This window comes from Rosa chinensis, chromosome 5, assembly GCF_002994745.2.
Source record: "Rosa chinensis cultivar Old Blush chromosome 5, RchiOBHm-V2, whole genome shotgun sequence".
In the NCBI taxonomy this organism is placed as follows: Eukaryota; Viridiplantae; Streptophyta; class Magnoliopsida; order Rosales; family Rosaceae; genus Rosa; species Rosa chinensis.
The window spans coordinates 8099829-8328297 of record NC_037092.1 but is presented as its reverse complement, the minus strand read 5'-3'; the positions used below and the strand labels follow the sequence as shown (position 1 = coordinate 8328297).

General features: G+C 39.1%; 13 protein-coding genes, 1 long non-coding RNA gene, 2 other non-coding genes and 2 pseudogenes across 28 annotated transcripts; 5 read left to right on the top strand and 13 right to left on the bottom strand.

Moving 5' to 3' along the window:
* Positions 1-4174: 4174 nt before the first annotated feature.
* On the bottom strand, positions 4175-5417 carry LOC112166941 (oil body-associated protein 2A). The gene is made up of 3 exons (XM_024303877.2): positions 4886-5417; positions 4607-4804; positions 4175-4489 (listed from the first exon to the last, which is right to left on the bottom strand). Exons 1-3 carry the CDS (start codon positions 5172-5174, stop codon positions 4233-4235), a joined length of 744 nt encoding a protein of 247 aa, XP_024159645.1. The 5' UTR covers positions 5175-5417; the 3' UTR covers positions 4175-4232.
* Positions 5418-8338: 2921 nt separating this feature from the next.
* On the top strand, positions 8339-8551 carry LOC112168575. Its single transcript, XR_002924336.1, has one exon. It is a non-coding gene; the product is annotated as a small nucleolar RNA U3 (small nucleolar RNA).
* A 627-nt stretch (positions 8552-9178) lies between these two features.
* LOC112202390 lies at positions 9179-11620 on the top strand. 3 transcript variants are annotated; one of them, XR_005800574.1, is made up of 5 exons: positions 9179-9377; positions 9546-9967; positions 10068-10197; positions 10281-10770; positions 10986-11620. It is a non-coding gene; the product is annotated as an uncharacterized LOC112202390 (long non-coding RNA). The 3 variants fall into 3 exon arrangements; XR_002937324.2 differs by having other exon boundaries at positions 9179-9967; XR_002937325.2 differs by having other exon boundaries at positions 9179-9967; positions 10068-10201.
* A 3-nt stretch (positions 11621-11623) lies between these two features.
* LOC112202389 (protein NRT1/ PTR FAMILY 4.6) lies at positions 11624-14074 on the bottom strand (the record flags this gene model as incomplete). Its single annotated transcript, XM_024343387.2, has 5 exons — positions 14066-14074; positions 13870-13969; positions 13563-13780; positions 12989-13432; positions 11624-12571 (listed from the first exon to the last, which is right to left on the bottom strand). Coding segments are annotated over exons 1-5 (1719 nt in total), but the record flags the coding sequence as incomplete, so codon positions are not given.
* A 7622-nt stretch (positions 14075-21696) lies between these two features.
* LOC112165859 (MACPF domain-containing protein CAD1) lies at positions 21697-26634 on the bottom strand. The gene is made up of 6 exons (XM_024302558.2): positions 26224-26634; positions 25272-25510; positions 24273-24468; positions 23896-24079; positions 22775-22929; positions 21697-22572 (listed from the first exon to the last, which is right to left on the bottom strand). The coding sequence occupies exons 1-6, from the start codon at positions 26491-26493 to the stop codon at positions 21946-21948; spliced, it is 1671 nt and encodes a 556-aa protein (XP_024158326.1). The 5' UTR covers positions 26494-26634; the 3' UTR covers positions 21697-21945.
* Positions 26635-27997: 1363 nt separating this feature from the next.
* Positions 27998-30423, top strand: LOC112167270 (pollen-specific leucine-rich repeat extensin-like protein 3). Its single transcript, XM_024304272.2, has one exon. It carries the CDS (start codon positions 28075-28077, stop codon positions 30208-30210), a length of 2136 nt encoding a protein of 711 aa, XP_024160040.1. The 5' UTR covers positions 27998-28074; the 3' UTR covers positions 30211-30423.
* A 1464-nt stretch (positions 30424-31887) lies between these two features.
* Positions 31888-50173, bottom strand: LOC112203053. The gene is made up of 52 exons (XM_040505702.1): positions 49874-50173; positions 49447-49612; positions 48641-48712; positions 48480-48548; positions 48325-48396; positions 48148-48219; positions 47944-48015; positions 47786-47857; positions 47624-47695; positions 47442-47513; positions 47279-47350; positions 46599-46667; positions 46235-46297; positions 45482-45547; positions 45349-45384; positions 45224-45258; positions 44725-45101; positions 44203-44398; positions 43195-43332; positions 42876-42994; positions 42584-42794; positions 42261-42495; positions 41880-42030; positions 41400-41769; positions 40291-40391; positions 40049-40189; positions 39663-39803; positions 39452-39558; positions 39293-39366; positions 37806-37971; positions 37600-37671; positions 37441-37509; positions 37282-37353; positions 37114-37185; positions 36939-37010; positions 36767-36838; positions 36606-36677; positions 36418-36489; positions 36252-36323; positions 36069-36137; positions 35923-35985; positions 35385-35450; positions 35251-35286; positions 35127-35161; positions 34653-35026; positions 34338-34533; positions 34105-34242; positions 33585-33703; positions 33250-33460; positions 32919-33156; positions 32559-32709; positions 31888-32440 (listed from the first exon to the last, which is right to left on the bottom strand). Exons 1-52 carry the CDS (start codon positions 50019-50021, stop codon positions 32057-32059), a joined length of 6480 nt encoding a protein of 2159 aa, XP_040361636.1. The 5' UTR covers positions 50022-50173; the 3' UTR covers positions 31888-32056.
* LOC112164939 (palmitoyl-monogalactosyldiacylglycerol delta-7 desaturase, chloroplastic) lies at positions 38988-41391 on the bottom strand. The gene is made up of 5 exons (XM_024301305.2): positions 40291-41391; positions 40049-40189; positions 39663-39803; positions 39452-39558; positions 38988-39366 (listed from the first exon to the last, which is right to left on the bottom strand). Exons 1-5 carry the CDS (start codon positions 40564-40566, stop codon positions 39147-39149), a joined length of 885 nt encoding a protein of 294 aa, XP_024157073.1. The 5' UTR covers positions 40567-41391; the 3' UTR covers positions 38988-39146.
* A 25156-nt stretch (positions 50174-75329) lies between the features above and the next one.
* Positions 75330-96348, bottom strand: LOC112203052 (annotated as a pseudogene).
* Positions 96349-99076: 2728 nt separating this feature from the next.
* LOC112164936 (probable LRR receptor-like serine/threonine-protein kinase At1g07650) lies at positions 99077-108395 on the bottom strand. Of its 6 annotated transcripts, none has more exons than XM_024301297.2 (24): positions 108076-108395; positions 107666-107831; positions 106868-106939; positions 106707-106775; positions 106552-106623; positions 106381-106452; positions 106170-106241; positions 105999-106070; positions 105845-105916; positions 105632-105703; positions 105469-105540; positions 104759-104827; positions 104137-104199; positions 103399-103464; positions 103266-103301; positions 103141-103175; positions 102640-103019; positions 102002-102197; positions 101132-101269; positions 100814-100932; positions 100522-100732; positions 100197-100431; positions 99819-99969; positions 99077-99710 (listed from the first exon to the last, which is right to left on the bottom strand). In XM_024301297.2, exons 1-24 carry the CDS (start codon positions 108197-108199, stop codon positions 99336-99338), a joined length of 3009 nt encoding a protein of 1002 aa, XP_024157065.1. In that variant the 5' UTR covers positions 108200-108395; the 3' UTR covers positions 99077-99335. The 6 variants fall into 6 exon arrangements, with proteins under 6 accessions (XP_024157065.1, XP_040363266.1, XP_024157070.1 ...); XM_040507332.1 differs by lacking the exons at positions 107666-107831; positions 108076-108395 and adding exons at positions 107045-107148; positions 107229-107266 and having other exon boundaries at positions 106552-106628; XM_024301302.2 differs by lacking the exon at positions 107666-107831 and having other exon boundaries at positions 106552-106628; positions 108076-108133.
* Positions 108396-108894: 499 nt separating this feature from the next.
* Positions 108895-116222, bottom strand: LOC112164933 (probable LRR receptor-like serine/threonine-protein kinase At1g07650). Its single transcript, XM_024301292.2, has 24 exons — positions 115971-116222; positions 115277-115463; positions 114942-115013; positions 114779-114847; positions 114624-114695; positions 114446-114517; positions 114257-114328; positions 114090-114161; positions 113916-113987; positions 113700-113771; positions 113549-113617; positions 113287-113361; positions 113043-113108; positions 112599-112664; positions 112466-112501; positions 112331-112371; positions 111728-112104; positions 111459-111657; positions 110985-111140; positions 110711-110829; positions 110416-110626; positions 110090-110327; positions 109754-109904; positions 108895-109603 (listed from the first exon to the last, which is right to left on the bottom strand). The coding sequence occupies exons 1-24, from the start codon at positions 116191-116193 to the stop codon at positions 109211-109213; spliced, it is 3180 nt and encodes a 1059-aa protein (XP_024157060.1). The 5' UTR covers positions 116194-116222; the 3' UTR covers positions 108895-109210.
* Positions 115565-115636, top strand: TRNAD-GUC. Its single transcript has one exon. It is a non-coding gene; the product is annotated as a tRNA-Asp (tRNA).
* Positions 116223-131199: 14977 nt separating the features above from the next.
* On the bottom strand, positions 131200-139003 carry LOC112164934 (probable leucine-rich repeat receptor-like serine/threonine-protein kinase At3g14840). Its single transcript, XM_024301294.2, has 24 exons — positions 138732-139003; positions 137908-138091; positions 137536-137607; positions 137368-137436; positions 137213-137284; positions 137025-137096; positions 136836-136907; positions 136681-136752; positions 136525-136596; positions 136317-136388; positions 136155-136223; positions 135899-135979; positions 135656-135721; positions 135305-135370; positions 135172-135210; positions 135024-135064; positions 134409-134785; positions 134140-134338; positions 133579-133719; positions 133316-133434; positions 132979-133189; positions 132657-132894; positions 132162-132312; positions 131200-132074 (listed from the first exon to the last, which is right to left on the bottom strand). Exons 1-24 carry the CDS (start codon positions 138871-138873, stop codon positions 131691-131693), a joined length of 3081 nt encoding a protein of 1026 aa, XP_024157062.1. The 5' UTR covers positions 138874-139003; the 3' UTR covers positions 131200-131690.
* Positions 139004-146793: 7790 nt separating this feature from the next.
* On the bottom strand, positions 146794-154511 carry LOC112164935 (probable leucine-rich repeat receptor-like serine/threonine-protein kinase At3g14840). 3 transcript variants are annotated; one of them, XM_040507331.1, is made up of 24 exons: positions 154289-154511; positions 153376-153562; positions 153024-153095; positions 152872-152940; positions 152717-152788; positions 152535-152606; positions 152342-152413; positions 152186-152257; positions 152029-152100; positions 151821-151892; positions 151322-151390; positions 151108-151188; positions 150857-150922; positions 150527-150592; positions 150393-150431; positions 150239-150279; positions 149635-150008; positions 149366-149564; positions 148819-148911; positions 148547-148665; positions 148214-148424; positions 147881-148118; positions 147387-147537; positions 146794-147293 (listed from the first exon to the last, which is right to left on the bottom strand). In XM_040507331.1, the coding sequence occupies exons 1-24, from the start codon at positions 154422-154424 to the stop codon at positions 146913-146915; spliced, it is 3024 nt and encodes a 1007-aa protein (XP_040363265.1). In that variant the 5' UTR covers positions 154425-154511; the 3' UTR covers positions 146794-146912. The 3 variants fall into 3 exon arrangements, with proteins under 3 accessions (XP_040363265.1, XP_024157063.1, XP_024157064.1); XM_024301295.2 differs by having other exon boundaries at positions 148819-148959; positions 154289-154510; XM_024301296.2 differs by lacking the exon at positions 148819-148911 and having other exon boundaries at positions 154289-154510.
* An 11469-nt stretch (positions 154512-165980) lies between these two features.
* LOC112164938 (probable LRR receptor-like serine/threonine-protein kinase At1g07650) lies at positions 165981-182873 on the bottom strand. Its single transcript, XM_040505701.1, has 21 exons — positions 182653-182873; positions 181765-181939; positions 180654-180725; positions 180498-180566; positions 180343-180414; positions 180160-180231; positions 179960-180031; positions 179801-179872; positions 179644-179715; positions 179434-179505; positions 179272-179340; positions 179020-179100; positions 178785-178834; positions 170206-170576; positions 169939-170119; positions 168432-168575; positions 168155-168273; positions 167813-168023; positions 167484-167721; positions 166611-166761; positions 165981-166517 (listed from the first exon to the last, which is right to left on the bottom strand). The coding sequence occupies exons 1-21, from the start codon at positions 182786-182788 to the stop codon at positions 166137-166139; spliced, it is 2880 nt and encodes a 959-aa protein (XP_040361635.1). The 5' UTR covers positions 182789-182873; the 3' UTR covers positions 165981-166136.
* Positions 182874-196728: 13855 nt separating this feature from the next.
* On the bottom strand, positions 196729-203474 carry LOC112167597 (probable leucine-rich repeat receptor-like serine/threonine-protein kinase At3g14840). Of its 4 annotated transcripts, none has more exons than XM_024304635.2 (24): positions 203181-203472; positions 202721-202907; positions 202404-202475; positions 202216-202284; positions 202045-202119; positions 201870-201941; positions 201676-201747; positions 201524-201598; positions 201367-201438; positions 201155-201226; positions 200992-201063; positions 200611-200670; positions 200251-200316; positions 200063-200131; positions 199928-199963; positions 199777-199817; positions 199276-199649; positions 199005-199200; positions 198775-198909; positions 198543-198661; positions 198213-198423; positions 197880-198117; positions 197409-197559; positions 196729-197313 (listed from the first exon to the last, which is right to left on the bottom strand). In XM_024304635.2, the coding sequence occupies exons 1-24, from the start codon at positions 203299-203301 to the stop codon at positions 196933-196935; spliced, it is 3036 nt and encodes a 1011-aa protein (XP_024160403.1). In that variant the 5' UTR covers positions 203302-203472; the 3' UTR covers positions 196729-196932. The 4 variants fall into 4 exon arrangements, 3 of the variants coding, with proteins under 3 accessions (XP_024160403.1, XP_024160404.1, XP_024160405.1); XM_024304636.2 differs by having other exon boundaries at positions 200995-201063; XR_002923850.2 differs by having other exon boundaries at positions 197174-197313; positions 197409-197599; positions 203181-203474.
* A 788-nt stretch (positions 203475-204262) lies between these two features.
* Positions 204263-227920, bottom strand: LOC112203049 (annotated as a pseudogene).
* LOC121049023 lies at positions 212738-213896 on the top strand. The gene is made up of 5 exons (XM_040505434.1): positions 212738-212794; positions 212902-212988; positions 213137-213344; positions 213432-213655; positions 213734-213896. Exons 3-5 carry the CDS (start codon positions 213201-213203, stop codon positions 213876-213878), a joined length of 513 nt encoding a protein of 170 aa, XP_040361368.1. The 5' UTR covers positions 212738-212794; positions 212902-212988; positions 213137-213200; the 3' UTR covers positions 213879-213896.
* Positions 227921-228469: the final 549 nt, after the last annotated feature.

Below are 228469 nucleotides of genomic sequence, written 5' to 3'. Positions count from 1 at the left end.
AGTGCGGATGTCCGCTTCTAATCCTCTCTACACACACACACACATATTCTTTCTATATTAAGGACCTCCTTAGTTTTTCAAATATAAGGATTTCCTCAAATAAACTCACTTTGCGATCGCATATCCACATCTCGACCGTTCAGTTTTTAGATATATATGAGTAGATCATCTTTACAAATTTTCAGCCAAATTGATAATCATTAAGTCATTTAAAGCTGTGATTTACACTTATGAACACTAACCGTTTAGGTTGGACAAATTCAGTTAGTTTATTGATTTAATCTAGTTCAATTCCTTAACGATACACACACAAGCCGGATCAAAAGCGGACATCAGCACTTTTGCTATCTATAAATATAACTATGGTAAATCGGTCACATTGTTGAAAACTAGAAACCACACCCCCCCCCCCCCAATGACGTGAAACTTACCAACAGCTCAGCAGAGATATAGTGTTATCGATGTTGTCGGTCTAAGCGTAGGATCCACTCTTCTCTTTACTCCCCCAAGTCCCTACACACACACACACAAGCCGGATCAGAAGCGGACGTCCGCACAGATGCAAAAGTGCGGACATCCCTCCTCAGCCCTTGATCAAGCGAAGGTTTTAGGCGCTGTGGTTGTCGGACGAACACTCTAGACATCCCAGACGGCGTCACCATCAAGGTGAACGCTCAACTGATTGAAATCGAAGGTGTGCGCGGCGAGCTCGCCTGAAACCATGAAAACCCATCAAGGTCTACTTCGAACTCTTCATCGACGACTCCAACAGTAAACAGAGGCTCGACATTGACAACCGCAACTCCGCCATTGCTGCCTGATCGAGGCCTGAGGAGGGACGTCCGCATTTTTGCATTTGTGTGGACGTCCTCTTTTGAAAGGCTCCATATATATATATATATATATATATATATATATATATAATGAGGACTAGTTGAGGACTTTTGTGGTTGACATAATTTTCAATTATATTTCCTCAAATCAACCGTTAGAACTTTAATTAGATATTTATGTGTAGATCATTTATGTAATTTTTTAACTAAATTGAAAATCGTTAAAGTATTCATAATCGTGATTTATCTGTTATGACCATAAACGGTTTATGTTTGACAGATTTAGTTCGTCCATTGATTTGATCTAGTTTGATACCTTAACAATTAGCAATTTAGAAGAAAATTTTCAGAAGTGATATACTCATGCATATATAAACATTTAACTGTTAATTTACTGTAATACAATTGAAAAGTTTTTTTACCGTAATATAATTAAAAAGTAAATCTCCTAAACATTTAACAGTTAATTTACCGTAATATAATTGAAAAGTTTTTTTACCGTAACATAATTAAAAAGTGAATCTCTAGAAAGTCTTCAAATAGTCCTCATTGGAAGAGTTCCCACACACACACACATATAGTAAGCCCACACATATGGCTGGATCTCAAAGAGTACTTCCAGCAGCTAGTACTCACTGTCATCTACTTATTAATCTTTGTTTACCTTTCAGATTCCGATAATAGTGAATATGGAACGCATATCATCCTTATGTTTTACCATTGTGGTAAGAAACCTATTAGCATACGTTTTCACTGCTTTGTGGCTTTGTTGGAGGCCAGCTGAAAAATTTGTGGCACAATATGGTGCCTAAAAAGTAATTACTAATTACATGTATATAACGTTCCAACAACTAATAGCTTATCAATAAGATCTGGTAATTACATATATATATATATATATATATATATATATATATATATAACCAAACTGTACGTAGAGGACCCTCCAACAAGTACTAAATAAACACAAAAGCTGTTTGTGTTTGCCATATAAACAAGGTGATAAGCAATGAAACTAATTTGCCTTGATTTCTCTTTCTATATTGATTGTCCATTGCTTGATATCTGATTGTCTTGACTTTACATTGCTTGATCTTAGGACGTTGAGATGTAAACTGTAAATCTCTAGGATCTAAACTGATCAACAGTCCTTTAATTGTATTCATTGTAATGGTTGTTCTTTAGGAACAAAACTGATCAGCAACCATGTATATATGATTAACATACATCAATGAGAAAAGAGTGGAAAAAACACTATACCCAAATCTGCTTTATGGTATCAAGAGCCTTTGTCTAAACGACAACTTTTTTTTTTCTCTCCTATCTGTTTCCTTTCCTTCCCATGGCTACCCCCACCAACACCACCACCACGACCACATCAAACTTCCTCACCATCAAAACTAGACCGTACCAATTACTCCTTATGGTTAGCCCAGATAACCCCTCTCCTCAAAAACCGAAATCTCATGGGTTTTGTTGACGGAACAAAGCCTTGTCCTCCTGCCTTTCTTCGGAATGAGGCTGGTGAATTAACTGACACCGTGAACCATGCATATGAGGAATGGATAGCTACTGATCAAATGATCCTTGGATGGATCAATGGCTCCCTTACACCTTCTGTACTGGCCACCATCTCCCGCTCCATTGATTCACACACTACCTGGACATCTCTTGCACGACGATATGCTTCACAGAATTACAACTGTATTCTCCAACTTCGTAGCAACCTTCTCCGCACTATTAGAGGTGATCTTTCCATCTCTGATTACTTGGATAAGATTAATCAGATTGCCGACTCCCTTCACCTGATCTCACTCCCACGGCCACCTCGTCCCCAAATCCAATTATCACCTATCGCCGCCGCCTGCCAGCATAGCTTGCTCCACCACCGCAGTCTGATGCTCCCCAAACCTCTTCCTCTTTATCTCAACCGGTGCCAGATCCTCCACTTTCGCATAAATCTGGGCCTGTCACTCGTAGTCAACAAGGGATTGTGAAACTCAATCCCAAATATGCTATGGTTGTGACTTCCTTCACTCACCGAATTGAACCAAGTTGTTACACTCAGGCAGCCAAGCAACAGGAATGGCGTTCAACCATGAGCACAAAATTCAATGCTCTCATTCAAGCTGGTACTTGGCAGCTTGTTCCCTATTCTGCTACAATGAATGTCCTTCCCCACAAATGGGTCTTTCGAATCAAGAGGAAACCTGATGGTTTTGTGGAGCGGTACAAAGCTCGCCTAGTAGCCAAAGGCTTTTGGCAGCAATAAGGTGTTGACTACGGTGAAAGATTTGAGTCCATTACACTATTTCTTGGGCATTGAGTCTATGCGGTCCTCTCATGGACTTGCCTTAACTTAGACCAAGTACACTTTAGATCTTCTCCACCGCACAAACATGACAGATGCTAAACCTGTTTCAACTCCGGCGGATAGTGGCAAACGTTTGAGTATCAACGATGGCACTCCTCTTCATGATGGCACCCAATATCGGAGTGTTGTCGGAGCCTTACAGTACCTCACACTAACTCGCCCTGATATATCATTTGCCGTTAATCAGGTATGCCAGTTTCTGCATTCTCTAACAAATGTGCATTGGGTGGCTGTGAAACGGATTTTCCGTTATCTCAAACATACACCTACATATGGCTTGTTCTACACTTCAAGCACCTTGAAATTGTGAAACGGATTTTCCGTTATCTCAAACATACACCTACATATGGCTTGTTCTACACTTCAAGCACCTTGAAATTAACAAGTTATAGTGATTCTGATTATGCTGGGGATCTAGACACAAGAATCTCAACCGGTGGGTACTTGCACATACTTGGTTCAAACCTAATTTCATGGAGTTCTAAAAAGCAGAATGGAGTATCTCGATCCAGTACAGAAGCATAGTATCGTCAATTGGCCTATACTGCTGCGCATATTTCTTGGTTTCGAACTCTGCCCATATTTCTTGGTTTCGAACTCTATTTCAGGACTTAGACATTCCTCTCCAGTCTCCTACCTTATGGTGTGACAACGTTTGTGCCATATCTCTTGCTTCCAATCTTGTTTTCCATACACGAACAAGATATGTGGAAGTTGATTATCGTTATATTAGGGAAAAGGTCGTTCGCAAGGAGATTCATTATAATGACTGATCTTTAGGAACAAAACTGATCAACAACCATGTATATAAACTGATCAGCAACCATGTATATATGATTGACATACATCAATCAGAAAAGAGTAGAAAAAACACTTTACCCAAATCTGCTTTACAAGGAAAGAGCTAGCTACAAAACGGAACGTATACTACACATTACTGCACATCCGTACCGCACACATACATGTTCCTTCCAAGGAAAGGGGGGCCTCGTCTTCTTATCCCAATCATGCAACACATGTTGCAACTAAGGAAAGGGCGCCCTCGTCTTCATCTCAGTGCTCTTAATGTCGATGGCAAAACCCTTGCCGTGATTCTTCCAGTAGTCCGCCTGCGGATTGCTCCACTCCGGCTCCCCGATCTCCAACCTCGACTGGCTTATGGCGTCTGTGGATATGTTGTACTTGTCATCCCTCCTCGCCACCAGCTCCTGCTTCACATGCCCTAAGTTCACCGGTTGCGATGACACCATCAGGGCAGGTGCCCCTAGTGGAAGCCTATCACCTAACCATACACAACAACTCAATCAATATGGGGTGCCAAAAGCAAAACCGCGGGTGGTAAACTAGTAATTTGCCTCATATCATATGAATTATGGATACAAAACAAAAGTTCAATTACCTCTATCAACCTGCCATGTGCACCAGAATTTGCCATAAGTTTTGGCCAAATTTTCGAGCTCCGGCCTGCCGACCATCTCGGGGACCCGGGGGTTGACCCAAAGACCCGCTTTGATCTCATAAGCATGAGAGTGCCATAGTTTTTGCTCCTCCGGAGGCAAAGCCTCGAAAATCCGATCAGATACAATGTATTCCACACCTGCATACATCAACAACTAAATTACCAAAACAACCATGAATAACTTTAAAACGACTGCGTTTGATGTTATAATATTATTACCGATGAGGCGGCCGTGGGAGCCGTCGGAGTCGTAGACGGCACACTGGAGGAAGTCCTGGTTGAGGCGATGGACGTAGTGGTGGGTCTCGATCTGACGTGTCGGGTCGTGGCTGTAGAGAGCGAAGGTGCACACGTGCTGGCTCATCTGGTTCACCGGCTTCAGCGACTGCATCATCTCCGCTCCTTTGTCCAGCACGTGCTGCCCCATCGCCATCGGCTTCCCCGGCGTCGTGGAGTCGTCGCCGCCGCTGACTGGGTTCGGAGTCGGTCTCTTGTCACTGGAGGCCATCTCAAACGACGTCGTAAGTTGCTGTTGTTGTCTATGATCAGTGAGGAGAAGAAATGGTTAGTGATCAAAGATGGTTTTGAGGGGGTTTGAGGAAGTAGTGAGTGGGGACGTGGTGGGGTCTGAGGCCTCCACGTGGACATGCAGTTTTGCATGGGGGAGTGAGGTGGCTGAGGCTTGTGAAGTGAGGAAGCCAAATGGGGAAGATGGAGAATACTTGGGTTGCTTTGGTGGGTATGGTGACAGCTGTAAGGTCCGTTTGGTTCCTATATAATCGTTAAATTTTTTTATTTATCTTATCTTATATAATTAAGTAAATTCTTAAGAGAATAGTTAAGTTTTTGAACTACCATATATGCCCTCACATAATATAGATATTAATAAAAAAATTATTTCTTTACGAGGATAAGATAGTCAATTGACTGTATCATATTTAAAAAGATTGTAATAACTCCCATAAAAAAAAGAGAAATTTCATCAAAATGAGGAGAGAAACTGTTGTAAATCTTATATAATTAAGTAAATTCTTAAGAGAATAGTTAAGTTTTTGAACTACCATATATGCCCTCACATAATATAGATATTAATAAAAAAATTATTTCTTTACGAGGATAAGATAGTCAATTGACTGTATCATATTTAAAAAGATTGTAATAACTCCCATAAAAAAAAGAGAAATTTCATCAAAATGAGGAGAGAAACTGTTGTAAATTTTTATAATAAAAAAATAAAAACCAATTGACATGTGCGGAGCACATGTTAAGGGGCTTAGTACTATTATTAAGAGAAGAGGTTTTGTTAGCTAAAATTAAAATTTTTGACAGAAATGACCCTAAAACATTAAAATACTAAGAGAACTAATTAAATCACAAGGGCAATTATGACAATTGCAAATTATATTTTTATTAACAAAAACAAACAAAATAAATCCCACAAATTCTATTTTTCTCTCCCACTAGCCTCTCTCTGCAATAACTGTTTTCATCCATTATTTTTTTTTCTTTTGTTCTTTTTTTTTTTCTGAAAAGAAAAATACTTACACATACTCTACATGTGTAGAGAAATGCTAGTCTTTATTTAACATTAAATCAAATTGAATTAATTAACCAAAATTAGTGATAATCAGTTTTGCAGGCCGTTAGGGTTTTGTTCAAGAAAATTCACGTTATTCTGAGGGAGAAAGTCAAAGAGTGAAGACCGAATGTCATCTCAGGTAGTTTTAATTTTGGTTCCTAGTTTTAGTAAGCGTAATTTCCAGTTTGTATAAATTCATTGATCAATAGTCACTGTAACCAAAGTTTTACTGCGATGTCAATTTGTGTCTCTATGCTCTATTTAGAAAATTGACGTTTTTAGGTTTTAGAAGTCACTGTGGTCTTCCGGTCAAATGGACAGATACATATTGCATTTGACACCACCGTGAAATCTAGAGGTGGTGCATGTGTTTTTGCGAACAAGCCTAAATTTATAGAACCCTAAAGTTTTCACAATTGAAGGAGAAAAGAATTTTTAGTTTCAACTGCTTCGTTTTGAGACTTAGTTTGATACTACTAATGTTAAGAAGAAAGACAGTCAAGCAGAAAATTTTTTGGCAGTTTTTCATTAGTGACTAGTGACTACTAGTAGAACATCTCGGGTTTCCCAGTTTTAGTTATCTAGGAATATTTACTGTGAATACCCAATCCCTTTTTCTGTAGCGGCTAGCTTTTGGTTGAGAATTAGTTATGTAGAGAATTTTGATTTCTAGCTAGCGTCGCAGTTTCTAGAGTTTTAGACCATGATTCTTTAACCCAAAGTACACGAACTTGTTAGTAGACACGACTCCATATCAATCTGTGCAAACATTTCCTTGTTTCTAATTGTATTATCGTGTTACAATTGTTGATTTTTCAAATCATTTTGTAATGAATGAATATCTTCAAAACATCAACTAAATTGGATCTTTTATAGACATATAAGTATCCAATATGTTTTGATAAAGTTATGTTCTTATGATGATGCTTGAAATAGTTAGTTGACTAAATCATATTCGATTTGATAAATTTTTTGTAGAAGCAATTCTAAGTGAACTTTCTAATCATGTAATGAAAAAGAGAGAACTTGTACATACATTCAAATTGTTAAAGAAATTAACGCAGGAGTGTATTTCCATTGTTCTATATATATATGGTTTTGGTTTCTTAACAATTGTTCTATGAAGAGCTTCATTGATGTGGACTCTGTGATGTTATTCACTTCCCTGCTTGGTATCTTTATTGTTTTCTTTGTACATTTGAATCTGTTCCCTATTCATACTTTTGTTGTTGTCCACTAATATGTGTGAAATTTTTGTGTCTATTATTCAGAGTTCACCTCCTGGCTACTCTTCTGGTGGGAGGAGAAACTATGGCAAAGAGCTTAAAACATCTGTAGCACAAAATGAATGCTTCAAGTGTGGTCGTCCAGGACATTGGGCCAAAGATTGCCCTTCAGCAGGTGATCAAGACATGTATGGAAGGAAAATGGGAAGGGCACCCTTGGGTTGGTGCAACTATGGGGGAGGAGATAGTTCATCTGTGGGGAGAAATGAATGCTTCAAGTGTGGCCGCCCAGGACATTGGGCACGAGATTAATTGCCCTTCTGCAACTGATCAGGAAATGCATGGAAGTGGTCAAGCGGGAGTGGACGACTCAAACAATGACTACATTGTTTACTCATATGGTGGAAGGAGAAGCACTTACTGGGAAGATGACTGCTTCAAGTGTGGGCGCTCCGGACATTGGCAGCGAGAGTGCCCTTCGTCAAATGGTGGAGGTGGAAACGATATTGGCAGTGATGGAAAGCGCAGAGAAATTGAGGTATGCTTGGGATGGCCGTTTTGAATAGGAGGAAAGTCATCTCTGTTATATGGCAGCTACTAGCCCTTTTTCATGTTATTTTTTCGCTTTAGACAAAGAAATGTTTCAAGCATTTGAAAAGAAATTATTAAATATTAAGAGTTCGTATTTGATTATGTTTGATGAATGAGAAAACGTGCTGGGTCGACTTTTCTCTGTGCTTCTGTATGATCGAGTGTAGAGACAACTACCATCTCCCAGAGGTGTAAAACTAGAGAAGAAAAGCCTCCCACATTGGACAGAAGGGAATAACAGAAGCGTTTAAATAAGCATGCACGTGGTAATAGCCCACGACCTTACTTGAACAGGATCTGTTCTATAGGATCGTACCTCTGTATCCTTGATTTCTAAGGAGACAGGAATCTAAACCTGGTGGATGAAGTAGAGCCATGCGATTAGAGCGTGATTGACGGCTGGTGATCCTCGGGTCACCATGGCTGTAGATGATCGTTCTCAGCTTGATTCCTCAAGTCTGAGGTGGTCGCCTGGCTGTCTGACAGGTTCCCCTTTTTTGTATTTTTCTTTGTTGTTCTTAAAACTTTTTCAGCTGGATTCAACTACCATGAACTTTGTTCTTATACAAAGTGATATATACCCAAAAGAGTGCGACACCGGTATCTAACCTATTTTTTGTTCACTTCTAACACTTGAAAAGGCATCGGCCTTAAGATGATAGAAGCATTTGAGCTGATCAGATTACCCCTGCAGGATAAACTGGCCTTATGGTGAATGTAATGTCATAAGGTAGTTAAGTACTGTGAGGACGTGAGGACAGAGAAAGGTCCCAAACAGAGTTGGGATACAAATCTTGTTTTAAATTACCACTCACTAATCTTGAAAGCTTAATTTGATCAATCTCATGCCTAGGTAAGTTAATATTTTCATTATTTTGTATTTGTCATGCACCTCATATTATGGTTGATTGGTTGCAACTTTTCTCGTTCATGCTTGTTCCTACCGACTTTATCTTTCGTTAGTCAAGCCTGGAAAGCTCAGCCATGTAGGCCACTACCTGTTCCTCTCACTTTAATTTGAATCACAAAGTAGTGAAAGATATCTTGACTAAAGTGCTTAGAATTTTCCTCATTGGTTTCTTCTTTTTATCTCTGCTACTAAGAATTCTAGTCCCAACGATTCTTACTTTACTCCAAAAAGAAAAAAGAAAGGATTCTTTTGTTACTAGCAAGTTCAAAATCTCTGCAAATCCAACACTGATAATCAGATCAGCACAATCTCTGATTCTCTCTTCTCCCACACTGCTTGATCGATCTGTTTTGTTTACCATGAAAGCGTTCGTTCATTATTCTTATGTCGATTTACATTGTACATGTAGACTTCCACCACTTAATTTAGTATTCGTTTTAATTATTTCTTAAGCTGGAGAGTTTTTCTCCAAGAAAGAGTTTGCCAGTTTGGACTTGTGGATAATTATACGTGTTTCTGTAATATGGCTTCTTCTTCTGCACCTGACGGCTTTAGGTATGATGTCTTTCTTAGTTTCAGAGGGGAGGACACCCGCAAGACTTTTACCAGCCATCTTCTTGCGGCTTTAGATAGGGAGCAAATCAAAACCTAGATGACGAACTTAAGAGCGGAGAGGAAATTGAACCTGCCCTTCTTAAAGCAATTGAGGAATCAAAGCTTTCCGTGGTCATTTTGTCACAAAACTATGCTTCTTCCACATGGTGCTTGGATGAACTTGCACATATTATGGAATGTAAAGAAAGAAATAAACAATTGGTTATGCCTATTTTTTACGAAGTAGATCCGTCACGTGTACACCACCAGAGGGAGAGCTATGCAGCTGCATTTGTTCGACATGAAGAACATTTCAAGGACAAGCCAGACAAGGTGCTCAAGTGGAGGGATACTTTAACTAAATCTTCCAAACTAGCTGGGTTTGATTCACGCAGCTTTCGGTAACTTTTTCGACTTTTTACTAATTCATGTTTCTGACTGGTTAACTATATGACCTCAAGTCCTCAACTAGTAATTATTTGTTCTTGGTCATTATGCCAGCCAGGAATCCGAACTAGTTGAGGGAGTTGTCGAAGATGATGTGATGAAGTTGAATCGCTAATGCTCAAGCGATTTGAAGGGCTTGGTTGGAATTGAAAGTCACATTAAGCTATGCATTGCCCCACAAGACGTTGGTACATTTGAATCTGTCCCTTATTCATACTTTTGTTGTTCTCCACTAATATGTGTGAAATTTTTGTGTCTATTATTCAGAGTTCACCTCCTGGCTACTCTTCTGGTGGGAGGAGAAACAATGGCAAAGAGCTTAAAACATCTGTAGCACAAAATGAATGCTTCAAGTGTGGTCGTCCAGGACATTGGGCCAAAGATTGCCCTTCAGCAGGTGATCAAGACATGTATGTAAGGAAAATGGGAAGGGCATCCTCGGGTTGGAGCAACTATGGGGGAGGAGATAGTTCATCTGCGGGGAGAAATGAATGCTTCAAGTGTGGCCGCCCAGGACATTGGGCACGAGATTGCCCTTCTGCAACTGATCAGGAAATGCATGGAAGTGGTCAAGCGGGAGGGGACGACTCAAACAATGATTACATTGTTTACTCATATGGTGGAAGGAGAAGCCCTTACTGGGAAAATGTCTGCTTCAAGTGTGGGTGGCCCGGACATTGGCAGCATGAGTGCCCTTCAGCAAATGGTGGAGGTGGAAACGACGATGACTCTGATTGAAAGCACAGAGAAATTTGAGGTATATATGCTTGGGATGGCCATTTTGAATAGGGGGAAAGTCATTCTGTGTTTATATTATATGGTAGCTACTAGCCTTTTTGCATTTTCTTTCGCTTTAGATAAAGATATGTTTCAACCATTTGAATATGAGGTTTAACTTTTAAGAGTTCGTATTTACTTGTGTTTGGTAAATGATGAACGTGCTGGATTTTTTCTTTTTGGTTTTGTATGTAGTAAAGAACTAGGAGATCGAGTCTAGAGGCAACTATCAGCTCTCAGAGCTGTAGTGAAGGAATGAGTACCACATCGGAGAAAGGGAAACTCTACCGGCGTTGAAATACGGATGCACGTGCCAAGAGTTAGCTACCTTACCTGAATAGGATATGTTTTGATAGATCGTACCTCTCTTATCTTGCTTGTCTGTGAGACGGGGACGGTCTGTTGGCTGTCTGACAGGTTCTTCCCCTCTTTTTATTTTTTCTTCTTTTTACAATTTTGTTTCTTCTTAGTTTTCAAATATTTCAGCGGAAATTTGAAATTGGGATCTCATCCATCTCTTCGTATTAAATTTGTTAACATTACCTTTAATGTAGATGCTCCTTTTTTATGCTATAGAAATGCTTACACCATATGCATGCTTATGCATTTGAACTGAAACTTTCTCATGATGAACACAACAAATGTAATTAGTTACAATTACTAGCTGAAAGCCTGAAAGGAAACAAACTTATACAAAGATAGAAAATAATCTAATTTTGCACCCATTACATACCAAACCAGATACATGATAAAATTCCTCTTTCTTTTAGCCTAAGCTCTTAGAGCTCATCCTCCTTCTTGTCATCTTTTGAGACCAGCATGGGACTCCCTGGCCTATACTTATACCTCCTTGAAACAAACAGATAGAGGAAGAAGTTCAAGAAGCTCATCCCTGAAAGCAACCAATAGAAAAGGTTCAAGTGGTTCCTGTTGATGTTGTTCCCAGCCAGCCAACCCCCATTGCTCCCATGTGTTGCCGCATTCACAATCTTAACCAACACTGTGCTGAAGAAGTACCCGAGTGCCATTGAGCTCCATAGGAAGCAAGTCGAGATGGACTTGAGCCCTTTTGGTGCCTCCGAGTAGAAAAACTCAAGGAGACCGACGTAGGTGAACATGTCAGCGATTCCGAAAATGAAGTACTGGAATGACAGCCAGAATGTGCTGATGGGGAGTGGCTGCAGCACTGGGATTGCATCCAGCATGTTGTGGTCTCTCGCCACGTCTTTTCTCTTGACTTCCATGATTCCAGCCACGCCCATGGAGACACAGGAGAGGACTAGGCCGACGCCTATGCGCTGTAGATGGGTGATTCCGGAGGGAATGCCTGAGAATTTGCTGGCCAAGGGGACAAAGATTCTGTCGTAGACGGGGATTATGATCACGAGGAACATGATTGGGATGATGGGGAGTGAGGCTGGTGGGATTTTGAAGTTTTTTGTAATGCTTGTGTCCATGGTGAGGCCTTGTTGGATTGAAAAGGTTTGGAGCTGAGCCAAGCAAAGAGTCATTATGATTGTGCATAGGAATATGGGCACCATGCCTAGTATTATCTTTGCATTTTCGACTTGGGTGACTCTGCAAAGCTTCCATGAGTTTAGAGATTCGGCGTCATCATTTTGCCCTCGTTTAATTGCTGCCTTGTCCAAGAAGCCGAAAATGGGTCTGTGATGTAGGAATTCTTCTTCAAGTGAAGCTTCCTTGTCTGCCTCGATCTCATAGAGATCTGAAGGGTTCTCAGGAAGGGTGAGATTTCTGTTGCGGACCGCGGCAACATACACCTGAAAAAGGACATGGAGAAGAAGTTAATTACTTGTGATGTAAGTAATTTTTCTGAAGAAACAGAGTATAGTTGGAAGTATTCATTAAGCATATATCTTCATGGAGCCGTCTTCTTCCTCTTAGATTCACTGTAGGCTCTAACTAAAAACCAATAGAAAAAGAAGAGAAAAAAGATTGTGTATACCGCCAAACTAAACTTATTAGAAAAAATATAGATATCATATTTTATCTAGGATAAAGGCGGTCGCATATGCTTCCATCTTTCAAATATCAACACATCATATTCATGCATCCCTCACGTGATTTTATCGTTGTGAGAAGAGTCTATACGTTCGATACATTATTTATGTATAATTATGTGTTGATCTCTCTTATTACATAATAGAGAAATTATTGTATGTAATATGGAAACAAACCTGTATAATTTCGATTATTGCACTAGTTCCTCGAATAGCTTGTATCCGGTACATAGGCAATCCTGAAAAGAAGACGACGACACCCAAGAACATGGCGATTGTAGAAATCCCAAATCCCCAATCCCATCCTTTATTGTCTTGGATCCACACAATTAGTGTTAGGCTGACCACACCACCCAGACATACTGCTAGTAAGAGCAGGTTGAAGAAGCTCGACATCTGCCTCGTCTCTTTTGGATCTTTTTCATCAAATTGATCTGCACCATGTGATGGCAAGGTAGCTTTGACTCCTGCAGCTCCTGCTGCCAATATGTAGAGAGCAATGAAAAGCAAAGCAGCATTGCCACCAGTAACTTTCTCGCAAGAAGAAGTTGGATCAAACACGTTACAGACCGGTGGCTGGAGACTTGGATAGTGAGCTTGCACGGTTAGTAATCCTAGCCCCTGAACAATGTTTCAGTACGCATGTCAGTATCTTACTTGTTAGATATAAATCATGTCAATGAACAGATCCAAATTTGATTGAATAAACACGGACACATTATAGAGTGAAAGTTTAGTAATTTTTGCTTACGACGAACTCGAAGCAAGCTGAAATGAGAAGGGTTTTGAATCGGCCGAAGAATGTGTCTGCAAGGATGGCCATGATAATGGAGAGAATATAACCAGTGCCGGCGAAGTTGGTAAGTTGGTTAGCGGCATCAGATATTTCAAAATGCATCACCCCATTGAAGTATGTAACCAAGTTCACCGCCAAAGCCAAAGTTGCCATGTTCTCAAAACCAAATGTAGCTGCAGTACAAACATATTGTTATTGAATATTAATTTGCTATGCCGACCATGCTAATTACAATGTTTACAATTTGAGTTCTCTAATTTACCAAGTATGAGAAAAGCAGTTCTCATTCCTCCATGTTTATGTTTCACAGCTGTCCTTCCCTTCCAATCCACCTTTCCTTCAACAAACTCAACCTTCTTTTCCTGGGATGGTAGTAAAGATATATTACTCATTAGTAAAATATTCGAAATCGATTACAAAACATAAAAAAAGAAGAAGACCATTTTAGTTAAACTTACCATCTCCATAGCTACAATGATGAATGATCTCTCTTGAGCAATGCCTCTGGTGCTAGATGTTCTGGGGAAATGGATGAGAGGCTAAATGAAACTGAAGTTTGAATATATAAGACTTTAATAAGGTAGAGATGGTTGTGGGAATTATGGAAGTTTGACGAGAGACCATTATTTGTCATGACCAGAATGCCCTTGAGTTTTGTTGGAATGCTGGTGCATGTTTTGCTATCACGTTGCCGACTTGAAGTGGGAGAGATTCGATCATTCGAATGACATTGTCAAAGATTGGACAAGAGGAAACATGTACGACAACGGCAAAGTGAGAGCTACCGCTTTAACCTTTACTAAGTATTGGCTATTGGTGCTTAGCAAACAAATTGTGTAAGTCATTGTATTTGTACGCTGTATACGAGTTAGTAAGTCAATTGTCTAGCTTTGTTCTAAGGTGAATAGATGTTAATGGTGCACCTAATTCTTAAAAAATTTCAATTTTTCATACTCGATATCTAGAGTATCAAAAAGTAACATTTTAGTCCAATTACAGAATTCGGGACGTGATCCGAGATCACTTTCAACAAATATATGAATTCGCAAAACTCACTTTTGTGTGTTATACATAAGAAGTTGAAGACGCCTTGACAGATATATGAAAGGTAAAATGCTATTCAGTTACATTAATTAGAACTGAGATTTTTTTTTTTTTTAGGACAACGGAAGACTAATTTATTGATGGTAAATCATACGACCTCACTCGGTCAAGCATGAAGGGTACATAACACCCCTCATATTACAACTCATGCTCACGAAGAGAACTAAATCGAAAAGAAATCCAAAAAACTAAAGTCCAAAAGACTAAAATCCTAAAGAAACTGCTGAAAAAAATGCAGAATTAAAAAACCCCCTAATCCTACACTACCCTAAAATGGAACCAATGTCTTGAACATCTTGATGCCTAAGACCCTCCTGGTGTACGTCGCAATATTCAACACACCCACAGCAACATGCTAGGAACAGGTGCAGGACAAAGAATAGGACAGACCACCCCCAAGAAGCTCAAACCTGACCGAGAGTGAGAAAATAGGGGAATTGGACTAATTAGGCCCAATTCATTGGACTACAACTCTGCAACCCATGAAGGCAGAGGCCAAGACCCGCTGCCCAAATCCTACGCTCCCAAACCCTTGCCGACCGGATCTGGAACCTCCAAGAAGCCGTCCGCCACCCCCTCGTTAGTTCGGTGGCCTTCCCAGGCAGGGGGCCATAGCAACCATCTCACCGCCTACCAAATCTGCTCGCTGCAACTATCTGGCCCTACAAACACGAACCAAAAGCCTTAGTGGACATCTCCTCCTCGCCTGAAGGACGTCTCTAACTGCGGTCTTCCTCTAGACCCCAAAAGCCTGTCGCTACCTTCTCCTGGTCGAGCCTGAAAGCCTCCCCAGAACAAAACCGGGTGCAATTAAAAACTTGGTGTAGCCTCGTCCTTCTACCACTTGCAATGCAGGAGCGCCCTGCTGCAGACTGGATGGGAGCGCCGCCGCTTGCTACGCGAAATGACTTGATACACATTTACGCAAGCGTACGTATCATTGTCAAGATAAGGAAGTATAATGCCCAAAGTTATCGTACCACGGGGATTAGTGGCTAACCCACAATCCTTGGGTGGTCGGAGCTAAAGTCACTAAGGAAATAAAGGAAATAAAATAAATAAAATAAAGACACTTAGCAAACAAAGAAAAGAAAAAAATAAATAAAAATGTTAATCTAAGGCACCAAGCCTTAGCAATGCTCGGCTTTAATTTTCACCAAAGCCTAATCAAAACTAAGAGCCTAGTGATGAATATTTACAATGAGTTGGAGTTCAATATTTTAAGAGTTGATTTTAGATTAACAAAATGTAATGAAATGTAAAGCAATTAATAAAAATGAGATGTAAACAATAAAAATGAGAATGCCGGGTGTTAGGGAGGCTCCTTCACCCAAATTCTATGTGTCGGAAGCTAATCTAATGTAGATGCAAATTCCTACTTTGGCGGTAGTCGTATCCAAGGCGGTTCAAGGCTCAAGGACCGAAATTCCCTTTCATGGTATTCCTACTCCGGTTCAAGGGTCGTAGGAACTCACTTGGCATGAATTAGAGCCGGTTCAAGGGTCACTAATTCACATCAAGAGGAGTAGAGATCAAGGAATTAGACTACTAAGCGACCCGCCCGCGCAATCACGCAACAGGTTTAAATCACCATGCTTATAACCCCTCGAATACGAAATTGAAGGTTTCTAGCTTAGGAATTAGAGGGGGTCAAGCCCCTAACTCCATCCTAGACATGCTCAAAATACACACCCTAGAGTTGACTAGGCTCCTAGACATGCATTTTAACCCAACAAAAATAGATATAAGCATCCATCATATGAAAATTGCATCATTACATTAAATTAAACATCTTTTACACAAAATTTGGGCTAGGGCACACAACCCTAACCTCCAACAAGGAAATTACTCACAACCCATAAGCATAGACATCAAGATTACAAAATTCAAATAGCAAAGAGTAGAGAAGTGTGGGAGAAAATAAGGATAATCACAAATAGCTAAAAAGCTAGCATGACCAGCCTTGAATTACAACTCCCACAAAATACCCAAATATTGAATCTTGTAGAGGTTGAGCCATTTGATAGATCCTTGAAGCTTTGTATCAATAGTTCTTCAAATCTCAAAATAAAATAGAAAGAAAAGAGAAAAAAAATGGAGGAGAAGGAGGAGAGAGAGCAGCCCAAAAGGGTTGCCTATGTTTTGGTGGTTTCGGCTCTGCGGAGAAGAAATGAATGAACAGTGTGCCTTTTAATTGTGAAGGGGAGGATTAAATATGGGGCTGCCTTTTAATCTACACAAACAACGAGTCAGTCGGATACAAAGAACTAGGGCACACATCAGCGGAAATTACTTACCAAAGGCATGCGTCAACTGTAAGTCGACCAGTAGCTCCCAGCCGGTGAGCAGGCGTAGGTCAAGCAAGTTGCGATTCCGCCAACAACCTCTAATCCTCACCACGCGACACTCTTCCTCCCGCGTCAGGGTAAAACGCAAGCCCGCTAAAAAATAAAATAAAATTAATGATTAGAACAAAGAGCAGAGACATCATACAAACAAAACCGGCAACTCCAGCGGAAGCTAGCGACAACCTCGGATAGGTTGGAACTCCGACTTAATCCTAAATGTCGGCTCCTCCTCATTCAACCCCGCTTGATATTCCCACCCCACCGTAGCAATACAGAAGGTCCCCCGCCAAGGAGACATGGAATCCTTCAGGTTCTCGATTAGCTTCGGTGCCCCCTAGAGGCGGCTCAAGTTCACTTGCCCACTGCAACCTTAGCGCTTCACATACACAAGTTCGTAGAAGTGAAGTACCTCTGCCACGGTCGGCCCTTCACATCCCGACAGACGCCAGAGCGAGTTCATCTCCATCAACAACCGCCACATGTTGGGACAAATCTGCCCAAACGCGAGGTCGAACTCGCAAACCAAAATTTAGAGATTTAGCAATAGGGGAAATGTCACTCCCTGGAGGAAGATTGCCTCGTGCACGGCAGCATGCCCCGCTGGCAGCATCGACACTCTCTCGTCCTTCAGCGGTGGCCACAGTTTCAGAACCCCAGGGAGGCGAAACACCTGCTTTAGTCGGTTCACGGCCACTACAGTCATCGGCCCACCAGCCTCGTCCACTGGGGTACCGTCTAGAAGGACCCAGGCCGACTCGATTTCCTCCCCGCCAGTCTCTCCCCCATCAGCAGAACCGCTAGCGGCACTATTGCTCGCTAGCCTCTCTTTGGGCCGATCACGGGCGGCAGCGTCCTCTCTTATCTTAGAACTCTCTGGTCGCCCACCTCGAGCCATGGCTATGTCCCAAAGTATGGTTTGTAAAGGTTCAATGTCTAGCGGTGCCGGCAGTAAGGTTCTTACAGGAGCAGACAGATGCAACGAATCAATAAAAATCCTATCCGCAACGTTCAGCAACACGTCAGACCCAGAATCCTCACTGCTCGAGATCTCTACGACGCTAGCCATCACAAACCCTAAAACCCAAACCAGTCAATTCCAACAAGATCTAAACTATCCCTATGTCAGATTGTAGCCAAGAACATCAAGAACACCCTTACCCAGAAAACTCAGAAAGTGCCAAAACAGGAACAATACGCACATACATTCAAACCCAGATTCGACCATCTAACAAAGCAAGAAACCTCAACCCCCTGTCAAACGCCTAAACCCATCCCTAAACATTATTTTACACCCTGAGAACACACGGGGGAAGGGCAGAAGTCACTCCAAATACCAAAAACAGAAACTGACAGAAGCAAACAAACAAAAACCCAATAAAACAGGGATGAGATTCAAGCCACCAACCTCAAAGAAGGAAACTCCGATACGCTTGAGGATGCTCACCTTCACTTCAGGAGGTCTTCGTCCTCCAAAGATCGATAACTTCACGGTATTGCAGAATCTTCTTCTTGGATCTCAGAGCGAAGCTTGAAGACAACGATATTAGTTCAAAGTGCAGAGTGTCAAAACTACTCAGTTTCCCTCCCTTTTATGTCAACATCAAACCAATCCAGGCCGTTCGCTGAAAAACGACATAGCACGACAGCCGTACACGTGCCCCACGATCGCACTTACTCTCCGGAACTCCTCGGTTACAAAATCAATAATTACTCGCATTAATGGCGAAGACTCGGGCGTGCTGCGGGGACGTTATTCCACACGCTATCCCAATACATGTTGGCCACTTGTCGGACACCGTCAGACGAAGCGTCTAGCCGAAGTAACTATCAAAGGTCACCAATCCTCGAAGGTCTCCGCTAAGCGCCACACCGCTAGCGGAACTTCTCTCCACCTTGCAAGCGAAGGTCTCAGCTAAGCGCCACACCGCTAGCGGAACTTCTCTCCACCTTGCAAGCGAAGGTCTCCGCTAAGGGCCACCGCTAAGGGCCACACCGCTAGCAGAACTTCTCCCTTCATCTTGCAAGCGAAGGTCTTCGTTAAGCGCCACACCGCTAGCGAAACTTCTCTCCACCTTACAAGTGAAGGTCTCCGCTAAGCGCCACAACGCTAGCGGAACTTCTCTCCACCTTGCAAGCGAAGGTCTCCGCTAAGCGCCACAACGCTAGCGGAACTTCTCCCTCCACCTTGCAAGAGAAAGTTTCCGCTAAGCGCCACACTGCTAGGGGAAGTTCTCCCTTCATCTTGCAAGCAAGGCAGTCTCCGCTAGCGGGACTTCTTCACCTTACAAGCAAGGCAGTCTCCGCTGAGCGAACACCGCTCACTGGTCTACCACCAAGCAGGTCCCCGCGACACCGCTTGCCACTTACTATCAGCGGAGGGATTTCCGCCAACGGTGATTCCCGGGGCAACGCCTCATCCTGAAGACGACCGCTACGCGGCGTCACAGTCAGGCCACATCCCTCCAGGACATAGGGACACGTCAACAGTCAACGACGGCCCTGATTAGGCACGTTAACCCCCGCCACTCGGGTATCAAAGATTAGGCTCGCTACCCAACACCCTCTGCTCAGTGCAGCTCCCCTCAACAAACAATATACCGACCAAATGAAGGTCTATCTTACCGGGGAGTGGGGGACTCCCTGGGGGGCCTAGCAGGGGCCCACCCGAAAGGGCATAAAGCATTTGCTCAGTAAGTCCATGGTTGACAACGCACTGACGCTAATTATGCTTTTGCAAGTCTAGCGGAAGTGACGCTTCAAACTGCTAGGCAACTCCCCAACCAAGATCGCCCTCCTTGACTGGGGACTTGTACTTACATGAGCATTTGCCAAGCATAATTAGCTCTAATGAGCCACGCTCATGCTACCGCCAGCGGTACCAACTCCCATCAGCATAGTGACCTACGGAAACACAACCAAGTAGGCTACCGCCCGAGCCCTGGCTCACCCCCAGATCACGCTGACGCGCCGCCACGCGCTGCGTCAAGATTGCATCAGAAGCTCCAGAAGCTGAGAACTGAAGCATATCAGTCCCACATTGAAAACATGGAAGAGATCAGCCTCTTCCCCACCTATAAAAGGTTCTCTCCTCATTAATTACGCATTCACTACTTACCTACTGTTATTCTGTCAACATAAATACATCGACTAACTTAGGCATCGGAGAAGAGAAGACCGCCCAACGCGATCTCCTTCTGACGCCGCTTTGTATTTTACTTGACAGGTAGCGAAAGCTCTGGGAACGTTGCAAGTAGCGGTCCGCCCATCGGACTAGCGTTAACAAAGACTTGGGCCACCGCTCAATCTTAAACATTAACACAAAGAGTACTAGTTGAGTGTATTCCAAAAACACGAGTACTTTTCATGATCTAATTCTAGAAGTATTACATCAGAAAAGTTACAAGAAGAAGTCTCTGCATTCACCCAATTCCAAAAGCATCTGAACACCAAGCCTGTCTTTGCTCTTAGAGAACATTTGCTTTTGGATACTAGCAAACTTACCAGTCGCTTTTTGCAGCTATTGTTTACGGGTCACAGCAACATAGTTTTCACGTAGTCACAAACCCTTAATTTGTTAATGCCAAATGTCTCGTCTGATAAAACTTTTCTCTTTAGCGTGGGGGATTGCTAGCTCAACATGAAAAAGGACTTGTATGTTGTCATTCTGAAAATGAGAATATAAAAACAGAAAGCTGACAAACTATCCCAAAATCCAACACTGTCATACTGTGATGCATGTTAGTAAGAGTGAATGATTGAGTCTCAGTCTGCCTGCCCCTGTCGCAACTGGAGCTATAACCTATCAGGTTCTTCCCAAAATCCTTGAGGTCAAGAAATTTTTGTACGCGACTGTATAATCTTTCTGTAAAATCCCAAATGTCAATTTCAGCCAATGTTCGAACGCGTTATCGATCGTGGGATTCAGGGCTTGTGTAAGCATATATTCCCTTGTAACAATGATTAATGTTTATGTAACAGTAGATTGACATTGGTGTTGTGTACGCTGAAAGTTGGGAGCAAGAAATAAAATTTCTGGACGGCTTAAAATATGGTTTAGCTTATGGTGGAACCGTGGAACTAATCCAACGTCCAGTTGTGTTTATAAGTCTATTAAAATTTAGAAGGTTATTATGCTAATTACATGTTGGTGAAAGTGACAGATGCTCACTTTCTCTGGGTTTGTTTATAAGAGAGACAAAGTACATAGTACTCATCACTCAGCTGCAGTTACTACCGTCTCGCTTCACAAGCAAAGAGCTTTACTATAAACTGTGAAGTACATAGTTTTCATCACTATGCTCTGGTTACCATTGTTTCATGGATTGCAAGTGCTTCACAAGAAATGACTTCTCTATAAGGTTTGTAAGACACGTACTGAGATATAATGGTTTATAACTTCATTGAAACTCATCAAAGAGTCAAATTGGATTCTCAACAAGTTGATGGGATTATTTTTTCCCACCAAATAGGAGAGTAGCTGCCAAAATGCTCCTCCAGTCTTGGTCCAAGTTGATAAATTGATATGCATTCAAACTATTGACACAGACATAAAAGAAGCATTGCACCATCAAACAAACTTTAGTTTATATGTTTATTGAGCATACATAAGCATTGATGTCACTGGGAAAGGGTTTATATATGATTGAACATCAAGTATATAATTATTCCACAACATATAAAAAATTGTCGTCTGATTAAAGAAAGAAAAAATTCTCAACCAATTCTTGAAGAAAAGCCCACAGATAAATGATGAGGTGACCATCAAATGACGATGACAGAGACAAAATGTACAGGAAAGAACTCAGGGATTGCCTGTGCAAAGAATGATTGACTACTTAGTTTTTAGTGGAAAAAGCCTACAATTACCTTAAAAAAAGGGCAGAGGATCAGTAGTTTAGCAAGGAATATTTTACACGCAATACAATCTTTCCCTTGTCCACTCCAAGCTTAGCTCCTGTGACTAACCAATGTCCAGGAATATCTTGCGGCCCCTTTGACATTTCTGTCAAGTCTACTAACTTTGCTAGTTTGTCCTTTTTGTCATCAGAGTTTCTGCTATTTGAATGTGATGAAGAAGAACCATCAGGCCTCTGTGCAGAAGAAGGGGCGGCGGGACTGTGATCCCACACAGACCGTCGGATTGTGCAGTTTGGTACTTTTGAAAAGAGGAGTTTGAGGTGCAAAACATTTTTGGCACCAAAATCCCAAACACCAAGCTGAGCGCCTGTGACAATGTGAACACCAGAGAGGTCACCAATAGAAGTCTCTACGTGCTCTATTGGTGCAGTGCTTACGTGGGAGAAGTTCTTCCACTTGATCGGCTCAAACCAACGACTGTCTTGCTCCTCTGGACCTTGCCACCTAGGTGCACCTATGGCCATATGAGCATCCCAATGGGGTTGAAGAATCTTGGGAAGGGACACTAGATGCTGCAAATGTATAGCAAGTCGGTTCTGCTTGTTGCCTTCTAGGTTAAGCCTGAGCCCTGTGACAGGCTTACGGCCTACTGTTACCTGCAGAATTAACAAGTTTTCAACACAGGTAGAGTGACATCACCGTTGGACAAAGAGAGATATAGTGAAGGTGAGACACTGTCAGGTAAGGAATACTAGAAATAGCAGAATCTTAAATGAAATGTTGAAGGAATGAGACAGCCCTGTGCAATAATTTGATAGGAATAGTTATTAAAGGACTAACAAGAACGAAGAAAAATACCTGATCCGGACTGATATAAAGCTTGGGACCCATCAAGCTGAATTGAAGGGATGAACAGACAGGTTCTTTCCTTTGCAGATTATTTTGCTCTGGGGCCCAAACCTGAGCAATTTGAAAGTCCAAGAAATACTGCAGATCTTCAATTGGAGGCTTGTCTGGTGAAAACAATTACAAACATAAATGTTAAAAGCAGTGAAAATGGAGATACATGGTTGTAGAAAGACCATGGGAAATACTATTCCAGTATTCCTAAAACCCATGAAAACGGGATTTCAGAGACAATTCGTTTTCTTTCTGGCTTATCACTTACTCGAAAACAACAGCAAGTTAGGAGGGCGAACAAAAGATAAAAACTCATTACCCAACAACAAAAAGAAAGAAGGAAATACAAATCAAGACCATTAATTTACAATGTGACACTTTGTGCTAAGGATTAGCCTGGTCTATGATAAGGATAAATCTCACAGAAATATTGTGGCTTTCTTCATTCCGAAGATTCTGTAGGTGCCATGGGGCTACAAAGTCTAACATGCAGGAACACTGGCTCAACTTCACAAGCTTGGGTAACAGAAAAATTCCAAATAACTAGTATTTAGTGAGCATATAAGACGAGGTTTAAAAGGCACAAAAGTGTTTTTCAAATCTGTCAAAGTCTTTTTAATTAGCAATCTTCTGCCCCACTGCATATCACTGCTCCTGGCTAGTGCTACGACCAAAAATTACAAAGGCATTGACTTCACTCCCCTAGCCCCTTTTTTCTTTCAATGCAAGCCAAATATTATAATGTACCCAGAAAATTATCTTCATCAAAATATGACCCCTGAATAATTTTTGGAATAAATTGTGCTAAAATGATACAGTGTTTTTTCTTTTAATAAAAAAAGGCAATTAGGATCTAAATGAGGTCTTGGAGGTTTTTTTTCCCTAGTTGGTAGAATTAGGTAACATACTATTTACTTGGGGGATCATGTAATAATTCAAATAAAAATTGACACTAAGATTTGAAATAAAGCCCATTGAATTAAAAATCACATTTACATTAAAAAAAAAGTGAACTAGAGATTTTTTTTTTTTTTTTTGGTGGTGGGGGAATAAAAAGGAAATCTAAGATTGGGGCTTACACTCTAGATATAACTCAATTGCACGGCTCAAGTGCTTTATTCCAGGCACTCCTTCAAGAAGAGAAACAATAGGTGTAAATGTCATATTGATCACATCTGGTGCTAGTTGTACTGTCTCCGCCCACTTGGAATGACTCTGCTCAAGATCATCACCTCCCCTTCTCCTGAAGATGACCGTAACATCCTGAAGAAAGAAAGAAGATGTAAATTGTAAGAACAATGAACAGTAACTTCAACTGGGAGAAGCGACATTTTCTTCAACTGGAACTTGAGAGATTTTCTCAAGTTCCATGAGACTTGAAAGTCAGTGGAAGCTAGAAGATCAAATCTCCATAGTAAGACCACACACACACAAAGGAAATGCATATGACACAAACCTTGTCCTTGTATTTTAAGGGGCCAGCACTTGACTGGGCTTTTGAGTCCAGAAACCTATCATCACCAATGTCTTTCACATAATTCTGAATGTCCGATAATGATAAAGGAGATGACTGGTGCTGCCTGATATAGACCACATCTCTCCCACCAATTGTCGCAGATGTGACTATATGTGTACCAAAGTTCTCAATGAAACTGAATATGATCAAGAAAATATGTCAGCCGGAGAATAAATATATAAATAGAACAAGACAAAAACGAAACAAATATTGTGTCAAACTGGTTCTTTTTCAGAGAAACACTCGGTACTTATTTGTATACAGATATTGCAGTTTGGAGCATTTTAATCTTTTCAATATGAACTAATGGGACACCATTTCCAAAATATTTCATTAAAATATATAACTGCAGAACTACCCAGCATTTAAGTTTTATTCAGAGAAACACTCGGTACTTATTTGAATACAGATATTGCAATTTGGAGCATTTTAATCTTTTCAATATGAACTAATGGGACACCATTTCCAAAATATTTCATTAAAATATATAACTGCAGAACTACCCAGCATAAGGAATTTCACAGAATGCATACCACTAAGCTTCTAGTTAGTATTAAGTCATGTTTCAATAATGGTTCCTAGTATCCTTTTAAGTACATATATCTGCACAAAGGACAGACAATTTAAGATCAAGTACCTCGCTATTTTTATGAACATATGTTAATCAACTAATTTGTCATCATCAAGCTTTTCAAGTGTTTATTATCACCTATTGATCAAAATAAGAATGAAAAAAAATATATGAAATGGAGAAGTTGTGACACCAAGTGATCACTGAACAGGCACTGCCAAATCACATTGTCCATTAAATCTGATTATGTATTTATCCTTTATATAAGTGTTTTACGGAGAGGATTAGAATCTGTTAAAAAAATGGACAGATATCTGTCAGGCATAAAGTACAATGAATCTACCATATATTCATATGCAGTTGCTTACCTTGCCAAGGCTGCAGGATCCCAAGAGTAAGGAACAGCACGCTTGATTTCATCACGCAAAACTAAATTTTCTGTTTCTAAGTTGACTTTGTATAGGGGAATAAAGTATCCAACCATAGCAAGGGATTTGGTTGCTGCTGCATCAACTTGCCAAGAACCGGTGAAATTAAACATGGCATTGAAGCTTCCCAGGGGAATTCGGGTTGATATACCTGATTTCTTATTAAAGTATTCTGCCATCTGCAATTTCAAAGGAAATTTGAAGTCAGAAGCCCCGAAGAGAAAAAGATTCAATCTTTTGTAAACTCTTAGACGATGCAATGGAATTCAACCACATGAAGTGCTGACATACACTTACAAGCAATTAAATGACACAAACACAACTGTATGAATTTGACAACATATATGGGCTAAACTACGAGAAGTACCATCGGTAAAGATCCTACAAACCCAAACAGAGCACAAAAAACATAAATTGCAAACCAATCCGATTCGACCACGGAGCCCCAGCAAAGGAAGATTGTACTCCACTATCAAATTAGAAAACTTGAAAACAAACAAAGATGATAACTTTTAGTACAGAATGTGTCACCCAAAGTTAAACCAAGAAATCTTAAATCCTAGCAGACCCAATACTGAACCAAAGTTTCAGAAATGACATAAGCAGCCAGAAGAATCCTGGTAAAGCCCAATAGACCTACAAGTTGATGGAATTCAAATAAACGCACCACAGAAACCAATGAAATATAATCAGCATAATCACAATTTGGATGATAAACCAATGCCAAGACCAAAAATCCAAGCAAAGCAACAAGCCCACTTCACCATCAAAGAAAACAAACCAAGATACAATCACAGAACACTAATTGAGCACCAGACCAATCCAAAGTTCCAAAATTTATAGAAAAAAGAAGAAGCCATAAAACATGAACCAAAATTGGATCAGCAATGACCTCATGGAAGCTACAGACAGGGACTCTCTCAATGGTTCTCTTCCCAGGTGAGCAGTCAATATCTGCAGGCACATTTGGCACCACAACCCCATCAGAAACAGCAAGATCTTTAGCCCCACTCTCATCCAGATTCACAAGCCTTGACCCAGGTGCTCCTTTGCAATACAGAAGCCTAATATCCGAAGTCACATCAAAGCCTCGACCCAGAGCTTGGATTGAGTTGGACAGAGTGGTCGTCAAAGCTTCTGAGCTCGAGCTTCTTGTTGCCATAGGAAACAAGGGTCTCTGTCTTTATGTCCCAAAGAGAAACAAGAAGAAGAAGAAGAAGGGCTGAACAAAAGAAAACCTCAAACTCTCTTTTTAAGTACAGTATTTAGGGGGTGTTTTTGTTTTGGTTTTTTTATGGTGGCTTTGGTTTTGAAGACTGTATTTTTTAAGTGATTCTTGTTCTTTGTTCTAAAAGGTTGCTTTTGACTGTAAGAATGGCTATAAACGCGTTTAATGTGCTTATATGTGGCTCAATTGCAGTGGGCACTCCATTTTTTGCTTCATGCACTCCTTGTGTATATAGGTATGAAATTGACTGAGATGAAGAGATTCAGAGTTGACTGGTCCTCTACTCCTCTTTTTAAGGATGAAGTCAAAGCTCTATCAGAAAGTCAAAGCAAGCCAAGAGGGGGCATATAGGCATACATTGTATGTGTTAGTTTTAAGTTCAAAATAAGCCTTGATTAGAATAAGTACTCATTTCATTTCATGCATGGTTTTGATTTTTGGACAATGAACGAGTCATGATCTTGCCCCCATCAACCCTTTTGGTGAGATTCAACAAACAAATTGACTTTTGTCCCTTCTGTTTAGAAATGATAGAAAATTACTATGTGTATATATGATGACCCAACAAGCTCATCAAGATGGACTACTTACTAGTTTTTTGGATGTTCACCAAGAGCAAACCTTACAATTCTCCAATCCTCATCATTCTCTCAATCTCTTTCCATTTATTTTAGCTCAAGATTTTGCCATTGGTGGTTGTGGCCATCCTTTTGTGGTCACTTGAATCAAATTGTTAGAAGGACCACCAAAAGCTAAATTAAATTAAGTTGTTATGCTATTTTTTTTTGATAATATTGTGACGTTGACTGATATAGTGTTATCATGAAAAGAAAAGAAAAATAGCTTGCCCTAATATATTATATATATATTAAAAATCAATTTTTCTTTTTGGAAAATATTTTTTTTTGTTTCAATATGTTTATTTATTATGACGAATGTAAACTGATAATATTGTGACCTCATCATGAAAAGAAAAGAAAAATAATTTTTTTTTTTTTTTTTGGTTACAAGCGGGACCTAAAAGGCCCAAACGAAAACAAAGAAAAGAAAAATAATTTGCCATATATATATATATTTATATGTCAAACCTACTTCAAAATTACAAAACAACCTCTCTATAGACTCCTCTGCTGTCCAACAAAGTCTCGATGATGATGATGTGGTGATTATTCCATAATGTAGTAACGGTATTATATCCATATAATTCTCTTGTACTGACCTGGTCATGAGCTAATAACCATCAAATGCAAATTTAGGCAAGTACTAAAAACTAATTGCCTAAATTTAGGGAGGCTTTAAAACTATGAACCGAACAGGTGTGAGGTGCTTAATATATGAAAGCCAGAATAGAATACTCTAATTTTGGAAAAAGTGCAGAGAAATATTCAAACATTCCCAACCGAACATGCATTCCCCCTCAATATAATCCCTCCTCCATTTCACCTCTCTCATCCTCATCTATAAGCAGCCTTGGGTCGAACCGAATAGGCGGTGCAGACCCAAAAGAAAATAAACATGAAAGCCTCAGGCTGCATACTATCTTTCTTTTTTGTCTTCTCTTCTATCTCATCCCTTTCTGTAGCTCTAACAGATGCCGAAGCGTCCTTTCTTGCCCGTCGCCAGCTGCTAACCCTCCCGGAAGGCGGTGACCTACCCGAAAACTACGAAAATGGGGTTGAGCCGAACCTGAAGTTCCCTAACCCCAGGCTTCGACGTGCATACATTGCACTCCAGGCTTGGAAGAAGAGCATGTACTCCGACCCTCTAAAGACAACTGCAAACTGGGTTGGTCCTGATGTATGTAAATACACGGGAGTGTTCTGTGAAAAGGCTCTTGATGACCCAAATATCGACGTCGTGGCCAGCATTGATCTCAATGGGGCTGACATTGCAGGATTCCTTCCTGCTGAGTTAGGCCTGTTACATGAGGTTGCGGTGTTCCACATCAACTCCAACAGGTTCTGTGGTATCGTGCCCCAAAGCTTTTGCCAGCTGAGTCTCCTCCACGAGTTTGATATCAGCAACAACCGGTTTGTGGGTGAATTCCCTAAGGTGGTTCACTGCCTTCCGGCCCTCAGGTACCTGGACATCAGGTACAATGACTTTGAGGGGTGTCTGCCACCTGAGCTATTCAACAAGGATCTGGATGCCTTGTTCCTCAACAACAACAGGTTCAGATGCAACATTCCAGAGACGATTGGCAACTCCAATGTCTCGGTCCTCGTCATCGCCAACAACAACTTCGAGGGTTGCATTCCTAGCAGCATCGGGAAAATGAGGAACTTGAACGAGCTAATCTTCTCGAACAACAAGCTAGGCGGGTGTGTGCCACCCGAGCTCTTCCAGATCTCGAACGTGACTGTGTTGGACATCAGTTCAAACACATTCAGCGGCATCCTGTCAAAATCCTTCAAAATCGAGAACGTGGAGGAGTTCAGCCTTGCAAACAACAACCTGACCGGGTTTGTTCCTGAGAGCATTTGCAAGTTGCCTGGCTTGAAGAACTTCACATTCTCCAACAACTTCTTCAACGGCGCTGCCAAAGAATGCGTGCCAACCTCGAGGCAGGACATGGTGATGGACGACACAAGCAACTGCTTACCAGACAGGCCTAAACAGAGGTCACCCAAAGAATGTCAAGCTGTGGTGAGCAAGCCAGTGGATTGCAGCAAGGCCAAGTGTGGAGGTGGCGGAGTGCCCTCAAAGCCGCCAAAGCAGGAGACGCCAAAACCACACCCTCCTCCTCGCACCATACAGTCTCCTGTGGTTTTCTCACCACCACCAGTGCACTCTCCTCCACCGGCCCCAACCAACCCTCCTCCTCATACCATAGAAAGCCCATCACCACCTCCAGTGCACTCTCCCCCACCACCGGCCCCCGTCCACTCTCCACCACCACCGGCACCGGTCCACTCTCCACCACCCCCAGTGCACTCTCCTCCACCACCCGTCCACTCTCCACCACCCCCAGTGCACTCTCCTCCACCACCGGTTCACTCTCCTCCACCACCCGTCCACTCTCCACCACCCCCAGTGCACTCTCCACCACCTCCAGTCCACTCTCCCCCACCACCAGTGCACTCTCCTCCACCACCTGTCCACTCTCCACCACCCCCAGTGCACTCTCCCCCACCACCAGTGCACTCTCCTCCACCACCGGTCCACTCTCCACCACCTCCTGTGCACTCTCCCCCACCACCGGCTCCAGTGCACTCTCCACCACCTCCAGTGAAGTCTCCACCACCACCGGCTCCGGTCAACTCTCCACCACCTCCAGTGAAATCTCCACCACCACCTGCACCGGTCCACTCTCCACCACCTCCAGTGCAGTCTCCTCCTCCGGCCTCGCCACCACCGGCTCCGGTCAACTCTCCACCACCTCCAGTGAAATCTCCACCACCACCTGCACCGGTCAACTCTCCACCACCTCCAGTGCAGTCTCCTCCTCCGGCCTCACCACCACCGGCTCCGGTCAACTCTCCACCACCTCCAGTGAAATCTCCACCACCACCTGCACCGGTCAACTCTCCACCACCTCCAGTGCAGTCTCCTCCTCCGGCCTCACCACCACCAGCAGACGACTTCGTCCTCCCACCAAACCTGGGATTCCAATACCAATCACCGCCTCCACCTATGTTCCCAGGCTACTAAGCAGCTGCTGCACTATATCAACCGCTCTACCCTACATCGTGACTACTCTCTTTATAAGGTTTAAAACGGCGTCACAGCATACACCACTTTTGTTAGTTGATCAGAGCTTGTATAGTAAATTCGAGACAACAAGCTCTAAACCTTCTCGATTGTACGCCTACATAATGCAATAAAGGACGTTATCGGCATAACGTACAATCATTTTTCTTTTCATTTTCATTTGTCTCCACTTCTATTTAAGTGCATGCAAACCACAGCTGGCTTTTCATAAAGAAATTCACTGAACGGATTTCAAATATATTGGATTTGAATAAACAACACTGATCAATGAATTGAATATTCTATAATTATCGTCCATATATGTCTAAGCTCTGCTCTTACCAATATGACCAATATGAAGATGCTTTGCTAGCAGTCATGCATGCATGCATGCAGAAGCCACGGTGAACATTTTCCAACTAACATTTCATTTAACCAAGATCGATCGGGACACCAAGTTGTTATAGATTGAAAGGACACATAAAGCAAAAGTGCAATTTACATGAGAACACAAACTAAGCTCTTCAAAATCTAAACGCTATCGAGAATCAAGATTAAATGTATGGCTATATATCCTGGAGTCCTGGACAATTCCTCAAGAGGCCTCTGGCCCTCTGGCGTACGTCGGATGAATAATAAATGAGGCTCCGAGTCTCGCTTGGGCTCTGTTAATAAATCAGATCTTGAAAGTCATCTCTTAAGGCGTTAAACCCCAGTTCATCACCATACACATCACCCGGATTTCTACTTAATTCATGAATTGCAGCTCGGCCTTCAAGCATGCGCTTAGTGCTGCAGATATTGTAGGTCTCAGTGCTGGTGATCGATTAGTGCATGGCAGAGCTATACGTTTATCATTCTCATTGCTTCTTCCTTGTTGAACTCGGATTCCAACTTTGGATCCACTAGCTCCATCAGATTTTCTTTTCGTTGCAAAACAAGGGCCTCCAGGTTTGACAAGAAATGGATGACCAGTTTATTAAATGGATTATAAATTAATCCATTTAAACAAATGTGACAGAGATCTTGCCCAATCTAGAAGGCACACATAATTCTCATTGGGCCTAGGTAATTTGCCGGCCCTGGGCCTAGGCCTGTGCCTACGGCCTCTAAATGCAACGGGGCCTCAAGATTTTAAAACGCAGTTACAGAACTTATGTATAGAAAAAAAAAATATTATTACTCTTTCTTACCAGATTCTTCCATCATTTATCAAAATAATTTAAAATTACTCCAATTATCAGATTTCATAGGCTCAAATTACGATTTAATTATACTTTTTTTTTCCTTCCTATTTGTGTGAATCCAGTTTTATTTTTGGCTTTTCTCTGCATTAAGGGTGAACCTGTTCCATTTTTCTGCATGCACAACCAACCCTCCTTCTGCCAACCTTTTTAAATTATAAATGAACGCGTCTGTCTCCACCTAAGAATAATCCTAAATTTTGGTAATTTTGGTCAGTAATTACCTGAAAAGACCAATGACTTTGTTGGACTACAGTTCAAACACATTCAATGGGTTTTTGTTGAAACGCTCGAAGCCGGGGTTAATTACCAGATTAGGCCAAACACAACTCATCAAAAGAATGTGAGCAAACCAGATTTCTTATCAAAAAACAGTGAATCGCTTTCCGTACATCCATTTAGGTTTCGACTAAAAAAAGGAAAAATGAACAGTATATCTGAAATGAACATCCATATGCTGTTACCAGTTACCAATATAAGATACTAGCTAGCACTTATGTGGAGAGAAGCCTCGTGAACTTTTTTGTTAATATAAACTGAGCTCTACGGACCCGCATCAAAAGCTATGGAGAATCAAGATTAAATGTATAGCTATCCCGGACAGTCGTTGAGGAAGAGGCATCTGGCCCTTTGGCATCGGATGAATAAATGAGGCTCTGAGTCTCTCTTGGACTCTGTTGAATATTCAGATCATTACAGTCGTCCCTTAGGGCCTTAAACCCCAGTTCATCACCATACATACTCAGATTTCTACTTGATTCATGAATAAGAGCTCGGCCTTCAAGCATGCTTAGTGCTGCAGACATTGTAGGTCTCAGTGCTGGTGATGGATTGGTGCATAGTAGAGCTACTTTAATCATTCTCATTGCCTCTTCCTTGTTGAACTTGGATCCCAACTTTGGATCCACTAGCTCCATCAGGTTTTCTTTTTGTTGCAAAACAAGGGCCTGCAGGATTGAAGAAAGTGAATCACCAATATATCACATCCCACAAATTAAGCAGCATGGTTTAGTTTCAACTGTAGTTTTGCTTGTACTAAGAGAATGTGATGGAGATCTTACGTACCCAATCTAGAAGGCATACATAATTCTCATTTGGTCGATATTTGATGTTGTTTTTTCCAGATACGAGCTCTAATGCAACAACTCCAAAACTGTAAACATCTACTTTGTCAGTTAAATAACCCCATAGTGCATATTCTGGCGCCATGTATCCTCTGCACAACAATAGGAACTAATAAGCATATTGTGATTAATTTCCAACTACCATGGCATCACAAAAGGGTAAAATGATCCATCTTTTTTTTTTACTGTAGTGAAGAGTATCAGCATTGACTGTAAACATAATCCCCCTATTATATTCAAGTTTCACAAAAATATATTTAAGGATTGAAATAAGCAGTAAAAGATATGAAAGGTTCCTCACATAGTTCCAGCTACTCTGGTGCTAATATGCGTTTTCTCCTCTTCGTCTAGCTTGGCCAAACCAAAGTCAGAGATTTTAGGATTTAGGTCTCTATCTAGCAGTATGTTAGTCATTTTGATATCTCTATGAACAATTTTCAGTGTCGATTCCTCATGCAGGAAAGCTAGCCCTCTTGCAATGCCAATACATATTTTTTGCCTCTTAGGCCAGTCCAGTTTCAGTATACCTTCTTGTGGACCTGTAACATAATCGGAAGAAATTAGATTCATATTTCAAACTAGTTAGAAGCTCATAACATGAATACCATCCACTCGTAAATTTACCAGCTTACCAAACAATGAATGTGCAAGACTATTGTTCTCCATGTATTCATATACCAGCAACAACTGATTTCCTTCGATGCAACATCCATACAATCTAACAAGATTTGGATGTTGCAATCCAGAAATCATCCCTATTTCATTCACAAACTCACGATTTCCTTGTTTTGATTTTGATGAAAGTTGCTTAACAGCAATAGTAGTACGATCTAATAATTCCCCCTATAAACAATAAGAAATGTAAAACATTTCAGGAATGTACATCATTCACAGAACTTGAAAATTGACATATACCAAAGTATACAAAAACAAAAAGGTACTTGAACAAAAAGGAGTCATTGAATACCTTGTAAACAATTCCAAAGCCACCTTCCCCAAGCTTGTTTGCAGCATCAAAGTTGTTAGTGGCAGCTTTGATTTGTTTGAATCTAAAGAGTCCAGTTTGCAGATCCAATCCTTTCAGCTCTGTCCATGTGACAAGATTAATTAGCATATTGAAATGATTTTTGAAGGAGAGCTTGGGGCCTTTTGCTTAACAAAGCTAAACATTGGAAGACTGAAGCAACTACAACAGACAAATACCTCGAATTGATTTCACCATACATTTCCGAAGAAAAAAATAGTACAGTAGGGGGAGAATGAGTTTACTTCTACTTTTGGTTTAAGTCAAAGGATCATGTTAAGTTTCTTTGCTCCGACGAGTTCATTCTAGTTCCTGGTGACAATAAAGTAAATGTAGACTGCAATCGAATTTTTGGGAAGACTCTTGATATCCTTTTAATTTTCACTCACACAGATAATCTTCATGGATAAAATTCAAGTTTTCAAGTCCTTTAAGTTTTATTTTCGTACTGGATTTAGATTACCTTGTTCCCTAGAGGTCCTGCCTCCAAAGCAGCTTCTTAACCAAAGAATGCCAAAAACCATGAAGATGAGGCATAAGAATAAAGCAACTCCAACCGCTATGAATATTTTCCTGTTGCTATCACCAGGTGGCTTAAAATCTAGAACAGAGAACAGAGCACAGAACAGTGATCAATGTGCAACAAGAGTACTCTAAAGTCTAAAGTAGAGAAAATTGAATGTTTAAATCACTTACCCGACTCAACTGAGATAGCCGATATAAGTGAACCATATGTCCCTCTCTTTGGGGCATTAGCTGTCCCTTTCCCAGCCCAATAAAAACGGATCTCTAAAGTGCTAACATTGACAACTGCTTTAAATACTTTAATCACTTCCTTATCAACCCCCTGTGCTTCCTTTTTAATATTAAAATCCTTCAATACCAGTTTTTCCTGTAGAAAATACCATAATTATTCGTTCAAGTTGAAAAGTGCAAAAGAAGGGAGTGACTAAGAATTTTAATCAGGAAAGTTAGAACAAGAAAGTCTGTGGATAGGTGCTTAATGACTACCTGAATATAGACATCAAAAAATCGTCTTCCAACACCATAATAAGACCTGTTGTCTCTGAGAACTATTTCTGCAAAGTGTAGTTTCACAGTGTAATTTCCATTTGCTAAGCAACGAGCATAATATGTGAGTGAAAGAAAAGAAAGGCGGGCAGTTCTGTACAATTCCGAGTTGTTCATTTTGAGTATGGAAACATTGTTTGCTATGTAGGCTTGGTCAAAATTCATAATCCCATAATCACCAGTGCTACTAAATCCCCAATTAACTGTGTCCCGAAAAAACTTTGCTCCACCTCCCGAGGCTTCATCCCCCTCGTACTTGATGCTTCCAATGGTGGTTGGTTTTCCACCACAATTAATATGCAATGAATACTGTTCTATATAGAAAGAAACAGATGATAGAAAGGAGGACACAAGTGAAATCAATATTCAACACAGAAGTGTAAACCTCAAATATTATACCACAGATTTAGTTACCTTTTGAACATGGATAGAGGCAATTGCAAAGAATTCTACATTGAAATATATATAAAAACAGAAGCATTAGCTTATAAACAATTACTGATGAAAGAAGAATAAACTCGTTGGGGTTGAAGCTTACGAGTTGTTCTGTCTGGAGAAACTTTTGAACACATTACTGATGAAACAACAGACTAGTCACTTTCACATTTAGGTAACAAAAGAAAGCTAATTTGGAGCAGGCTAATGAAACGAAGAAAATGGAGACACTCTTACAAGGTTTCTCGACATGTAGTTGGGACAGAGTCCCTTGAAAAATTGTTGTAAGAAAGATCTATTATGCTGCACACAAACATGAAGTTATCCATTAAGCGACTGAAATGTCAAGAAAAGAAATTTCAGTATACTTTGGCAGGAATCTTCTAACATAAAATATGTAACTTGCACAGAACAAAGATGAAATGGTTCAACATTTCAAAGATACACAGGTAGATTTGGACCTAATTAACCACTCATGAAACTGTATAACCTAGTCTTCTTATACTTCTTAGCTATAAATCATGTGTATGGATAATCCTATCCGTCCTTATTGAGAAAAAGTTGTGTAGTTGGTTTTATCTCTTTCACACTAACTTGACATAATAGTTTATGTATCAAGACGCTATACTGATAATCATACACATTGTGGAGGCCTCAGAAGCATGAAAACTAAAATGAGATAGCAAAAGTTGCAATGTACATTTTGGTGTATCCAGTGTGTGCCAACGATAGGTATGAGGTTATGAACATAAGGTTTTGGGATGAAGAAACATACTAGCGGCTATCTCTATTTTTGATCCACTCCGGAAGCCCAGTAAGCCAGTTACTTGTCAGATATCTGATCATTGAGCAGTATGAATTATGTAAACTAAAAAAATAAAATAAAAAATACTACATTTAGGATGAATTTACACTGCTTACATTGTGGCCAATCCTAATAACTTGTCAAGATTTGGGATACTCCCTTTCAATCTGTTGAAGCTAAGATCTCTGCAAAATGGAAAAAGGGGGCGGGTAATGAGGAGCATCATATTGTCATATTGGTAGCAACGACATTCAGCAAAGCCAAGCTACAAAATGAGTGAGTTATATTCAGGGAATTACAAAACTTGCAAGCTTGTCATGTTAGATATATATTCTGGAATTGATCCTGTTATATTGCAGCTCCTTAACATCCTGCAATATGGAGCAAACCACATAAGAAAAATGATTGCTATGAACCTTTGGATTATTCTAATTAGAAGATACTAAAACTATAAAGATCACTCACAATTTCTGCATGTTTTTCATGTTCGACAAGTTTGGAAAACTTGAGCTCTCTCCGCTTAAGTCACTGATTACTCTGCCTCACAGAAATGATAAGAAAGACAAAATCCTAATTCAGTAATGATCTTTCAAAGCAAAGAACAGAAAGAATGTGAAACTAAGATGACTGCTAAGTTATAAGCCACGACTCACAAGTATGTCATATTACTTAAGGCAGAAAGAGTAGAAGGAATGGGCCCTTCAAAGCCACTCGCTTGCATCTCTCTGGTGAAAATATTTTAGAGCAATTGAGATTACACATGAAGTATTTGTATACAATTAAAAAGCATAGCAGAAAATTAAAGATCTCTTACAACATCTGAAGTTCTTTCCAATTAAGAAAATAGTTCGGAATTTTTCCAGTGAAGTTGTTACTGCCAATCCAACTGTATCAAAGTAAAAAAATAATGTCATTAACCTGTTTTTTCTTCCTTTTCTTCTTGCTGGAAACACTTTGACCATCTGAAGTATAGTAAACTCACTTACAGTGTTTTTAATTTGGTCATATTAGTGAGAGCCACAGGCAACTGTCCAGTGAGATTGTTAGCTCGAAGGTAGCTGCAATTAATCATCCATGGGAAAACCAAAGAACATTTAAATAAAAACTTAAAATTCAACATGCAAATCAAAGAATGGAAGACAAGAAAATAGGCACACTCACAGGACTTCCATGTTAATCAATCTTCCCATCTCCGGTGGAATACTTCCAGAAAATAAGTTGCTTTCCAAGGCCCTGGGACCACAGTAGACTCAATGTCACAACCAAACCAAAACAATTGTACATGCATGAAATTCAGTCTAAATAGGGTAAGAAAGATTGAAATCATACAAAGCTCGGAGAGTAGTTATGTTCCCCAAATAGGCAGGGATAGGTCCTGATAAGTTGTTCACACTGAGAACACTGCATTGGGTACATTGCATTAGTTCAGTACTTCAATCTAGCCATGAATTACAACAGCAAACATAACCCTACAGATCAATCACTTACAGAAATTCCAACTTGGTAGAGCCCCATTCTGGTGGAATTGAGCCACTAAGGTAATTCTGACCCAGATTACTGGGAGCAAGAACAAATAGTTTTTTAGGTGGTAAAATAAAAAAATCTAAACAAATAGTGGAAATTAAAGCTATGGAGTCTGAAACATACAGTTCCTTGAGGTAAGGCAGCTTCACCAGTGATGGTGGAAGCACACCATCCAGGTCCTGACCCACAAGAAAACTGCATTATAAGGACCCAAAACAAATCATGGGTTATGAATGGTTTGGTGAAAAATACAGAAAAGAATGTAACTTTTTCACATTGATTCATAATATTACAAATGCAAATTGAGTAGAGAATTAGGGCACACATACATGGTTTGGACATGGCACACATTGCCAGAGAAAGAACAGTTGCAGAAGAGGGTGTTCATGTACTGATCCGTATGTGGCATTGAGAAAGTTGGAATATTTCTACATGGGTCGCTCAAATTCCAGTCCTTTTTGTTCAGTTGCTCAGCAATTTCATGAAGGGCTTGCACTGCCACACCCACATAATAAGCAAAATCTCAATTTCTTTCCTTCGTAATTTCTTCAAAGTTTAAACTAGGAAACGAAATGAAACTTATAAGGCCCAATACCCTCATCAGCTGGAAGAGTCATGGCCTGTGCTTCAAATATGACTTGTGCCATGCAAATGACCACTACGAAGAAGATGACCATCTCCTCTGGGTTGTTAATTCTTACCATTTTTCTTCACTACCCAGTTCACATTCATTCAGCTACGTATGAACTGTGCCAAGCTTTTATAATTTATATATCATCATCCATGGGAATTTCATGGAAGATTAAACTATTTCCTACTTGTCAAGCAAACCCTTTTCTTTAATTTGTGATTAGACTTGATAAGTTAATATGTAGTCCAATTACTTGTCCAAATTTCAAGGCCAACACATGTGCTTTCATAGTGTCACCTCTCTTTGCTCCTGTGCATTATAGATTTGGTTCAAGCAAGGTAATGGAAAATGTATATTAGACCAGAACAAGTAGACTAGCTAGCTAGGTTGACTAGATTCTCATTTCCCTGAATAAGGACCTGATTAAGTATTATATTTCAGCTAGAAATAGGAATCTTTTTTATCAACTTGTAATGTGAAAAGTGGTGGATTAGTACTTGGGCTAACTGATCGAGGCCAACTAGTTATATTTGAAAACAATTAACCTCATGACTAGTAATCGACCTCGATTCTTTAATCTTTATCTCGACTCCCAACTTCCCTAGAAGACTTTGATTCAAAAATGTTTAACCAGCTGTACCGAGAGAAGAAAAGACATTGACTTATATCTCCCGCATGTGCACCATTATGAAAAATATGGTTTAGTTAAGCAAGGTTTAGTTCTTGATTTTAGTCTTCCTTTTTTCTTTTTCTTTTTTCCAAATTTATGGTTAATTCATATCATCAATCTAATTTCGTATTTTCGTTCCTCAAATGTTGGTCGACTTTAGCAGCTTGGGCAACTAAATGAAATGTAGAAACCAAATTGGGCATTAGAAAGGTGAGGGCAAGTGAGTTCAGATGCTGGCTCCTTTGATTTTTACTTCTCTAGCTAGCTCTCATTTCGTGCACTGCGAAAACATTTCATACATTTGCATCTGATCTACACTAATGTACACCAACACATAGTTTTGACTTAACAAAGTAATTACATCAAACCCTAATCTTGACTAGCCATGGTTCTAGTAACCAAAGCTTTTCGTTGCTTTTGAGTCTCAGTTGGGGACTTCACATCTCTTGCCAGCCCAATAGCCTGAAGCAATCTTATCGCATACCAAGTAAAGTCGATCTGCCACCATTCCAGACCCTGACGAGCTGAGAATTCAAAGGCATGGTGGTTATTGTGCCAGCCTTCTCCTAGCACCAGGAATCCCAAGAGCCTGGAACACATAGATCAAGTAGAAACTAGGTAAATAATTACTGTCAGAAATTATACATATAGTAGTGTTCACCAAAGGTAATTACCAATTGTTCCGAGACAAATCACCGGTCTTCCATACTTGCTTTCCCCACATGTGGCCAACCGAATTAACCAACAAAGTTGCATGGAGAACATATACCACTCTCACTCCCTATAAATCATTAGGCAAACAAAGTAACTACATCATCAATGATCAGGTGCACTAAAGAAGTTTCGATCAAAATCATATTAATGTGTTTCACCACATGATCTTACCATTCCCCAGATGAAGAAGGGGAGTCCACCCAGGAGATATAGCAAAGCTCCAAGAAGAAGTGAATGTAGAGGGTAAGTACAATGAAGAAACACATAGAATGGTTGCCTCTTCAGATCTCCAACGTTCTTTAGTCCTCCATACTGCACAAAAAGTCAAGCTACCTCATTTAAAAGGTCAACAAAAAGTATCTGCAGTACGTTTGTGTCAGCTAGAAAAAAGAATTCTTATATGGAAAGGGACAAAGGGTGTACATAACTATATATAACGCTTCTCTTACAGTCCAATTTGTTAGTATGTATAATGAGACTAGTATACAATATTTGTATGAAAGAATTTGTTGTGATATAAAGAGAAAAATAAAGCTGTGTGTATATGACAATTTTACTTTTCCAAATCGAGAATTGCTATCGAGGATCCAGCCCATATGACTAAACCATAAACCCTTCAGGGGGCTGTGGGTGTCTTTCTCTGTGTCGGTAAATTGGTGGTGATACCTATGTGTGCTCACCCATGCAATTGGACTATCCTGCAAAAATATAAAACTTTTTTTTTCTTCATATCAAAAAAGTACAAAATCTAGTGCTAATTGAATGTCCTGACTTTAACATGATGTATGTTCGTTCATACCTGAAGTGAGAGAACCCCAAAATAGGCAAACAAGTACTCAAGCCATTTTGGAAGCTTGAAACTCTTGTGGGCAAGATTTCTATGGTACGACAGCGTGATCCCTAAACCCGTCACATAAACCAGAATGTGGAATACACAGAATGCACCCCAGGTGAAATGAAAGGGTGCCAATAGACAAAGGCAATGAACGAGCACAAGCCCACTAGTTGTGGCTACATCTTGTAAGTTCCATTCCCTCCCCCAAAACTCTCCACACGACGTGTACCACACCCCCATATTGCATATACGTTTTTGCAGCCAGCTTCTTCTTTACCTTCTATATATAGAAACTTATAATACATATTACGTGTATGTATCTAGTGAAGCAAATTAATATCCGTCATGGATCAGATATGGTGGATGCATGGTATTCAATTCTGAACAGTTGTGATAGGTGCATGGTATTCAATTCATGGTAGATGCATGGTATTCAATTCTGAACAGTTGTGATAGGAGCTGACACTGGCATGGTGTGGTTTCAATGCAAGAGCTTAATATTAATATTGATCGTTACTGAATATGGGCATCAACGGACGAAAAACATTTAAAGCCTCAAAAGGAAAGTCAGGAGTGAGTTTCACCATGGGAAATTTCCATAGAAATGTGTAGGATGTCAGATGCTTCGAGTAATTTTATCAAGTAGGACTGCTGTCGGTGGATGTCTTCTTTCCCTCCAAAACTTCGAGACCCAAGCTTTATTACATTAGGTATAGTAGGGGTCCCCTACTATACTAGGGGAGAAGAGGTTTGAACGTACGTGCTGAGACCTCAAGGTACAAACTTGCTCTTAAGGTTTCACATTTTAGAAACCCTTCAATCTAAGCTATACATATTTACATGGGGGAAGTGCATCCCCTGCAGTATTACTGGTACAAGAATCAATCAAATGAATGTAGTTGAGAGTTCCTAGTAATATATATAACATGAACATGGTTGATGTTGCTATATTTGCAGTCTCTAGTGCATGTCTTGGTTTCACTTGCTTGTATAGTAAAGTCAAACTTCAATTTAGGTAGTAGCTGCTTTCTGTGGCAGTATACTTGGGCGACATTGTGCTTAATTTCATTATCGGGTCCCAGGTTTAACTGTATCAATATTCAGGACTGACGATGAATAAGAGGCTGTCCGTTTTGAATCGGAGTGAAAGAAGCTTCGAGTCTCCTCAAAGCTCTCTTGCATATTCGGATCAGAGTCCTCTGTAAAGGCCTTAAACCTCATTTCATCACCATAAATACTTGGATTTATGGTCACTTCATGAACAACAGTTCGGCCTTCAAGCATGCTCACTACTTCAGACATCGTGGGTCTTAGTGCCGGTGATGAATTGGCGCATAGTAGAGCTACCCTTATCATTCTAAGTGCCTCTTCCTTGTTGAACCCAGAACCCAACTTTGGATCCACCAGCTCCATTAGATTTCCTTTTTGTTGTAAAACAAGGGCCTACATTGGGGAAGAAAGTGAAGATGAAATTTATAATAAGCAAAACAAGACCAGCAAGAAAATAAGAAGCCATTTCATGTTTTACTGATTTGATAAAAGGAATATCTTACCCAATCTAGAAGGCATACAAAATTTTCATTTGGCCGATATTTGATGTTGTTTTTCCCTGATACCAGTTCCAATGCTACAACACCAAAACTGTATACATCTGCCTTATCGGTTAAATAGCCCCATAAAGCATACTCTGGCGCCATGTATCCTCTGCACAATAACAACCATTCCATGACTCCTTGTTGACTTCATAGAGAGATTATCCAACAAATTTAAGGTACCAGAATATGTGGTCACATTAATCTCAATGATACTTAGGATGCAAGGTTGCTAATAATGAAGTTATTGTCAAATAAATAAACAGATCGACCTGAAAAAAATATATGTTATCTAAACCAAGAAATGGAAAGAACAAAATCAGTGAATGAAAGGGTGCTTACATAGTTCCAGCAACTCTGGTGCTAATATGGGTTTGCTCCTCTTCGTCCAGCTTAGCCAAACCAAAGTCCGCTATCTTAGCATTAAGGTCCCTATCCAGCAATATGTTGGTTGGTTTGATATCTCTATGAACGATTTTCAAAGTTCCATCATGCAGGAAAGCAAGACCCCTTGCAATACCAACACATATTTTCTGCCTTGTAGGCCAGTCCAATTTCCGTAGGCCGTCCTCCGAACCTGAATATAACAACGATAACTAAAGAAATGTAAATTCATCAAGCTAGTTATCATATATATACCCTTCTAAATTTTCCAGCTTAATTACCAAATAAAGTATGTGATAGGCTATTGTTCTCCATGTATTCGTAGACCAAGAATAACTGATTTCCTTCCGTGCAACATCCATACAGTTTAACAAGATTTGGGTGTTGTAATGCAGACATCATGCCTATTTCATTCACAAATTCACGATTTCCCTGCTTTGATTTTGAAGAAAGTTGCTTAACGGCAATAAAACTACCATCCAATAATTCACCCTGCCAAGATAACAAAGCATTAACAAATGAAACGAAAATACATACAAGTATGAGGAAACTTAAAAAAGAATTGTAGAATACCTTGTAAACAGCTCCAAAGCCACCTTCCCCAAGCTTATTTGCAGCATTAAAGTTGTTAGTAGCAGCTTTAATTTGTTTGAATCTAAAGAAACCAGTGTGCAGATTCAATCCTCTCAATTCTGTAATGTAACAAAGTTAGAAATACTTGCAGGTTAACTTGAAGCTAAAATGGTAAACATCAGACTTCAATTGACATTCATGGATAGATGTGCAATCAGTATATGGACCATTTTAGAAATTCATACGGTACTGCGTGAGCAATATGCATTACTATTATCTTTTCAAACCAAAACTTGATTTGCACAGTTATCTACTGTACCTTCTTCCCTGGTTGTCTTGTGTCCGAAACAGCCTCTTAACCAAAGAATGCCAAAAATTAAGAAGATAAGGCATAGAGCTGAAACAACTCCAACCACAATATAAATCTTCCTTTTGCTGTCATCAGGAGGATTGAAATCTAGAAGTGAAATAAGAGCCAAGATGAGGGATCATAAGATTGTAGTTTATAAAAGGTACTGCAATCTAGCTTAAGAATATTTCTTATATGGCAATATGTGAGATATAAAAGTTTACAAAAGGTAGTACCATATAGCTTAAGAACATTTCTTATATGGCAATATATGAGATATAAAAGTGTTCAGATTAAGAATTTAAGATAGTCGTTGAGATACAAATAAGGCACAAAGAAAGCAAAGGTTAATATAAGGAAGTTGTGGAGTCGATCGGTTTGTTCCCAACTCCTCTAAGCAAAAAGGCATGGGATATGCCGTTTGAAAAACTAATTAAACATATGACTACTGAGTACTGACTCTTTACCAATACATGGAGAGGTCAACTTTTATTTAAGCTTCAGAAATTTAATTTTCAATTACAAAAAAAACATAAGAAATTTTGCAGCTAATAGTAATATATTCGCACCACAACAAAGTTTTCATGGGTAAAACCTTGCAAGAGAAGAAAATTTATTTAATTTTGCATTTCATAATCCCAGCCATGCAAATCAAGGAAAACAATTTGCTCCAGTTGGACAACCTGTGAACCCGAAAGAATTGACCAATAATGTTTACAATTGTACAATTATATAGCTAAGATCTGCTCTACTGTTACCAACAGAATTCAATGCTATAAATACAAATATTCAAAACTAATCTACAGTTACACAATCAGTTTTGATTGTGGAGAGGAAATAAATATAGGAGAGTGATTTTCTCTAACAATCTTTTTAGTGTATATGTAATTATGATGATATGGCCATGATTAATTGAAAAGCTTCTCTCAGGATTAATGCAACGCAGTATAACAAGAAAAATCATAACTAATTACTTACCAGACTGCACTGAGATGGTTGATATAAGAGAACCATATTTTCCTCTTAGTGGAACATTAGTTGTCCCTCTCCCAGCCCACTGAAAGCGGATCAGTAAAGTCTTAACATTAACAACTGCTTTAAATACCTTGATCACGTCCTTATCAACCCCTAGTGCTTCCTTTGTAATATCAAAATCCTTCAATACTAGTGTGTCCTGCAATAAGTTAGCAGAAAATAAGACAGACCAACAGTGATTATGAAAAAACTAGGTAAATTAAAGAATATCGAGAGTTGTGAATAGGAAGTTAGTTTAGGACAGAATAACTTCGGAGAACAGTTAGATTTATCCAAGTGATTAGACAGTAAGTAATATAGATATAAGATTTACCTATTATGACATTTTGGTGGATAGATGCGCTTTATATATGTAGAATAATCCTACATTTCACATCTCTACTTTATTCAAATAATGCATGCGTTACTCATTCCCTGTGAAATGTTATATTATATACATAAGTAAAAAATACTACAAATGGGTACCTGGATATAAACATCAAACATTCGTCTTCCAACACCATAATAAGACCTGTTGTCTCTGAGAACTATCTCTGCGAAGTGTAGTTTCACAGTGTAATTTCCATTTGCTAAGCAATGGGCATAGTAGGTGAGAGAAAGAGGAGAAAGTCGTGCAGTTGTGTACAATTCGGATTTGTTCATTTTGAGTATGGAAACATTATTGGCAATATAGTCGTTGTCAGAACTCCAAGCATCTACGAAATCACCGGTGCTACTAAACCCCCAATTGGGGGTTGTGGACACAAATGTTGCTGCACCTCCTGAGGCTTCATCTCCTTCATACTTGATGCCTCCGATGTTGGTTTGTTTTCCACCACAATTTATATGCAATGAGTACTGATCTATATAAAGGAAATGACATATAATCAACAATGTGTTCTGTCAATTTGTTCTGTCAATTTTCCACATTATACTAACAGAGAAGCATACACCTAAGGTTGAATTCCAGAACAGTTTCAATTACCTTTTGAACATGAGTTGAGACAATTGCTTAGTATTCTACATTACAAATGGAAAATTCTGTTAGAATATGAAACTTAACAATGAGAAATAGAAATTCGCATGAAATTCATTGAGTGAGAGGCTTACGAGTTGTTCTGTTGGGAAATACTTCTGAACCAATTGCTGATGAAACAACAAAAGTAGTTACTTCCATAGAAAGTAAAGTATGTTTATCTCAAGGAGGTTAGAAGAATAGAAACTGAAAAGGAATTTCTCTTACAAAGTTTCTCGACAAGTAGTTGGGACAGAGCTCTGAGAGAAGTTATTATAGGAGATATCGATATTGCTGCACACACAGATGAAGCTCAATATTAACTAGAACTCCGAGAAAAAACCATCATCAAAGTATTTTGGTAAACTAACTTAATTTGGAAAGAATGATGAATATATTCAACTTGCCAAAGATATAAAGATAATAACTTAAAGCTGAACAACACTAATTGATACTAGCTAGATATCAAAAAGATTGTAATAAAGTCTGTTAGTTTACAACTAGTCCCAAAAGTTTAAGATTTGAGGATGTGTTCACTAGTAGTTTATATTCTGAGAAATTAATAATTATAAAGACTTCGATCCTCTAAAGAACCACACAAACGCATGCTATAGCTAAGCTGTTACAACTATATGCCATGTCAGAACCTATGACCAATTATCTGCAATGAACCAAGTGATTCTATACAATTGCATGAACTTTCAGACTATGACAAATTCTGTCCAATTCATGCTGGTAAGAATAAGTTATCCTTCTTCATATCCTTCGAGCATGTTAAGATTTGATGCTGCACTTGTAGTGAATTTAAATGCAGCACCTGCAGTGCAGCAGCTTCTGCTATTATGAACTGGTAGCAGCTACTGTTAAAGCTGGTGCTATCTATCTTAACTTCTTAATATGATATTAGTATGTATATGATCCTAATAAATGAAAAGGATGCAGCAGAAATTAACATGTAATATATGAGATGAAGAAACATACTAGCGACTATCTCTACTTTTGATCCAGTCTGGAAGCCCAGTAAGCAAGTTACTTGTCAAATATCTGATCACCAACCAACAGAAACAGGTTCAGTTTAAAAAAGATATATATCAAAGGTTATGCAGAAACAAGGAAGAGTAAATGCTTTTAAAGACAATCCATACTTATACAGCCTTTTTGCTTATATAATTAATGGTAGTATGTATCATTTATGCTGTGGAGTGTGAAAAGTTTAGGTTGATCAGTTGCTTTATCTGTGTGTTTGGAAACATCCTAAACTTACTCGTATTCTCTTTTTTCTTTGGCTAAGGAAAACATCAAAATTTGATAAGCAAGCTAACTATCCTCATGAATTTAACCTTACATTGTTGACAACTGCATTATATTAGCAAAATTTGGAATGGCCCCTTCCAATCTGTTGAAGCTTAGATCTCTGCAAAAAAGGAAAAAAAGGATTCAACCAGAAGTCATAAACATAAACAACATTGGGAACATGCAGACAGATTATTAATGACAATGGTGTATAAACCACAAATGAGTTGATTAACTATCATGAAGACTCTGATTTAGATAGCCACATGTACATGTGATGTATACTTGTTCAAGGACTAAAGAATGCACCAAATTCAAGGTTGGGTTGCATGGTATGTCCTATATGTATAAAAGTGAAAAAAGCTGGTATCACATCAAAACAAACTGAAAGAAATGGAGGTTAAAGTAATATGCTAAAACTATAAAAACAGTGAAGTAATTTTCCACAAAATTTTACATTTGGCTCTAGAATGATTCAACAATTTTAGCATTGCAAGCCCAAGAAAATGTTCAAGTTCATAAATTTCTAACGTAGCCTAATTATTAACAGAATAGTCCTTTTTTGTAAGATCAGAAAACTTGACCACACAGAATAGTCTTACTTAACTCTATATTTACATATGTAATCATTTTGTAATACAACTTCAGTAACATAATAGAACCATACAGTATAAAGCAAATTTTTAAGGGCTGATCATGATAAAGCAAAGAATAAATAAACAGAAGACTTACAAAACAACCAGGTTTGTCATGGTAGATATATATCCAGGGATTTCTCCTGTTATATTGCAGCTCCTTAACATCCTGCAATTTTAACAACTCATATAAGAACAATTCTATTTGCAAGCAGTTTATACCAATCAGAAAATAAATTAAAAGTATAAAGATGGCTCACAGTTTTTTCATGTTTGTCATGTTTGATAAATTTGGAAATTCTGAACTCTCACCACTTAAGTCACCAATCCTCCTGGAAAGGGTCATGTCATGCGAATTTATAAGAGTATAAATATTTATGGTAATCATCTAAGGTTTTTGTTAAATTTGACAAGCGTCTAAAGGATGGAAGCCACGACTTACATGTCTGTCATATTCTTTAAGGCAGAGAGACTGGATGGAAGGGGCCCTTCAAGACCACTCGCTAGCATCTCTCTGTAAGCAACATAATTAATGGATTTCGATTAGAGCCAGCTGAAAATATCTTCAGAGGAGATTAAATCATATAACGGAAAAGCTTCTTACAAGCTTTGGAGGTCTTTCCAACTTTGAAAGTAGTTGGGTATTCTTCCAGTGAAGTTGTTACTACCTATCTGACTGTTAAAAATAAATAAATGAATGACATAAGGATGAACTCTTTCCTGTGGAAAGAACCTAAAGTAAGGTACAGAGAGATCACTTACAGTACTTTTAATTTGGTCAGATTAGTGAGAGCCAGAGGCAACTCTCCAGTGAGATTGTTAGCACGAAGATAGCTGTAATCACCAATTGGCAGGACCAAGCCATTGTCAATTATCATTTTGACTTGCTTATAAATTCACAATGCAAAACACTTATGAAAATTATGGGAAAAAAAAAACTAAAAGATAAAATAAAAGCACACTGACAGAAACTCCATGTTAGTCAATTTTCCCAGGTCGGAAGGAACAGGTCCAGAAAATAAGTTGCTTTCCAAGGCCCTGAAAGCATAGTCACTCGAGGTCAGAGCCAAACAAAACCAACTGGTACCAACTTAATTCTAGATGATAATGAAAGTGGTTGATAAAGATAGATTTGGGGCATACAAAACTTGGAGAGTAGTTATGTTTCCCAAATAGCCAGGGATAGGTCCCGATAAGTTGTTCACGCTGAGAACCCTGCTCTGGGTACATTGCATTAGTTCAGTTATCGGTATGAATATTAATTGGCAAACTCAAACATAACCAAGATTCTCACTTACAGAAATTCCAACTTGGTAGAAGCCCATTCACGTGGAATCGAACCACTAAGATCATTCTGACCCAGATTACTATCAGCCAGAAGAAAGAGTGGTATTAGGTAGAAGCTTAATAGTTATTTGATGATAAAGGGACAAACAGAATAATGGAAATTTCTTCATACACTTGCTTAAGATAAGGTAGCTTAGCCAGTGATGCTGGAAGAACACCATCTAGATCCTGAGCAGTAAGATTACTGCACAATAAGGATTCGAAAGATCATAGGTTATTAATGTTGGGTTCAAAATCCCAGAGTAAAGTCTCAAGAAAGTAGTCATGAACAAGGACATAAAATTGTTACACTTGTATGTTCAAAGGTCAATGTAACTGGAACAAGAGCGAGGTAGTTAATTTGTTATGAGACCATATTGAGTGCCAGACTTGGAGGTCTATGCACTCAAATTTACTGAGAAAGCTGAATTCTTTTGATATCTATATAAATAGACTGAATTCACTGAAACAGCATAGTGATTCCAGCATCTACCACGAATTCATCATAGTGTTTGGGATGCCAAAGTCACTAAGGCATCAAAGGTATTTTGGGAAATAAGGGGGTTAAGAAACCTAACTAGTATATCAAGTTGGCTGGCCCTTTTGGCTGAAAATATAGATTCTTTCTTTACCAAGTCTAAATCAGTTACATCTTTAGAAAAGGAGGTTAAAGACAACTCTGAACTGGTCAATACCTAATGCACAACAACTAATCTAAGATATGTCTCAGATAATCATAATCATAACATCCTTATCACTTGCCAATGAAAGATCAGCCTATTTAAAGTTCAGAAAAACACAATCTCACCTTAGCTGATGTTGAACATCAGTATCACATTGATTAGACTAGTGCCTAATATAACCTCTCAACCTATGAACTTCAATACTTCACTGAGTTGAGCAAACATAACAAAAGTGGGGCTTGTAACAGGCACATACATGTTTTCAATGTGACACACATTGCCGGAGAATGAGCAATTGCAGACAAGAGTATTGTTGTACTGATCAGTATGTGGGCTCGAAAAAGTTGGAACATTGCTACATGGATCACTGAAATTCCAGTCCTTCTTATTCAGTTGTTCAGCTATTTCACGAAGGGCTTCCACTGCCAAACGCACATCCACAAAACAAAACATCAAAATCATTCATAAAATAGAAGCAAGAAAATCTGAACAGGGGTATGATAAAAGCTTCTCCTAACTTGTTCTAAACAGTATAAATATCTCATACTCTGCAGTCTGCACAACCCAATTCCAATTCCATCAAAATTGATTGGATGAAAACATTAACAGGTGATAAAGATTATGCACTTCACTGTAATATGTATACTATTTGAAACTAAGATTCCTAAAGTAAGAAGCTTTACCTTCATCAGGTGCAAGAGTCCCAGATTGTGCTTGAGAATTGATGGGTACAACGCAAATAAGCACAACAAGCACAGCAACATAGCTAAAGAAGATGGGTTTTTGACTATCGAGAACTTCTGCCATTTTTCTGCACAACCCAGTTGGCATTCCATTCTCAGTTTGAGCTGCAGAAGCTCATTATAATATCTATCCATTGCGTACAGTAACTATTTAAACAGTTTATCACAAATCTGAAAGTAGCGACCCTTCAAAATCAAACAAAGAGTCTTCTATGGACCACCAAGGCAAAAAATCAGCTATTTTACCACCCAAATGCCCCATTTTACTCTACATTTTGCCTATGGTCTACCTACACCTTGGTCTATATTAGAATTTTTGTCGATTTTGTGAAAAGGAAATGTGCTTTGATGAGTAAGCGTTTTGGTTCTACTCAACACATTCAAAAGTTATGTGTAGTGGTAATTCTATACGGAACTTCTATATGGTGAATAACAATAAGAATCTAAAACCTGCACCCATACTTTGACAATTGAACAAAGCAATGTAAAACCTGAAAAGAGTCGAAGACTAAACTTTTTACTAAATTCTGTGCATTTTTCAGTGGCAGTTCTTTACACTCGTCCTGGTGTATGCAGTTCATAGCTGTGAGCCAGTTGGTTAGTCAACCCTTGCCGACAGAAGAACGTACTGGGACTTGCTCAATTTTTGACAAGTGTTTTCTCTTCTTGTCCTTTCTCGAGTATAAAAAGAGAAAAAGAAAAAAGTTTGGAGTTTTCGAAAGAGATAGAGAAAATAGAGTTGACTGATTACAGGTGTGGAGGCATGGGCGCCCTCTGTAAATGCTTGAGCATGGAGACAGACAACAATGTCCGGCCACACATGTGTGGGTCCCACAGGAGGATTAAGCTCGGTATGGAGAGGTTTTTACCATTAAGGTTAAGTTATAGTTAGTTAAATTATCATGAGCATGATGCAAATAGTGGAAATCTGTGCGGTCATCTTAAAATTGCCGAAATGAATTTAAATTGTAATTAAACATTCAAGTTATGATAAATTACGACATTACCACCGAATTTATTCAATTTGTGATAAATTACGAGATTATCATCGTATTTCAAGTTGTTATTTATTACGAGATTACCACTACATTCATTCAAATTGTTATTAATTATGAGATTGGCACCACATCTAAATATTTCGTTAAGATATTGCTATTGACTGTCAGTAGTAATATTCCCTCCCCCAAGTTCTCTTCTTTGTAGATCGATAGATCTCGGGAGATAGTGTCTAGTTTGACTACACAGTGTTGTTTCTTCAAGTTTGTGAATGTTGTGGTGTACATGGTCAAAGGTTCTTTGGTTTTCTACAATTTGGTGTCTTGGCACAGCGTAGAGTAACAACTTTTCAGATTTGCAGATTGTCAATCATACATCTATTGTCTTATTCCGGTAATGTCCTCCTCCTTTCAAACTCTGGTGGTTGGCTGCAGGGGCAGACCGACATAGAAGGCTCTATGGGCTTGAGCCTAGATAAGATTTTAGGCTAAAAATCCTTAGGTGTATATATATATATATATATCTACATTTCAGCCCATACCCAGCCCAAAGGAAAAAAAAAATTTCCATCACAGTAGCTCCTCACCGCTCGCAGCCTCAGTGCCTCACACAGTCACACTCACTGACTCACAGTCACAGCAGCTCACACCTTTCTCCTTCTCGTAAATGAAGCTCTATCGATCTCCCCTGGGCTTGAATTTTTGATACATCTTAACATCTCTGTGAGTCTGTTCTTCCTGCTCTGTTTTTCCCAGATTCTCAGATCTCCTCTCGCAGTCTCGCCTAGTAGGCCTAGATCGAGAGTCTCGCCATCGCCGATTCTGTTTGCTACGGTGCTAATTGAATGTGAAGAACTCACCGGTGGCAGGCATGTACCCTCTACTAAAAAGGAAGGCACTTCGATCCATGATCCGGTAACTAAACATGCTATTTGTATTGGTCATTTGTAGGAAACCTAATTCTCTAATGGATTAAAGGTCGGATCTTTCTTGTTCGATCTTCTTCTTTCCCTGCACCATCTTGTATACAAAGACTTCAAATTTTGATGGGCAATGAGTAACCCTTTAGATTATAATGGATATACAAACAATAGGTCGAAATCAATTTTTTTTTTTTTAATCTTCCCTTTCTTTAATCTTTTCATCTTCAAAGTGGATTATATATATTACTTCTTCTCCTTCTGTTGTTAATATATCTATTGCTTAAGTAAATGAAATGATTGTATAAATGCAGGAGTAATAAAAACTTATCGAGGCATCCTTGGGGTATTGAATTGCTGCACTACACAGGTGTGTTAAATTTGAAAAAAAAATTGTACACTTCTAATTAGCCTAGACAACAATTGAATCCTGGATCCGCTCCTGGTTGGCTGGTGTTCTCCCCCAAGTTTTGGTTGTGGTTGGCTCTTCACAGTTGTTTAGTGTTATAGTTGGTTATTATTATAGGTAGTATTCTCATTGTTTACAAAGCCTTACATTGAATGTATATTAATTGTCTCTCTTCTGTTTGTTTTCTTATGGCAATGGCACGTCCTTTTTTCACGGCCCTTCTTGCAAAACATGATCCATATGGGAAGATACTTTCATCAGGCAGACGCAGGTATATATTATGAAATGGGCAAGGTGGCAGAGAAAAGGTGGTGTTTGATATGGCTTCTCAGGTGGTTAAGTGACGGCGATGATCGGATTAGGAGATGGTGGTTGGTCGCAGCGGATAAAACAGACGGGTCTTGCAAGCAGTTGAAGACGGTTTGGTCGGAATTTTGGATAAAAAACAGTTTTCAATCTCAAAGATGGTAGTTATTGTTGAAGTCTGAGAGTTTCTCTCTAATTCCAAGCACGGCCTACTTCAAAATAGGAGGCCCCCAGCCTACCATTCATTAAACTGAACGCAGATGGAGCAACTAGTGAGCACTTGGGCAATAGAGATCTGGGAGCACTTTGTCGTGATGCACAGGAACTGTAATGGTGGCAAGGCAACGTGGTTTTACTGTTATTATCTTGGAATCGGATGCAAAGGAAATTCTCAATGACTTACAATGCTTGGAGGAAAATTAGTCAGTTGAAGGTGCTCTTATTGAAGAAGTTAAATGTTTGTTTTGTTTCTTTTGTTCAGTTAATTGTACTTTTGCTCCACATGATTGTAATCGGACTGCGTACCTTCTAGCAAGGATTGCACTTATGGTTCCCGATTTTCATGTTTGGGTCAATGATAGTCTTCCATGGCTATCTAGAATTGTAACTCTTGATGTATGTTGATTGTTTGTTATCAATGGTAATTCCACATTCTAAAAAAAAAAATATATATATATATATATATATATATATATAGACCTCTATAAATTAATATTAAAAACAGTAACCAATGAAAATCAAGAAGATGAATTGTTGATTGAGCCTTGGAAGCTTGTACTATCATATTCAACAACAAATACGTAATACTATTGAGGGTTAGTATATTTGCCACATTATTATTAAAAGTCAAGATACTTATTAACGTTGCATCTGAGAATTTGTATACTTGTTGTCATTGATATTCACATTAAGTAATTGACATTTTTATTGAATAAGTCTATTTACAGACATTGCTACTGACCATCAGTATACTTACAACATTTGTTACTGACCATCAGTATATATACTCACAACATTTGCTATTGACCGTCACCGTCAATACTCACTGAAAAGCAATAACAAACACTATAAAGAATTTGAACTAATATAATCAAAGCTCTAATTTTAAATAAAATTAAGATTTTATAGAATTTACAATACCAGATTTTCATTTATTATAAAAAGGTCAATAACTACTGCAATTTCCTCACAAATTAACTTAAAATGAGATATTATAAGTTTTCCAACTATGTCGACCCAAAAGACCACATTAAACAACTTCACCCGTGTTCTTGAAATTTCAACAAGCAGTCTTCATCTTAATATATAACAGAAGCATAATCATGAAGTGAGTACCTCAATAAGAACATATTCACAAATGTTATTGACCTTCAGTAACAAACAGCAAGATGAACAATATTAAGGAAAAAAAGTGTAAGTAAGTATTCTAAAACTCAATTAAACACACTAAAATTAAATGCGTCAAACATAAGTACAGATTCCATGTCAATTCCACCATGTGGCATATAATAGTACTAATCAAGAACTCTAGAGCCCAAGATATCAATCAGAAGGATTCAGCTTCTAAATTTCTTAGTGATAAAGAAATGTATCTATCTCTCTCTTATAGCCTGAAACCAATATGCATAAGAAATTGATTCTGACTAAACAGAAAAATAGGAATTACCCATTTCAAATCCATACAATTGCAGATTCACATCATATCTGTGAGCCCCGGAAAAATGTGTCGAGCTTAGCGAAGATCGTGCAATAAATTATTCAACGATCTCGATAATCATCCAAGTGCTTGAGAATATTTTTAAAAATTTTCATAAAATGAAATCCTCAATTTAGGAGTTTGATAAAAAAAAGTACACATCACGACGAGTTCGTGAAAATTTTCGGAGAAATTTTTGGATACTCGAGCTATCAATTGTGACTTTTCGAAGTTTTGGGATTTTGAAAATTAATTAAAGAAATGGAAAATAAGTGGAGCAATCCTAGCCTCCCATTCCCCCCACCGCTTGATCCTAGCCGTCCATTGTTAATTGGACAAGTCTAAGAATCGAGAGAGAGGGAGGTCTCTGACCAGAGACGCAGCACGACCCGAGAGAGAGACCCGACTGGAACTTCCACGTCCGGCCACCCCACGACGGGGCGCGGGCACCCACGTCTTCGTCTCTGCGTCGCCTACCTCCCTACATCCTTAGATCATCCATGCACTGAACGGAGAAGGAGACTCGACGCCTGGAATCTCTGAGACTTCGCCGGCGAGTTCTGCAGTTCCCGGGGACTCCGGCCACCTTTTGGGCCGTCTGTGGTATTAAAATTCCTCTCCTCGTCATGCTATACACCCCAGCATACTTAGTTTTTCAATTCGATCAAGTTTTGAGAATTTCGTTTCTGGGTTCATCTCGGTTCCGGCGCTGTTCTTCGACGCTGGCGACTTCTCTGGCTTTTCTTGTTTCATTCTGGCTTTGCTGCTCCTGTTGACGAAGGCTGACCACGATTTGGAACTGGGTTCGGGAACTCGCTGGGTTGTGGGCATCGAATGAACAGTTTATCATCGGCTTTGTCCCGGAGAACCGAGTTTGAGCACCGAGGCAACAGTTTACGAATCAAAGCTTTCAAAGGTATAATGCAGAACCTCGAATCAAAGTTCTGTTCTCTGAAAATTGTTGTAATTTGAGTGTATGTGAAATTGAAAGCTTCTCGATTATGTGCTGATGAATCTGCTACTGGTATCGAAACTCTGGATTGGGATTGATTGCTATGTTGTTTGCATGTGCAGGGTGGGTTAGTAATGACTTGATTTGAATTGATGTGTGGTTTGGTGATTTGAGATTATCTCTGGTTTTGCAAGCTTGTGTTGCCTAGGCAGGTTATTCGAATTGATTGTGAAAAGTTTGAAAAAATGGTCGAGTTATGATCTTGGGTGCCTTGTGTGAAGTTGGATTTATGTTGGGTGTCCATAGTAATGCCATCGAATTACTATGTGACGAAATCATTAAGCAAGGAAATGAAAATAACATATTGGGTGACCTTAGTAAATTTCGAGTACATGTTTGAAATTAGGGATTTTGTCCATTTACCCCATTTCTAGGGATTTTTTTCCCACTTACCCCATTAAGTTTTTTTAATTATCTCTTATCCAATACACTCTAAGGAAGTCTTTCCTAATACCTTTTTTTTTGTTTTTAATTTTTTTTTAATACCATTTTACCCTCACCCCCTTGTTACTTAGAGAGAGAGAGAGAAAATAGAAGAGAGAGAAACCATGGGAGACTTAGCCGGAGCCTGTCACCGGCCGCCGGAATCCGGTCACCGACCGCCGGATTCTGGCCAACTTTCGCTGGAATCCGGTGACCTACTGCCGCCCACCGGAATTTGCTAAAAATCTCACCGGAAAATTATTTTGCCCCCAATAGACATCTATTGCCCCCTAGTAGATGAGCAATAAACCTCTATTGCCCCTCAATAGACGTCTATTGCAGCCCAATAGACGACTATCAGCCATGTATTGCCCCCTAATAGACGACAATCAGCCATGTATTGTCCCTCAATAGACGTCTATCAACCTCCAATAGACGACTATCAACCATGTATTGCCCCCCAATAGACGACTATCAGCCCCCCAATAGATGACTATCAGCCATGTATTGCCCCCCAATAGACGACCATCAGCCATGTATTGCCCCCCAATAGACGTCTATTACCCTCCAATAGACGACTATCAGCCATGTATTGCCCCCAATAGAAGACTATCAGCCCCCCAATAGATGACTATCAGCCATGTATTGCCCCCCAATAGACGACCATCAGCCATGTATTGCCCCCCAATAGACGTCTATTACCCCCCAATAGGACTTCTATTGGGGAGATTACATCAATTCAAAACGTCTACTGCCCTTCAATAGACGTCTATTGCCTCCTAATAGATCTTTAAGAGGCCTCTATTGCCCCAATAGAACCTTTTTTTTTTTTCCTTTTCTTTCTTCCTTTTCATTTCGGGGCTTCTGAACCAATTTACAGCAAAAAAAAAAAAATTTGATTTGGGCACCCAGAGAAAAGCTCTGGGCACCAAATCGTGGTTCTCCTCCACCACCGGCATACCAGATCCATGTTCTCCTCTGCCACCGGCCTGTGTTGAGGTCGGAGAGCCTGGGTCGAGCACCAGAGGTCGAGCTCGAGCGCCGATTCCTGCCGGAGATGAGTTGCGGTTTTGATTTCGTGATCGGCGAAGCTAAGCAACCGGTGACTTCAGTGTTTAGCACGAACTCGCCGCCGGCAATGGATGGCCCGAACTCCGAGCTCGCTGCACGAACCGGAACTCCGACCTAGCTGCACGGAGGTGACGTAAAGGAACTCCGAGCTCGCTGCACTAACTCGCCGCAGGCTGTAAGATCGATGGCGCCGGCTGCACAAACTCGCCGCCGTCTTCTGGGCTGCACAAACTCTTCACCAACTGCACGAGCTCCGGCTTCTGGGCTGCACGACTATTGCCGGAGAGAGAGAGAGAGAGAGAGAGAGAGAGAGAGAGAGAGAGAGAGAGAGAGAGAGAGAGAGAGAGAGAGAGAGAGAGAGAGAGAGAGAGAGAGAGAGATAGAATCAGATCGAAGAGGGGAGAGAGTCAGATCGAAGAGGGGAGAGAGGAGAGAGAGCTCGATGGCATATGGTGTAATTTATTAATTTGATTGAGGGTAAAATTGTCTTTTTAATTTAAATTGGGTAGTGGGGAATAAAAATCTGTTACTGGGGTAAGTGGGATAACTTTGGCTCATTTTGGGGCTTTGAGTCAAGGACCCTTGAAATTAAGACGTTGCTTGATTTACTTCGACGTGGTCAAATTGGTCAAACTAAGAAACGTTGGTCAAACAATGGTCAAAGTGGTAAACTCCTGGTCAAACCAGGAAAAGTTGGTTTGGACGATTTATTAATCGTTGAGATTTTATATAATTGTTCAATAGATTATTAACTGTCGAAATGTCAGAATATAGGACTCCAGTTACCCGGGGAACAGAAGGTTTGTGACTCTCGGAGTATGTGAGAGAAAGCATCGGAATCCAGGACTCTCCTCGGTTAGTTGTTTTCTTATATATTGTGTTAAAATGATGCATGTTTAGTGGTATGGTTTGGTTATGTTAAAATGTAATGTATACTCACCAAATCGTGAGAAATGTGATGGCTTGAGAGCGAAAGGGGCACTGACTTCCTTGGGTTCGATTCCCTAAACCTCTGGAGGGTTAGCTATGCCGGTCATCTGAGTATCCATAATCATGGGCTCGGTACGTGTGCGTAGCTAGGTAACGGACGCTTACCTGGTGATAAAGTAAATTGAGGTAAGATCGTGTAGTGGGTCTGTGGGACCGGCCATTGGGTAAGAATAAGTGCACACGTCTAATTGAGTATCATGCATCGATTTTCGAGTCAAAAAGCATTTTTATAAAGTTTGTCATTCCTTTAAATATTTTAGTTAAGCATGTCTTTATACTGGAGCTCCAAAACTTTATTTGTCGGTTTCAAACCTAGTCGAGTTAGAGTTCCTGTTGAGCAGCGAGGACGAAAGCTCACCCCTACAACAGTATAGATGCAGGTACTGTGCACTGGTGATGGGACAGTGGTAGATGGAGCTGGGTGTGCAGAACAATTTCGGTAAGACCTTGTCTGGAGTTTGTTCCAAATTCTTTTTCTTGAACTTCGTGTCTCGAATTTGTTGATAATTCGCTTTGTGTCTAATTAGATCGAATTCTCATTTCCCGAAGTTCGTACTTTTGTGTGTACATTTATTTCAAGTTCCGGACGAACGAAATCAATTCTGGTGATTTAAAGATTTTCACCTCAGAAGTACTTGTAGCTTCCGCTGTGTTTTTCAAAAAGTTTTCTAACAAAATGCCTAGCGGTTCTCTAAGATGTAAATCAAGCGTTCAGTTTATGTTTTAGAGACTTACGACACTGTAATGAGCTTAGGCTAGTGAGGTGCAGCTTGGGGCGTTACAATATCTCTCTCACAGCCAGAAATCAACATGTAGAAAAATTAAAACCGATAAAATAGAAAAATAGGAAATTAATCATTTCAAATCCTTATAATTGCATATTCTCAACATTGCATATCCCCCCGAATGAGCCAAATCTAACCAGATCGGCAGATCTATCAATGATATAAGAAGGGTACCTCTGTCAATTCCAATCTAATAAAATAATAACAAAAACAAAAGAAAATATCCCGCGTGAGATTTAGCAGACCGCAAGGGCTATCTAGGCAATCCACATGGGAATCTACTAACAAGCCACTGCGCATGATAAATATTTGGCTAGTTTTGTAGTTATTGGTAATTTGCTATAATATTAAGACACACACATATGATTCATTGCATTATTATTAAGGGAAGTCCTTCTAATGAGAATTAGTTTTTTTTTTGGCTAAAAGATCGTGGACAGGAGAGGAAAAAGCCTCCTTATCACACCATTTTATTAATCAAAGAAGAAGAGCGAAGGAGGGGGACCAAAACCAAAACCTCCTAACAAAAACAAACAAAAGACTTGTTTGAGCCCAAAAGTAATTTTGGCAAGATAATTTAGTGGATTTAGCACAGCGGACCGATACCTGCGGCCCAAAAATAAGCCTACTTGGGTTTGGATTACAGCTTCGCCCATTCCGTGATCCGTAAGGAAAACGAAACCTTATTAGAGTCAAGTAGCAGAGATTGAATAGGAAACTTCAATCAATAATCCTTCTATAACAAGGAATAGTAAAAAACCTAGGTATAAATACTAGGTTTCAAGGACAGAAGAAGGACCTCTCTCAAATCAATCAATCCCAGCGATAACAAAGCCTCCCCGGAGCAAACCTTCAACCTCGTTGAAACCCGGTGACTGCGCGCCAGTCCTAGTCTCTCCAAGAGCCGACTGCCAGTACCACTGCCACAGCCAGCGAAGCAAGGGTAACACCCTCGCAACCCAGCGAAGCTAAAGTCACGCTTTAGCAAAACCCGTGCTTTCTCCAAACTTCCCAGTGATTGCTCTGCTCAGACTACAACGTTGAGTATCGATTCGGTGACGCGAAGAGATCACATCCAAAGTCCTTATCCGTAAGGCAAGAAGTCCTTTCTCGGAAGGCTAGAGAAGAACCTTGTGGCGAGGTTGGTGCTCTCCTCGTCCACAACGCTTAAAGAAGAAGTCAGGTCAAGGGACTCCCCCCGATGACTGCACCTAACGGTGCTGGCACGCCCGCGCACACGCTCAAAAGAGACAGTTTGCACGCCAACTGGTTTTGGAGGCAAACATTTTGGCAAGCCCGGTGGGACGCCAATAGTGTCTCTTCGTGAACGTAGCCATTGGGAAGTCAAGCGAAAACCCTTACCAGAAGGTTTACACTAACTGCTCAAGGCATAAGACCTCCAGTTACAGACTGCATTCTCGCGCGGACTGTCGTGGTCTTTCTGAAGAACAAGTGACTCAAAGATTTTCTCGTGATTCCCAATCATCCGATATGTCAACTGAACGGGGAGAGAATCACCCGACCTTTACTGAGGGTCAGAGTGTCACTACTAATCAGGCCAGTGAGCCTGTTATCACTACCGTTGTCTCCAATACAGTGGAAAGTGCAGAAAGAGAGGCTTTCGTTACGAAGCCTATTCCAGAGGGAGCGACCTCTGAGGTAAGGTTCGCGATCATCATGGAGAACATTGAAAATCATCGCAAGAAGATAGCCGCTGATTTTGAAAGGGAAACCGCGAAAACAGACCAGCTCATACGCAAACTAGACCAGCGCATTACCCGACATGCAGAAGATACTAAGCAACAAATCGCACAATCAGAGAATGCAGTAAGGGCTCATGCCACAGGTATCGCTAGTGAGCAGAATCAGTGCTAGAAAGAAACCGTGGAGGCTATCACGAACCAAACCAAGCAGACTGCGTCAGATATGACAGGTCTTCGCAAGGATGGCGCTAACCTCGCGACCGAGGTGGCCATGCAAAGAGCTGAATTGAACCAGGCAAGAGAAGTGTTGAATAAAGCTTTAGGGGATCCTCACGCTATCCTTGGCTCCCTTGGCCAGCCGTCTGGTTCGAGCAAGTACGTGCCGCCGAATCAGCAAGAGAAGGTTAGCAGCAATACCGCTACACCTTCCACAACCGTTGCTGCTACACCACTGAAAAATAAAGAGCAAGCTTTGGTTATCAGCGACAGCAAAGAAAATGCCACCTTGTCAGGCCGACAAACCACCAGACAGAAGCATCAGGCATCAAAAGTTGGTGGAACTTCATCCGACTCTACCACATTCGTTCAATACGACAACGACGGGGCAGAAAACATATACCAAGAACTGCCAGGAAGCTATTATGGGATTGACCAGGCTGGTAACCCGATTAAGATAACTGCCTTGACAAAAGAGATGCCTATACCAGTAGTGACTCTCCAGCAACCAGCTACAACCCGCGTTGTACATGTAGGAGAAGGGACAGCGACTGTAAACCAAGCAATACCCTTGCAGGCTGCTCGCCATACTGTGGCGACACCCCCTCCTCCTCCTCCGGGCCCAAAATATGTAAGACGTGAAGAGGTAGAGGGATGATCAGGCTGGCTAATCCTAGGACCTAAATGGATGGGGTCTATGAGGGACCTTTCCCGCCGCATATAATGCTCGCGCCCTTTCTCAGGGGTTATAAAAATATCATATTTTCTACTTTTTCAGGGGAAGACACCGAGAATGCGGCCACTCATCTGGCCAGGTTTAGGGTGCAATGCGGCCAGTACCAGAATGATGATATCCTCAAATGCAGGATCTTTGGCACTTCTCTTTCAGGAGCTGCCTTTAGATGGTTTTCCAAACTTCGACCAGGGACAGTGGCGGATTGGCCCGCAATGGAAAAGCTTTTCTGAGAAACCTTCGGAGCCATTGAGCCTGAGGTTAACTTGGCTTCTCTCACTCAGATGGCCCAACAGCCTACAGAGTCCGCTGTGGCCTATCTACAGCGCTTCCAAATTCAGAAAGCCAAGCTGAACGTCATCTTGCCTGAGAAAGAGTTAGTCAAGCTGGCGGTCAAGGGTTTGGAACCTCGTCAGCGAAAGAAGCAACATGGCAGCATGATCCAGTCAATGGGAGAGCTCATCACAGAGGTGGGCAGCTTTGAACATCTCCTCAGAGAAACTGACGCAGGGAAGAATGCATCCAAAGGGACATATGTACCAGGAAAACATCGCACCGTAGCGACCCTGAGCTACCAGCCGGCTACTTATGACCCTTACTACCATCATCACAGTGAAGAAGTGGTTCAGGATGACGATGAGGAAGAGGAGAATGATATTACTGCATATGAACTAACCGGGAGGAAGAATCCAGCCCTGAAGCAACTGAGAATTTCCAAGGAACCGGTCAAGCTCAAATCGATGGCCTTCACCAAACTTGAATTCGCGACATATACATATGATGCCAATAAGGCACATGAGATTCTGGATGAGATGATCGCCGCGAAGATGGTGAAGACCGACTTTGGACCTTTTCCTCAACCAGACCAACTGAAAGGGAAGAAGTACTGCAAATTCCACAACTTGTGGAATCACAATACCGCGGACTGTGTGAAGCTCAAAGACCAGATTCAGGTATGGCTTAATAATGGCAGTTTGCAGGTGAAAGCTCCAGTAACAGCGGCAGCGCTGGTAGACTTGAACCCTTTTCCTGACACTGGGATCAATATGGTCGATGCGAACTGGGCCAAGCAGAACCAGAGGAAACCAACCTTGGATATGAGTACAAAGGGGCGAGAAGGAAAGTCTGCCAAGGATGAGACCCTGCAAAGAAGAAAGCTAAACCAGTTGGAAAAGCCTCATCCGTGGTCCTATACTCGCGATGCAAAGAAGAGTGTGGCATCCAAGTGTCACATGAAGAGGTCGAGCAGACATTTTGTTTTGGCTCTCTCCCGCCCATCAAGTGGGCCTCGCCATCGCGAAACTATCAACCTTCTAGCCCAAGAGAAAAAGAGAAAATGGAATCACCACTATCCCCAAAGGACTCCAATTTATTCAAGAAGCTGAGAGCGGCCACGGTTGATCAGAAACAAGAGGAGAAGGCTACGAACGAGCACAAGGACATTCTGACCAAGCCCTATATCCTGCCTGCTCCAGCCGCCACCATCAAGGAAGGAAAATGGTACACCAGGGAAAAGGGGAAGGCAGTGGAAATAAGCCCTTCCAAGAAGAGGAAACTGCAGCGCAGGTTTGGGGAAGCCAAGCACGCGCTAAAGGCTCTGGACCAGGGCCTGATCAAGCCTTCGCAATTGGTCAAATCACCTGAGCAGTATCAGAAGGAGATGGAGGCACTAGCTGCTAAGCCATTAATGGCTCCCCGCGGCCTTCAAAAACAAGCGAGCTCAGCAACAGGGGCATCTAAGCCCAATATTTTTTGCAGGATCACTGAAGAGAGAACACCTTCGCTAGCTCGACAAGAGAGTTCGCCGACTCGGCGACCACATGTCAGGCGCAGGTTATTTCGCGAGGAACCAAAAGCTAAATCTTCTGTTTTTGAGAGACTGGGGGGCAAGGACAAGACTACCGATACTTTACAGTGGAGACCAAAAAGGGTCCAGAGTGTAGTAGTCGCTCCCCTAGAGATAAGCATAGCAAGGGAACCACAGTCAGATTCCCCCAAGCAGGCTCCCGTGATACAAGAACACAAGCAGTGTGAGGTAAAAGGCCTTACAGAGGAGTCGTTGGTAGACCGTTTGGCTAAGCAATTCAACATTGACACCCCTGTCAACGAACCCAAGCTTAACTTGGAAGATGACATGGAGGAGACAGATATGACTGACACGTCCTGCAACATGGTTTACGTGCTCCCCGTGCGGTATGCACTACCGGTCGCCGCTCAGGACTACGTAGAAGTTGAGGAAGGTAGTGCACAACACTTGCAGATCACATCGACAGTCACGACACCTGTGGAAGAGGCTGTCTTTCTTGAAACGGAGGATGCTCACAGCAAAGAATTCTTCATGAGCTTCACCAGGCCAACACCTGCTATGGTCCAACACATAAGACCTCTGTATATCACAGCGGAAGTTGGCGGCACCAAAGTTAGCAAGATCATGGTTGATATCGGAGCAACCGTTAATGTCATCACTACCAGGACCATGCACTTGCTCGGAATCAAGAAAGAGAAAATCCAGTCTACGTCCCTCACGCTTAAGAACTTCGCGGGGACTGTAACAAAGACCTTGGGTTTACTCTTCTTACGCATCAGGGTTGGTCCTGCAGAGGGAGTTTATGCTTTCTTTGTGACAGATTGTTATGCGGCCTACAGTGCTATTCTGGGCAGAGACTGGATCCATCGGAGTTACTGTGTTCCGTCAACTCTCCATCAAGAACTAGTTATGTGGAACAGGGAGACAGATAAAGCGGAGGTGATTAAAGCGGATCCTCGTCCATTCCCAGTTTTCACGAATTATGTAGATGCCAGGTACTATTTGGAGCCTATCACTCCATTGCAGGTCAGTGGCATCGATGACAAAGGCCGCCCCATAGGGGTAACGACCTCTGAATTGGCACAGTGGGGGCTTACGCTCGCAAAAGAAGGCTTGGAAACGATTAATGGATTACGACCTTCCAGAGGAAGGGATAGAGGCCTTCCACTCGCTGTACGAAAGACTATCATCGTACTTAGTGGAAAAAGAGGCTTATGATAGAGTCGCGACCTTAGAGGCCGTAAATGAAGCACTCTCTGATCAGGAACAAGAAGATGAGGTAAATATTCAGCTCGTGCCGGTAGCGCTGGACGGTACACCTCCTAAGGTCAGTGATCCTACCAAGAAGGTCAATCTTGGAACAGCAGATGAACCTATGGAAGTGGTTATCAGCGCTTACTTAGAGCCTAGCGAGAAACAAATGCTCATTGACTTATTACTAGAATTCAAAGACTGCTTCGCGGAGAAGTATGAAGACATGCCCGGTTTATCACCGGACTTGGTTTGCCATCAACTGCCAACACTCCCTGACAAGAGGCCTGTGAAACAAGAGCCATGAAGAATGAATTCAGAAACCCAAGTCCTCGTCAAGGAAGAAGTCGAAAAAATGCATAAATCAGGCATTATCAAGGTAGCCAAATACAATCAGTGGCTATCTAATATAGTGCCTGTTCGCAAGAAGAATGGCAAGATGAGGGTCTGCGTAGACTACAGAGATCTTAATATCGCTACACCTAAAGATGTCTACCCCATGTCGGTCGCAGATATGTTAGTCGACGCCGTAGCAGGACACAAATTGTTGTCCTTCATGGATGGCACCGCAAGGTATCACCAGATTTCGGTCGCAGAAGAAGACAGACATAAAACCGCGTTCCGATGTCCCGGGTTCGCAGGTGTTTTTGAATATGTGGTTATGCCTTTTGGACTAAAGAATGCTGGAGCAACGTATCAGAGAGCCATGAACCTGATCTTCCATGACATCCTGGGGAAGATTTTAGAGGTTTACATCGATGACGTAGTTGTGAAATCTCAGAAGAGAGGAGACCACATCACAGATCTCAGAAAAGTATTTGAGCGCATGTGGTAACACAAGCTCAAGATGAATCCCGCTAAATGCGTTTTCGGAGTTCAAGCAGAAGATTTTCTGGGATTCATTGTCCATTAGAGATGAATTGAAGTCCCTGAAGACAAGGCACGTGCAGTCATCAATGCCTCCCCTCCGCGAACGAAAAAGGAATTGCAGCGTTTGCTGGGTAAGATCAACTTTCTGAGACGTTTCATTTCTAACTCTGTAGGTAAAATCCAGCCCTTCTCTCCATTGCTGAAGGTGCAGGGTCAGAACGAGTTTGTCTGGGAGCCTAAACATCAAGAGGCTTTCGACAGAATCAAGGCCTACCTAGCGAGCCTGCCAGTGCTTGTTCCCCCGAGAACTGGATTTCCATTGAAGTTATATATTTCAGCAGCTGAGGCTTCCATTGGCAGCCTACTCGCCCAGGATGATGCGGAAGGCGTCGAACACGCCATTTTCTACCTTAGTAGGACACTTACAGATTGCGAAACAAGGTATACTCCTATGGAAAATATGTGTCTTACATTGTACTTCTCAACATGCAAGTTGCTACACTACATGTTATCCTTTACTACTTGCATCATCGCTCAAACCGACCTGGTCAAGTACATGCTGTCGCGACCTATTCTGAGAGGCCGCATTGGCAAGTGGGTATTGGCCCTGTCCGAGTTCTCGCTATAATACGTTCCCCAGAAAGCAGTAAAGGGACAGGCCATCACAGACTTTCTGGCACATCACCCTATGTTGGATATCCCCATAGTGAAGGAGTTAAAGATAGCGACCGCAACTACCACTCGACCAGATTTGGCGCGCATTCCAGAATACGCCCTATGGTATCAAGCCACTGTCTCCTTGCAACCCCGGGTATTATTTTTTGATGGCTCAAGAACTGAAACATTAGCGGGGGCAGGGATTGTTCTGGAGAACCCAGTGGGCGATCGTTTCTCTTACTCTTTCCAATTGGAGTTTAAGTGTACAAACAACCAAGCAGAGTATGAGGCCCTTATTATTGGCCCAGAAGTCTTACTGGAATTGGGAGTAAGAGACGTTCAAGTACGCAGCGACTCTTTGCTCGTGATAAATCAGCTTCAAGAGAAATACAGGTGTGCAAGCTGTTTTCTCGTACCATATTTGAATCGTGCCATTGAGCTTCTGGATCAATTTGATGACGCGGATTTGGAGTACATCCCTCGTGAGCGCAATTTCGCGGCCAATGAACTCGCTCAACTGGCTACAGGCATTACATTAAAGTATGGGGTTCGCGAGTGCATTCTGAAAGTCGAGTACCGCACACTGCCTTCATGGCTCGCGCGGCCTGACTCGCCTGATGATCCGGTCGTCACAATCATAGAGCCTATTGACGTCGATTGGCGCATTCCGTTGATCGATTACCTCAAACAACTAGATCCTACAGCAGACAGGAAGACTCGCTTTCTTGCCTTAAATTATTTCCTCAGGGGTGACGAGCTACGACGACGTGGGGAAGATGGCATAGACTTCCGGTGTGTCTATGGCCGCGAAGCAAAGCGATTAATGCACGAAGCACACACAGGAGTATGTGGAGCCCATCAAGCGGAACCTAAGATGCATTGGCTCATCAGGAGACATGGGTATTATTGGCCCAGCATTTTGAAGGACTGTATCGCATTCGCCAAAGGATGCCAAGACTATCAGGCACACGGTCCAGTCCAGCACATCCCCAATATTCCCATGCAACCTATTATTATACCTTGGCCTGCACGAGGCTGGGCATTGGACTTGATTTGGATGATTCACCCCCACTCCTCTCTCCAACACAAGTTCATCATCGTCGCTACTGATTTCTTCACAAAGTGGGTCGAAGCTGAGCCTTTGAAAGAGGCTTCAGGTGCCACCATTCGCCAATTCATATTTCATAACATCATCTGCAGGTTTGGTATCCCTGAAGTGCTTGTTTCAGATAGGGAAGCACCATTCATAGGAGGTGAGGTAGAGAAACTTGTTAACGAATTGGGCATCCAGTTCATCCACAGCACTCCATATTATGCTCAGTCCAACGGTCAAGCGGAGGCCAGTAACAAGATTATTATTACCCTACTAAAGAAGATGCTAGTTGAAAACCCTCGCCAATGGCACAGCACATTGTATGAGACACTATGGGCTTATCGTACCTCCAAGAGGAATCCCACTGCTACAACGCCCTACGCACCAAAGTTTGGCCATGATGCAGTTTTACCCTTGGAACTCAACGTTCAATCCTTGCGCGTACAAGATCAGCATCACTTGATCGGTGAAGATTATGTCCAGGCGATGTGGCAAGAACACGAAGATCTAAGCGAACAGCGCTTAGCGGCTTTGGATAATTTAGTGATGGAAAACAGTGTATCGCCCGCGTCTATGATAAGAGGACGCGTGGTCGTAGTTACAAAGAGGGGGACCTTGTTTGGAAAGCTGTTTTCCCCTTTGGCGAGAAATTGACCGGTCACGGTAAATGGACTCCACGATGGGAAGGACCCTTTGTTGTTCACCGTATTATGGAGCGTGGGGCTTTTCACCTCAAAGATTTGGATGACGACATCCATCGCAATCCCATCAACAGGCGATTCCTGAAGAAATATTACCCAAGTGTTTGGGAGTTTGAGGATCCACCGGATCAACCTTCTTCCTAGACAGGGGGGCAACCATAGTCTCCATCGGCTCGCATCATCTATATATATTCAGGCCTTTTCCTATGGCCTTAGTCTCATGTCTTTGCTTCACCTACGAACACTAGGGGGGCAACACTCTATACATCCAGGCCTTAGTTGAGGCCTTATTTTATAAATTTTTTATAACAATTTCAACTTTTGTTTTTGCTTTTGTTGTAACTTTTTCTTCCTTGACAATGCTTGTTAAGAATATACATGATGGCCTGTACATGAGGCCTTATTTTATAACAATTTTTTGGAATACTCAGAAACATTCATTCATAGAGTGACTTTGCGGCCAAAAGCAGTACAAATTGAAACGGTTACATTCGCAATTATAAGGCCAAAAAGTGGCTTAAAAAATCATAAAGATTGCAGATCTTCTAAGAGTTTCCGGATCTTGTGGCGACAAGGAGGCTGTGCTATGATCACTCATGCTCTTCCTCTCTTCAACCACATCCCTTCTCTGATCTGAGTCGCAGCTGCTATCATCTGTACCGGAGGAAGAGGGAAGGAAATAATCCATTGCGACCCTTCCAGTTGGTTATCCTCCGAGATGAAGATGGTCTTCAGAGAGAGCGAGACTCACAACCACATCTCCCTCTAGGGGAAAAACAGAAGTTTGATAGTCAGACCCCGGAGGTAGGCTGCGGAAGAAGAACGATAAGCCTCAAAGTGGCCTTCCGCCCTTCTCCCTCCTGCTTCATGTGAGAAATCTAAGGAGAGGGATCCCTCATAATCTTGTTCTGCCGCGTTAGGAGCGCCACATGTTCTTCAATCTAACTGAAATTGGTGAATCCCATCCGGATTTCCAGAGACCGAAGACATGCGGCTGGACCTGAGATTAGGCCATAAGACCTACCCAGGTTTTGAGATTAAGCCATAAGGCCTAGGAATTTGAGGCTAAGGTTGAGATCATGAGGAAAAGATTTTAGAAACTGAAGGAAGAGAAGTAAGGCTTGCGAAACTATCTCTGGGAAAGCCATATTTGCTTGTGTTTATCACTTCTCCAAAGTACAAGTATTTATAGGGCCAATCTCAGTGGCCTCAACCGTGCGATGGACAGTTGAAGTATTTTCAACGCCATGAATAAGAGTATCAATGGAATTGAATGCTAGGATCTTGGAAATGAAGGTAATTGAAAACGCGTGGGAAGCAGGGCAGTCTTCAAGGAGGTAACCGCTCCATTTAGAGATTGTCTTTTCAAACAGTTTCAATAACAATAAAGGCAAATTAAACGCTGAACTGCTTAAAAATTTGAGCATATATTTGGGCCAAGCAAAGTGGGCTAAATATTTAAATTATGAATAATAATTTTGTTCATACAAAATGGGCCTAACACTAGAGGCCTAAAGTTTTCGGCTTGCATGGGTTAAACGAAGTAGATGCTGGTCCAAGCAAAAACTGGCATCGGCAGCGGTTCGCTCCGCCTGTCGGACCGCCTCGCTAGCTTGAGCTAGGTTCTGAGATAGTATTTCAGAGGCCGCTAGGGGTTGCTCCAGCAAGGGCTCCTCATGCTCAAGCCAGGCCGTCACAGCAGTCAATTGGGCCTGAAGCTCTTAGACTTGGGACCGGAGATGATTTTGCATGAGCTTCAAATCTCTAACAAGGGCAGCCCTATCTCCTAGAAAGTCACGAGAGGAGTCCATTTGTTGAGCGAGGCCCTGATAGTGGGTTTGGGCTTGTCTGGCTTGCGCAGTCGCGGCCGCTCTTTCATTAAGCCACTGGGGGAGATTCTGTAGCAGTTCGTCTATCTCAATGAACTCGTCCTCAGTGATGGCGTGCTCGTGACGAAGAACCCTCAAATACTCCAGAGCCCGGACGGATGCGCCAGGCAGCAGGATATCGGGACTCAATAGACGGCGAAGTCCGTCCCTAGCTTCATCTATAACTCCGGGAGGAGTCACATCAAGTACGCGAGCCAGCCTTTCCAATCTGGAAGGAGGCACAGGCAGTGGATTTGGGGCAGCAGCAGCAGGAGCCTCAAGAGGCTCCACAACAGGAATCGCTTCCAGCACCGGTTCGACGTTCACCCCTTCTCCTGCTTCAGGAGCATGGGGGGCAGGCCCTTGGTTAACCACATCTTCACCAGCTGGGTCAGCGGGATTGGCGCCAAGTACTTCCACAGCAACAACTACTTCCTCGACAGGACCAAGATTCTGGTTTTAAGGAGAAATCATTACAATGCCCAAAGAATAAGACAAGAATCAGGACATCATGCTTGTTAAGGAGAAACGTACCTCTGCAGCCAGAAGCTCACGGAGGACTGCTATCGGCACGGATTCTTGAACCACCTCGCCAGGAATTGGATCAGGCGCTATCTGTGCCAGGATAGGTGTGGCGTTTGGTTCCTCACGAGCTGCATCTGAAACTTCAGGCGAGCTATCATCTATGACCTGCACTGGGATCGGGGCCAATTGCATATTGTTTGCAACACCGGCAGGAGGTGGGGGATTATTGGAACCATTGGGCGCTTGGGCCTGCAAAGCAGATGTGCCTTCACCAGCAGCTGAGGGGCCTTCCCCAGTTTGTCTTGAGGACCTATGACGGACCTGCAAACGAGGATTGTTATATGGTTACACGGAATAAAAGGAGATTTCAATATGCACTTTTAGTTTCTTACCAGTCGATCAGCGATTGGTTCATCTTCCGCCCACGGATCAGTTCGAGGGTCAGAATGACTGCGCTTGCGGGCCAAGATAGCAGCGATCTGTCGGGGTCAAAGGAAAGGATTAGACTTGACTTGGAAAGAAAGCATTATTTGTTTAAACAACAAAGTTCTTACCATTTGTGGGTCATCCTCGTCGGAAGAGGAATCTTCTACTTCAGGCTCCGTTATTACTGTTTTTTGCTTCCCGGACTGGCCAGTGGCTGGGGAAGCATCAACTGCGCGACTGCTAGAAGGTGGCACATTTCCCTGGTGCAGTAAAGGTTGAGTTAAAAAGGAAGAGTGAAAGAGGGAATAAAATATAAACCAAGATGCTTACCTCTCTAAGGGGCTCGCGGATCACGATACCAGCCTGGGCTTGGCGCGGGGCTCACGCCGATTGCGGAGCTGGCTCAGGAGGAGGCGGAGGTTGTGCAGCGTCTTCAGGAAAATGAGCACGTAGCTCAAGGTCAGCAGTATAGGGATATCTCAGTTCCTCAAAGATGGTCGCGAAAAGTTCGTCATACCGTTGTCTCTAGCAATTGACAGAAACTTCCGCCCACCTTCCTCATATCCTTCTTCAGTCCCATCCACGGCATCGATGTCCTTAGCCCAATCAGGAAGATCAACCAATGCAAGCATGCTTTGTACTGGCGCAGGCCCAGCCAAATCTACGCCAAGAGGTGTTGTAGTTCCAGGCATCATACAGCGGGAATGACACTAATTGGACAAGGCCAAATTGGCGAGTGAAATGGTTAGGGGCGTAAAGCTCATAACTAAGTTCTTCGGCAGCAATCCTGATGTCTGAACAGGAGATCGCGCGGCGAAAAGCCAAGCGCGCACGATCGCTGTAGCAAGGAGCTCCAGGGAGGAATCCGTTTTCAAGCGGAGCTGGGAATCTTCTACCCAGTACTAAGTCGCAGTAGGGCATCTCATGTAGAAGGTACATATATGTAAAGCACTTGGACTAAGGAGGAGATGAGTACCTTTCATCTCGGCTGAGCCATTGACCCAAGAGTTGGTCAGCCGGTGGAAGCAGCGGGATGTCATCGTGACGAAAATATGGAAAATAAGTTTGAATCCAGAAGTCAAGGATCTAAAAAGGGCTAGAGATGCTAGTCTCGAAAGGATGCATAATGGCCTGGTACAGAGTGCGATAGAGGGCGCCCAACACAGGTTGTCCGAGCCGAACACGGCGGCCGTTGCCAGAAGAGTCCAAGCACCAGTGGGCTTACAGGAGGAAGTACAGAAGATGAACTTACAGAGCCAATACTCTAAGAAAGCTATTCCGCCAGTCGCATTATGCTCCCGGCGGTAAGAAGACAGCCACCGTGGATAGGAGCCGCTGTGAGCGCTGCGATCGTTTTGGGCCATGGTTGAAGTGAAAGTGACAGAGTCGAATTGGCCATGCAGATAAGGCTCGCCATCAATGGGTAGGCCAGTGATGGTGAGAATATCTAGTAAAGTGATACTCATTTGGCCAAATCGAAAATCAAAGGTGTTTGTGGCGGTGTTCCAAAAACAGAGAAAGGCAGCGAGCGGTGAACGATTGCCACCGCGCGGAAGACGAAAACAGAGATCAATAGTGTGAGCGATACCTGCCGCGTTCCAGCGAGCCAGATCTCGTGTTCGTGCTTCGCGATACCAGGAAAGCTCCGCCGCGCTGATAGAGGATGGCCAGTGCCCTATTTTTGCTCGATGATTCTGGGCACCCCAACTGTTGAAATCCCCAGGAGTCCTTCGGAGGATTGGGATGGGTCGACGAACGGGCAGGCCATAGAAGGCGATGGCGTCGGCCGGGATACAGTCTCGTGGCGCTGGGCCCAGTCCGACATGGTGGTTCGGGAACCGGAGGAGTAGGGGTCTCTAGATGGTGGTGTGGAGGTGAATGCGGGCACCGATGCTGGTTCCCCAAGAGCGGGCAGCCTGTTCATTCAGTTCTTCTTCTTGATCGATGACTATCTTCTTTGGGGGAGCCATTTCTGGGTTTCTGTGAGGAAGGTGTTGGCAGTAAGAGGGTTTTTGGGTTTAGGAACTAAAAGAGTTTCTGATGTAACAGGTCTGAAGTGGCTGCGGGTTTTAAATAAGAAATTTTGTGAGGGAAACGATACAACAGAAAGGCGTTTTCGCAAGCGAAGGGACGCAACCCTCATTAATGATATTGTTTCAAGCAATCGGCGTGTCGTTTTAGTCCCCTTCAATCAGTTACATCTTCGCGGGCCTGTTTTCGGGGCCTAGGGGCAATGTTTGAGCCCAAAAGTAATTTTGGCAAGATCCTTTAGTGGATTTAGCATAGCAGGCCGATACTTGCGGCCCAAAAATAAGCCTACTTAGGTTTGGGTTACAGCTTCACCCATTCCGTAATCCGTAAGGAAAACGAAACCTTATTGGAGTCAAGTAGCAAAGATTGAATAGGAAACTTCAATCAATAATCCTTCTATAGCAAGGAACAGTAGAAAACCTAGGTATAAATACCAGGTTTCAAGGACAGAAGAAGGGCCTCTCTCAAATCAATCAATCCCAGTGATTACAAAGCCTCCCCGGAGCAAACCTTCAACCTCGTTGAAACCCGGTGACCACGCGCCAGTCCTAGTCTCTCCAAGAGCAGACTGCCAGCATCACCAGATCAACCCGGAGACCGTACTTCCAGTCCTAGTCTTTCCAAGAGCCGACTGCCAATACCACTGCCACCGAGACTCTCTCAACCGGCGAAGCAAGGGTAACACCCTCGCAACCCAGCGAAGCTAAAGTCACGCTTTAGCAAAACCCGTGCTTTCTCCAAACTTCCCAGTGATTGCTCTGCTCAGACTACAACGTTGAGTATCGATTCGGTGACGCTAAGAGATCACATCCAAAGTCCTTATCCGTAAGGCAAGAAGTCCTTTCTCGGAAGGCTAGAGAAGAACCTTGTGGCGAGGTTGGTGCTCTCCTCGTCCACAACGCTTGAAGAAGAAGTCAGGTCAAGGGACTCCCCCCGACGACTGCACCCACGGTGCTGGCACGCCTGCGCACACGCTCAAAAGAGACAGTTTGCACGCCAACTGATTTGGAGCCAAACAAGACTGACTAAAACTAAATTGAGGCAAACCTCTAATGTCACTATTACAATACGACACGGTAAAAGGTGGAGGATCATCCCACCACACCAAATTAGAACAAGACGTACCATGATTTGCCAACGCATCAGCTATCTTATTTCCTTCCCGAAAAATATGAGAAGCTCGAAAGTTCATCTGAGAGATTTTGTACAAGCAATTCAACTAACTAACTCGAAGAGACCAAGGGACAAGAGAAGGTGTACGGATATAATCAAGTACTAGAGATGAATCAACCTCCAACCAAATATGTTTCCAATCTCGAACCCAAGCAAGCTCAACGGCTTTTATGACAACCATTATGATGGCTTTTATAATGAGAATTAGTTGATGACTTTTGTGTTAGACTGACTTTTTGATCACATTTTCGCACATCAACTGTTAGATTTTTATGTGTAAATCATATATACAATTTTTCAACTAAATTAAAAATTGTTAAGGCATTTATAATTGTGATTTATCAATTATGAACATAAACAATTCACTATAGGGTGTGCTCCTGTTTCTCCGGAGCAAAACCGAAACCCTCTAGGTTTCGTGTAGCAAGCGACGGCTTCCATACCGTCTGCAGCAGGGCGCTCCGGCGCTGCCAGTGACAGAAGGACGAGGCTTCATCTCCTTTGTGTGGTTGTGGACGTGGTTTGGTTGGAGGAGAAATCCGCAGGTTCAGATTGCTTCAGATTGGTTCTGGGCGACGAGGAGGAGGCAGCGACAGGATTTCGGGGTCTAGCGGAGGAGCGCGGTCGGAGACGTCCTTCAGGCACAGAGGAGCCGTCCACTAAGGCTTTGGTTCGTGCTTTGCAAGCCAGATAAGTTGCAGAGGGAAAATTGCAGAGGGCAGTTGCAGAGGGCAGATTTGGTAGGTGGTGCGATGGGTTCTATGGCCCCTTGTCTGGGGAGGCCACCGGATTGACGAGCGGGTGCCGGACGGCTTCTTGGAGGTTCTAGATCCGGTCGGCGGTTTGGGAGCGTAGGGTTTGGGCAGTGGGTCTTGGGCCTCTGCCTTTGCATTGGGCCTGATAGTTCAATTCCCCTATGTTCTCACTCTTAGTCGGGTTTGGGCTTCTTGGGAGTGGTCTGTCTTGCTCTTTTGTCCTGCATCTGTCCCTAGCATGTTGCTGTGGGTGTGTTGAATGTTGCGACGTACACCAAAAGAGGTCTTAGGCGTCAAGATGTTCAGGACATTGGTTCTATTTTAGGGCAGTGTAGGATTAAGGAGTTTTTAAAATTCTGCATTTTTTTTCAGCAGTTCCTTTAGGATTTTAGTCTTTTGGATGTTAGTTTTTTGGATTTCTTTTGGATTTAGTACTCTTCATGAGCTTGCGTTGTAATATGAGGGGTGTTCTGTACCCTTTATGCTTGACCGAGTGAGAGGTCGTATGATTTACCATCAATGGATTAGTCTTCCGTTGCCCTAAAATATATATATATATATATATATATATATATATATATATAAACAGTTCATGCGTGTTTGACAGATTTGGTTCATCCATTGATTTGATTTAGTTCGGCACCTTAAAGATTATCAATTCGGAAGAAAATTATACATGCATATATAAACATCTAAATGTTAATTTGCCGTAATGTAATTGAAAAGTGGTTCTTTTAATCCGTTGATTAGAAAGTCCTCAACTAGTCTTCATTATAGTGTTCCTCATTAGAAGAGCATTATTATTATATTCCTGGTAATATACATAACATGAACATAGTTGATGTTACTATCTTTGAAGTCTCTAGTGCATGTCCTGGTTTCACTTGCTTGTATAATAAAGTAAAACTTCAATTTTGGCAGGAGTAGCTACTATCTGTGGCAGTGTGCTCGGGGGCGCAAAATTGTGCTTAATTTTATTATCAAGTCCCAAGTTTAACTGTATCAATATTCAGGACTGACGATGAGGAAGAGGCAGTCCATTTTGAATTGGAGTGAATCAAGCTTCGAGTCTCCTCAAAGCTCTCTTCCATATTCGGATCAGAGTCCTCTGTAAAGGCCTTAAACCTCATTTCATCATCATAAATACTTGGATTTATGGTCACTTCATGAACAACAGTTCGGCCTTCAAGCATGCTCACTACTTCAGACAACGTGGGTCTTAGTGCTGGTGATGAGTTGGCACATAGTAGAGCTACCTTTATCATTCTAAGTGCCTCTTCCCTGTTGAACCCAGCATTCAACTTTGGATCCACCAGCTCCATTAGGTCTCCTTTTTGTTGCAAAACAAGGGCCTGCATTGGGGGAGAAAATGAGATAAAATTTATAATAAGCAAAACAAGACCAGCAAGAAAATAAGAAGCCATTTCATGTTCTACTAATTGATATAAGGAAGATCTCTTACCCAATCTAATTGATATAAGGAATAGTTTGGACTACGGAACTAGTACAGGTAAGCACATGTACTTTTGCCTCCCTTACCGTCTTACCATCAATAAAAGAGGAACTATTCAATCATCTGTGTCCCGTGAGATTGCTCCTTGATATTTCCTTTCGATTATTCATTTGTTCTTCGTGGTTGCCAAATTTTTATACAATTGTGTTTTTGCTTGCCGCTAGCACCTTTTTAATATCGTGTGGTTTTCATTGTTCCTTGCAAGGTACTCACTTGGCTAACTTGCTTACTTGCAAGTGCCGCGCAGTCCTCTTTGCGCATTGCAAAGTTGGCCCGTGACACTATGCCTAGGCATACTTTTTGCCTTGTAGGCCAGTCCAGTTTTAGGACGCCTTTCTCTTCCTTTGGACATGCAAGTAACATAGATTTTCAATGAATAAAGTGCTGAATACATCATTTTAGTGTCTTTTTTCTAGATCAGATATGCTTACCAAACAAAGAATGCCGCCTGCTTATTTCCATGTATTCGTATACCAACAGTAATTGATTCCTTCAATATAGCTACCGTATAACCTAACCACATTTGGATGGTGTAAACCAGATATCATGCCAATTTCATTCACGAACTCACGATTTCCTTGCTTCAATTTTGAAAAGAGTTGCTTAACTGCAATTGTAGTGCCATCCAATAATATGCCCTGCATTAAAGGGGTAATTCAATTTTCATTCATTATATGAATTCAAGGCCCATAAATAAGGATCGTAAATGAAAACTACACTGCCTTGTAGACACAACCAAAACCACCTTCTGCAATTTTATTTAAAGGATCAAAGTTATTAGTTGCAGCTTTAATTTGCCTCAAGGTGAAAAAGCCAGTCTGCAAATCTAGTCCTCTCAGAGCTGTCCAAAGAAGCAGGTTAGAATATTAGTAGTGTTTTGAAAATTGATAAAATTTCTTTTGACTTGGTATCTGAGTGTGTGTTTCTTAGTTCAGATGGAATTTGAAAGAATAACGCCAATGTGATACTTGAAATTGGCATAGTTGATTTACAACACCTTCTTCCCTTGATGTCTGGCTATCCACCAGACACCCTTTCCACCAAAGAATGCCGAAAATGAAGAAGAAGAAGAAGAGGCACAAAACTGAAGCTCCAACCACAATAGGCATCTTTCTTTTGCTATCATGAGTTTTAGGAGGCTTGAACTCTACAGAGTTTTTTTTTTTTTTTTTTTTTTTTTTAAATCGTCAAAAAGTACAAGCTTCAGTTCTATGATATACAGCCACAGCTACAGCAGAACAACTGAGAATGGTTAGAAAGCTGGAAACAGATACAATAAGTTTGTCCTTTCATAATTCTTAAACTATACTGCTTTGATTTACAAATTTTCAGTCCATTGCAATTTAAATATATACTCGTCTTTTTTGGTTCCTTTTCTGTTCTCATTGATCAGTATGTGGACCCGAAAACGTAGTAACATTGCTACATGGGTCACTGAAATCCCAGTCCTTCTTATTTAGTTGTTCAGCTATTTCACGAAGGGCTTCCACTGCAAAACCCACATCCACACAAAACTTCAAAATCATTCAAAAAAAGAAGACTGAACTGGGTATGATAAAGCTTGTCCTAACTTGTTCTTTTTTCTAACAAATAGTATAAAAATCTCATACTCTGCAAAGCCCAATTAAATTCCAATTCCATCAACATTGATTGGATAAAACTAGAGCTGCTACTTGGTTTGGTAATTACCAAACCAACCGTTTAGCAAACCGACTTTTTAGTAATCAAAAGCAATAAATAGAAATAAAAAATTACCGAAAAAGTTGATTTGATTTTGGTAAATACCGAATCTATCGATTATCTAAATTTTAACTTTATATATTATGGTTTTCAATACATATACATGTATATTAAGAAATAAACATAAAAAATTTCATAACAGTATGAACATGACTACGTATACTACACTAATAGTACATGTATTTTAAGTAACCTAGTCAAAGATGGTTAAATAACCTAGTTTTATTGAAAATGGCTAAAACTTGATGCCATAAAAAGAAAGCTATAATTAGTACTTAGTAGATGAATACAAGTTTACGACTATAAAATTGAGTTGATCTAAAGTTGATAATACTGAAAACCGAAATATTAAATTTGGTAGATATGATTAAAAACCAAAAATTTTGGTTGGAAATTGGTAGCTCAATTTTTAAATCGAAAGATTTGGTTTTGAAGTTGGTAATATCTATAAGCGGTCCGAACCGACCGAGTGACAATCCTAGATAAAACCATTAGCTTCATAAAGATTATGCATTTCACATGTATTATGTATACTATTTGAAACTAAGATTCCAAAGTAAGAAGCTTTACCTTCTGTTCGCTCAAAAATCGTCTCGGCCACGTGTCACTGAGCCGAGGTCTTCTTTGGCTTACACGTGTCCTTCTGGAGTGGTGACGTGTGCGCGGGTGTGCCAACTCGCGGCCGGTACGTAGGCCAAGCGAGGTTTTGTTCTAGATTGTAGATCTTGCGCTGACTTCTGATCAGTTGATTGTAGGCCGAGGAAGGATCAATCTCGGCCGCGGGGTTCTCTCTGCCTTGAATGCAAGGACTTTAGCACGGATCGGCTTTAAACTAGCCGCAGTCTTCGTGTTGTGTAACTCGATGATTGAGGTGAAAGTGATTCTTTTTGTGATTTTATATAGTGTAAATGACGTAAAGTAAATAACAACAAATAAATAGCATAAACGAAAGTGCAGATAAAGAAAGTGCAAGAATGTAAAGGTGCAGCAAATAAAGTGTAGGAAGATAAATTGCTTGAATGTAAAGAGCAGCAAAGTAAAGTGCAGGAAAGATAAATACCAGTAAAGAAAGCGATAAAATAAACACGTAAAGATTGATAGGTGTTGCTGAATTGTTGAAATGTATTAAGATAAAATTTGTGTAATCGCGTAGAGCGTTTGGTCGAGGACCACTAACAATGAATCCTATGGTCCTTTTTATAGTGAAGCTAAACTACTGAATGAAGGAAAACAAACAATCTTAGCCTTTACAGCTAAGACCGCATTGATTACAAATAGAATAGTATTCATGTTTGTGATATTTTGACGTTTTATCAATGATTGACTCTTTCATGAGCAATCAATCAGGTCTTGTAACTAATGATTGGCAATAACACCTCCTGATGCTCTTTCAAGTTAATTGCCCGAAACTTTGATAATGTTTCTCCTGACAATCAACCTCTTTGATCGGTCATTCATTATGACTTGTGGGTCCGCGGCCATTCATTATGCCTAATTCATTTGGTCTCTCCCGATCTAATAACGGTTCTCTGCACACGTTATCTTCGGTCATAAATTTGACAATAAACATTTAATGTGCCGCGGCTAATTGAGAATCAACTTTGTAAATTTTTAATGTGCAGCAGCTAATTAGCCGCGGATATTCATTACGCTGTGTGGGTCGGGCCCACCTATCTGCCACGTGAGCCTTGCCAAATATTGGTTCAAACAGAGCCCCCCCTAGTCCCTTGAGCTTCGGCATTGATGCCGAGTGGTTAAGGGACTAAAAGATTGTTTCTAGAAAAATCTCTTGGCAAGGTTCACGCATTATAGCGTTGGTGACATTCGTTACGCAGCAGCCACTCACCGCGGCTCCTTGTTATGCCGCGGCTATTCAACCGTTGGTTTCACAATCCATTAAATTATGGACATTTAGCTATGATCATTTGCTAGCCGCGATCATTCGATAGCCGCGGCTATTCAACCGTTGATTTCAAGCTTACTCCTTCACGGCCATTTAACCATGATTCATTAAATTATGGACATTTAGCCACTGTCCTTTGCTAGCCGCAATCATTTGAAAGCCGCGGCTATTCAACCGTTTGTTATTGCCATTTAATTGCGGCCCTTCGCCAGCTGCGGCCGTTCAACTATTGTCCTTTTCTATGCCGCGGCTAGTGATTGAATTCGTGATATATATGTAGCCCCTCCCTAATTCCTTGAGCCTCGGCTCAAGCCGAGTGGTGAAGGAACTAGTAAACAAAGTCGACCTCATTGTGGAATGACGTTCAAATTTTTTCTAGCCGTGATCATAGAAATATTTCGACCTTACAATTTCATGCCTACCGATCAATTAAACGGCTCCCAAAAACACAATTTTTCATTTATTTTATTTTTTGCAGAAACTAAAGCAAAAAAAAAATAATAATAATAAATAATAATAATAATAATAATAATAAATAAATAAAAATAAAAATCTTGTGGCCGTTATGGAGGTGGCCAACGATGTTTCACCCCAAGTTTTGAACATTTTGTATTCTCGGCATGAATTTCAAATTTTTCAAGGCCGATCTTAATTGACCAAAGGGAATGATTGAGATTTGTTTTCTTTTCGGCCTTCATGTGGGCCGAAATTATATGCTCTTCAAATGTACTTGTTTCCACTTTCTCTGATAGTGGCTTCTCCAAATCAGCTTTGTTTCCAATAATCATGTCAACATGCATGACATCTTGAATTGGATGATCATCACTATTGACCAGATTACGCTCAGCGAGCCGACATTCTTTGGCTAGAAGATTAAGATCTTCTTCAAGCTGCGAATTGTTGAGGTCAGCTTTCTTTTCGAGAACCATATCCATACGAATAGTCTCGTTAATTTTACACTCAACCATGTGATGGTCATTCTCCTTGACATTTTGCAAATTTTGGCCTGACATGTTTGCTTCCAAATTTGAAGGAAGAACAACAGGCGGCCGAGTTTCCATCTGATCATCTATGGATTCCTCTTTTTTGAAGTCATGGTCGCGGTTACAGTGGTATGCCTCCGTCAGTATTTTTTTATGTCTCAGCATCTTCATCTTATTCAGGTGTGACTTCATCTCTTCTCTGAAAATAGAAAATTGTGTGGCTATTTCTACCACCCCTTTTTGAATGATCATCCTATTCACATTTATGGCTTTTTCAAAAGAGTTTACATCACCTGCCCAAGAGCGTACATTTCCTTCGACCATTTGATTGTGACCAACTTGTTGATCATACAGGGGCTGCAGCGCGGCTAGTCGAGTTTCCCCTACAAGCTGGCTACTCAAGCCATCAAAATTGTTGTAGGGTCCTATTTGGTTGTAGCCGTCTTGGTTGTTATGATTATAATTTGAATCATAACTATTGTATGGTGCATTAACTATTTGGCCACAATTATCATACAGCTCGTTGGCCGACCCATAACCATGCTGGTTACCATGTCGATGATCAAAGCCATATTGAGGTAGTATTGTGGGATTTTGTTGATCCCAAGATGCATGGCTATTTAAATCAACAAAACTTTGATACGTGCCATAGCTATATCTGCCATCATAACCATACAATTGATCTTGGCCATATTGGCCATTGCAATCATTTATTGCAACATAGCCAGGTAAATGCGGCTCATAATAACTCATTTGTGAAAATACATAATATGTAATGTCTCACTAAATGGTTTAATATTCACAAGTGTTGTCCCACCGGGTGTGCCAAAAGATGTTCGCTCAAAAATCGTCTCGGCCACGTGTCACTGAGCCGAGGTCTTCTTTGGCTTACACGTGTCCTTCTGGAGTGGTGACGTGTGCGCGGGTGTGCCAACTCGAGGCCGGTACGTAGGCCAAGCGAGGTTTTGTTCTAGATTGTAGATCTTGCGCTGACTTCTGATCAGTTGATTGTAGGCCGAGGAAGGATCAATCTCGGCCGCGGGGTTCTCTCTGCCTTGAATGCAAGGACTTTAGCACGGATCGGCTTTAAACTAGCCGCAGTCTTCGTGTTGTGTAACTCGATGATTGAGGTGAAAGTGATTCTTTTTGTGATTTTATATAGTGTAAATGACGTAAAGTAAATAACAACAAATAAATAGCATAAACGAAAGTGCAGATAAAGAAAGTGCAAGAATGTAAAGGTGCAGCAAATAAAGTGTAGGAAGATAAATTGCTTGAATGTAAAGAGCAGCAAAGTAAAGTGCAGGAAAGATAAATACCAGTAAAGAAAGCGATAAAATAAACACGTAAAGATTGATAGGTGTTGCTGAATTGTTGAAATGTATTAAGATAAAATTTGTGTAATCGCGTAGAGCGTTTGGTCGAGGACCACTAACAATGAATCCTATGGTCCTTTTTATAGTGAAGCTAAACTACTGAATGAAGGAAAACAAACAATCTTAGCCTTTACAGCTAAGACCGCATTGATTACAAATAGAATAGTATTCATGTTTGTGATATTTTGACGTTTTATCAATGATTGACTCTTTCATGAGCAATCAATCAGGTCTTGTAACTAATGATTGGCAATAACACCTCCTGATGCTCTTTCAAGTTAATTGCCCGAAACTTTGGTAATGTTTCTCCTGACAATCAACCTCTTTGATCGGTCATTCATTATGACTTGTGGGTCCGCGGCCATTCATTATGCCTAATTCATTTGGTCTCTCCCGATCTAATAACGGTTCTCTGCACACGTTATCTTCGGTCATAAATTTGACAATAAACATTTAATGTGCCGCGGCTAATTGAGAATCAACTTTGTAAATTTTTAATGTGCAGCAGCTAATTAGCCGAGGATATTCATTACGCTGTGTGGGTCGGGCCCACCTATCTGCCACGTGAGCCTTGCCAAATATTGGTTCAAACACCTTCATCAGGTGCAAGAGTCCCGGATTGTGCTTGAGATTTGATGGGTACAATGCAAATAAGCACAACAAGCCCAGCAACATAGCCGAAGAAGATGGGTTTTTGACCAGTGAGAACTTCTGCCATTTTTCTTCACAGCCCATTTGGCATTCCAATATCTGTTTCAACTGCAAAGCTCTTCATAATATCTACCCATTCTGTACAGTAACTATTTAAATAGTTTCTCTCACATCATAAAGTGATTTTGTGAAAAAGAAATCAACATAGGAAGCGTTTTGGCACCATTCAAAAATCCAAAACTTTTATAAGTCTGTGGTAGTGTACAATTTAAATGCTTCCTGCTGAAACTAAGACCCGCCCACATACTTTGAAAGGACTGGGAGACTATACTTTTATACAATTCAAAGCCGTGAGCCGGTTGATAAACACTTGTTCACTGAACTACCGGGATTAGCACTTTTTTTTACTACTGTTCTTCCTAGAATAAAAGAATAAAAGTTATACAGCTGACTGTGTACAGATGTGGATGCACGGGTGGAATGCTTGAGCACGGAAGGATGACAGACAACAATGTCTGGCCACACACGTGTGGGTCCCACAGGGATGATTAAGCTCATACACACTCACTATGCGGTTGGGTCAGCCACACTCACTTGTGCTTTCTATACATGCTACAAGCAAGGCAGGTTACTCACTATTTATTGATTTTTAGTGTTAATTTCACCCTTTAGGTTACAAATACAGTATATTTCGTGCTCTGGGTCACCCTGTACAGTGTTCTTGATCATCATAGTGACATGCACAGTATATTTCGTGCCTTGGGTCACGGACACAATGTATTTTATGACCCAGAAAATAAAAATATACACTAAAAAACAGTGAATAATAGGTGATCCGGTGACCTAACTAATATCTTCCTGACACAGTACTCTCTTCGCCTCTCCCTGTTGTCTTACCCTATCCAGATCAAAAAACACCATGAGTGTTCTTCTTCCAACCTCCAAATCAAAATGCCAACAGAAAGCAATAAGTGATAAATTACAATCGAATTTAAGGAATATTTTCCTTTATACTTTTGTTCTGACAATAATGCAGAGATTTGAAAGACAAAAAGAAAATAAAAATCTCATCATAGCTCGAGATCTGCTATAATCTTCAAATACCACATTCACACAACACTTTATGAACCCAATTTTGAACAAAATCAAATCTTCTTTCCCATCCCCACAAAACCAACAATTGAACACACCTGGAAGGAAAAAAAAAACATGGTAACCCATATCTTTTGTGGGTACATATCATTAAACTTCGCATCTCCCCCAAAACATTCAACTTCTTTAATTAAATAGCAACTGAAGAAAGATTTGCAGAGAAGAGTAAAACACAAATAAGAGACGAAAATCAAAACCAATGGACAAGTATGACTGAACAAAATCCAATAAAAAGTTCGATGAATGGGAAAAATGAAGGAAGGCCAACAACAAATTAAAAAACAAAGCCATATCAATAAGGAGAAAGAGGAAAGACAAGATGAATTCAGTTTTTCAGAAGACAAGATGAAGGAGAAAGGCAAACACAGGCAAGGGCAAAGGTGAGAAGAAAAAAGAATGTATTATAAAAATGACTTTGTTTCTTGTGAATTCTGTTTAATGACAGGTGTCCTGAGTGTGGCTGATCCAACCGCAGGTGAGTGTGTTATGTGTATGTAGCACTCCCCTTCATTGTATTAGTATCTGAGAGATGTTATAACATGTAAAGTGTAATAACCTTATATAAGGTAGTACATCGTAGGCTAATTACATGATTAAAGTAACGGAAACTTTCCTTTTACAGAAAGAACACGTCTTCCAATGTTTTTCTGTTGATGTTTTAATTCGACCAAACTCATGTTGGGGCTAATAAGAGTGCCTCTAATGGAGATGTTTTTTAACTTGTGTTAAATTCAAATTTGATAGGTGATATAGTAAATTTCACACCTTAATATTTTGACTAATCTTTGCTCCAATAGAAATGTCAAAATTGAATATTATTTTAAGGAAATATTGAGAAGGAAAGAGAGAGAAAGAGAAAAAAAAAAAAGACATATCTACTCAAATTTGACATATAACCTCAATATGTCAAATCCACCGTATATATACAAAAAGCTTATTGACCATATAACTTTTTGAATTTTTGAGTAGAACCAAAACGCTTACAATTTTTGAGAAAGTTTGGGGCTATCAAATTTGAGTTTACATGAATTAATCTGTCAAAAACATACACATTCGGGTTAAAGATCACTTCTTGATACTTTGAAGATGCAATTTAGATTTTTTTTGAAGAATGTTTACATTATGGTTTCCGAAAGAAAAAAGAAAAATTGTGCAAGAAACTCTTTCCTTGGTGTCAACATTACTAAGAACTAAGGATTAAGTTTCTAGAGATCTGAAGACCTAGTAGCAATGTTCTAAAAATCGGGCTAGGCGGCGCCTCCACCCCGTTCCGATTTCAGCCTAGTCGAGTGAGCTAGGCGCTGAGGAGAAAGCTGGGCGGAAGCTGGGCGGGAGCGATTAGGCGTTTCACCCTTTTTTTTTTTTTCTAGACTGAAGCCAATTTATCCCAATTCCCAAATCGAAGAATCGAAGACAGAACCCTATCATGAACTAAGTCGCCGTTTTCACGTTTTGAACCAAAAATGGAGTCGCCCTCTCTCAATCTCTTTCTCTCAGAGACTCAGAGTCTCAGTCTCTCCCTCTCTCTGCGGTCCGGCCGCACGATTCTTAGGCTCTCAGCGGCTCAACCTCTCTCCAACTGTCGGAATCGCCGGTGACAACGAATTTCTGGTAAGTTGAATTTCTGGGTTTTCAATGATTCAATCGAATTCGGAATCATGATTCTCACAATCTCATGAACTCATTCTGGGTTTTCACTTTCCAGTCATCACTCATTCACTCTTGGTTTGCTTCTTCGACTCCTCCTCAAGCTGTCAAGCGGTCAAGCCACTCACTCAAGCTGTCAAGCCACTCCTCAAGCAGCAAACTTTGGTTCGATTTTTGGGTTTTTGTCTTTCAATTTTTCAAACTTTCAATCGAATTTCTGGGTTTCATTGTTTCAATCTCACAATTTCTGGGTTCACACTTTTCAGGGCTTTCTGGGTTCGATTTCTGGGTTCAAGGCTTCAAGGAGTTCAAGCTCGGTGATTCTGCAAGCTCGGTGATTCTGCAATACATTGTGAGTCTTGTTAAGTTGCTGGAATGCTGTTCATTGAGTCATTGTCTCAAAGTATCAAACTGTGAATGTTTTGTACTTGTGTATCTCATTCTCAAGTTTTGGATTTTGGTGTTTCTGATTCATGATTGTTGGAGGCTTGGAGCTGTGTTGGACTTTGCTTACTGAGTTACTGTATTGTTTTGAGATAATGATATTTGGCCTCTGTTTTGGGAATTGAATGTTTTGATTAATTGAATTGCAGCTGGTTTTGGCCTCTGTGAATGACTGAATGGGAATTGAATGTTTTGATTAATTGAATTGCAGCTTGTTTTGGCCTCTGTGAATGACTGAATGGGAGTTGAATGTTTTGATTAATTGAATTGCAGCTTGACTGGCTTACTGCCTATGCTCAGTTTTTAATTATGCTATGTTATGGACTTTTTGAGTTTTTGATAATACCTTTTATATTTTTATTTATATAATTATATGTTATAAAAATAAAATAAAATAAATAAATAAATAAAAAACCGCCTAGTCTAGGCGCTAGTCCCCGGCCTTCCGCCCGACTAGCGCCTAGCGTTTTTTAGAACCTTGCCTAGTAGTACCCGAAGAATCAGTCCATGGTACGTCTGCTGAATGAAGGAGGCTCTGAGGATCAGTGTAGCTCGTTTGAAATCGAATTGAGCTGTCATTTACAATTTGATCAAACTATTGTCTCAAGGTTGACATCCTCATTTTATCACCATAAATGCTAGGATCCATGATTAACTCAGGGACGGGGTACGCCCGTCCAGCATACTCGCTACTACGGACATGGTAGGCCTAAGCAATGGTGCTGAATTGGTGCATAACAAAGCTAGTTTAGTGTTTAGCCATTCTAATGGCTTGTTCCTTGTTGAAATCTGATCCGAGCCGCTAATCCACCAGCTCCCTTTTATTTTTTTTTGAAGAATAGATAATTTCACCCATGGCCAGAAGACACGTACATCAGATGCTGTCTCATACCAAAATCATAAATGGCACAAGCTGCCAAGCAAAAGACAAGTTACCCTCCACTGTTAACACATACGCTCATTTATTGAGCCTAACAACAAAGGAACAAATACTTACTACTGACCTCTATTTGAATAGTAACCTAGTCGCCTAGAGATCTCAATTGGTGTACAACTACAGAAACTAAGATGAAAGTAGTAGAAGACCATACTTCTAGTATTAGGCAAGAAGACCAGGAAAGTTTAAATCTTTCCTTTGCCCTTGTCTCTAGGGCTAGGAACAGTACCAATAGCTGCAAGATCTTCATGAAGAGGTTTAACGCCGTTATACTCTTTAAAGAAAACCAGGGCTCGATCAAAACACCAAACCCCACCTCGGAGTACCTTGTTGCGATCACACACTGGTTCAAAGGAGAACAAGAATAAATCTCCAACCCGTTCCTGAACCCTCAGTTTTGCTTTAGGATCGGCTTGCGGGTTAGAGGTTTTCCAATTAGAAAAGATTGGGAGGACCTGTGAATGGGGCCACCACCAATCTTTCCTAGGTCAGGAGCGTTGCCTCCTTCAGCGAGGGAAAGGAAAGCAGCGATGCTTGTTGTGACAGCATCAATGGAAGCCATTGGATGGAGAGAAGTTGAGAATAGAGTGATAGCAGGAAACTAGGGAAGGAGGCTAGGGCGCCGTTGAAGACTAGGTTAAGAGGAAAACTCTTCTAGGGTTTTGTCATATTAGGTGTATGTTAGGGTTAAGGGAGGAGATGATCCACCAGCTCCTTTAATTTCCCTTTTTGTTGTAAAACAAGGGCTTGAAGTAAGCAAGGGATAGAAATTAGCAATGGAATGCAACTCATAAAAAGATGACCAAGTTGAAAGGACAAGTCCTTGAATTAATAATGACCATAAAACTGTGATTCCAGTGCATGTACTGAGGGGATTTGAATGAAAATATCTCTTACCCAATCCACAAGGCATACAAAATCATCATTTGGTCGAAACTTCATGTTGTTCTTTCCGGCAACAATTTATAATGCAACAACATGAAAACTGTAGACATCAGCTTTGTAGATCAAACAACCCCATAGTGCATATTCCAGTGCCATGTATCCTCTGCACAACAAAGAGAGGTTGGTTTCTAAGACAGCTGATTCACTCTAGTATGATGAATTTTGTCTCAAGCATAGCCAATGTCAGCAGCATATGAGTACAACATTACACGCAAATCACATATTTGGTTGACATTTCAGCAATGAACTTGCATATGAAAAAGAGATTACATTAACAGTTTACTTACATAGTTCCAGCAATTCTTGTGCTAATATGTGTGTTCTTCTCTTCGTCAAGCTTGGCTAAACCAAAGTCCGAAATCTTAGCATTCAGGTCTTGGTCCAGTAATACATTCGTAGTTTTGATGTCTCTGTGTACAACCTTCAGAGTTGATTCCTCGTGTAGAAAAGCCAAACACCTTGCTATGTGTTAGGGGCCGCACTTGTAATGCCGCAAGCAACCTTGTCCAGGGTCATTAGTCAAGCCTTTGGTTGGTTTGCTTGTGTGCTAGGGATGTTTTGGTAACTTACAAATTATGTAATTTATTTTATTTAGCATTTAGTCTCCTCAGCCTTTTTCATGTTTCCTCCTGCCATGTTCGTGTAAGTCCGATATACTCTTTAGGGAAGGGTTCCTAGTCGGCATAGTTTGGACTACGGAACTAGTATAAGTAAGCACATGTACTTTTACCTCCCTTACCGTCTTACCATCAATAAAAGAGGAACTATTCAATTATCTGTGTCCCGTGAGATTGCTCCTTGATCTTTCCTTTCGATTATTCATTTATTCTTCGTGGTTGCCAACCTTTTATACAATTGTGTTCTTGCTTGCCGCTAGCACCTTTTTAATATCGTGTGGTTTTCATTGTTCCTTGCAAGGTACTCACTTGGCTGACTTGCTAATTACTTACAAGTGCCACGCGGTCCTCTTTGCGCATTGCAAAGTTGGCCCGTGACAGTTGGTATCAGAGCCAACTCAGCTCAAGAAAGCTCACTACGATGACAGGCAAAATGACAAACCAACAAAGATTCGATTGGTATGACCAACAACTTGGAGAACTTGCGGGGGTGACAGACAGATTGATTGATATCACTAATATGTTGGACAACATCGACCTAGATGGGTTGGCGGTGCAGATGACAGAGGTGGAGAGCCTAAAGGACCGAGTTGTGGCCCTTGAAAAATGTAAAGCTCGAGGATGCGGAAGGGAGAGAAATGAGGAAGAAGCTCCCGTTTCGAACGAGCAAATAGGGGTGATGAGTGATGCCCTTGACACACTCCAAGTGACCGTGGACAATATGGCAGAAGATGTATGTCCGAGCCACCATTGATGCTTTCAGAAACGAGCTGGTGGAGATGAATACCAAGCTCAACCTGACCATCCATGCGATGGGAAACCAACCTATGACAGACTACAGGAAGGTAAAGATACCGGAACCTCAAGCTTTTGGAGGGGCGTGAGATGCCAAGGAGCTTGAGAGCTACTTATTTGGTATGGAGCAATACTTCCTAGCAGTGAAGCCAGACTCGGAAGAGGTGAAGGTGAACATGGCGACAATGTATTTGTCGGGAGATGCTAAACTATAATGACATACAAAGAGGGGTATGCACCATTGACACTTGGGAGGATCTTAAGAAGGAGCTCAAAGCTCAATTCTTCCCCGAGAATCTAGAGTACATTGCCAGACGGCAACTAAGGGAGCTCAAGCACACCAACAACATCCGAGACTTTGTGAACAAGTTCTCTTTGCTCATGCTTGACATCCCGGACATGTCAGAGAATGATCGGTTGTTCTATTTCCTTGAAGGCTTAAAGCCATGGGCAAGGACAGAGCTTCAGCGGCAAAGGGTCCAAGATTTGGCCTCCGCACAGGCTGTTGCTGAAAGGTTGGCGGACTACATATTCGAAGAGAACTCTACTAAGAAGACTCAGCCGTTTTCGAATGCGCATGTCAACAGAAATATAAGGCCTAGACCGAGTAGAAGTGGGGGAGCAAAGTCCAAATTTTCCAACTCAGGAGGAGGGGATAAGAGAGCAGCGAATGCGAGGGACACGACAACGTCCAACCCTGCTGCCTCGACATGGGTCTTCACCCCTCGACCTTTTAATCCCTCAGGCTATGCTCCAAAGCCACTAGCATGTTTCTTATGCAGAGGACCTCATAGAGTGAATGAATGCCCTCATAAGACTGCCATCTCTACCCTACAGGCTCATGTTCAATTGAAAGAAATGGAGGATCAGCAAGAGCCAGAGGAGGAACCTAGCCACATAGGAGCTTTGAGATTCTTGGGTGCAGTGGAGAAGCGACCACAATCACCTAAGAAGTCCCAGGCTAAAGGCTTGATGTTCATAGGTGGTAGTATTAATGGGAAAGTAGCCAAGAGCGTGATGGTTGACACAGGGGCCACTCACAACTTTGTGTTAGAAACTGAAGCATAGAGGTTGGGGCTGAAGTTGGAGAAGGATGTTGGCCGCATGAAAGCTGTGAACTCTAAGGCCTCACCCACAACTGGACTCTCTCGAGGGGTATCACTCAAGTTGGGTCACTGGCAAGGGAAAACCGACCTCATAGTTGTTCAGATGGATGACTTTGATGTCATATTGGGGATGGAGTTCTTGTTGGTGAACAAAGCTATTCCCATTCCTAGTGCCCAACACTTGCTCATTATGGGAGAAAGGTTGTGTGTGGTTCCACAAGAATCGAACAACCAAGTGAACCTCGTCTCTTGTCCTCCCTCCAGTTCAAGAAAGGCATGAAGCGTCATGAGCCTACCTATGTAGCAGTTCCCCTGATAAGGGATGAGACTAAAGGAGAAGTGATTCCGAAAGAGATTGAGGGGGTATTGGAGAGCTATGTAGATATGATGCCACTTGAACTTCCCAAAGAATTACCTCCAAGGAGGAGTGTGGACCATGAGATCGAATTGCTTCTGGGGGCCAAACCACCTGCAAAGGCACCTTACAGAATGGCTCCCTCAGAACTGGCAGAACTTCGAAAGCAGCTCGAAGACCTGCTCAAGGTAGGATTCATTAGGCCATCTAAAGCCCCCTTTGGTGGGCCTGTGCTGTTCCAAAAGAAGCACGATGGAAGTTGGAGATTGTGTGTGGACTATCGGGCTCTCAACAAAGTCACTGTGTGCAACAAGTACCCGATTCCTCTGATTGCAGATCTATTTGACCAACTCAGTGGTGCCAAGTATTTCACAAAACTAGACCTCCGCTCGAGGTATTATCAAGTTCACATTGCAGAAGGCGATGAACCCAAGATCGCCTGCATCACCCGTTATGGCACCTTTGAGTTCCTGGTGATGCCGTCTGGGTTGACCAACGCGCTAGCCACATTCTGCACTTTGAGGAACCAAGTCTTCCACGAGTACTTAGACAAGTTCGTGGTGGTCTATCTGGATGACATTATGGTGTACAGCTCTACCCTAGAAGAACACGTAGAGCACCTGAAGCTGGTGTTCCAACGGTTGTGGGACAATCAGTTGTATGTCAAGCGCTAGAAGTGCTCCTTCACGTAAGTGACCATCAAGTTTCTAGGTCACGTTATTGAAAGGGGTCAAATCAGGATGGATATGGAGAAAGTAGAAGCCATAAAGGAGTGGCGGAACCCCAAGAATGTGAAAGAGCTACGTTCTTTTCTTAGGCTAGCTAATTACTACCGATGTTTCATTGAGAACTACTCAAAGAAGACAACCCCCTTAACTGTGCTCTTGAAGAAGAGAGTGACATAGGACTGGAGTAGTGTTTGTGAGAAGGCCTTTCAAGATTTGAAGAAGGCTGTGATGGAAGATCCGGTCCTTGCCTTACCCGACCTGAATTAGCCATTTGAAGTCCAGACAGATACTTCTGACTTCGCCTTAGGAGGTATCCTGCTACAACGGGGGCATCCTATTGTGTATGAAAGTCATAAACTCTCGGAAGCTGAGAGGAAGTACATGGCTCAAGAGAAAGAGTTGCTAGCCGTAATTCACTGTTTGAGGACGTGGTGACACTATTTGTTGGGAGCAAAGTTCCTTGTGAAGACAGATAATTATGCCGTCAGCCACTTTCTAACCCAGCCAAAGTTAACTCCAAAGCAAGCACAATGGCAAGAGTTTCTCGCAGAGTTCGACTTCCAGTTCAAACACAAGGCTGGGCGCACAAACCAAGTTGTTGATGCTCTAAGTCGCAAAGCCGACCTTGCCACCCTCAAGGTGTTGGCCGCTTTGTCGAGCAGTATCATTTTTACAGACATCAAGCAACATATCAAGGAGAGTTTGGAGAAGGATCCCATGGCGCAATCCCTCATAAAAATGGTGAAGGAATGGGAAGAGCCGTCGGTTTTGGATAGAGGATGGCATATTGATGACCAAAGGAGGACGAGTGTATGTTCCACGAGCTGACGGACTACGAAGAATGCTCATGAGGGGGTGTCATGACACCCTGTGGGCAGGTCACCCTGGATGGTAGAGAACCCACGCACTCCTCAAGCAGGGTTACTATTGGCCCTAGATGCAGGACGATGTCACGGAATACACCAAGACTTGCTTAACATGCCAGCAAGACAAGATTGAGCGTCAAAAGACTCCAGGGCTATTGGAACCACTGTCTATTCTGACTCGCCCGTGGGAGAGTGTCTCCCTTGACTTTATTACTAACCTCCCAAATGTGGGAGACCTATCAGGCATCCTAGTGGTGGTTGACAGGTTGTCGAAGTATGCCACCTTTGTGCCAACCTCAAAGTATTGCTCGGCGGAAGACACAGCAAGCCTCTTCTTCAAGCATGTGGTGAAGTATTGGGGTGTGCCTCAGAACATTGTTAGCGATCAGGATACTAGGTACACGGGAACATTCTGGATTGAGCTATTCAAGTTGTTCGGGTTTGAGCTTAACATATTGATAAGCTCATAAATGTACATGATTTTGTATTGATTTCTTCATGTTTTCTTAGCTAGTTTTCCATCTATTTGAGTCATTTACTTTATTTTTATGTTTTGTAGGTGTTATGGAGCAAAGTAGAAGAAAGGAAGCTAAATCAGTAAATATGCCTGTGCAGATCAGTCAACTTCGACATGAAACTGAGAGAAGCTCAGAATGAACTAGACAGTGAACTTTACATGCTTGGAAAGCTTTGGATGTCTAGTTTCCAGAACTTTTAACGGTTCATTCATATCATTTTTCTACAAAAAGTTATGGCCGATTTAGTACAGCAAGGTAGAGCAGTCCGAGAATCCGACACTTTGACGGAAATCCATGATTTGAGACCCGAATTCCTTTTAGAAGCCCACCGACGAGTATTAACTGAATATCTCAGTTTATTAGAGATATATGACATATTTTTATGGGTGAAAATTACTAGGAATCTTAAAGGAGAAGCTACTTGATTCCTAAAAGGAAAAGAAGTGAAAATCTCCTAACCTTAAGCAATAAAAGAGGGACGTGTTCAGTTTGGATGAAGAGGGCCGCACAAGAGAAAGAGAGAACGACATCTTCTGCCATCAACTAGCCGCTATCTCTTCCTCTTCCTTTCTTCTAGTTTTTGTTTTGTTCATGACTATGTCTAGCTAAATACTTTTGTAGCTAGGGGCGATTTCAAATCCCCAAACATGTTCAATTCATATTGATGACAATTCAGTTTTTGGTTTTCTATATTATCAATTGAGTGTTTGTTTCACCGTGTCTACAAGATGAATCTTTACTCGTTTGTTTAGGTGTACAACTAAATGAATAGGTTAGGGTTCTAATGCTAGGAGTAATACTAGATTCGTATATGTCGTGTGTTGATTCCAATTGAGTAGCAAAATGTTTTCTTGAATTACATGTGACTCAAGCCCTAGGTTTAGCAAGACTACCAATGTACTTGTGACCCTAGATTTATCCAAACCCTTTTATTGCTTAATGATTTTGATATGTTAAACTTAGCGAGCTTGTGTCTAGGTTGCATTATTGGAAATAGATTAAGTGGTGAGCTTGTATTCACTTAACGAGGAACTAAGAAAGGGTAATGGGTTAATTCGAGCTTGTGAGTTAACTTCGGGTAAATTCAATTGAGAATTAAGATTCCATAACTGAACTTTGATATGATTGAGTGTGTTTGGTGGTGGAGAATGAGTCCTTAGCTTTGTTTCTATCAATAGTTTTAAAGTTATAAAATCTGTTTCTGCTTTGTTATCTTACTGTATTCAGTTTTACGTGAATTATTTCATATATCAAATCAACTCCGATTGTTCTGAAATTTTGTATGAGTGTTATTAAATGTGTCTTTAATGTCCTGTAAAATTTATAGAAAATTACATCGAGTCTAGGTTAGTTAAATAATTTATTTTTTTTAACTGTTCAGTAGCATGGTTTAGAGTAGTTTGTGACATTTGTTTAGCAGTTTAGGAACAATCTTCAGCGGGTAATGACCCTTGCTTGATCACTATATTACCAACGATGATATTTAAGTGCAAGGTTTAAGTTGTACATCTTTTAGACGTATCACATATCTTCAAGTTATCAGCCAGTCAGCCACAGACTGATGGGCAAACAGAAAGGTTCAACGGGATGTTGGAGGAATACTTGCGCCATTTCGTTCATGCCAATCAACAGAATTGGGTGCAATTGCTAGATGTTGCATAATTTTGTTTCAACTTGAAGAAGAGCTCATTCACCAACAAGAGTGCTTTTGAAATTATCACCGGCCAACAGCCTCTCTTGCCTCATACTGTGCAAGAAGCCTACAAAGGGGCGAATCCGCGTGCTTTCAACTTCACAAAAGAGTGGAAGATCAATGCCGAGATTGCTCAAGCCTACCTGGAGAAAGCGGTGGGGAGAATGAAGAAGTGGGCAGATTAAGGCCGCAAGCCCAGGGAGTTTACAGCAGGAGACATGGTTCTTGTCAAGCTGCTTCCTGAACAACTCAGGTTCCTGCGCTCCAGAGACAAGCCACTATTCAGGAAGTATGAAGGACCACTCCCCATCATTTCTAAAGTGGGGAAATGCTCCTACAAAGTCGATATTCCTGCCTGGATGAGAGTTCACCTCGTCTTCCACGTCAGCAACCTCAAGCCGCACCAGCCAGACCGTGAAGATCAAGCACGCAACCAGCCTGTTCGAGAGCACGTCGACATTCGACCACCCAAGCAGAAAGAAGTGGAGGAGATTCTAGCAGAGAAAGTGATCAGAGTGTCAAAGCGCCCATGCCAGCAGTTCCTGGTCAAGTGGAAGGGTCTTGGAGATGAAGAAACCAGGTGGGAGAATGCAGAAGCCCTGAAGAAGAAGTTCCAGCAGAAGATTGAAGACTTCAAGACCAAAGCCGTTGTCGAGAGTGCCGACAGCTTAAGTGAGGGAGGATGTTAGGGGCCGTAAGCAACCTTGTCTAGAGTCATTAGTCAAGCCTTTGGTTGGTTTGCTTGTGTGCTAGGGATGTTTTGGTAACTTACAAATTATGTAATTTATTTTATTTAGCATTTAGTCTCCCCGGCCTTTTTCATGTTTCCTCCTGCCATGTTCATGTAAGTCTGATATGCTCTTTAGGGAGGGGTTCCTAGTCGGCATAGTTTGGACTACGGTACTAGTATAGGTAAGCACATGTACTTTTGCCTCCCTTACCGTCTTACCATCAATAAAAGAGGAACTATTCAATCATCTGTGTCCCATGAGATTGCTCCTTGATATTTCCTTTCGATTATTCATTTGTTCTTCGTGGTTGCCAAACTTTTTTACAGTTATGTTTTTGCTTGCCGCTAGCACCTTTTTAATATCGTGTGGTTTTCATTGTTCCTTGCAAGGTACTCACTTGGCTGACTTGCTTACTTGCAAGTGCCGCGCAGTCCTCTTTGCACATTGCAAAGTTGGCCCGTGACACTATGCCTAGGCATACTTTTTGCCTTGTAGGCCAGTCCAATTTTAGGACGCCTTTCTCTTCCTCTGGACATGCAAGTAACAAAGATTTTCAATGAATAAAGTGCTTAATACATCATTTTAGTGTCTTTTTTCTAGATCTGATATGTTTACCAAACAAAGAATGTTGCCTGCTTATTTCCATGTATTCGTATACCAACAGTAATTGATTCCTTCAATACAACAACTGTATAACCTAACCACATTTGGATGGTGTAAACCAGATATCATGCCAATTTCATTCACGAACTCACGATTTCCTTGCTTCGATTTTGAAAAGAGTTTCTTAACTGCAATTGTAGTGCCATCCAATAATATGCCCTGCATTAAAGGGGTAATTCAATTTTCATTCATTATATGGATTCAACGCCCATAAATAAGGATCGTAAATGAAAACTATACTACCTTGTAGGCACAACCAAAACCATCTTCCCCAATTTTATTTAAAGGATCAAAGTTATTAGTTGCAGCTTTAATTTGCCTAAAGGTGAAAAAGCCAGTCTGCAGATCTAGTCCTCTCAGAGCTGTCCAAAGAAGCAAGTTAGAATATTAGTAGTGTTTTGAAAATTGATAAAATTTCTGTTGACTTGGTAACTGAGCGTGTGTTTCTTAGTTCAGATGGAATTTGAAAGAAAAACGCCAATGTGATACTTGAAATTGGCATAGTTGATTTACAGCACCTTCTTCCCTTGATGTCTGGCTATCCACCAGACACCCTTTCCACCAAAGAATGCTGAAAATGAAGAAGAAGAGGCACAAAATTGAAGCTCCAACTGAAACTCCAACCACAATATGCATCTTTCTTTTGCTATCATGAGTTTTAGGAGGCTTGAACTCTAGAGAGTTTTTTTTTTTTTTTTTTTTTTTTAAATCATCAAAAAGTACAAGCTTCAGTTCTATGATATACAGCCACAGCTACAGCAGAACAACTGAGAATGGTTAGAAAGCTGGAAACAGATACAATAAGTTTGTCCTTTCATAATTCTTAAACTATATTGCTTTGATTTACAAATTTTCAGTCCATTGCAATTTAAATATATACTCGTCTTTTTTTTGTTCCTTTTCTATTCTGATTGAATAAGTACAAAACAATTTATAGAAAACTACACACAAGTGTTATTTTGAAACTTTAATTAGCCCTAAAGCCACCTAGTTTTTCTTGTATACGTAAGGCCACTTTCATCTTCAAATTATTTTGTACTTGATGATTTTGCCCATTTGCAAACAAAACAGTCTCTGTCTCTCTCTCCCCTTCCTCTCCGTAACCACAGACCTCTCTCTCTCCCCTTCCTCTATGTAACCGCAAACCTTTCTCTAGAGCTCACTTGGACTGCCGGAGCTAACTACCGCCGGGAGAGAGTGATCGAGCTTCTCCACAGTTTGAATTGGTCGTTGGGCTGCCGGAAGAGACTGATTGAGCCTCTCTACGATTAGAATTCATCGTCCGATTTTCTGATTCACCGGGCTGGAGCGATGTGCGTCACCAGAGGTAATGGCTTCATCGACGACGGTCGGGGTCTCCTCTATCTTCCTCCGTGACTGGATCGTCGTCGTTGTCATCCAGAAGATCTGGTATGTGAGCTCCAGAGTCGGCAAAACCACCTGGCCCTACAACTCCAACGTCTGGTCTAAAAACGACAGCGACGACATCGTCTCCGCCTTAGACTCCAACCTCTTCTAACGGCTTCGACCTCGTTCCTACCGCCAAGATCTGAGGTTGCATCTGAGCTCCGATTTGAATCCGTCAAGATCTGAGATTGCATATCTGAGCTCCGATTTGCTTCTTTGATGCGGTGTCTTTGACGTCCCTTCCCACACCACCTCTGTTCTGTCATCACCGACCTTAATTACACCTCCGATTTGCTTTTTTGGTTTTGTTAATGATTTTTGTTATCAGAAAAAAATTAGATGGCATGATTAGAATTTGTTTAGTTTGGTTTGATTTGATTGTGATTTATTGGAATAAATGGGCTTGGATTTGTTTGAATTCATATGTTGTGGAATTTTGCAGGGGAGAGAAAGAGAGTTGTGCTCTTGTGTGATGGGGGGATGGTTTTGTGGTTGAATTCTGTTTTCTGATGGTGTTGTGATGTATTTTGATTGATGAATAATGAACCATTTCTTGTATGTTATTTGTTACAGTTAGTAACTCTCTATAACTGTCATAGCGGCTTTTCAACATAGTGATATATAGTATCTTTTTATGTCTATGTTAGTATCTTTTCAATATGATGTCAATAGCTTCTATTTTCATTTTCATTATTTCAAGTTAGCAGCTCCGTGTAATTGTTCTAGTGGCATTTCAATATCGTGATAGTAGCTTTATGTGTCTATGTTAGTATATTTTCAAGCTAATGTCAATAGATTTTTTTTTTTTTTTCAAATCAGTAGCTCTCTGTAACTATTATAGTGGTTTTCCATCATAGTGATCGTAGCTTTCTATACCTATGTTAGTAGCTCTCTAATGTTAGTGAGAGTAGCTCGTTGGTGTTGGTGACAGTAACTTTTGTTGTTGGTGAAAGTAATTTTTGGTGTTGGTGAAAGTAGTTTTCTGGTGTTGATGAGAGTAGCATTTGTTGCTGATGAGAGTAGCTTTTGATATTGGTGACATTATCTTTTATTGGTGGGGATAGTAGCTTTTCGTTTTGTGGAGCATTGGTTTTTTTGGTAAGGAGTAGCTTTTGTTGTTGGTGATAGTAGCTTTTGTTATCTCGCTGGAGGTTGCCGGAAATCTCACAAGAGTAGCTTTTGTTGTTAGTGACAGTAGCTTTTGTTACCTCGCAGGAGGTGGCCGGGAATCTCATCAGAGTAGCTTTTGTTGCTAGCCACAGTAGCTTTTGGTGTTAGTGACAGTAGCTTTTGTGGTCACCGGAGTTCGCCGGAAGTTGGCCGGAGGTCTGCCGGAAACCTCGCCGGAGAGGAGAGAGAGATGATTGTTGATTTTGTACTTTAGTGGCATTTATGTAAATATGTTAGTTTTTAATATTCAAAATATAACACCTTTTTTAGTCTAGTGGCCTTATGAGGGAAAAAAAACTAGTTGGGGGCTATGGCTAAAAAAACAATAAAAAATGCACTTATATGTAATTAACTAGTACTTGAAATTAAGTTCTTTTCTATTTGCTTCTTAGTTCTCTCTAGTTGTACACCAATTGAAGTCTCTAGGCAACTATGTTTACTTTTCAAAGAGAGGCTTGTAGTGAGGATTTGATCTCTTGTATGTAGGCTCACTAAGTGAGCACATGTGTTTAGCAATGAAGGTCACCTGTCCTTTGTCTGGCAACTTAGACCATTTATGATTTTGATGTAAGACAATATTAAATGTACGAGCCTCTGGCCATGAATATTTGAATGAAGTTATCTCATTTTCTCAAAAACTAATGTAAAGCCGCAAGGGGTTTATACGTCTTTTGGTTCCTTTACTACTTGTGATTATGTATAAAATTCCGAGACTTGTGTTTATTATATTAGGGATAGTGGGGGAGAAGTTTGAACGTAAGCGCTGAGACCAGGGTACACTGCAGCATTACTGGTAGACTAGGAATTTTCTGTTACGAGTCTAAGCTTTTGGGGACTCTTATAAACAATATAAGAATCAATCAAATGAATGTAGGTGAGTTCCTGGTAATATACTTAACATGAACATAGTTGATGTTACTATCTTTGCAGTCTCTAGTGCATGTCCTGCTTTCACTTGCTTGTATAGTAAAGTCAAACTTCAATTTAGGTAGGAGTAGCTGCTTTCTGTGGCAGTGTGCTTGGGCGCGACAATGTGCGTAATTTTATTATCGAGTCCCAAGTTTAACTGTATCAATATTCAGGACTGACGATGAGGAAGAGGCTGTCCATTTTGAATCGGAGTGAATGAAGCTTCGAGTCTCCTCAAAGCTCTCTTGCATATTCGGATCAGAGTCCTCTGTAAAGGCCTTAAACCTCATTTCATCATCATAAATACTTGGATTTATGGTCACTTCATGAACAACAGTTCGGCCTTCAAGCATGCTCACTACTTCAGACATTGTGGGTCTTAGTGCCGGTGATGAATTGGCGCATAGTAGGGCTACCTTTATCATTCTAAGTGCCTCTTCCTTGTTGAATCCAGCATTCAACTTTGGATCCACCAGCTCCATTAGGTTTCCTTTTTGTTGCAAAACAAGGGCCTGCATTCGGAAGAAAATGGAGATAAAATTTATAATAGAGAAAACAAGACCAGCTTGAAAATAAGAAGCCATTTTATGTTTTACTAATTGATATAAGGAAGATCTTACCCAATCTAGAAGGCATACAAAATTTTCGTTTGGCCGATATTTGATGTTGTTTTTCCCTGATACAAGCTCCAATGCAACAACCCCAAAACTGTAAACATCTGCCTTATCGGTTAGATAGCCCCATAAAGCATATTCTGGTGCCATGTATCCTCTGCACAATAACAAGCATTCTATGACTCCTAGTTGACTACATAAAGAGATAATATCCAATAAACTCAAGGTACCAGAATATGTGGTCACATTAATCTCATTGACACTTAGAATGCAAGGTTGCTGCTAATCAAGTTATTGTCAAATAAATAAACTAATCGACCTAAGAAAACCCTTGTCATCTAAACCAAGAAAAAGACCAAAATGAGTGAATGAAAGGGTGCTTACATAGTTCCAGCAACTCTGGTGCTAATATGGGTATGCTCCTCCTCGTCAAGCTTAGCCAAGCCGAAGTCAGCTATCTTAGCATTAAGGTCCCTATCCAGCAATATGTTGGTTGTTTTGATATCTCTATGAACGATTTTCAAGGTTCCATCGTGCAGGAAAGCAAGACCCTTTGCAATTCCAACACATATTTTCTGCCTCGTAGGCCAGTCCAATTTCCGTAGGCCTTCCTCCGAACCTGAATATAACAAAAATAGCTAAAGAAATGTAAATTCATCAAGCTAGTTATCATATATATACCCATCCACTTCTAAAATTTCCAGCTTACCAAATAAAGTATGTGAAAGGCTATTGTTCTCCATGTACTCGTAGACCAACAATAACTGATTTCCTTCCGTGCAACATCCATACAGTTTAACAAGATTTGGGTGTTGTAATGCAGACATCATGCCTATTTCATTCACAAATTCACGATTTCCCTGCTTTGATTTTGAAGAAAGTTGCTTAACGGCAATAAAACTACCATCCAATAATTCGCCCTGGCCAAGATAACAAAGCATTAACAAACGAAATGAAAATATATACAATTATGAGGAAATTTGAAAAGACTTATAGAATACCTTGTAAACAGCTCCAAAGCCACCTTCCCCAAGCTTGTTTGCAGCATCAAAGTTGTTAGTGGCAGCTTTAATTTGTTTGAATCTAAAGAAACCAGTTTGCAGATCCAATCCTCTCAGTTCTGTAATGTAACAAGGGAGGAAATACTTAACAGGTTAACTTGAAGCTAAAATGGTAAACATCAGACTTCAAATTGACATTCATGGATAGATGTGCAATCAGTAGACCAATTTAGAAATTCTTACAGTACTGCATGGGAAATGTGCATTACTAATATCTTTTCACAACCAAAAACTGATTTTCACAATTATCTACTGTACCTTCTTCTCTGGTTGTCTTATGTCCGAAACAGCCTCTTAACCAAAGAATGCCAAATATCAAGAAGATAAGGCATAAAGCTGAAACAACTCCAATCACAATGTAAATCTTTGTTTTGCTATCATCAGGTGGCTTGAAATCTAGAAGTGAAATATGAGCCTATATTAGTGATCATAAGACTGTAGTTTACAGAAGGTTACCATATAGCTTAAAACATTCTTGTATTAGCAATATGTGAGATATAAAAGTATTAAGACTAAGAATTTAAGATACTCGTTGAGATACAAATAAGGCACAGAGAAAGTAAAGAATAATGTAAGGAAGTTGTGGAGTCTGTTTGTCTTTCAACTCCTCTTAAGTGAAAAAGCATGGGATATGCCGTTAAAAAGCTAACATATGACTACTGAGTACTGACTCTTTACCAATATATGGAGAGGTGAATTATTATTTTAACTTCAGAAATTTAATTTTCAATTAAAAAAATGATAAGAAAGTTTGCAGATTATAGTAATATATTCACACCACAATAAAGAGTGCCATGGGTAAAACCTTGCAAGAGAAGAAAAATGACGATACAAGAGAGAAAAAAAACATAGAAAAGTTAATACAATATCAAATTATTCAATTTTGCATTTAATAATCCCAGCTATGCAAATCAAGTAAAATAATCTACTCCAGTTGGACAACCACTGAACCTGAAAGAATTGATCAATAATGTATATCAAGCCTAAATGGCAGCCTAATCCTCCCTTTTCACCATCAATTTTTTTAGTGTACATAATCATGATCACATGGCCAAGTTTAATCGAAAGGTTTCTCTCAGGATTAATACAATGCAGTATAACAGAAAAACTCATTACTAAATTACTTACCAGACTGCACTGAGATGGCTGATATAAGAGAACCATATTTTCCTCTTTGAGGAACATTAGTTGTCCCTCTCCCAGCCCACTGAAAGCGGATTAGTAGAGTCTTAACATTAACAACTGCTTTAAATACCTTGATCACTTCCTTATCAACCCCTAGTGCTTCCTTTCTAATGTCAAAATCCTTCAGTACCAATTTGTCCTGCAATAAGTTATCAGAAAATAAGACAGACAACCGTTATTATTCAAAACTAGGTAAATTGAAGGATATCCAGAGTTGTGAATAGGTAGTTAAGTTGTGCGAGAATAACTCCAGAGAACAGTTAGATTTATCCAAGTGATTAGACAGTAAAAGTAACATAGATATAAGATTTACCTATTATGACACTTATCCTCCAAAATAGCTTAATATATTTAGAATAAGCCTACTTTTCACATCCGTACTTTATTCAAATAATGCATGCGTTACTCATTCCCTATCAAATGATATATCATACAAATAAGTAAAATTACTGCAAATGGCTACCTGGATATAAACATCAGACATTCGTCTTCCAACACCGTACTTTATTCAAATAATGCGTTACTCGTTCCCTATCAAATGATATATCATACAAATAAGTAAAAATACTGCAAATGGCTACCTGGATATAAACATCAAACATCCGTCTTCCAACACCGTAATAAGACCTGTTGTCTCTGAGAACTATCTCTGCGAAGTGTAGTTTCACAGTGTAATTTCCATTTGCTAAGCAATGGGCATAGTAGGTGAGAGAAAGAGGAGAAAGTCGTGCAGTTGTGTACAATTCGGAGTTGTTCATTTTGAGTATGGAAACATTATTGGCAATATAGTCGTTGTCAGAACTCCAAGCATCTACGAAATCACCGGTGCTACTAAACCCCCAATTGGGGGTTGTGGACTGAACAAATGTTGCTGCACCTCCTGAGGCTTCATCTCCTTCATACTTGATGCTTCCGATGGTGGTTTGTTTTCCACCACAATTTATATGCAATGAGTACTGATCTATACAAAGAAGAGGACATATATAATATGAGAAAACAACAATATGTTCTGTAGATTTTCCACATTATATTAACAGAGAAGCATACACCTAAGGTTTGCATTCCAGAACAGTTTCAATTACCTTTTGAACATGAGTTGAGGCAATTGCTTAGTATTCTACATTACAAATTGAAAATTCTGTAAGATTATGAAACTCAATAATGAGAAATAGAAATTCGCATGAAACTCATTGAGCGAGAGGCTTACGAGTTGTTCTGTTGGGAAATACTTCTGAACCAGTTGCTGATAAAACAACAAAAGAAGTTACTTTTAAAGAAAGTAAAGTACGTTTATCTCAAGGAGGTTAGAAGATAATAAACTGAAAAGGAATTGCTCTTACAAAGTCCCTCGACAAGTAGTTGGGACAGAGCTCTGAGAGAAGTAATTGTAGGAGATATCTATATTGCTGCACACACAGATGAAGCTCTACATTAATTAGAACTCTGAGAAAAAAAACATCATTAAAGTATTTTGGTAGACTACCTTAATTTGGAAAGAATGATGAATATATTCAACTTGCGATAGTTATAAAGATGAAATTTTAAAGCTGAACGACACTAATTGTTACTAGTTAAATATGAAAAAGATTGCAATAAATTCTGTTAGTTTACAACAGTCCCAAAAGTTTAAGCTCAGAGGACGTGTTTACCAGTAGTTTATATTCTAACAAATTGATGATTAGACTCCAATCCTCTACAGAACCACACACACGCATGCTTTAGCTAAGCTGTTATAGCTATATGCTGTGTCAGAACCTATGACCTATCTGCAATGAACCATATGATTCTACAATTGCATGAACTTTCAGACTATGACAAATTCTGTCCAATTCATGCTGGTAATATTTAGTTATTCTCAGATCCTTCGAGCATGTTAAGATTTGATGCTGTATTTGTAGTGAAGTTAAATGCAGCACCTGCAGCAGCTTCTGCTATAATGAAATGGCAGCAGGTACAGTTAAAGCTGGTGCTGTATCTATCTTAAATTCTTAATATGATATTAGTATGTATATGATCCAAAAAAATGAAAAGGATGAAGCAGAAATTAACATGTAATACATGAGATGAAGAAAACATACTAGCGACTGTCTCTACTTTTGATCCAGTCTGGAAGCCCCGTAAGTAAGTTACCTGTCAAATATCTGATCACCGACAAACGGAAACAAGTTCAGTTCAAAAAGAGCAATAGAAACAGATGTTGATATATATATATATATATATATATATATATATATATATTCAAAGGTTATGCAGAAAGAAGGAGGAGTAAAATGCTTTTAAAGATAATCCTTACTTAAAGTAAGGAGGTCCTCTCTAGAATGGGCGTGTGTGTGTGTGTGTGTATACATATATATATATATATATATATATATATTCTAATATAGATATATAGATTCAAAGGTTATGCAGAAAGAAGTAAGAGTAAAATGTTTTTTAAGATAATCCGTACTTGTACAGCCTTTCCCTTATATAATTAATGATAGGGTGTATCAATCCAAGCTGTTGAGTTTGAAAAGTTTAAGTCGATCAGTTGCTTTATCTGTGTGTTTGGGAACATGCTAATCTTACTCATATTCTCCTTTTTCTTTGGCGAAGGAAAACAACAAAATTTGATAGAAGTGCATGCACAAAGTGCAAGCCAAGGGAAGGGTCCTTATACATCATTATGCAAGCTAACTACCCTCATGAATTTATCCTTACATTGTTGACAATTGCATTATATTACCAAAATTTGGAATGGCCCCTTCCAATCTGTTGAAGCTTAGATCTCTGCCAAAAAGGAAAAGAAGGATCCAACCAGAAATCATAAACTTAAACAACATTGGGAACATGCAGAAAGGTTATCAATGACAATAGTGTAAACCACAAATGAATTGATTAACTATCATGAAGACTCTGCTTTAGTTAGCCACATGTAAATGTGATGAATACTTGTATAAGGACTGTAATAGACTGTGAAAGACTGCACCAAATTCAAGGTTGGGTTGCATAGCATGCCTATATGTATGAATGTGAAAAAATCTGGAATCACATCGATGACTAAACAAACTGTAAGAGATGGAGGTTAAGCTAATATGCTAAACTATAAAAACACTGGAGTAATATTCCACAAAATTTTGCATTTGGCTCTAGAAAGATTCAACAATTTTAGCACTGTAAGCCCAAAAAAAAGTTCAAGCCATAAACCTTCTAAAATAGCCTAATTATTAACAGCTTAGTCCTTTTTTTTTTTTTAATATAGCATCAGAAAACTCGACCATACAGAATAGTCTTAACTTCACTCTATATTTACATATTTAATCACTTTGTAATACAACTTCAGTAACATTATAGAGCCATGCAGTATAAAGAAAACTTTTAAGGGCTGCAAGTCATGGAAAATTCAAGGAATGAGTAAACAGAAGACTTACAAAACAGCCAGATTTGTCATGGTAGATATATATTCAGGGATTTCTCCTGTTATATTGCAGCTCCTTAACATCCTGCAATTTTAACAACTCATATAATAAAAATTCTATTTGGAAACATTTTATATCAATCAGAAAATAAACTAAAAGTATAAAGATGGCTCACAGTTTCTGCATGTTTGTCATGTTTGATAAATTTGGAAATTCTGAACTCTCACCACTTAAGTCACCAATCCTCCTGGAAAAGGTCATGTCATGCTAATTATAAGAGAACAAATATCTATGGTAATAATTTAAGTTCTTTTAAACATTTGAAAAGAATCAGAAGATCTCAAGGAGATTATGTAGACAAAATGAGAACTTAGAAGCCAGGACTCACAGGTCTGTCATATTGTTTAAGGCAGAGAGACTAGATGGAAGGGGCCCTTCAAGACCACTCGCTTGCATCTCTCTGTAAGCAACATAGTTAATGGTGTAGCCAGCTAAAAATATCTTCAGAAGAGATTAAATCATACAACAGAAAAGCTTCTTACAAGCTTTGGAGGTCTTTCCAACTTTGAAAGTAGTTGGGTATTCTTCCAGTGAAGTTGTTACTACCTATCTGACTGTTGAAAAAAAAAAACAAAAAATGAATGACATAAGACTGAAGTCTTTCCTGTGGAAAGTACCTAAAGACTAAAGTAAGGTACAGAAAGATCACTTACAGTACTTTTAATTTGGTCAGATTAGTGAGAGCCACAGGCAACTCTCCAGTGAGGTTGTTAGCGCGAAGATAGCTGTGATTACCAGTTGGCAGGACCAAACCAGTGTCAATTATCATTTTGACTTGCTTATAAATTCACAATGCAAAACAATTTAAAAAATTATGAAAAAAACAACAACAAAAACTAAAAGATAAAAGAAAAGCATACTGACAGAATCTCCATGTTAATCAATCTTCCCAGGTCCGAAGGAACAGGTCCAGAAAATAAGTTGCTTTCCAAGGCCCTAAAAGCATAGTTACTTGAGGTCAGAGCCAAACAGAGCAAATTGGTACCAAATCAATTCTAAATGATAATGAAAGAGATTGATAAAAATGGTGCATACAGAGCTCTGAGAGTAGTTATGTTTCCCAAATAGCCAGGGATAGGTCCTGATAAGTTGTTCACACTGAGAACCCTGCTCTGGGTACATTGCATTAGTTAAGTTATTGGCATGAATATTAATTGGCAAACTCAGACATAACCAAGATTCTCACTTACAGAAATTCCAACTTGGTAGAAGCCCATTCACGTGGAATCGAACCACTAAGATCATTCTGACCCAGATTACTAGCAGCCAGAAGAAAGAGTGGTATTAGGTAGAAGCTTAACAGTTATTTGGTGATAAAGGGAAAAACAAAATAGTGGAAATTTCTACATACACTTGCTTAAGATAAGGTAGCTTAGCCAGCGATGCTGGAAGAACACCATCTAGGTCCTGACCAGTAAGATAACTGCACAATAAGGATCCCAAAGATCATAGGTTATTAATGTTGAGTTTAAAATCTAAGAGTAAAGTCTCAAGACAGTAGTCATGAACAAGGACAGAAAATTGCTACACTTGTATGTTCAAAGGTACTGGAACAAGAGCGAGGTAGTTGATGTTGAAAGTTGTTAAGAGACCATAATGACTGCTAGACTTGGAAGGCTACGCACAATTTCACTGACAAAGTTCAATATTCTTTAGATATCTCTAAAAATCGACTGAATTCACTAAAACAGCATAGTGATTCCAGCATATACCAAGAATTCGTCATAGTGTTCGCGGATGCCAAAGACACCAAGGCATGAAAGGTATTTAGGGAAATAAGGGGGTTAAGAAACCTAATTGGTATTTCAAGTTGGCTGAAAATATAGATTCTTTCTTTACCAAGTCATCAGTTGCATCTTTAGAAATGGAGGTTGAGGACAACTATCAACTTGTCAATACGGCAATACCTAATGCACAAGTAATCGAAGATATATATCAGATGATCATACTCAAAACATCCTTATTCACTTGCCAATGACATATCCACCTAATTATACTTTAGAAAAAAACAATCTCGCCTTAGCTGTCGTTGAACATCAGTATCACATTGGTTAGACTAGTGCCTAATATAACCTCTCAACCTATGAACTTCAATACTTCACTGAATTGAGCAAACATAACAAAAGTGGGGCTTGTAAAAGGCTCATACATGCTTTCAATGTGGCATACATTGCTGGAGATGGAGCAATTGCAGACCAAAGTATTGTTATACTGATCAGTATGTGGACTTGAAAACGTAGGAACATTGCTACATGGGTCACTGAAATTCCAGTCCTTCTTATTCAGTTGTTCAGCTATTTCACGAAGGGCTTCCGCTGCCAAACCCACATCCACAAAACAAACATCAAAATCATTCAAAAAAAGAAGCAATAAAACTGAAGTGGGTATGATAAAGCTTCCCCTAACAAACAGTATAAAAATCTCATACTCTGCACAGCCCAATTCCTATTCCTATTCCAATTCCATCAACATTAAAACAGCAAGTTCATAAAAGATTATTCATTTCATAAGTATTATGTATAATATTTGAAACTAGGATTCCAAAGTAAGAAGCTTTACCTTCATCAGGTGCAAGAGTCCCAGATTGTGCTTGAGATTTGATGGGTACAATGCAAATAAGCACAACAAGCAAAGCAACATAGCAAAAGAAGATGGGTTTTTGACTGTTGAGAACTTGTGCCATTTTTCTTCACAACCCAGTTGGCAGTCCAATCTCTGTTTCAGCTGCAAAGCTCTTCATAATATCTGTCCATTCTGCACATTGACTATTTAAATAGTTTCTCTCACATCTCAAAGTAGCGACCCTTGGATATTGTGAAAAAGAAATGAACTTTCTTTTGCAAGCGTTTCGGTTGTACTAAAAAATTCAAAAAGTTATATGGTCAATAACATGTATATAGCATACACTAGTTGTTACACCTGCCCACATTGTTTGACACAACTGAAGAAAGCAATGTGAAGCCTGAAAAGACTATACTAGTGTATACCAAATTCTGTGGATTTTTCAGTGGCAGTTCTTTAAATTCTGTGGATTACTCAACACTAGTTGACGGAAGAAGTGGGACTTGCACCATTTTTGACTAGTGCTTTTTCTTCTTGTCCTTTCTAGAATAACATCCAAAATTGAGAAACAAAAGAGTTTGGACTTTTCGAAAGAGACAGAGAAAATAGAGTTGACTGTGTACAGGATGGGCAGCATGGGCGGCCCTGGCGCGCTCTGTAAATGCATGAGCATGGAAGACAGACAAACAGTGTCCGGCGCCACTTGTGTGGGTCCCACAGGATGATTAAGCTTAATGTTTACATGATTCATTGTATTATTATCGGAGAAATGTTAAAATATGTTTTGTTTGATAATCTTATACAAGGTAGTACATCTCTATCAAGTAGGCTAATTACATGATTAAAGTAACGGAAAGTTTCCTTTTACAGAGAGAACACGTCTTGCAATGTTTTTCTGTTGATGTTGCAATTCGACCAAACTCACATTGGTGCTAATAAGTACATAAATCAAGATATATGAGTTTACATGAATTAATCTGCCGAAAACATACACGTTCGGGTTCAAGATCACTTCTTGATACTTTGAAGATGCAATTTAGATTTTTTTGCAGAATGTTTACAGTATGGTTTCAGAAAGAAACAAGAAAAACTGTGCAAGAAACTCTTTCCTTGGTGTCTACGTTACCAAGAACTAAGGATTAAGTTTGTAGAGATCTGAAGACGTAGTAGTACCCGAAGAACCAGTCCATGGTACATCTGATGAACGAAGGTGGCTCTGAGAATCAGTGTAGCTCGTTTGAGATCGAATTGAGCTGTCATTTACAATTTGATCAAACTGTTGTCTCAAGGCTGACATCCTCATTTTATCACCATAAATGCTAGGATCCATGATCAACTCAGGGACGGAGGTCCGCCCTTCTAGCATGCTCACTACTACGGACATGGTAGGCCTAAGCGATGGTGCTGAATTGGTGCATAACAAAGCTACTTTAGCCATTCTAATCGCTTGTTCCTCCTTGAAATCTGATCCGAGCCGCTGATCCACCAGCTCCTTCAAATTCCCTTTTTGTTGTAAAACAAGGGCCTGAAGTAAGCAAGGGACAGAAATTAGCAATGGAATGCAACTCATAAAAAGATGAGCAAGTGGAAAGGACAAGTCCTTGAAGTAATATTGACCATGAAACTGTGATTCCAGTGCATGTACTGAGGGGATTTGAATGAAAATATCTCTTACCCAATCCACAAGGCATACAAAATCATCATTTGGTCGAAACTTCATGTTGTTCTTTCCGGCAACAATTTCCAGTGCAACAACACCAAAACTGTAGACATCAGCTTTGTAGGTCAAACAGCCCCAGAGTGCATATTCCGGTGCCATATATCCTCTGCACAACAAAACAAAGGTTGGTTTCTAAGACAGCTGATTCACTCTAGTATGATGCATTTCGTCTTAAGCATAGCCAATGTCAGCAGCATATGAGTGCAACATTACATGCAAATCACATATTTGGTTAACATTTCAGCACTGAACTTGCATATGAAAGAGAGATTACATTAACAGTTTACTTACATAGTTCCAGCAATTCTTGTGCTAATATGTGTGTTCTCCTCTTCGTCAAGCTTGGCTAAACCAAAGTCCGAAATCTTAGCATTCAGGTCTTGGTCCAGTAATACATTCGTAGCTTTGATGTCTCTATGTACAACCTTCAGTGTTGATTCCTCGTGTAGAAAAGCCAAACCTCTTGCTATGCCTAGGCATACTTTTTGCCTTGTAGGCCAGTCCAGTGTTAGGACGCCTTTCTCTTCCCCTGGACATGCAAGTAACACAGATTTCCAATCAATTTAAGTGCTTAATACATCATTTTAGTGTCTTTTTTCTAGATCAGATAAGCTTACCAAACAAAGAATGCGCAAGGCTGTTATTTTCCATGTATTCGTATACCAATAGTAATTGATTTCCTTCAATACAGCAACCGTATAACCTAACCACATTTGGATGTTGTAAACCAGATATCATGCCTATTTCATTCACGAACTCACGATTTCCTTGCTTTGATTTTGAAGAGAGTTGCTTAACTGCAATTGTAGTGCCATCCAATAATATGCCCTGCATTAAACGGGTAATTCAATTTTCATTCATTATATGAATTCAAGGCCTATAAATAAGGATCGTAAATGAAAACTACACTACCTTGTAGACACAACCAAAACCACCTTCCCCAATTTTATTTAAAGGATCAAAGTTATTAGTTGCAGCTTTAATTTGCCTCAAGGTGAAAAAGCCAGTCTGCAGATCTAGTCCTCTCAGAGCTGTCCAAAGAAGCAGGTTAGAATATTAGTAGTGTTTTGAAAATTGATAAAATTTCTTTTGACTTAGTATCTGAGGGTGTATTTCTCAGTTCACATGGAATTTGAAAGAATAAGGCCATGTGATACTTGAAATTGGCAAAGCAGATTTGCAGCACCTTCTTCCCGTGATGTCTGGCTATCCACCAGACAGCCTTTCCACCAAAGAATGCCAAAAATGATGAAGAAGAGGCACAAAACTGAAGCTCCAACTGAAACTCCAACCACAATATACATCCTTCTTTTGCTGTCATGAGTTTTAGGAGGCTTGAACTCTACAGAGTATAAAACATAAAAATAAATCATCAAAAAGTACAAGCTTTAGTTCTATGATATAGAGCCACAGCTACGGCAGAACAACTGAGAATGGTTAGAAAGCTGGAAACAGATACGATAAGCTTGTCCTTTGATAATTCTTAAACTATGTTACTTTGATTTACAATTTTCCAGGTCCATTGCAACTTAAATATATATTCGTCATTTGGTTCCTTTTCTGTTCTGATCCAATAAATACAAAAAAATTTATTGCAAAGCGTGAAATAAAGTTCTTAAAACAGACACAAAAGCGTGTATGTGCAAATTCAGAAGATTACCAGACTCTATAGAAATGGCTGATATAAGGGGTCCATAGACTCCTCGTCTAGGGGATGCTGTCGTGCCTTTTCCAGACCAATGAAACCGAATCTCTAAAGTTTTGTTTGTAACTTGAACTGCATTTGTTTTCATAATGTATACCTTATCAACCCCTTGTGCTTCCTTTACGATGTCAAAATCCTTCCATACAAGTTTCTCCTGTAACAAATGTCATCAATGAGAAACAATGTGTCGGCATTAAGAGTTCATTAACGGTATGATTCAGTACCTGAATATAGACATCAAATATCCGTCTTCCAACACTGTAAAAAGATCTATTGGCTCGGATTATTATCTCCGCAAAGTGAAGTTTCACAGTATACTTTCCATCTCCTAAGCAGTTTGCATAATATGTGAGAGAAAGAGGAGTGAGGCGTGCATTCGTGTACAACTGAGAGTTTTCCATTCCAAGTGTTGATACATTATTTGCTATGTAGTCTTTAGAGGTGAGGTCAGTATCCCAGAAAAATCCAGAGCTACTGACTCCCCAGTTAGGTCTCGTCGGAACAAATTTTGCTCCACCTCCAAGATCTGTATCATCTTCGAATTTGATGTCTCCAATGGTGGTTGCTCTCCCACCACAGTTTATATGCAATGAGTACTGAACTGTTTGGTAATAGCAAATAAACAAAAATTCAGACACGAGAAAACATTTGAGTAGATAAATGAAACCAAAATATAGTACTAGGCCATTTACTCTGAGGTCACATGCAAACTTAAGTTATCAACTGAATTCTCTTTATAAAATCTTTACAAAGTTATATAAGTGAACAAGTTGGAAAACAAAAGCGTCTGTAAATCATTTCTTGGATTCTGAGAGATGTATAGTTACCTTCTGTACATGGAAATTTGTCCAGGCACGCTCCGGATAATCTAGATTATGTGAAAATCAGCTTATGTATTATGTGCATAAAGTGCAAAGAAAACAAATTGCTACATCATCAAAGACTATTTAGTAGAAGCTTACGTGTTGTTTGGTACAGCAGAGCTTTTGAAGACATTCCTGATACATGCCCAATCAGTTGACAAAGAAAAATTAGAGATGAATGACGATAGCACAGCGTGCTTCATATGACAACTACACAGAAAACAGTTCTTACAGGTATTCGCTACATGTAGATGGCTCAGAGATCTTCGAAAAATTATTGTAAGAAACATCTATTTGGCTGCACATACATACGATGAAATTGTAAGCCAGTATAAATCTACCGAAATTTTGGGGCATCAATAAAATTGTTAGTATGCCTAAATGATTAGTTAATGACAGAGAATCGTAGTCATTGATCATTTAAATGCTTCAAAGACCACAAAAGTACATATCTGGTACTCATTCCTGCAATTCAATACAGATGAAGAAATCTTGTAAAAGAAATTTACTTTAACTGACAGATTCTAGCTAGTCCAAAATCCCACGTGTTTCTTGATATATGTCTTCATGAGTGTAAAACAGTAAGTTGATATAGAATGATATATTTCTGCAAGTTTCAGTAAAAAATAAAAAAACAAAAATCGAAACCAAATGTGATGTAGGATAGAAAACATACTAGCGGTTATCTCTGTTCTTAATCCATTCTGGAATAGAGCCATTGAGCAAGTTGCTTGTCAAATACCTATTCCGAAAGAAATAACAGTCACATTTTGTTGAAGTAATTGTTACTTAACTACAAAAGGTTGGTAACATGGGATAAATTTATGCTTATGTTTATGTGAAGATAGTATATACAGGCAGGGGTCCTCCCATCATGATGTATACTAGTCATGACATTCATGAAATTCACAATTTCTTACAAGTACTGCAATCTGTTCTCAGTAAGATCTTCAAGATCAGGAATACTTCCTTCCAATTTGTTGAAGCTAAGATCTCTGTAAAACAAGAACGAGAGGATGTCATAAGAACCCAAAGCTTACTATTTAGACGTTTAACTGAGCAGATGAACCTCGTTAATCAAACTGCTATTGAGAAAGTATTATTTGACTGTGCCTTATGTACTTCAAAAAAAAAAATATATAGCAGAATGATAGATAGAAAGTAATGAAATAGCAGTATTACAAGATATTTAACACTGTCATTGCTGATAAATCATGAATAGGTCCAGATAAATCACAGCTCCTCAGCATTCTGCAACATGACTCCGTATTAGCATTCTTGGGGATAAGTCTAAAACTATGATGAACAAAAATACAACATCTTTTGGACTTACAATCTTTGCAAGCTTGTCATATTACTTAAGTTGGGAAACACTGAACCCCCTCCATTTAAGTCACTGATCCTTCTGCATAAATGGCATCAGAAATGATTGATAAGGCAAAAAAAAAAAAAAAAAAAATCCCTGTGATAGAAAGCTATAGTGTAATTTGCTAACTGTAGATTACAGTTTTAAGTGTCAATGCAACTGAGAGTTGGATGCGGAACTCACAGTTCTGTTAAATTACGCAAGATAGAGATGCTAGATGGAATGGGGCCTTGTAAACCACTAGCTTGGATCTCCCTGTCAAAGACATAATTCAATGAACAGACGTTAGACCAGAATTTTTTTTTTTAATTTATTTATTAATTCAGTTTTGGATATGTAAGAGCAAAGTGCACTAACAATTGCGTAAGTTGATTCCAACTCTGGAAATAATCCGGAATTCTTCCAGTGAAGTTGTTACTGCTAATTCTCCTGCATAAAGAAAAAAAAAAATCATAACATGAAGCTGACCTCTTAACAGGAAAGTTGGGAGTAATTATTAGTACAGGATGTGAAGGGCCCCTTACAGTTCTGCTAATTTGCTCAGTCTAGTGAGATTCACTGGCAACACTCCCGTGAGATTGTTTGTACTAATAATGCTGTAGACACCAGAGCCAACTTATCAGTTGGTACTTTCTTATTCAACTACTTAATAATTATAACAAAAAATAAATAAATTAAGTAAAACAAACTGGGGTTGAAAAGAAGGAGCTTACAGATTCTGCAAGTTAACCAACTTCCCAAGCTCAGGAGGAACAGTTCCAGAAAACATGTTAGTCTCAAGGTTCCTGAAAGCATATTCTCCTTTTCATCAAAGCAGGCTAAATCAAACGAAAATTAAACTTGATTTGACAAACAAAATGAAGAATTAGATGGACTAGAGGCGGAGCATACAAGTATTTTAGAGTGGTGATGTTTCCCAAGAAAGCAGGGATTGGTCCAGTTAAGTTGTTCACATTAAAGGACCTGCAGTTTACTTATAGTCTTAGTTCAATCATTATAAGCCATTATTGGACAATAAAGAATATGGAGTTAAGAAGTGAATTTACATATATTCCAGCTTTGTAGAAGCCCATTCACTCGGTATATTACCACTAAGAAAGTTCCTCGTGAAATCGCTGCAAAGGGCAAACATTTTAGTTATTATAACAATAGCATTTGAGAAAAACTAAAAATTTTCAGAGGAATCATGGTACATTACAAAATCCTTACATTAGTGTAAGGTAGGGTAACTTTGCAATAGATGCTGGAAGAACACCAGCAAGATCTTGCCCTCTAAGAATACTGTATATGAAACACGTCAGAGCTGATCATAAAATTCAAACTTTGCAGGAAAAAGGAGTCATGATGTAAGCATTTCATTCCCATAAACAAAGGGAGTTCTCCTAAATTGGAAAGGAAAGGAACAAAAATATATATATATATATATATATATATACACACACACACACACACCCAGACATCTGCTCACACACTTGCTGTGCATGAAAAACCAACTAAAAAATTGCAATACAAACCCAGTATCAATAAGCTTCATATTGACTTACATGTTAATGACATGACACGAGCCATCAGGGAAGGAGCAGTTGCAAGTGAGGGTGTTGTTGAAGAGAGGCCTGTCAGCAGGCTTTGGGGTAGCCCAGCTTGTGTGGGTTGTGTCATTCAGGCACGGGTCTACTGTGAAATCCCAGTCTTTTTTTCCTATTTGTTTAGCAATTTCTTCTAGGGCTTCAACTGCGTACACAAATCAAAACCTTTCTGTATTTCTCAAGCAAGAATTGAGATTTTCATTGAGAATCCAATGTAAAATAGCTGGATAGGAGTATTAGCATCTAGTCGTTGTAGTATAGTGGTAAGTATTCCCGCCTGTCACGCGGGTGACCCGGGTTCGATCCCCGGCAACGGCGTTATTTTTTTTATTTTTACTTTTTAACAAAAAACTAATGCCTCCCAGATACCTTTATCTCTTTGCCTTTTCACAATCTACCCGGCCAGTTCTCAATCAAATAGACACTAAAGGATTCATAATTTTGTTCCTTCCTTTCAGAAAGGAGACCAGAAGGGGAAGAGGGATCAAGCTCTTCGAATTTCGAAAAACCGACTATCTATACATTTTTAGGTGTGAACTCACTTTGGTGTTGTAGACGAGCACCAAAATTGAGCTCACATGCACATAATTGATGTGAATAGGAAGTACTCCGACGAAGAAGAAGACACGGATGAAGAATAAGGATGGTGTACCTTCAGAAGCAGGAAGACGAGTTGTAAGCGCGTCAACTTTGAGTAATCCAGTATTGCAGAGAACCAGTATCACCACCACGATGAGGTTCATGATGGTTTTCCGACGACTATTAGGAAGAAGTAGCCCAGCTCCAATTGCCATCTTCATTTTCTTCTTGCATCCAATACTAATCTGCTTCCGGATATTTGTTCCACCTTCTTGATGAGCTAGCTCGTCGGTCATAAAGTAAATATCTCTGCATAATTTTTAGCTGGTGGCTCGCCTACTATATATTACTGATAAATGATTAATAATTGAAGGGACCCCCGAAGACAAAGACCTGTGGATGAAGGAGACCATTCCATATCGAAATAAAGATAATATGTGGGATTTATTCATGCATGTGCTTTTTGGACGTTAAATTATAGTTTAGGCGCAGACGTGGACCGATCGATCTGGTTTTACATTACTGTTGAGATTAATTGTCTGCGTTTTTGGTTGATCTAGCTATAAAATGCAATCGAAAAGAGAAGAAGATGACTACTGGACTACGTACGATGTTTATTCTTCTTTATTTTTGGGTCATGGTGATGTCTTGTCCTTGGAATCCTGGTACGTAACTTATGTTTTACTCGTAAATGCCGCATTCCAACATGTTTACCAACTTTTTTCTTTTTGTAAGTAAAACTAATTTGCTTCAAACTTTTAGGATATTAATTCTTGAAAGTTTTGTTAATTTATTTATTTATTATTATATTAGAGATGATCGAGTCTATACTTTAACAAGCGCGCTTAAACCAAATTTACATTTTTCCATGCCACTTGAGTTATTTAAAGGCTGCAACTTAATGGAGTTTGGAGTTATATAATTATTTGTACATATCAATAATCTTCAATAAATACGTCCTTAATAATAGGATTCTCACCTGATCGATGCATGCTTCTTCTAGAGTTGAACTATTTGAACCCAACAAATTTCTAAGTGTACCCAGCCCTAATATTTTTAATTTATTATTTCTAATTTTACCCCCATTTTAAAAATATTTGTATTTCATTGCCAACACTCATCTTCTCTCTCACAGACCCGATTTGAAAGCTACCCAAATTCATTTACACAGGAGTCAATATGTTTGCAAGACCTCTTGTACACATAGTATATAAATCTATTTGCCATATATTAAAAGCATAAAAGGAAGAGGATTAGCTTCACCAATGGGTGTAGATTTGATATACGGAGTTCTTAGTCTCCATACTAATTGAACAAATTCAGGCAAGCAGAACTCCCTGTGGTAACTGGCTGGGGTGGGCACGGTTCGGTGCGGTTCGGTGTTAGGTCAAAACCGCAACCGAACCGCTTCATTCGGTTGTACTATATTTAAAACCGCAACCGCATTTTTAAAACCTACACCGCTTACTTCGGTTACACCGTTTTGCGGTGCGGTGCGGATCGGTTTCGGTTGTGTTCAACTAGGCAAATAACATTAACAAACACTCAAACCTGCAGATCAACTATCAAACATTCAAAGTTACAAACATCAACAATTTGCTCCACCTGTTCAACATTTCAAACCAAAAAGTAATTTCCAAATCTAAATCAAAGTTCCAACAGTCTAACAATTTGTTTCCAAACCAAATAGCTAACATGCAGCACAAACATAAATCAAAGTTCCAACTTCCAAGTTCCAGCAGTAAATTTAAAGTTATTACAAACCATAGTTGAAGAACTTAAAGGCAATAACATCAAGTTCCAAAGTCGACAAACAGAAGTTAGAGTTATTAGTTATTACAAACCAAAGTTAAAGCAGTTCGCACTTGAATGAAACCGGAAGGGAACAAAAAAAAAAAAAAGTTGGGTGATAGAGAACTAGCTCCAGCAGCACAACAATTTATTTCAAAAGGTCATTCCATTAGTCCGATTTCCAGCAGCTGCAACCTACTTCATCCCTCAGAGTCAGACACTTGTGTCACAATAGAGTCTAATGAAAACCAAAAACAAGAATCACAAACTAACAGATATAAATATATTCAAATTAACAAGTAGTGTAAAGTCAAAAATTACCTGACTTAAGCTTCTCAAGCTCACCATAAAGGTCCAACTTAGTCTTCATCGGCTCTTTGTACTCATTGAAAACACCACCTCTTAACCAATCATTGAGACAAACCAGCCATTCAACCATTGTAGGAGTCAATGAAGCTCTAAATGGGTCAACAACCCTTTTTCCTAGGCTAAAGGCAACCTCTGAAGCCACCGTTGAAGCTGGAATAGCAAAAACATCCTTTGCAATTTTAGACAAAAACTGGAAACCTAGGTGAATTCTCTTTCCACCAATCTAAAACTTGAAATTTTGTATTGGCAGGGTCTTCAGCAGCTTCAAGCAAGTACTTGTCGACTTCATTCCTTATCTCAACCACATCTTTTTGCTTCCTAAGCCTCAAGAACTTGTTCATTGATGCAGCATGACTATCCTCCTCTCCGGCATTAGAAATTGATTGAGTAGGTGGCTGTGTAGCTTCAAATGACGCTTGTGCAGCCACAGGGTCAGAATTAGCATACTCATGATAAAGCTGCATCAATTTACCTTTAACATCATCTATCATCTCCGAGACCAAGCCCATGTCTTGCTGCAATAAAGGAAAAAAGAACTCAGGATACAATATTTTGTATCTTGGATCTAATACCACAGTAAGCAGCAAAATAGGGTTCAAGTCCTCCAACTTCAACCAATATTTGTCGAATTTTTTCTTCATTGATGCCCCGATGTTAACCATTAAAAGATCGACACTTTGGCTGCATTTTTCCAATTCTTCAATGATGGTACACATCCACACAACAGGCTGGTTTGCAGTTACCACTTTAGTGCCGCTAAATGCCAAAGTTGCATCATAAAAAATCTTGAGAAATTTCACCAACCTAGCAGCCTTCTCCCAATCCTCATTTCTAGGCGGCCTGACCCTTTTTCCTCCCTCAACCCTTTCCTGAAAGTAGTTTTCGTACTGCTGGTCCTCATCTTCCAACCTCACAAAGGCCTGCCTATACTTCACAGCTATGTCTAACATGAAATAGGTGGAGTTCCACCTTGTGCACACATCTAAAGGCACAATACCCCCCTTGTGTTCAACCTTCTCTCTAGATGCACACTTCCTAAATTTCTCAAGCCTTGCAGGTGAACTCCTAATAAACTTAACAGCGTTCCTAATTGCATCAATTGAGGAATCAAGCTCCTCCATCCCATCCCTCACAATAAGATTCAAAATATGGCAGCAACACCTAACATGCAGAAAACTCCCACCTAACACTAACTGCTTCCAATTCCCAATCTTCTCCTTCATATACTCAATTGCAACTTGATTACTCGATGCATTGTCAACTACAATGCTGAAAACTCTCTCAATACCCCAATTAATCAAACAAGACTCCACCAATTTCTCTATTGTCTTACCCTTGTGATTTGGAATAACAGTGAAGTTTATTATTCTCTTATGCAACGCCCAAGTCTCATCTATGAAATGAGCTGTCAAGACAAGGTAATTGATATTCTGGACCGAAGTCCAGGTATCGGTGGTAAGAGGAACCCTCAGATTGTTCCTAGCTAAAAACTCTCGAATCTTTTCCTTCTCAAATTGGTAGATATCCCTAATATCTCTACCAATTGTCCTCCGAGAGGGAGGATCAAACCTTGGTGATGCAATTTTCATAAAATCAATAAAACCCTGCCCCTCTACATGACTAAATGGCAGCTCATCCCTCACAATCATTTTAGCACAAGCTCTTCTACATTCTTCTGGGTCCCAACCCCTAGCAACTAACTTACCACCACTATCAGCAGAATCAAAGGAAAGAAACTTTTGCTTCTTAGCTGGTTGGTATGCCGGACACTTCTTGCATTGGTAAAGCATATGAGTCCTCATGGATGTCGTCCCATTTGATCTTGAGTCGCAAGCATACGTGGTGGGACAGTACTTGCACTTAGGCCTTGGTTTCGCCAAGGGAGTACCATCCGGATTCTTCATCTTCTCAAAATGGTCCCATGCTGCAGACTGGTTCTTCCTCTTCACATACTCAGCTTCACTAATTGGAGCAGCAGCTGCAGAAGGTGGTGGGGGAGGAAGCATAAGCGGTGCAGCAGCTTCACTTGTAGTAGTTGGTGCTGTTCCGGTGCTTGACCCAGTTGGTGTTGCATTGGGAGTTTGTGATGCTCCACTTCCCTGATAAGAAAGTAAGAAAAAATCAAATCAGTAAAGAATGTTCCATTTGAAAACATCCATTTACTTCTAAAATCATGCACAAGGATGTTCATATGTCATCAGGTTAATAGCATAACACATTAATATCCACTCTTAAAGACTTAAAGTCCTATATAAGAAATGTCATAAAATTACAAAAAGTTCTTTAAAGTCATGCCAAACCTTACATAATTAAAGTTCATAAACTAAAATATTGTTACAACCATGTAACAGATCAAAATGGCAGATATGTATCTACACAAAGTCTGCCCTGTGGACAAATTTAAAAGCCAAGTAACCTTCTCAAACAATCACTAGCACTAATAACAAAACCAAACTGATCATGCTCATTTCAAAATCAAACTGATCATGCTCATTTCAAAATCAAACAAATCGTCTCATGCTCATTAGAAGAACTGAAGAAGCAAGCAATTATTCATTTGACAACTAACTACATCTTCCTCATTTTAGTGAGCTCCATTATAATTGTTGAGGATGATGTATGATTATGATGAAAACGGATTCAGACCTCCGCTTGATCAACTTGGTAACATCTACATTAACATGACAACTTTTAAAGGAAACAAGCTTCGAAAATAAAGGAAAGATCACTTCGAAACATTCACAGAAACAAGCTGAAGTGCTGAACCCAAAATCGAATTGAAGAAGCAAGCAAGAAACTTAAGATCATATCGAAACAAGTTGAACCCAAAATCGAACCCAAGTAATATCAATCCAAACCTGATGCTCCCAAACAAGCTGAACCCAAAATCAAACTCAACATCAATTCAAAATCGAACTCCAAAAGTGATGAGATGAGATGAGAGCTGATGCTTTCCATACCGATTCCATCTAGAGATGAGATAAGAGCTGAGAAGAGCCTTGGCGTTGTCGATCAGCTGAGAAAACGCAGCAGACGAAGGAAGAGCAAATCAAAAACCAATTCAAAAAATCCAAAGCAAGAGAAGAAGTTATCAAACAAATCAAAAACCAACACAAAGAAACAGATCGTGAAAGAAAAGATCAAAAGGAAGAGCACCAACTTCCTTTGATGGCTTTGAATCGGTTGATTTCGAAACCAAACTATTGGGGTTTGTCAAGATTGAGAGGCCACCGGCTTTTGATTTTGTCGAATAGTCGGGATTCACTTGCTTGGAGTTGGGATTCAGGTTGGGACGCGGTGGGTGCCGATCGAACAGTCGGCTTTTGATTTCGGCATCTATGGTTAGCTCAGCTGTGTCGAGAGAGATGAGGGTTGAGGCGCTGTCGAAACTCGAAATGAGAGGCTGACTAAGTCAGCTAGGTTTTTGATCATTGAGAGTAATCCAGTGCAGCAGGGAGTACATGTAACTTGATTTCCACCAATTAAAATTCGACACCCATTTAAAAATATATAAATAATACTAAATTAATTAAAATATAAATAATTTAAATAGATATTAAATATGCGGACCGGTTCGGTTATTTCCGGTCGGTTCTAAAGCTAAACCCGATCCGGTCCGGTTTTTTTTTTTTTGTAGTCTTCTTTCATCCGGTTCTGTCCCGGCTCGAGTCGGTTTTTCGGGCCAGTTCGGCCGGTTTTTGGTGTCCGGTTTGGTTTCTGCCCGCCCCTAGTAACTGGCATTTATATCTATCAATTGGTATCAAAATGATAATTAATATTCGTGTATCCAAATCTGAAGATATATGAGGATTTCAATAAGCAAGAGTGCAAGGTGTAAATTCCAATAAGCAACAGCACAACCATATATGCAAGATTGCAGGGGGAGTAAAATCATATATGCATGGTATTAATCCATAATAAATTGGGAGAAGTTGGATGTACCCAGCGATTTCTTTTTCTTTTTTATTTATTTAATTAATTAAGGGTAAAATAAGAAATTTGTTGTAAATGATATGGCTATTCATGCAATAGGTATTGCTTGATGCATGCCATTACTATTGATTGGCGATTGATATGCTTCTGATTAGCGATTGACACATTCGTAATTGTATGAGTGATTGATGTTTTACCTTTTGTACACAAGATGTAGCCCTATATAAGACTCCTCATAGTGAGATGAATATGACATACACTCTATTTCTCTGCGTCTAAACTCTCTCTCTCTCAAATTATTTTATGTTTGTTTTACAACACGTTATCAGCACGAAGCTCTAACCAAAGCTCTAGCCAAGAAAAAAAACCCCCTGCTGTAGCCTGTTTGCACGCCCCGAAACCTCTTGATAGGGACCTCAGATCAAAATCTTTCCTTCATCAAAGTTGTTGGTCTCTGCCTCTTCTATCTGACCTCTAAATTTCAGCCTTATTGGAGTCGTTTTGAGACCAGTACACCATTCGAAGTGGGAGCTGTTCAGAAGAGGCGAATAGCTCTTGGATTGGCTGAGAAGACAACCTTCTCAGTTCTGCACACATAAGTTGAAGATTCATCCGTTCTTCATCAAGTAATGTTTTCCAAAATCTAATTTCATATTCATGTTTATTGAGCCTAATGATTGAATATGAACAATCACCATGATGCATGAACCCTAATATTTGGTATATACATATTTATATATATTCGTTTATGTGTCTTGGTTTATTTGGCTTTGGATTGTTTGGTTGGAAAAGAAAAAAAAAGGTTAGGATTCTTGGATTTGAAGCATTTGGTCCAGTAGTACCATATAGTGCATACAAATTAAAAACAAGCAAAAAGAAAAAGGATTCTGCTGCTCCCGGTTTTTGAACCCAGCCACATCATGCATTAGCCTAGCACAATGTCCACTATGCCACTATGGCTAGCTGGAATTTATCAACACCATTTAATATTAATACTGCCATAAGCAGATTCAACTCCATATAATTGGTGATTGATCAATTGATTCAACCTGTGATTTGATTTTGATTGATGTTATCCAAAGCAATTACCATAGTAATTTATGCTCATTACCACAATCACTTCATTATCACATTGAGACAATTCTGAATTATTACGTGAATTATGATAGAAGAATTATGGGCTTAAATTTTGGTTACACTAATTTAAATTATGCCATTATAATTCTTTATGCTAGAAGCATTATGGGCTAAATTATTACGTGATTATTACATAAACATTGTGCCAGAAGCATTTTGCCCAAATTTATTACCTATACGAAATGCCAGAAGCATTAATGGGATTTGAACCCATTTCCTTAGGTATATAACCGCTGCATTAATTTATTTATGTTACTATTTAATAACATTTGTTGAATTTGGTTATGTTATAATTGTGAATATTAATAGAGGTTGAGTCAGAAGCTCAAATCAAGCCCAAAGTCATAGCAACAAATTCGAGCCAGAAGCTCAGGCCCAAGTTGCAAACTACATGTTACCATGACAAAAGTTATGAATCTTCTCAAACTAGGCTCATCCAGTTGGATGCGATGTCTAGGAAAGGTTCAGATGAGGCCGTGTACTTAAGCGAGCCTCGCTCCACCTAAACCTCATCTTTCCTTACCTGGTCGTATTCAATTGGAATTACCGAAAGGGTTGAGTAAATAACTTTTCATTCCTTGGCAGACTAGCCTGAGCCCAGCAGGCCCACTCTCCCTCTGCAGGACCTAGCAGCCCAGCAGGCCTCACATACTCTTTGACCAGCACATGAAAGCCTAGGTCACGAGCCCGCAGACTAAGCTCGATAGGCTTCACTATCAAGCCCACTCCTTCTTTGGTCCAGCAGAATCAAAATAAAAGGAAAAATAATTTCATATTGTAAATACATTCACCATATCTAATATGTGTAATTAATTGCCAGAAGCATTTATTCACATAATTGTGTGATAATTAATCTGTTATATTACTAGCATGCAATTATTATCTCAATTGATTTGTGATTTTCATTTAGCCAATTTGTGAGATATTATTACAATTTGCTCTATTCAGTATCATTTTGTTACTTGTCTAAATTTTCGCATTAGAATATATGTGTAGAAAATGCAGGTATCTAATGAACCAGTAGTTCATACATAAATCGAACTTGTAGTTTCGATAATGCCATTTAAGAAACTTGAAGTTTCCTTCATAAATTCACCACACATGATAAAACCAGTAGATTTTACATGTCTAATCCACATGCTATAGAACCTGAAGTTCTCATTACTTGCTTATGGAGGATATTACCCAAAGCACTAATATTATTTGTTCATTTCCTGTAAGAAATGTCAAATCTCAACATGTTTGACTTTGTTGCTTTGGAGGTCTCCAGAAGAAACTATCTAAAGTGAACTCAAGATGTGAAAATTCATCTGATTGCAAAGAAGATAAGATCAACAATCAATGCTAACAATGTCGTCATTGAGGCTTTTAACATGAGTGCCATAATTTTCAAAGGAAACATATGGAGAAAACACTCCAAGTTGAGTATCCGATGAAGAGGATACACAGACTCTTTGGGTCGCTCTAGAAGAGCACTTTCACCATCAAATGACCATTTTCTTGCTTGAAGCAAGACATGATTGGCAGAACGAAATTAGCCCATATGACCGTCTGCCACTTGGCCAAAGCCCAAGAGGCCATATAATCAGGCTCCACGTGGTAGGAACCATGATGCCATAACTCAGCAAGCCCAAGTTGAAAGGAACACTGGTCCGGCCTGTCACCACCAGAATCAGCATGATCTTTGTTATCAATGTGGAGGAATTGACTGCTGGTCCCGCACCTGTTGTGCGATAGCCTAAGCAATATATGAGTATTACGCCTGTTGCGGAACTCGAAATACCAACTTTATTAAAAGGTCATTTTCTATTGATTCCACACTAGAGATCATGGATTTTCAGGCAGTTATTGAACATACCGAATACCGAGGATTAGAACTCGAAGACATGGGTATAATTGATCCCTTGTGTCATATCTATTTCATCTTAATGAATGAAACATCTTCGGATTTTGGTGATTTATGTTTTCAATTATTTTGGATTATAGAAATGTGGTTATGTTCGAATATATTTAATTCAATAGACTTATTCATACATGTGATCCATTGAATTAAATTTATGAATAGGCATGTCTTGTGGGGAAGTTTGTTGTCTGGTTAAAAGTGCTATTACGCACACCATACTCCCAGATCGGAGATATTTTTCAAACTTATTGTCTATTTATACCTCTGTGACAACCGTATCAGGGCAATCCAACCTGATAGAGGGCTATGGCAAAGCCTACTTTATGTTGTCCAATGGTACTGAACTTACCATTAATGAGGCCTTATATTCTCCACGTTCCAGAAGAACGTTATTGAGTATTAAGGATATTCGAACCAACAGTTACCACGTTGAAACCATTGAAAAAAAGCGTGGAATATCTTTGCATAACCTCCGAGTGTGCGGCCAGAAGCGTACATTGGAGAAATTGAAATCTGTTAGCTAGAAGCTAACTAATTCAAGCAACTGCTTGCTATGGCATGACCATTTGGTCCACCCAGGTCAAAGTATGATGCACCGTACCTCAATTCATCGTAGGTGCACCCCCTTCTGAATAAGGGTCTTTTATATAATGACACGCTATGCCATACTAGACCATCATATGCAAAGACTAGTACATACACCACCATTTTTCTGCACAGAATGCAAGGGAAATTTGTGGACATATCCAACCACTATGTGGACCAGTTAAATATTGATGGTTTTGGTTGATGTATCGACAAAGTGATCACATGTTACACTATTGTCCACAAGAAAACGCTGCTTTTGCTAAACTCTCACCCAGATCATGAAATTGAGGGTTCACCACTCGGATTATCCCATAAAGTCTATAAGACTTGATAATACCGGAGAGTTTACATCGAAGTCTTTCGATGATTATTGCATATCCCTTGGGATTGATGCTGAACATATAGTTCCCTATGTTCACACCCAAGATGGTTTCGCAAATAGAATTTTGGTAATGCGCACCAAGCTCCTAGTTTTTGCGTGGGGCTATGCAATCTTGCATGCAGCTATGTTGGTCCCGTTGAGGCCCACTGCTACCCAACCTTACTCCGCGTTACAGTTGGTGACTGGGTACGAACCTGATGTTTCGCACTTACGCGCATTTGGGAATGCAGTCCTCGTGCCAATTGTGCCGTCACAACGTACAAAATTGGGTCCTCAACAAATGATGGGCATACATGTCGATTATGAATCCCATCCATTATGCGCTCTTTAGAGCCCTTGACAGGCGATCTCTTTACCGCTAGATTTGCGGATTGTCACTTTGATGAGACAGTCTTCCCGCCGTTAGGGGGAGATAAGAACGTTACCGTTCCTGATGAACGACGTGAATTGACGTGGAATGTCCCCACTATGTCTCATCTTGATCCCCGAACCGCACAATGTGATAATGAAGTGCGGAGAATTCTAGATCTACAGAGTGTAGCCCAAAATATGCCAGACGCTTTCTCTGATCTAGCTAAAGTGACGAGATCATATATACCTGCTGCAAATGTGCCTGCAAGGATAGACGTCCCTGTAGGATGTGTCGTCCCAGATGGACGAGGTACGACCATGGCGGCTAACCAGTCATATGTCCCTGCCCAGAAGTGAGGTAGACCATTAGGTTCGAAGGATTCTTATCCCCAGAAGAGGGTAAACTTGGCACAAATGAATCCCCTTAACATCGCAATCTCAAACCGATCCATCTCATGAGATAAATCCGGATTATGGGTCTGTCCTAGAAGAGACGATGTTGGGGGACGCTCCAACATTTGAACCCACTCCCGAGAATAGAGAAATCTCGGTAAATTTAGTGAGATTTGGAATTGGAATGAGAACATCATCGATGATATATATTAGTATTTGTGGTGGCCACCGAAACTATAATATGCGATGACCTCGAACCTTGCTTTGTTGATCAAATTCAACGAAGAGACGACTGGCCAAAAAGGAAATAAGCAATCCAGGTCGAATTAGATTCCTTGATAAAGAGAAAGGTGTTTGGACCTGTTGTTCCTACACCTCCCCATGTTAAACCCGTAGAATTTAAATGGGTATTTGTAAGGAAGCGTAATGAGAAAAACGAGATTGTGATACACAAGGCTCGTCTAGTGGCGCAAGAATTTTCTCAACGCCCTGTGATTGATTACGAGGAGGCGTATTCTCCCGTAATGGACGTCATAACGTTCTGCTACCTTATCAGTTTGGTAGTTTCCGAAAAACTGAATATGCAGCTTATGAATGTGGTCGTAACTTATCTCTATGGGGATCACGATACAGAGATATACATGAAAGTTCCTGAAGGACTTATGATACCTGATGCAAATAATACTAGACCACTGTACACGCTCTCCATTAGTTTTGAGGCGTTCACTTTATAGATTGAAAAAATCTAGACGGAGGTGGTATAACCGTCTAAGTGAATATTTTATCGGGATGAGATATGTGAATAATAAACTATGCCCATGCGTGTTTATTAAGGAAACAAGTTCCTAGTTTGGAATTGTGGTGGTCTATGTCAATGACATGAATTTGATCGATACTCCTGAAGAGATCAAGGAAACCGCAAAGCACCTAAAGTTGGAATTTGAGATGAAAGGCCTTGGGAGAACAAATTATTGTCTCGACCTGGAGCCCGAGCACAGTGCAGATGAAATTTTGGTCCATCAACCAAATTACATCCAGAAGATGTTAAGATGCTTTAATGAGGATAAAAGCAAGCACACCCATGGTCGTCTGAAGTCTAGAAAGAACCGTATCGTCTTGCAGATGATAACGAAGAGATATTGGTGCCAGAAGTCTCATATCTAAGTGCAATAGGCACATTATTGTACTTGGCTCAATGCCCTAGATAGGACATCTCATTTGAAGTGAACTTGTTAGCTAGATATAGCTCTGCGCCAACACGCCGCCACTGGAATGGCATAAAAGACATTTTTCGCTACCTTAGAGGTACGGCGGATATGGGCTTATCCTATCCCTACGCATCAAGGAATGGATCACCCCCTTGATCCTCAGAATGATGATTGCCTTGTTGGATATGCTGATATAGACTATCTACCAAACCCGCACAAGGCACGTTCCCAAATTGGTTATGTCTTTACCATTGGGAATACTGCAATTTCTTAGAGGTCTACAAAATAGACACTTGTTGCTACCTCTTCGAATCATGATGAGATACTAGCTCTTCACAAAGCAGTATGTGAATGTCATGGCTAAGAGCCGTTACAAACCATGTTCGAAGCACATGTGGACTGCATTCCACCACTGATGAACCAACCATTATCTACGAGGATAATGCTGCTTACATAGAGTAGATAAAGATGAGTTTCATCAAAGGAGACAACACCAAACATATTGTATCGAAGTTCTCCTTCAATCAGCAACAACAGGAGCATCAGAAGATTGAAGTTAAGCATATTTGATTTGAAGACAATCATGCAGACCTCTTTACCAAGTCACTACCAAAGTACACATTCCAGAAGCATGTTCAAGATATTGGTCTACGTAAACTATCTGAATTACTTAACATGTAATTTTCAGGGGGAGTCGAAATCAGGGGGAGTATCCTGAAGCATACCCACTTGACCATCGTGTACTCTTTTTGTCCTTCGTCCAGGGTTATTTTGTCCCACTGGGTTTTGTTACCTGGCAAGGTTTTAACGAGGCACATCTTTAGCATGGTCACCCCAATTATAGTACATCCTGAAGATGCTTTGATTTGACATATATGCATTTGCTCATCTTTTCCCTTCGACCACGGGTTTCTCCCACTGGGTTTACCGGGCAAGGTTTTGGTGTAGCAACTCTAATGCATCCCTCTCGTAGACATACTACCTACTTATGGTGTTGATAAGAAGACTTCACCTATCTCTAAAGCTGTGATACTGCTACTCCACACTCAAGCGCGTTGTGCTCTTTTTCTCCTTCGACCAAGATTGTTTTTTTTCCCACAGGGTTTTTATTACTTGGCAAGGTTTTTGACGAGGCAACTTAGAAGCGCATAGCAGAACCAACACTATTGACATAGAATATCCAAGGGGGAGTGTTGTAAATGATATGGCTATTCATGCAATAGGTATTGCTTGATGCATGCCATTACTATTGATTGGCGATTGATATGCTTCTGATTAGCGATTGACACATTCGTAATTGTATGAGTGATTGATGTTTTACCTTTTGTACACAAGATGTAGCCCTATATAAGACTCCTCATAGTGAGATGAATATGACATACACTCTATTTCTCTGCGTCTAAACTCTCTCTCTCTCAAATTATTTTATGTTTGTTTTACAACAAAATTAAATTTTTGCTTGGTTTACTTAGATATTTACTGGGTTCATTTAGTAAGACCACTTCTTCTAAGATGCGTCAATATATGAGCTGCCTCTTATTTTTTCTCAAAAATATTACATACCTAATACAGTACTACTACTGTACTACATCTTTATAAAACGATCTTGATTTCAATCTTGAATTAATCATCAAAAACTAAAGCTGGTTATATGATATTAATAATGCTGCAAGCTAGGCAGCCCGATGCGTCACTTTCGACTGGAAAGATTATTGTCTTGGTACACATCTTTTTTTTTTTTAATAAGTCTTGGTACACATCTTAGTTTAACCAAATATACTGATGAAAATTAATAAATTGCAAGTGATGATTTCTTATTCAGTAGGGGTCCCCGGGGACCAGAAATATATATATATATATATATATATAGAAGTCAGAAACGACTGCATGTATATGTAGGCATTTTTTTATTATTTTATTATGGTTATCATTTCAATATTCATGAACCCACACGTGCACGATGAACATGGAGACAGCGAAAATTCTTCAGTTCACGGACAGGGTGAATGTGCACGGCGTTTTTGGTGAAATCTGAGCCGTCCGATACGTTATCCAAGTTGATCATCTGATCCAAAATATCTGGGCCCACGTAGTGTAACCAATCAGAGTTATTGCACGTGAGCCGATCATTATTCGATGCGTCCCTTACTTAGTCTTCATGGGATATATAACATTAATTTGCACGATGTGCAAAAATTTTGATGTTTTAATCACAGATAAGTTCATAACTCCATATCTACCATTTTCTCAAAATCATCTTCAGTTCATAAGTTCATTGACACCAATTTTTTTCAAGTTTATTCTAAAATTACAAAATTAACTTTATCGTTGTGAGTGAAACGTCTACCATGACTTACTTACAACACTCTTCAAATGGACTTTGTGAAACATAAATCATCTCAAAAAACAGTCACACAACATATTTTGCAATTAGGTTGAAATGTTGTTCTTTGTCTCTTTGGAAGTGATTTAAATTTGTAACATTTGATGTTTTGTGAAAATGCGGCTTACTATTGTTGAAGATTTTACAGTGCACCTAACGCATGTATTGATTTTCCATGTTACATGACTTCATCTTAGTCATTGGTATCATCCTAAACCTCTAATTTTTTTAACTTGTTACCTAGGTTTTAATTAGTAATTTATAATATTCAAAACAAAACTATTTATTTGATTAATGTCAAGGCGGAAAAGAAAAAGAAAAGAAAATTTTAAAAACTATAAAACATGTAATTAGCCTCAATTCCATGAAAACTTAACCCCATAATTTTCTATAAAAAAGTAAAAAAAAAAAACAAAAAACTTTAACAATGATTTCTCACCAAAATCTATGCACTATAAGTCTATAACTCTATAACCCACGATTTTTGGTTAAGATTGCATTTTCTTATTATGTCACCTAAAATTTTCCCACTCTCAAATAATATTCTAAGCATTTAAATCTACTAGGTCAGTTCTCAATCAAAGGGACTATTGGAGGCATTTTATTTTTCTTTCTGAGAGGTAAGCAGGGTGGATTGGTACTTTTAATCGCGTGTAAGTGGGTGAATTAGTACTCTTAATTGCATTTAATCTTTTGATTTAAACCCAAACACCTAATAAGTAGTTCAGTTGAAAAAATGTCCTTTCAATAATAGTAGACAACGAGCCATGCAAATCAGAATGGTTTGTATTCCAATTACATTTGACCTAAATTCATGGACTCATGGTGGTGGTGAAACCAGTTCTCTGAAATATTGGATCATGCTTTATTGGAATTTCCATCTCCTTTTCTCTTTTAAATGAGGGGAAGGAGCTAGCTAGGCTTTCACGCTTTGTTATTGTAGAAGTGTTACAATCACATCAGCTATCACGTAAGGTGAAATGCAAGTAGTACTCAAAAAGGTGATTCACCTAACATTACTCTTACAATAAGGGAGACACATTGAAAGTCTAGAATAAAAGGTCTTGGACTCGAAATATCTAATCAATCTATGGAAAAGTTGGACTTTTCGGAAGAAATAAAAAAAATTGGAGTTGACTGCTTGCAGGGGTGGAGGGGCAGGGTCGGCCTTGGCGCCCTCTGTAAAAGATCGAGTCTTTTTTTTGGTCAAGTATGGAGACGGACAACATTGCCCGCGGCAACGCCTGGGGAGTCCCATACGATGTGCTACGTTGGACAGTCCTGGAATTCACTATCATAGAAATGTTCTAATACGAAACACGATATGTAACATGGTGTACTTGATAATCTTCAACTTAACTTGAATAAACTTTATAGAGATCTGAAGACTCAGTAGTAACAGTAGAACCGGTCCATGGTGCATCTGATGAACGAATGAGGCCATGACTTCCACTTGGGGAGCTCCATTGTGCAGTGCTGTGATCAAACTGCTCTTCGAAGGCTTTTAACCTCGTCATTTCATCACCGTGGATACTTGGATCCAGAACCACTTCATCCACGGTGGTCCGCCCTTCAAGCATACTCACTACTTCAGACATGATAGGCCTAAGTCCAGCTGTTGGATTGGCGCACAGTAGAGCTACTTTGATCATTCTAATCGCCTCTTTCTTACTGAAATCGGACTCCAACCTCGGATCCACCAGCCCCAGTAAGTTCCCTTTTTGTTGCAAAACAAGGGCCTAAAAATAAGCAGAGAGTGGATGATCACAAAATAGTTACATATATATGTAGTAGAAGAATTTTTGAATGAAGATTATTTATCTTACCCAATCCATAAGACACTGAATGTTCTCATTGGGTCGATATTTCATGTTGTTCTTTCCTGCTACTATTTCTAATGCAACAATTCCAAAACTGTAGACATCTGCTTTAAAGGTCAAACAACCCCATAGAGCATATTCCGGTGCCATATATCCTCTGCACAACAATTAAATGTTGTTTTCACCGACTGATTAGTCACTCTAATACAAATAAGTTTCACATAAAAATAGAAATGACAAGTATCAACATTATGCAAGCAAGACATTACATGTAAATCACATATTTTGTTGGCATTTCAGCAACAATTTATGCTGTCAATATTGAGTTACAAACTTAATTACTATAACTGATCGACAACTTCAATATTGTAATCAGAAAAAGATTAGTTTCTTGTTTATGTCATAATTACGATTTTGGAGACAGAAAGCTGGGTGGAAAAATGTGTAGACAAAATTAGCCTCAGAAATGAAGTTGATGCAATATATATGACAGAAGCTTACATAGTTCCAGCAACCTTGGTGCTAATATGAGTTTGCTCCTCTTCGTCAAGCTTGGCCAAACCAAAGTCCGAGATCTTAGCATTGAGGTCTTGGTCCAGTAACACATTCGTAGTTTTGATGTCTCTATGTACAACCTTCACTGCCGATTCCTCGTGCAAATAAGCCAGACCTTTTGCTATGCCTAGGCATATTTTCTGCCTTGTAGGCCAGTCCAAGTTTAAACGATCATCCTCTGGACCTGCAATTAACATACAAACCTAATAATTGGGTCACTTTAGAACCTCTGAATGCATGATTTCAATCCTTGACATGATGAGCTTACCGTACAAGGCGCGAGCAAGGCTATTGTTCTCCAGGTACTCATACACCAACAATAACTGGTTTGCTTCAATACAACATCCATACATTTTAACCAGATTTGGATGCTGCAAACAAGAGATCATGCCTATTTCGTTCACAAATTCACGATTTCCCTGCTTTGATTTTGAAGATAGTTGCTTAACTGCAATTATAGTACCATCCAAAAGTGTACCCTGCATTAAGCATAGTAAATTAGTTTTCAATTTAAAAAAAAAAACTAGGCCATAGAAAGTTATTTGAAGACATGAAAAAGGCAAAAAGTAGAAGGAAAATGATAACAGGATACAGTTGTATTATACCTTGTATACGGGACCAAAACCACCTTCTCCAATTTTGTTTAAAGGATCAAAGTTATTAGTAGCAGCTTTAATTTGCCTCAAGGTGAAAAAGCCAGTCCGCAGATCCAGTCCTCTCAGAACTGTCCAAAGAACCAGGTTAGGATATGAGTAATGTCTTCAAAATTCTGATACAAATTCTTTTGACATAGTATGAGTGTATATTTCCTAGTCCACATGGAATTTGAAAGAATAAAGCCAATATGAGCATAGTAGATTTGCAGCACCTTCTTCTCTTGATGTCTGACTATCCACCGGACAGCCTTTCCACCAAAGAATGCCAAAAATTAAGAAGAACAGGCACAAAACCGAAGCTCCAACTGAAACTCCAATTACAATAGCCATATTTGTTTTGGAATGCTTGAACTCTACAGAGTAAAACAAAAAACAGAGAAAATCATCAAAACATTTCAATGATATACTGCCGTAGATAGGGCATAACAACCGAGAATGGTCTTTCCATTAATAAACGACCAAGAGTGGTAATCTGCTTGAATGTTTCATACATCAAATATAGGCATATAGCTATAAAATAGGAAACAGATGCAATAATTGGAATTAAGAATAAGATGCACATAAGCTTGTTCTTTGATAATCTGGGTATTTCTTAAAGTATACGAGCGATCTTGATCTACATTTTCCAATTTATTGCAATGAAAACATAAACTTGTCCCTTGGTTCCTTTAATTTTCTCTTCTGAACATGTACAAAACAAATGGATTGTAAAGCCCATAATAAAGTTTTTAAAACAGACTTAAAAGTGTGTATGTGCAAATTCAGAAGATTACCAGCTTCTATAGAAATGGCTGATATAAGGGGACCATAGACTCCTCGTCTAGGGGATGCTGTTGTGCCTTTTCCAGACCAATGAAACCGAATCTCTAGAGTTTTGTTTGTAACTTGAACTGCATTTGTTTCTATAATGTATACCTTGTCGACCCCTGGTGCTTCCTTTACGATGTCAAAATTCTTCCATACAAGTTTCTCCTGGAACAATTGTCATCAATGAGAAACATTCTGTGTACATTAAGATTTCATTAATGGTATGATTCAGTACCTGGATGTAGACATCAAATATCCGTCTTCCAACACTCTGAAAAGATCTATTGCCTCGGATTATTATCTCCACAAAGTGAAGTTTGACAGTATACTTTCCATCTCCTAAGCAGTTTGCATAATATGTGAGAGAAAGAGGACTGAGGCGTGCATGAGTGTACAACTGAGAGTTTTCCATTCCAAGTATCGATACATTATTTGCTATGTAGTCTTTAGAGGTGACATTAGTATCCCAGAAAACTCCAGTGCTACTGGTTCCCCAGTTAGCTCTCACTGGAACAAATTTTGCTCCACCTCCAAGATCTGTATCATCTTCAAATTTGACTCCTCCAATGGTGGTCGCTCCTCCACCACAATTTATATGCAATGAGTACTGAACTGTTCAGTAACAACAGATAAATAAAAAATCAGATAAGAGAAAATACTTGAGTAGATAAATGTTATCAATATAGTATCAGTCTATCAGATACCATTTACTATGAGGTCATATGGAAACTTCAGTTAACAACTGAGTTCTTTGTACAAAATCTTTACAAAGTTAAATAATTTAAAAGCTAACCATCCCTTGATTCCAATCTATCCAATCAGATTTTGATTCTAAGATATATATTGTTACCTTTTGTACATGGATATTTCTGCAGGCACGCTCCAGATAATCTAGATTAGTGAAGTATAATAATCAGCTTATGTAAGAAGTGCATAAAGTGAAAAGAAAAGAAAAAACAAAGGCTTCATCTTCGAACACTGGTAAGTATGAAGCTTACGAGTTGATGTTTGGTGCAGAAAAGCTTTTGAAAACGTTCCTGATACATGTCCAATCAGTTGAAAAAGAAAAATTAGAGGTGAATGAAACCATAGAGTGTTTTGTATGCCAACTACACAGAAAACAGTTCATACAGGTATTCGCTACATGTAGATGGCTCAGAGTCCTTGGAAAAATTATTGTAAGAAACATCTATCTGGCTGCACACAAATATGATCAAATTGTAAGCGAGTATAAATCCACAGTAAAGTACATGTTACAATATTGATAAAAGTTCATTTAAATGCTTAAAGGATTAGTTAATGACAGAATCCTAGTCATTGATGATTTTAAATGCTTCAAACAGTAGATTTGAAAAAGAAAAACTGAAATATTCTATTAACAATTGGTAATACTAATAGGATTGTCTGCTAGACACCTTAAAGAAACAATTAAAATAAAAAACTAAAAACGAAAGCAAATTTGATGTAGGATAGAAGACATACTAGCGGTTATCTTTGCTCTTAACCCAATTTGGAATAGAGCCATTGAGTAAGTTGCTTGTCAGATACCTATTCCAAACGAAATCACAGTCACATTCTGTTTAAGTAATTATTACCTAACTACAAAAGGCGGGTTACATGGGAAAAATATATGCTTATGTATATATGAAGATAGTATATGAAGGGGAGGCCCCCTGCATCATGATGTATGCTAGTCATGACATATATGAGATTCACATTTCTTACAAGTACTGCAAATTGTCCGGATCCAGAGCCATAGCTTCAAGATCAGGAAAACTTCCTTCCAATTTGTTGAAGCTGAGATCTCTGTAAGATAATAACTAGAGGATGTTATAAGAATCGGAAGCTTACTATTTGGAAGCTTAACTAAGAAAATGAACCTCGTTGATCAAACTGCTATCGAGAAAGTATTTATTGAATGCGCCTGATGTACTTGAATGAGTAGTAGAATAAAAAAGATTAAAGAATAGTAGTAAATTACAATTTATTCAATACTGCCATTGCTTTTAAATCAGGAATAGGTCCTGATAAATTACAGCTCCTCAGCATTCTGCAATATAAATCAATATGAGCATAGTTGGGGATAAACACGGATTAGTCTAAACTATAGATGAAAAAAATGCAGCATATGTTTTAGACTTACAATCTTTTCATGCTTTTCATATTAGTCAAGTTCGGAAATATTGAACCCCCTCCGTTTAAGTCGCTGATCCTTCTGCATCAATTGCAACATAGATATTTGTTAAGCAAAAATAATCCCTTTGATATGAAGCTATAGTAAATTGTCAAATGTTGAATATGTTTTCAGTGTTATATTGTTAATGCAATGAAGAGCTGGATTCGGAACTCACAGTTCTGTTAGATTACTCAAGACAGAAATGCTAGACGGAATGGGGCCTTCTAGACCACTAGCTTGGATCTCTCTGTCAAATTCAGAATTTAATATGGGTAGAGATTACACCAATTCTATAATTTATGAATTATATCAAAATAGCTAAAGCACTTACAATTTTATAAGTTGACTCCAACTTCGGAAAAAGTCTGGAATTCTTCCAGTTAAGTTGTTACTGCTTATCCTCCTGTATAAAGAGAAAATTCATAACATGACAGCTGAACATTATTTAACAGGAATATTGTGAGTCATTATGTGAGTGTCACTTACAATTCTGTTAGTTTGCTCAGATTAGTGAGATTCACTGGTAACACTCCTGTGAGATTGTTTGCACTAATAATGCTGTAGATCGATACCAGTACCAACTCATCAGTTACTTACTTTTTTGAGCTATTCATCATTTTCTTTTAAATCAATAATAAGAGAAAACAAACTAGGTTTGGAAGAAAAGGAGCTTACAGATTTTGCAAGTTAACCAACTTCCCAAGTTCAGGAGGAACAGTTCCAGTAAACATGTTAGTCTCTAGGTTCCTGAAAACATAATCTGCGTTTCATCAAAGCAGGCTAGATAAAATGAAATTTAAACAATTTAAACTTGATTTGACAAAGACAATGAAGAATTAGATGGAGATAGAGGCAGGGCATACAAGTATTTTAGAGTAGTGATGTTTCCCAAGAAGGCAGGGATTAGTCCAGATAAGTTGTTCGCATTAAAGGACCTGCAGTTTACTCATAGTCTTAGTTCAATCATTATAAGCCATTATTGGACAACCAAGAATATGGAGTTAAGATTTGAATTTACATATATTCCAACTTTGTAGAAGCCCATTCACTCGGTATATTACCACTAAGGAAGTTCCTTGTGAAATCGCTGTAAACAAGGGCAAATATATTAGTTATCATAACACTACCATATGAGAAATACTAAAAATTTTCAGAGGTATCATATGTTACATTATAAAATCCTTACATTTGTGTAAGGTAGGGTAACTTCGCAATAGATGGTGGAATAACACCAGCAAGATCTTGCCCTCTAAGAATACTGTATAAGAAAAAATGTCAGAGCTGATCATAAAATTCAAACTTTGCAGGAAAAAAGGAGTCATGATGCCTTACATATTATATACCCATAAACAAAGGGGTTCTCCCAAACTGGAAAGGAAAGAAAGAAAAAAAAAAAAATATATATATATATATATATATATACACACACCCACCTAGACATTTTCTCATACACATGCTGTGCATGAAAAAACCAACTCAGAGAGTGCAATACAAACCCAGCAAGATATTACAGAGGAATGAAAAATATACACATCAAATAGGTTTCAAATGCACCTACATGTTGATGACATGGCATGAGCCATCAGGGAAGGAGCAGTTGCAAGTGAGAGTGTTGTTGAATAGAGTGTCAACAGATTTGGGGGTAGTCCAGCTTGTGTGGGTTGTGTCATTCAGGCACGGGTCTACGCTGAAGTTCCAATCTTTTTTTCCTATTTGTGTAGCTATTTCTCGTAGGGCTTCCACTGCAAACACAAAATCAAACCCTTCAACTTCACATTTTTCTGTATTGAATTTAAAAGTTTTCATTTTCGAGATGATTGTCAATTTTGGTGGGCAAGTGCTTTCAAAATTGAACTCTTGTATTCCCGCACACCCGGGCGACTCTAGTTTTAGTGCTTTCAAAATCAGCTTTACATTTTTTATTTTTTAAAGGTGATCAAAAGGAGAGAGGATATCTATAAACCTTCAATTTCTCTGCGTTTTGACAACCGACCCGACTAGTTGTTGGTGAACTACTGAACGGTGGCATTTTATAATAACCCACAACGTGAAGACTACATATATGATTAAAAATGGAGATAAAAATTATTGTTCCTACTTAAAAAATAAAATAAAATAAAAGAACCTACCCGACCAGTTCTAAAGAGATTTGTGTATTGGCATTTCATTTTTTTTTTTTCCTTTTAGAAAGAAGATCAAAAGGAAGAAAGGAGATTCAAAAGACTCTTTCGAATCTATGCATATAGATGCGGAAGCTGGCTTTGGTGGTGGTAGCCATAACTAAGCGAGCTCACATACACCGTCTTTAAAGCGACCTCACATACACTTGATGTGTAGAGATAATTACACAGGAATTACTCAGACGAAGAAAAAGGTGTGTACCTTCAGTAGATGGAAGACGAGTTGAAAGAGCTTCGACTTTGACTGACCCAAAACTGCAGAGAACTAGTATCACCACCAAGTTGAAGTTCATGATGGTTTTCCGATCACTATGATTATGAAAAACTCCAACTCTAGCTGCCATCTTCGTTTTCTTCTTACGTCGACTTAATCCGATAAACCTACCTGCGCCCCAGATATATACTAATATGCCTTGATGAACTAAAGCTTTTTGCTAGCTAGCTCCTCGGTTTTTAAAGTGAATATCTCTGTATCATCTACAGCTAGTAGATATATAGTATTGCTGAGGGACCCCTAGGGGACCGGGACTTATGGATCAAGGTGTGACTTTTCTATATGGGAATAACTAGAAATATGTATCATTAATCCATGCATTTGCTTCCAGTACGTCAACCTAGAGTTAGAAACTTGGACTGATTTGGTTTCCATTACTATTCTATTCAGGTGTGCTGGTCGATCCACGGATTAGGAAACAATTAAGAGAGAAGACTGCCACTTTGAGTCTTGGTACATACGTGGACTTTGCATAGTCATTATACTAACACACTTCTTATTTTAAGTGACAAAACAGCGTATCGTTTCTTATGAAGTTGGTTTCATATTTTTATCATAGATTATGATAACAAACTGTTATGCTATCATATCGAGAACACTAAAACTAAAACCGATTCATTAAGTTTTATGTTAATCGTGAAAATTTGTTAAGACCTGTTATGAATATAACTAAATCTTTATAAATTTAAAGTAACATAAGAAGCACACATAAATCTTATACAGTTGGAGTACCTTTTTCTTTTGGAGAGTGAAATCTACACTCTCTATTTTGCAATCCACACTTTATATGTCCTTTTTTAGTATCTTAAGTTTTGTCATTTTGTAGTGTGGATTGTAAACATATGATGTTAATATACTAAAAAAAAACAGAGTGTGGATTATAAAATGAGAAGTGTGAATTTTTAAAATAGCGTATAGAATTTTTGGTCGTGAAAAGTGAGAAAAAAGTTACGATTAAAATTGAGGTGTGCCGGTCGATACTCCATCAATTAGAAAACAATTAAGAGAGAAGACGACTACTTGGAATTTCTTCTCTTTTTTCTGTAATTTCTTCTCAGTTGTTTCTTTCCTTGCCCTTGCGGCTTTAATGAATTCCAGTTTCTAGACCAAAAAAAAAAAGAAAACAATTAAGAGAGAAGACGACTACTTGGAACGTACGTACGTAGATTTTGCAGTCGTTCCTAATAAACTTCTTATTTTAAAATGAGGAAAGTAAATAAAAAGCAAGTGATGATTTATTAATCAGTAGGGGGCTATTGAAGTCAAAAACGACTTGAGGCATGTGGTGTAGGCCGTTTTTTTTTTTTTAATGTTTTTTTGGGTTGAATTGATATGGGTCTGCCTCGATCAGTAGATCATGTAGACAGAATCCAAATGTATCATTTTCCAATATACGTAATCTTTTTTAATCAATCAATCATTTCTCATTAAACTCAAGTCAGAATAGCACAGATACATATATTTCTTTGCTAACTCTATAGGCAATCTAGGACCTGATATGCTAATACCACTCATTAGATAACCAAAATGACATAGATACATACATTCTCTTGCCAACTCGATGGGCAAGTCTAGGACGTGATATACTGACACTACTCATTAGACAACCAGTGCTCACTTATTAAAAGCGAGTATATGATCGAACTATAAAAAGAAAACATAGTAAATATGCTAAGTCCACAAAAATGAAAAAAACTTAAATAATTTTCTCCTTGCCCGTCAAGCTAGAGCTAGGAGGGTTTGTAAGATATGTCATCTCAATCCTCCTGGATCCCAAATACAAAATCAGAGAAGACCCGAGCCTAAACTTGGGCCCCATATCCAAAGAATTGCTTTGGAGACACAAGACGTAATTGATTTGGGTACCCAAGCATAATTGGGCACCCAAATAGATTTGGTCAGCCCTCCTTCCTCTTTGACAATTGCATATCGAGCCCCGAGCTCTGGCGCAGCAACATACCAGTGCACCTAGACCCCAATACCACCGCATCTTGGAGTCCAGAGCATAGTGTCGTCACCATCGCAATTGCGAAACCCGTCGCTGCCGTTCTTCGGGCATAGAAAACTTACCCCAGCCATGATCATCAGACCACCTTCATCTCACTTGCATCTAGTTTGATCTAATTCTCGTTGGAAATTCCATCCCCTTAACGGCCTTAAGCCTTCCTTTGCTTGGTCGGACTCAACCCAGGTCTTGAAAAGTTTTCCTCTCCTTTAGAGTCCATCGGAGAGCGGTAGCACCCATCACTTCTCGCCGACGTTGGAGGCCGATTATCATACTAGAATTATGTCACCAAACATCAGTCTAGAACTGATGTAACACTAAAAATTGACTGATGTTTTAGTGGGTGTAGAGAAAGATCAAGAAAAACCAGACATAGGTCAGACGCTAATGCTTCAGATAACAAACAACATCGATTTTGGAACAAAAATCCATCTATAATTGTTATAATGATCATAATTTTGTATGTTAACTATATTCAATTCTTCATATTTTGGCATTTTATGCACTGATTATTCTCTCAGAAATGATGTCTGATACTCTTCTACACAACAGTTTCCATAAACTATTGTTTGTTCTTCGTCATCTTTACGTGTATTTTGTCACCTTATATTCCGAGGAATGATGTTTGTGTCTTTACGGTTCATGTATTTTTTGTTTAAAATGATGTGTTGCATCGTTTTCATTTGCACAAATCAATGTTCACTGATTTGATGGACATCGATCCTCTTTACATAAACAGACTTTTTGTTTATAGTAGACATCACCTCAATTTTTACAAACCGATGTGCTTTGGTATATGGTAAATCAATTTTTTTTTATATAGAAAGTGATCTGGACGTTTACACAAGATGACGTTTGGGTTTTTACAAATCGATGTGCACTAGTTTGGAGTACATAGATTTTATATATACACATTTCGATATAGTCATATCCATGAGACATCATTTTTATTTTGAAACTGATTTATGATCTCTCAATTGACTTCAATTTTCTAGGCATTAATGTTTTGTTATGCATTCATATACATCACTTTCTTTTAATGAGCATGATGCAGAAAGTTTAATTGTAGCTGCAGCTGGAAGAAAAAGTAATATTTCTCAACATATATATATTTTTTTATTCAAACCACAAAAACTACTTATTGACAAAATCCATAAGATTAAGAGCATCTAATTTCTCAAAGATTCATGTCAATTTTTTTTTTTTACTCAGAAAAAGATGAAAACTAGTGACCTTGGATGATTAGACACAAAAAAAACCCATCTTCCATTTTCTTTCCCAAATCATTCTACTCGGATAATAAGGAAACTCCTCATCAGCTCCTGTCTTCTCCAAACCATTTTGAAGTGACAATAAAGATTGAGATGTTGATGACACTTGCTCCCGCTTCACTTGAGATAGTCTCCTCTCCCCCGCACTTCACTTCATAAATAACAATTCAACCGGTTATACCAATTGGGAAACGATGTATTCACTTCACCGTAAGAACGTACATATTCTATTGATTTGTCATGGACACAAAGGTTCCTAAGGAACCTAATGAGATCATTTATTTCGGTCGGACTGTATGAGATATCCTTCTGGTTCATATTTCGGAAACAATGGTCACTCAACCAAGGAGTTAATTTTCCAATCCAATACCGATATATTTTGAACTCATCTCCTTTTGTTGCATTTTCAAATGCTTCGTATCTGCGTAGCGTTTTTGCTACCAGCAACTTGATCATAAGATACTCCATTTGTTTGGTCGATTTCATCAAATATGGATGGCTTAAGATCGAGTTGTCTAACAAAGATCTCATATATGTCCTAAAATCTCTTTCAGCTGTATCAAAACAAATGCCACAAATGATTTTATCTCATCTAATTCACCCAAAGACTTCAAAACAGAATTCTTTAGAACGTCTCTGTAGTCGGTCCAGTAACACTTCTCAATATATTAACTCAAGCACATCATCCAAAAATTGGGGCACTCCATTAATTTTCTGTCCAAATTCATGATCCAAAATAATTCACAAAATAAAACTACTAGAAAAGCTAGCCTAGCATAAGTTTTAGGAATTCATAACCAACATAGACAAAATGGAAGACATCATACAGTTTGGAAGTTATTTAATATAAATTCTTATGAAATGGTACATATAGAAAAGAATGTCAATCTCCCTAGTTGAAGACAATAATGTTACAGCATCAACAAACACTTTATAAGTTCTATTGAAAAAATAATAATGAACAGTACTATGAAACAATGGTTCCACAAAGTCAAGTAATATAAGTACTCTGTTTCAACATGCAATAACAGTAGCTTGGTGGATTTAGGAAGCACAGTGTCGACATCATTTAAAGAACGGTGCACATCGAAACCATATGGACAACGCATAGTCTTTCCCTCACCGGGAGAAGAGACGGCGTTGATTAGAGAAACTATTGGCGAAAAGGAATGTCATTGGAATCCTAGGCAGCGGCTAGGGTTGTGAAAACATCCCTATCTAACCCATGAGTATCTTATGAAAGGAGAAATTTTATATTAATTTAGACCTCGCTAATTATTCATCATGTTCTTTATATGTATGAACTATGAAGTTGTTTTTCTCATTGAACATGCATTTTCACGATATTCAAAAAATTTGATTTCATAATTAAAAACTAGCCTACAAACACATGCTTTGTATGTATATATATATATAAAATCTCGATTAGAAAAGAAATTAGTAATTTTATTTAAATAATAAAATTATCTAAAAAGAAAACGTTAGGAAGTTATATAATGGTGGTAATCATGCCGGTGAGCCGTGACATGTAAGTTACAAATCCAACATTGTAAAGGTCATGAATTTGATTTCTTACTAGCATATGTAAGGGTGGTAGGCTAAGGACTTTTAAGAAAGAAAAAAAAAATTATAGTGGTAATCATCTGCAGAGAAAGTTGATTATATATATATATATATATATATATATATATATATATATATATATATATTGGTTACATCAACAACTTAGAAATATAATAACTTGTCTATCTCTATCTTTTCATTTTGATTTTGATTTTTGTGATTTACCATATTAGTCCTTCAATGGAGCAAACCTCTACCATTATCTTAGAATCATCTTCACTCAATTGAGACACAAAAATACAAACATACTCAATTTAATTGGTACAATCCAATCAATATTCTCTCTCTCTCTCTCTCTCTCTCTCTCTCTCTCTCTCTCTCTCAAGAAGAGGGCGGCTAGGGTTTCCTTGGATAAGCTTGGAGGCTCTCGTCCGGCGGCTCTGGTGTCGGGCCAGACTTTTAGCCTTGTCGGTGAGTGGTGAGTGCAAACCGGGAGGGGATTTTTTTTATGGCCGTTTCTCAGCCTGTTGCTGCGGCGGCCTGGCTCGAACCTTGACGAGCTTGCAAGCCTTGTGGTAGTCCTGCGTCTTCTGATCGGTTAGAGGCTTTGGCTGGAGCAAACTGGTGGTACCGGCATTCTGTCCCTTGATCGGCGGCGGCTGGCAGGATGGTGTGAGGTGGGGTTTCAACGGGCTCTTTTAGATCGAAGTTCTCCGATCTGATATGGGTGCTTCGACACCATGTAGGGGAAGGTGTTTTGGGGGAGATGGTGCTTCTTGTTAGCGTGTTGGCGATACTGGAGGAGTGGATGGTGACCGACGGCTACTCGTGGCGGTGGCTAGAGTTTTGTAACCGTGGTGGAGGCGTGGTGGCTGCTACAGCTTGGAGTTTGGCTAGGGTTTGAGTGTTTTTGGGTTTGGTTTGCTTTGGGCCCAACTTCATTTTTTTGTTATTTCTTTTTGTCTAATAATGCTCCCTCTTTTACGGGTGAGTGCAGTGGGCCTTGGCCTTGTATACCTTATTTCCCTAGGACGTTATAATGTGCCCAAGGATCAGTACTGATGTACACCATGACGGTCTTAGGCGGATGTACTGATTTTTTTGATGTTGTAGCTTTTTAGTGTTCAAGGCGTAGTAGTCTAGGCTAGTAGTCATTTTTAATGTGCAGTCAATGCACTACTTTAGCAATGATTGTAATATGAGGGGTGTTTGTACCCTTCATGCTTGACCGAGTGAAGTCGTATGATTTTATATCAATGGATCAGTTTTTCGTTCCCCTCAAAAAAAAAAAAAAAATGAGACACAAAATGTCATTGGGTTGGTTAGAAGAGTTTAAAGCAGCTCACATGACTACCCGATTGGGGTTGGCAGCAGACCAGCACCCAAATGGTCAAAACCACCAGTTGGCTTTGTGAAGTTGAATGTTGACGTTGCTTTTGATCAGACCTTGTGTCATACGGGTTTAGGTGGGGTGTTCAGAGATGATGAAGGGACTTTTCTTCATGGGTTTCGACATTCTGTTACGATTGCTCAATCAGCTAGACATGTGGAGCTCTTAGCTTTGATACTAGGGGTGTAGTTGGCCATTGATAATTATCATCTTACACCCTTGATTGTGGAAACGGACTGCCTGGACTTGGTGTCAGCATTGTCTTCGTCTTCTTTGGACTGTTCGGAGCTTGGTTTTTTGATAGCAGACCTGCGTGCTCTATTACATGAAGCATTGGAAGCCCAAGTGGTTAAGGAAGCTAGGCAGGCCAATAGTGTGGCCCATATTTTGGCGCAGGAGGCCAAGCATGATGATTTTCAGATTTCTCCTCAGGTATTCCTCTGTCTGTGGAGGCTGGTTTAATCAATGATTGTAATGATGCTTAATCAATGAATTAGTTTTTCATTCCCCTCCAACAAAAAAAAAAAATTATCAATTTTCAAAAAGTATCCGTTTTATTATTGAAGTACAAAGTTAACTCCTTAAAAAAAAAATTACCTAACCTCCAAATGGACTTTTCGAATACATATATAAATCGTCTTAAGAAAAAGTTATTAGGGATGAGGAGACTTTCTTTGTAACTTTAAGATTGTGAGTGCAATAAGCAAATTCAACAGCAGCCAAAATATGGATGACTAATCTTTTTTTTTTTTTTTTTTTTACTTGATCATGAAGAGCCATTTTGTTTCTCGACTCCCAATCTATCAACAAATTAGGGGTCAAAGATCTAACTTCAGTAATTTAATTAGATTGTGATCACTTGGGATTTCAGATTGGATCCAAATAGCAAACTTAAAGGAAACCTTTACAATATGTAAAAAGACCCCAAATAAACTCATCTTGAACTTGAATAAGGGGAAGGGGAATTCCTACACTAATCTTAACAATGAAGGCAGCTTGCACTAATCTGAATTATGATGTTCAGACCAAAAAATAAAATAAAATAAAAATCTGAATTATGTTGTATGCGACATCCATGAATGGTTAATTTCCAAACATCTCACATGCTAGTCTGCCGGGCAAGAGTGCTATTATTGGTTATGTGGACATTGAAAGGTTGATCTTGACAATTGTACGTAAGGGTGGTTGTTTTGAGCCTTTGAGTACATTTCTTGACGGGCTTCGATGGTGGACGATAGTAGAGTAAATTTCGAAAAAGAAAATCGAAAAAAAGAAAGAAAAGGAAACTCCTTTTATGAGAGTGAATAATTGAAAAATAAGGTATTTATGCATAAAAAGTTTTTTTTGGTGAAAAGAAATATCTCATAGAAGGGAAAATGTCCATTTATTGAGATATGAGCTACACTAGTCTCACTTACATAAATTGTTTTTGGGTATTCAGAGTAGTATAAACTATTATGCATCAATTGTTATAGCATAACTTTTGACTTTATTATCCTTTCGCGCCATTTCTAACATATCAAAAGAAAAAGATATAAGATAGCAAATTAAAAGAGAAGTTTCAATGATTCACCAATCAAGAACGTACAACTACCTGGAAGTCACTACACATGTTTGACATCATGGACTTTTCTTTTTGTTGTGTCTTTTAATTTTCCATTTAATCCATGCATGGGAACTTTTCTTTCATTTCAATCGTCTTTTAATTGTCTGAATTGTCCTAAGCTTGCATTCTAGATTAGCCCTTGAGACACAGTCAGACTGTAATTGGTATGCAAAAATGTTTAATTGCTACTAGCCACTAAATGGTATGTCTAAACATTGTCAAGAGATAATTATTGGTTCTGGAGTGACACTAATTTCGCATTACTATGAACTAATTAAAGACTACATTTATAGAGATCTGAAGACGTAGTAGTAACAGAAGAACCGGTCCATGGTGCATCTGATGAACGAATGAGGCTGTGACTTCCACTTGGGGAGCTCCCTTCTGCAGTACTATGATCAAACTGCTCTTCGAAGGCTCTTAACCTCGTCATTTCATCACCAAGGATACTTGGATCCAGAACCACTTCATCCACGGGGGTCCGCCCTTCAAACATACTCACTACTGCAGACATGGTAGGCCTAAGTGCAGCTGTTGGGTTGGCGCACAGTAGAGCTACTTTGATCGTTCTAATCGCCTCTTTCTTACTGAAATCGGACCCCAACCTTGGATCCACCAGCTTCAGTAAGTTCCCTCTTTGTTGCAAAACAAGGGCCTAAAAATAAGCAGAGAAATTGAGTGGATGATCACAAACTAGTTACATACATATGTAGTGAAAGAAATTTTGAATGAAGATTATTTATCTTACCCAATCCATAAGACATTGAATGTTCTCATTAGGTCGATATTTCATGTTGTTCTTTCCTGCAACAGTTTCTAATGCAACAACTCCAAAACTGTAGACATCTGCTTTATAGGTCAAACATCCCCATAGAGCATATTCCGGTGCCATGTATCCTCTGCACAACAATTAAATGTGGTTTTCACCGACTGATTAGTCACTCTAATACAAAGAATTTTCACATAAAAAATAGAAATGACTAGTATCGACACTGTATAAGTAAGACATTACATGTAAATAACATATTTTGTTGGCATTTCAGCATGCATTTATGCTGTCAATATGAGTTACTAACTTAATTACTATAACTAATTGACAACTTCAATATTGTACTCAGAAAAAATTAGTTTCATGTTTGTGTCATAATAAGATTCTGGAGACAAAAAAGCTGGGCGGAAATAGGTGTAAACAAAATTAGACTCATAAATGAAGATGATGGAATATATATGACAGAAGCTTACATAGTTCCAGCAATCCTGGTGCTAATGTGAGTGTTATCCTCTTCATCAAGCTTGGCCAAACCAAAGTCTGATATCTTAGCATTGAGGTCTTGGTCCAGTAACACATTCGTAGTTTTGATGTCTCTATGTACAACCTTCACTGCCGATTCCTCATGCAAATAAGCCAGACCTTTTGCTATGCCTAGGCATATTTTCTGCCTTGTAGGCCAGTCCAAATTTAGGAGATCATCCTCTGGACCTGCAATTAACATACATACCTAATAATTGGGTCACTTTAGAACCTCTAAATGCATGATTTCAGGATTAATTTGTTCCTAGACATGATGAGATTACCGTACAAAGCGCGAGCAAGGCTGTTGTTCTCCATGTACTCATATACCAACAATAACTGGTTTTCTTCAATACAACATCCATACATTCTAACTAGATTTGGATGCTGCAAACAAGAGATCATGCCTATTTCGTTCACAAATTCACGATTTCCTTGCTTCGATTTTGAAGATAGTTGCTTAACTGCAATTATAGTACCATCCAATAGTATACCCTGCAATAAACATAGTACATTAGTTTTAATCCTGATAAAACCAGGCCATAGAAAGTTATTTGAAGACATGAAAAAGACAAAAAGTAGAAGGAAAAAGATAACAGGATACAGTCGTGTTATACCTTGTAGACGGGACCAAAACCACCTTCTCCAATTTTGTTTAAAGGATCAAAGTTATTAGTGGCAGCTTTAATTTGCCTCAAGGTGAAAAAGCCAGTCTGCAGATCCAGTCCCCTCAGAACTGTCCAAAGAACCAGGTTAGGATATGAGTAATGTCTTAAAATTTTTTTTTTTTTTTGACATAGTATCCGAGTATGTATTTCCTAGTTCACATGGAATTTGAAAAAAATAAGGCTAATGTGATACTTGAAATTCACATAGAGCTTGGCAGCACCTTCTTCTCTTGATGTTTGTTTATCCACCCGACAGCCTTTCCACCAAATAATGCCAAAAATTAAGAAGAAAAGGCACAAAACCGTAGCTCCAACTGAAACTCCAACCACAATATATATCTTCGTTTTGGAATGGTTGAACTCTACAGAGTAAAAAAAAAAAAAGAGAGTGAGAGCGAGAAAATAATAATAAAAAAACCAGAATGGTATACTGCCATAAATAGGGCATAACAGACCAGAATGGTATTTCCCTTAAAAAAACCACCCAAGAATGGTATCTGTTTGAATGTTTCAAACATGAAATATAGCTAGAAAACTGGAAACAGATGGAATAATTGGAATTAAGAATAAGTTGCACATAAGCTTGCTCTTTGATAACCTGGTACTTCGTACACTGTACTATCTTGATCTACATTTTCCAAACTATTGCAATGAAAACATAAACTTGTCCTTAATTTGGTATGAGGACAAAACAAATGGCTTGTAAAGCCCATGATAAAGTTGTTACACCAGACTTAAAAGAGTTTCTGTGCAAATTCAGAAGATTACCAGATTTTATAGAAATGGCTGATATAAGGGGACCATAGACTCCTCTTCTTGGGGAATCTGTTGTGCCTTTCCCAGACCAATGAAACCGAATCTCTAGACTTTTATTCTTAACCTGAACTGCCTTTGTCTCCTTAATGACTTCCTTATCAACACCTTTTGCTTCCTTTACAATGTCAAAATCCTTCCATACGAGTTTCTCCTATAATAAATGTCATCAATGAGAAACATTCTGTGCACATTAAGATTTCATTAACGGTATGATTCAGTACCTGGATGTAGACATCAAATATCCGTCTTCCAACACTGTGAAAGGATCTATTGCCTCGGATTATTATCTCCGCAAAGTGAAGTTGGACAGTATAATTTCCATGGCCTAAGCAGTTTGCATAATATGTGAGAGAAAGAGGAGTGAGGCGGGCATTCGTGTACAACTCAGAGTTTTCCATTCCAAGTACCGATACATTATTTGCTATGTAGTCATCAGCAGTGATGTTAGTATCCCAGAAAAATCCAGTGATACTGGTTCCCCAGTTAGGTCTTGGAAGAAATTTTGCTCCACCTCCAAGATCTGTATCATCTTCAAATTTGACTCCTTCAATCGTGCTTTCTCGTCCACCACAATTTATATGCAATGAGTACTGAACTGTTCAGTAACAGCAGATAAATAAAAAATCAGATAAGAAAAAATAGTTGTGTAGATAAATGATATCAATATGGTACCAGAAACCATTTACTATGAGGTCATATGGAAACTTAGTTAACAACTGAGTTCTTTATTCAAATTATTTACCAAAGTTAAACAATTAAAAAGCTAGCCATCGTTTAATTCAAAACTATTCAATCAGATTTTGATTCTAAGATAGGTATTGTTACCTTCTGTACATGGATATTCCTCCAGGCACGCTCCAGAAAATCTAGATTAGTCATGTACAATAATCAGCTTATGTAATAAGTCCATATAGTGAAAAGCAAAGAAAAAACAATGGCTTCATCTTCGAAGACTAGTAAGTATAATTAAGAAGCTTACGAGTTGATGTTTGGTGCAGAAGAGCTTTTGAAAAAGTTCCTGATACATGTCCAATCAGTTGAAAAAGAAAAATTAGAGGTGAATGAAGACCATAGTGTGCTTAGTATGCCAACTCAACAGAAAACAGTTCTTACACATTTTCGTTACATGCAGGTGGCTCAGAGTCCTTGGAAAAATTATTGTAAGAAACATCTATCTGGCTGCACACAAATATGATAAAATTGTAAGCGAGTTTAAATCCACTGTAAAGTACGTGTTAGAATATTGATAAACGTTCATTTAAATGCTTAAAGGATTAGTTAATGGGAGAGAATCCTAGTCTTAAGGGATTAGTGAATGACTAAAGTATTTTATAACGTTAACAGCAATACTAATAGAATTGTCTGCTAGACACCTTAATGACACAATTAAAATAAAATAAAAACTAAAGCGAAAGCAAATTTGATGTAGGATAGAAGACATACTAGCGGTTATTTTTGCTCTTAATCCATTTTGGAATAGTGTCATTGAGGAAGTTGCTTGTCAGATACCTATTCCGAAAGAAATCACAGTCAAATTCTGTTGAAAGTAATTACTACTAAACTACAAAAGGTTGGTTAGCGGGGATAAATTTATGCTCATGTAATATGTGTATGTGAAGATAGTATATGCAGGGGAGGCCCCCTGCATCATGATGTATGCTAGTCATGACATATATGAAATTCATATTTCTTACAAGTTCTGCAAATTGTCCGAATCCAGAGTCATAGCTTCAAGATCAGGAAAACTTCCTTCCAATTGGTTGAAGCTGAGATCTCTGTAAGATAATAAGTAGAGGATGTTATAAGAAACAGAGGCTTAACTGGGAAGATGAACCTCGTTAATCAAACTGCCATTGAGAAAGTATTAATTGAATGTGCCTTAAAAAGAGTAAAAAATAGCAGTATTACATGATATTTACTACTGTCATCGCTGTTAAATCAGGAATAGGTCCTGATAAACCACAGCTCCTCAGCATTCTGCAATATAAATCAATATGAGCATAGTTGGGGATAAACATGGATGGGAAATTCTACGGTACCTGTATGTCTACGGTACCTGTATTTATGTGATACACTCATTTACAGATTTAACAACAATTTTGTTGTCATTGTGGTAAATAGAGTTATTTTTTTGGTAATTTTAGTTCTATTAGAGGTAATTACTCCACCTATGATATTTTTACAAGTTTATGAACAAATTGTTGTCAATGTGGTAACTTTGTTCAATTATATGTACATGTGTAAAACAAATGTGATAACGTTGTAAATTTTGTTCAACTAAACTGTAATTTTGGTTCAATTAGATGTAAATGAGTGTATGGTAAACATCCAAGTACTGTAGAAAACCCCAAACATGAATTAGTCTAAAACTATAGATGAAAAAAAATGTAACATGTTTTAGACTTACAATCTTTTCATGCTTTTCATATTAGTCAAGTTTGGAAATACTGAACCCCCTCCGTTTAAGTCACTGATCCTTCTGCATCAATTGCATCATAGATAATTGTTAAGCAAAATAATCCCTTTGATATGAAGCTATGGTAAGTTGTAAAATGTAGAATATGATTTTCAGTGTTATACTGTTAATGCAATGAAGAGCTGGATGCGGAACTCACAGTTCTGTTAGATTACTCAAGACAGAAATGCTAGACGGTATGGGGCCTTCTAGACCACTAGCTTGGATCTCTCTGTCAGATACAGAATTTGATATGGATAGAGATTACACCAATTCTATAATTTACGAATTATATTAAAATAGCAAAAAGCACTTACAATTTCTCAAGTTGACTCCAACTTCGGAAAAAGTCTGGAATAATTCCAGTGAAGTTGTTACTGCTAATCCTCCTGTATAAAAGAAAATTCAAAACATGACGCTCAAAATTTCTTAATAGGAAAATTGCAAGTCCTTATGTGTCAAGTGTCACTTACAACTCTGTTAATTTGGTCAGATTAGTGAGATGCAGTGGCAACACTCCTGTGAGATTGTTTGCATTAATAATGCTGTACATACCATACCAAATTATCAGTTACTCACTTTTTAAGCTATTAAATTTTTTTGTTTAAATCAATAACTAAATTTAAGAAACTTGGGGTGAAAGGAAAAATGAGAGAAAGAGCTTACAGTCTCTGCAAGTTAACCAACTTGCCAAACTCAGGAGGAACAGTTCCGGAAAACATGTTTGACTCTAGACTCCTGAATACATATTTATTTCCTTTTCATCAAAGCAGGCCAAACCGAATGAAAATTAAACTGGATTTGACGAACACAGAAAAGTAATATTGAGAGATAATGACAAAGCATACAAGAATGTTAGAGTGGTAATGTTTCCTAGGAAGGCAGGGACTGGTCCGGATAAGTTGTTCGCACTGAGGGCCCTGCAGTTTACTCATTGTCTTGGTTAAATCATTATAGGCCACTTTTGACTAAACTTGAATATGGAGTTAAGAAGTCAATTTACATAAATTCCAACTTTGTAGAAGCCCATTCACTCGGTATATTACCACTGAGGAAGTTCCTTGGGAAAACGCTGCAAGGGAAAAGATAAAAGTAATAACATTGGCATTTGAGAAAAATTAAACATTAGCATCGTGGTACATTACAAAAGCTTACATTTGTGTAAGGTAGGGTAACTTTGCAATAGATGGTGGAAGTACACCAGCAAGATCTTGGCCTTTAAGAATACTGTATCCGGAAAAATGTCAGAGCTAATCATAATATTCAACCTATTACCTATTCAGGAACAAGTAGTGATAATGTCTTGCGTGTCACTCACTCACTCTCATAAACGAAGAGATTCTCCTACATTGCAAACGAAAGAAAAAGAAAAGAAATACCCAACTAGACATTTGCTCATACACTTGCTGTGCATGAAAAACCAACTCAAAGAGTGCAATACAAACCCAGCAACATATTATAGAGGAATGAAAAACACACACATCAAATAGGCTTGAAATGCACCTACATGTTGATGACATGGCATGAGCCGTCAGGGAAGGAGCAGTTGCAAGTGAGATTGTTGCCGAATAAAGGCCTGTCAGCAGACACTGGGGTAGCCCAGCTTGGGTGGGTTGTGTCATTCTGGCACGGGTCTACCGTGAAGTCCCAGTCTTTCTTCTTTATTTGTGTAGCAATTTCTCGTAGGGCTTGCACTGAAAACACGAATCAAACCCTTCAGATTTACATTTTTCTTTATTGAATTTAAGATTTTCATTTTCGAGATCACTGTCTATTTTGGTGGGCAAGTGCTTTCGAAATTCAAAACCAGTTGTTGGAAAGCTTGAGGATGCGGTTATCACCAAGTAACAATTCCCGCCTATCGCCCAGGATGACTCCAGTTATGATTTTTGGGTAAACCAATGCCACCGCCTATACATGTTTTTTTTTTGGATAAAAAAGGAGAGAGGATATTCACCACCGATACACCGTTTATCTTTCTGCACTTTTTACAACCTATCCAACTAGTTGTCGGTGAACTCTGAGGTGTTAGAATAACTAATATCGTGGAGACCATAGATTCAAATATGGGAATAAAATTCGTGTTTCTACTTATATAATAAATAATAAATAAAAATAAAAAAACCTACCAGACCAGTTCTAAAGAGACTTGTGTGGTGGCATATATATATATATATATATATATATATATATATTGCCCTTTTAGAAAGAAGATCAATAAGGTAGAAAGGAGATTCAAACTCTTCAAAAGACTTTCGAATCTATGCATATAGGTGCGGAAGCTCGATTTGGTGGGGGTAGTCATGAATAAGCGACCTCACATACACCGTAAGCGAGCTCTCTCTCACACACACTTGATGTATAGAGATAATTACACAGGAATTATCTCAGACGAAGCGTAAGGATATGTACGTACGTACCTTCAATATCAGGAAGACGAGTCGAAACAGCTTCAACTTTGACTGATCCAAAACTGCAGTGAACTAGTATCACCACCAAGTTGAGGTTCATGATGGCTTTCCAAACACCAACTCCAACTCTAATTGCCATCTTCATTTTCTTCGATCATAGTACGTCGACTTAATCCGACTAATTAACCTAGCTAGCCTGCGCCCGGATACTAATATTCCAGCTTGATGAACTGTAGATTTTTACTAGCTAGCTCGTCGGTTTTTAAAGTGAATGCGGATCATAATAAATGAAGGGACCCTAGATCAGGACTTATGGATCAAGGAGACTTTTCTACATGGAGATAATTAGAAATATATACGTACCATCAATTCTTGCATTTGCTTTCAGTCTTGACTGATTTGGTTTCCATTACTACTGAGGTTTGCTGGTCCATCCATGAATTAGGAAACAAATAAGAAAGAAGACTGACCGCGACTTGGAATCTTGGTACGTAGATTTTGCATAGTCATTACCAATATACCTTTCTTTTTTTTAAGTAATTAAAGAGTTCATAGAAGTTGTATGACCCAATTTTAGATAAGAATAGTACCAAAAACGACTACCCCATTTAGACAATGTGAGCGCAGAGTAGTCTATGCTAACAAAATCTTATCTTAAGTAGATATGGTAAAATACTGTGTAGTGTCATAAAGTTTGTTTTGTATATATATTTATTGTAGAACATGATAACAAACCGTTAAACTAACATATGGAGGATACTAAAACCAAAACCAAACCATTAAATTTTGTGTTAACTATTAAACCCCGTTATGAAAATAAGTAAATCTTATAATTAAGTATCTTATAAACTTAGAGTAACACAAGAAGTACGCATAAATCTTATAAATTGGAGTATATATTTTTTTTAATAGAAGTTGAATATCAATAGATCAACAGTCAAAAGGCTATAGTCTACAAAGCTTATATAAGAAAGCCAAACCAGAAATAAAATGACTACCCTATCCAAGCTATAGCAAACTACTAGAGTCTTTGATGCGCTCGCAAATTTGCAAGCCTATACAAAAGTGATCAAACCTCGCCTTCTACGGAATACATATTCAACTAACCTTTGCTTGAGGCATGCAATTGTGGTACAAACACTAATTAGAAACGTCATGGAAGACATAGAAGCTTCACCACCTTCACATAGACTTGAAGGAAAGAAAGTTGCAATTAGAAAAGAGCTAGCTCCTTCCCTTTTGGATTGGAGCATGATCAGTCACTTGCCTTGTCAAGCTTGGGGAGAAGCTTTTTCTTTACCCTAGTCACGTCCCCCTGCTTTGCTTTCTTCTTTTCCCCGTAGGATAATTTGTTCTTACTACCTGCAGGTCTCCCCCTCTTTCTCTTCACCTGGAGGGGCTGTGCCTCAGTTTGCAACACCGATACCAAACCTAGGTTTTCCGGTTCTAGAGTCAAATTTCTTTTTCCAACAGCGAGGCTCAGTTTGAGCTTCTTAGGAGAGATAGTGATTGTATCATCCTCCCGCAGTCTCCTCTTTCCTATGATGCTGTCAGGTACAGCCATCATCTCAGGCAGTTCTCATATCTGAGCTTGACGCCGAGGTCGGTGCATCAGCATTGCTAGATTATGAAGCAGTTGCTCCGGCATTGAGATGGGAAGCACAATACGGAAAACAACGTCCTTGCCTCCCAAAGAAACCCTAGCCCGAACTCCTGCATTCACTATGCTAGTCGAAGCTGAACCCGAGGTCGAGAAAAGGTGCCTAGCAAGCTACATCTCCGATGCAGCAGAGTTACTCGCCTGTGACGCACCCAGGACTGTGCGTTCTGTCACCTCATTCTCCTCCAAATGAGGTCCCGAGCATGGGAGGCTTACGTGAGTAACCAAACCACAAACCGAGCATCGACCAAAGAGTTTGTCAAACTTAAACTTGCAAAGAAACTCTACTTCATCCTCCACCCAATACCATCGTTGGAAGGACAGTGGCCGGTTAAAAGGAATCTCCACCCTGATTCGAAGCTTTCCAACCTTCTTGGCCTGTTTGTCAATTTCCTTAAACTCACCGAGAGTAAAGCCAATCATGGTCATCACCCTCTCGGATCGGAACGCAAGGGGGATGCCTTGCAAAGTGATCCATTACGACGAGGTGGTGAAGGAGACCGATTCAATGTCAGCCACGCCATCGTGGTAAGCTAGGGCAATTGGGGCGTGATTATAACCCCATGGACCTCCCTTCCAGATTCGATCCCGATCTGTAGCATCAGACAGAGTGAAGGGAACCCTCTGCCCCTCCGCTTCCTCTACACGCAATGATCCATGTACCCTCCATGCGTTCCGAAACATCCCCAGAAAAGATTGAGTCTTATATTCTCGAGAGGTGAGCAGCTTTCCCACCAAAAACACGTCTGCCTGCCGCAGACCCTTCCCTTGTGTCAATCGCAGGTTGACCTGCTTCCTCCCCTCAACAATGGCCAGAGAAGAAGTCAGCCGAGCAGCCATGGCATCAACAGAAGTCATTGTTGATGATTGCACATAAACCCTAACCCTAGGAGAAAGGAGGTGGCTCTGTTTGTTATATAAATTGGAGTATATTATTCTAAGTCTATCCATTATATTTGCAAAAAGGGTGGTTCTAGTTGGACCTCCAAATTTGATATTTGGATCTCCATCTTTTTTCAATTATCAATAGACTTTGTCAACTCATATAAAAATACAAATAAGGACAAAGAGAGAAGAAAAAAAAATACTCTTCTGACCTCCCTCATTAATATAACATTCAATTTTCTTTTGAACAATCGCATTAATATGACATTAAAACTTTTTTTGAAATTTCCTTATATAACTTTATAATTTACCTAAAATAATTAAATAAATAAATAATTTCTATATATGGCCTTATCATTGGGAAAATGATCATTTACCCAATTTTGGGGTTAATTAACCCTACTTACCCAAACACTCTAAGAGATTGCCCACTTACCAAATATTTAATATATATTTTACCCTAATACCCAATTAAGTATTTTTTTAATTCTTTTTTATTTATTTTTGGGACAATTTTGCCCTCTCCTTTTTTGTCACTTACAGAGAGAAGTCATCGGAGACCTCATGGTACTCTGGCGACAGGTGGCCGGCTGCGGACTCCGGCAACCATTCACCAGAATCTCGAATCCGGCTACCGGACCGGTGAAGGGATTCCGGCGTCCGATTTTATTGCCCCCTAATAATACCCAATAATCATATTATTGCCCCCCCCCCCCCCCCAATAAAAACATTATTGCCCCCCAATAATATGATTATTTCCACTAATTAGGGCTGTCAATGGGTCGTGTCGAGTTGGGTTCGTGTCGGGTCAAAGTATTTGTCACGTCGCAAGATATAAACCCAAACCCAACCTATTTATTAAACGGGTTACTCGTTTCCAATCCGCTTAACCCATTTAATAAATAGGTCGTGTCTTGTTAGACAAAATGACTCATTTAAGCGTTAACAATAGGACCCATTTAATTAAAAAAAATACATAAATTGATTAAATTCATTAAAAACTCCACAAGACGAAAAATATCAATAATTATATATAATTCATAAATAATTAAATTTAATAATTAAAAAGCGAAATATTTCAAATTATCTAATCCTATAATCAAATACTCCGAACGTCCAAAATTTCAAGAAGAAACATAGCATAATTGGGTTATACGGGTTCACTTCGTGTTGGCTGGTTGACCAATGGCCGACCCATTTATTAAATGGGTCATGGCGGGTTGACCCATCACCGACCCTCTTTTTAATCGTGCGAGTTCAACCCGCTTTATTTCGTGCGGGTTTCGAGTCGTGTTATCGGGTCGTGTCGGAATTGACAGCCTTACCCCTAATAGAAATATTATTGCCCCTCAATAGTATTATTATTACTCCCAAATAATATTATTATTGCCCGGGCCGTGAGAGACGTGGAACCTGACGATTGGCTCACGATCATCATGATGCTTTATGTTAGGTGATGCTTTAAAAAGTGAAAACTGCTGAGTACTTTATCAATTAATACCGGCTATGAGAACTGCATGCACACTACTTTTCCATTATATTTGGTTGGATACAATATATTCACCCATCACTGAGAAAACTGATTCACTATAAAACAAGAACAAGAAGCTATTGCCTATTGGTGCTCAGAATTCTAAAATGGCAGCCATTGATGCAACATCAGGATATGATCGAGTGAAGGAAGTGAAAGAATTCTACGAGTCTAAGATCCGAGTTAAAGGCCTCTTCGATTCCAGCATCGCTTCCATCCCTTAGTTCTTCATCCACGACCCCGAAACCCTCTCCGACCTCAAACCTGCATCTAAACACACTGCCACCACCCTCCCCACTATTGATCTTTCAGACATCAACTCAATTACTCACCGTGGCGAAATTGTTGAACACATACCCGGCCAAGATCCGGATCGAGAAACATAGCCAAGATGGCCCAAAACTCGTCGAGAAACAGAACCAAGATGGCCCAAAAGCCGCCGGAAAGGTTACATCACCGTCATCTACTTGCCGGGCCACATGACTTGAGAGAGAGAGAGAGAGAGAGAGAGAGATAGTTTCGGTTTAATTGATAAGGTAAAACTGTCATTAAATGTTAAATTGGGTAAATGGGAGTAAAAAACTCTCAGTGGAGTAAGTGGGAGTACATTGACCTAAATTTGGGAGTAATTAATCATGAGATATAGAAAATGGAGAAAATAAAATAAACATTAAGAAAAAATGAAATCTTTTATTTTTTTGCACAGCTAAAACAGAAAAAAAGAAAAAGAAAAAAAAAGGGCCACATAATAGTTCATGTTATTTTCTTGTTGATTATAAATTAATTTTTGAAACTCAATACCTTGTATTTGATTTTCTTTTTGCGTTTGGATGAGAAAATTAAAAAATCCGTAGGAATTTATAAATGATGGAATCTTTAATTCCATCAATCTAAAATTCCATTAATTGCAAATTCTATTGTTTGGTTGCATCTATTTAGGATTTGAAATGTGTAATAAATTAAGAAAGTTTAAAACAAATAAAAAGATAAAATAGAAAAAAGTCTTGTTTTGGAAATAAAAATTGAATACAGCAAAGGAATTCGGAAATGACACTTATTTTGGTGGAAATTGAAGTGAGGAATTTAAATAACAAATTCCTTCGTTTTTTTTCCACAAAGAAATTTAAAATTTCCAATCTGATAATGTCAAACGAGGGAGTTGACTTTTAGGAATTATGAAATCCTCACTTTCAATTAAATTCCATCATTTTTTCTTTCATCCAAACACACTCTTATTGAAAAATAGATTTATGTTGTCTGATTAAGGAATTGATATGTAATTAAGGTTTATAGAGTAATTAAATCATTGAAATGACTAGGTTTTTTTTATTTTAAAGATAATATCTGTTTGCAAATTATATAAATGAGTTTATTTGAGAAATTTTAGTGAGGTTCAGTGAGCAAATTTAGTACTTGAAAACTTGATAGGAGGTGTAAAAAACATAGGAAGTTCAGTGAGTAAATTTGGGGAGGTTACAATAGAAAAACTCTAAAAATTATTGTTGTGAGAGTTATGATGAAAATATAAATGTGATAATCAATCATTCATAGATTACAGAAAACAATTAAGAGAGAAGACGACTACTTAGAATCTTGGTAAGTACTTAGACTTTACAGAGTCATTAATACACTTACACATAAAATGAGGAAAGTAAATAATTAAATTGCAAGTGATGATTTATTAATCTGTATGGGGCTATTGAAGTCAAAAATGACTCGAGGCATGTGGTGTAGCGGTTTAACGGTTTTTTTTTGGGTTGAATTGATATGGGTCTACGGCCGTCTACCTAATCAGTAGTCAGTAGATCATGTAGACAGCAGCCAAATGTATTATTTTCTAATATTCATGAAGCCACACGTACTTACGAATTGAAGGGAGAAATGTTATTTATGGAACCGACTTCATCGAACATGCATTTTCACGATATTTAAAAAAATTCAATTACAAATTAGTCTGTAAGCACATACTCTATGTATAGAGAAAATTTCTTGATTAAAAAATAGTAAGTTTTGTTAGAATAGTAAAAATTATTTAAGAAAACAAAACGTTAGAAAGCTATATAATAATATAATAGTGAGTAGTTAGTAATGACCCACTCACTGCTGACAATGGGTAGTATGAGTAATTATTTGCAGAGTGGATTATATTGTTATCTCTTTTAATTATGATTTTTGACTTTGTGATTTACCATATTTCTTGATGTAGAACGGATGGCAATAAGAATCGAGGAGTAACTTGATCGTGAAAAGGAAAACCCAGTTTGCTGCAAATTTGGCGTTCGGTCTTAGAATTGTGATTGTTATATCTTTCTGAGAAGGAACGGTGCCAGAAATAAAACTCGTGGCCTTGCCACGATGTATAGGCTTTCAAGATCGTTTCGAACCTCAAAATTCCGATTTACTATTTTTTCGCATTTTAGGTTTTTTGGTTCGATTTGGATTAGTTTTGTTTTAACCCGTGGGTTTTAGGGTTTCATTGTTAGTCGCCCTAGGGTTTTTTTTCCTCATATATAAGCAACCTTAACAGTTGCAGAACTTGTCTTTTATCTTTTTATCAATCAAATTGAGAGTTTTCTCATTTATCTCTAGTAGACTCCAGAATTCTTATTTTAGGTTTATTGCTTGTAAACTTAATGTTACTTTCCAATTGCGTCATCACTCTAATATTAAGATTAAATTAAATTAATTAACATATGATGTAGGGGACTATTAAGTTTTTTCACACCAACTTTGGCTGATAGAGGTCCTGTTAAATATAGTTTAAATATTGCGACGTAAACCTCTACTATCTCATAATCATCTTCACTCAAGTGAGACACGACACTTTGAAAACGTATTCGTTTTGTTATTGAAATTAGATAATTAACTCTTTATAGCAAAATTACCTAACCCTCCAAATGGACTTTGCGAATACATAAATCGTTTATAAAAAAATTATTAGGGACAAGAAGACTTTCTTTATAGTAATTTTAGGGGTGTGAGTGCAATAAACAAATTCAACAACAGCCGAAATATGGATTACTAATCTACCTATATGACAACCCTTGCTATTTGGTGCATGTTAAATATATAAAATTAGTGGAGGATCATGTTATTATTCAAGATTAGCTCTCTCGTTGGTTATTGTAATTTGCGATTTAGGCTTTTATGTCTCATCCATTATATTCAACAGTTTCATTAATTAAGGACATGAGAGTAGCTGCACTAGCCCTTATTTAAAAAAAATTAATAAAAACTACCTCAAGAGCCTGTTGTTTCTCGACTCCCAAATTTGTACAAAACTACAAATTAGGAGGCAATTTTCTATAATAGAAGAGTTAGCAGAATTAGATGATGGAATGTGTTTTTTAGCCAGTAAATAAGATTACTCGTTTTACAAAAAGAAGCAGAATTTGGTAATACTTTCAACCAAGGTGGCTTTTGGCCTTTGACAAAAAAGTGCTCAATTCCCGAGGACAATTCCTGACCGCGCAAGGTGCATGTGTGTTTTGCTTTGATGACATAGACGGTGATAAAAGCAGTGGCGGATCCAAGATTTGAGACTTGTCTAGGGTAATTAGAACAACCACTTTTTTTTTTTTGCATAAACCCAGACACTATCACCAAAACTCTAAAAAAAATCTCTAATCTGCAACACAAAATGCACATCTTTAAACAAAAAATAACCACAACATAATCAGGAGAACAGAGATGTATCAAAAATTCAAAACAGGAGAGATCGATAGAGTTTCATACCTTCTTTACGAGAAAGCGAAAGAAAGATTGTTGCTTTGGAGATTCCTTGGTATACGTCGCAGACTGAGGCTACTGGACAACAAGGGGTGAGATTTTCCACAAGAAGGGAATTTGGGTGTGGATTGCTTGAGGCATTTTGCTTTCGAAGATAAGTAGTGTGAGGCTCTTTGTTGCTTTAGAGATTCCTTGGTCTGCGTCGTAGACTGAGGCTACTAGACAACAAGGGGTGAGATTTTCCACAAGAAGGGAATTTGGGTGTGGATTGCTTGAGGCATTTCGCTTTCAAAGATAAGTAGTGTGAGGCTCTTGTTGCTTTGGAAATTCTTCGGTCTGTGTCGCAGACTGAGGCTGCTGGACAATAAGGGGTGAGATTTTCCACAAGAAGAGAATTTGGGTGTGGATTGCTTTAGGCATTTCGCTTTCGAAGATAAGTAGTGGGAGGCTCCATCGAAACGCACAAATCTGACCTACTGAGTAGTGTGCAGCTGTGAGCTGCTGTGGGAGACTGGGAATACACGCAACTTTTACAGATAATTTTTTTTTTCTTTGGGCTGGTTTGGGCTAAAGTTAGATATATATACTTAAGGGTTTTTGGCCTAAAATATTGTTTAGGCTCATATAGCCTTCTACTTCCTTTCGCCCTGGATAAAAGAAAAGTAAGACTTTTGGCTGCATGGTCCACTAATAAAGGTGCGGTCAATGCATGGTGGTCATTTGATTGAATGGTTGCATATGGTGTGTGATGATTTGTCTTCTTCAGAGACGGACATGTTTTTCATTCATTATGGGCTTTTGTGGAATGAAAGGAATAATATGCTTTGATTTGTCTTTTTCTTGGGCTACTAAATTCCTGAATGATTTACCAGTCGCTACATCCTGTGAAGGAACAGAAGATTAGTAGACAGAAGACTAAATGGCAGCTTCCCCCAGGTGGCAGACTCGAGTTGAATGCAGATGGAGCTTTCTTGGTGGCTACAGGTCAAGGGGTAAATGGCCCCATATCGTGAGAGACGATAACGGAGTGTGCTTAGCAGCTACTGCACGCCCTTTTTCTGGGTTAGATCGGCTTTCCAAATGAAATTAGAGGCTATGAGAGCTGGCCTCTTGTTACTTATTCACCAAGGTATGTCAGATGTTGACATTGAGATTGATTGTGCCGCGGTGATTTCTGCACTACGTGGAAATTTGGAGTATTTTTTTTTTTTTTTGTGACTTTGTCAAGGGGAATCCAAAGGCTTCCTAGGCCTAAGATAAACCTTTTCGGCGCATATGAAATGCTCAACTGTGCATTGCAGCACAGTGCCTGACCATTTTGACAGTTTTGGGGTTCGAACCTAGGTTGGGGAGCACACCCAACTAGGTAAGAACCACTAGACCACTTACAGTGGTTTTTGGAGTACTTCTTTGAAGTAGGGTGTATTGCGCAAGATTGCAAAGCATATTTAAGTGCTATTCCTTCTTTTTCTTTAAAGCCTATTTTTCGTTAAGCAAATGGTGTTACCCATAGATTAGCGCATTTTGCTAGCTAGTGTGTCTTCCCTCGATGACTTTTGACTAGAAGAGACTCCTGTGATTATCTAAGATGTACTCAATGAGGATTCTTGATGATTATTAACTAGATGAAACTCATGTGATTATCCAAGATGTACTCAATGAGGATTCTTGTACTAGTACTCGAGGAATAGGTAAAATGTCTCCCTCGCTTTACAATCATCATTCTTCTATTAATAATAATATCGGGCGTGCGGCTGAACCTCCTAGTTAGGCTGGGTTCCAAACTTTTTTTTTAAAAGAGCAAAAATACAAAAGATGATATATAAATATTCCCCTAATCATTGCCACACAGGCTTCAAGTTACGTAGGTATAATCGAATTGTTAAATTCATCAGGTGAAATTTTAGTCTTTAATTTTCTTTTAAAAGACGTCAAGCAAATTTTTGACTTTGGAGGAAAGATTTTTTTAACTTTAATAATTTATCTAGATTCTGCTAAAATTCACATTCATATATACTCACAAACTTAGAAGCTAAGCTACAATGGCAGAAACCCTAACCTGATGAGGAAGAAGACGAAGCAAAAGAGAGGAAAAGACTGGTATTGATGCTTAGTAATTTTACAAAATGATAGAAGCGTACAAAATGAGAGAGGGAGTAGCTAATTATACTAATTGACTGAAACTAATTTGCTGACAGATTATTCTAGAGTAGCATTCAGATGAGGGCCACGTGGCTATCAGGGTACGGTCCAGATTTGATCTTCAAGCAAGTCAGTTGCACATGGTGAAGTCATGCAGGACACCTGAACTGAAGGGTTGATCTGCTACACGTTGCTGAGGCTCAAGATTATTTCTGTAGCACAAGCTGTTAATTAGCTGGCTAGTATCACATGCAAGGCATGCAGTTGTACTTGCACACATGCTGAGATCACCAGACTCATGTTCATGCTGGGCCTGCTGGGCTTTCTTTCTGCTGTTTTGCTCTCAGCACTGGCATTTCTACTATCATCGATCACCACTCATCACCTCAACAGATTCTTGTTACTTGGGACTTTACGCTTGAGTTCACATTGAATCCAAATAGCAGGCGTAATGAAAATCTTTATCGTCTGTTAAATGGTCCAAAGTTCCAAACTAAACTCGATCATCTCAAATTTGAACAAGAGGAAGGGAAATTCCTACAATAATCTTAACAATGGAGGCAGCCTAATCAGAATTATGATGTATATGACATAACATATTACATATCCATGAATGGTTAATTTCCAAACATCTCACATGCAAGTCTGCTTGTTGGGCCAACATTACTATTATTATGGAAACTGAATCTTGATCTCGACAATTGTACTTAAGGTTGCTTTTGAGGACATTTCTTGACAGGCTCTGATGGTACGTGAACGATCGTTGTAGAGTAAATGTCGACAAAGAAAATCAAAAAGAAAGGAAACTCTCTATATTTCAGTGAATAATTGAAAAATGGGGTATGTATGCATAAAAAAAATTTGGTGGAAGGAAATATAGAAATAGTTTTTTTTGGGTATTTTGGGTCACTCTAGAAAAACATCAGCAACGATTATATATTGTTAACTCTGAATAAGATCGAATAACTTTAAGTTTATTACCCTTTCACTTATAACATATAAAAAAAGAAGAAGAAAAAAAATAAGATATAGCAAATTAAAAGAGAAGTTTCAATAGCTGATTGGAGCATGGGTGATTCCTTTAGCCGGGGTGCCATCTGCACATGCTACGTACGTACGGAGGCGTTGGCTGTTCTTAATGGGAGCTAGCGGTTGTGTCTTCAGGAAGGAATTCAGAAGGTGGAGATTGAAAGTGATGCAGCCAAGGTAATAGAGGCTGTTAATTGGAAGGCAGGAAGTGGACCTCAGCAATGAGGCCGGCGCCGGACCACAATTTGAAGAAATAAAAAAGCTGAAGCCACTTTTGAGGAGGTCAGTTGGAGGAAAATTCGACGCATGCACATGTAATAAAGTAGCACATCTGCTAGCTGGACATGTACTTGGGATGGAAAAGTTTAGTTTTTGGAGTGAAGCCGGATCACCTTGGCTTCAAAGTAGCTTAATTACTAGATGGTTTGTAATTGATGATCATAGGGGTGTGGTCTCTTTTTTACTTGCCTAGGTTGGGTAAGGTTTTTGATGAGGCCACATTTGCCCCTTGGTTGTATTCTCCGAAAGTTTAATGAAATTTCTTTTTGATTAAAAAAAAAGTGAAGTTTCAATCATTCACCATCATAAACAACTACCTTGGAAGTCACTACACATGTTTGACATCATGGACTTCTCTTTTTGTTGTGTCTTTTAGTTTTCCATTCAATCCATGCATGGGAACTTTTCTTTCATTTCAACCTTCTTTGTCTGAATTGTCCGAAGCTTGCATTCTAGATTAGCCCTTGAGACACTGTCAGACGGTAATTGGTATGCAGAAATAATTAATTGCTACTAGCTCCTAATTAATAGTATGTATAAACATTGTCAAGAGATAACTATTTGTTCTGGAGTGACACTAATTTCGCATTACTATGAACTAATTAAAGACTACATTTATAGAGATCTGAAGACGTAGTAGTAACAGAAGAACCGGTCCATGGTGCATCTGATGAACGAATGAGGCCATGACTTCCACTTGGGGAGCTCCCTTGTGCAGTACTGTGATCAAACTGGTCTTCGAAGGCTCTTAACCTCGTCATTTCATCACCATAGATACTTGGATCCAGAACCACTTCATCCACGGGGGTCCGCCCTTCAAGCATACTCACTACTGCAGACATGATAGGCCTAAGTGCAGCTGTTGGATTGGCGCACAGTAGAGCTACTTTGATCATTCTAATCGCCTCTTTCTTACTGAAATCGGACCCCAACCTCGGATCTACCAGCTCCAGTAAGTTCCCTCTTTGTTGCAAAACAAGGGCCTAAACATAAGCAGAGAAAATGAGTGGATGATCAGACACTAGTTACACACATATGTCGTGAAAGAATTTTTGAATGAAGATTATTTATCTTACCCAGTCCATAAAACATTGAATGTTCTCATTGGGTCGATATTTCGTGTTGTTCTTTCCTGCAACAGTTTCTAATGCAACAACTCCAAAACTGTAGACATCTGCTTTAAAGGTCAAAAAACCCCATAGAGCATATTCCGGTGCCATGTATCCTCTGCACAACAATTAAATGTTGTTTTCACCGACTGATTAGTCACTCTAATACAAAGAATTTTCACATAAAAATAGAAATGACAAGTATCAACACTATGTAAGTAAGACATTATATGTAAATCACATATTTTGTTGGCATTTCAGCATGCAATTATGCTGTCAATATGAGTTACTAACTTAATTACTAAAACTAATTGACAATTTCAATATTGTACTCAGAAAAAATTAGTTTCATGTTTGTGTCATAATAAGATTTTGAAGACAAAATAGCTGGGCGCCAAGAGGTGTAAACAAAGTTAGACTCATAATTGAAGATGATGGAATATATATATATATATATATATATATATATAGGAAGGATCTGAAGCGAACGGCGACGCAGTAGGCTGTTTCAGGCAGCGACGGCGGCGCGGAGTTTGCCGGAGGAGGTTGGGGTTGCAGGTTTCTAGGCAGCGACCTGACCTGCAACTGCAACCGGACATGCAGCGCTGCAACCTCATCGCCGGCGACTCCACCCAATTGCAGACCGCCAGACTGGTTCGTCCGACCCCTCGCTTTCGTCTGGCATGCCCCGCCGCTCCGTCGCTCCCCGAGCAGAGCTGCAGCGTCGACGTGCGCACTTTAGCGAAAGTGTGGACGTCCGCTCCCCATCCTCTCCGTGTGTGTGTATATATATATGTGTGTGTCTATATATATATATATATATATATGACAGAAGCTTACATAGTTCCAGCAACCTTGGTGCTAATATGAGTTTTCTCCTCTTCATCAAGCTTGGCCAGACCAAAGTCCGAGATCTTAGCATTGAGGTCTTGGTCCAGTAACACATTCGTAGTTTTGATGTCTCTATGTACAACCTTCACTGCCGATTCCTCGTGCAAATAAGCCAGACCTTTTGCTATGCCTAGGCATATTTTCTGCCTTGTAGACCAGTCCAAGTTTAAAAGATCATCCTCTGGACCTGCAATTAACATACGTACCTAATAATTGGGTCACTTTAGAACCTCTGAAATCATGATTTGAGGATTTGTTCCTAGACATGATGAGCTTACCGTACAAAGCGCGAGCAAGGCTATTGTTCTCCATGTACTCATATACCAACAATAACTGGTTTGCTTCAATACAACATCCATACATTCTAACCAGATTTGGATGTTGCAAACAAGAGATCATGCCTATTTCGTTCACAAATTCACGATTTTCCTGCTTCGATTTTGAAGATAGTTGCTTAACTGCAATTATAGTACCATCCAATAATGTACCCTGCATTAAGCATAGTAAATTAGTTTTCAATTAAAAAAAAAAAAAAAAACTAGGCCATAAAAAGTTATTTGAAGACATGAAAAACACAAAAAGTAGAAGGAAAAAGATAACAGGATACAGTCGTTTTATACCTTGTAGACGGGACCAAAACCACCTTCTCCAATTTTGTTTATAGGATCAAAGTTATTAGTGGCAGCTTTAATTTGCCTCAAGGTGAAAAAGCCAGTTTGCAGATCCAGTCCTCTCAGAACTGTCCAAAGAACTGGGTTAGGATATGAGTAATGTCTTGAAAAAATTGATATATATATTTTTGACATAGTATCCGAGTATGTATTTCCTAGTTCACATGGAATTTGAAAGAACAAGACTAATGTGATACTTGAAATTCACATTGTAGATTCGCAGCACCTTCTTCCCTTGATGTCTGGTTATCCACCCGACAGCCTTTCCACCAAATAATGCCAAAAATTAAGAAGAAAAGGCACAAAACCGTAGCTCCAACTGAAACTCCAACCAAAATATACATCTTTGTTTTGGAATAATGCTTGAACTCTGTAAAAAATAATAATAATAAATAAATAAAATAAAAACAAGTGAAAATATATATATATATATATATATATATATATATATATATAAGCTTCAGTTCTATGATATACTGCCATAAATAGGGCATAACAAACCAGGATGGTATTTTCCTCAAAAAACAACCAAGAATGGTATTTGTTTGAATGTTTCAAACATGAAATATAGCTAGAAAACTGGAAACCGATGGAATAATTGGAATTAAGAATAAGTTACACATAAGCTTGTTCTTTGATAACCTGGGTACTATGCTATATATATCTTGATCTACATTTTCCAAACTAATGCAAATGAAAACATAAACTTGTTTTTTCGTTCCTTTTCTATTCTAAATTTAAGGTTCGAAAATCGCTGGGTACTAGTCGGGCGGTGGTTAGGGGACTAGCGCCCAGGCGCCTAGTCGGTTTTGTATTTTTTAATTTTTATAGAATTTATTTATATAATTAAGAATATGTAAAGATTTAGACTTAGATTTAACATTTATTTTTATAGCATTTTATTTTTTAGAGATATTTTTTAATCATCTTATTCTCATCCCTTAGACCTAGGGCCCAAACAAAAGTTGAGCAGACCTTATTCTACTTCGGCTTGGATTATAAGAGATGAGCACACCCCCAATATATCATTAAAACTTTTAGATAGAAACAAAGATTTGGGCCGGGTCAGACCGACTCTCCCAGTGAAGAATGAGCTGATAGAGTAATCGTACTAGTAATTAAAAAATATTTATGAAACCTATCGACTTCATGGGTCATCTTCTTCGCCGCTTTCTCTTCCCTTTCTTATCCAAAATGCAAAGCCTGCGACCTCCAGACTTCTAATCCAAATACCAAAATCAAAACCACCAACTTAATCCCTGAATTTTCCCCATTTTCCTCTCAATTTTCGAAATCCATTTGAAATTCTTCGGTCAATTGAAAAATCGGATTCGGTTCGAAGGCTTCAGGTTTCTGAGCAATCGAGGAGTAGAGCAGTTGTGAGATGAGCAACAACACCGATAGTTCAAATCTCAGGCTTTCTGACCCTGAGAAGGCAGAAGTATGACTTAATTCCTTATTCTTCTGGCGTTGATGATACAGTACTCCGCCCACCTGCCCACTCGCCTAGGCGACCGCCTAATAGATTAGGCCGTCTAACCCCAGCCCGCCTAATGCTGCCAATTTGGCATTAATCGAGTCGGAAAGCCGCCGCCCAGAGCATAGGCGGCCTGGGCGGTTGAGTTTTAGAACACTACTTCTGAATGAGTACAAAACAAATGGATTGTAAAGCTTATGACAAAGTTGTTAAACCAGACTTTAAAAGTGTTTTGTGTGCAAATTCAGAAGATTACCAGATTTTATAGAAATGGCTGATATAAGGGGACCATAGACTCCTCTCCTTGGGGTATCTGTTGTCCCTTTTGCAGACCAATGAAACCGAATCTCTAGAGTTTTATTCTTAACCTGAACCGCCTTTGTCTCCTTAATGACTTCCTTATCAACACCTTTTGCTGCCTTCGCAATGTCAAAATCCTTTCAATACGAGTTTCTCCTATAACAAATGTCATCAATGAGAAACATTGTGTGGCCCTAAAAGTTCATTAATGGTAACTCACTACCTGAATATATACGTCAAATATCCGTCTTCCAACACTGTAATAAGATCTATTGCCTCGGATTACTATCTCCGCAAAATGAAGTTTCACAGTATAATTTCCATCTCTTAGGCAGTTTGCATAATAAGTGAGAGAAAGAGGAGTGAGGCGTGCATTCGTGTACAACTCAGAGTTTTTCATTCCAAGTACCGATACATTATTTGCTATGAAGTTATCAGCAACGTTAGTATCCCAGAAATCTCCAGTGCTACTGGTTCCCCAGTTAGGTCTTGGAACAAATTTTGCTCCACCTCCAATATCTGTATCATCTTCAAATTTGACTCCCCCAATGGTGGTCGCTGCTCCACCACAATTTATATGCAATTCGTACTGATCTGTTCAGTAACAGCAGATAAATAAAAAAATCAGATAAGAGAAAATATTTGAGTAGATAGATGTTATCAATGTAGTATCAGATGCCATTTACTATGAGGGTCGTATGGAAACAGAAGTTAACAACCGAGTTCTTTGTACAAAATCTTCACAAAGTTAAATAATTAAAAAGCTAACCATTGTTTGATTCCAATAGATTGGAATCAGATTTTGATTCTAAGATATGTGTTGTTACCTTTTTTACATGGATTTGTCTGCAGGCACGCTCCAGATAATCTAGATTAGTGAAGTATAATAATCAGCTTATGTAATAACTAATAAGTCCATAAAGTGAAAAGTGTTGTAAATGATATGGCTATTCATGCAATAGGTATTGCTTGATGCATGCCATTACTATTGATTGGCGATTGATATGCTTCTGATTAGCGATTGACACATTCGTAATTGTATGAGTGATTGATGTTTTACCTTTTGTACACAAGATGTAGCCCTATATAAGACTCCTCATAGTGAGATGAATATGACATACACTCTATTTCTCTGCGTCTAAACTCTCTCTCTCTCAAATTATTTTATGTTTGTTTTACAACACGTTATCAGCACGAAGCTCTAACCAAAGCTCTAGCCAAGAAAAAAAAACCCCCCTGCTGTAGCCTGTTTGCACGCCCCGAAACCTCTTGATAGGGACCTCAGATCAAAATCTTTCCTTCATCAAAGTTGTTGGTCTCTGCCTCTTCTATCTGACCTCCAAATTTCAGCCTTATTGGAGTCGTTTTGAGACCAGTACACCATTCGAAGTGGGAGCTGTTCAGAAGAGGTGAATAGCTCTTGGATTGGCTGAGAAGACAACCTTCTCAGTTCTGCACACATAAGTTGAAGATTCATCCGTTCTTCATCAAGTAATGTTTTCCAAAATCTAATTTCATATTCATGTTTATTGAGCCTAATGATTGAATATGAACAATCACCATGATGCATGAACCCTAATATTTGGTATATACATATTTATATATATTCGTTTATGTGTCTTGGTTTATTTGGCTTTGGATTGTTTGGTTGGAAAAGAAAAAAAAAGGTTAGGATTCTTGGATTTGAAGCATTTGGTCCAGTAGTACCATATAGTGCATACAAATTAAAAACAAGCAAAAAGAAAAGGGATTCTGCTGCTCCCGGGATTTGAACCCAGCCACATCATGCATTAGCCTAGCACAATGTCCACTATGCCACTATGGCTAGCTGGAATTTATCAACACCATTTAATATTAATACTGCCATAAGCAGATTCAACTCCATATAATTGGTGATTGATCAATTGATTCAACCTGTGATTTGATTTTGATTGATGTTATCCAAAGCAATTACCATAGTAATTTATGCTCATTACCACAATCACTTCATTATCACATTGAGACAATTCTGAATTATTACGTGAATTATGATAGAAGAATTATGGGCTTAAATTTTGGTTACACTAATTTGAATTATGCCATTATAATTCTTTATGCTAGAAGCATTATGGGCTAAATTATTACGTGATTATTACATAAACATTGTGCCAGAAGCATTTTGCCCAAATTTATTACCTATACGAAATGCCAGAAGCATTAATGGGATTTGAACCCATTTCCTTAGGTATATAACCGCTGCATTAATTTATTTATGTTACTATTTAATAACATTTGTTGAATTTGGTTATGTTATAATTGTGAATATTAATAGAGGTTGAGTCAGAAGCTCAAATCAAGCCCAAAGTCATAGCAACAAATTCGAGCCAGAAGCTCAGGCCCAAGTTGCAAACTACATGTTACCATGACAAAAGTTATGAATCTTCTCAAACTAGGCTCATCCAGTTGGATGCGATGTCTAGGAAAGGTTCAGATGAGGCCGTGTACTTAAGCGAGCCTCGCTCCACCTAAACCTCATCTTTCCTTACCTGGTCGTATTCAATTGGAATTACCGAAAGGGTTGAGTAAATAACTTTTCATTCCTTGGCAGACTAGCCTGAGCCCAGCAGGCCCACTCTCCCTCTGCAGGACCTAGCAGCCCAGCAGGCCTCACATACTCTTTGACCAGCACATGAAAGCCTAGGTCACGAGCCCGCAGACTAAGCTCGATAGGCTTCACTATCAAGCCCACTCCTTCTTTGGTCCAGCAGAATCAAAATAAAAGGAAAAATAATTTCATATTGTAAATACATTCACCATATCTAATATGTGTAATTAATTGCCAGAAGCATTTATTCACATAATTGTGTGATAATTAATCTGTTATATTACTAGCATGCAATTATTATCTCAATTGATTTGTGATTTTCATTTAGCCAATTTGTGAGATATTATTACAATTTGCTCTATTCAGTATCATTTTGTTACTTGTCTAAATTTTCGCATTAGAATATATGTGTAGAAAATGCAGGTATCTAATGAACCAGTAGTTCATACATAAATCGAACTTGTAGTTTCGATAATGCCATTTAAGAAACTTGAAGTTTCCTTCATAAATTCACCACACATGATAAAACCAGTAGATTTTACATGTCTAATCCACATGCTATAGAACCTGAAGTTCTCATTACTTGCTTATGGAGGATATTACCCAAAGCACTAATATTATTTGTTCATTTCCTGTAAGAAATGTCAAATCTCAACATGTTTGACTTTGTTGCTTTGGAGGTTTCCAGAAGAAACTATCTAAAGTGAACTCAAGATGTGAAAATTCATCTGATTGCAAAGAAGATAAGATCAACAATCAATGCTAACAATGTCGTCATTGAGGCTTTTAACATGAGTGCCATAATTTTCAAAGGAAACATATGGAGAAAACACTCCAAGTTGAGTATCCGATGAAGAGGATACACAGACTCTTTGGGTCGCTCTAGAAGAGCACTTTCACCATCAAATGACCATTTTCTTGCTTGAAGCAAGACATGATTGGCAGAACGAAATTAGCCCATATGACCGTCTGCCACTTGGCCAAAGCCCAAGAGGCCATATAATCAGGCTCCACGTGGTAGGAACCATGATGCCATAACTCAGCAAGCCCAAGTTGAAAGGAACACTGGTCCGGCCTGTCACCACCAGAATCAGCATGATCTTTGTTATCAATGTGGAGGAATTGACTGCTGGTCCCGCACCTGTTGTGCGATAGCCTAAGCAGTATATGAGTATTACGCCGGTTGCGGAACTCGAAATACCAACTTTATTAAAAGGTCATTTTCTATTGATTCCACACTAGAGATCATGGATTTTCAGGCAGTTATTGAACATACCGAATACCGAGGATTAGAACTCGAAGACATGGGTATAATTGATCCCTTGTGTCATATCTATTTCATCTTAATGAATGAAACATCTTCGGATTTTGGTGATTTATGTTTTCAATTATTTTGGATTATAGAAATGTGGTTATGTTCGAATATATTTAATTCAATAGACTTATTCATACATGTGATCCATTGAATTAAATTTATGAATAGGCATGTCTTGTGGGGAAGTTTGTTGTCTGGTTAAAAGTGCTATTACGCACACCATACTCCCAGATCGGAGATATTTTTCAAACTTATTGTCTATTTATACCTCTGTGACAACCGTATCAGGGCAATCCAACCTGATAGAGGGCTATGGCAAAGCCTACTTTATGTTGTCCAATGGTACTGAACTTACCATTAATGAGGCCTTATATTCTCCACGTTCCAGACGAACGTTATTGAGTATTAAGGATATTCGAACCAACAGTTACCACGTTGAAACCATTGAAAAAAAGCGTGGAATATCTTTGCATAACCTCCGAGTGTGCGGCCAGAAGCGTACATTGGAGAAATTGAAATCTGTTAGCTAGAAGCTAACTAATTCAAGCAACTGCTTGCTATGGCATGACCATTTGGTCCACCCAGGTCAAAGTATGATGCACCGTATCCTCAATTCATCGTAGGTGCACCCCCTTCTGAATAAGGGTCTTTTATATAATGACACGCTATGCCATACTAGACCATCATATGCAAAGACTAGTACATACACCACCATTTTTCTGCACAGAATGCAAGGGAAATTTGTGGACATATCCAACCACTATGTGGACCAGTTAAATATTGATGGTTTTGGTTGATGTATCGACAAAGTGATCACATGTTATACTATTGTCCACAAGAAAACGCTGCTTTTGCTAAACTCTCACCCAGATCATGAAATTGAGGGTTCACCACTCGGATTATCCCATAAAGTCTATAAGACTTGATAATACCGGAGAGTTTACATCGAAGTCTTTCGATGATTATTGCATATCCCTTGGGATTGATGCTGAACATATAGTTCCCTATGTTCACACCCAAGATGGTTTCGCAAATAGAATTTTGGTAATGCGCACCAAGCTCCTAGTTTTTGCGTGGGGCTATGCAATCTTGCATGCAGCTATGTTGGTCCCGTTGAGGCCCACTGCTACCCAACCTTACTCCGCGTTACAGTTGGTGACTGGGTACGAACCTGATGTTTCGCACTTACGCGCATTTGGGAATGCAGTCCTCGTGCCAATTGTGCCGTCACAACGTACAAAATTGGGTCCTCAACAAATGATGGGCATACATGTCGATTATGAATCCCATCCATTATGCGCTCTTTAGAGCCCTTGACAGGCGATCTCTTTACCGCTAGATTTGCGGATTGTCACTTTGATGAGACAGTCTTCCCGCCGTTAGGGGGAGATAAGAACGTTACCGTTCCTGATGAACGACGTGAATTGACGTGGAATGTCCCCACTATGTCTCATCTTGATCCCCGAACCGCACAATGTGATAATGAAGTGCGGAGAATTCTAGATCTACAGAGTGTAGCCCAAAATATGCCAGACGCTTTCTCTGATCTAGCTAAAGTGACGAGATCATATATACCTGCTGCAAATGTGCCTGCAAGGATAGACGTCCCTGTAGGATGTGTCGTCCCAGATGGACGAGGTACGACCATGGCGGCTAACCAGTCATATGTCCCTGCCCAGAAGTGAGGTAGACCATTAGGTTCGAAGGATTCTTATCCCCAGAAGAGGGTAAACTTGGCACAAATGAATCCCCTTAACATCGCAATCTCAAACCGATCCATCTCATGAGATAAATCCGGATTATGGGTCTGTCCTAGAAGAGACGATGTTGGGGGACGCTCCAACATTTGAACCCATTCCCGAGAATAGAGAAATCTCGGTAAATTTAGTGAGATTTGGAATTGGAATGAGAACATCATCGATGATATATATTAGTATTTGTGGTGGCCACCGAAACTATAATATGCGATGACCTCGAACCTTGCTTTGTTGATCAAATTCAACGAAGAGACGACTGGCCAAAAAGGAAATAAGCAATCCAGGTCGAATTAGATTCCTTGATAAAGAGAAAGGTGTTTGGACCTGTTGTTCCTACACCTCCCCATGTTAAACCCGTAGAATTTAAATGGGTATTTGTAAGGAAGCGTAATGAGAAAAACGAGATTGTGATACACAAGGCTCGTCTAGTGGCGCAAGAATTTTCTCAACGCCCTGTGATTGATTACGAGGAGGCGTATTCTCCCGTAATGGACGTCATAACGTTCTGCTACCTTATCAGTATGGTAGTTTCCGAAAAACTGAATATGCAGCTTATGAATGTGGTCGTAACTTATCTCTATGGGGATCACGATACAGAGATATACATGAAAGTTCCTGAAGGACTTATGATACCTGATGCAAATAATACTAGACCACTGTACACGCTCTCCATTAGTTTTGAGGCGTTCACTTTATAGATTGAAAAAATCTAGACGGAGGTGGTATAACAGTCTAAGTGAATATTTTATCGGGATGGGATATGTGAATAATAAACTATGCCCATGCATGTTTATTAAGGAAACAAGTTCCTAGTTTGGAATTGTGGTGGTCTATGTCAATGACATGAATTTGATCGATACTCCTGAAGAGATCAAGGAAATCGCAAAGCACCTAAAGTTGGAATTTGAGATGAAAGGCCTTGGGAGAACAAATTATTGTCTCGACCTGGAGCCCGAGCACAGTGCAGATGAAATTTTGGTCCATCAACCAAATTACATCCAGAAGATGTTAAGATGCTTTAATGAGGATAAAAGCAAGCACACCCATGGTCGTCTGAAGTCTAGAAAGAACCGTATAGTCTTGCAGATGATAACGAAGAGATATTGGTGCCAGAAGTCTCATATCTAAGTGCAATAGGCACATTATTGTACTTGGCTCAATGCCCTAGATAGGACATCTCATTTGAAGTGAACTTGTTAGCTAGATATAGCTCTGCGCCAACACGCCGCCACTGGAATGGCATAAAAGACATTTTTCGCTACCTTAGAGGTACGGCGGATATGGGCTTATCCTATCCCTACGCATCAAGGAATGGATCACCCCCTTGATCCTCAGAATGATGCTTGCCTTGTTGGATATGCTGATATAGACTATCTACCAAACCCGCACAAGGCACGTTCCCAAATTGGTTATGTCTTTACCATTGGGAATATTGCAATTTCTTAGAGGTCTACAAAATAGACACTTGTTGCTACCTCTTCGAATCATGATGAGATACTAGCTCTTCACAAAGCAGTATGTGAATGTCATGGCTAAGAGCCGTTACAAACCATGTTCGAAGCACATGTGGACTGCATTCCACCACTGATGAACCAACCATTATCTACGAGGATAATGCTGCTTACATAGAGTAGATAAAGATGAGTTTCATCAAAGGAGACAACACCAAACATATTGTATCGAAGTTCTCCTTCAATCAGCAACAACAGGAGCATCAGAAGATTGAAGTTAAGCATATTTGATTTGAAGACAATCATGCAGACCTCTTTACCAAGTCACTACCAAAGTACACATTCCAGAAGCATGTTCAAGATATTGGTCTACGTAAACTATCTGAATTACTTAACATGTAATTTTCAGGGGGAGTCGAAATCAGGGGGAGTATCCTGAAGCATACCCACTTGACCATCGTGTACTCTTTTTGTCCTTCGTCCAGGGTTATTTTGTCCCACTGGGTTTTGTTACCTGGCAAGGTTTTAACGAGGCACATCTTTAGCATGGTCACCCCAATTATAGTACATCCTGAAGATGCTTTGATTTGACATATATGCATTTGCTCATCTTTTCCCTTCGACCACGGGTTTCTCCCACTGGGTTTACCGGGCAAGGTTTTGGTGTAGCAACTCTAATGCATCCCTCTCGTAGACATACTACCTACTTATGGTGTTGATAAGAAGACTTCACCTATCTCTAAAGCTGTGATACTGCTACTCCACACTCAAGCGCGTTGTGCTCTTTTTCTCCTTCGACCAAGATTGTTTTTTTTCCCACAGGGTTTTTATTACTTGGCAAGGTTTTTGACGAGGCAACTTAGAAGCGCATAGCAGAACCAACACTATTGACATAGAATATCCAAGGGGGAGTGTTGTAAATGATATGGCTATTCATGCAATAGGTATTGCTTGATGCATGCCATTACTATTGATTGGCGATTGATATGCTTCTGATTAGCGATTGACACATTCGTAATTGTATGAGTGATTGATGTTTTACCTTTTGTACACAAGATGTAGCCCTATATAAGACTCCTCATAGTGAGATGAATATGACATACACTCTATTTCTCTGCGTCTAAACTCTCTCTCTCTCAAATTATTTTATGTTTGTTTTACAACAAAAAGAAAAGAAAAAACAACGGCTTCATCTTCGAAGACTAGTAAGTATGAAGCTTACGAGTTGATGTTTGGTGTAGAAGTGCTTTTGAAATCATTCCTGATACATGTCCAGTCAGTTGAAAAACAAAAATTAGGGGTGAATGAAGACCATAGAGCGCTTAATATGCCAACTATACATAAAACCTTTCTTACAGGTATTCGCTACATGTAGGTGGCTCAGGGTCCTCGGAAAAATTATTGTAAGAAATATCTATCTGGCTGCACACAAATATGATAAAATTGTAAGCGAGTATAAATACACTGTAAAGTACATGTTAGAATATTGATAAAAGTTCATTTAAATGCTTAAAGGATTAGTTAATGACAGAATTCTTAAAGGATTAGTATATGACTAAAGTATTCTAGAAAGTTAACAGCAATACTAATAGAATTGTCTGCTAGACACCTTAACGAAACAATTAAAATAAAATAAAAACTAAAGCGAAAGCAAATTTGATGTAGGATAGAAGACATACTAGCTGTTATCTTTACTCTTAATCCATTTTGGAATAGAGCCATTCAGCAAGTTGCTTGTCAGATACCTATTCCGAAACAAATCACAGTCACATTCTGTTGAAAGTAATTATTACTTAACTACAAAAGGTTGGTTAGCGGGGATAAATCTATGTTTATGTAATATGTGTATGCGAAGACAGTATATGCAGGGGAGGCCCCCTGCATCATGATGTATGCTAGTCATGACATATATGAAATTCACATTTCTTACAATTTCTGCAAATTGTCCGGATCTAGAGCCATAGCTTCAAGATCAGGAAAACTTCCTTCCAATTGGTTGAAACTGAGATCTCTGTAAGATAATAACTAGAGGATGTTATAAGAACAGGAAGCTTAACTGGGAAGATGAACCTCGTTAATCAAACTGCTATCGAGAAAGTATTAATTGAATGTGCCTTATGTACTTGAAAGAAGTAGTAGAATAAAAAATAAAATAAAAAAGTGTATAGAGTAGCAGTATTACAAGACTTTTACTACTTTCATCGCTTTTAAATCAGGAATAGGTCCATATAAATTACAGCTCCTCAGCATTCTGCAACATAACTTCATATTAGCATTATTGCGGATAAGCATGGATTAGTCCAAGACTATAAATGAACAAAAGTGCAACATGTTTTAGACTTACAATCTTTTCATGCTTTTCATATTAGTCAAGTTTGGAAATACTGAACCCCATCCATTTAAGTCGCTGATCCTCCTGCATGAATTGCATAAGAAATAATTGTTAATCAAAAATAATCCCTTTGATATGAAGCTATAGTAAATTGTTAAATGTAAAATATTTTTTTTCAGTGTTATACTGCTAATGCAACGAAGAACTGGATGCCGAACTCACAGTTCTATTAAATTACTCAAGACAGAAATGCTAGATGGAATGGGGCCTTGTAAACCACTTGCTTGGATCTCTCTGTCAAATATAGAATTCAATATGGGTAGAGATTACAACAACTCTACAATTTATGAATTATGTTATAAAAGCAAAAAGCACTTACAATTTCTCAAGTTGACTCCAACTTCGGAAAAAGTCTGGAATAATTCCAGTGAAGTTGTTACTGCTAATCCTCCTGTATAAGGGAAAATTCAAAACATGACGCTGAACATTTCTTAACAGGAAAATTGCAAGTCCTTGCATTGTGTCAGGTGTCACTTACAATTCTGTTAATTTGATCAGATTAGTGAGATGCGGTGGCAACACTCCTGTGAGATAGTTTGCATTAATAATGCTGCACGTACCAGTACCAAATTATCGATCAGTTACTTACTTTTTCCAGCTATTCAATGTTTTTTGTTTAAATCAATGACTAAATTTAAGAAACTCGGGGTGAAAGGAAAAATAAAATAAAGAGCTTACAGTCTCTGCAAGTTAACCAAATTGCCAAGCTCAGGAGGAACAGTTCCGGAAAACATGTTTGACCCTAGACTCCTGAATACATATTAATTGTCCTTTTCATCAAAGCAGGCCAAACCGAATGAAAATTAAACTGGATTTGACAAACCCAGAAAAGTAATATAGAGAGATAATGACAGAGCATACACGTATGTTAGAGTGGTAATGTTTACTAGGAAGGCAGGGATTGGTCCGGATAAGTTGTTCGCACTGAGGGACCTGCAGTTTACTCATTTTCTTGGTTAAATCATTATAGGCCACTTTTGGCTAAACTTGAATATGGAGTTAAGAAGTCAAATTACATATATTCCAACTTTGTAGAAGCCCATTCACTCGGTATATTACCACTGAGGAAGTTCCATGAGAAAACGCTGTAAAGAAGGGAAAAGATATTAGTAGTAACATTAGCATTTGAGAAAAATTTAACATTAGCATTCAGGTACATAACAAAATCTTACATTTGTGTAAGGTAGGGTAACTTTGCAATAGATGGTGGAAGTACACCAGCAAGATCTTGCCCTTTAAGAAAACTGTATCCAGAAAAATGTCAAAGCTAATCATAATATATGAAAGGCTTGACGTCCTATTTCAAAAAAAAAAAAAAAACCTATAACAAGTGGTGCCCTCATAAATGAAGAGATTCTCCTAAAATGCAAACGAAAGAAAAAGAAAAGAAGTAACACTACTAGAAAAACCCCCAAGGCCCCAATGCACACATATGACATTCACACAGATTAGATTATGTGTGAGTAAATCGGTAATACATACAGATTTTTATATGAAAATAACATTCTCACCATTCACACAAATATCCGTCTGAAATATATTCTAAAAGTGGGGCCGCGAAAATTCACACGGATTTTCGTATAAAACTCATACATATTTTCATATGAATTATGATAATACATAGATCGACAGACGTCTGTGTGCATATGTGTCAAAAACTCACACAAATGTCCGTGTGAAAATTTATTTTCTATATTTTTTTAAATTTCTTATAATTATTAAAATTTATCATTTAATTGTATACACCAAAATCCGTGTGAATGTTCATTTCAAAATAAAACAAAACAAAAAAATTTAATAAAATTTAATAAATTTATTATATTTGGGACATTATCTCAGGCAAACATTTTGTTTCATACAAATATGCGTGTGAAGTGTTTTCGATAAGTCACACAGATATTTGTGCCGTCACAGCCGTGTGGTTTTCCGTATGTAATTGTACTAATGCATACAGAATAGTAGCCGTGTGCATTGGGGTTTTTTTTAGTATTGTACGCACCTAGACATTTGCTGTGCATAAAAACCAACTCCAGGATAAAGCAATGCAAACCCAGCAATATATTATATGATAAAATAAGTTGGGATTCATATTCAAAACTAATTAGTAAATGATGGAGTGGCTCAAACCCTTATAAACTCATAACTCATAAGCAAAGTTATATTTTTCTAACGTGAGAGTTATATTTTTTCACATTCTCAACTAGAGGAATGAAAAAATAAAAAAATAAATAATATATATATATATATATATATATATATATTTTAAGCTTCTAATGCACCTACATGTAGATGACGTGGCATGAACCATCAGGGAAGGAGCAGTTGCAAGTGAGAGTGTTGTTGAATCGAGTGTCAACAGATTTCGGGGTAGTCCAGGTTGTGTCATTCAGGCACGGGTCTACGCTGAAGTTCCAGTCTTTTTTTCCTATTTGTGTCGCAATTTCTCGTAGGGCTTGCACTGCAAACACAAATCAAACCCTTCAAGTTTACATTTTATTTTATTTTATTGAATTTAAGATTTTTCATTTTCGAGATCACTGTCTATTTTGGTGGGCAAGCTAGTGCTTTCGAAATTCAAAACCAGTTGTTGGAAAGCTTGAGGATGCTGTTATCACCAAGTTGTTATTCCAGCCTCTCACCCAGCTGACTCCAGTTATAATTTTTGGGTAAACCAATGCCAAAACCCATACATTTTCTTTCTTGGATCAAAAAGGAGAGAGGATATTCACCTATACACTTTTTATCTCTCTGCATTTTTTACAATCAACCTAACTAGTTATTGGTGAGCTATGAGCTGTTGGAATAATAATATCGTGGAGATCACAAATTCAAATATGAGAATAAAAATAGTGTTCCTACTGAAATAAATAAAAAAAAATACAAAAAAAACCTACCCGACCAGTTCTAAAGAGACTGTGTGTGGCGGCATATTTCAATTTTTTTTTTCTTTTTAGAAAGAAGACCAAAAGGTAGAAAGGAGATTCAAACTCTTCAAAAGACTTTCGAATCTATGCATATAGGTGCGGAAGCTCGATTTGGTGGGGGTAGTCATGACTAAGCGACCTCACATACACCGTAAGCAAGTTCTCTCACACACACACACACACACTTGAGGTATAGAGATAATTACACAGGAATTATCTCAGACGAAGAGTAAGGATGTGTACGTACCTTCAGTATCAGGAAGACGAGTCGAAAGAGCTTCAACTTTGACTGATCCAAAACTGCAGTGAACTAGTATCACCACCAAGTTGAGGTTCATGATGGTTTTCCAAACACCAACTCCAACTCTAATTGCCATCTTCATTTTCTTCGATCGGAGTACGTCGACTTAATCCGACTAACCTAGCTAGCCTGCGCCCAGATACTATTATTCCTGTTTGAGGAACTATAGCTTTTTGCTAGCTAGCTCGTGGGTTTTTAAAGTGAATATCTATGTACGTATCATAATAAATGAAGGGACCCTACGGATCAAGGAGACTTTTCTACATTACCCTTTCCTTTATAGTATGGTCAAGCTAGTTAAAGCTGGAAAGACCGGTTTGTAATATTATTCCGAATGATCGAAACTTCGCCATGCTTTCCCTTATGCAGTGCTCTTGACTTGTTCCTTTATGTTAGTTGCATATCAGGATTTTTTTTTCGGTCTTTCTGTGTTCTTATGCAAGAATTTGTGATTCTGTATGTGGTTTTCTTTTCTGACTTTTGCTGTAAACTGGGAATTGAAGTGTGTCACGAAAGAACACTATTTTTTTTTTTTTTTTTTTTTTTTGTAGTGAAATTTGGGTAGCATAAACATAGAAAAATCAAATATCTCCAGGAAGACTGAAACCAATCATTAAAGCTGATGGTCCCAAAATTACAAAAGCTGTAGAAAAACACAAACTGGTGCATGGTTGCAATTTTCTTTGTATTGAATTGTGTTTAAACCTTTATATGAATGAGTAAATATATAGACAAAGAAAAGAGAAAGGAAAACTAAGAGGATTCACAATACAAAAGAAAGAGAAAGAAGACTAAGAGGATTCACACTACTTGAATCCTACCAAAACTGACCATGGTCCCAAAATTACAAAAGCTGTAGAAAAACACAAACTGATGCATGGTTGCAATTTTCTTTGTATTGAATTGTGTTTAAACCTTTACATGAATGAGTAAATATATAGACAAAGAAAAGAGAAAGGAAAACTAAGAGGATTCACAATACAAAAGAAAGAGAAAGAAGACTAAGAGGATTCACACTACTTGAATCCTACCTAAACTGATTACAATAGAAGAAAGTCAATAAGAAAGGACACCATGCTCTAGACTTTCTTCACTATGCTCTAGACTCTTCACCATGCTGTAGACTTGCTTCACCAACTTTCTTCACCATGCTCTAGACTTGCTTCACCATGCTTTAAACTTGATTGAATGAGAAGACTATTTGTACCATGATGCAGCAACATCACCATGCTTGCTTTGCAATAATAGAGGATTCACCACATGCACAAGCGGAAATTGCAAGTTAACCATCTCTTGACCATATCACCAAATCTTCAATAAAAGCATAGCTACAAGAGTGAAGATATAAGTCACTGATTTAGCATTTTGAGGAATATATATATATATATATATATAAATATATACAGGCCGGTTTTGAAGCGGACGTTCGCACTTCTCTAAAGTGCAGAAGGCGACGCAGCAGCAGCGTTCCAGGCGGCGAAGGCTGCTCGGGGCTTGGTAGACGGAGGTCGGAGGCATCCCAAATAGTTCTGGGCAGCAATCGAGGTAGGAGGAGGTCGAGGTTGTAGGTTCTGGGCAGCGACTAGACCTGCAACTGCAACTTTCTAAGCAGAGCTGCAACCTCGTCGCCGGCAACTCCACTTGACTGCATACCTGTCCGTCCTACCCCTGGCCTCCGTCCAGCAAGCGGTGCCCTGCCGTCGAAGCTTGATAGAGGCTGCTGCATCGACTGCCGCACTTTAGCAACAGTGCGGACGTCCTTTTTGGAATCGCTCAGTGTGTGTGTGTGTGTGTATATATATATATATATATATATATATGAATTAACTTTTTCATATGGTAATTGTTGGATTGAAAAAGAATGGGAATAGGAAATCTGGAAATGCAGAAGTGCTTATGCAGACAAATGAATATTGTTTTAATGAGTTGCTACAACAGAGCTCTTCAGTTTCTATGAATGGATTAAGCAACAGTACATCAGCAGGGCTATACTTATAGGCAACTTAGGACTCTAGACAATTCTATCTAGAAGACAGAAGAGACTCATTGGGACTCTAATAGAACATTAACTTAGGCTATTACAACAACCAACTACTTCATAAAGTTAAATCAAGAGCTAAAGAGAAAACTCTAGAGTGAAGGAGAAAGTACATTAATTCCAACACTCTCCCTTAATGTGCTTTCTTCACCACAGCAATGAACTCCCTGAGATTTCAAAATTTTTCCTTTGAAAGTGCTTTGGTGAGGATGTCAACCAACTGCTCCTCTGACCTGCAATATTGCAGCTGAACTATATCTTTCTCAATTGCTTCTCTGATGAAGTGATACTTGATTGCAATGTGTTTTGTCCATTCATGATTGACCGGATTTTTTCCAATGGCTATGGCTGATTTGTTGTCACAGTACAAGGTGGTTCCTTTGTCTTGCTTCTCTCCAATGTCTTCAAGAATTCTTCGAAGCCATATCGCTTGAGATGTTGCTTTTGCTGCTGCAATATATTATGCTTGCTTATTGTAATCAGGGGTTTAGGCTTAATGTCCCCCTCTTGTATTCAACAGTTTCATTAATCAAGACTTGAGGGCAGCCACACCAGCCCTTTATTCAAAAATAAAAAATAAAAGCACACATAAATCTTATAAATTGGAAACCTTATTCTTTTTGGAAATTGAGAATAAAAGCTATTATCGTGAAAATTGATAAAGGAGTTATGACGAAAATTTAAGTGTGCTAATCCATCCTTCATAGATTCCAAAACAATTAAGAGAGAAGGCGACTACTTATAATCTTGGTAAGTACTTAGACTTTACAGTCATTAATACAGTTCTTAATTTAAGCAAATAAAATGAGGAAAGTAAATAAATTGCAACTAATGATTTATTAATCTGTATGGCACTATATATTGAAATCAAAAACAACTTGCATGTGGTGGTAGAGGTTGAGAGATTTTTAGGTAGGGCAGGCGCGCCACGTAGCAGTAACCGCAGCCAATTAGTGCTTATGCAGGGGGGGTGTGTTTTAGGTATTTCATTTTAATTAAACATGGGTAGTTTGAGAATACAATTAAAAAAATAAAGTAACATGATTAGTTGGACGTACTACGTAGTTGGTATGTCTGCCCTACATAAGAATTTCTCATAGAGGTTTAAAAGTTTTTTTTTTTTTTTTAGGGATGAATTGATATGGGTCTACCTCAATCAGTAGATCATGAAGACACAAGACAGCAACCAAATGTGTCATTTTCCAATATTCATGAAGCCACACGTACCTTACGAAAGGAGAAATGTTATTTACGGAACTGAATTTTCTTTTTTTAATTCAAACCTCGCTAATTATTTTCTACGTTCTTTGTATGTTGGCAGTTTTTTTTCACATGAAATAGGTATTTTCACGATATCTAAAAAATTTCAATTGCAAATTAATCTGCAAACACATGCTCTGTATGTATAAGAAACTTTTATCGATTAAAAAAAATAGTAAAACTTTTAATAGAATAGTAAAAGTTATTTAAAAAAAAAACAAAACGTTAGCAAGTTACATGATAATAAGTAGTTATCTGTAGATAATGACCCACTCTTTGCATATAATGGATAGTGTAGGTAGTAATCTACATAGTAGGTTAAGCCAAGAAAGTCCTAACCGTCTAAATGGACTTTGCGAATACATAAATAGTCTCAAAAAAAAGTTATTAGGGACCAGAAGACTTTCTTTATAGCAACTTTAGGGTTGCGAGTGCAATAGGAAAATTCAACAAACAAAAAAAATGTATGACTAATCTACCTGTATGACAACCTTTTTTTTTAAGATGAATGATGTCAATTTTTATTGAAGCAAAAAGGAACTACTGATTACAAGATTCAGAGGTTATAACAGAAGCAAGAAAAGAAGGAACTTCTGAACATGAAAAAGTAAGGCCTGTAGAAGAAGCTTGTGCTGCCATTAGATGAGCAGCCTTGTTAGCCTCCCTCCTTGTGTGAACCAAACGGACATTTGGCATCTCCTTGAGCAAGAAGCCCAAATCATCATAAATCCTGCCAAGCAAGGATAAGTGCCGCGACACTGCGCAGGCCACCGCTTGCCACGGGCGTCTGCCGCATCACAGTCCGCCTTTGTCAAGCGTCGCTCGACATCAGCCAATCTTTCCTAGGTCTTCCCCAAATCCCTCTGCAGGCCCGCCACCTCCTCCCTGAGCTCCCGCTCAACCAGGGGCTGTTTTGACGCCGCCAGGAACATCTCGTGCAACCCGATGGACATGTGCCCAAATGCCATGCTGAAGGGCGATTGGTTGACTGCCGTCGACCGTACAATCCCCTCCAGGCCGCCGAACCCTAACCGCTTGCAGAGGTGATACAGGACCTCCCGTTCACTGTCATTCAGGAACTCGGCGTAAGCGGCAAATGAGTCCAGGTCGCTCGTACCCGCCGCATTCGCCACGTCAGCAGGAGCCTTGGGCGGAGCCTGCCTTGCCTTCTTCGGCTGCTCGCGAGCCCCAGTTATCTCTACTTCCTCCTCTTCCCCGCCGGAGTCGGGTTGACGGCGTTTTCGTTGAAGCACCCGCGTGCTTCCAGTGGGCAGGCCTCGAACCCCCCGTCAACGGCTCCAACCCCGCTATGGTGACACCCTCCGCTGGGCGCACTGCTTTCTTCAGCACCCCGCACCGTATGGCCGGCGTTCTCTCTTTCCGCGGCGCTGCCTCGCTCACCGCGCCAGTCCCCTCCTGAACATAAGGTAGCCCGTCACCGCCAAGATGAGAGTGGTGCGGCATTGGCAGCACCACGGGAACTGCGGACGGGCTGAGCTCCAGTGTCTCTGGGTCCACCACCGTCTTCTGCACTGCCAGACCGGAAGCGTACATGGCTTCCAAGAAGTTGTCGATCTCGGCACGGTCCATGGCTTTCGCGAAGGCGTCACGGCTCGCTTTGTTCCCTGGCGGAGTTTCTACAAAAAAACAAAAAACAACAGTCAACATGGAACAATCTCTTTAAAGGTGTAGCAGGGCGGAGAGTGTTTACCAACGGCACGAGTCAGTTGTTGATCGACCAACAACTCCCAGCCCGTAAGGAGACGAAGATCCAGCAAGTTGCGATTCCGCCAGCAACCTCTGATGCGTGCCACGCGGTGACAGGACCCGACCCAGGAATCACCCCAATTACCTGGATACGAGCCTGCGGGGCCCACATTAAGCGAAATCCTACCGAAAATTCGGCAGAACCTCCCCTAAATATGGGCTACCCAAAATTTCACAACCCTGGACATGCTTTCAACTATAACTTCTACTCAACCTACTATATCAAATTTACAATCCAAGCACATATATTACATCCGGAAAGTTCAAATCCCAACATAATCCTCCGTAAGCGACAACATCCATCAAGCTTAAAAGAAAAGGTTTATCAGAGCAACAATAAACTAAGCCGATATCATACAAGGTAGGTTAAGTAATAACCTATGGACAAAAACGGAAGCGCTGATTTCCAAAGTCCTTGAGCCTGGACGCAATCTCGGCTAATCTGAAATCTGGGCATTTGAAAACGAAGGGCCCAGGGGAAAACATATAAAATCCATTAGAGTGAGTGGACAAAACCGAAACTAGAATCAAAACAAATTATGGTATGCTTCCCCATTTCTCTTTTTAACAAAACCATCATGCAGCTAAACCCGATGAAGTTCCAACTCAATCCTTTTCCAAGAAACTCATTTGATGACTAGGAAGGACTGCTTCCTATGCATCTCATGCCATCGGGGAGGGACTGCCACCCGATGACGCATCGGAAGGGACTGCCAACCGGAGTAGGAGGCGGTGATTAGTTGGGACTGCCAACTAGCCACAGGTAGTAGACGGGACTGCCGACTAACTATCTCAAGTCATCTGGAAGGGACTGCCAACCAGATGACGCATCGGATGAGACTGCCAACCGAGCTGTAGTCTGGACGGGACTGCCGACCAGACTATTACCTAGAAGGGACTGCCAACTAGGTAAGATACGCATGCGCCAAACTGGCCTCCTTGTCAACTGTTTCCTTTTTAATCCTTTTCTTTCCATAGTCACATTTTCTCAAATAATTAATCAATTGAAAACTTATTTCCAAGCTGCATGCATTATTTTAACAAAATAAAAGTCCACTCACAAGTGAGTCCCGCAGCTAACCCTGCTGCCTGCCTGTGTCCTCCTCGCTCGAGGGCTCAGTACGTCCTGTCACAATAGAATAGGATATAATTAACCATATAATGAAATACTCTCAAAAACAACTCATTCCCCTCGGAATAAGCATCCGTTATTCACAAATTGTTATAAAACTCCCATCCTTTAATTTGGGATTAAATTCTATCATTCCTTTACAACCTCGATGCCCTCTAACTCATAACCACTCAATCGATTCCTTAACCATTCCATGACCTCACTTAATCTAAACCTTCACAAAGACCGTTCGATAACTTAACAAATTTTTAATTCACTTCCTTCAACACAATTTACCACCAATTTATAATATAAATCCTTTTCCAACAATTCCACATTCTTTCTTAATTTTTCTCCTTTGCAAAATCACAATTCAACTCTAACAATCTCAAATTCTCTCTAAATTTTCTTTTCCAAACACAATCTCAACACCAAATTCCTCAACAAAATAGACCAATCCCACAATAACATTGACAATAAATTACCCAAGAGATTAAGTCAAAAGATTCATCAACTAAAACATTTAAAACATCCAAAAATTCCAAATTTCTCTTTGACATTCCAAACCCAATATACTTCTTCAACCTCTCAACACTCTCAACTCAACACCAAAAACATGACAACAAATTCCCAACCCAAGATAATAATCTTAACCACCTTAGAACCACAACCAACATCAAACTCCAAGGAAACTCATTAACCAACAACCTTAAATCTAACACAACAATTCATAGACTACAACTAACAGTTCCTATACCTGCAACAACAACCAAATTCAAGTAGAAATAACCAGAAAAATCAAACAAGAACCCAAGAATTCGAGAGTTACTGTTCACGGTATTGTTCACAGTCTCAAACTCCCTCAAATCTTCTTCCACCGATCAAAACGAGCTGCAACAAGGTTAGGAATACGTTCAGTACTTCCCCAACAACCAAAACCCCCAAAGAATCCGGCCGGAAATCGCCGGAAACCGGACATCAAAGCAAAAATCCATTTTTTTCCATTTCTGCAATTCTCCTCATATCTCCAAAACCAAAGCTACCCAAGGTGAAATACTTACATGGCTAGAAGGAGAAGGAAGAGAGGATCACGCCGTGCCCAAGCTTTCGTCCTGGGGTGGCCGGACGGCGACGGAATCGCCGGAGAGAGGGAGAGCAACGGCGGAAGAAAAAGAAGAGGGGGGGCTCGGGTTCGTCCCGTGCTCTCTTTTTTTTTTTTTTTTCTTTCTTTGATTCTCTTACCTTCTCTCTCTTCCCATCTGATTTTTAACCCTTCCTTCCACAAATAGAAGCTCACAAAAAAAGAAAACCATGCCAAAAATAGAAATTTCTATTTTTGGTCATAACTTTTCCGATACAAATCCAATTTAAACAAACTACGTGTCCACGAACTCGATTTTGTGTATTCTACGACAATCTCAAATAAATTTCCTAATTTACCGGACTAAAGAAAAAGTCATTACTCGGTCAACCACGGTAAAAAGTAACTAATAGGTACGGGGCATTACACGCGGCACTCTTCTTCACAAGTCAAGTTGTACCGCAACCCCGCTGCACAAAAAAGGTCATTGTCAGTACAGAGTACAAGGCTGTTAAACAAAAAAAAAAAAAAAAAAAAAAAAACCGCCAGACATGTTCGGCGGAGACCGACAAACAACCTCGGATAGGCTGAAACTCCGACTTAATCCTAAACGTCGGCTCCCCCTAGTTGGACCCTACCTGGTACTCCCACCCCGTCCTGGCAACACAGAAGGTCCCCCGCCAATACGACATTGAGTCCCTCAAGTTCTTGATCAGCTTGGGCGCTCCTTGGCGACGACTGAGGTTTACTTGCCCTCTGCAACCCTGGCGCTTCACATACACCAGTTCGTAGAAGTGTAGTACCTCCGCCACGGTCGGTCCTTCGTAACCGGACAACCGCCACAATGAGTTCAGCACCAGCAGCAACCGCCACTTGTTAGGGCAGACCTGCCCAAAGGCAATGCCAAACTCGCACACCAAGATCTGAAGATTGGGCACCAGCGGGAATGTCACTCCCTGGCGGAATATCGCCTCGTGCACGGCTGCAAACCCTGCTGGAAGGATCGAGGCCTTATCCTCCACCGTTGGCGGGCGTAACTTCACCACACCTGGCAACCGAAACATCCGCTTCAGCCGGTTGACGGCAATGGCAGTCATCCTCCCTCCCGCCTCGTCGACGGGGGTGCTGTCCTGGAGGACCCACGCCGACTCGGCATCCTCCCCCGCTACATCTCCCCAGTCAGCAGAGCCACTGGCGACACTATTGCTTGCTAACCGCTCATCGCGCATTTATTGGGCAGCGGCGCCCTCCCCGGCCCTAGAACTTTCTGGACGGGGATTACGACCCATAACTACGTCCCAGAGTACGGTTTGTAGCGGCTCAACCTCTAGCGGTTCTGGCAGTGAGGTTCCTGCACGGGCAGACGGATGCAATGAGTAAATAAAAATTCTATCTGCCGCGCCGATTGACACTTCAGATCCGGAATCCTCACTGCTTGAAATCTCTATAACGTCGGCCATCCCAAAACCCTAAAACCCAAATCAGTTAGCTCACACAAGATCTAACCTATCCCTATATCAGTTAGTACCCAAGAACATCAAGAACAGTTACCCAGAAAATACCAAAACAAGAATAAACACTCAAACCCAGATTCGACCATCTAGCAAACCCCTAAAAGCCCCAACTCTGTCAAACACAGCAACCCATCCCCAAACCCACTCTCACACCCTCACAGCACGTCAACGAAGAACATATCACAGAAATACCCAAAACCCAAAAACTCGCCATGGCAGACATCCAATGAAACAGGGATACAGATCAGAGTACCAACCTCAACGATGGAGTCTCTGGTAAGAGTTTGAGCACTTGTCTTCGAGGCCGGAGTTCGTTGGTTTCTCCACGTATGATGACTCAGCAATATCGCCCCAGCCTTCTTCTCCGATCTCAGACGCAGAGAGCTTGAAGACGACGAGTATAGTTGAAAGTTTAGAGCAAAGTGTCAAAATTAGCCAACTTCCCCCTTTTTTATGTCAACATCAAACAGTTCTAGGCCGTCCGCTGAAAAACGACATCAAATATCAGCCGTCCACGTGTCCCACGACTCCAGTTACTCTCCGGATTAACTGAGGCGTCGCCTCGGTTACAAAATCCATCATTACTCGGCATTAATGGCAGGGAGACGGCTAGGCAGAGGAAACACGCCTCCGCACGCTAACCCTCTAGGCGTTTGCCACGTGTCAACCACCATCAGACGAAGCGTCTAATGGAAGCCACCACTTTTGGGAAGAAAGCGCCAATCGTCGGCAGTATCCGCTGAGCGAACCCCGCTAGCGGAACTTCTCACTTGTCACCTTCCAAGTGTCGAAGTCCCCGCTGAGCGACACCCCGCTAGCGGAACTTCTCACTTGTCACTTTTCAAGTGTCGAAGTCCCCGCTAAGCGACACCCCGCTAGCGGAACTTCTCACTTGTCACCTTCTAAATGTTGAAGTCCCCACTGAGCGACACCCCGCTAGCGGAACTTCTCACTTGTCACCTTCCAAGTGTCGAAGTCCCCGCTGAGCGAAACTCTGCTAGCGGAACTTCTCACTTTTCACTTTCCAAGTATCGAAGTCCGTTGAGCGAAACCCCGCTAGCGGAACTTCTTACTTGTCACTTTCCAAGTGTCGAAGTTCGCTGAGCGAAACCTCCGCTAGCGGAGCTTCTCGTCACTTTCTAGCTGTTGGGGTCTGCTAGGCGAAACCCGGCCAGCGAGAGTTCTCCCTTAGAATCCTACGACTGTCGAAGTCTCCGCTGAGCGAATCCCCGTTAAGCGGAACTTCCACTCATCAACTTGCAACAGGCAGCCTCTGCTACACGTAACACTGCCGGCAGAGCTCCCTCCGTCTTGCAAACCCCGTGCTTTGCTGAGCGCAACTCCACTCAATAGCTACCGCAAAACACGTCTACGCGACGCTGTTTCCTACTACAACTAGCGGGGGGTATCCGCTAGCGGCGAGTCCCAAGGCTATGCCTCACTCTGACAACGACTGCCACGCGGCGTTACGGTCAGATCGTCCTTACGGGACATGGGGACTTGTCAACAGTCTACGACGACCCTGATCAGGTACGTTGACCCCCGTCACTTGGGTACTAAGATTGTGCTCGCTACCCAACACCCTTTGCTCCGCGCAGCTTCCCCTCAACAAACAATTTGCCGACCATCCGGAGGTCCGTCTTGGCTAGGGAGTGGGGGACTCCCTGGAGGACCTAGCAGGGGCTCACCCGAAATGGTATAAAGCGTTCGCTCAGTAAGTCCATGGTTGACAACGCACTATCACTAATTATGCTTTTTGCAAGTCTAAGCGAAGATAACGCTTCACACCGCCGATCAACTCCCCAACCAAGATTGCCCTCCTTGACTGGGGACTTGGGGACTTGTACCTACATGTACATTTGCAAGCATAATTAGCTATAATGAGCCACGCTCATTGTACCGCCGGAGGTACCGAATCTCACCAAGTGGGTGACCTGCGGAGACACAGCCAGGGGGCTACCACTCGAGCCCGGGATCGCCCCCAGATCACAGCTAACGCGCTGCCACGTGCCGCGCCAAGTTAGCATCAGAAGCTCCAGACGCTGGGTATCAAAGCACATCAGTCCCACATCGAAAACAAGGAGAAGATCAACCTTCTCCTCACCTATAAAAGGTTCTCTCCTCTCTCCTTATTAATTACGCATTTACTACTCATTTATTGTTATGCTGCCTACATGCATGGACTGACTTAGGCATCGGAGAAGTGAAGACCGCCCAACGCGGTCTCTCTCTGACGCCCTGTCTCTCGTGTGACAGCTAGCGGAGGCCATCAAATCCTCAGAGTAGCGGTCCGCCCACCGGACCCGCGTTAAACCAAAGATCAGCTACCGCCAGACTTTGAGCATTAACAGTTGTGACCAGGTAAGGTAAGGCGAGATTTTGGTGGAGCGTTGCTCACTTTTAAACCATTCTCTCAGTTCAAACCTTTCCTAGACATCACAATTACTCTTGAGTAATCCTAGTGAGAAAGAGTTATAACCACTGTCTTTGTTGATAGTTTCCAATTTTTTTTGGATTTGGATTGAAACCAATGATGTTTATATGGTCAAATTTTTATTCTTACGAACGCTTGACTTGATACATATTTACGCAAGCGTACGTATCATTGTCAAGATAGGGAAATATTATGCCCAAAGTTTATCGTACCACAGGGATTAGTGGCTAACCCACAATCCTTGGGTAATCGGAAATAAAGACACTTAGCAAACAAAGAAAAGAAAAAGAAAATAAATAAAAATGTTAATCTAAGGCACCAAGCCCTAGCAATGCTCGGTTTTGGTTCTCACCAAAGCCTAATCACAACTAAAAGCCTAGTGATGATTATCTACAATGAGTCGAAATTCAATATTTTGAGAGATGATTTTAGATTAACAAAATGTAAAGCAATTAATAAAAATGAAAATAAATTAATAAAAGTGTAACCAAATAAATGGGAATGTCGGGTGTTAGGGAGGATCCTTCACCAAATCTCATGTGTCGGAAGCTAATCTAATGTAGATGCATATTTCCTATTTTGGCGGTAGTCGTATCCAAGGCGGTTCAAGGCTCAAGGACCGAAATTCCCTTTCATGGTATTCCTACTCCGGTTCAAGGGCCGTAGGGACTCACTTGGCATGAATTAGAGCCGGTTCAAGGGTCACTAATTCACATCAAGAGGCGTAGAGATCGAGGAATTAGACTACTAAGCGACCCTCCCGCGCAATCACGCAACGGGTGTAAATCACCATGCTTATAACCCCTCGAATACGAAATTGAAGGTTTCTAGCTTAGGAATTAGAGGGAGTCAAGCCCTTAACTCCATCATAGACACGCTCAAAATACACACCCTAGAGTTGACTAGACTCTTAGACATGCATTTTAACCCAACAAAAATAGATATAAGCATCCATCATATGAAAATTGCATCATTACATTAAATTAAACATCTTTTACACAAAATTTGGGTTAGAGACACAACCCTAAACCCCAACAAGGAAATTACTCACAACCCATAATCATAGACATCAAAATTACAAAATTCAAATAGAAAAGAGTAGAGAAGTGTAGGAGAAAACAAGAAAAATCATAAATAGCTAAAAAGCTAGTATGACTAGTCTTGAATTACAACTCCCACAAAATACTCAAATATTGAATCTTGTAGAGGTTGAGCAATTTGATAGATCCTTGAAGCTTTGGGTGAGTAAATCCTTCAAATCTCTAAAATAAAACTAAAGAAAAGAGGAAAAATGGAGGAAAAGGAGGAGAGAGAGAGAGCAGCCCAAAGGGGCTGTCTCTGTTTGGTATGTGCGGCAACTGTTGGTCTAGGGTTCTTCGGAGAGGGTCGAATCAATATATATATATATATATATATATATAGGTGTTCTTCACGAATCCAAGGAAAGAGAAGATAGGATGAGGTCTGCAGTTTACCAAGAAATGGGCACGTGCTACCGAACTGGGGTGCGTGGGGAAAAAGAAAAGAAAGAAACGCTGCAGCCCATCCTCGCATAATTAACCCACAATGTATAATTGTATTGCTGCCACTTGTCATCTTCTGAGTGGCTCAACTTGATTAAACAAATAATTGTTTAATTGTTGCATGCTTCTCCACGTGATGGGATGATGCTCTGATGATTAAGTTTCTATTAATTAATCATTATTCAATGATTAATTAATGCAAAGAATAATTAATTAACAGAAATTCTTCTTTTCTTTATCTCTTAATTGTTTGCTCTGATTTCGCGCTACTTTCTTCCGATATCTGTGACTCTACTTATTTCCTACAAAATAAATAAAAATGGATTAATTACATTATAATTAACTTAAGGATTAACTTAATTCTAGTATTTAGAATGCAATTACGCGCATAAAAATGCGTGTAATCAACGCTCTTAGTCCGTAGCCTACGAACGCTCTTAGTTCGTAAAAATCGATGCTCACGGACGTTCTTAGTCCGAAGATCACGAACGCTCTTAGTTTGTATATAGCGTGAATCCCCACGATTCCTCTTTTAGCAAATCGAACCCACGTTACAGAAAGGTGGGATGTAGAAGAAAGGATTTTGTAAGTCCCCGGAAAAATAAAAATAAATTTAAATTTCAAAAATGGGAACAACTTACTAGTGAAAACTTACTCATGATTCAAAATTTGAAATTCTCAATACACGCGCGTGTTGATGCAGGCTTGTAGGATTGCAGGTGTGCTATTGATTCTGGGTCGGGATTGCATATGCTGCTTTAATCCTAAGCTGGATTGAAGTGGATGTTCGATCCTAACTTGGGATTGTAACTTGTTTACAATCCTGGTCATGGCTAATGGCTCGGCGGTGCTAGGCTAGTGCACAAATGGGATGGGGCCGAGAGTGTGGCCGGTAGGTTGCGTTGCTGGCCGACGGGGCTACAATCCGGAGTTAGGATTACAGTAGCAGTTCAATCCTAAGTTAGGATTGCAACCAGTTTGCAATCCTAATCGTGGCAGATGGCTGGAAGCGGGCTGCAGGGGCAGTAGACTTGCGGCAAAGTTGCAGGAACGCTGCAGGGGCAGCGCGGAGCAAGGGCACGGGTGGGGGGCTACAGGGCAGCGGGCTGGGCTAGGGAGCGCGCTGGCTGGCAGGCGCGCAGTCCAGGAGGTATGCTGGCTGAGAGAGCTGCAGGAGCAGGCGGGCTAGCAAGGGGCTAGGGGCTGTGGTGGTGAAAAAGGATTTCTGGGTTATTGGTTTTTTGCTATTGTGGTTAGAGTCGTGCTGATAACGTGTTTAAGTAAAATAGATTCGAGAGAGAATTGTGTATTATTATTGAGAATAGGAGCCTTATATATAGGGATTACAAAGTACATATTCTAATGTTACAAGGAATACTAATCCGTCTAGGATTAGGAATTGTAGAACATTCTCTCCTATTACTACTCCTAGTTTGATAACGCACACTAAGTTGATTTTCCTTCAACACTAGTGACACTAATTTCGCATTACTATGAACTAAAGACTACATTTATAGAGATCTGAAGACGTAGTAGTAACTGAAGAACCGGTCCATGGTCCATCTAATGAACGCATGAGGCTATGACTTCCACTTGGGGAGCTCCCTTGTGCAGTAATGTGATCAAACTGGTCTTCAAAGGCTCTTAACCTCGTCATTTCATCACCATGGATGCTTGGATCCAGAACCACTGCATCCACGGGGGTCCGCCCTTCAAGCATACTCACTACTTCAGACATGATAGGCCTAAGTGCAGCTGTTGGATTGGCGCATAATAGAGCTACTTTGATTGTTCTAATCGCCTCTTTCTTACTGAAATCGGACCCCAACCTCGGATCCACCAGCTCCAGTAAGTTCCCTTTTTGTTGCAAAACAAGGGCCTAAAAATAAGCACAGTAAACACAGAACTGAGTGGGATGGTCACAAACTAGTTACATATGTACTGAAAGAATTTTTGAATGCAGATTTATCGTACCCAATCCATAAGACATTGAATATTTTCATTGGGTCGATATTTCATGTTGTTCTTTCCTGCAACAGTTTCTAATGCAACAACTCCAAAACTGTAGACATCTGCTTTATAGGTCAAACAACCCCACAGGGCATATTCTGGCGCCATGTATCCTCTGCACAACAAATGTTGTTTCCACCGAAGGATTACTCATTCTAACACGACGAATTTTTTTCAAAAACAGACAAATTTTAGCAGTATAAGTAAGACATTACATGTGAATCACATATTATGTTGACATTTCAGCATGCAGTTATGCAGTCAATATGAGCTACTAACTTACTATTACTGACAACTTCATTTCACTAGAGAGAAAGAGAGGAAACTGTTTGTGTCATAATAAGATTTTGGAGACCAAAAAGCTGGGCGGAAATAGGTGTAAACAATATTAGACTCATAAATGAAGATAATGAAATATATATGATAGAAGCTTACATAGTTCCAGCAATCCTGGTGCTTATGTGACTTTTCTCTTCTTCATCAAGCTTGGCCAAACCGAAGTCCGATATCTTTGCATTGAGGTCTTGGTCCAATAACACATTCGTAGTTTTGATGTCTCTATGTACAACCTTCACTGCCGATTCCTCATGCAAATAAGCCAGACCTTTTGCTATGCCTAGGCATATTTTCTGCCTTGTACGCCAGTTCAATTTTAGGGGACCATCCTCTGGACCTGAAATTAACAAGTATACATACCTAATAGTCAGGACAATTTAGAACCTCTGAAGACATGATTTCAGGATTTGTTCCTAGACTTGATAAGCTTACCGAACAAAGCGCGTGCAAGGCTATTGTTTTCCATGTACTCATATACCAACAGTAATTGGTTTGCTTCAATACAACAACCATACAATCTAACCAGATTTGGGTGCTGCAAACAAGAAATCATGCCTATTTCGTTCACAAATTCACGATTTCCCTGCTTTGATTTTGAAGATAGTTGCTTAACTGCAATTATAGTACCATCACTTAATATACCCTGCATTAAACATAGTAAATTAGTTTTCAATCCTGATAAAATTAGGCCATATAAAGTAAACTGCAGACATTCATGAAAAAGTACAAGGAAAAAGGTAGCTGGATACACTCATATGATACCTTGTAGACAGGCCCAAAACCACCTTCTCCAATTTTGTTTGTTGGATCAAAGTTGTTAGTGGCAGCTTTGATTTGCTTGAAGGTGAAAAAGCCAGTTTGCAGGTCGAGTCCTCTCAGAGCTGTCCACATAGAACAAGGTTAGTATTGATCAAGATTCATTCAAAATTAGTATCTGAATGTGTAGTCACATGAAATTGAAAGAATAAGACTAATGTACTAATTTCCTAGTAACCTCTTTCCCTTAATGTCTTGCTGTTCAGACAGCCTTGCCACCAAAGAATGCCTAAAATCAATAAAGCAAGGCACAAAACTGAAGCTCCAACCACAATAAGTGCCTTTGTTTCTCTACCAAGAGGAGGCCTGAAGTCTAGAAAGGAAAAAAAAAAAAGAATCGTCAGCATAGAATGTACAGACTTCTTATGATAACTTGGCTTGAAAGTTTGCAATTCAGAACATGCCTACCAGAATTTATTGAGATAGCTGATATAAGGGGACCATATGTTCCTTTATGTGGGGAACCTGTTGTCCCTTTCCCTGACCAATGAAATCGGATCTCTAGTGTTTTATTCTTAACAACTGCTTTGAATTTCTTAATGACCTCCTTATCAGTCCCTTGTGCTTCCTTTGCAATGTCAAACTCCTTGAGCACCAGTTGCTCCTGTAATACAAAATGTCATGGCTTAGATTTTTTCTGTGTAATGCAGAGTGCATATACAAACAGTCTGAGTTCTACCTGAATATAAACATCAAATACCCGTCTCCCAAGACTGTAAAAAGATGCATTGCCTCTGATTATTATCTCTACAAAGTGAAGCTTCACATTATAGATTCCGTTCCCAAGGCAGCGTGCATAGTATGTAAGAGAGAGAGGAGAGAGGCGTGCATTTGTGTACAACTCAGAGTTCTCCATTGTGAGTAAAGATGCATTCTTTGCTATGTAATCTTGAGGTGTAGGGTTCTTATCCCAGAACTGTCCAGTGCTACTGAACCCCCAGATATTCACAGAGAAGAATTTTGCTGGACCTCCTAGGTCTGCATCCTCTTCAAATTTGGTTCCTCTAATAGTGGTTGCTTCTCCACCACAATTTATATGCAATGAGTAGTGATCTGCTCAGTAGCAGCACAGAAACAACACTTAGATATATCAAATCAAAATATTGTCTTATAGTCCATTTTCTATGTTGGCCTGAATTCTTAATCTTTTATAAAGAGAATCTAACAGATATATAGTTACCTTTGCCACAAGGATATTTCTTCAGACACTCTTCTGATAATCTGGAATATTGCCACACAAATTTTGTTCATATAAATCAGTTAGGTTGTGTGAAAAACCTTTGAATAAGAAATTGCTTCATTATTAAAGACTAAATTAGTTTGAAGCTTACAAGTTGTCTCGTGCAGTAAAACTTTTAAAGGAGTTCCTAATGCATGCCAAATTGGTTAGTTTCAAGAAAGCAAAATAAAGTTGAATGAAGACAGCAAACGTTTAATTCTGGTGACTCGAAAGAGAAATCTCTTACAGGGTTCCTGTACAAGACTGTAGCTGTGCAGAGATCTCAGAAAAATTATTGTAAGAAATATCTATAAAGCTGCACAAAGATAGAATGATATAGCGTAAGCCATAAAACTCTTCTGGAAAATCAAACCTTTGCAGGCTTGAAAACAAATTTAAAACACAAGGAAATCTGATATAGGATGGAAAAAGTACTAGCGCCAATCTCTGCTATTGATCCAGTCTGGAATAGGCCCAGTGAGCAAGTTGTTTGTCAAATACCTATTGAGAAAGCAATCATTTATCATGCATGTAATCACATTCTATTTTAGTAAATCATTACTGTTCTACTTCAACCAACCGGTTTTACACAGATCAAGGAAGAGATTATACAAGAAAGCAACTGAGAAGTCATGCTTGTCTACATTTAAATCTATCCATGCTTCTAGAATGCATTATAGATGTGATCTCATATGTCTGTACAACATATCTAGTAATCTATGTAAGTTCATGCTTGTGTACATTAATTTGCGTTCACAATGTATGATATAAAACTTCACGAATTAGAATGCTTACAAGTACTGTACGCTTTTAAATTCAGGAATTCTTCCAACCAATCTGTTGAAGCTGAGATCCCTGCAAGAATTAACTGGGATTCTAAGACTTTATGTGTTAGAATAACAAAACTTTAATACTCATAATCTTGACAGATCAAAATGAACTATGGTAAATCAACTTGTGATCAAGCTGTTAATTAAACCACCTAATTTGCATCTGTTAAGGGCCTACTGCCCCACACCCCAATTGTTAAATGACTACTGTTTAGGATTGTCTAATGTCAACCCTATAATTGTAATTGCCTATTTAACAGACACTAATTCAATGTGGTTTCAACACAAGAATATCGATTAATTGTGTGCTGAAAACAAAATGAAGAGTAAAGAATCATAACATTACAACATCTTCAATGACTTCACTGCAGATATGTAATCAGGAATACGTCCAGATAAATTACAGCTCCTCAGCATTCTACAAAATAACCCCATATTAGGACAGCAATAGATGTAGAATAGTCAAAAATTGCAAAGAATTTTTTTTTTTCATCATTATCAAGACTTACAATCTTGTCAAGTTCGTAGTTTCATTCAAGAGTGGAAATTCTGACCCCTTTCCATTTAAGTCACTGATCCTTCTGCAATAAGTTGCATAATGAAATTAAAAAAAAGAAAGAAAGAAAAAAAACATGTCCCTGTGATCTGAAATTGTATTATTTTGTTATAGGAAGAGTAAGACTTTAGAGTAATAAAGCATAGCATCGAATGCAGAACTCACAGCTCTGTTAATTTTTTCAACATAGAAATGCTAGATGGAATGGGCCCTTCTAAACCACTAGCTTGGATCTCTCTGTCAGAAACAGAACTCAAAATGGATGATAGAGATATTACACCTGGAAGGTTCTATACCTATGTTAACCGAAAAATGTACTTACAATTTCTGTAGGTGATTCCAACTTTGAAAAAACTCGGGAGCTATTGTTCCAGTAAAGCTGTTACTGCTTATCCTTCTGCATAAAGGAAAACGATGAATAATATAAAACTAAATATAGATCCTAAAAGGAAAATTATTCTATCTAGCACTTACAGTTCAATCAATTTAGTCAGATTAGTCAAAGCCATAGGCAACTCTCCGGTGAGATTGTTTGCACTAAGAACGCTGCAGATTCAATTAACTGCCAACTTAACCACTGGTCCTTGCTTGTTCATGTATGTAATATCCAAAAGTAATGAATGAATTAAAGCACATTGATGGCCGGTGAAAGAAAAGGAGGAGCTTACAGAGTCGTTAAGTTAACCAAATTACCAAGCTCAGAAGGAACAGTTCCAGAAAACCGGTTAGTCTCTAGGCTCCTGAAAATATGTTCCGCTTTCATGACGACTCATCACAGCAGGATAAAATATGAAACATATATTAAGTTGAAAATGATAAATAGAGATATAATGAAAGAATTACAGATACTGTAGAGTGGTAATATTTCCCAAGTAGCTAGGGATTGATCCGGCCGGTAAATTGTTCACCGAAACAGACCTGCAGTGCAGCTCATATGTTAAGTTTGACGCATTGGCTATAAAGATCTCAACGCTAGGATTAGACAATAAGCATGAAGATGATGAAGTCCTTTACAGATGTTCCAGCTTTGTAGAAGCCCATTGACGCGGTATCTCACCAGTGAGGTAGTTCCTATTCAAATCACTATAAGTACAAGAGTGAAGATGTAAGTCACTGATTTAGCATTTTTGAGGAATATCTGAAATTTTTCGTATGGTAACTCTGTGAATTTCAAAATACACAACTGAAAAAGTCTCCCTTACAGAGTTGTCAGGTAGGGTAACCTCGCAATAGATGGTGGAAGTACACCAGGTAAATCTTGTCCTTGAAGAATTCTGTGTTACAAGAATGTCAAAACCAATAAAAATCTCATTCTGTCTCAGCAATCCAAATGCTTCTGCATACACTACTCATTGATAGGCATATATGATTATATGAATGTAAAAGTTAACCAAATTTTCTATAGCGTAGAAAGTTGTTCATAAATCCAAATTTCAAACCCACAACATAAACAGACATTTTTCTTTTCTTTTTTTCAGACAAAGGAAAAAATTGAACAAGGGTTTCAAGTTTCGCATACATGCTGATAACGTGGTATGTTTCATCAGGGAAGGAGCAGCTGCAAGTGACATTGTTCATGGATGAAGGCCAATCCTCAGACTTTGTGTCGAATGGGCTGGCCCAACTTGACTTATTGCTACATGGGTCTTCTTCAAAGTTCCAGTCCCTTTTCCCCAATTCCTTACCAATTTCTTTTAGTGCTTCCACTGCCCACACAATTAAAATCCATGAAACATTCTATAACTGAGATTCTGAGGTAAAAAGTAAGTATAGAGACCTTCGGCTACAACTGGACCTAAAATTGAGAGTGATTTGCACTGACTAACACTTTCTTGAACTTTTGCTTATAACCAAGACGTTCATATTTACCAAAGCTTTAGTGCATTGGTTTTCAGTTTTACCAATACCAACTTCATTCATTAAAGGAAACTCTAAGTGATCGAAGTGACAAAGTGGAAGAAAGTTGAGTTCTTTATTACCTTCAGTAGGCGGAAGAGGCGAACATTTTGCTTCAACTTCGAGTGATGTTATGCAGATCAAGCAGAGAACCAAGATCATGAGCATAATGATGTCATGCTTCATCTTCTTCTTATCATGCATAATTCCAAATAGCTACGCCCCCTGGCCAACTAGCAGATATATTTGCTGGTGTTGTGCAGCTTTGCTCTTCTTGACTAGCTGGTGGTTAGAATGATTAATACTAGTAATGTCCAATCTCTACATTCACTGCTTTAGTGAAGAGACCCCATACATACAGCTAGCTAGACTTTTGGTTTTGGATGGGGAATAATTGCTTTCTAGTCTTTATGCCGTCGTGGCGTCGTCAAGACGTCAATAATTTAACTGGTGCATGTTAGCATCATTGATCAAAAGTTCAAAACATTGAAAGGACTAAGGGACCCTTTAAATGAAACTTTTCCAAATTATGTCCAAATTCATACATTGATCTTCTCCCTCTGTCTGGACATAGAAAGTAATCAAAGAAGACTTTGAGTCAACCAGGCATTCTATAGGAGAACGATTCGAATTTGGGACCACGATAGCATCTGGCATGGAGAGGAAAATGAATAAAAGCTTGACGTAGTACTAGACCAATAATAGACCACCATCCAACATGGTAAAGGTAGAGATGGCTAGCCGGTAAAATTAAGGTGAAGCTTCCTTTGTGGCTTTGTGCAGAGTTCTTGCGTGATCAAGTAAACATTTTCTTTTACCAGACCAAAGAAAGAAAGAAAAATATATCAATGAGTAATCACTGATAAGGTATCCGCTACTGAGGACAAAATCAATGAGCTCCTCAAGCAGAGCCCTGTAGATAGATCCTTACTTGAATGCGCTGACAAGTTTGTGCAAAATCAAAAAATGAAAAAAAAAAAAAAAATTGATTAGTCAGAGCATCACTTGCTAAATTTCGTTATGCTGCTGCAGTGCAAGACATTTTGGGTCTTGTCCACTTGGCTGATGAATGTAGATCAGGAAACGATCTTTCAGGCTCTCCTGTAGTACATATGTGTTTAGAATTGTTCTGATCTTGTGTGTGACTGCATCAATTATCACTCAAATATGAAAAGCATATATGCATGCATTCCCTTTCTTTTATTTTTAGAAGTGTTACATTAATAAATCAATATATAAAGTCGCTTTAGTATTTAGACATTTGTCTACTGCGGAATGATGTTAAAACTGATCGAAGATTATATTCAAAATCCATGATAATGGGTGGAGACACTTGGATGACTTTTGATTTTGTCTACTCTTGGTGGGGGAAGTGTACAATATTTGTTCCATGGGGGTTTGCCTACTTTTCCTAATAACTAAGGATTGGTTATATAGAGATCTGAAGATATAGTAGGAGCAGAAGAATCATTCCATGATGCATCGGACGAATGTATCAAGCTTTGACTTCCACCTGCTCTCTCTTGTGCAATCTGCTCAAATGGATTTCTCAAGGCTGTTAACCTCATTTCTTCACTATATATTTTTGGATCCATAATCAATTCATCGACAGCGGTTCGCCCTTCAAGCATACTCACGACTGCAGACAGGGTAGGCCTGAGTGCAGCTACCGGATTGATGCATAGCAGAGCTACTTTAACCATTCTAACCGCCTCTTCGTTACTGAAATCTGACCCTACTTTGGATCCACAAGCTCCACTAAACTCTCTTTTTGTTGTAAAACAAGAGCCTGAAACAAGTAAATTGAAAATGGAAAGATATTTTTATAGAGGCCAAGTTGAGTGCAGAAGTCATCAACATAATAGTGATAAAAATAAAAAATAAAAAAAATATAAACTCTGATTCTAGGCACGTGAACAGAAGAAATTTGAGTTCTTACCCAATCCACAAGGCCTACAAAATCCTCATTTGGTCGAAATTTCATGTTGTTCTTTCCAGCAACTATTTCCAATGCAACAACACCAAAACTAAAGACATCTGCTTTGAAGGTTAAATAACCCCATAGTGCGTATTCTGGCGCCATGTATCCTCTGCAGAACAAAACATTGTTTTCTAAGACGAATTCAATGTAGCATGAAGGATTACATCATGAACATAGCCAATTAATTTCATTTAATTAATTCACTACTTCATTGTCACATTCAAAATTTCGAAGCAAAAAGTTGGGTGAGAGAAAAAGCGTGTAGAAACAAAATAGACTCCGAAGAAAAGTAAAGAGAATGTATGTAATAGTAGCTTACATAGTTCCAGCAACTCTTGTGCTAATGTGGGTGTTCTCTTCTTCATCGAGCTTTGCCAGACCAAAGTCTGAGATCTTAGCATTAAGATCTTTGTCCAGTAATACATTTGTAGTTTTGATGTCTCTATGTACAACCTTCAACGCTGACTCCTCATGCAGAAAAGCCAGACCTTTTGCTATGCCCAGGAATATTTTCTGCCTTGTAGGCCAGTCCAATTTGAGTGGACTTTCCTCTGGGCCTGCAGTTTACATAGATTACCAATCAACAGGACACTTAAATCATAGCAACTTAGCAAGATCTATTTATAGAGTTAAAAACTTACCAAATAAAGCGCCTGCAAGACTATTGTTTTCCATATATTCATACACCAACAGTAATTCATTTGCTTCAATACAACATCCATACAATCTAACAAGATTTGGATGTTGCAAACCAGAAATCATGCCTATTTCGTTCACAAATTCACGATTTCCTTGCTTTGATTTTGAAGATAGTTGCTTGACCGCAATTATAGTACCATCCAATAATATACCCTACATTTTTCAATCAGGATAAAGTGCAGGACAATATATATGGATAATAGTTAGGAGGAGATAAGAACAATAATGTTCAACAGGAACGACAGGAATTGTTGTGGTCTGTCCCCACTTTGTCTCATCTTGATCCCCGAACCGCACAGTCCGAAATTGAAGTGCGGAGAATTATCGATCTTCAGAAAGTAGCAGCCTCTATGCCTGACGCGTTTTCTGATATCGCTAAAGTGACAAGATCACATATACCTGCTGCAAACGTGCCTGCAAGGATTGATGTCCCTAAAAATAGTGGACATGGCGCCACCTCTAGAGGTATTGAGCATGGCGCCACCATCACTAATGGTGATGGCAATGTGGCTCAGGATGGGCTCCCAGCAAGGAAACGTGGGAGGCCCAAAGGTTCGATGGATTCTCGCCTGAGAAAGAAAGCGAGTTTGGCACAAAAAGATCTATTAATCATCGACATAAATAACCCGTCTCATGAAGATATTCCGGATTATGGTTATGTCCAAGAGACATCATTGGGGGACGCTCCAATGTCAGAACCAATTCTAGAGAATAGAGAGATCTCCATGAATTACACTAGTGTACATGAGACATTGAGTCGAGACTCTATTATCCTTGATGATGTGTTTGCATATTCTATTGCTCAAGGAATTATAGAACATGATGATATCGAACCTCGCTCCGTTGAAGAATGTCAACGTAGAGCAGACTGGCCTAAATGGAAAAATGCGATCCAGGTTGAATTGGATTCACTAACAAAGAGACAGGTATTTGGGCCTATAACGCTGACACCCCCAAGTATAAAGCCTGTTGGCCATAAATGGGTCTTTGTTAGAAAGCGTAATGAGAAAAATAAGGTTGTTAGGTACAAAGCCCGCCTTGTGGCGCAAGGTTTCTCACAACGCCCTGGAATCGACTACGAGGAGACATACTATCCCGTAATGGACGTTATAACGTTCCGCTACCTTGTCAGTTTGGTAGTTTCCGAAAAACTTGACATGCAGCTTATGGATGTGGTTACAGCATATCTCTATGGGGATCTAGATTCAGAGATATATATGAAGGTTCCAGATGGACTTCAATTACCCAAGTCAAGTGGCTCTAAACCACGGAGCGCGTTTTCAATAAGATTGAGACGCTCACTATATGGATTGAAACAATCCGGACGGATGTGGTATAACCGTCTAAGTGACTACTTGATTGGGAAGGGATATGTCAATGATGAAATATGCCCGTGCGTGTTTATAAAAAGGACAAGTTCCGGATTTGCAATTGTAGCAGTTTATGTCGATGACATGAACCTAATTGGAACTCTAGATGAGTTAAAGGAAACTGCTAAGTATTTGAAATCCGAATTTGAGATGAAAGATCTTGGGAAAACACGGTTTTGCCTCGGATTAGAACTCGAGCACCGTAGTGATGGGATTATGATCCATCAGTCAGCATATACTCAAAAGTTATTAAGGCGCTTTAATGAAGATAAAGCAAAGCCTGTGAGTACTCCCATGATCAGTCGTAGTCTTGAGCCCGAAAAAGATCCGTTTCGTCCAAGGGATGAGGACGAAGACCTATTAGAGGCTGAAGTGCCCTATCTAAGTGCAATAGGCGCATTATTGTACTTAGCTCAATGCACAAGACCGGATATCTCATTCGCAGTGAACTTGTTAGCTCGACATAGTTCTGCGCCAACATGCCGCCATTGGATTGGCATAAAGACAATCTTTCGATACCTGAGAGGTACGATTGATATGGGCTTGTTTTATCCCTACAGAGAGAAGAGAAACAACGGAAGTGTTGGATCGGACTCCACAAGGCAAAATGCCACCTTCCGTGCTCCTCCTCCCCTCCATCAAAATGATAACAATGTTTTGATGGGTTTTGCTGATGCAGTGTACCTCTCTGACCCTCATAAAGGTCGCTCCCAAACGGGTTATGTCTTTACCATGGGAAGCACTGCGATATCTTGGAGGTCTACAAAGCAGACCCTTGTTGCCACTTCCTCAAATCATGCAGAGATTATTGCTCTACATGAAGCCGTGCGAGAATGCATATGGCTAAGGTCTGTAGTTAGACACATTCGAGGAACTTGTGGTTTTAAGTCTATCACAGATAAACCTACATGCATTTATGAAGATAATGCAGCTTGCATTGAGCAAATGAAATTAGGTTTCATCAAGGGTGACAACACCAAGCATATATCGCCAAAGTTCTTTTACAATCAGCAACAACAGGCACTTCTAAATATTGAAGTGAACCAAATCCGATCAGAGGATAATGTAGCGGACTTATTTACTAAGTCGTTACCAAAATCCACCTTCGAGAAACATGTGAAGAGCATCGGATTGAGAAAGTTATCCGAACTCCCATGATTGTAGCAATCAGGGGGAGATATTGACATCAGGGGGAGGCATGATGTCTACATGTTCGATCTCGAAGAGTGAAGGACGTGTTGTGCTCTTTTTGTCCTTCGACCAGGGTTATTTTTGTCCCACAGGGTTTTTGTTACCTGGCAAGGTTTTTAACGAGGCAACAATCAAAGCGTCATCACCAAGTTTGAGCGGCACAAGGGGGAGTGTTGAAGGATATTGACATAATGTGTGCCTCTACAAACTAGGGTTTAGAGTTGTAATAGGAAAGTACCCTAGGTATACTAATTGTATTCCGATTCTGTTACCTTTTGTGTACTCTGTAAACTCCCTATATAAAGGGCTCCTATTATCAATAATAAACACAATTCTATTCTCCTACAACATATTTATTGTTTTTTTTGTTGTTGCAAAGGATGTAGTCATACAGTACCTTATAGACAGAGCCAAAACCACCCTCCCCAATTTTGTTTACAGGATCAAAGCTGTTAGTGGCAGCTCTAATTTGCTTGAAGGTGAAAAAGCCAGTTTGCAAATCCAGTCTTCTCAAAGCTGTCCACAGAACAAGGTTTAGATATATGTAATGCCTTGCATATTTATGTTAATATTCTTCCTAAAGTTTTCTTCCTAATTACATTCATGGCACTTCAAATAATGAGATTTTACTATTTAAACTTTGTACAGTAGAGTAGTAGCACCTTTTTCCCAAAGAATGCCTGAAATCAAGAAAACAAGACACAAAACTGAAGCTCCAGCCACTGTAAATACCTTCTTTTTGCTATCACGAGGAGTGGACTCTTTTCGGAGACCAGAATGAGTGGACTCTACAAAGAAAGAAAAACAAAGTCATCAACAACAAAAATATAGTACACTTCTACTATATAGAGCCAAACATTACTATTTCCAACAGTATTTTTTAGGATATTTCAAATATCCAATTAAGGTAACCTGATGTTAAACAATCTATTGGAGTAATAGCGTTCTTTGAATTAAACAAACTTTTTGTGTGAGTACTTGTTTGTTCCACTATACTGTTCCTGACCTACTAACCAATCTATTGGAGTTAGAATGTCCGGTTCCTTTTCTGTTTGGAACTGGCAGCATTTTCTAAAAATATTAGACACATTTGGGTGTGTGTGTGTGTCTGTGAGAGAGAGAGAGAGAGATCAATTCTGAAGATACCAAACTCTATAGTGATAGCTGATATAAGAGGACCATATACTCCTCTTCTCGGGGACGCTGTTGTCCCTTTGCCAGACCAATGAAATCTGATCTCTAAGGTTTTATCCTTCACCTCAACTGCTTTAAATTCCTTTATGACTGCTTTATCAACCCCTTGTGCTTCCACTTCAATGTTAAAATCCTTCAACATCAGTTTCTCCTGCACATATTGTTATCAATTAGGAAACTTTTGTGGAACACAGAGAGCATAAACAGAATGATCGACTACCTGAATATAAACATCAAATATCCGTATTCCAAGACTGTGGAAAGATCTATTTCCTCTAATTATTATCTCTGAAAAGTGAAGTCTCACAGTATAACTTCCATTTGCCAAGCAGCGTGCATAATACGTAAGAGAAAGAGAAGAGAGGCGTGCATTTGTGTACAACTCAGAGTTGCTCATTCGGAGTACAGATGTATTATCTGCTATGTATTTTTCACCAAATTCAGTATCCCAGAAATGTCCAGTGTTGCTAAATCCCCAGTTAGCTCCAGCAGGAACGAATGCTGATGGACCTCCTGGGTCTTGGTCACCTTCAAAGTTGATTCCTCCAACTGTGGTGTTTCTTCCACCACTGTTTATATGCAAAGAAAGCCGATCTATAGTAATAGAGGAAAGACAACATCATAGAAATTATAATAAGATAAAGCAAATATTACAGTAGATAAATGAAACTGAAATAGTCTTACAACCATTTTGTCTGATGTCATATCCAAACTTTAAGTTCTTGGGGAATTTGATTCTACACCCAAATTGACACACCTCTTTTAGATTAAACCCATCTACAATAGTGTTTTAATATACACCCAAAAAATTAATTAGGTTTATGCAAAATAAAAAAAACCTATTAAATAGACTAAATAATAAAACCCAATGTTGTTAAGAATTACTGAATTTGCCACTTTCAAATTCCCATTCACCTATTAAATAAGATTGATAATAAAATCCAGTAATGTTGCTGATGGAAGTCGATCATTAAACGGCTACCCATAGACGTCGCCCAAAATTACTCAACCCTTGATTTCAGCAATTTATAATTCTCCTCTGGGTTGGAGGTTACGTAACTTCACATTCAAAAGTGTAATCTGCACATTCAAAGCTGGTGTTAATATCTCTACAAACTTGTGATATAAATGGAATGGACAATCAGAGGTTGGTGGGTTGCCTGTGTTCGACAGCATATCCGATTGGTACGGTTGAAGAGTACTGTGATTGCTATCTATTCAAAAGGTGGGTGTGCTCCTGTCGAAGAGGTATTTGTTTTGTGATGGTTCTAGGTTTTTGATATTGAGTAGGTATGATAGATTATACAAGTTCTTGATTGCAGGTTTTTGTTTCATCTTATTGTTTCTCAATAGGTACTACAAGTTAATTTTGATGGCTAAGGAGTACACCCACCTGGAATTTAGGTGCGACCTTCTCAAGTTTGGACGTGTTATGACCGACGAGTTAAGGGCTGAAATTACTGAAGTGAAGCTTAATCTGATAGAGTCCACACCGTTCAGGGATTTGTTTAGAGCTTTTTATGAGCGGCAAATAATAGACTTTGCTTGTAGGAAGTCTGATAGTGACATCGTATCTCTTTTAAAATGCTTTGACAAGGAAAAAAACTCGTTTCAGTTTGGGGAAATTACTGGTACAATATCTGTATGTGACATTGCAGAACTGTTTGGTTTGAATATTGAAGGCCGTGAGATCAACCTTAACCAGAAGAAGAGAAAAGGGGATTCTGATTTCATTAAAAGACGATTCCCTGGAGTGAAAAGGTTGTCCAAGGTGATCCTGGAGCAACAAATCAAAGATGTATCTAAACTGAGGGGGCTTGAGAATGAATGTGATTTTGTTAGGTTGGTTTGTCTCTATTTTTGTGTAACACTATTTTTCTGCAATAGTGGCAATGACCTTAGCTGGTTTATAGTACCGTACATAGAGGACCTAGATTCAATGTCTCTCTATGCCTGGGCACCCGCAGTGAAGAATTACTTGGACAACTCCCTTATGAATGGTCGGCCTGAAAGCGCTTGTGGTTGTCTCATTGCCCTGTTGGTGAGGTTTATTTCCTTTAATTTTGTGTCTGATCTTGATCAAGTATATTGTTGCAAATATGGTTTAGTGGATTCCAATGCTGTTTTGGTTTATTGTCTTTATTGATTTCCTTGTAGTTTTGGTTTTGTGAACGTACCCGGTTCATTGAACCAATTAAAGGACGCGATGAACTGAAGCCAAAATTCTTGAAATGGAATTTACTAGAGTTGTATGCAAGGATGAAGGTTGAGGATATACATGAAATCAAGGTACATGTGCATTATTTATGTTGCTGTAGGGTTCTTTTTGTCTCGGATATGTTACCTATATGTATATATATTTTAACCCATTTGGTGGGAATGTGTTTTAGGAAAGTGATCAACAACAATCCCTTGGTGAACTTAAAACACCTAGCAATGAGAAGAGTGTGCTTGCTATTACCTGTACTAAAGAAGGGGGCTCTGAAGAGAAGTGTGTGGATGATTTTGAACCTGGTAAGATGTTTCAGTTGTTACCAACTCAATTTTACATAGACGATGGTCAGCCAGGGCCTTCAAGCATAGAGGTGCGTACTAAAGATATGGAGGCAAGGGTTCAAGAGTTGGCTGATTTGCTTGAAATTGAACAAGCTCATAATAAGCGCCTTCATAGTGAAAATGAGAGACTGCAGACAGAGATTAATATGCTCCGTCCGAGTAACAAAGTGGTTGAGAATGAGAATCAGATTTCAATGAACCTGAGGTCGAGGTCTAAATGCAAAAAACCCCTTATTTTAGCCGACTTCATCACTGAGAGGACCAAGAAAGGAAAAGCAAAAGCTGAAATTATTAAGAAGGACGATGATGATTTTGTCGTACAATCGCCTTCCAAGAAAAAGAAGACACCAACAGTGGATCAAAATATAGGTGTGAGGAGACTACGGGTTGGTAAGTGCATGACGATTCCTGATGCAGAGAGGCTTAAGGTTTATTTGGCTAAAAGAGAGAACAAGTAAGTGGTACAATTATGGATAAAAATGGGGTATCCTTTTTATGAGTTCTTATTCAAATTGGTGTCTCCGTATTACATTGGGTTTGTACCTCTTCATGAGAAGGTTGCTGTATATGTTTGCATTATGTTGTGCTGTAACCGGTGAAAGTTGGTATGTATGCATGTAGGTCGCCCCTGTGGCATGGAGTGAAGTCAGGAGTATTTGTTAAGGATGCACTAGCCATCTTGAATGAGGAAGCTGTCGGTGTGCAGGTTGTTGTGTGCATAGTTATCGACTACCGCTACGATTGATTTTTTTGCCTGTGTTATAGAAGCATGCTACCATATTTATGATTTTCTTTTTGTTTTTTGCCATGCAGGCTATGAATGCATATCTTGAAATCTTAAGTTACAAGCCTCCAGAGCAGGGAGACCCTGAATCTTTGTTTATGTCCACGTTTGATTGGGTATGTGGTATATTGTGAATTCTTTGGTGCATACCAAGTTGGGCATCTTTATTTGAGATGCTGATAGGGTATCTTGGGAATTTGTGACCTTATCTATTCGTTAGGTAGGTTGTTTGTATTTTCTCTGAAATGAATTCTTGTGTCTTAGGATGATATAAAAGGAGGAGACACAACAGCAGGAGTTGAAGCTTACTGTGAACCTTTGTTCAATAATGTCTGCAATATGGACTTCGTTTTTCTCCCAATTTTACATAAGAAACAACAGCAATTCACTGCAATGCTGGGAACACTACAATACTCAAAGAACAAATCAAACTACATTAATGGACCCCTGCTTTGAAGATGCATCCAGATTGGTAGGTCATTGTCATTTTGTCATTTTGTTGATATATATGACGTATACCAGAATTAATGCTCTACCTATATGACAACATAATGTGCAGCATGGTGAAATCTCAAGACGCTTAGCATTTTTGAAAGATAAGGGTAAATCAATTATTAAGAGCAAGATGATATGGAAACATGTGAAAAGAGAGGGGCAAGTGTGTCTATTTACTTTCACTGTATCAAACAAAGACAGGGACTTGCTTACCTGGTTGGGAAAGAATAATGTTGATCAATTCCCTATTATTTCAAGTAAGGAATGTCCTAAACAAGATCCTTCCAGGTAATTATCTTGTTCCTTACTATCAGCACTGCTAATATGTGTGTGTATGAGCTTATTCATTTGTTTTCAAATGTACAGTGTGGACAGCGGGATTGCTGTGACGTACATTATCAAGCGATTATCGGAAGGTCTTGAATTAGAGTCTACCTTTAAAAAAGGTGCCATGACTCAGCAGAGAGCACATGTTTTGGGAAGGTTCTTAAATAACAACAATGACAGTTAGGTTCATCTTTATCAAAGGAGTTCGGGAGGGACAAGAATGCCATTTGGAAAGTGATCTTTTTCTCATGTATTTGTTGCAATGTTTGAGAATTTGTATGATTATAAAACAAGATGGATCGGGTGGAAATCATTTTTTTTCTGAATAATATATATTTTTTATGCACAATTAAACATTGTTAATGGGGTGTATAGGGTTGTCTTTACGTTGGAGGCAATATTATGGGAAAGTGTGGTAGTTTGTGATTTTCCCCAGGCATAAGGGGGGAGGGTCGTGAAGTAGTTTCATATAGTGTAGGTAGCAGAATGCATTTCCTCAAACCGGAGCTATAGGTGCATAAGGCAGTCGTTGGACAATTTACGTACAAATTGTGAACTTCCTGGATAATAGGTGCCTAAATTAGTTGCGTACATTAAAACCCATTAAATGTTAAACACCTGAATGATAGACAAATGTATTCAATATTATTTAGGGTTTATGCTACCAAAGTTAGTCAAAATATGCATAACCTGATTAGTAGACAAAATTATGCAATTTTACACACTTTTTGTTGTGCCTAAGTTGTTCCCTGATTGATAGACACAAAATGTGAACTTATAAGTAATGGTTGAAATTTCATACGAGACAAAAGACAAAAAAAAATGAAAAGTCACCAAACTGTGTATTCCAATTTGAAGTTGTCATACATTAGTATAAGAGAACGTTGCATAAAAAGGAAAAGGAAAAAACTAAATACATGTATCATATCTTGGCAGTGCAAGTTTTCCTATTGTGACGTCCACTGCTTCCACATCTGCCGCATTTTATTGTCCTTGGGTTCTCACCCTTTGACGGGATCCTTTTTTTTTTTGGTCTGCCGGGAGGTTTCTTTGTCAATGGAGGTTTCAAGACAAGGTCAATAGCTGAATCGTCAACCCTCTCAACGTCCGGTATAGGTACTATAGGATGACTGTAACTTTCTTTGTAGTCTGAAACTGAAAAGTAGTCCTCAATGTAGTCATAAGGATTATCATCATTTTTTAAAATTGCTGCAAGAGCGTGTGGGCAAGGGAAGCTTAAGATTTGCCATTGATGACAAGAACATATGTAACTTCTCAAATCAACCATGTAAGAATAATTTTCCCGCACTTCAAACACATAATTGCTTGATCGAAACGCGTCCCAATGTCTTCCCACTTCGATAAAAGTGTCAACAATTTTTTCCTTCTTTGGGCATAGGTAGGTGTTCCATGTATCAGCCTCTAAACGCCTTTGTGAATTCATCTGCATCACCTTCAAGCGGATGCCATCGACTAACTCATAAATAGGGAGCTCACGCTCTTCTCTGACCCAGCTATTAAATGACTCTGCTATATTTGAACACATCTCACCGTACCTTTTACCTGGGAAGTAGGCATTTGACCAATTTTCATCAGGGAGTGATTTCAAAAACTGCCTTGCTATTTTTCCACCTTCTTTTTTGAACTTTTTCAATTCCTCAGCAAATTGTTCCTTTGTGGAAGCATATGCGCAGTTATTTAACAATGATACCATTCGATCACGGTACCAAGATCCACCCACTGAATTGGGATACTTTGATCGAACATTTTGTTGCAAGTGGTGCAAACAATAACCATGAGGAGAGTCTGGAAACACTTTGGAAACAGCCTCCAGCAACCCCTTGCAGCGATCTGAAATGAACGTAACCGTCCGGCCTTGGTCCTTTAATATATGGTATAAATTTTGCATGAACCAGGTCCAGTTGTTTTCATCCTCAGATGCGACAATGGAATATGCCAAGGGATATATTCCTACTCACCAGAGGTAAACATATACGTTAGGTACAACAATTATTCAAAAAAAAAAGGGAAAAAAGAGTAGGGAAAAAGAGGGCCAAGTGTTTCATACCATTATTTCCATTTTTCCCTGTGGCAGAGAGTAGATGACCTTTGTACTTGTTTTTAATAAACGTACCATCAAGAGCAAGAATAGGTATGCAGTGTTTGAACCCCTCGATGCACCCTTGAAATGAGATGAACATCCGTACAAAACGGTGGTCTGCATCACATTCCAGGTTAGCGTAAGATCCGGGATTTGTCTTAACCAACTCATTAACATACCACTCCATATGTTTATATGACAGTGCCTCATCACCATGGACACACTTTTTCGCCATCTCTTTACCCTTCCACGCATTGTAGTATGAAATCTCCAGCCCATAATTCCTCTTGAAATCCCTAACAATGTCGACTGGTCTTATGAGGGGACTACTTCGAACCTGATTCGCCAAAACTGATGACACAATTTTTGATCCCATTAAAGGGCTTCTACTATCACGGATGTGACCATTGCACGTGTGCTCATTGTTCAATTGTCGAATGTAAAAAAAATCATTTGTACGATTGAGAGTCGCATGAACATTCCACAAGCATCCTTCACTGTTCCTCTTATGACAAACAGCAGTGACACGTGATGGTTCATTTTTCACGCATTTATAACGAAAACCCTTTTCAATTGCATACTTGGCTAGCTTTTCTCTAAAGTCATTGACACCACCCTCAAATTTTTGCCCAACACACATAATATAGTTCTTCCAGTCACTAGACAAATACTTCTTTCCAGTAGGTGTGGCAAACTTCCCAAAATGGTGGTTCACATCATCAGGGGTGTCTGGTTCAAGGCTTAAATATGGAGACTTGTGAGCAATGTTACCACAATTTTCCCCGGGAGATACCATAGACAAGTTAACATTTATATCCACAGATGATATGTTTGCACTTGAAAGTGATAGATACATCATTTGGACATCCATGTCTGTTTGCAGCAAGCATGCTGAGTAACCTTCAAATGCATACGACAATTCAGCATCTCCACCACCAAATCCCTTAAATCTAGAACATATTTCCTCACATATATCCTTATATGTAGTGTGACTATAAATTGGAAATGCTACTGTTTTTGAATCAAAGCTGGTCCTTGCAATGATTGCACCCTCCATCATCTACAATAACATGGACCCTATTATGGAAAATTAATGAACATGGAATATTGATTCTATACCTACGCTTATTGGAATGGGGAATCAAATTTCATTCAAAAAAAGGGAAAACAAGAAAAGCAAAATGACATACCTTGATGAGAGGATGTTTAATCACTACATGATAGGAATACCTCCACAAAAGGTTGTTTAATCAGATTGAGAAATCTACGAAATCTAATAGGAATATCTACACAACCACATCTACTTAAAAATAGCTAATATAAAGATCAAATCGGAAAGGAAGAGATATACAATAATTAAGACAATTAATCTTTTTAAATAAGGAATATCTACACAAACATATCTCCTAAAATATGGCATCAGTTACATACAATAATTAAGGCAATTAATCACGTTGACATATTTAATAATAGGATTATCTACACAAACATATCTACTAAAAAATGGCAAATATATAGGTCAAATAAAAAAGGAAGAGATATGCAATAAGTAAGGCAAGTAATCGTTTTTAAATCAGGAAAAATAAATTGATGGTATTAAATTCTAATTTGTGTTTATAACTGATGCCATATTTAAATTAAAAAAAAAAACACCTATATTTGAGGAATTTTTTCCTTCTTCGACGAGAGGGGTAAAATAGTCAAACAAAAAAAAAGAGAAAATAACTTAATTATAGACTTCAAACCTATACGGTAGGTTTAATTATGTGAATGGGTGTAGATTAAAAGAAAACATATGATTGGGTTTCCCTTAAAAGGAGCTTCATTTTTTGGGTTTTTTTCTAATTTTCTCTAAGTTCTATTACAAAACCTTTACCGAGGTAAATAACTAAAAGGCGAACACAGTTGGATAACTAAACTAGTAAGTTCACAGTCTTATATATATCAAATCAAACTCATATATTGTTACCTTCTCGACATGGATATCTCTTCAGGCACCCTCCAGATAATCTGGATTGGAGTTGCAAAATCAGGATATGTATATTTGAAGTCCATGAAATGAAAGAGAGAGAGAGAAAAAAGGCTACATCGTTTAAGACTAATAAGTCGATAGCTTACGAGATGTCTTGTGCAGAAAAGCTTTTGAACAAGTTCCTGACAGATGCTCAATCAGTTAGATTTAAAATAAAATAAAAAGAAGAGAGAAGAAAGAGTAGAGGTGAAGGAAGACATGTGCTCCCAATGCCAACTACAAAGAAACACTTTCTTACAGGTTTTCTGTACAAGGTAACTCAGAGCTCTCAGGAAATTTATTGTAAGAAATATCCATGTAGCTGCAATGAATTATGATAAAAATGCAAGTCAGTGTAAACGATGTTAACTTGAAAATATATTTCTGCAGGCTTCAATGGAAAAATAGTACTTAATGAAATCTGATGAGGAGGAAACACACTAGTTACTGTTATTGCGATTTCTCTTGACCCAATCTGGAAGAGGTGCAGATAACTCTGGAATAGACCCAGTGAGGGCGTTATGTGTCAGACACCTACTCAGGAAGCAATTACAAAATCACACTAGGTTAAACTATATTTCATTAATGTAATATTTGTAATTGCTGATTACAATTCATCATGATGTATGCAAGTGCCCTTCATGAATTAATGTACAATTCTTACAAGTTGTCCAATATGCCTATTCCAAAGTCAGGAATACTTCCTTCCAATCTGTTGAAGCTGAGATCTCTGGAAAAGATAACTATACGTTATGAGATCCCAAATTAATAACAAGAAGCTTAATGGAAAAACATGAAATATGGTTAGTCAAATTCAAAAAAATAAAAATAAAAGTTAAAAGATAAAGAATAGCAGTATTACAATATACGTAATGCTGTCAATTTCGATATGTAATCAGGGATAGGTCCAACTAGATTGCAGCTCCTTAGCATTCTGCAATAAAATTCTTTATGAACACTGTACTTAAGGAAGGACTCTTAAATTACAAGAAGGTATACACCATTTTAAGACTTACAAAACGTGCATAAGTGTCATATTTCTCAAGTCTGGAAATGGTGAACTGTATCCACTCAAGTCACTGATCCTTCTGCATTAAATTGCACCATGAATCATTGTTATATCAAAGAAGTACTGACATTTTTCGGTTGTAAATGAAAACTGGGAGTGAAGCCATAACTCACAATATTCTTAATTTATTCAAGGAATAAATGCTAGGCGGAATGGGCCCTTGGAGACCGCTAGCTTGGATCTCTCTGTGAAGAATAGAATTCAAAATGGATAGATATTGCACCAGAAAAGTTCTATATCTTAGCGATTTATGACTTGTACATAATAGGAATATGCACTTACAAACTCTGAAGCTGACTCCAACTTTCAAAGAAATCAGGTATTGTTCCATTGAAGTTGTTACTGCCAATCTTACTGCATAAAGGAGAGACTCAATAACACAGAGCTGAATGTTCTTATAGACCAAATATACAAAACATTCAGTACTTCAATTTTAAGGGTACTAAAACTTACAGTACTTTTAATTTATTTAGATTAGAGAGATCCAATGGCAACTCTCCTGAGAGATTGTTTTGACCGAGTAGGCTGAAATTAGTACCAATTCCAACTTAATAACTAATCCAAAGATACTGGCTCATTCAAAAATATTGATATTAAAGAGGAAAAAAAAATTGAGGGTGAAAAGATAAAAAGAAGCTTACAGACGCTCCAAGTTAACCAGCTTCCCAAGCTCAGGAGGAACAGTTCCATAAAATTGGTTACTGTCTAGGAACCTGACAATATATACATCCCTCTTCATAACAGTAGGTAAACTGACTGACACTATAAATTCACTTAACAAATATAACAAAGTGGTAATAAGAGCTAGATTGAGTGAGAGGTTAATTACAGTAGTTTTAGGGTAGTAATGTTCCCCAAGTATGCAGGGATTGTTCCTGATAAGTTGTTCACAGTAAGGGACCTGCAATGTGCTCATCTTTTTAATTTGTTATTAATATTATCATTAGTTAGCTACTATATATGGCTGAGATTGAATGAAGTTCAGAAGTCCTATACAGGTTTTGCAACTTTGTAGAAGCCCATTCAAGTGGTATGTTACCACTGAGGTAGTTCCTTGTGAAAGAACTGTAAACAACAGTAAAGTTATTAATTACAATATTACTTATTAGTGATGAAATGTAGAAATGATATATATCTTCCTAGATATGCAGCAAAAAATGTTTCCCTTACACTTGTGTAAGGCAGGGTAACTTTGCAATAGATGGTGGAAGTACACCAGCAAGATCTTGCCCTGTCAGAACACTGCATTCGGAAAATTGTCAGAGCTCATCATGAAATTCAGGTTTTGTAGGCAAAAGGGGATCCTATGTAGTATGTATTACAATAGCATCTAGTTAATTTCTTGCAGTGTGTTCATAATCTGTACACACTTAATTCATAGTGACATACAAAACTGGTGACGTGGCATACACCATCAGGGACAATTTCAAACACTAGGCGGCATAAGAAATAGAAAGTGAATTATTTCAAAAAAAAAAGTGAATGACATAGTGACATACATACTGGTGACGTGGCATACACCATCAGGGACGTAGGAACAGTTGCAAGAGACAATGTTGGTGTATAGCGAGTAACGATCAGATGTTGGGGTAGCCCAGCTGGTGTCGTTGTGGCATGGGTCTACGTCGAAGTTCCAGTCTTTTTTTCCCAATTGTGAACCAATTTCTCTCGGTGCTTCCACTGCGCCCACAAATCAAATTTTTGAATCTTTTTTCGTGTTTGGTGATTTTAAGCAAGAGTTACAAATTCCGGTATCTATACTATCATTAAGAAAAGAGGGTTTGTTAGCCAAAATTAAAAATTTTGACAGAAATGACCTTAGAAGATTAAAAAACTTTGAGAATTAATTAAATCAGAAGGACAATTATGACATTTACAAAATATACTTTTATTATAAAAAAAAAAACAAAAACAAAAAAACCCACAATCCACTTTTTACTCCCACTATCTTCTCTATATAATGACAGTTTTCTTTTTATTTCTGAAAAAATAAAATAAAAAATACTTGCACATGCTGTGCATGTGTGTAGAATGACTAGTCATAATTTTATTCTAGTTCTTTTTCTTTTCTTTTTTTGGACAAATAAGTAATTTAGATTATAGCCCAATCAAGGGCCTGTTGAACCACCACCAAAGCCCGCGATGGAAAAGCCCAACTTCCAATGTAACAGCTGACTGCAGGCAAATTATGGGAGTAGATAGACTCACTCTACTGACCCCAAAACTTGAAGAACCCGCAAGCTTCCGTCGATGGTCCCATTGGAACGGTATTCTTCCCTTTTGCTTGTCAGCGTACTGGTGGACTCATGGAGGCTCACCATGTTCTTTGATGGTGGCCGCACAAGAGCAGGGCCGGCCTTGCCCATGGGCAGTGTTGGCGACAGCCCAGGGCCCAAGATTGATGGGGGCACCGGATTTCTCTCCCATTTCTCTATACTATAGTTTTCTCTAATAAAATTTTTATTATAAAATACAAAACGGTCAAAATCCTATCCTATGCCCTATGGACTCCCTCACTCCCATTTCTCTATGTCTCTCTGCCACCACCGCACTACCCCCATCTTTTTCTCTTTCTTTGTTATCTTTTTCTTTTTAATTAGAGAAATTTTAAATACACACCCTAAACTACTTAATACACATCCCTATTACTTTATATTTCAAATCAGATTTCATAGGTAGATTAAATGACCAAAATAGACATCTATGTATTAGAAGAAAAATAAGAATAATCATATCTTCCTTATATTATTCTATAATTATAAACACAATGAACTTCTATAAATGACATCCTCATTTAAAACAAGAACAAAGTTAGAAACCATCTAATTTAAATTTTCCTTAAATAAATTGTTATTAAATGGGGGTGAGAAACCATATAATTTAGAATTTCAAAATCACTTAATGCCATTGTTTTAAAAACATATATCGCTTTACTTCCACTTTTTAGTTCATTTTTTTTCCTAAAAGTTTTTATTAGTCAATTTATTATCTAATATAAAACATCACATCAGGGCCGGCCTTGCCCATGGGCAATGTTGGCGACAGCCCAGGGCCCAAGAATGATGGGGCACCAGATTTCTCTCCCATTTCTCTATACTATAGTTTTCTCTAATAAATTTTTTATTATAAAATACAAAACAGTCAAAACCCTAGCCTATGCCCTATGGACTCCCTCACTCCCATTTCTCTATGTCTCTCTGCCAGCACCGTACTACCCCATCTTTCTTTGTTCTTTTTTTCTTTTTAATTATACTTTATGCTATATAAAATCTTTTTCTCTAATAAAATACAAAACATATCCTATACACTCCTATAATATCTTTTTAATCGCTTCTCTTTCTTTGTTCTTTTTTTCTTTTTAATAATTTAAGTATACTTTATATACTCCCATCTCTTTCCACTTAGCCGCAAGCCCGCAACCATTCTTCTCCATCTCTCCAGATTCTCCTCTTCTTCCTCTTTCTTCTTCACTTCATCGTAGAAGCTAGTGAAAAGAATAGTTTCGGCAAAAGTCTCTCTCTCTCTCTCTCAAGTCCCAAATCTTGAAACCCAACAAATTTTTTCTTTAAATTGGTTGCAACGTTTACTCAATTTCAGATTTTCAAGTATTATTCTATGCTCCAGTGTTTATCAATTATTATTCAAAGTGATTTCTAACAACTTGCTCATTCATCGGTTTTAAATTTTCAATATTAGGTGAAGTTAGATTTGCAAGTTAGTCTCGATCAAAATTGAAAAGCTGTTGTTTGAATCTTGAAACTACTTTGAGAAGTGGTGAGGGTTTTGATATTGATGCGAAATATTTGCTTATGGAGTTACAAATTTTGCAGGAGATGATGCCAAATGAGGCATATGAAACAGATAGGCCTTGGACATCCATTTAAATTATGGAGTTTGCAAAGAAAATGGATATGTTTCCAAGTGTTATGGTTGTCTACATGATTTTATTGACTATACCGATGACGGTAGCATCAGTTGAAAGAATTTTTTTTCAAATTAAAATTATTAAAATCAAGTTTTTTGAAATTAAAATTATTAAAATCTTATATGCGGACTACATGACTCAAGATAGGCTGAATGGATTAACTATTTTAACCATTGAAAGAAATATGTTGGCAAATGTTGACTATGAAAAAGATAATTGATGATTTTGCTTCAAGAAATGCAAGAAGACATCATTTTAGATGATTTGTAAACTTTTTTATACGGGGTTCTGGTTTTATCACTTTATGTTCCCGTTGTATAATGTTTCTCTATGTAATAGCCCCTTAAAAAAAGATTTAGAGTATGACATTTGAAATAATTATTACATGCCTATTTAGACTAGTTGGGCACACACAAAAAATTTCGCCCTGGGCATCAAAAAGCTCAGGACCGGCCCTGCATCACATGTATAAAACTTTGTAATTGTTAATTTGTTTGACCATCTAATGACAACTTCGTAGTTTTGCTATTGTGGATAAACTACTGATACAATTTTAGTTGAATGTTCGACTCAAAATTTTATACTTGACCAATAGGGTGTTTCTGTGTTTGGTGAATGAGAACTCAAATAATACAAAACCTATTTCTAAGCATCTATTTGAAGGGAACAATAATAAATCTTTATGGATTTCCCAATAACTAACACAAGTAATTAATATGGTCAATTATATATACTAATCAACTTAAATAGTAGCCTTAATGTAGTTAAATAATAGTGTATTTCATGTTTTTTTAGTTTAAGGATATTTTAGGTAATTTGGGTTGTGTATTTAGTAAAATATTAGAATGAGAAATTAAATGGTAGGTGTATTGAGTAAGGAGTGTGTATTAAGTAATTAGGGGTGTGTATTTAAAACTTCTCTTTTAATTATACTTTATACTATATAAACTCTTTTTCTCTAATAAAATACAAAACCTACCCTATACACTCCTATAATATCTTTTTAATCCCTTTCTCTTTCTTTGTTCTTTTTTTCTTTTTAATAAAATGTATTTTTAATCACTTAATAAAATCTTTTTCTCTAATAAAATACAAAACCTACCCATCTCTTTCCACTTAGCCGCAAGCCCGCAACCATTCTTCTTCATCTCTCCAGATTCTCCTCTTCCTCCTCTTTCTTCTTCACTTCATCGTAGTAGCTAGTGAAAAGAATAGTTTCGGCAAGAGTCTCTCTCTCTCAAGTCCCAAATCTTGAAACCCAACAAAATTTTTCTTTAAATTGGTTGCAACGTTTACTCAATATCAGATTTTCAAGTATTATTCTATGCTCTAGTGTTTATCAATTATTATTCAAAGTGATTTCTAACAACTTGCTCATTCATCGGTTTTAAATTTTCAATATTAGGTGAAGTTAGATTTGCAAGTCAGTCTCAATCAGAATTGAAAAGCTGTTGTTTGAATCTTGAAACTGCTTTGAAAAGTGGTGAGGGTTTTGCAGGAGATGTTGCCGAATGAGGCATATGAAACAGATAGGCCTTGGACATCCATTTAAATTATGGAGTTTGCATAGAAAATGGATATGTTTCCAAGTGTTATGGTTGCCTACAGGATTTTATTGACTATACCGGTGACGGTAACATCAGCTGAAAGAAGTTTTTTTTTTAATTAAAATTATTAAAATCAAGTTTTTTGAAATTAAAATCTTATCTGCGGACTACATGACTCAAGATAGGCTAAATGGATTAACTATTTTAACCATTGAAAGAAATATGTTGGCAAATGTTGACTATGAAAAGATAATTGATGATTTTGCTTTAAGAAATGCAAGAATACATCATTTTAGATGATTTGTAAACTTTTTTATACGGGGTTTTGGTTTTATCACTTTATGTTCCCGTTGTATAATGTTTCTCTATGTAATAGCCCCTTAAAAAAATATTTAGAGTATGACATTTGAAAGAATTATTACATGTCTATTTAGGCTAGTTGGGCACACATACAAAATTTCGCCCTGGGCATCAAAAAGCTCAAGACCGGCCTTGCACAAGAGTTAACCCGGTTACCTAGCAATAGGGACTTTTAAGATTGTTGGGGCTGCAGTTGCAGCTAAATTCTGTAACTCGTAAACTTTTTACTTCAATAGGGCTGACCTCCTTCCCTCAAAAAAAAAAAAAAAGGATTGTTGGGGCTTGAATTTGGATGAAGGTTTCACTCAAGCCCCAGGATTGGACTTTTGGCCAGATTCTTGATTGTTGCCATTTATTGCAAGTTATTTTACCATCAAAATGACAAAAAGATCAACATTGCAATAACTGTTAAATACATGGATTTCCAAACTATAAAGCCGAGAGCCAAAATTGTAACTTGACCAAAAACGAAAGCAGAAAATGGAATTTGTTGACAGAGTAACGGGTTATTTACAAGCCTAAAACCCAGTGCTGGTCTATGAAGCATGGATACTTCAAAAATCTGACTATGGTGTATCGTATCCGTATAAGATACGGATACAGGTATGATACGCATTGGTTAAGTATCTAGGACCTTCAAAACGTATCATTGACTATGTAGCATCAGTTGACTTTTTTGATACGTCTTGGATACGGTTTGACAAAATTTGGATACGTTTTGGGGGTATTTTGGATAATTTCCTATCACTTTCAACCTGATACACACGAAGCCGAGTGCAGCTTCGATCAGATCGGTAGATCCAGTTCTCTCTTTGCATCAGATTCACTTCTCTCTTCGCTTCTTCGCGGCGTCCCTTTCTCTCTTCGCATCAAATTCACTTCTCTCTTCGTTGCTTCTTCCCGAGTTCGCACTTCGCAGCTAGTGGGTAACTGGGTATCTTCAGATCGAAAGCTTGAAGCTAGTGGGTACTGGGTATGTTCAGTTCGAAAGCTTGAAGCTTTTACATCTGTGGGTTGAAGACTTGAAGGTTGAAGCCTTGAAGGTCGAGTTCTCTGAAGACTATCTTCGCATCTCTGTTTGTTGCTTGATGGGTATGTTCTGAATTGAAAGCCTTGAAGGTTGAAGCTCTGTAGGAGTGTGGGTTGAAGGGTTGAAGCTTGAAGATTGGACCAGCAGTTCTCTGAAGACTATCTTCGCATCTCTGAAGACTATTAATAGCTCCGGCAGTTCTCTGAAGGGTTGAACCTTCAACTTGTTCTGTCACTTCTGTGGGCTATTATTAAAGGTATGTTCAGATTTTTGGATCATCTTATATCAATTATAATGAGTAGGCCAGTAGGTTTGGAATCAATTACGTTTTGGAGTATGAATTATCGTTTAATTAAGTCTGTTACATGAATGTTTTGGAGTATGAATTACGTTTTGGAATCAGTTACATGAATGTTTAATTAAGTCTTGGCAGCAACCATCTATTTATCGTTTTTATTGTTATTCTTACCTGTTTAGGAAGACTCAATGGATACCGTTAATGGAGGCATTCTTGAGGTTGCCAACCTCTCTCTTGATGAACCGGAATTGGAGGGTGTAATCTTTGATGATGAGGATGAAGTTGATTGAAGTTGTAGAAGTTTTGGAAGCTTGTTTGTGCTTGAACTTAGTTTTAATTTATGTTGCTTGAACTATTTGTTAAGTAATTTAATCCTTTGACTTATGTTTTGTTTGATTGTTTGAATATTATGTCTTTCAATTGCTTGTTTCATTGCAATTCCATCATTTTATATGCAATATTCATCAAATATATTTACTAACACTATATATATATATATATATATATATATATATATATACAGTGGCGGAGCCAGAATTTCTTATTAAGTGGGGCACAAAATTAGAATTTAAATATATACCAAAATTTAAATAAAAAATAATAAAGTAAAATAAAATTAAGGTAATATTAATATTTTTCTCTAAATTACATATTTTATTAATAAACTTTATAGCTTTAGATATTAGATAATCTATACTATTATTAAGAGAAGAGGCTTTGTTAGCCAAAATTAAAAAATTTGACAGAAATGACCTTGAAATATTAAAAAAATTTGAGAATTAATGAAATCATAAGGGCAATTATGACAATTGCAAATTATATTTTTATTAAAAAAAATAAACAAAAAAAATGCCACAACCCACGTTTGTCTCCCACTAACTTCTCTCTACAATAACTATTTTAATCCATTATCTTTTTATCTTTTTGAAAAAAAAATTATAAAAAAACACTTGCACATGCTCTGCATGTGTGGAGGAAAACTAGTTTTTCATTAAGGAAACATAATTTATTTTTAACTTTTAAAACTATAAGGAAAAATTGTATTATTGTTCTCAAAAGGAAAAAAAAAATTAAAAAAAATAACATTTCCACCATCCATGACTCGAACCTATGACCAATTACAAAACCAAGACACACCTTACCACTACACCCAGTTGGCTAGTGCTAATATTAGCATACTCTAGAATATTTAACCAAGTTTTCATGTACATAAATTGAAAAAAAATATAAAAGTCAGTGGGGCACGGGACCCACTGGGTCCCCATGTGGCTCCGCCCCTGTATATATATATATATATATATATATATATATATATATTTTACATATTATTTTATAAATGTGTTCAAAACGTATCGTATCCTGTTTTTTTGAAAAAAAAAGTATCCACGTATCGTATCGTATCGCACCCCGTACCCCGTACCCGTGTCAGTGCATCATAGGTGCTGGTTGTGTATGTAAACTACCACGAAGTTACAGGTAATGAAAAGGAAAACGAGAAAAGAAACAGGAATTGGAACAAGAGAGTGAGACTGTGAGAGTAAATTACCTTCTTGAACAGGAAGGCGCGGGGATTGTGCTTCAACTGATCTGACTGAGTTTATGCAGATGAAGCAGAGAACCATCATGACCATAGTCATGATGCTTTTCGGAAAAACGCTAAATGCCATATTCTTCTTTTGCATCTTATTTTAGTTCCTTCAGCTTAGAATTATTGGTAATCATCTTTTTTAGCTGGTTGTTGGGATCGCTAATATGGTGTGAAATTCAACGTCTGTACTGGGATGGTAATCTTCCTTCATGTTTGAATTGTATGGTCAAGCTAATTAAAGCTGGGACGACCAGCTGATCATAATTCATATTATTCCGAATGATCGAAACTTCACCACACTTTCCCATGTGCAGTCATTAAAGTTGATGGTCCCAAATTACGAAAGTACATGAACTCTTCTGTAAGTCACTGATTTAACGTTTTGAGGAATATATATATATATATATATATATATATATACACACGAAAGTACATGTACTCTTCTGTAAGTCACTGATTTAACGTTTTGAGGAATATATATATATATATATATATATATATATATATATATATATATAGGGCTTCCACTAAGGTATTCCTTTTTTTGGTCTTTTATAGGAATAGGCATTAGACCAACTTTTAGATCATATTTTTAAATCTTAACCGTTCAGTTTTTAGGTCCTAATGTATAGATCACTTCTGCAAATTTTCAGCCAAATTGGTGATCGTTAAGGCATCCAAAACTGCAATTTACACGAACAGACCGAATCTGTCGAACCGGAACCATTCGTGTTTATAATGGTAAATTGCAGTTTTGGATGCCTTAATAATCATCAAATTGGCTGAAAATTTGCAGAAGTGATCTATACATTAGGACCTAAAAACTGAACGGTTAAGATGTGAAAA

Coding starts and splice junctions, on each gene's coding strand:
- LOC112166941 (XM_024303877.2), bottom strand. CDS start 5,174: ATGGCCTCCAGTGACAAGAGACCGACTCCGAACCCAGTCAGCGGCGGC. Junction 4,805..4,885: donor CTCCCACGGCCGCCTCATCG/GTAATAATATTA, acceptor TGATGTATGCAG/GTGTGGAATACATTGTATCT. Junction 4,490..4,606: donor CACATGGCAGGTTGATAGAG/GTAATTGAACTT, acceptor GTGTATGGTTAG/GTGATAGGCTTCCACTAGGG.
- LOC112165859 (XM_024302558.2), bottom strand. CDS start 26,493: ATGGCAACAAGAAGCTCGAGCTCAGAAGCTTTGACGACCACTCTGTCC. Junction 25,511..26,223: donor CTGTCTGTAGCTTCCATGAG/GTCATTGCTGAT, acceptor TTGAAATTGCAG/ATGGCAGAATACTTTAATAA. Junction 24,469..25,271: donor GATCCTGCAGCCTTGGCAAG/GTAAGCAACTGC, acceptor GATCATATTCAG/TTTCATTGAGAACTTTGGTA.
- LOC112167270 (XM_024304272.2), top strand. CDS start 28,075: ATGAAAGCCTCAGGCTGCATACTATCTTTCTTTTTTGTCTTCTCTTCT.
- LOC112164939 (XM_024301305.2), bottom strand. CDS start 40,566: ATGGGGGTGTGGTACACGTCGTGTGGAGAGTTTTGGGGGAGGGAATGG. Junction 39,804..40,048: donor GCAATTCTCGATTTGGAAAA/GTAAAATTGTCA, acceptor CTTTTTGTGCAG/TATGGAGGACTAAAGAACGT. Junction 39,367..39,451: donor GATTTGTCTCGGAACAATTG/GTAATTACCTTT, acceptor TATGTGTTCCAG/GCTCTTGGGATTCCTGGTGC.
- LOC112203053 (XM_040505702.1), bottom strand. CDS start 50,021: ATGCCAACTGGGTTGTGCAGAAAAATGGCAGAAGTTCTCGATAGTCAA. Junction 37,354..37,440: donor TCTACCAAGTTGGAATTTCT/GTAAGTGATTGA, acceptor TACCCAATGCAG/TGTTCTCAGTGTGAACAACT. Junction 33,157..33,249: donor TCTTGCACATTCATTGTTTG/GTAAGCTGGTAA, acceptor ATTATGTTACAG/GTCCACAAGAAGGTATACTG.
- LOC112164936 (XM_024301297.2), bottom strand. CDS start 108,199: ATGGCACAAGTTCTCAACAGTCAAAAACCCATCTTCTTTTGCTATGTT. Junction 105,917..105,998: donor TGGAAAGACCTCCAAAGCTT/GTAAGAAGCTTT, acceptor TGTTGCTTACAG/AGAGATGCAAGCGAGTGGTC. Junction 103,176..103,265: donor ATTTCCCAACAGAACAACTC/GTAAGCCTCTCG, acceptor TTTGTAATGTAG/AATACTAAGCAATTGCCTCA.
- LOC112164933 (XM_024301292.2), bottom strand. CDS start 116,193: ATGACCGACGAGCTAGCTCATCAAGAAGGTGGAACAAATATCCGGAAG. Junction 111,141..111,458: donor AGCCATTTCTATAGAGTCTG/GTAATCTTCTGA, acceptor TATACTCTGTAG/AGTTCAAGCCTCCTAAAACT. Junction 109,604..109,753: donor TTGTATGCCTTGTGGATTGG/GTAAGAGATATT, acceptor TGCTTACTTCAG/GCCCTTGTTTTACAACAAAA.
- LOC112164934 (XM_024301294.2), bottom strand. CDS start 138,873: ATGGCAGCTAGAGTTGGAGTTTTTCATAATCATAGTGATCGGAAAACC. Junction 137,437..137,535: donor TTACCCTACCTTACACAAAT/GTAAGGATTTTA, acceptor CCTTGTTTACAG/CGATTTCACAAGGAACTTCC. Junction 134,339..134,408: donor TATTTGATGTCTACATCCAG/GTACTGAATCAT, acceptor CAATTGTTCCAG/GAGAAACTTGTATGGAAGAA.
- LOC112164935 (XM_024301295.2), bottom strand. CDS start 154,424: ATGAAGATGGCAATTAGAGTTGGAGTTGGTGTTTGGAAAGCCATCATG. Junction 152,414..152,534: donor TTGGTTAACTTGCAGAGACT/GTAAGCTCTTTC, acceptor TGGTATGTACAG/CATTATTAATGCAAACAATC. Junction 147,294..147,386: donor TTCAATGTCTTATGGATTGG/GTAAGATAAATA, acceptor GCTTATTTTTAG/GCCCTTGTTTTGCAACAAAG.
- LOC112164938 (XM_040505701.1), bottom strand. CDS start 182,788: ATGAAGATGGCAATTAGAGTTGGAGTTGGTGTTTGGAAAACCATCATG. Junction 179,101..179,271: donor ATGAAAGTAGTAAAAGTCTT/GTAATACTGCTA, acceptor ATTATCTTACAG/AGATCTCAGTTTCAACCAAT. Junction 178,835..179,019: donor CCGGACAATTTGCAGAAATT/GTAAGAAATGTG, acceptor GTTTCGGAATAG/GTATCTGACAAGCAACTTGC.
- LOC112167597 (XM_024304635.2), bottom strand. CDS start 203,301: ATGCATGATAAGAAGAAGATGAAGCATGACATCATTATGCTCATGATC. Junction 201,748..201,869: donor TTGGTTAACTTAACGACTCT/GTAAGCTCCTCC, acceptor TTGAATCTGCAG/CGTTCTTAGTGCAAACAATC. Junction 200,317..200,610: donor TTTAAAAGCGTACAGTACTT/GTAAGCATTCTA, acceptor CTTTCTCAATAG/GTATTTGACAAACAACTTGC.
- LOC121049023 (XM_040505434.1), top strand. CDS start 213,201: ATGTCTGCAATATGGACTTCGTTTTTCTCCCAATTTTACATAAGAAAC. Junction 213,345..213,431: donor TTGAAGATGCATCCAGATTG/GTAGGTCATTGT, acceptor CATAATGTGCAG/CATGGTGAAATCTCAAGACG. Junction 213,656..213,733: donor CCTAAACAAGATCCTTCCAG/GTAATTATCTTG, acceptor TCAAATGTACAG/TGTGGACAGCGGGATTGCTG.